Here is a 288,358-nt window from a genome sequence, read left to right as displayed (position 1 = left end):
TTCAGCCTGCCGCTATCAAATGCCAGGGTTGCCGAATACAAAGGTTGCCTGGTCTTAATGCCACCTCATGTCTCTTTCTTTTACTACGCTACACTTCCTGTATATATCTTTAATCTTACAATTCTTTTTAATGTCATTTCTCACTCTTTATTTTGCTATTTCTATTTTCCTCATTCTTGCTCCCTTTTCTGCTTTTCTCACTTGCCAAAGTGTGATGATGAATAATCCTGGTCGATAGAAAAAAGACTAAGTACCAAACTCTGGCATCTGCTAGCACAAGTTAAGCACTGCATGCCTCTCTATATGGCTGCCTCTCTAAATCCTTTCAGTATGTACTACCTCTTTCCTAAACCTGGCGCATATCTAAAGCCGTTTTCCCTCATGCATCTCACAACTAGCTTCCTTCTACTTTTCCATACTTTGGTTTGGCAGAAGAATCCTATCGTCCACAGAACAGTGGTGGACATGGTAGGACAGAACAGTGTTTTCACCCCTCCAGTCTCTCTTAATCAGACAACGAAGAGAAGACAAATCAAGGTGAACTGCAGAACTTCATTTTTATTTCCAGACACTGCTTAGTCTAGTATAGCTTAGTCCAATATAAGCAGCCACAATCAGTTGTGGCAAGGCTTTTCAATCAAGTTCTGCCAACAAGTTTATATCTTAAAACCTTTAAAAGCAATATCCGATAGCACAAGCCATCAGGCTTTGCACTTTCAATTTTTATTGTGAGACAACTGGGAAATGTTGATGGAAATTGTGGGAATGATTCTTTGTATTATTATGTATCTTGTCATCTGAACAGTGCCAAGTACCACTTTCCTTTCTGGTGTTAGCCATCTTTCAGGATATATGATACGTGTAGCATTAAGTAACAACGAACATCTGGTATATCAGTGCCAAGGGACACAAGGGTAAACGTGGGCTTCACAAATACACATTATGTTAGGTTATATACTTTAAAAAAAAAGTATTTCCCATTGTCAAATAACCACAAAGAGGCGTTATGGTAGCCATAGGTTTATTTCAATGCCAGTTTACTAAACCCAGCAACGGGTAGTGGTGCTGCTTTTGATTTGCCAGTCTTGGCTTGCTGCACTGAAGGAAAAAGCCTTTCTTCTGGCAACAACGCAAAGAATTTAAATCGTTCGCCCATTTTGTGAGGATTTACCAGCATATCGTACCCACTGAGCAATTGCTGCTTGGTGGTTGCATCTTTCGATTTCCACAGCAGTGCCTGCAGTCTAATGTCAATGCCCATATTGGTTAAGAATTCCTGTTGAGATATGGGCCCAAGAGAGACAACCTTTCCTTGCAACATCCTTCTTAAGTAACTGAAATCCACATCTGCTGTGAGGTCTGCAGACCCTGGGTCCATTAACACATCATGAAGCTTATGATCACGAAAACCTCTGAAAGTGTCTGTCTTGTCCCCATTGTGCCCATAATCAGCAATCAGAGCAGCTCCCCCATCTGCCTCAATGCGCGAGGCCAGCTTTTGGATGATGACAGCTGCATCTGGGCACACTTCCACATGATCTCGTGTTTCTTCAGCATGTATCAAGGTCCTCGCAGCCAGCGTGGCATTGGGAGACAGAACAAAACACAGCATATTGGGAACATTAGGGTCCTCTGTAATTAGAACTTCTGCCCATCCTCGTTCAGTTTTCTGAAATTTGTGTATGGACAAAGCATCAAAGAATTCATGTGCTAAATACAAGCTAAAACCGCGTGGTACGGCCCCTAGGGCTTGATACCAGAATATTGGAAGTCCAGTCTTGGTGGTGCCTTTCTTATAAGATATTTTGTTGTGATCAGATGCTATGTTTTCTCCAGTCAACTTCAGTGCCTGAATATCGCTCAGCTTGTGGCTGATCTCCACCATATGAAGGGAGATGTCACAATCCTTCAGCAATGGCTGAAACTGTTTGAAAACCCCAAGTATGTCTTCAGCGAGGGTGCCCCTGCCAGGACCCAACTCGACCAGTTGCAAAGTTTTGGGCTTCCCAGCAGCCATCCACTCACTGATGCACCAGACAGCAAGCAGCTCTCCAAATATTTGACTTATTTCAGGAGATGTCACGAAGTCTCCCTCTTCTCCAATCATATCTTGGTGGACATAGTAGCCCTTGAGGGGATTGCTCAACACCTCCCTCATATATTCAGCCACAGTAATGGGGCCTGTGGTCTTGATTTTGAACAGAAGGTGCTTGAGCATTGAAGAGTCTTTGGACACCGCTCTTTGAGTACTGCATCTTCCTGCAACGTGACATGTTACTGCAAGCACAGGTCTCCGTAAACTGCACATATTTACAGATGTCCTATGTAGGACACCCAGAAGCACATTCATGACTCTTGTCCACACTGGAAAAAAAGACAAAAAGTGAGGCTTGTAAATAGTCTATACTAGATTCAGTTTGATCATCAAAAATATGCTAGAAACATAAATGTTCCTTATTAAAGTCAAAGCATTGTACAATTTGAAGTTAATCAGTCAGCTATGGAAACACCATTGCTTCGATGCTTACCACATTGTTTTTCTATCATTCTTTTTTCCTCTAAGCCTGCCCTTTCAAAACTAACTCTACATAATCGCCTGACGTTCACTTCAGAAACACCAAATGTTGTAAAGCAGTATTTGTCAGCACAGCAACAAGGGGACAAGATGTAGCCTTAGGGCTGGAGCGGGTACTTCGATGCTGGGGAACAGGGTTCTAGTCTCGGCAACGACACTCAACATCCTGTGATTCTGGGCTTCCTCTGCAGTTCTTCCATCGTCCGGTTGTCTATGGAGCTTGGACCAACTATAGTGTCCTGCCACTTGTAGACAAATTGTTTTTAATTTTTAATCAGGCACTCCTTAAGAATGTATGTGTTTGCTGGCCCTCTCAACCCTTCCCCTTCCCCATCCCTCCCTTCCACCCCCTCTCCTGTTCCTATTGTTTGCCCTGGCCCTCCCAACTGCTCCTGCTTCGCTGTTTGTTGCAGTCCCTCCCACCTCCTCTTGTGTCCCTTTTTTGCCCCCTCTGAACAAAAAGCGCTATGATGGCCAGCACTGGCCATGCCATAACACTTTGTTTTTATTTACTTTAAGCCATCTTTTAAAACATTAACGTAGCCAAATAGCTCGCGCAAAGCTATTTGGCATTGTTGATGCTTTTTTAAAGATGTTGTACAGCAGTGTGGGCTGCTGTGCAACATGGCTTAAAATAAATAAAAGCAAAGCGCTATGGCATCATCAATGCTGGACGCCATAGCATTTTGATTTTATTTATTTTGAGCCATGTTGCAGCACGGGCTGCTGTGGAACATTTAAAAAAAAACATTGAGAAAGTCACTGAGTCTCACATAGGCGAAATCTATTGGCTTTGTCAATGCTTGTTTTTAGTTTTACTATTTTGTAAAGTCAGTTCAAACAAAAATCAATGAAGTTTCAAGAGCATTCAAAGGGGTCTTTGTCAGGACCCTTCTTGTAGCCGTCCCTGGCATAGATTTGAGAGGAAGCCCAATAATTAATCCGGATTGGCTCAATGATCTGCATTGCATGGATCAGACAGATGCACGTTGAATTAATCTGACATATGCTAAGGGACCAAAGAAGTTCATATGTGCATTTCGACCGTGAGGAGAGTGCAGTGTAACAGGCCACCATTCTTGATGGTAAATCCCATATTAATACCTTTTGAATGACCCCTCTTTTCAGTTACATGATGGGGCCAGTGTTGGACTGCCACAGAAAATAGGCACAGGCACCCTAATGACTCTGAAGCAACTCCCCTTTTCAATATAAATACAGATAAAGTCCCTAAGAATATCAGTAAAGCTCATGCAAACACGGGTCCTGAGGCAATAGCAAATAAGATGGGATTTGGTAAAACATTTTCAACTGAAGTAACCAAAGAGAAATATATTCATAAATTAATTAAAGACAAAACCATCAGTATGAGCAGACACTGAAAAAAACAGTTGAGCAGGAAAAAATAAAACAGAAACCGGTGGCAATATATTAATAGAGACAAGAAAAAGAGCATACCAGTTTTCTTCGGTTTCAGGTTGAAAAACAGAAGATGCCAAGCAGGACACAATCAAAGACAATCAAGCTGACATGTTATTATGGAAAGAAGCAGCTAATTAGGAAAAAAAAACATATTTGTGACTCGCCTTCATAAATATGAGCCTTGCTTCTAAATAAAGAAATAAGAATGAAAGCAGAAAATTTAGAGTGAAAACGTGAAATTCAGATGACAGCGCCAAAATAACGTAAGGCCATTTATAAGACAAGAGGGCACATAAAAAAGTAAATAAATGCAACATTGTTCTAGAGATAACGAAGGAAGAAATGGCAAGAACAATGGTCAACAATGTGAAAGGATTAAGGTAAATCAAGTAGAATCAAAATAGATGAGATTTTATGAGTAGCATCATGCAAAAATTACAGACAGACAGAATAGCATTTTTGGTGAAATCTCCAGATTGGAAAGCACATGAACTAGACACAGAGACTTTTGAGAATAAAAAAAAAATCCTGGGTGCTTGGACTGCATGATTAATTCCAAGGTTAAACATAAACAGGACATAATTTAGGTGATCAGAAGATCAAGTGAATGTTTTTTTAAGTATGGGAATAGGGCAGCTGCTTTAGATGAAACAGCTAAGTGCTAATTGAGATACAGAAACTTAAGAGCAAAGTAAAATAGGTAGGAAAATGTGGATGGATGGCTTTAATCATGAAAGCAGGAAGTGGGTCTATGCATGCCAGTGATATTTCTAGGTCAAACCTGGCCAAACGGCGATAGAGCACTGTACAGCGTCAAAGACAAGCATAAAGTCAATGCGTGATAGGACAGGTAGCTTGTTTGTGGACTATTAATGCATTTTGATATAGCATTCCTTAAAGAGGTGTGTCTGCTACTATTTCTTAAATTTGAGCAGCGTTGGGACGGTAATGATTGATACGGGGATGCTGTTTCAGATACTGGGTTCATAGATAGAACAAGCATTTGCAATGCAATAGGTCTCGCATTTACACAAGTTTAAGCTATTGGCATTGTAAATGAAAATGCCTTTTTTTTAAACATAAATAACAAACATTGTCATTTACAATGCCAGTAGCTTAAACTCGCGTAAATGCGAGATCGATTGCATTGCAAATGCTAATTTTCAAAGTGCTGCGAAACTACCAAATGGGCCAAATGCGCTGGTGGCTTTTACCCGCATGGAGCCCAGAGCGATGCGAGAGTTTATTGGTGTGGCTGTGTTTTCAAGAGAAGAGTGAGGGGGGCTCTCAGTGGACTGCAGGGGGATCCGCTCTCACATCAAAGGGAAGGCCCTTGCTAATCCCTTTTAATGAATCCTCATTTGCATGAGGTGACAACATGCGCAGGGATAAACACGGGTCATCTTAAGCAAACACTTTTGGTTGCCCACAACCCCCTCTGCGCCCCCCGTTTTCTAAAAAAAAAACTTCCATCTGATCTGCTTAGAAAACTATTGCGGACTGAGAGCCTTACCTTGCGAGCTTGTTTTTGTTTTAATTCTTTGAACTCACTCACCATTCCCTGTACTCCTTAATTCCATGCATGGGGGTCAACAGATAAATGTTAGTTCTGCACGCTGAAACCCACCCCTGCAAAATAAAAATAAACAAGCAGAACAGTAATTTTTAAAAAACTGAATTTCCATGAGGCATTACTCCACACAAACGAGATTTCATGGCAGGATGTTTTCAGTCAGATGGTCTGTGCCACTGAAACACAGTGCACAGGTCACGAGTGTGAATCCTTGTGAGGCCCTATCAGCCTTCCATCCTGCCCAGCTCGATAAAAGAGTGCCATTAAACTGGTTAACAGCTACATGGTAACATTTACACCATTATAAAAAGTGTAAGTGAAGCAAGAAGCACAAAATTTAAAAATCAAAGTACAACTGCTGTTTTAGTCAAAGGGGTGTTCGGCAATGACCGGCAGTGAGCGCACCCAGTCCATTATTCCTCCTGTATGGCCAGCGTAGAAACATGCGTATCCCCAAAACAAAGCTATTACGAAACTAATGGCAATCTACTACCCAGCGAGAATGTGGCGTAACATACAGTGCCACGGACTTCGGGCCTGGGATACCAGGTTCGAGTCTCGGTTCTGTCTGTGCTTATAAAAATATGTCGATCATACGAATGAAATGAAACAGTAACAGACTCGTTGAACTCCCTTTAATTGCTGAATATTATAACCGCAAAGCGAAGCCGCTCATAACACTGAAAGTAAACAATGGCATACCCAGAAGCCGGCAGTGGTTGAACTCAAGATTGATTTCTAGAGCATGGGCTCCGCATTTCAACCACAAGTAAATATTGATGTGAATGGAAAGACAATGGAGGGCCGAGAGCACTCTGTAGGCAACTATTAAAAAGTTCATAAGTTATAATCTCCCGAGCCCTTAAGGGCACATGTCTTGTGATTCCAGCTGCCGCCCTTCGCCCCAGATGGAGTCACTTGAGTCAGACATACTTTCGCAGGTTAGCAGACTTTCAAACATTGATTACTAGAGAGACAAACATGGCATCCAAGCAGAACGGTGAACTTTAAAACAAGCAGGAAGGGGGTGGCAAATGGTGTTCACGGGCGCTTTGATGTCCTCAGTGGCCGCGCGGCTCACTGAAAACATCAAAGCGCCTGCGAAATGTAAGTGATCGCAATCGCGATCACACTTCAAAGCGCGGCTGTGTGACAGGCGAAAGTGAAAGAAAACGAGTGCTTTCAGGCCTCCAAATGGTGCGCGCGCCCGGCACACATGCACTGTATTTGGAGGCCTGAAAGCACTCGTTTGCACTTCCAAAACTCGCTTACTATAAGTCTCGCCAGAGCAGCGCTAAAGCGCTGTCTCAGGCGAGACCTAAAAAGCAGACAGCCTTGTTTTTTTCTTTTTTTATATCTTCTTTAATGGTGTCCTGGTTGCGGGTGTGGGCAGAGCCACCAGAGATGATGATGTTGTCTGCAAGATAAGGGAGATGCAGTTCGCGATAGCTTTGTAAATGATATAGCTGGTTTTGAAGATGGTGTGGAAGACAAGGGAAGCCAATGGAGTTCCACCAGGATGCAGGTAATGTGAGCACTGTTCTTCAGGCGCAGAATGAGACATGCTGGGGTGTTTAGGATGCTGTTAAGGGGTGTAATTGTGGAGTCAGGGAAGCCATTGAACAGAATGTTATCAATATCCAGATGTAAGAGTACGAGGGCTTGAACAACAGTTCTGAAGTTCCTACCTATAAAAAATAGTTTCACTTTCTTTAGAAGTGAGAACTGGTATCAAGCTGTCTTTGTTTTTTTGGATGGTGAGGTTGGTGTCCAGAGTGAATCCAAGGGGTTTGGTATTCAGTGAATGTTGAGTTTCGAAGCGGTCATAGTTCATTACACTGAGCCAGGTTTGTACTGTTTCCCATTTGTTGTTCTTGGCAAGTAACAGAAATTCTATCTTGGATGAGCTTTCGGCAAACACTGGACATGCCGGTCTGGGTGAGGTGCAGGCAGTATTTGAGGCGTTTAATATCCGAAGTAGAGGAGACTTTCAATTAGAGTTGTGTATCAACGTCATACTGGGCAGTCTTGATGCTAATATCAGTGGGGGAAAGATCGAAGCAGCTCCATGTCAACATGGGAATGCAGAAGGATTACCAAGTGAAAAAGAAAAATATACCTGCTTCAGTAACAGGGTAAGCATAAAAGAAAAATATATCTGCTTCCGTAAGAAGCCAAGGAATCAAATTAAGCTTGGTCTGAATGGATCAAAGAAGGAAATTCTAGCCCTACAAAGGTGTGGAGTTTATAGTCCCATCCTTCCATCTGGCCTTAAATCTAGGGTCTGTTCCCAACATGTCAAAACCTTGGAAATTACTTTTGACTTGGATCGGAACTACACTCAACAAATCAACTCAGTGATCAAGAAACTAGTTTCCAACTCACTGTCATCTGGAAAATTATCTTGCTGCTTCAAGCTGACCGCTACAAAGAGCTAATGTGTTCTTTGGTCATAGCACAGTTGGACTACTGCATCTCTGTCTACAGTCATGCAGCAATGACTAAAACAGTCTGAAAACACAGAGTACAGTGTTCAGTGATTGTGCCTCTTCCAAATGGACCGGTTGGAAAATGCCTGCACTCACTGTTTCACCAGAAACCAAGCTGCATGCCAAATATACAACTTATTTCAGCAGAGGTCACAAAGTCTCCCACGTCTGCAATCATATCTTGGAACAGCCTTAGCCCTAATCCCACGCAGAAGCTTGGACCTCCAGTTCAGGGAAACTAAACTTTTCTAATCGGTTTTGAATGTAATCTGACATCACCTTGAGAGGGAGCAAAGAATGGCAGTTCTAGGTATATATCCTGTTACATATCAAGCTAGATATTAACTCTCAAGATGGAGAACTTTCTTTTTCCTCTATGCTGCAGGGCTCTGAAGTGACCAAAATGCCGTGATGTGCTTTATAAAAATCAGAGTGAAATACCAATGCTAGAGGTGTTGTTGAAAAATCAGATGAACAAGAGGTGTGAAAAGATGCACAAATTAAATCAGCTTCACAAGTGAACTAGGTGTCAGAATTGTTGTCCCTCTATGCCATAGAGGGTAAAGTATACAATATATAGAAGAAAACATACATGCAGGATAAGCAGATTGGACAGTGAGTGATAAAAACAACTCAAAGTGGCTTAAGCATTGAAAAATGTACTGTGAGAGATAAGAAAACGAGTGAAGAAAAAATACGCTTAATGCTTGTAGCACAGTGTTTCAAAGTAGCAAAGAAAAGTATGTAACTGGAATAACTCTGCAATGAGCCATGATAGGGAAGGTTTAACAATATGCTCGAAAGGCTTAATTTGAGACAGTCTAAAGTACAGCCCTTTGCAGTATACAGCACAACAGTAGGCTGCTCAATAAGAGAAAGCTGAAAATTCGTCTATTTGATCTAGGACTGCAGAAGCACATGCCCTAAGAACAATTTTTCATTAATCATGGAGCGAACATACAATAAGTAAAAAAACTAGGGTAAAATTAGAGGACACAGAAATGAAAAATGTAGGTGAAAATGGGAAATGATCAGAAGGAATCTAAGTTGAATAGGACAAAGCGATAAAATGAAAGAGGAAATCAACATTAAAGTGTGCCAGCTAGAATATGAGACAAGTGTATGAGAAAAACCATTAAAATCAGTGGGCCAGTCAATAATGTAGGCCATATAGCCAACATTTGTGACGAGTGGTGTGAGGATCACAATATCAAGGTATTGCAGAATGAAGAAAGAGGCCCAGACCAAATATCGATACTAAACTAAGAAAGGGGTTTGGGTTACATGAAGAAGACACAGTTAAATCTAAACGATGAAGTTTTAGGAAACAACAAAGCGAGATGAAAGAGGAATCCAGTGAGTATTATAAAAGAAGGCTATCTGCCTCTTGTGGTAAAGCCAATCAAGGGGTGTTACGTAAAAGTTGATGCAGGTCCATTATGCTTAGGATGCTTAGATACAGTTCTCTGTTTCTGTTGTTCACATTTCTTTGCTGGGAGTATTTACCCTATCCATATAAATTAAAAGAAGCCAGTTTACTACTTATCAAAGCCAGTTTATTACTTATCAAATGTGCAGATGGTAAATATATGCATGCTCTTTCTTTAACGGAGAGGCAGGGAGCTGAATGCTGTGCATAATCAACATGCTGAAAAATTAAAAAGTGATACGTGGAATGCTTGCATTATTCTTACCCACTTGTAATTACTTTAGTCTGCATTTAGTCCATCGTTTTTTTTGCTTGAGTCACAATTACTCCAGCTGTGGGTTCAGTGGGGCTTTGTTGAATGTTCAAGCCCTCTGAGTTGATTTGTGAGAGCTCTGTAGATGTGTTAGTATACTGTGATAAAGTTCTGCAAATATAGAGGTGCACCGTGAAAGGTCTGTGATGTCTCAGTATTGCATTGGAATAGTTGTGCATGGTCAGTGAAATGACTCAATATTGGATTACAAATAGATGGCACAGTACAAGAAAGAGGTGCACTGCAAGAGTGCTATGAAAATATCAGTACTGGGATATCAGTGCATGATGCTTACCAGAGACGATGTACGTGAGAGCTCTGTGGATGTCTCAGTACTGAGATAACTGTGCACTCTGCAAGCCAGCGTAGGTACGCATAATGAGAGAAATGTGAATATCAACTTGTATAGTGTAGGACAAAAGAGGAGATACATTGTTAATCTATGTAATAGATTTAAGTTATAAAGTGATAACATTTGCGATTTAAAAAACACTTAGGGCTCAATTACGAGTCTGGTGGTCCACGGACTGCCAGACTCCCAGGGGCATGGTAGTCTTCCGACCTCCCTATTACAATTAGGGCAGTCGGACTGCCATTGCCCCTGGCAGAGCTGTGGCAGTGTGAGGCTAAAATATGCTTGGCAGGACCGCCGCGGTACCGCCAAGTATATAACGAGTTTCCTCTCCGCCACGGTTTTTATGGCGGTTCCTCCTCCATGAAAACCATGGCGGACAGGAAACGAAGGGGGCACTACAGGGCCCTCTGGTGCCTCAGGGCCATGGGGTGCATGCAGGGGGACACAACATGTGCCCCCCTGTGTGCATGCACCCCGGCTCCTGCGCAGCATGGACTTCACAGTCCATGCCACGCATGAACTGTTTTTGGTGTTCCCATTTTCTGAGGCACCGCCGTGGGAATGCCAAAAAACCTGCCAGACACAAGACACACTCGTAATCTGGCAGGCGGCCCGATCACGGGTTTGGCGGCGGGCGCACCAGGCGCTACACTGCCAAACTCGTATTCAGGCACTTAGTGTTGCTGCAAACCCTCGGATGTAAATCATAACAATCACCAGCTATCAACCACAACACCAAACATTTTTAATTTGCATGGCAGAGCAATTGAACTTCCTTCCAACCAACCAACCACACCACCTACCTGCTATTATACTTCAGCACCTTATTAGGGTTAAACTGGAACCCGTCAATAATGTCACCTATCAACTCTAACCCTCTTATGTACTTTGACTACTGCGGGAATTGACAACTTGCGTAATGATACAATTTTTAAAACCCCACATCCCTACATTTTCATTTAGTCACCTATCCCATGGATATTCCCAGAGCAACAAAAGCAACAAATTGGTCCCGGTATTTTACAGGGTCTTAGTATTTTACAGAAAGAATACTTTGCAGCAATTATACACTGTCTTTTATATAGTGCCTCACTACCACTAGTGTTGCGTCAGGCCACTGTCCATGCATGCATGAATGAAAGGTTTGTTGGCAGGAGTGATCTAAGCAGGGCTCAAGTCGGGGGTACACGCAGGTACACGGCGTCCCCTCACTCTTTTCACAGGGTGGACACCTTCCCCCCTGCCAAGAACTTGGGCCCCACGGGGCAGGGATGAAAAAGTAAACCGTTTGTGTAAGCGGTATTGTCCTTATTGCAGTAATATGAAAGGGCGTTCATTTGCCGTCCTGTGACTTTAAAGCACAAATCGATTCTTTGCTATCTAGTGTGGGTATTCGATTTAGCCTCTAGTAATGCCGAGCCCCCAGCTTTCCCAGAGTCTTGCGTGAGTAGTTCCCTCAGTCCAGGTTTTTACTTTGTATACGATGTCTTTATTAGAGCATTTTCAAATGGGATAAGCAGGGCTACAAGTTCCAGAATACAGAGTAAAAACTTGGACTGGACGTAGGAAACGTGCGAGCTCTGCTTTTCATTACGTCATGAGGTCATTTGCATATTGTCAGTCCCCCCACTTCTTTTTATAGGACTTGTGCCATGAATCTAAGTATAAAGAAGACAGTGTGCTTTAGGTTTTTATGGTTTAACTTTTATACATGTAACTGTTTATAAACAAATAATATATCGCTTAATGTTGACCTGCATCTTTAGTTCAAATATAGGATATGATAATAAGCAACACAAAAATATCTATCCCAACACAGGACTTTTTTCAACAATTAAACAATTTGGGTCTTGGAAGACCCTTGATAAGTGAAAGAGGAAGGCACAGTGATAACACATCAAAGAATTTTTAAAAAGTCACACAGTCACATTTTAAAAGCCCAGATACACTATTGCGAAAAGCCTCTGCAGAGTCTACTTGAGTAAATATAAATCATGTTTCTTATTCAATAACACTTGCAAATTGGCCAGAAGAAACAGAAGCTTTGCTTCCTCACAAGACACATACAACAGGGCTGCAGAAAAGCAAACTTCACTCTCTTACAAAACTCACTAAGTGCATTCTTCCATTCCTAGCAGAATAAAACAAGCAGGGCAGACTAGTACATGTGTTGGGATGGAAAGAGTGGGAATACAGGAAAGGGCAGACTGGCAGAAAGACAGGTGAGAGACTTTCAGATCTAAAAGCTGATCTGGTAGCACCAGTAACACTATCATGGCACGTATTTGAACGCCACAGATACAACATTGTAATTTCCTTTGAACTAAGAGCTCAAATTAACAAAGCGAAACTGTGTTTTGATTTCGGTATGACTAGAAACCTTGCTAGGCTCTAGGCCATGTTGTAGAGCGGCACAGGGCCAATCAATCATAGCATTTGTAAAGCGCACTACCTACCCGTGAGGGTCTCAAGGGGGTGAGGGGGGGGGGGAAATGCTGCTACTGCTCAAAAAGCCAGGTCTTGAGGAGTCTTCTGAAGGTCAGCAGGTCTTGGGTCTGCCGTAGGTGGATGGGGAGGGTGTTCCAGGTCTTGGCGGTGAGGTGGGAGAACGATCTGCCGCCGGAGGTCGATCTTCGGATGCGGGGGACTGTGGCGAGGGCGAGAGCGGCGGAGCGAAGCTGGCGGGTGGGGGTGTAGGCCAGGCCCTCTTAAGCTAACCCCCTGCCGACCAAGGCCGGTTCACAAGCAGAAAAACATATGTTGGACTTTTTAATAATGAATCACATTTGTCTGAAGCCTCACTTTCGAATCCTGGTTGTGTAAATTTGATGAACACCACCAATATAGTGGACTACTTTAAGGGCTTGGGGACAGGAATGAATTAACTGAGGATGGTACTTAAGACACCACCACTATATCGAATGAGACTTTATGCCCCCATCATACAGTAATTAAAAGATGACCATAGTTTTATGGAAGTAACAGTGTGGTAGGATTTTGCTATCGCAAGAAAGGTTGGTGAAAACGCACATACAATCAGGAGATATATCTTAGAAGCTGTGCTTTTTATTGTATTCCTTCTCTGACGCTTTCATAGCTTCTGGAGCTATATTAAAAAAACAGAAATACTGACAATGACAAACATTTTGCCTTTTTGGAAGTGAAAACACTCTTGCAACGTTTTCCTAACAAAAAAACGGATCCAGCATTGGCAGAAGCAGTGTAAATTCACATTATACAAAGAACAGCACTGGCAGCTCTCCCACTGCTGAACTGTTAACACATGCTACCACTGTCGGTCCTAATCCCAAACTCCTGAGGAGCGCGTAGAAAGACGAGTCTGCTAATATAATCAGAAGGAACTTAAAGCACAGACACCCAACTTCAGGATACAGGCGACTGAGCATTTGTTCTCTCTTAAATTCTCTCTTTTTGCCACATGATCAGACAGAAAGTGAATAAAGTAAGCGCCACTGGAATTGTGCAATTCTGTAGCCATTGCATTTTTCGTATAATTATGAATTTGCTACATAATCCATTATCTGCTGCATAATTTTCAGATTGAAAAAAACTTGTAGTTTAAACTAATTAAAAGTTACTAAGAATTCAACGACACGTGTTGTCACACAGTGGAAGGCCCATTTCAAAGACTGACGGGTCACCTCTCAGTTGCTTAACACTTTAGTTGGGTGTCAAACTGGTACTGAGGTGAAACCTTTGCCCAGATAGTGTTAACAAGTGTAACAAATGTCAAAGTAATGAAGCAGTACAACCACAAAATGTACTACAATGCGCTGCACAGTATTCCTTTTCTTGGCCCATGCTTTTTGTTCACCCTGCAACATAATTTGGTCCTCCCCTGCCGCATAATTTCAGTGGTCCTGATTATAGTGCTCCTGTGACTCCTCCGGGTCCTAAACTGGTAAGATAATATAGTGGGTTAATGCACATTGCTGCAGATGTGATCCTACAATCTGTGGCTTCACATGTTCAAATCTTGCTAGTCAGCCTTCAATTTCTGAGGAAAGAGTGAGACTGCAAGTGCTGTATATTAAAACAAGCATTTTCAATGTAATAGGTCTCGCTTTCGCAGGCGTTTAAGCGATTGGCATTGTAAATGACAATGCCTTTTATTTATGTGTTTTAAACCCAACACATATATAAAAGGCATTGTTATTTTTAATGCCAATAGCTCAAACTCTCGCAAATGTGAGCAGTTTAATATGGCGTTTTAGTTAATGATGCGGTCTTTCTCGAGGAAGGGCGTGTTTGGGGATGGGTGAGGATGGTGCAGCAGCATGGTGGGGATTCTATTACAGGACCGGAGGCTTCGTATTATGCAATCTCCTTCTTTACTGCGTAAATCACAGCAGCCAGTAAAACATACAATTTAGTAAAACAAAGTACATTGTCCATGGTACTTTGCGTCAGCCACGCCTCCTTAGCCCTCCATAAGAGCCCTGGTTATTGTCCCAGCGTCCTCTTTCTTTGCTGCTCACAGCAAGAGATAAGTACCCCTCGGATTACTTGATTGTTGCCTTATGGGTTTGCCATTATTTGATGAAGCGCGCTGCGCTGAGTTTTATGATATTGACTATATGGGCATTTATATGTTTATTTAGAGGGGATTTACTTACAGTTGTTGGTTTTTAGCCAGGGTTGACAGAGCGCTTCGCGCCGCCTGAGGGAGCTCTGCTCCGCTTCCCAGCTTGCTGGCTTGCTTGTTTCCGGCACGCCTCTCGATGCGATGTACCACACCGCGGTGCGGTGAATAAAGACCGTTTTCGGTCGTAGAGCCTCTGGCGCCGGTGCCAGGGCTCCCCTCATCGCCCATACGCGCCGCAAGAGCCGGGTGGTTTCCGGCCGACGTGTGCAGCTCACGCGAGCCCATTGGGCTACATTTGGTCTTGTTTTGGGCTCGCGTTGGGCTGCACACGCCGGTATCGGTCCGATTTTCGTTTTTCCAGCGCGTTTCGCTGCATCACGGATAACAGAACAGACGCCTGATTGGCTGCAATAGTAGTCGCCCTGAAGGAGTGAGCACACACTCCTATACACATTTATTTCGGCTCCTACGCCTTATTAGACTGCAATAATACTGAATACAGCTTTGCTGAGGGGGCTTGGTACAGGAAACGACTTGTGTGCACGTGGGCTGCCCCCCCCTACTCCTCCAACCTATATACATTTATACCTCTGGCAGTTGGTGTGACTTTGCATAAATTGCCCCACTATTGTATTATCATGGATGAGTGGGTGCGTTATGAGGATGAGGAGGATGTCTATTATGACGGACACCAAGAGACTGTCCTTGAAGATAATATAGTAGAGGCTCTGGACGCCTCTGTCCAATCCTCTGTGAACAGGGCCCTGGAGACGACAGTACCCTCTACTGTACTGTACAACAAGCATTGACAGCTGCATTGAAACCAATCACCAAGCAGCTCGAGAGTTTTGCCAAGCGGCACGGTTTCACTAAAGACAAGCGTAAGGTGCGTCCGGATACTGAGGTAGTCAAAGTGAGCCGCTGGCCGCATGCTACGGCCCTGGATTCGCTTCCCCCTCCATCGGTTGGCGCCCACGAGTACTCCACTGGGGGCAAGGCAAAGAGTAAGCAAAAAGTCTATGTGGACACCGATACCACGAATACCGATACCGATAATACCACAACAGACGATGAGACCCCTCCCAGGAAGAAGGCCAAGAAAGTGGCTTCTTTCTCTTCGGAGACTCCAACTAATACCCCTTTCACATTCAATCCTAGTGAAATAGCACACCCTAGATCTACTGACTGGGCTCCGGCACCCTAAGTCATTGAATACTTGCATGAGAATATTCGTAAAGGGTTTGATAAGGAAGTCCGGAACCGGTTTAGGTCGGAATGCCCTCGGCCAGATCTACCCGATAAGGTCGCGGAGACTCCCGAGATAGACGTCAGTTTGCTTACGTTTTTAAAGAAATTCGCCAGAGATCCCAAAAAAGGGATAGATCGAGCCTGGAGGGGGTGACAAGACAAGCTCCTTGACGTTGTTGGACCCCTTGCAAAGATACTGGAAATTATGTCAAAATTCTTAGAACAGGGTATTCAAATATTAGGAAGTAGTGGCGCTCTGCAGATAAACGTTGGTACAGTAAGTTACAATATCTGTATGGTGCAAAACAGGGAGGGGAGACCCCTAAACCCCTCAAATTGTAAAGGCCAAATGAAATTGACCTAAAGATACTGGAAATGACCTTAGTGGCCAAGGAAACAGCGACTCCGGCGGATCCGGACATCTTCGCAGGGTGGACACAGAGGGCCATTTGCCTGCTGGGCAATGCCAACTGTGCCATAATGACGGAGCGGCGTAAGTCCTTACTTATGCGTATGGACACTAATCTGACCGATCTGGCGACTGCTGAACCCGGGCCTCTAGCGGAGGGCAATCTGTTTGGAGACCGTTTCGTGAAGGATGTATCGAAGTATGTGGGGACTTTTACATCCCTTGATAAAGCTCAATCAGGAATAAAGCGAGAATTCACGCAAGGCCTTTTCAACAGGGCCGGACGAGGCAGGGGACGCTCGTCAGGCCGTTTCTCCAATCAAGGTCCCCCCAGAGGTGACTATGGTCGCGGAAGAGGTGAATGGGATTCTACTAGAGGGGGAACCTTCTATCCCACTCGTCGCCGTTTCAACAAGCGCAGATTCCACGGAGGTGGCAACAGAGCAGGCTTCCAAGCACAGAGTTCAGCAGGTGAGAGTGCCAGATTTGTCTCTTTTACCGTTGGGGGGGTCGCACTCAATTTTTTCTACACCATTGGCGCAACCTTACCCAGGATGCGTGGGTGATTCAGACGGTTCAAGGATTCCAACTGGAATTTTACGGACCGCCCTGTCAGGAGACGTTTCCCAAACCTCTCCATTTTTCCCAACAATGCAATTTTATCGACAAAGAAATAGAAGAATTGCTGCAAAAACACGCAATAGCTTTATGCAACAACAAGCCTCATGGTTTTTGCAGCAATATTTTTCTGGTCCAGAAGAAGGGCGGTGGCCACAGACTGGTCCTGAATTTGAGGGAACTCAACCATTACCTCGTTTACAAACATTTCAAAATGGAAAGGATCCACCTTTTGGCGGATCTGTTGAAACCAGGGGATTGGCTGGTCAGATTGGATCTCAAGGATGCCTACCTGTCCATTCCCATTTTGCCTCCACACCGCCGCTTCCTGCATTTTAATTGGAAAGGTCGGTGGTTCGAGTATTTGGCCCTTCCTTTCGGGCTTTCCTCGGCTCCTTGGTGTTTCACCAAGGTGATGGTTGCGCATTTGCGGGAGCAAGGGGTGCGCATGATTATCTACCTGGACGATATCCTAATCATGGCCCACAGTCCAGCATTGGTTTCACAGCACCTTCAAATGACGATATCTCTCTTGCAGAGTCTGGGGTTTGTAATCAACCATGTCAAATCGGCTCTGATACCGTCACGGACGACCGAGTTTCTGGGTTTTGTGATAGACTCCCAGAAGGCCCAATTGCATCTTCCCAAAGCGAAGCTCAGGGACTTGAAGAGAGAAATAGTGGCTATGCTAGGCAAACAGGTGGTTTCTCTCAGGGTCATTGCCAGAGTAGTGGGGTTATTGGCATCGTCAATTCAAGCGATTTTCCCGGGACCACTACATTACAGAGCTTTACAGAGACTCAAAATCCAACACCTACAGAAGGGTCTGGCTTACACAGACCTGGTTCCGCTTTCACAGGAAGTGAGGGACGAGATACAATGGTGGCTGGGCCACGTGAAAGCGTGGAACAGAAGAGCCATTTTCGGCTCCCTTCCCGAGGTGCTTATCGAGTCCGACGCCAGTCGTTGGGGTTGGGGAGCGCGTTGCGGCGATGTTTCCACAGGCGGAAGGTGGTCTCCCCAGGAACTATCACTACACATAAATTACCTGGAGCTCCTAGCGGGTTCCTTTGCGATTCGAACTCTGTCCCCCAAGCAGACCTCCTGTTGCATCCTTCTACGGATGGACAACGTGTCGGCAGTGAGATACATAAACAAGTTGGGAGGAACAAGATCATCCCTGTTGGTGGAGATTGCCAAGGATTTCTGGCATTACTGCCTGAGTCGCCAGATAACGGTAATAGCGGAATATATTCTGGGGCAGTCGTCCAACCTCATAGCGGACTGGAATTCCAGACACCTCAGGGATTACAGCGATTGGAAGTTACTGCCGAGCATATTCCAATGGCTGCAGGAAATTTGGGGTCCGTGTCAGACGGACTTATTTGCCTCCAGGCTGAACCGACAAATTCCCAACTTCTTCAGTTGGAGGCCGGATCCGGTAGCGAAAGCAACAGATGCATTCCTTCAGGATTGGTCGGGTCAGTGAATTATGCATTCCCACCTTTCCTTCTCATACTGAGAGTGACTTCTCACATTCTCCGACAACAGGCGGAGGTGATTTTAGTGACGCCACAATGGAGATCGCAGCCATGGTTTCCGATATTATTGGAGATGAGCTGCGATCTCCCCAGGAGGCTCCCATGGTCGGAGGCTCTTCTCCTGGGAGCTCACGGGAAACGGCATTCTCTGATTCTATCGGAGCGGTTGTCGTTGATGGCATGGCGAATTTCCGGCAGCAATGGGAAATGCCGGGATTTTCGGAAACAGCTTCGGATTTCATCAGGCAGGCTTGGGCGCCTTCCACCAGGAAGCGATACTCTTCAGCCTGGACAGGCTGGATGGGTTGGTGCGTGGAACGGCACCTGGATCCCGTGGGGGCAGGATTAACCGATATTGTAAACTTTCTTTCAGAGAAGGCAGCAAGCGGCTTGGCTTATCAGTCTGTAAATAACTTTAGATCAGCCATTTCGGCGGGGCATAACCCGGTGGATGGGAAACCGGTTGGTATGCACCCTATGATTTGTAAGCTTCTTAAAGATATAAGAATAGCAAATCCCCCCAAACCCAAGTACTCAGATTTATGGGATGTTTCTTTAGTCATTTCCCTCTTCAAGAGTTGGCCGGTGAATACTTTGTTATCAAGAAAACAGTTGTTTGCAAAGTTGGCAATGCTTTTATGTTTGTCAGCTTGTAGACGTTCATCGGATGTGCGGGCACTGGAAATTACAGGTAGAGTATTTACTTCGGAAGGAGTTTCTTTTACTATTACAGGCCGTACTAAGACACTTTCCAGACATATAGAGTATAATGCTTTTCCTAGCAATGAGAAATTGTGTGTTGTCCAATGCTTGAAAACCTATGAGGATTGTGCTCCATCATTGAGGCCTGAGGGTTCTACTCAACTTTTGATTGCTTTGCAAAAACCTTTTAAACCAGTGTCTGTTGCAACCATAGCCATATGGCTTTGTTATATCATGAAGGAAGCTGGTGTTGATATCCAAATGTTTGGTGCACATTCTGTGCGTGGTGCCATGACATCTAAATCATTTATGTTGGGTTCTAGCATTCAGGACATTATGCGTTGTGCTGATTGGTCATCTGAATGAACTTTCAAGCAATTTTATTACAAGCCGGTGGGAGATATAACATCTGTTGTTTTTAATAAGTGTTAAACTAGCATAATCCGAAGCCTCCGGTCCTGTAATAGAATCAAAAATTAGCTAGCATTCGCGCCAAGAATTTTCAATTCTATTAAGGACACGAAGGCGAGGATTATCCCACTATGTTACAATATGATTGTTCATGCTTACCCACCCGTTGATATTGTACTGAATTATGGTACTATGCAGAAATTACGGGTTGTTCATGTTTGGTTTTTCCTAGGTGCAGACAAGAAGTCTGAATAAGAGATGTCTTCAAGTTGAAGCCTTTCGGTGGAATTTGGTTTCCTGTTAACTTCCATGTTGGAGGATGTTCGTGAAGTATTATTGATTTAGTGGACTTCTATACAGTTCGAGCAAAGAAAGAGGACGCTGGGACAATAACCAGGGCTCTTATGGAGGGCTAAGGAGGCGTAGCTGACGCAAAGTACCTTGGACAATGTAGTTAGTTTTACTAAATTGTATGTTTTACTGGCTGCTGTGATTTACGCAGTAAAGGAGATAGCATAATCCTCGCCTCCGTGTCCTTAATAGAATTGAAAATGTATGATTCCTCTAGGCAAGTATCAGAGGTCTGTCCCAGGAAGTTCAGTCTAACTGGAGTGGACAAGAGGCAGTAAAAGATATGGTTGCACTGGAGTGTGAAGTGGCGAAAGCTCCCTCGTATGTTGTGTATATTCCAGACTCTTCCAAAACCTTGCTGAAAGATGTTTATACGTCACATGCTACAACCGAAAAGCAGTGTAGAAAACCACCTTTCTGATTGAATGATAGGGCACTGGTGATTCTCAAAAAGGAAACAAGAGCCATAAATTTAGATTTTATTTGCAATCCATGTTTTTTTTTTTCTGGCCTCTTTTGTGTTTGTTATTAGCAAAGGGCTTTGTTTTCTTGGTATTAAAAGGGGAGGGTGTGCAGTGGGGGAATGTTGGGTTCGTCTTCCAGAATCTGCCCAGTTAGGGCGGGGGCTGGAGGATATAACCCAGGCACTGGCGTATCTAAACTTGAGGGGGCCCCCCTGCAAGGCAAATGGAGGGGCCCCTTCCGGACTCTTTCTGGAGCTCTCCAGCCAGAGTACTGTGCTGAGGGGCCACTTGGGGGCCTGTGTTACGCCACTGAACCCAGGGCAGGCGGTGATGTGTGAACTCTCCATGTCTGTAACAGAATAAAGCTAAGAAACATATTATCTCTACCACAGAATGCCTTCTTGGCCTGCGGCCCAGCCTCGTTGTCATATAAAGCAAACGCTTTAATTTCTGGATGAACAGGAGATAGGGTTAGCTGGATGGAATGTTAACTACATTTTACCCGTTAAGAAAATAGCCCACCTTTAAGGCCGTGTATATGTGTTACCAACACAACCACGGCAAAAGTAACAATTGACAGACGGAATGCTGGAAAATGCAAACATTCACCCCCAGTCACAAGGATCTGGGTTAAATCCATCATTCTTTTGCTCACCACACCACCCCAGTTTGGACCCAGCCATATGCAAATCAGTCTTGACCCTGTTCCTTGTGGGAACAATCCAGCCCGAACTGCCAAGACAGGTCTTCCCTGGACTGGAAACAAGCATCCTGGGACCGGTTTCAGGACATCACCCTTCTTCAGAGCAAAAAAACTATGGATTTAGGCCCAGATCTCTGTACTGGGGTGAATGTATGACATTGTTCTGCATTCTGTCCATCAATTGTTCTTTTTGCATTTGTCACCCTGAGTGGGACGGGTATGCCCAGACGTGGGTCCCGTGCTCTACATGCCACTGGAGTCAAGCTATCCTGGCTGATGAGGGCTGAAAGCCCGAAACCGGTCCTAGGATGCTTGTTTCCAGTCCAGGGAGGACCTGGCCTGGCAGTTCGGGCTGGACTGTTTCCATTGGGAGTAGGGTCAAGACTGATTTGCATATGGCTGGGTCCAAACTGTAATGGCATGGCGAGCAACAAAACTATGGATTTAGGCCCAAATCTCTGTACTGGGGTGAATGTATGACATTGTTCTGCATTCTGTCCATCAATTGTTCTAAAACAGTTGGATGAAACCAGAGTAAAGGAGTAAAAGAGAACAGAAAAAATAGTATGACAGAGGCAGTAATAGAGAATAGCAGGAAGTTGATGAATGTCAAAGAAGAGAGGTTATCAAGATGATGTGAGAGGTGGATGAAAGAGGAGTCCAAGGAAGGAAGATGATGAAGCAGGAGAATGATGAGCAAAGTGGGTGATGGGATAAGGGGAATGGGTAGACATGCACTGAGAGGGGGTGATGAGATTTTAATAGAGGCTGAGGAAAAGGGAAGGGTGATAGCAGAGAATGACGTTGAAGGATGAGAAATGATCGCAGTCAGATAGAAGCGTCAAGAGAAAATGATAAGTGGTGGGGTAGGGGGCAACAGAAGGAGTGTGAAGAGACTGGAAGATAGTGGCATAACATGAGAGAGAGGAGACAGATGGGCAGGGAGGGTGAATGATATAGAGGGGACGATGGGGAAGGGAGAGACCAGTGGAAAACAAGAAGAGAATGGAAAAGAACAGGCAATATGCCAGTCACTATTTAGGGGAGACAGTTCTATTCTGTGGCACTCTTGTGTGCTGTATATTTCTTCTTTGTTCCACTTAAAATACATTCAGGTTAAAGGACTGAGAGCAACATAGTGGTTGAGAAACTAGCCACCAAATTACATGGCATAGTCGTCAGTCTCTGAAGATGTACTCTTGGCACGGTAGGTAGAAAAAAGTAGAAACAGGCCTACATTTGAGGATGTTTGGTTTTGCTCAGGTAGCCAACATTTATTGTCTTTCAACTGTTATACTGCTTATGTACAGTAGTAGTTAATGTATAAAAATTGACACAGATCATTATCTTTTTTAAATATGCTTGGTCTCCAAGTCTTTGTAGATCTTGTACGTGCTTACGGGCAGGCTTCATCCATGTGTTGGTGTTGCCGCTGTTAAAACTTTTGAGAGCTGCCAGTAAAGAACAGGTACAGGGGAGTAGGAGTACCATGCCCAATTACGCACACCCACATAAGCACATGCACCCCCCTGAGATAAGAGACGGAGGTAAAATGAGGAGCGCATGAGGTGGGAGGTAACAAAGGGTGAGATGAGTAGGGTGAAACTGAGAAAAAACAGGATGAAGCCAGACATAGGTGACATAGACAAAAAGAAGGGTGAGGTGGTGTTAGAAATGGGGGTCTCTAGTTGGCAGAGGTAGTAGGGACCCCTGCTTCTAGTCAGGGTAGGGGGATACACACTTCAGATAACCCCTGCTCAACCCCTGGTAGCTTGGCACAAGCGGACAGACTTATCCCAAAGGAAATGTGTAAAGTATTTGTACTCAAAACATACAGTAATACAGTGATAACACCACAAATGAACACCACTCCAGTTTAGAAAAATAAAGTATCTTTATCTAAACTCAACAAGACCAAAACGACCAATATCCAACAAACATGTAATAAGAATATGGCTTTTCAAAGTTTCAAGCAACTGGGTCCATAGATAACTATGGATGTGTGATTTCTCACAAAGTACCTGTAGATGCGTCAAAATTCAGAAGGCCAAACAGCCGAAGAGAAAAAAAAAGCATTGAGAAACAAAGAGATGCGTCAGTTCATGAGACCTTGGGGAGGCGATGCAACAGTTCTGCTGCACGCAAGGGAGACTGGCCCTATTCAGGTGCAAGGAAATCTCCTCCCACTACTCTAAATGCAGACAAGCCCAATTCAGCTCAGCTCTGAGTCATCCAGGAAGGGCCAGGTACACCGCAAAGTGCCCAAAGCATCTAAGCCAGCAATAACGAAATCCAGCACAGCATCAAAAATACATGAGGTATCGGTGACCCGTGTTGCGAATACCGTTGAACTAAGAAATTATGGTGGTGACGACGGGATTCAAATATCTTGGAATCTTCATAACTGATCCGCTCCTCTTCTACTTCCAGGGCCCTCTGAAAATGCTAAATAATGATGTACAACACTGGCGAACACTTCCTCTCACCCTTCTGGGCAGAGAGGCACTGTTCAAAATGTTGGCAATGCCCCAGTTTCTCTATATGTTGCAGAACACCCCCTACGGGGTCCTGGACACATATTTTAAAAACATAGAGAGTGCAGTGCGAACCCTCCTATGGGACGGGAAGAACTCACAAATAGCCCTGCCAAAGTTGATTAGAGGGTGGTATGATGGGGAAATCGCCCTACATGACATTAAACAATATAATTGGGCTTCCCAATTAGCCGTAATTAACCAATGGATCTATGTTCCGCAACTAGATCCAGCCTATCAAATGGACAAATGGTTAATGAGTCCGAGAGGCCACCAAAGAGCCCTCTACAAAGAGCCTAAACGCCACCCACTCACAGGACCCACTGCCCACACCATAACAATATGGCACAAAGCTTCCAAGAAATTAGGCTGGCACAGAAAGATAACAAAAGCAACGCCGTTGTGGGAGGCAGAACAACTGGGCACACTGAGTAACTGTCCCGGGTTCGATAGATGAGATACGATTGGTATTTCGTCCGAAGGTGATCTCTGGAAAAGAGACGGTGTAGTTCCGTTTAGCGAGTTACAGACAGAGTACCAAATGGCAGGTACAGAGGCCTACAGATACTTGCAAAAAAATACGCCATACAGTCTGTGGTCCCAAAGGGGGTGGCTCTGCCCGAGGCATCCCCACTGGAAGACAGGCTCTTTGCAGACCCAATGACCAGTAAAGCAATATCCATCGAAAACTGATAAATAATAGACCGGACCCACTCATAAGCCTCAGGGACCAATGGGAGGCAGACTGAGGGAGCTTAGAAGACAATGAATGGCAGGATGGCCTCTCATTATATTGTACTGTATTGTAATTGCATTTATGTAGCGCTTACTATCCATGACGAGGCATCAAAGCGCTTTTTCGGCGAGTAGCACGCTACTCTGGAACCCTAGAAGGATTAATGTTGAATTAGTATAGTGAAATATGAAAGTAATTTGAGTGGTGGATAGGTTAGTCAGTTATTTGGATTCAGAAGTATAGCGGAGGGATAGAAGAGGGAAAAAGGTTTGCATTTATATTGCGCTTGTGAACAATGATGGGGTGTTGAAGCGCTTTTTTTGGCGAGTAGCACGCTACTACAGAACCCATAAGGATTAGTGGTGAATTAGTATAGTGAAATATGAAAGTAATTTGAGTGGTGGATATTAATCAGTTATTTGGATTGAGAAGGATAGTGGAGGGATAGAGGATGGAAAAAGGTGTGCATTTATATAGCTCTTGTTACCCGTTGGTGTGTTGAGGTGCTTTGTTGGTGAGTAGCACGCTACTCCGGAACCCATTAAAGGATTAATGTTGAATTAGTATAGTGAAATATGCAAGTAATTTGAGCGGTGGATGATATGTTAATCGGTTATTTGGATTGTGAAGGTGAGCAGAGGGATAGAAGAGGGACAGCGGTATGCATATATATAGCACTTGTTACTCCTGATGGGGTGTTGAAGCGCTTTTTCAGCGAGTAGCACGCTACTCCGGAACCCATAAAGGATTAGTGGTGAATTAGTATAGCGAAATATTAAAGTAATTTGAGTGGTGGATATTAGTCAGTTATTTGGACTGAGAAGGATAGCGGAGGGATAGAAGAGGGAAAAAGGGTTGCATTTATATAGCGCTTGCTACCCCTAATGAGGTGTTGAAGCGCTTTTTTCGGTGAGTAACACGCTACTCGGAACCGATAAAGGATTAGTGGTGAATTAGTATAGTGACATATGAAAATTGATAAGTGGACATGTTAGTCTGTTATTCTGATTGAAAAGCTTAGTGGAGGGATAGAAGAGTGAAGGATTCATATATTTTATAGAAGTAGTGGGAGGCTTGGGATGAGTGAAAAGGGTTGTGGAGGGGAAGAGTCAGAGGAAAGGGTTTAGAAAGGCTTGTTTTGGGAGATCAGTATAGCGAAAGAGGTGTTAGATGGTGCAAGGAGGGGCATAGTAGGGGTGAGTCTAGAAAGGTCTATTTTGGGGGTCATGGTAGTGGTATGGGGTTTGAGATGAATGAGAGAGTGGATGTAGAGGATATATTTATAGAGGTGTAGTGCATCAAAAAGAGTAGTAGAAAGAGGTTTGAGATGAGTCAGAGAGTGAGGTAGAAGATATATTCAGAGAGGTATAGGGTGAGAAATACAGTAGTGCATTGGATATGCTGAATTAGAAGAAAGTAATAAATATATAGATCCATAAGTACATGGAAAGTGTATAGATGCATAAAGGAAGTAAGTTGATGTAGATTAGATATTGACGGAGGTATAGGGTGAGAAATAGGGTAGTGCAAAGAATATGCTTTTTATTTTTTATTTTAGGGGACGTAAGTAATAAATACATAGATCCAAGTACATGGAAGGTATATAGATGCATAAAGGAAGGAAGTATAAGTAGATTAAAGATGCATTCGATAAACTCTGGTTTTCAAGTGTTGTACTTAAAAATTTATTAATTTATTCATTTATTTAACATTATTATTCGTCATGTTTATACAATGCAATACACATACATAGGTACCTATCTATAGTACAAATAAATGTGTATATACAGAGGGATATGCTGTATATTTTTGTTTGCGTATGGTGCTTATGTGGTGAAGAACCAATTCTTGAGCATTTTTCTGAAGATAAGGTGGTTGTCAGTGGATCTTATGTTGGGGGGTAAAGAGTTCCATATTTTGGCTGCTTGAACAGAGAAGGATGTGCCACCCATGTTTTTTTTCTTATATCTCGTGACTTTGAGGTGAGGTGCCACTCTAGAGCGGAGGTTCCTATGATTAATGTGTTTGGTGATTTTATTCCTGATGAAGAGCGGTCCCATTCCATGTATCGCTTTGTGGGTGATACAAAGCAGCTTGAACGGGGATCTTCTGGCAACCGGTAACCAATGCAGGGCTTTCAAGGCAGGGGAGATGTGGTCTCGCGGTTTGATATGCAAGAGTAGTCTGGCAGCCGTGTTCTGAATCCGTTGTAGTCTTTTCATGATTGTTAAAGGTGATCCGTGATAGAGGCCATTGGCGAAATCGAGTTTGGACAGAACAAGGGAGATGGTAGCTTGGACCTTGTGTGGAAATCCCAAATGGGGGAAGATTCGTCGCAGAGTTTTTATAGTAACAAACCTTGATCTTGCTAGTTTGTCCTCTTGGGCATTAATCGACAACTTGGAGTCACTGGTCATTCCGTGGTTTCTTACTTCCTTCGATACTTTAGGCGGTGATCCGAGTTCATCAGGCTAGGCAGCAAGCGGGTCAAAATGTTTCCAATTGCCATACGTGAGCATTTCCGTTTTGGAAGCATTCAATTTGAGATGGCTCCACGTCATCCAATGATCCACGGCTCTGAGACAACTGAAAATTGGCGCGTTTCCATTGTCGTTTCGGCATTCCAGTTGAAGGAATATTTGCGCGTCATCTGCATAATTATAGCACGTGAGGTGAAAATTATTGATCAGTACCGGTAATGACTTCATGTAGATGTTGAAAAGCATGGGCGAGGTGATAGAGCCTTGAGGGACCCTGGCTTTTGTGGAGTATGGTTTGGACGAGAAAGGTGGGGTATGGATGACATTAGTTCTGTTATGAAGGTAGGACATGATCCAGTCTAAAGCAGTCCCCTCTATGCCGGCTTTGTAGAGTCTTTGTACCAGAGTGTCATGGTCAACGGTGTCAAAAGCACTTGAGAGGTCCAAGAGGAGTAGCGTAGCAAACCCGTTGTGATCAACTGTATTCTTCAGGTCATCTCAGATGGCAAGGAGGGCAGATTCTGTGCCTCTTCCCGGAAGGAATCCCGTTTGGAAGTCTGAAAGTATGGCATTGTCTTCAATGAATTGTTACATCTGGGCGAACGCTCTTCTTTCTATCAGTTTGCCCAGGAAAGGTCCATTTGTAATGGGTCTGTAGTTGTCAGGATTCAACGGGTCCAAGTTTGCTTTCTTCAGTAAACGAAGTATGTATGACTTTTTGAGTTCTTCTCAAAATCTTCCGGTAGTTAAGGAATCATTGATGATTCTTCTTACTGGATTGGCAGCAGAGGTTGTTTGAAGAATTGTCTTGAAAGTTTGAGATGGACATGGGTCAGAAGGGCTGCCGGCAGGCCTGCTTGCGTTGACCAGGTCCATATATTAACTGTGTGAAATGTGTTGGAACGAATGGAGAGGCTGAGTTAAGAGTATTCTTGGATTGTTGTTCTGTAAAAGGGTTAGTGCTGGTGCTTTGTCTCTGTTTTAAGTACGAGTCCAACGTGTCTGCTTTGTCCGTGTAATGATTTGCCAGTTTGTCTGTGAAATCTTGAGTAACGGGATGAGTTCCTTCTAGGCAATTTGGTTCATTGAGTGTTTTATAGAATTCTTTATTTGTACATTTAGCATTTTGAATTCTGTCTGAATAGTACCTTTTCTTTGCTTTTTTGATAGCTGGCTTGTATAATCTGTTACTTTTCTGTAGGTGAAGTTTGTCTTGTTTGTTTTTAGCCAGGCATGTTGCAGCTTTCTAATTTGTAGTTTTATGTCTTTTATCTCTGTATTTCTCCAAGGTGCTTGTTTTCTTTTGTTATGTTGTGTGGTTTTTAGTGGTATCAGGATATCAAAAGCTTCCTGTAGCCACTCATATAGTTTTTTAACAGAATTTATTGTTTCCGGATCTGTACTGGATGTTAGTTGTGTTTTTAAGTGTTCCAAATTGAATTTGTTCCACGGTCACTAGGTGGATACACGTAAGGTGGTTTTAGGTGAGTCGCTTAGCGTTGTTTTATGTTGGAAAGCAAGCAAATGGTGTTCTGACCATGTGACCGGAGTTATAGTTTGAAAGGTAACTAGTTCATCCCTGAGGCTTGTTCAACTTAAAATCCTCCATAGGACGAATTTCTCAGGGGATCCTGTTAAGGATTGGAAAAAGGCCAGATGCTGAGTGTCTAAGACATTGTGCCCAGGAGGGAACTATTTTTTAACACACTTTGGGAGTGCCCCGCGATCCAACCTTACTGGGGGGGGGGGAATTATAGCTAAACTCAGGGAGACTAGTGGGAAAGGCATTCCCAGCTCCACAAAACTTTGCATGCTTAATATATGGGAGGCCACAGACTACCCACAAACTGAGCAATCCTGGGTCTCCCTGGGGCTGGCCCTTGCCAAAAGAAACATCGCCCAAAAATGGGGCGTGGTGGAAGATCCATCACTGAGGGGTTGGTAAAGAGACATGGATAAAACCATGATGGCAGAGAAAGAGGTGTCCAAGAACAGAGGCAGCCCAAAGAAATGGGATCTAAATTGGGAAAAGTGGAATGTTGCCAGGGGCGAACTGTGTATCTCCCCCACTGAGGAACTACGAGGAGGGAGGATGGGAATTAACTTAATCCAACTGTGATGCGTGTTAAAGGTATACTGTGCAAGACAGGCCAGAACTCTATACATCTTTGACTATAATGCAAGCTGCTTATAAACTTGAAAGCTATTGTTCAACCTACTGTATGACTGATGTTTGTTTCAATAAAAAGTGTTTAAAAAAAAATACAGGGGGTAGAGCCAAAAAGTCAGGGTAAACCACGCCAAAGATGCCAAGTCTAACAGGTGGAGAAAGCAGAAGCGATAAAATACATAGGTACAAATCGCAAGAAATACATAGTTAAAACTTGTAGACAAAGCCCGGCAAGTAGAGGTGGGCAAGCCACTAAAAGCTCATGTCTGATGGCTGGCTCCGGCTCACCTTGACGCACCCTTGGAACCTCGAGCCCAGAACAAGCTGTGTTTTCACAGTAGGACTTATAGGCTTCAGCTGCCTACCATGTAAGGTGAGAAACCAGGTTCGAATTACAGCCTCGGGTCAGCATCCTGTGAATCGCAGGCAAATCTCCCTGTACCCAAAAAAAAGCAGATGCAACATTGTCTGCTGAGATGTGCTCCTATGTGCCTGTGCAAGATTTGCGGTATGTAAAACTGCCAAAAACAAAATGTGGATTATGCCTGTCACGTCCTAGTCCCATCCTCCACGAATTAAAGACAAATAATTAACCTTTGATGTCAGTAAGAGATACCCATCTCTGGCTAAACTACCATATGTGAAACTGGAAAATCTAGGCTCAATCCCGGCTTCTCTGCTTTTTATTTTTATCAAACAGATGTTATTGGTTTTTACAGTGCCGCATGTATCAATTACAAAAAGTTATCTTTTATATTTCTCACAATTTGTTATCTTACAACAATCAAATGTACACGTTGCATTACCACTACGTGAGTTGACATTACTGTCGCTTTTTTATGCATATATGCAATACATCGCTTTAATTTTTATAGCCGTCTACATTGGAATGAGGTTACCAACTAAGAACTACCACCCTGGCTTCTCTGCTTGACCAAATTATTATGACAGATGAGAGCACTTTCAAATATGTGAGTACAGGATTGTTGCTCTACACAAAAAGTTGGTGTTTGATTTAATTGACTACAATGTTTCTCTACATATAATATGAACCTAGGCCACATATAAGATGCACATGACAACTGGCTGGCCTATATTTTCACTAATACCATTGTGATTGGGCAGAACTATTTCTCAGTTCATGTTTAAAAACTTTCACTTTCAATAAATAATTCTCAATACAGAGATATATTCCAATGTACTAAGGTAAAACGCTTCTGGGGGTTAAAGAAATACATTTTTAACGACTCTTTATATTCTAACATGATGCTTGTTGGATGATTTACATGCCAAATATTTTCAGGGCTTGGCTGGAGGCCTCTCGGTTAATTTATTGGCTTTCCACCCCCCAGAAGGTAGACCTATATGCCAAAAGACCTGATTCAGGCAGAAGACTACAGACTTTTAAGCACCAAACTGTTTTATTTTAGCTGCCTCCCACCTGAAATTGCCTTTGCTTCAATTGGGAAAATAAAGTACGCCGATTTGTTTTTTTCGAAATATCCCTTTTCTAATTTGAAAATGTTAGCATGTATGGGTAGAGAGACTAGAGTATGCAGTGTAATGTACTCCACAAGACCTTCAGCATACTTGATACAGTTCTCAGACACCTGGCTGACGCAGGACAACTTCTCTCAACTTTGTAACCACCAATTGCCTCTTCAGGGTCCTCTCATAGCCTGAATCCTGGAACCGCTTCTGCTTTTGCTCGTTTGGGGGGTCCCATTCGTTTAGGTTAGGTAGAGATCTCCCGAAGAGAATAGAAACACGTTGGCATCACCAACACTGAGAAGAAGCTGAATACACAGCATTAGTTGTATATAATATGTGTCGAAAATAGTTATGTTTATTAAGGGTTCATTGATTACAGTTGTTTAACATTTACAGAGTTTTTTGCTTTGCACAATAAATATAAGCTCACTATTACTTATACACTACTTAATTAGAAAATGTTGTTTAAACTATCCATTGATTCCGTACCAAAAGCGCAAAGAGTCTATGTCTACCTCGTAGTAACGCCAACTTTCCCGGAGCCACACCAAAGAGATGAAAGCGCCTGCCCAGCCTAGGGTATAATAATAGGCATAAAAGAAAGACAATGTCAGATAAAGCGGCATGTTAGTGGACACTCACAGCTCCATGTCATAAAGCTTCACCAGGTTTGTTTCTTGCCCTGAGTTGGTGGGTGTGGCGGGCTCTGGGAGGTCTAATGTAATCTTTGTACAAAGACCAGAAAATTTCAACATGCTCTAGAATCACAGTTCTGCAGCGGTGTTTTGTGTATCAGAACGTTATGCTACAGTTAAAAAAATGGAGATTCAGAATATAGTTTAGAAAGAGTATTTTTTGTTTATTATTTTCCGCTTCTAAAGCATGTTCAACATGGCCGCCGCGTATTGCAAATAAAGAGACCTCGCAATAAAATACTTCTTTTGTTTCTATAGTTCTTTCTTCGTGTATCTGCTGAAGTCCGTTTGGTGATAACATCCGGGTCGCTCAAGATGTCTGCTTACAAGCGAAAACGTGGCTCCACCGCTGAAGCTAAGAAAAACAAGAAAAAACCTCGGGTCAACGATGAGCAGCAGGCAGCAGGCGTTCCAGGGCATGGTGAAGAGCATTGCGTTCCTCCCCCGGTTTCCATGGTACGAGACTGTGTTTGGCTAATCACCTCAGTCTGCTAGATGCTGTTCTAGTTCCATAATGTTAACCCCACTCTACTCGTGCATCTATGCCAGGCACATATGTCCGGCTTATCAGTTCTGTAAAATGAGGGATACGTCCAGCGCAACGTTCTTTCCTTGATTTGCCCAATGTGTATAGCTGTCGGTGACTCATTTTAAGGCAGTTTGAGTTCGTGAGGGCCCCCACTAGATTCTGTAAACTAGTGGTGGCTTGATTTGATGAACTGGCAATGTAATTGGTCCGTTAACTCAACCCTAACATTTGGATTGGTGATATTCTTTTAGGTGGGCGAGGCATGTAAGTTGGAAGTCTTCAAGGTTCCCTGATATTATAAACTGGCTTTGATTAGTTCCCAAAAAGCTTCTTCTTAGGTTCCAAGTGTATGAGGAGGTCTCTGTTTGCACCCTGGTTATGAGAAGACTATGGACTTCTTGGTAATGTAGGTACAGCATTGTAGGACTTGAGTTTGTTCATTATGTGTTCCCCCTAGTTGCCCTTGTAGTCTGTTTTGTTATTTGTCAAGGGGATTTGGTGCTGCAGATTGTTACTGTGATTAGTGGAAGATGTATGTGTGAAGGCCAAACGTCTTAAAGTGGTATAAATATTTATTGGGTGGCTGTTCCAGAGTGTTATGGCTTGTAATGAGAACGCTCAAGTGTTAATGTTCAGATAGCATACAGAAACCGCCCTTTCCCCTATTCTCTTGCCCTTTTTGATGCAAGAGTGATATGACTGACTTGCGCACCCTATTCTGCCTTTCACAGGTGAGCCTGTAAAATTACATCAAGTTGTACACCAGCTTTTTCACAAATGTTTCATATTATGCCCTTAAATGATTTTATTCATTCATATGTTGTCCAACAACATATATAATTAAAATCTACTATTTACACAATATGTATACCAGAATTCCAAACTTAGACAAAACAAAAAGGTGTATAGTTGACATTGCGTAAATATGTATCCCACCACTAAGGAATATGCATGTCAGACTAAAGTATCTCCTGAGTGGCAGATCTCAAGCGACTAGAATGTTACCACTGGATAATTTGCTGCACCCAAGATAATATAAATATCAATTTGATATTCATAATTCTGATTTATCCCAACATATAAGTACATAAACTATATTTCCCCTCAAATTCTGTATCCTATCTAACCGTGATCTAGACAGCTAGCACAAACTTTTAGCAAGACAAAGTTTAATTTCTCTGTTCCTACCTTACTATAGTCCTCGTATAATTTGAATTACAATTGTCTAAGCTTGCATTTAGGTAGGTGCACAATCAGCAGAAGTGGATACTGTCAATATTTGTTCAGCTTTATGCTCTCAAAATAAATACAACATGAACAGTAAGGTAACATATTTAAATCTGCTGCCTGTCAAGTTAATGTTGTGATTAACCACGTTTTTTAAAATTGTAACACCACATGAAAGGTAGCTCACAGGTGCAGGCTGTAGCCTGACTCCGATTTAGTGCCGTGGTGAACCTTCACCATTTTGTTATTTATAGTGAATGTGTTTCTTATGAGAGCTATCTTTGAGTGACTGAGCTTTAATATTCCAAAGTCTTCCCTTCACGTTTGATTAACAACTATTAATTGATGTGAATACTTGCTATTCGTATTATAACCCGATCTTGAATCTCATGTATTCCAGCATAAATTGCATGACTGGGCACTATATTGGAATTTTGTGTCTCATGCCATATAAGCATATACGAGCAGCTCATGGTGCCATCCTAATCACTATCGTACAATAATATAACTCAACAGACACTTTAAGTTCACTGAATTTGAAGTAGGTATATCTGATACAGCACTGGATCTTACATTGTAGCGATCCAGTAAAAAGTTCATACAAATAAATGAGTGCTTCATCAAATCACCTCTTCCATTTTGGAAGCAAAATTCTTGTGTCATGCAAGCACATTCAAATAGATTGGATATGCAGAGGCACTTGCCACCGTGTACTTACCGTTAATTCGCACTTTCCATTGAGAAGCCTTTTTTTTATTTACCTATAACTATAACATTGGCAGAGCTGCACTGAATTTGGCACTCACTTAGCATAATCGGCTACATTCTGGCATGCCAATTTCATTCAGTTCCATGCAGGGGAAAAAAATGGAAGAGTGAGTGTCAATAAAGATGTTTTTCCATTTTAGCTCCCATAGAGATATTTGCTTGCACCTACATTAACAACCACTGACTAGATATACACCAAACGTGGCACGAAAGTAAAACTTTACCCACAATCTGCTTATCTTGTATTACTCCAAATCTGTTCATTAGTTTTTAGGTTGGGGCTGCTAGACGGCACACATGCTATCTGTTGTAATGCATAGTGTGTCTTACCATGAACTTTGACTTGAAGCCTGTTGTTTTCCATTGGTTGACTGTCCTTGTCACTCTCAAATACCTGTTTCTTATTCGTATCCCAGTTTCTGAACCTTGTTTTTGTCACTTCTATGGAGCATTGCTTCTTTGCATGTGCTTGTTTGCCCAGTGTCTATGCACAATATTAGGGAACTACTTTTTGGGTCTCGCCTGAGACATCACATGCGCTGTCACTTGCAAGGCATTTTGTTTACTTACGCAAGTCTTGGAGTCCGCTCATTGCTTACCTTTGATTGGCCTCATTGTTATTTTCTGGTCCTTATTGGTCAGCGCTTGCGGGCTTAACTTCCTCTTCGTGTGTTTGCCCTTCTGTGGAGCATGGCCCAAATAGCGCTTCAATGCCCTGTGTGTGTCCTTCTACTGCTCACGCTTTTGATTTTTTTTTTATTTAAAGTTGCATTTTACAACACTCCCATTAAGGTGCATGGTTTGCTTGCTCCCACGTCCTTGTCGATTTCATCCTTTTTCTAGGCTATTTGGTTTTCTATGTTTTGCCTTAATTCGAGCTACAAGAAACTTGTGGATGTCAGAGCTCTTTATAAAACCTTATCTAAATCTAAAGATGTTGACAATGCTGGCCCTGTCATAGTGCTTTTTTTTAGGTCTCTCCTAGGCAGCGCTTGCGCTGTCTCTTAGAAACAACATGGTGTATTCAGGCTATGGTCATGGAGCTCTAACTATACATTTTATTGGCTCCTTGCAATGTCTTTCGGAATTCTTTTTATTTCATTGGTTTATTTTGTTAGTAGTCCCTCCTTCCTCCTGTTTCGTACCTCCCTTTCTTCTATTGTTACCTCCCATGAGGACAGCCCCTCTTAAGTGTATCCTAATCGTCAGGGTTATTTAGAGACCTTTGACTGCACTCTTTTCTTTTTGTTGCAGTGCCTCTGCTTCTTAAATGTTCTGTTTACTTAAGTTTTGGCAGCTTCATTTGCCATCCCCACCCGCAATAGTGCTTGACCGCCTCTCATTCGCTATTCTGTTTGCTTCGCTTCTGGCAGTGGCAGCTGCGTTTCTTAATTTTACAATTGGAAGACAGTCTTTCATTTTTAAAGTACCCCCATACTGCGCTTCCATTTTGAGAATGGCGGCTGCGCAACTTTGTTTATGCGAGGCTCGCCATATAAATATTGTAAAACATACAAGTCAATTAATGGGTGCCATGCGCGTAACTTTATGTGCACGGCACCCGATTTCATATTTGCAACACGGGCGCCGCGCTTTGAGCACGGTGCCCACTTCTATATTTAAAAAAAAATACTTTTAAGTTGTAGCAGTTTCTGCTGCTGCTCTCACTTTTCTTTCGCGGGAGGTTTACCCTCCTCACTTTGCCCCCAACCATGTCGGTGCCATCCCAGTGCCTCTCCCTCCCTTGGGATTTTACTTGTTTGACACAGGAGCCTGGATTTTCCCCGGGAGTCTTAGACATGATCAGATGGGCGCTATTGGGTGAGGAAATGTAGATGGGCAATCCTAAATCTTTGGTGCCGGTACTCGAAGACTTGAGGGAGTGCAGAATAAATATCGATATGTCTGCTTTCCCGACAGGAAGCATGATGGCCTGCAAAACGGGTATAGTTCCCCTGTCAGGGCTAGTTGCTGGACCAATCCATTGTTATCAATGTTACTTTCTCTGGGATGTGTAGCTAGGATAAAAAGGCTATTAATTGTTTTTTAGTCCTGTCATCTAGCGCGCCCTGGCACTTTAAAGCAGTGTCCATCATTTTGAATGGGCCTAATTAATGGTTTCATAATAAAGATGGTGACTCAGCATGGGATGTTTGTAGCAGGAGCACTGTTCCCGATAATTGGTGCTCGACTAGTCGTGGCAAGACTTGTGCGTCCCCACCTGGTATTGAGCCTGTGCGTACCTCACTACCTCCTTAAGCCAGGTCGGTATAACATTGCCTGCTCGTGGTTGTCTGTCCCCCGAGCCTCTCATAGTGGGAAGAGACTGGGTGCTTCTTCTTTTTCTTGGGGCTCGTTTCTTGGTTTTGCAGTCTAAGCTCTTTGGATGTGGATGATTCATGTCTTGAGGGATGCTGGCTGATGTCTCGCGCGCCTCTCTACGACAGGAGCCCTGACAGGAGAATCTCCTGCAGACCGACTATGTTTATTTTGTGAAGTTGTCATTTATTTTTACTTTTCAGCCTGCTGCTTTGCAGATCCTTGTGGTGTAATGACTAAACTAGTAACTGGCAGAGAAACAGTCAGTCTGTGCTTCCAAATAATTGTGTTAAGTTATACATGCATAAAACTCAGAACCTTAATATTCTCAAAGCTAGTGCCACTAGTGTTGAGAAGGGAAAGTGTGCCCTTTTGCGGAAAAAACTGTCAGCAAGATGAGGGAACATTTGCGCCGTAGTATTTAGAATCACTTGGATCCAAGTGTGAAACAATGTCTCATATTTTTTTCATTTTGGAGCTTCTGTGACGTGGCGTGTGACTGGTTAAGCTTTGTGGGTCAATGTGAATTGTTCATTCCTTGCCGGGCATTGTGACATCTGCCACCCTCAGGGACTTCTGTGAATGGCGGTCTCTCTCTGTGCACAACATACAGTTAGTGTTCATGGGGGTAATGTCAAACAGTAAAGGTTAAATTGTAGTTTTAGTACCCTGGAAAAAATTAGAAATGTATCCCTGGTGAGCTGAATCGAATTTTAAACTGTGTAATTGACATGGACAGAATAAAATATGTACAGTGAAATCTGACCCGAGCACATGTGTACTGGCTTCTTAAGAAATCTGATTGGTATTCTAGATTTCCTTTATGCCGCAGGTAGTAATCAAGTGCTAGGTAAGTCTGAGCAAACTGTGAAACTTACTACTACCCAGTGTGATGGGTTTTCCCCTAATTTCCCACGTTCCTGGCGTTACTTGCTCCAGGTGACAACAGTAAATCTGAATTTACAATGCAATAGGTCTCGCATTACCGACATTTTGAGCTATTGCATTGCAAATGATTGTTTGGTAGGTTTTTTTGTTAAAAAAAAAAAATATCAAAGCAGTAACATAAGTAATAAAATAAACTCTACAAAAGCAAGAAAAGGGTGCGATAACAAAGGCTGTTACTAGGTGTCCCTGTGGAGTTGTAAAGGGACCTCTATTAGCCACAAGGTTCTGCACCCTTACTTATGCTATTGCTGGGATAGTAAAAAAAAAAAAGTCTAACAATCATTATTGTTTGCAGCGCCAAAACCTCAAACTTTCAATAATGCGAGACCTATTGCATTGCAAATGCTTGTTTCTAACTTTTAGCCATGCTGCACAGCAGTAGCGCTGGTAAGTCATATTGGATTTGCCAATGATTGTTTATTTTTGTGTCAGCACATGCAGAGAGTGCATGTCTTTTTGAGCCGTCTCCCTTGTGTACTACTCCCCCCTCGTGCTGCTGCCTGTCCCCATGTGCTTCTCCCCACCCGCTCCCTATTTCATGTGTGTGTGCTTCTCCATGTTGCATCACTCCGCCCTCTCCGGTCTTATTTCCACATCCCTTGGCCTCCCTATCCTACATCTGCATCTTCCTCCCTGTCTGTGTTGCTTGCACATTCCAAGACAATACAGCTATATGTAATATTTCTTGTCAGTCTACTAATTGATGAATACCACCGGTTGAGACGGAACATGGACAAGATTTAAATCGTGATTGTTGGAGAGAACCTATTGAGCAATACCAATTTTGGCCCCCTGATTTTGGGCCAGTTTGATATATCGACTAATATGGAAAAATGATTGAATACACCATCGAGTAGCCATTTGTTCTGTCTGACTCACAAATGTTTCAATATTTGTTCTAAGTTTAAGTAGATATGTGATCGTGATTAGAGTTGTCAATTAGCTTTTTTAGGAATTATTTTCTTATGATAGATGCATATTGAGAAAAAATCATAATTTGGTGTCCAGGTGAGGGCCTTCAAGAAAAGTGATATAGTCCTTTAAAACAAAGAAAACTTTGGATTTCTTTAAAACCAATATGGGTAGAGTGAGTCATTAACATTTTCATCTCAATTTCACTTGCTAGTGAGAATTTAAGAAGATTTTATTTTTGCCCCAGCTTTTTGGTGGTTCTTGGGTCCAAGCATACATGTTGGACATAATTACTTTAATTTGGATTAGGATTGGTTCTAATGCACATCAGCCAAAGGTTTTTTCATGCTTATTTAAGCTCTTAATGATTTTATTAAATATCATTCCAATCATTTTTATTTCACTGGTTCGGGGGCGAGAAAGGACTGAATATGCCACCTAGCTCTGTAGTTGCTAATGACTTTCTGTTCAGTAAAATGGGTTTCTTGGGAGACAGCAGTGTGTTTGTTTTGTGATGCTACTGTCATGACCGAGACTGTTACCCCCCCCTCCTTCACATGACACACCTTTTAGAACTAGTGATCTGCTCTGGTGTATAGTGATATGCAGTTCTCAGTCCAATAGTGAAACCACCTTCTTCTAATCGGGATAGAATGAATGGATATGGGAGTGGGGGAAAGAGGATCGACAAGGCAATATGAGGTTGTTCAGGCCTAGCCGTTTTCATGGTGGTGTTGAGATAACAATGTAAGTGTTTTTATGGACATGTTTTTTCGTTTCAGGGGAAATGGAAGAACAAGGAGCGTGTGCTCGTATTTTCTTCCAGAGGAATAGATTATCGGACAAGACATTTAATGCAGGACTTAAGAACATTAATGCCACATTCTAAAGCAGGTAGGCACCCTGCTGTAAAATAAACCATTGATGTCTTAATCCTGGTGTGCTTTCATGTTCATGAACTTCCATGGAGGCCTGTTGAGCGAACAAATCATTTTTGGAAATCCTCAACCCCTTCCACATTCCTCTCTAACTTGTAACCCAAGGCCCCAGCCCTCCCTCTGCGCAATCTCCCTTTACTAATATACTTCATATCTTCCACACTTGCAATGGAGCACCACCTTTATGTCCCTTTAGTCATGCTTCATTGCAAGTTCTATGTCCAGACCCATTTGCCTATGTTTAAATGCACATTTTGTTTCCTATGTATATAGCGAGGAGATGTAGTCTAGTGGTTGTGCTGCTGACTTTTAACCAAGGCATCTGGGCTCCCGTCTTGGATTCGGGGCTTGATTTATATAGTTGAATTCTGAGCAAATCACTTACTCTCTGTCCAAAAATATGAATGTGTGAAATATAATGAAATTGTTAATTCGCGAACTGTAATGTAATTGATGTACATGATTTTCTATTGTCTCCCACCCACACTTTAAATTTCATTGTGTGTATATATACGCACGGCAGAAAAGCGTGTACATCGTCAGATGCGTTTCGGCTCCCAAAGTGTCGGGAGCTGTACACGCTTTTCTGCCATGCTAATTAAACACTTCAACACTGCTTGGAGTGCCGTTCTGTAATTTACTTTTTACGAAACTTGTTTAAATATTTACACGCGTGGGCGTTTAACGAGCACCCCAGACGTCGAGGTTGCAAGTCATCTTTGCACACTGAATGGAGGATGTATGTGTCTATATATTTGTGTGTGTGTGTATATATATTACTATATCCACCACAGCACTCCCACAAGGGAAGAAGAGGTCGCACTCCAACCAGCTTTCAAACTTCGTTTATTCCTTCAAGGTCGCAGAACCAACAATTTACCAACGCGTTTCGTTATGCCAGATAACTTGTTCACGGTTGTTGTTTGCTCAATGCATTAAAAAAAAATGTTCATTTAAATAAAGTGAATTGAAGGAAGTTAGCTGACATCATTTCCCGCCATCTTTCACCATTCACCCTGTGACTTATGGGTGATGTAGTCATTGCTTCACCAGTCAATTATTTGTATATTGCGAATGTTCTCGGTAACATATTTTCACGTTTTTCAATATTATTTGCCAACACCATTGTATGAGTCTTACAGTCTTTTGCTTCGATGAGATATAACGTATTTTCACGTTTTTCAACACCATTGTGTGAGTCTTACAATCTTTTGCTCCGGTGAGATACATTTGAAGTCCTTCACAGCCCTCCAGTGGGCATGCTCCTTATGTTTGTGATGCAATTTGTTTTGACTCATTCAACTTTATGATTGCAATCTTGTAAGTTAATTTTCTTACCAGCCCTCTGGTGGGCAAACTCCATGAAATTTAAAGACAGTGCATTTTAATCCATATGATTTGTGATTGCAGTCTGAACATGATTCTGTATGTGCTCGAGAACATTCATTTGTTCAAAGATGTATATACAGTTCTTCTGACTGATTTAACCCGAATGGCGTCATGGATCTCAAGTTCAAAATATGTCTGGATTCTTTCTGGCGTAGAATTTTCTCCCTATTACCCCCACGCACATTTAAGGGGACTGATTCGATGCCAAAAAATTTCAGGAGTTTCCAATTGGCATTATGATGAATTTCCAACTGTATATACATCTTTAAACAAATGAATGTTCTCGAGCACATACAGAATCATGTTCAGACTGCAATCACAAATCATATGGATTAAAATGCACTGTCTTTAAATTTCATGGAGTTTGCCCACCAGAGGGCTGGTAAGAAAATTAACTTACAAGATTGCAATCATAAAGTTGAATGAGTCAAAACAAATTGCATCACAAACATAAGGAGCATGCCCACTGGAGGGCTGTGAAGGACTTCAAATGTATCTCACCGGAGCAAAAGATTGTAAGACTCACACAATGGTGTTGAAAAACGTGAAAATACGTTATATCTCATCGAAGCAAAAGACTGTAAGACTCATACAATGGTGTTGGCAAATAATATTGAAAAATGTGAAAATATGTTACCGAGAACATTCGCAATATACAAATAATTGACTGGTGAAGCAATGACTACATCACCCATAAGTCACAGGGTGAATGGTGAAAGATGGCGGGAAATGATGTCAGCTAACTTCCTTCAATTCACTTTATTTAAATGAACATTTTTTTTGAATGCATTGAGCAAACAACAACCGTGAACAAGTTATCTGGCATAACGAAACGCGTTGGTAAATTGTTGGTTCTGCGACCTTGAAGGAATAAACGAAGTTTGAAAGCTGGTTGGAGTGCGACCTCTTCTTCCCTTGTGGGAGTGCTGTGGTGGATATTGGCGGTTTGGCTCAACCGCGAGGTGACGCACCCGTCGAGTAGCGCCTGAAGTCGGGTACATCTGAGCCATTTTGGATTCATATATTACTATATGTATTACCTACTGGCGGTTGCCAGTAGATAGTTATAGTTAGAACCTAGTTTCCATAGGAAAAGCATTTTTTGATTTGCTAATTACTTTGTCGTCGTTTGACGAATCATTGTGTAATTCTCCCCAAAAAAGTCTATCCAGGTCAGCTCCTATCCTGTAAGTTTGGGGGGTGATTCGTGAAGCGGGGGCTGAGAAAAAAGGGGGGTACCAAAACGCGTTTTCTCCCATGTTAATTTCCATAGGAAATTTTGCGACAAGCTACAGCCAGAACTGCTGAACAGAAGTACACCAAATTTGGCAGAAAGGTAGAGCTTGGTTCAGAAAGCCACTTTTTTTTTTTTTTTTTTTTTTTTTAATGGTGTAAATCCGTTCAGTAGTTTTTGAGAAATTCAAAACATCAATTTCCCATAGGAAACTTTGTGCAAGACTACAGCTGAAACTACAGAATGGAATTACCCCAAATTTGGCACAAAGGTAGTGCGTGGGTTAGAAAGCGACCGTCTCCTTTTTTTTTTTTTTTATGGTGTAAATATATAATTAGCCTTTCCTGTCTAAATACTCCTCTCTAGTACAAATTTCATATTCATAGCCATCATATGCATTGTCACTTTGCAGCACGTTGGCAGAGTGAGGCATGCCCAGCTGTGGGGAAAACGGTCTTGTTCAGCTATGTATTGATAGAAAATACAGCTTGATATGACATAATAAGTACATTAAGACTTCATGACATTTTCAGGAATATCTTTCCTCTGTATTTTAACGTTTGTCTTCTTTTTATTGCAGACACTAAAATGGACCGCAAGGACAAGCTGTTCGTGATCAATGAGGTACATTTTCACCATCAGTATGAATAATTTCTCTTCCATGGCAATGGTGTCGTTTAAAGTTATGTGATCTGACTATTCTATAAAAACTTTAATTCTGGGTTTCTCTTATTCAAAGTACTATTGATACTTTGACGGCTAGTCACAATCTATTTTGAGCCCTGCCGGTTTGACACAGACTATCTGTGATATTTGTTGTGTGAGAGACTCAAGGATGCTGCCACATTTTGCAGAGACTGAAGGCTCTGTCACTGTGTGGTGAATGTTCATTCTCACTTGCGTACTTTGATCTTCTTCATTGTCTCATCTATTTTACTGTGCCTGCATTAAAATATGAGCGTATGCAGAATTTTTTTTTTAATGGTAATACATTGTAGGTAAATTTTTACATAAGTTCTTACATTACGCAACTGCAAGCAGGCTGTGCTGGCCATCCTGTCGCCTTCATTTTTAAACATTTTCTCATCATAGACTGATCTTGGTTTATCAAAATCATAATATATACACATATGAGCTGGATCACTTTAAAGTCGGAATTGTTTTTTTCTCCCTCTTCATTGAATTTAGAGCACATATAGACCCTAATGAGCAGTGAGGAAGTGAGCTATTCCCTTAACAATTTTGAAACTGTCACATTAAGGCAGAGCATCCATTTTGAGAAAAATGTAATTCTCTTAAAATGGAAAGCTCTAAGAAGTTGTTTACGAAAAGAGAAATCTCTGACCAATGTCTAGGGGGGATTTTACAATGGGCTATTTCTTACATTTTATCAAAACTAAGAATAAGTAACTTTAACATTTTTTGAATTTGATAGAAGAATCTAATCTTAGTAATTTTATTCTTGAAGAGAAATTTAAAAACGGCCCGGCGAAATTACCAATTGATGAAGAACAAGCCTTGAGAAATCTGCTTATGTGGACAAAACTAAACCAAAGTCCAAGTCTTCACACCGTACTAAATAAAATGACATTTACCCAGGTCTTGAAGAACCGGGCTATTTAAGCCTGGCGGCGCAGGGTACGCCTGAAATCTTCTGAGTTCGCCTTCCAAATTACAGAGACACGGAACACTCTGTCTGGCATAGGAACTTCAATTTATTAGCTGCAGCTAGGTACAGTTGTCCTAGAAGTACATCAGTGGTAGGTTCTCAGGAGACTGCCACTTCAATCCGTGGCTCACAGTCTTTTGTAGCGCTTGAATCCCCTAAAGCAACAACCCCCTCCATGTGCAATAAAAATACAAATCGTCCACAAGAAAACATTCTTTGTACAAGATACAGAATAATGGGTAATAGAAATTCCTTCCCTAAGGTCGTGTTCTCTACCCGACCCTATAGGTCAGGTGGTATAGCCATTCCTGGGTTAAATTAATTTACGACAGGACGTGTTTGCGTGTTGAAGATGGTGATTCGTAAAACAACTGGAGAGGCCGAGAACGGTCACCAAGGGTCAATAGATGGTTATCTCGGGGATTAGTTGCTTCGAGCGGGGACTCAGAATGGACTTAACTCGGGGAAATAGGAAAGGTTGTGTAATATGTGCAACAGTATAGGACGTGAAAGAAACGCTATGAAGGTTGAAGGGGCCTGAGTGAGGGCAACAGCATAATGGTGTTACAAGGAAAGACGGGGCCGTATTTGAATTTCCTCAGGCCCTCCTTTTGCCATTACTCAGGCAAAGAAACCAGAGGCTGTTGTTAATCTGAATCGACTTCAATAGCCATGAAATCTACAAGCTGTTGTTGCAGCATTATCTTTTTGTCCGCTGCTTTCTGTGCCACCGGATTTGGAACACACAGGGTGGCGCAGAGCCCGCATATAGCTGGACCACATTGTAGGCAAAGGCAACATGAGAAGAGAATAGCCAAAGTCGCTCCGACAAAGGTAAGAATCTTCCATCCCCATGTAGACAGTAGTCCCCCCAAACCATCCCATCAGAGACCAATTCCCTTCATCCTGGTGAACGGACTCAGCGATCTTATGTAGCTTAGAGATGGCTTGGTATACTGTAGGGGCGTTGTCTGGAATAAAAATGCAGCAGCTAGATCCGATCAATCTGCATACGCCCCCACGGTCAGCAAGGATGATGTCTAATACCATCCTGTTCTGAAGTGTGACAAGGCGGTCAGCAGCGAGTTCTGCAGTGATGTTACTCAAAGCTCCAGCTGTGTCATTGACGGTGGCTTCTACAACTCAAATTAGTTGTCTTATGTCTCTACTGTTGGCTATTGAGCCCCAGAATGGAAGGAGTCCTTTCAAGACATCCCCGATTTCTTGTCCTGACGTATCCTGGCCAGACGCCACCCCTCTTTTCTGTAAATGATGCTTGGCGTCTGCTATATATGTAGGGGGCAACAACCAAGCGATATAACAAGTGCCTCTCCAATTACCAGGTAGAGAAGTGTAAGCCTTATTTCCACACACGAAGTATGTATTGCGTGAGGGAACCATGCGAGGCCAATCTGTCCCATTCAATGTCACAATATGTTGGCAATTGCTTGTACCTTTATATTCTAACCCTCCTTTCCTAATACAGAATGGTGCTTGTCCAGGTACCACTAGAAAAGTTTGTCCTTTTCGAGAGGTTCTATTAGAGGGCAGAAAATACAAATCCGTAGATTTGGTTTGGCGATCAGCATATTCTGACTTCTCACTATCCGTCCCATATATCCTCTTTCTGTCTCGCCAACATAAATGGTATAGATGTACTCCCAAGCTTCTTACTTCTCGAGTATCCCCATCTCCAGAAAATACCCAACTGGCGCTCAACTCCCACCATGCACTACAAGAGCCATTAAATGAAAAAGGAAGGGTAATGTATGGCATTCCAGTATTCACCGAACTTGGCAGAAGACCACAAACCCAACAGTTTATCGCATTAGTGGCCAATTGATGTTGGTGTAGCATGGAAACAAATGTGTTGTTGCGGAATTCACTCCTTCTTGACTCAACATGAGGTGGTAGAGTGCCATGTGTATGCATTTCAACCGTAACTTTGGGAGTAGACTGTGTAAAAACTACGTGTAGTCCCCATCCTATACAAGACGATATAATGCATATCAAAATCAATATTATTAAAGTCACTATAAAACGATTATGCAATAATTTACGAGGCTTTGTGCTCATTGTTTGCATTTTGTCCATTCCATTGTTAACCGTTATTTCCAGCTCTAAAAATTGCCCGTGACGGGAGGTTGCTTCACTCAGCTGTGATTGTCTGTAGTTCTTTATACTTTCCTACAAGTCCCACAGGCCTAGAGCCACATCTTGGGTCACAAGTCTGATACTTACGATCACGGCCCTGCAATCCTGTGGAAATCGGGATAAAGACAAAGTCAATGAAGCACTATTGAGGTATTTTGTTCAGTCTGGGCCTCAAATCGTACCTCCGGGAACCAGGTACAGTTGGCTCTTTGAGAAGGAGATGTGGTTCAGTAGTGTCCAATTTCACCGCCGGTGGTATAGCTGTCTGGAGGACCTCGTTGTCGTCTTGTCCTGCTCCGGCAATGTCTAGGCGCGCATCACTGAATAGTCAAAATCTTGGTACTCTTCCGGTTTTAGAGTCACTAATTCATTTATGAACCCATTGATCATAAGGCAATGGTAGGGGCACTTTCTTGCAGTGTACCCCATGTACCCAGTTCTTTTTGCCAACCACCTTTACTGCAGTACGCGTCGTCAGTAGCACCTGACTGGGTTCTCGCCAGCGAGGTTCCAAGTTCTTTGACCTCTGGAAGTTTTTGACGCAGACCCAGTCTCCCGGCCGTATGGTGTGACCAGGATCCGTTGAAGCCGGGGCAAAGTATCTTGTACCTGTTGGTAAAGGACACGTAACTTAGTGGTTAGATCATGTAAATAGAGCATCCATTGTTGATTGACTATCTCTGAGTATTTCTTTGGCCTTGGGACTCCCCAAACATTTGCAGGGCGTCCAAAGACAACCTCCTAAGGACTAAGCACCATACGGGAATGGGTGGTTGTTCTGGTGGATAAGAGAGCCATGGGCAAGGCATCAGGCCAGGCAAGACCCGTGCTGGCTTGTATTTTCGCTAGTTTAAGCTTAAGGGTGCCATTATAGCATTCCACCAAACCTGCTGACTGGGGATGGTTTGCTGCGTGGAATTTTTGCTGAATGCCGAGGCCTGTACATACTTTCTGCATGATCTGACCCACAAATTCACTCTCGTTGTCACTCCAAATAATTCTGGGTAACCCAAATCTTTGCAGAAACTCCTTCAAAAGGACTTTTGCCGTGGATAGAGCAGTATTATCTTTCAGGGGGATAGGCCTCTACCCATCGGTAGAAGGCACATACCACAACAAGAACGTACTTCAGATTGTTACATCGTTCCATGTGGATGTAATCTATTTGTAAAACCTCAAAAGGGTAAGTTGGGGGAGCAAAGTGTCCTGCTGGTGTTGGTGTTCCCTTCCCCGGGTTATGCATCAAGCATACAATACAATGCTTAACCAGATTGTCTGCACATTTAGGGATCCCCACATTCTTCCATACCGGAGCCAGAAGCTTGCATATACCTTTAGCGCTAATATGGGCTGGACCATGTGCCATGGTAACTACTGGGAGTACATAAGCATCTGGTAACAACCAGCGTTGATGTTCTGACAAGTCTGTCCAGCACCCTGTCACATCCAATCTTCCTATACTTTCTTTCCACGTACTCCATTCTTTCTCTGTGGCTTCTGCCTGGATCGTTTTCACACTGTCCACAGTATTCTCACACATCCCTCCTTGTGCAACCCATCTAGCAGAGCCCGCAACATACATGCGGCTTGTAGTGTCTCTAGCTGTCTCTTTTGCTATGTGGTCTGCGAAAGCATTTCCTTGACCTACATCATCAGTGATCTTCTTATGGGCACTACACTTCACAATCGCTATCTGAGTGGGCAAGGTGAGTGATTCAAGAAGGTCATTTACCAATTGGCCATGCTGTATCTTAGTGCCATGGGATGTGAGAAACCCTCCTTCTTTCCACAGGCGGCCAAAACTATGGGCCACTCCAAACGCATACTGACTATCAGTATACACATTCACCCTTTTTCCTTCAGTCCACACACAAGCTCTAGTCAGTGCTATCAATTCAGCTGCCTGGGCTGAGTTATGTATAATACGCGCTGTTTCTACAACAGTGTATAAGGTAGTGACTGCATAGGCTGAGGTCGTTTCACCATTGGGAAGCTTAAAACCAGAACCGTCCACCCATAAGGTCCCATCCGGGTCCGGGAGTGGAGTATCCTTTAAATCAACTCTGCCTTTTGTCTCTTCCTCCGTGCGGAGGAAGCAGTCGTGTTGCTCCGGAGTGTCATTTTCTACTGGAATTGGCAGCAATGTTGCCGGGTTCAAGGTATTACATCGCTTAATGTGTATGTGGCTAGCCAAGAGCGTCAATTCGTACCCCGAAAGGCGTGCACTCGTGAGATGTTGGGTCTTGTTATATTTAGGAGGGTGTCTACAGCATGCGGTACCATGACCATAAGGGTATTATCTAATACCAATCCAGCAGACTGGCGAATGGAAACTGCCGCTGCTGCTGTAGCCCTCAAACCGCTAGGTAATGCCTTGGTCACTGGATCTAACGTGGCCGAGAAATAGGCACAGGGGCTTTGCTTGTCCCCAAATCGTTGCGTTAAAACTGATAACGCGCAACCTTCTTTCTCATGAACATAGTGTGAAAGGCTTACTGTAATCAGGAGTACCTAACACAGGGGCAGAGCACAAGGCAGTGCGTAAATCAGTGAAACTTTTCTGACATTCCGCAGTCCATGGAAGCGGGTGTGGTGTATCTTTAAGAGTGAGTGCCAACAAGGGTTTTGCCAGGAGGGAAAAATTGGGGATCCATTGTCTACAATAAGAGGTAATACCTAAAAAGGCACGCACCTCTTTTTGCGTACATGGAATAGGCATTTGAGCAATTGCTTGGATACGTTCTGGGGTCAATCGCCGTCCCTCCTTTGACAAGAGATGACCTAGGTAGGTTACCTCTTGGCAGCAATATTGCAATTTTGATAGTGAAACCTTGTGGTTGTGGTCAGATAAATGGCATAACAGTGAAATGGTAGCCTTTTTACAAGTGTCTGCTGCAACCAACAGGTCGTCCACATATTGAATGAGAGTGGCCCCTGGTGGTAAACACAAAGTATCGAGCTGTAATTTCAATGCTTGACTATAAATGGAGGGGCTCTCGCAATAGCCTTGAGGAGCTCGCTTGAACCGGAAGCTTCGGCCTGCTAAGGAGAAGCCAAAAATATCCCTACTTTCCTCAGCAATGGGAATGCTGAAGAAAGCATTTTTGAGGTCAATGACGGAAAACCAGGAAGCTGAGGCTGGTATCATTGTCAGCAGGGCATTAATATCCGGGACAACGGGGAATTGAGGTACCACAATCTTGTTGACCTCTCTGAGATCAATCACAAAACAATAGACAGGTGGCTGAGAAGGGTTTGTTTGTTTAAAAACAGGCAGAACAGGGCTATTGCATACATTTCCCCAGGGGTGGGAGAATCATATCGCCCGACGCCCGAACCATGTTGTTTATATTGACGGGCAAGAAGATTTATTGTCTATTTATGTCCGACAGACATGTAGACATTAATCACGTTAAAACAACCGGCTGTGGGCACTCTGGGGCTCACGGCCAATCCGAAGCTTGCAGAGAGCCTTTGGTGGCATCTGATTGGCTAGCAGCCCATGACTGGGCTCTAGCCAGTGATTGGCTGGGGGAGTGAAACGTCACTCAGCCTCTGCAAGCAGTAGTCCGTGGCCGCCACGAGGCTTGCAATAAGCATTCAGGTAAAATAAGCAGTTTTGCCCGCTTGAATTGTGTGATATTGTGACGGAGGTGCGGCCATTTTCTTTTATTTATATTTTTAGCAACCGTGCGTGGGTAGATTAATTAGTACAAAAGCCTAGGCCTGGCCCGCCTCGGCGCCTCAGATGAGGACGTCAAAAAAGCGTATCGCAAGCAGGCGCGCTGCGCTACCACCGCTTCATGGGGGAAACACCCATTACAACGAATTCAGATTCACGCGCTGCCATCGCAACGCGGGTTTAACATCGCGGGTCCGGAGCCTTCATACCGCAGATGGAAACAGATCTGCAGATTAATGCTTTCAAAAGAGACATCCGTTGGTGACTTGCAATTTATAACTTAAAGTCCTAATATAGAATAGTGAACTATTAACTTTCAGCCCAGAACTGCATAAACACACCGACAAATATACATTACAAAATTGATTAATGTTGCAAAGAGGGTACATTTGGCGAAAACGATTCTTATTATTAAAGGAAGCTCCCAACTTTGCTGTTTCTTTTTCGACTCTGCGTTTGTGCTTCTCCACACCAAGTACTCTTAAACTACTGCCTACCAGTATGGGTGACATGTGACTCCTACACTTTCACTCCTTTGGCTTAGGGGCAAAAAAACATTGTCGCACACGGCGCAGCCAGCACTAAAAGCTTTCGAAGCACCTGCTGCAGCGTTTCTTTCCGCCGGCAATTACCAGGCCTCACAGAAATGTGTAGTAAACTTGTGTGATGAATTACCATCCTGGAAAGAGATCCGTGTTTTGTATAGTTGAGGTTGTGACCTCGGTGAAGTTAGTGCAGAGGGTTAATATGCCTGCTGCAAAGAACATGTATGAAGTCGATTACAGAGTGCATAGGATGGGAACAGATCTGCAGATTAATGCTTTCAAAAGAGACATCCGTTGGTGACTTGCAATTTATAACTTAAAGTCCTAATATAGAATAGTGAGCTATTAACTTTCAGCCCATAACTGCGTAAACACACCGACAAATATACATTACACAATTGATTAATGTTGCAAAGAGGGTACATTTGGCGAAAAAACGATTCTTATTATTAAAGGAAGCTCCCAACTTTGCTGTTTCTTTTTCGATACAACTTACCGATTCGCAAGGAACGTAGGGCTCGCGTCTGGCCAGCTGCAAAAGTGAGGGGGAAATGGCAGGAGGCACGCTGGCTGACACCTTTCATATCCCACCCATACGTTTTTACAAGGGTGACGGTAAATTAGTACATTACGTATGGTTTGAAATGTACGTATTTTGTGGGAATAAATACACAGCCAAGGGTGACGGTAAATTAGTACATTACGTATGGTTTGAAATGTACGTATTTTGTGGGAATAAATACACAGCCAAAAAAATGGGAATAGAAATAAAAGAATTGCCGTCGGGGTTAAGGGAAGGGTGCGCAGGGGGGCAGGGACGCGATAATATCGCTTGACAAGTTTTCCTTTAGCATTATTATTGCACAGCATTCAATGGTTTACTGATTTTGATAAAGCAAAAATATATATTGTTTCTCTGTCAGCCGGAGCCCTTAGGTTTGATGTGGAACGGGGGTAGGTGGGACAAGTGGATTTTACAGGACATGTAGATCTCAGTGGCATTTTGTCCCTTGGACAACTAGATTTGGAAAATTCCACACCCCTGATTTCCCCTAGTCTCTTCGACCATATCGTTTTGTACCAAATCATGAACTATAGTCAAAAGAGCTTTTTCGCCGTCACTGGAAATTCTATACTGTGGAATGCGAGGAAATTTAACATTAGGCTTGAGTGTTACAATGTAAGGAGGAATCCGCAGGAGGCCCACATCATTGGGGCCGGTGGCCCAGAGGGTGGCTGGAAGAGATTGTAATTCAGGGGGAAGCTGATCTTTAGACAAGTACATCGGCGAGGTCAATTTCTTATCTAAGGTAAGACGTACACCAGAAGGGGAACAGTGTAATGTCGCATACAATCTCTTCAATAAATCCAAGCCCAACAAATTTTCACCACAACCAGTTGTTAAAAGGAGCGGGGCCTCCAATTTGCAAGGACCTATGAAAGGACCTATGGGCAAAGGGCATGAAACCGTGTTTTGAACTGGGGCGCCAGAAAAACCTACAGAAACATTTGTACAGCCAAACAAAGGTGCCCCAGGGAGTTTAGAGTGAATCATAGAGCTCTTTGTTGCACCAGTGTCTAATAAGAATGGCTCTGTAACACCTAGTGCTTCCACGTCCACATAAGGCCCACTTTGGTCCACTGGAACTGATACTACTCCCTTACTTTGTCCATGGCTATCCTAGCTAGGTTGGGAATTCTGACTCTCATCCTCAGTATAGTAATCACTGTTGTAATAGTTGGTAGACTGAACATTTTGCTGATCAAAATAATTTGTGGAGTTTCCAGGGGGCATGGAACGTTGGTTATTAGGCGGCGTACCTCGTCCTCTACCTCTTGGCGCTGACTGATAACCACCCTGGCCTCGTGACGCGGGAATACCGCTCATGCGCTGTAACAAAACCGGGCAATTATACTTTAAATGGCCGCCGCCTTTACAGTAGGCGCATTGATTTTGGCCCAGTGGGGGTCGGGGAAGGAAAGGCCCAGACCTCTGCAACTGTCTCTGGAATTGTGGAGACGGCTGATATTCACGTTGGGCAGGGCGAGGAGGATAAGCTTGTTGTAAAATAGCTTTTGTTTTCAACTCTTTGGTCTTTTTATCAAGTTTCTCTCTTTCCTCTTTATCCCTATTTTTATAATACTGGGCAGTAGCCAATATCTGGGCCGAAGAGGAGACCGCCCACGCACTTTCGGAATTCTTCAACTTATTAGATATTTCCGGAACCAAATTTGACGCAAATTTGTCTACAATCAATCGTTGGCCACCTTCCGTACTCATATCCTGACCACTATGATCGATGAACGTCTCCTCGAAACGAGTGAAGAAATCGGAGACGTTTTCATCCGCTTGCTGCTTACAAGCTGCTAACTTATCCCAATTAACTCGCAGAGGGGGCATCATAGTTTTCAGCAAGGCAATGATCCTAGCTGGAAGTTCTGTAATTAGAGGCTCAGGTTTGGCACCACCCACTTGGAGTCTGTCCGCGGCGAGTATGGCAGCCCAATCAACCCCCAGTTCCACTGCATGGTGGTCCTTCCGAATCCTAGCCCATAACGGTTGTGGGACCACATTACCCATTAGCATGTCTATATCTGCCAAATTCATAATGCATGCATCGACAGTTTGGGACAACTCTTTGTAATACCCAGCAGGATTTTTACGGGGGTCCGGTAACGACTGCTTAAGGGCCAATACCTCCGATCGTTTCCATGGAACGTGTACCCACACGCGTTGAAAGTGAGCAGGTATAATAGGATTAGCACCCTGAGCTGCAACCTCCTCTCTCCACACTGGGGGAACCTCTCTCATGGGATAGTGTTTTAATTTTCGCCTGACAGAGGACTCTCGTTTTGGCAAGGACCGGCAGGCAAGCATCATTCTAAAAGTGACAAGCGTTCCTACCGCGTCCTCAACCTCTGCGCCCGCAATCAGTCCTTTATCAAACTCGGCCTGTACATCGAGCAGGCCCTGAGGGGCTGGTCCCAATCCCATATCCTCCCACTCTTGACTTAAAATATTACACATAGTATCAAAAACATATCTCTGCGTTGGTGCCTCCCACTGCCGAAAGGTGACCATACTATCTTGCACACTATACTGGGGGCCATTCGCGATCCACCTTCGGGCTTGAAGATCTAGCACTTCCCGTTCCTCCGGACCTGGTAGCTGACTACGAGTTTGTCTACGAGGAGGAACAGGGGTCATTTGAAATGTCCCAAAGAGAGGGGGCAAAAGGCCAGAAACGGTATCGATCATTCGCCTCCGAGCGGAGGGAGAATTCGTCATTAGGACAGGAGACAGAATATTAGGAGGGGCAGAAGAGGAAGTAACATTTACGGAAGGAGCCAAAGGTAAGGGAGAGCTCGGCAATGTCGGAGAAAGCTGTGGTGGGGGTGCAGGAACTGGTTGGGGAGCGACAGGCGGGGCAGGTGCTAATAATAGAGGTGCGTTCGCACCGGGGGCAGGCAGTAATCCAAAAGGTACATTAGATCCCTGCGCATAGGGCGGCGGTAATCTCAACAGATGGGACATTAAAGGATCCTTCTCGGGGTCCACATTTTTCTCCGTAGGGGAAGTTGGCAACACTGGATAACATTTATCTACCGCCATACGATGTTGCCTATCTGAGACCTCAATCGCATGATCGGTTTCATTATTTTTAAACTGTTGCGCAGCTTGCAAAATAGACACATCCCTCCTATCTCGTTTACCTTGTTTTATTTCTTTCTGTTTGGCCTCCTTACGCCATAAGCGAAAAGAGTCGAACCTAGCCGGCCGGGCTTTTCGCTTAAACAAAGTGTTCTCCAAATTATCTAAAATATTGAGCTCAAAACTGCCGTTCTGTGGCCATCGTAAAACACCATCTTTCCTAGTATAGCGAACTCATGCCTCATTAAAAGCTATGGGGCCAATACCATGTTTAGAATATACTTCATAAGTGGGAGTTCCGGCCGGAGGAATTGGACAAGAGTCCTCCAGTCGGGAAGCCCTATCGCGATTACAACAAAACCATTTTCCAAACTTACTGAAACTAGGCATCGCTACCACAGTAGTTTCTTTACAAACTTCAAGGGGTTAATTAGTCACTTTATAGTACAAAACTGCACTCACCCCTCGGTTTCGGCTTTTGCAAAAGTCGAAAAAAGACAAAACAAAGACAAAGGAGTGGCCACTATACTTAACTTAACCAGATGTTTCCGTACGCCTACAGAGGTCCGTCTGATGTCTCGCGATACAAATTACCAAAGGGAGCCAAAGCGTGGCCGCAGTCAGGGGAGCAGGTTTTTTCAGCCGTTGGAAGGGAGAAGCCACACGGTAAAAAACCTTCGGTCCACTTATGACATGCAGGGGTCGATCACGTGGTGCGCGGCCTCCGGAATTTCCTTGCGGGGCTCCTCACGATCGTCGGGCTGGACCCACGACCTCTGAAGCGGCCTCACAGAGGGCACCAAATTGAAGAACCGGGATATTTAAGCCTGGCAGCACAGGGTACGCCTGAAATCTTCTGAGTTCGCCTTCAAAATTACAGAGACACGGAACACTCTGTCTGGCATAGGAACTTCAATTTATTAGCTGCAGCTAGGTACAGTTGTCCTAGAAGTACATCAGTGGTAGGTTCTCAGGAGACTGCCACTTCAATCCGTGGCTCACAGTCTTTTGTAGCGCTTGAATCCCCTAAAGCAACAACCCCCTCCATGTGCAATAAAAATACAAATCATCCACAAGAAAACATTCTTTGTACAAGATACAGGATAATGGGTAATAGAACTTCCTTCCCTAAGGTCGTGTTCTCTACCCGACCCTATAGGTCAGGTGGCATAGCCATTCCTGGGTTAAATTAATTTACGACAGGACGTGTTTGCGTGTTGAAGATGGTGATTCGTAAAACAACTGGAGAGGCCGAGAACGGTCACCAAGGGTCAATAGATGGTTATCTCATGAATTAGTTGCTTCGAGCGGGGTCTCGGAATGGACTTAACTCAGGGAAATAGGAAAGGTCGTGTAATATGTGCAACAGTATAGGACGTGAAAGAAACGCTATGAAGGTTGAAGGGGCCTGAGTGAGGGCAACAGCATAATGGTGTTACAAGGAAAGACGGGCCGTATTTGAATTTCCTCAGTCTCCAAGAATCATTGCTATCAAATTAAGCCTCATTGTATTCCAATTCTAAATTGTTTAATGAGTTAAATGTAAACCCACACCTGGCAAAATCAACCAATAGCATGAGTACCTCCTTGACGGTGAGGAACGATTTTTAGCTAAAGACACTGAAGCCAGACGTTACGAGAGGGCAATCTACCAAGTAGAAATCTAGTGTGGTTGGTGAAAAGAGCACACAATAATGAAACTATCCACTCTCTGACATTGGACACTGGGCAAACAATTGGGGGGGTTAGGTCAAAGTCCTCCACTAGTCGAGATCCTGCTATTCAAGCCTGTATGCCAGCAGGACCCTGACTACAGTCTCTGAAATACACCATTACATGAAAGATATTGCCCCCGCTTGGATAGAGGGTGGCTCCAGGGAGTTCATTCTTGAGCCCAGAACTGAACAAGAAACAAAGCCATTGATGATCTGGCTGGCTGTGGGGTGGTGGTGGTGGGGGTGGGGGTGGGGTGGGGGGGGAGGAGAGGAGGAGAGGAGGGTGTTCTGGCATTGATGACCTCTTAGCCGAATTTTAAAAAGCGTTCAAACTGATACTGTCACTACAATTGGCCACCCTCTATAAGGAGGCTCTGGAGATCAGTGAAGTCCCCTCTCCCTAGAGTGGCAATTATTACTGCTTTTTTTGAAGCCAGGCAAGGAAGGGTAGCATTTTCAGTCTTTATAAACTGCTGTCGCCTGTCTGGATTCATCCCGATTAGGGCTACATCTAACAACCTGCGCACCATCTTTGCGGTTATGCTGCATCATATTGCTGTAGAACTACCACTCGATTAGCATCCGCATCAACGGTTGTCTATCTGATCCATTCCTGATTTGTAGGGGAACTCAACGGGGATGCCCCTAGTCTCCCCTCCTGTTTGTTTTGGCCATGGAGCCTCTCGTGACCTGTCTCCTCAATATACACTCACACAGTGGACTTACATTTCCAAAAAAGACTGTGTTGCTGTCGCTCTATACTGATGATATTATGCTATATATCAAAAACCTAGAAGCATATCTTACTCCACTCATGGCTGAAATAAGAGTACGGAGATATGTCTGGAGAACTAGGCAACTGGTCCTAATCTGTAATGTTAAATATGACCTCTGCATTTCGTAAACCAACTATAGCGTTTTTGCTACCTTGGTGTGATGGCTCGGTCTGCCACCTGGGAATCATGCTGAACAGACAGATCCCAAATAACTCTAGGCAACTATGGCCTGGCCCTTGCAAGGTTACCAGTTGAGAGATGAATGAATGAATGAAATGAAATTATTTATAAAGTGCGATGGCTACCCTGAGGCCTCCCAGCGCTACTGACAGCACAGCCAGAACCGGTGAGATGCATGTTAGAGCCAGTTTTTGTAGCGCCAAGTTTTTAAGAGCCTCCGAAAGATAAGCAGGTTGGGTTCCTGTCAAAGGTAAAGAGGGATAGTGTTCTAGAGAGTTGAAGCGTTGTACGTGAAGGACCGTCCGCCACTTCTAGCTCATTGGATGGTGGATAAGGCTTCCTCTTTCAAAGGCAGGCAAAGTAGCCCTTTTTTAAAATGTTAGTCCTACCAAAATGGGGGTATCGATTTCATAGCTTCCCAATTCCATTAAACCAAACCTTTTTTCACCTGTTAAAATACTTGCTAACCAGACGCAGGGCAGGACGCAACCCAAGTCTAAAATGGGAGACATTGACATTACACTATGATTGGGAGAGGCTTTGCGGTCCTAGGTATGGAATGATACTTCCCTACTGCTCAATCATGTTGTATTGCATTTTAGTATGCCCCCACGGGTGGTGCTCCCATGTTCCTATAGAAAAAGACCAAGTGCTGACTAGGGACTCCGCACTGCTATAACCACTGCTGAAACCAATACATTTCGTACAAGTGGTCCGCATCTCACTCTGGTCTCTTTGGCACTTGGTTACTCAAGCTGGACTTGCACAACCATGCTCGCCAATCTCTCTCTCCTGAATAACCCATATTTTCCCCAAACTTTAAAAAAGAGTGTGAATCTCAGACTAGAGAATGCTGGACTGTTGCATGTAGGGCAGCTGTTTGTGGACGTTGCGTTCTTCACTCTTGATCACTTTAGGGGGAATCAGACTCGTGCACCTCTAGCTACATTTGATTACATGAGCCTACGCCACGCGATAATGTCGACTTGGCCTGACTTCCTAAACGAACCTCCAGAGTTCACCCTCTTACCAAATTGATACAAAAACTAGAACTGCGAGACTGTCTCTATCCTGAATAACCCATATTTTCCCCAAACTTTAAAAAAGAGTGTGAATCTCAGACTAGAGAATGCTGGACTGTTGCATGTAGGGCAGCTGTTTGTGGACGTTGCGTTCTTCACTCTTGATCACTTTAGGGGGAATCAGACTCGTGCACCTCTAGCTACATTTGATTACATGAGCCTACGCCACGCGATAATGTCGACTTGGCCTGACTTCCTAAACGAACCTCCAGAGTTCACCCTCTTACCAAATTGATACAAAAACTAGAACTGCGAGACTGTCTCTATACTATACAACCTGTATCCAGAGATGCATACATACACAGATCATAGAGCCTGGGAAAAATGGCGGCTAGATATTGGCTGCGCTAGTACCCTAGAAACCTGGAAATATTGCTGTGTCCAAACTAAACTGATATCCATCAATTATAGCACAAGCTCCTTCACCTCAAATTCCTTTATAGATTATACTGCTCCCTGTATACGTACAGAGACTAGACTCAAGAAAACCTGCAAAATGCACTAGATTTCCATGTGACCCCGCTAGTTTCTTCCAACTGGCCTGGGATTGCCATCCTGTTAGGACTTACTGGGGTGATGTTTTTCACACCATCGAAGAGATTGTTGAATCTCCTATTGAACACACCCCCCTTACTTGCACTTCTTACTGGGATATACAAAACACCTCCCACAGCCGACCAAAAGGTCGACTGGAGTTTTGTTCCTTCTGGCTAAAAAAATGGGTAGCCCTCTACTGGGTGCAAGGCCCACCACTCAAGGGCAAGGACTGGCTAACCGATGCAGCTGTTTCTCATAAATGGGCTGAAAATTATGCAGCGCTGCAACCATCTTGTAGAGTCCTCCCCAGCTTGGGTACCAGCCAATGCCCACGCCAAATACGGAGCTTAGTATTCCGCGTCTTTAGTCATCTGTATGTAACCGCAAGCTCAATATTCTAAACCTGCATTCACTTGGCTCTGCTCTAACACGTACGTTGCAGTTCTACAGAGTCCATCAGGATCCAAAAGAGCTCCGTCATTGCTAACTCACGCGTCTCAACATCTTCCCCTCTGTTAAATAAAAACAATTGTGTATGTGTGTGTATATATACACATATATATGTGTATATATGTGTGTGTGTGTATATGTATGTGTGTGTATATATATATATATATATATATATATATATATATATATATATATATATAATCTAATCTATCTACTGGCAGTTGCCAGTAGATAGTTATAGTTAGGACCGTGTTTCCATAGGAAATCTCAAAATTCTATTTTGAATAACTTTGGCGCCGGTTGACGAATCCTCGCGAAATTTTAAAAACTAATGGGGCGCTCCGTTCAGCTCCTACCCTGAAAGTCTCGGGGTGATTCGTCAAGCGGGGGCCGAGAAAAAAGGGGGGTCCCAAAACGCGTTTCCCCCATGCATTTTTCCATAGGACCTTTAGACGCAGCTACAGCCCGAACGGCTGAACAGAATTACTTGAAATTTGGCAGAGAGGTAGCCATAAGGTCAAGGAAGTGCCTTTTGCAGGTCTGGTGTAAATCTGTTCAGTATTTCCTGAGAAAATAGCATTTAAAAGCATATCAATATCTATACGCGCCCAGGGTGCGCGCACCGTGTGAGCACCCTAACGTGCGCGAGCATAATTCTGATTGGTGGTTACATGTTAGTCAACGTTCGAATCGGTCGAAATCAGGAAGTGTCGGCCGCCATTTTGTTTGTTTTCAGTGCGAGAGTGAAAAAGGAAGGTGGCGAACGTGAAAAGGGGGCAGGGTAGAGAGTTCCTGACCCCCTATCCTTTGTCAGGGGGTCCCTGAAGGACCCCGAAGGCAAAAAAAAGATTTTTTTTTTTTTTTTTTTTTAAATCGCAGGGTGCGCGCACGGTGAAAACCAAAAAAAAAAAAAAAATTTATACGTAGTTTATTGTAAAATAAATGTATAAAAAAAAATACATAAATAAATTAGCATTTAAAAAAACGTACAAATTCACTGAAAAAACCATAGGTTTCACACACGTTATAGTTGGGAATTAGCATTTAAAAAACCTTGCAAATTCACTTAAAAAACCATAGGTTTCACACATGTTATAGTTAGGTGGATATTTCACTCGTAAAAAAACAATGAAATTCCCCCGTTATAGTTAGTTCAGATAACTATAACTCGCGCGACCGCCACTCTATCACAAGGATGATGTCATCAGTGATGTCATGAGTGATGCCACTGACCATGTCATGAGTGATGTAATATGTGACGTCATGAGCAGTGGATTGCGGGCGCGCAAGTTATCGTTATCTGAACTAACTATAACGGGGGAATTTCATTGGTTTTTTACGAGTGAAATATCCACCTAACTATAACATGTGTGAAACCTATGGTTTTTTCAGTGAATATATATATATATATGTATATATGTGTATGTGTGTATGTATATATATATATATATATATATATATATATATATATATATATATTACACACCCGTTCATAGCTCTTCAATGAGTCTTTGTGGCGCTCTTATCACATGGTCCGATTGTGTCTTCGGAAACTGGGGACAGGCAGAAGTGTCCATGATTTGTGTTGGCAATATAGCAACAACTGCAGTCGGGAGGGGGGGAATAATTGTTTTTTTAGACCCAGTCGCTACATTGACATCAGTGTGTGATGAGCCACATGTCGGAAATTCGAAGAATCTCGCATAATGGACATCCCAGGATATTGGGCAGTCACTAGGTGTCCTTTGCTGGTCACAATATGAAAGGGTTCAGCATCGAAGGCATGATCATATTTTCATTTTCTAGATTGACGGACAAGCACTCCCATCTCCTCTAGTGAAAGTAATGTATTTTGCATGTCAGCGCTTGTCTGCATAGGCCTTCATTTGCCTTTTACAATCCAAGTCTTTTATACAGGTTTATTCTTCAGTACTTGATCTTTTGTTGGTCCTTTGAGGTAACTTGGTCGTCATGGGTCTCTTCAAGGTTGCAGGGCTTTCACCTGTCGCAGGAACACCCTATGTTGCAAAGATGCCATCTAATCTCTCGATGACTTTCTTGAGTGATAGATGAGAGTTTCTGTCAATGGAAAACGGGAGTATTCATCATCAACAATCGCCTGCAGGTTATGGCCATTGTCAAGAGGCCCGAAAAAGTCGATGGCAATTCTTTCCCATACATACTTTGGCAACTCAGGCATATTTAATGTGTGTTGAGTGGTTTTTGATGAAAGGTAGTTACAGAGATGACAGGCCTTCAATTCTCTTTCAACTCTCATCGAGATGAGAAGAACTGACTTGGTGTCGGAGAGCTCGTTTTGTGGCAACGATTCCACAATGTCCTTCATGAGCCTCTTCAATTATCTGTTGTCGCAGACTCTCCGGAATAAAAATTCTCAAACCTCTCAGAATGCCTGCTTGAGTAACAGGCAGTTCATCTTTGAGATTTCTAAACTTCTGGTACTCTCTTTCACTGGTAAGAGGTTGAGTGTGCTGGTTCCAAGACAAATGCGTAATAAGGTCTTTTAGTTTTAGCATGTCCCTATCAAGACTCGTGGCACGGCAATTTGTTCCAGCTAAATGGCAGCTGATGTACTTGATTTCAAAATGAAATTTATATAGGCTTCAAGCATCTTGGAATGGTTACCATGTCACTGTAGAGTCACTCATGAGTAGTCGTCGGCAGGGTTTTGCTCTTTGCCTGGATGGTGTACGATTGTGTAGTTGTATTCTTATAATCGTAGACCTCAGCTTTCAGTGCGAGGTGGCATCTTTGCCCTTGGATTTCCAAAGATGGTCAGCAATGCTTAATGATCTGTCACTGGCGTGATAGGCTTTCCATATAGGAATACATGGAAATGTTCACAAGCCCACACCACTGCTAAACTTTCTTTGTCTGGTTGTGAGTAAGCATCTTCTGTTTGGGACAAACTTTGCTTGCATATTCCGCAATGTGTCTTTGAGCATCTGGGTGTCTGCTTTGCGGTGCAAAGATTGCACCTAATGCGACGGGGCTCGCGCCAACAACAACCTTCGTATGAAGCTTTGGATCAAAGCATGCCATTTCAGTTGCATTCTCAATAGCTTATTTGATTTTTCTTGAAGCATTGCTCGCATTCATTTGACAAATGAAATTAAACATTCTTTTTCGACAGGTCTCTTAACGGAGCACTTATGGTGGCAAAGTATCCAGAACAGTAGCTGGCCATGCCAAGGAATGAACGTAACATGGAAACATCTTGCGGGGGACTGACAGTTAACAATGCATGCACTTTAGCTAGATCCGGTGTCATACCCGCATCAGAAAAGATATGCCCAAAGAAATTTCTCAGCATTCAAATTCAAACATGCATCAGTGAACCAACAACACACTTGCATGAGGGATTCATCGTGCTCAGTCTGTGTAGCTCCGAAAATCAGTGTCAGGACTATAATTGAATGCATTAATGACAGGCTGTATGATACGTCGTTTGACATCTTGAAAAAGCAGTGCAGCTGATGATACACTGAAACTTAGTCTTTTATAACGCAACAAACCAATATGTGTAGAAAAGTTTGTAATGTACCTGCAATTCTTCTCTAGGTCCAACTGATGATATCCTTTATTCAAATCAAGGCGAGAGAATACCTTCTCACCATTTAATTGTGTTGTGTTAGCAATGTGCGGACCTGGATGTCGTTCTCTTTCAATTGCCTTGTTCGCTTGTTACATTTTCAACAAAGATGCATACAGCTCCTTCACTGTCCTTAGTGGGTACCACCACTGTGGGAGAAACCCACGGCATTGGGCCAGTGGAAAGCTCAATTATATCATGTTTGAGTAAAGATTCAAGTTCTCTTCAAATAGCTTCCTGTAAAAGAAATGCAGTTTGTCTGTGTCTTTGAGCAATGGGGCGGATATCCTCATTAATGTGTAATTGTGCTTTGATAGTCTTGAGTTTCCCTAATCCATAAACTATCAAAGGAAACTGACTTAGTATTTCGTGGTGAGCATCTGTTATAGTTCACTGATATCAGTCCCATAGCAGCTGTGCTGAAGCGGAGTAAACAGACACTTGATGCCGTACCTTGAAGCGCATGAATGGGTGATCCTACTTTTGTTTTCACGTGTTTAATCGTGTCTACAAATTAACCATGGAAAATGTTTGTTTTTTTGTTCATCTTTTCTATGGTAGATTGTTCTCAAGTGGAGAGCTTGTTTTAAGTTCTACTAAGTAGGAAGTAGATTTTATAAATTTTCCCCACTTGAAAACGGTTATCTTCTGATCTGATTTCCTTCCAGGGTGCTGCGTTTGTTCTTCCTGAACCCCAGATAAATGTCTCTTCTTTATCACTCGGTGACATGTTTAAATAAAAAAAAATTTAGAGCATTAATTGAAGAGTATTGTGGTACTTAATTCAGACCTCAGAGTGGACAGTAGGGTAAGACGCACAAGCTCTGGCCCTTTCAAGTCAAGCGAGCGAGCACAATTTCGTATGTGTATTTAAGTGTGTTTTTCATCCTTTTGTTTTGGGTAATTGTTATTTTTACCGGATCAAAATTAAAATGCACTCCGACGCCCACCCCCTGTAAGAGTCCGAGCGATGCCTGCACTTTCATTTGCGGTGACTCCGTGACACATGGCGGCAGGGGTTGAGGGTCAGAGAGTTGATGGGATGCCCGGCAGCAAGAAAAGCAGAGGATCTCCTTATAGAGGGAGCTCAACTTCAGCTTATATACTGCTAGATCAGTGGTTCCGAATCTATGAACCGCGACACCCTTGTGTGCCATCAAAGAGCCACTCACCAAGTACACAGTTTGGGAACCACTGAATGGTATTAGTCTTGCTTCTCCTCAGAGTACCTTGTTTGTGCGATCCTCTTTAATGCCAATCACTATAAATTTAAATGTTTATTGAATTACATCCTGTAGCCACTAGGTGGCAACCTTTCACTCATTACTTAACATCATGACATGTTTAGCCTACAAGGCTTTATGACCAGCAAAGCAATCTCAAACGTGCTCAGTACAAGCCCATAGCCCAATTACTATATAGCTTCGACTGGAAGTGATGAAAAAAGGCAGCTTGTTCATGCTCTGTATTGGCTGGCTTAAAGTTATTTGTTCATAAACATTTTAAACCCAGCACCAAACAAAAACCTCTTCAGAAACTGCAAATAATCCTGTAAAGTCAGCCTTAGAGGTTTCTAATTCCTCTGGAGTAGAATCTGTGGGAGCGAAGTCTAACTCTCTGCGTTTTTTTTTTTCAGTAAAAACCCAACGTTATCCCGCTGATCAGATACTTTTGCCTAAATAGGGAGCTGGCATTATGGAGTCTACTAATGTGGTTCGGAGAACTAATGACCTTCAAGACAGTGCAATTAAATATTTAGCGGTGGGTGAGTGACCCTGAAATGTTGAAAGCTACAAATGGGGAAGATGCTTCCATAGGAACCATACTTAAAACGATTTTACTAATGCAAAGGACACTACACAGGATTTTAGAAGCTTCGATATCGATGAATAATAAAGTCAGTTCGGATTAAGACTTTAGCAGGGGCCAAACAGAAACTGTAGCTATAAGAACTGGCATAGTTAAGCCACATGCAAAGGAGTTGAGACAAGTTACAGAACCCTTGCAAAATTAACTGACAAATAAGGAACTGTCTAGGCCTAATTTGTTATCGCAGAGCACCCAATACTGAGTATTCGCACTGGGCATCTGTTTGGTGAAGCAGGAATGTTTTAACAAGGTTTGGAGAATTAACAGAAAAGGCAAAATCAGACAAATGAGACCTTGTCAACACCTGAAAGCTCCTCTATTGGAGAGAAAATCCTGGTGCAAATGAGGCCCTGTAGTAAAGATTATTAAACAGCCTCCTTGTAAAACATTAATAAATTAGGTTTGAAAGCAGACCGAGTGCTTCTACTTTTTCACTTTTTGGTTCTGAAAAAATAAGGAGTAGTGCTCTGGTCATATGATTAGAATACCTTCATCGGCTTCATTCCTAATATTTCCTGGGCGAGAAATGGAGTACTCCCAAGGCCGAGCTTACATTCCCCCCCCACACTCAAAAAAGGAACATAATAGCGGACAATGGGCAGTAGGTTAATGGAGCCGCTGGTCAAAAAAGTTTGGGAGCCGCTGTGCTACAACTTGCCATGTGGCTACTGTAGGACACAAGGGAAGGCAGGGTGAACAACAGGCCAAAACGACTTCAGACAAAAACGCACCTACTTAACATTCTCCCTGGGCCTCGTGACTGGATTGTAGTGGCATAAACTAACCCCCCCCCCAAACTCCAGCTCACCGATCATTGGAAAATAAACCAGAGTTGCCGGGTCTTGATGGAAGAGACCACTGACACACCCACCCCTACATTGTCCCAGACGGCCTGCCATGCCCTTAGCTATTGAGCTAAATGGAGGTGTTCCGACTTCTCTGTGGGCCATGTGAATAAAGCCCAAAGTAAAAATCTATTCTCTGCAGTAACACCCCCCAGTTTGGCGTGACTGCCCTGATTTATGCCTCCAGGTCCAAGAAATATTTGCTCATCTAACGCATGTGCAAGGCCAACGGCCATTATCCCCCACCCCCTCCAAAAAAGTCCTCCGATTCACACGGCGTGGTCACCGAGCAGCAAGCACAATTTATTGCTAGCTGCTCGGTGTTCCTTCTCACACTTTTTCTACTTCCCCAGGGTGGCAGGGTGACGCCCATCTCAGCCATTCACACCGGCTGTCTCTGCCCAAATAGCCAAAAAAAGGCTTAACACTCTGGGGGCAAAAGGCCTAGCAGCGAATGGGCTAAGTTTGGTAATGTTCAAGGAGGATAATAGATGATATAGAAAGGTTTACGCATTTAAGCGAGCAAAGCAGTTAAAAAATTAGAGGCAGAAGTTATTCTGGTACTCGAGTTGGCAGAACTATCCTTAGTAAAAATTTAATTGTTGGTTCCCCTTTCTTTTCACACTTCTCGTTACAAACTCTTTCCAAATCCTTAATGAACTGAGATACTAATAGCAACTGAAAATTGAAGTGAAACATTATTTGATTAGTATATTTCATGCTGTAAAATGCCATTTAATACTAGGTTCTTCTCGAGGCATTGGTCTATTCTGCAGCAATGGTATTGGCTGGCGCTGCATGATCACCCATCAGATTTCTGCTAATTTGTGATTCAGGCTTCTGTCTTTAAGTTGGAACTTTCTGTCTGTGATGCTTGTTTCTCTCCCTTTAGCTTTTAGCCACTCAGATTTACAAAAGTTAAACTATCTGAGCGCTCACTTTCTGGAGCTATATTCCTGTAGGGCCCCCCCAGTTCCGTAAATGCAATTGTTATAGTTTTTTATGAAATGATTAAATGCATGTCTTTAGAACATTTTTGAGATTTCTGTCTAATTTTCAATGTAATATTGTAATAGAGTTAAACTACCCTTTTGGCTAATCTGTTGCAAAGTATACACATCGTTCAAATCATTTTTATTAATAGTCTTTTTTTCTATATTACTTCGTAGGTCTGTGAAATGAAAAACTGTAACAAATGCATTTATTTTGAAGCCAAGAAAAAACAGGACCTCTATGCATGGTAGGTACAGTTTGTATGTACATTTAATAAATGGTGCATCTTATAAATCCAGTCCAGGTGTTGTCTCAGTATAGCTCCGAGCACAGTGCTCGTAAGCCCCTGATGAGGTTTGTGTTGAATTCTCATTGTAAATGTGTCCCCTTTGGTACACAGTCACCCTTACAGTGACTTTCCCAAGGTTTCTGATATGTTGTGAGGTTGAGTGCCTTCACTTGCATGCTGTGATCTCGTCGGATTAATACGTTTTATTTTTTAGCAGGAGTGTACGGTCTATGAAGAAATCTGTTAATGTTGATACTGGACTTCCATTTGATTTTAGAGTTTCTGTTAGCAAACATGAATTAGTGTTTCTCTCCTTGAAGTCTACCTTGCAGTTAAGTACATGGAATATTCGGCCTTCTCCAAACCAGTCTTCCTGCATCTCAGAAGTTTTCTGTTTAGAGGTGCTTGGGTTTTCTCGGTACATGCAATGCTAAATATGGCAAATGGGACATAAAGTGATGCCTGACAATCATTTGGACTGTGACTTAGTTGTCCTTCAGACCAGAGGAATAAGCACATTTATTTACACACCTACGAAAGGATGCTATAGATAGAGACATTACACTTTGCGTTTCTAACACTTTTAAATTGTCCTTTATTATATACATTATTTGGAAAAATAATTTCATTTTCATTGGTTAAAATTATGTGGAGCCTCTTCTGTGTCTACTTAAAGTTGTATAGTTAATTAAATGCCTTATTTTTCCTGTCCTTTAAATAAACCATGTTTAGAAATCTAAGATGTCAGTAAGTTGGTTCACTTTTTGAACACCTACGGGAGACCAATATCTATGACCAGGACACGAAGGACTGCATTTCATACCGCTTGTTTAAATGTTGACACAAAATTCATTTGAGTACACAAGCATTGTTGATGATTTTGACCCGGTTGTTTACAAAGTGGTGAATCCTGCCCCCCAAGAGGACCGAGGAATAGGGAATAAGTGTTACCTGTAAATTGGGTGTTGGCAGTGGATTGGCTTCCTCTGTGAGAACCTCTGTTGATGCAACCCCCCCCCTCCCCACCCCCTAAGCCCCTTGATCTGGAGGGGAAAAAAACACATCTGGAGCTTCTGTGTTGATAAAATCCGAAACCCCTTTGAGGGCCTTGTAAGAAGGGTCGGCTGGACAAGTATCCTCTGCCTCGACTGCCCGCTCTAAAAAGGTTAGGCTGGATCACCTTTTTGAGGCTTTGTCTAGTGCTGTGAACGTATTTACACATTTCTTAATGTCCTTCTCAAACCGGTCCTTGAACAGCTTTCGCTGAGCCATAGGGCTGCCTTCAGAAGTAGCCAGTTAGATGAGTTCGAGGTCAATTCTCATGCGAACCGACTTGCGACAGTCTTAGGCGAGCGCACAGTTGGCATTTCACAGGAGGCAAACTACCATTTGGGGCCATCTGGCAAAGGCTTCTGGGTCAAACCCCTTGCCTGTCTCTTGAGCTTCAAGGACCCGTTTTCAAAATGTTTGCAAGGGGACCGGCGTTGTCTCTTAGCAGGCTCGTAAGGCGTCCTCAATGGTTTTGTTGATTTTTTTTTTTTGGGTCCCGGGAATACTTTTTTAGAAAGGTGAACATACTAGGGTCTATATCGGGGGTTTTGCCTGAAAGATCAGGTCTGAGGCATTCGGATTCGAGGCAATGCTGCAACATTTTCTTACAACTTTTTTTGCAGGTGAGACTGCATGAATTTGTCCGCAGGGGGGGGGGGGGGGGAATTCATCCATGGATCTTGGCTGGATAATATAATCCGGATTAAAACACAATGGGTGTAGAAGAAAATGTGATGAGAGAAAGCCACTGTAGGGTGTTGTTGTCGGGTGGTTGCTGCTCTATTACATTTGTGGCCACAATGTCTACTTTAATCAGAGAGGGAGGAGGAAGGAAAGGAGGAGAGGCAGGGTCTGCATTGGGCGGGCTGGGGTGTTTTCAGTCTGACATGCTGGAAAAAAGGCTGTAACAGCACCCAAGGCTTATTGTGAGAAAATAATTGGGGACCCCGCAAGAGGGAGCAACACAGACACTTGAAATGCAGGTAGAAAAGCTACTTCGGCCAAGCTTAAAATTATTGCAGCCCTGGGAGACTGCTGTGCGGGGCGTTGGTTCGGAACAGTTCAGGGAGTAAAGTTAAATGAATCTCATCCTGGGCCCAACCGGGAATGAAGCTGGATGCATGGTAGAGCAAGGGAGGGAAAGCAGGAATGCTGTAAAACAACATTTAGGAGGTGCCAGGAGGGTGTAACTCTGCTACCCCCTGTTCTTGCAGCTCAGGGAGTGGTGACAGACCTCTACCACAGAGAGAACCTCGCGGAGCCACGAGCGCGCAGAGGAGTATCGACAGCATAGAGGCAGAAAGAGGACTACATGCATGTAGCCCAATTGGGCTACCCATGTGTCCCTTGCTTCCAAAGAGGGGTGCCACTGCGAGGAAATCAGCCGGGCCTCTCACTAAAGCCAAACACAACTGAAGATCGGGGAAGGGGCCGCGCTACGTGTGGGGTTGGGTGGTGGGGGGCGGTTGAATTGAGTATCGGAAGAAAATCTGTTACACAATGAAAATATCAGACACAAAGGCTGACATATGATTACAGCCATGTCTCATTACTTATAAGGTTGAATGCATTTATTTAATCTATATAGAACAAAAGGCATAATAACAGAGAAGTAGCACCAGAGAAATTGAGAGGCACTTATCTTGACTGCTGAGCAGCAAAGAAAGAGGTAGTCAAGATGGTGTCTCTCAGTTTTGGTGGTTTAGGTATGCCACGATTGGTGGACAGTGGTGTGGTTTTGGGAGGGTCTTGGGTTTTATAGTTTATTATAAGTTTTTCTATTGATTTGTGATTGGCTGCTGTGTTAAGCTAGTAAAGAAAGAGTAGCATAATCTTCGTCTCCGGTCCTGACATAGAATCCAAGTTTGCTCTTTACTTTTCCTGTTCTAACATATAAGACTTGTTTATAAAGCCCAGAATACAAAGAGTTATTGTAATTGTGCGTGTGTATGTGTAATATATATATCTATCTGTATCTCTTACTACCCCTGACGAGGCGCCGAATTGCTTTACAGCAAGCTACACTGGAACCCAGAAAGGATTAGTATAGTTAATGAGTGGTGGACATGTGAGTCTGTTAATGGGATTGAATAGGATAATGGAGGGATAGAAGAGGGAAGAGTCTAGAAAGTGTTATTTGGAAGTCAGAGTAAGATAAGGTTTGAGATGAGTAAAAGGAGAGATGGAAGAGGTATCACTCATTGTATTGGTCCGCTTGGCAGCTATGTAGTACACATGAGGGTTATGTAGTTCTATGATACTTATTCATTCCCACACAGACTTATCTGTCTTTCGTTGGCTAATTCTTCTGTGTTGCTACTTTGATTGGATGCCAATTGTTCATTTATCTGCTCGGGCAATTGATGCTTACCTGTGATGTCTGACTTCAGTGTAGCAGATTTTAGGTCGCCAGTTTGTTTCCGGGTTTCTATGATGTCTTTGGAGGGATTCAGGACTTCGCTGTGCCATTGTTGATGGATGTCACTGCTTCTCTGCTTTTGAATGTTTGTGTGTCTTGCTATGTCTTTTGGGTGCGAGGATCTCTCCATGTATCTGATGGATGCCAGAAGTACCTAGCCTTATGTGTAGCCACAATAATAAGGCAGCAGACCAGCCTAAGGATGCAGGTCTGGCAGACTTGCCTTGCCAAAGCTCTCTGGGGCGCCCACACTAAGCATTGGATTCTCTCTTTTTATGGTTTCACAACTTCACCTGCAAATGAACTAATATTTCCATTCTATTTCATCAGAAAATGTGGTGGATGGTAGCTTTTACCCATGCAAGAGTCTCGAGCACTGGAAATATAAGTGGCAAACACGGGGACAGGTGGATAGGTGCATATACATTTGAACGGATTGACGCTTAGTGGGTGCTCTGGATAGTCGGGCTTCTTGTTAACTTATAACAATATTTCACTCGTGTGCAGAGCTAACTCGCCTTGAAAGTAGTTTATTGTGCCCGACAAATCAATCCTTGGTTTCACCTTGAAGAAATCCTGTCCACCAGGCGATGGAAGTTTTTGGTCTGCATGCTCTCCAATCCCCTCTTTAAATATCCTGTAGGTAACCAAACTGGGTACTGTGCCTGACCCATTCCATCTTTGCCTCTGACTACAGTGCTCTCCACACATAGATTTAATTCTCGACATTTTTGATACATTTCTGAGTATGTAGTACTGTAATAAAGCACCTGTATCTCTCTTAGATAAACCTATTTAAATGTTATGGTTTTCAGATACTTCCATGCATACTCTGCAGTGTGGCCAGTCCTGAGCATTTCTTTACCAAAGCCTTTATATCAAATGTTGGCTCGAATTATGGAAAGATTTCTATAATATACTTTTTTCCGAATGGAAACCGAAGAATCCTGGTGTTGTGTATAGATACATCTGGGAGTCCGAGTTGCAGACTGCAGTTTGTGTGTATTAACTATACCAAATATTCAATTGTACCCAACACATATATGCCCTTTAATTTTATTTTGCTGCCATCAAAAGAACAAATGTGTATTGGGGTTCTCAGCAAACTAGATTAAACACTGTGGCAGTCAAGCATTTGTATTAACTGATGTTTATTTACATTCTCAGCAGACAGTAGGTTACATACCACAACATTCTCATAATGGGGCAAGATGGAGGGAAGAGTACTTTTAGATGACTGATTTGTTACCATGATCGGACAAGTACATCAATATGCTATCGAGACCAAACTTACTTTGTACAAGCGACAAACAGTTAAAAACAGAAGGAAAATGTTGCAGAGTCCAATCGCTTTATGGAGCATAACGCTTGCATGCCTTCCTTAACCAGCCAGGCACAAACCCAGCAATCACGCTTTGCCTGCTACAGTCCATATTGCATTTGTTGGACCTGGGCATAAGTCAAACCCCCCAAAAAACAGTATTATCTTGGTTGACGGATCTCATTGTAGTTTGTCTGTTTCCTGTTGCATTTGGTATTAGACCCTAATTGTATTTATTACAAAGTGTTGTTCTTGTTGCATGTTTTTATAGACTGACTAGCATTAAATGACACAGGCTTAAAGTACCGTCTGGGTAGGTCAGGAGTTTCAATCTGGGTTCTGCAGACACAGTGGTCTTTTTCGGTCTCACCTAAAGACTGCCTTTACGTGTCTGTTGTTGAAAAACTATTGTGTATAACTTCAATACTTGGAGTGTGCTTTAGGTCAGCCAGTTGCTTACAAATGGTTGACTTAATTGTCAGTCTCGTGCTTGTTTTTAATTCAATGGATTTCTTTACTCTTAATGAGTTTGTCCCTCTCCGGAGCACACTTCCTTTGCTCCACATCTGGGAACTGATTTTTCGTTTTCTTTCATCACTTCATAGGAATGCATGTGTTTTCTTGCTTTTGTGCTGCTTCTCCATTCACATTCCCACCACTCAGCTTTTTAGGTGATTTTTATGTTCCAACTTATTGGCGGGTATACCTGCTCCACCATTGCTCCCTCACCTTCCACTTTCTTTATAAATACGTTTTTCTGGGAGGTCCACAATCTGCAATTTGTGCTAGGCCACCCCTTTCTAAGGAAAGAGCTTTTGCACCCGTTCATTTATTTTTATTTGCCGCTCAAAGATGGACATGTGCCATCTTGGAACGGTAAATCAGATAGAAGAAAATGGCCACCTCAGCCTAATGAGCCGTATGTTCCCATGCGTGGTGACAAATGCGCATATGTCATCATGCTGGTGCCACCAAAGCATTAGGCTGCATACGCTCACGAGTGACGAGACCTGTGCATGTGTACTTCATCGCACAGTTTTCTATTTTACTAATTTTGTTTGGCATCGGCAGTTACCATTGTATTTTTCGTTTTGCCAATGCTGACGAACAGTGGGAAACTCTTTGGCAAAGCCAGAAGGTGAGGCCTATTGGATTTGCCAATGCTTATCTCATATACTTTTTGCTCTTTACAGCCCCAAGAACTGTAGCCATCATCTTGGAACAGTAAATTCAAAAGAAAAAAGGTGTGTGCTGTGACCTCCCATGCAGAGTGAATCATGCACAACCTCCCGCTGGGGCTGCAGTAGAATCGTAATCCAATTACAAACCTCTTGTGCACAATATCGCAAACAATTGTTTTGCAAACAGTATAGCTCGCTTCTGACAGGTCATTAATAATAACAGTTATGACAGTAATTGTAATGTAGACTCCTAGTACAACTAGTCTAAAACATTAGAATTGGCTTCAAGCCCATTCGCATAGCTCCCCCATCCGCATAGCTCCTACTTCATGTGCATCAGCATTACATCTGGCAGGTTATAACCCAATAGCATCCCTCTGGTGCTCAATCTCCCGAGTATCAGTTCAGTCAGTTCTCATAGCTGAATTGCAGACCAATTATCCCACTCCCACTGGCACAATGCCGTTATCTGCCTGTTAACTGGAAGCCTGTTTAGCCGCTTCTACATACTCCCTAAATGGTCCCCATATGTCCTTGGGGGTGGATGTTAATGGCATAAGGCTGGCGTACGTCTCTGTGTTGATATTGCAGTACACTAAACTTTTCAACCAGTCCTGTAGTTTGGGAGCAGTTTTCCTTTCCCAATGTATGGCTATTTCCCTTTTGGCCAAAAGTCATCCCAGTGAAGCAAATCTCCTGATTTTTTTGGGGAAATTGCACTGTGTAACCTAATAGTGCAATTTCCGGGATAGGTGTGATAGGAAGGCCGATCATTTTCCCTAATGTCGTGTGTACATCCAACCAGTAAGACTGTAATCTGGGGCAAGATCAAGTCAAGTGCATGAAATCGGCGTGAGGTGCGGTGCATTTTAAACATATGTGAGGCCTAGCGGCATCTATCCTGTGTGCCGCAACAGGGGTGAAATAGGCGCGGCGAAGGAATTTGAAATGAAGCAGTTTGTGCCTCATGTTGAGCGAAATTTCGCTAGTAGCCTAGCAGCATTTTGACCATTGTTTATCTGTAATTTGCCCGCTAACGTCTGCCTCCCAGGCTTGTCGAAGTCTGGTGTTACATACTGGTTTCTTATTAGCGCTAGTTTTGTACATTTTGGAAATGAGGCGAGCCCCGCTCTTATTCTCTAACACTAATGTGAGTGGGGGAAAATTAGTCCAGTTCAATCGGAAACGTAGGGATCACTGCTCGTAAAGCCGATCTAACACGGGTCCTAATAAAATGCGCCAGTAAGTCTTCTCAATTTCTCCCATGCCCAGGAGGTGGTAGATACCGTCTGAATGTCTCGTGGATCTCGAGGGAGCACCCCAGATTGTCAGGGAGGACTAGGTCCGCCTCCGGTCGCAGAAACAGAATTTGTGCAACCAAGCGTGCGCATAGCGGCATTGCGCTTCTAGATAATATAATTGGAAATCCGGGACATTGTACCCTCCTCTCTCGTATGGCAGTGTAAGGAAGACCAGCGAACACGTGGTTGTTTCCCTCCCCAGACTAAACAGATGATGTGTGATCGTAGAGTGCGAAAGAAGCCATCTGTGAGGGGTATTGGGATGTTGAATGAATACAGAAATTTAGGAAGGACCACCATCTTCAGAATTGCCACCCATCCCGCTAGTGATAGTGGTTACTTCAGGCATTTGTCAACCAGCTCTTCTAGAGCGTGAACAGCCTGCCCATAATTTAAGCCGATAATGTGAGTGCTCTCTAGATGAATGTGTATCCCAAGATATTTCACTGAATCGTGGCACCACTCAAGGGGGAATTCACATTCCCACTGCTCCGTACTCGTGGTCAGTGGAAAGTTGATGGACTTATGCCAATTTATACCCAGCCCTGAAAATCTACTGAAGCGAATAATTTCCCTTATGAGGGGTGTTAAATTAACACGTGATTCCCGGACGTATAGGTTGGTGTCATCTGCATAGAGTGAATCCAAGAGAGGACCAGTATTAAACTGTAGTCCGCGGTGCAAGTGGCGTTCTTGAAAATGCCTAACCAGTGGGTCCATAGCCAAAATAAACAGGAGTGGGGATAATGGGCAGCCCTGTCTCGTCCCACGAAAAAGCCAAAAGTGTCTGGAAAGGGTGCCATTCAAGCGAAGTCTGGCCGCAGGGCTGCTGTAGAGTAAGGCCACTGTGGCAATGAAGCCATATGGCAGTCCCATTCGTCGCATCACTTCAAGAAGGAATGGCCACTCCAAGGAGTTGAATGCTTTCTCTGCGTCCAGCAAGATGGCGGCCGCAGGGATGTCCGGTTGTATTCTGTGTAATACTGCGATTAGTTTGCGGAGGTTCAGGGAGGTAGACCGGTGCAGAACAAAACCCGATTGCACTGGGGAAATAATGTACTCCATTAGTTGAGTCAGTCTATTTGCAAGTACCTTGGCCAAAAGTTTGTAATCTAGATTGAGTAAGGATAGAGGCCGGTAGGAGCCGCATTGTCTAGGGTCTTTGCCAGGTTTTGGGAGAAGAATTATGACGGCCTCTCGGAGCGTGGGGGAGCGGAGGGGGAGTGTCTGCTTTTCTAATGCTTCCGCAGATACTTCAATTAGTTGTGGCGCCAGGAGATCTTTAAACTCCTTGTAAAATTCCCCTGTGAAGCCGTCCAGGCCAGGGGCCGTGGAGCCCCGGAGGGTGTCAATGGCTAGCGTGACGTCTGTCACTGATATTGGTTCCGCCATGAAGTCGTGCATGTGCTTCTCTAGATATACCAGTGCAATTTCTGCGAGATAATCCGTCTGGGCTGTGCTGTGGGTCCAGCCCTGGATGTGTAAAGTGTGGTGTAATATTCTAGGAACTCATCCCGGATTGTGGATGTGGTGGTGAGTGTGTCTCCATTGGCAGATTGTAGTTCAGTGATGTATGATTTACTGTAAGGTGGCTTTAGCATTTGTGCTAACACTTTCCCCGGCCTCTCACCCTCCCTGTATCGCCGGGAAGTGTGATATTTCCCAAGATACATCTCCCGGTCTGCAGTGTCCCTATACTCAGATAAAAGAGAGAGCCTTAATGCCTGGTTGTCTGGGCTGTGGGTCACCACGGATTTGGAATCTAAAGCAGCAATGTCACGCTCAATGCGGGCCATCGTGTTTTGCAGATCTCTGAGCACTCCTGCATGTTTAGAAATACAGACCCCTCTAACAACGGCCTTGAAACCCTCCCACAGTACCGCCCAGGAGTTAACCGAGCTGGTATTAATCTCCAAGTATTCGTCTATAGCTTCTCGCACTTCCGCCTTGATCAGTTCATCCTCTAGGGCTCTACCTGGGAAGTGTCACTGTCGTTCGTATCCCTCAGGTCGTGGGAGTTTCAGATGTAATACTATCGGGGAATGTTCGGAGTAGGTCCGAGGGCGCGTCGTGTGGGAATGGAACCAGTCTATGAATTCGGGAGAGAGCAGCCAGTAGTCTATTCGGGTCCATGTATTGTGTTGGCCTGAGTAGTGAGTGTACTCAGAGTAGGGTTGCGGCTTCGCCAGATATCAACGAGTGTATATTGGTCACAGATTCTGCAGGGCTTGCCGCTCCCATGGTTTAGTGTCAGGGGTTCGGGAGGTGCTATCTGCCCCAGGGTCTATTAATAGGTTAAGGTCCCCACCTAATAGTATCTTTTGTGATGCGTGCTTTACAAGCTGGGCGCTCAGTGTGTGGAAAAACTCTGGAGCGTCCACATTCTGGGCATAAACGTTTATGAGCGAGACCATGTGGCCGCAGAGGAAGCCAATAACAATGATACATCTACCCTCTTGGTCACGTATTACGTTACTTAAACTAAAAAGGATTCTTTTGTGTATCAATATAGCAGTGCCTCTGGTGTAGTTGCTGTAGTTTGCAAAAAACCTATGCGTACCCCAACTGGCCCCAAAATGCGCCTCATCCGTGGGGGGAGAGGGGCAGGTGCGTCTCCTCTAGGAATGCTAGATCTACCTTGTGTCGAAGTCGTTAGTGAAGCACCTGTCGCAGTTTGCGTTTCGTCGTTAAGACCTCTGACGTTCCATGACGGGGTTACTGCGGAATGGCCTTCAATATTACCTATGATCAATGCATGTTTAAACATGACCGACAAAAAGCATTGGGAAAGTCAAAAGACAAGCCCTAATATCTTTGGCAATGCTTGTTTACTGTTTTGGTAACTTTGGGGAATGAGCAGACTAATGTAGCTACAGAAATGTTTCGAAGTGTGAAATATTTCATATTCTGAAAGCATTGATTTGAATTCTGCTGAGAGAAGAGTTCATTGGAGAATACGTTGAATCTTAAGTTTTCAAAAAACGAGATCCTGCTGTAAAATGTTTTCCCTTTCACAAACTAAGAACTTTTTCAGGATTATCATTCTGCTTGACTTTTGTATTCTCTTTCTGAAACCTTCATTACTGGTTAAGTTACTCTGTACCCATAATTCTTTGTTTCTGTTCTTCTAGGTTTTCAAATTCTCCACAAGGGCCATCAGCTAAGTTTTTAGTTCAGAATAGTAAGTACAAACTTCTGTTTTGACAGCTTTGAACTGATTTTGTGCTACGTATGGGGGTGTGTATGTATATATATTTTTTTATTTTACAAACCTTCTTGCATATAGTAGTGACTTATGCTCAGTTTTTGGTTTACTCAAGTTCACACCCTGGCAGAGCTGAAGATGACTGGAAACTGCCTGAAAGGATCTCGGCCACTCTTGTCTTTTGACCCGGTATGTTCTATGGTCAGCCAAATTTACCCTTTAAGCACTTTCATAGTAAAATGATTTTGTTACGGTATGTTAAGGAGTTGTTCTATCAGCTCTGGCATTGAAGAGGAAGGTTTTGCGTTTCTATTATATTAAATATTTTTTCTCTTTTACAGATCTTTGATAAGGAGCCTCATTATGCTCTTTTGAAAGAGCTTTTTATTCAGGTTGGTTCGATTTACTCATATCTTTACTAATGGTTCAAGGCATTTTTGGAGTTAGTGATATGTTGGAAACATTTAGTTTAAAAAGCATTTAGAAAAAAATATTTTATTATAGTCTGTGGTCCAGTGAATGTGACAAGTAGGTATGACGTGTGGGTTCTGGATTCCTGGCCGAAGCTGGCTGGAATGCTGGGGAGATGACACTAAAGAGCCGTTGGATGTGGATGTCTTCGCCTGGGCTCTGTACTTGTATACCCCATGCTTCATATATACCTTAACAATAAAGAGGTATTTATATGAAAGTCTACAGTCACTGAGTTCAACGTCTTCACATTTAACGAGGAGAACCCCAGGATCATTCGTGAACACCTCATCAGGGAGTGTTACAGCATGCTAAACTGGTTTTATTGGATTGATGTGAGCCCAGGAGACCATTTCTTTGTGGCTTACTGAATTGGGTTGTAGCTGGCACAGTGGGTGTCAAAGAAATCTCCCAGCAGCTGGTTACTGTATATTTGCTGTGCGGTGCTCGTTGTGGCTGTTAGCACACTTCAGTGCATTTATTAAATTTAACTCTCCTGTCTCAGTGCGTGAAGCCGTTGCCTCAAGGAAGCTTTCTGCGGTTGATTTGCCTGTCTCCACGCGTGTAGCCATGCGCTCGAGGCATCTGAGGCTTTGTTTATGGCGTGAGGCAGTACTTGTGTGCGAGCCGGCTACATTGTTATCTCATCAAGTGTCTGCCACGCAGTTGTTCTTGTGCGACTGCTTTAAGAGACCACCTCTAGTAAAAAACAATAAAAAAAGGAACATCAAAGTACTCGCGTCTGGTTTGCACTCAAGCAGCTGGGGAGGCTAGTTTGTGGTTAAACGAGACGTTAACTCGCTGTGTTCATCTGGCAGCGCGCTATCCATGGGTGGCTTGTGCATGGTAGCTGTTCTCGTTGGTCTTTGTGTGGCTAGACTGTTTCTGGACTTTATAGTGTAATGCTGCCTCCTGGAGGTTTCAAGTGCTAACAGCGATTAGCACGCTTAATGCTTATTTTAAAGAGTATCACAGGTCAACAGTTTTTCAGCGTTTGGCATACTTACTCTTGTGCTAATTTCACTGCACTCTGTGATATTTCAGCGATTAACACGCAACAAGTTCTTTTTATCATTTGATTGTTATTATAGGTTGTGCTGTTAAACATGTATTGACAATTCTGTTTGTTGTTGGTCAACAGGATGAAAACTGTAACTCCAACTCTTCTCCAGGAACCTGGGGAGCCACAAGTAAAATGGAGACTGTGGGTCAGATCATTTAATGCCCATGTAGGGGTCATTGATGGTCAAAGATTTTGCCCTGATAGGAAAATAAATTTACTGTATTATTATTTGGGGGGTAGAAGGTCAAAATATTTTTGATCATTTACCTGATATAGATCTAGCAGAGCTGATGAGTATCAAACTGCTGTTAAACAATTGGAAGTTCAATTTGAGGGCAGAGTTAATCTTCTGAGTTGGCCATCAATTTTTCACCAGTGTACAAGCACCATCTAAGTCCATTGACACGTACACAGCGTATTTAAAAGTGTTGGCCTCATATTGTGATTTTGACATCTTTACCTCGTATCTTATTAGGGATCAGTTGGTGGCGAGGTGCAGCTCCAAATAAAATCCAAGAAAGACTGTTAGCATGTAAGAATCCCACCTTAGACGAAGCGGTGGATAGTGCGAAGAGCACCGAGTCTTCTAGAGAACATGCAAACATTTTTTAATCTAGTGCTTAACAGGTTGCTAGTATTAACCAGGCTGACAACAAAAGTTAGCCTAATAAAGGTCAGCAGTCGGGTAGGGGGCAATCTGGGACCACTTCTTCAATGAAAGGAGAAGGAAGTTCCAATACTCTGTTTTTAGATGTGGTTCATTGTGCCATGTTCCTTCCTTTAAGAATTAAAAATTTGCGAACATTCGTGACAAGAATTTTCAATTCTATTAAGGACAACGGAGGCGAGGATTATGCTTCTCAATCTTTACTAGGAAGCTCACAGCAGCCAATAAAAACAGAGATTAAAAACCACGTGACAACCATAGAGTCTCGTCCATATAAGGTCCCTGTCAGCACATAGAGTCCTCTTTCTTTGCTGCTCCGCAGCCAGTTAAGTACCTTGTGTTTATTATCTCTTACAGTGTGGTATTACTTGATTATTGACACGCTTGCATGCTGCGGCTATTGTTTATTTTATGTTGCGCTGCCTTTGATGCGCGATCGCGGTTAACGCGATTTGTGTGCACGAGGTTTTTCACCTCGCCGATGTTACTTTCGTTGCCGGTTGCCTTTCAACTAAAGGGATATTGACGCGCTGCGAGCGCTTCCCGTGTAGCCCGTCGGTGAGTTTGTTTTTCCTCACGTCGCTCGGGTTCGTGGAGCGGGAGGTTCAGGGGAGCGAGGACGTGCGTCTGTCTGACGCGCAGTCCTCTTTTACTGAGTGTGAGAGCCTGGGCCAGCGCGCATGCGCGGCGGCCATTTTTGCCCGCGAAAGTCATTCGGGCTTAAATTGAACACCGGAGCAGTGTGTTGACTGCTTATGACCCGCATTTGTCCCAGAATTGTCCTGCTGTTTCACAAGAGTGCTGGAAGTGCAATAGACTTGGGCGTTTTGGGAAGGTGTGTAGGGCTGGTAGGCGTGGCACTGGTAGAGGTAGCTTGAGAGGGATGCATATTAGAGCTGTGCAAAGTCAGGAGTAGGATGATGATTTTCAACATGTAGAGAATAATTGGAGGAATTGGTGTCAACAGTGAATGTGGTGGAAGCAAAAGGGGCATTAAACAATGTTACAGTGATCCGTTGGTGAAGTTCACCATTGATTGGGTCTTTTTCCCTTGCTAGTTGATTTAGGGGCCAGAATAACCATTATTGATATTACAAAATGTAATGAAAAATGGTCCGATCAAGTTTTGTTACCTCCGGATGTGGTCACGACAGCTTCTGAAGGAAACGGATTACATTTGCATGGCTATTTTTGGGCAACCATTGGATTTTCTAATAAGACCATCAAGGGAAAGGTTTCTGTAACTAAAAAAAAAAGGTTTAAATATACTTGGTTGGTGGCCCCAGGCTGGTTTTTGGCATTGTTATAAAACCTGATTGAGAGCCACCTGTTGCCCTCGAGGGACGTATTGACTTTGGGGGTGTGTTTTCCAGTGAGAATGCCCATTGAATTTCTGAGTATCGTAAAGTTTTCACTGATGAGGTGGGTGAGATGAAGAATTTTAAACATGTCATCATGGTTATGGATGGATACGTGCCCATTAAACAAACTACGCAATGTTCCTCAGTGTGAGAGGTGATTTGACAAACATTTAGTCAAAAATGCAGCAAAATGGCTTCATTGAACCAGTGGATGCCACTTTATGGTTATTTCCAGAGGTTTTAGTGAAGAAGAGTATCAATTTGAGGAGTGTAAACAATGCAATTTGGGTGGAACGTTTTCTTCTTCCAAGCATCGAAGATATGATCACTGTTGTAGGTCATGCCAGATGGTATACGAAACTGGATTTGAAAGCTACATATCACTAGGTGATGTTGGGAGCTGAGTCGCGTTATTTGACTGCTTTTTTTACACCTGATGGTACTTTCCAGTTTTGCAAGATTCCATTTGGCCTCATCTCTGCTGCATCAGTTTTTCAGAAGCTTATGACCAAAATTTTGCAGGGGTTGAAAACTGTTGTGGCATTCCAGGACTATGTTTTGTTATTTGCCGACACTTTGGAGGAGCACAATTATACTTTAAGACTAGTGTTAAATGCTTTATGTGAGAGTGGGGTTACTTTGAGAAAAGACAAATGTGTTTTTGCAGTCAAGGAGGTGCAGTACCTTGGTCACATTCTTTCATCTGAGGGTGTCAAACCCAAGCCAGGCTTGGTGGAGGCGATTGTAAAGGCTTTACATCCCTAAGATAAAGATCAACTTACATCTTTGTTGGGGATGTGGCAGTTTTACTCTACATTTCTACAAAATTGCTCTGATTTGACAGAATGCTCCAGAAATGTACAAAAATATGGTATCTTCCCCTGCTCTGTAACCATATGTGGCAGGCTGCAAAACATTTATTACGGTTGATGCGAGCACTTCTGGGATGGGAGCAGTGCTTTCAGAGAATTATGTTGTCGAGGAGACAACTATTGGATTTGCATGTCAAAGACTGAGGTAGAAGCACAGTATTCTGTGATCGAAAAAGAGATGCTGACATGCACCTGTGGGGTTGAAAAATTAAAGCCTTATTTGTAGGGAAGAAAATTTTGTCTCGAAACAGACCGTCTGCCTTATGTGAACATTCTCAAAGGATGCGAGATAAAGAAGTCTACGGCCAGACTTGCCACGTGTTCGTAAAGCTACTGGAATTCAGTTTTGAAGTAATGTACATTTCGTGGCCAAGAATTGTAAAGCGGACTGTTTGTCAAGGCTGCTTATTGTTAATCAAGGGAATTCCGGGGAGGAGGAAGAAATTGAAGAATGCATTGGTTGAGTGATAGTGTATGTGAATGGTGTGGTGCTATGAGCAGGATGTTGAACTTATAAAGTGCCCGAATCACCCCCATAGGAGTATCTCCGCGCTACGGAAGTTCAACAGTTAGGAACGAGAAGAGATTTCAGAAGAGCTCAGTTTTTAGGAGTTTTCAGGATAGTAAATAGACTGGGTGTTAGATCTGGGGGTCTCTAGTTGGCAGGGTAGGTACCTGTGTCCAAATAGGGACCCTTGCTTCTAGTCAGGGAAAGGGGGATACACTGTTAAGATAACCCCTGCTCACCCTCTAGGTAGCTTGGCCTGAGCAGTCTAGGCTATCAAAGGCAATGTGTAAAGTATTTGTACCAACCCTCACAGTAACACAGTGAAAACACCACAGATTTACTCCACACCAGTTTTAGAAAAATAAGGGATCTTTACTAAAAACTTCACAAGACCAAATACTACAGAAAAACCAACATACAATTAAAAAGGTTACTTTAAAGATAGTTCAAGAGTTTGCAGAAAGTACTCCAGGATGTAAACGTCGGTGTCCTGCACAATGCGACTCTCAATGCACAAAATGCGACACTCTCGTGCCCAACAGTACCTGTAGTTGCGATAAGGTTCCCAAAAGCTATAACAAAGAAGATGGCAAAGGCGATGCGATACTCCCGGAGATCTTGGGGAGGCTTTGCAGCAGCCCTGCTTCACGCAGCAGAGGTGGATGCGCCGGCTCCGATCTGTAGGGGGAGGATGCGATGACTTTGGCTTTCGTTGCGTAGGTTTCTTAGGGGGAAGCTTCACGCACAGGTGCAATGCGACGATCTTCGATGCGGCGCCAAGCGCGGCGCAGCGCTGACTTCTGGCGCCGCAACCCTCGATGCGTGACGGGACTCTGCGTCGACACACGCAGCGACTAGATACTTCCACGCACCGGCAGTGGTGCGGCCCGCAAACTGGTTCTGCGACGACCCTCGCAGCGTCAGGAATCTTCTCGCACCGGGACGATGCTCGACGCACTCGGCGATGCGGGGACTCCGGGTGCTGCGATGACGCCGCGATGAAATTCTCCTCGCACTCTCGTTCTTGCGACACGCAATCGGATGATGCGTTGGGTACCAGTTACTCTTTTTCACGCTTCTGCTTCCCAGCTCCCAAACACAGCAAAACGACCCCCTGAGGCCCCAAGACTGAGCAAGCACTCCAAGGCAGGTCAGAACTCCTTCAGCAGAGTTCCAGGGGAGCTGGTGGTAAAGTCCTTTTGTTCCTGGGACTTCTTAACAGGGAGCCAGGTCTTCTCAGGCCCTTGGAGATCAGAATCAAAAGAAGGGGACACAGCAAAGTCCTTCCCCCTCTCCTTGGCAGCAAAGCAAAACAGCAAGCAGGCAGTCTTCTCCTCTTCAGTTCTTTTCAGCTTTCTCCTTGGCAGAGGTTCCTCCTTAGTTCCAAAGTGATCTAAAGTTTAGGTGTCTGGGGTCCTCTTCTTATACCCCTCCAAGTCTTTGTCTCTGTGTTTCAGTCGGGGGATTCCCCTACTCAAACCGGTTCCTGAGTGTGCTCTGCCCTGGAGTACCTGGTTCCTTTCAGAGTGAGGGGCAGGGTCGTTAGACGCTCAGCAGGAGGTGGAGCCTTCTTTGTGCCAGCAGAGGCAGAGTCCTCAGCCTGGCCAGCAGGGGGTGGAGCCAGCATTGTGCTGGCAGAGGCAGCCCTACTCAAACCCAGGGGCTACTCCTCCCACCCATCTAAAGCAGATCTCCCTATTCACCCTGCTGCTGACTCATCCAGACTCCTGGAGCCACCTAGCCCATCACATGACACCAGTCAGCCAATCTGCACACAGGAAGGTTAAACAGGAGAAAAGCTACTTTCTAAAGTGCTATTCTCACACAGTGAATTTAAAAACCATCTTGCTAAAAAGATGTATAATTAAATTCTGAACACAAAGATACCAAACTCTGATTTTCTATATTGCCCTTATGGGAAGATAGGCATGTAAACAGCCTCCCCCATTCTGTCCTATGGGCAAGATAGCCTCTCAGCAGTGAAAAACGAAAATGGTTGTAATTCACTACCAGGGCATGTTACACACCTCAGTACATGCCCTACCTTTCAGATACACTGCACCCAGCCCAGGGGGGTACCTAGGGCCACCATAGGGATGCCTGGCATGTACAGAAAGGGAAGGATAAGGCCTGGTCAGTGGTTGCACTGGCCAGGTCGACATGGCAGTCCTGGACTGCACATAGGCATTGCAAGCAGGCCTAAGACATCATTTTAGCGCTACTCCTGTGGGTGGCACAATCAGTGCTGCAGCCGACTAGTAGCATTTGAATCACCAGCCCTGGCACGCCCAGTGCACTTTACTAGGGGCTAACAGGTGAAACAAATATACCAATCATGGATAACCAATCAATATAACAATTTACCTAGGGAGAACTTGCACTTTGACACTGATCAGCAGTGGCAAAGTGCCCAAAGCATCTAAACCAGCAAAAACGAAATCCAGCATAGCATCAAAAATACAGGAGGTAGAGGCAAAAAGTCTGGGGTAACCATGCCAAAGATGCCAGGTCTAACACTGGGCATTTCCGAATGTGGCTGGGAAGATGATTCCAGTAGGAGGGGGCTAGGTAATAAAAGGGTTTCCCACCTGTGCGGAATTTCTTAACGCGAGGTTCCCAAAGTAGCGACTTAGAGCCTGAACGGAGTGTTCTGGAGGGCTGGTAACGGGTAAGCCTATCTGCTAGGTAGCTAGGGCCAATGCAGTTTAGTGCTTTGTGCATAATACAGCAGATTTTAAATCTGATCCACTTGCGGATTGGCGACCAGTGTAATCCTTTAAGTAGGGGGAAAGAGGCAGTCCTAGCGGGAGAGTTGGAGACAAGGCAGGCTGCTGTGTTTTGAACCACCTGAAATCTATCAAGGGAGGACTCATTAGCTGCAACAGTCTAGGCGGCTAATGCTTGGAGGAGTGTTTTATGCACATTCAGGGGGAGAAGAGGGAAAACCCTCCGTAAAAGGCTTTTGGGCATGACTGCCACCAAGAGACTAATAAGATCGTGATATTGGTGGTGATCCATGGACACGGAAGTAGACTAAATAGTATTCAGGAGTGTGGTCATTAGTGATAAGCATCTTGTCACTTTGGTTCCAGAATCTAGGATTGCTTTGAGTTCAGGGAGTGTTTGGCAAAAAAGTATCTATTGATTTATTTTTCTTTTCTTTTTGGATCATTTAATGTTTAACCCATGCAGATGCAATATTTTTTTGTGATGATCGACCAGTTATCTAGATGGGTGGAGGTGAAAGGAGTAGCTGAGCCCAATGCTTCAAAGTGTTTTGAAATTTTTCAAAACTGTGTTTTACAAAGACGGTATTCCTGCTGAGGTTTTATCTGCCTATGGAGTGCAATTCATTTCCGCTCCAATGTAGGATTTTTTCCAAAACATTGAATTAAGTATGTACGTACTCCTCCGTATTGCCCAAAATTCAACGGTAAAGTTGAAAGATTTAATAAAGTGTTGGTGGACAGATACCCTTGAAGTTAATGAGAGGGGGGGGGGGGAGAGAGTGTGAGGTCTTGTCTGTGTCCAGATTGAATGTCCGGTGTGATTGATGTGGGTGTTGATGTGCAGGTACTGGCTTAGAAAGCCAGAGTGGCAGGTGATGAGGCCAGTAGGCTTCAGGTGGAGGATGTCCTGGAAGGTAAGAGGAAACTCAATCACCAACTGGTGCAAGTTGGTGATTGGGTTCATATCAAGGATACTTTGCTTTTGAGAAAAGGTATCTCTAAATTTAGACATCCTACTCAGACGGAAATAGTGTATGGAAATTCTGTGCAGATTGCTAAAAGTCAGTGGGGGAATTTATCCTGTATGGCTAAGGTGAGTGGGAGTGCTGAGAAGGATGGTTATTGAAACACAGGATTGGTGAAAAATGCGCAGTCCAAAAGTACTACAACTCAGTGGAAATCTGTTTGAGATTCGTAGGAGGAGTTCTCGTGTTAAGAGATTATTTAATTTATTGATTGACTGTTTTATTGGTTTAATGTATGTATGTGTGTGTGCGCTGCTTGTTGTTCTATGTATTGCAAGTTTTACTTTGTGTTGGGTAAACGTCTGTAAAGGGGAGATTTGTGGTATGGTCTGTGGTCTTGTGTATGTGACAGTAGGTATGACGTGTGGGCTCTAGACTCCTGGCTGGAATTGAATTGAGATTGTATTTATAAAGCGCAGCTATCCCTCCGCGAGGAGTATCTTGGCGCTAACGTCATACAGTAGTAGGAAAACAAGGTATTGACTTACTGAAAGTAATTAGATCAGGGCAAGACAAAAGTCATCCGAGATACCAAAGATCCAGGTTTTGAGATCTTTCCTGAATGAGGGTTCAGTATTGCAGAGTTTGATCTGGGCTGGCAGCTTATTCCATGCTCTGGCACCCAAGAAGGCTAGGGTTCTTGCGCCTTTTAGTTTATATCTAAAGTTGGGCAGTTTAAGAAGATTTGCCGAGGAAGATCTGAGCGGCCTAGTAAATTTGAGACCGACCTTCATCTTTGCCCTAAACGTAACAAGAAGTATCTTGAAAAGAATTCTTTTGGGTACCGGGAGCCAAAGGAGTTTACTCAAGGCGGCGGAAGCGGAGGACTTTCTGGGGAGTTTAAGTACCAGGCGGGCTGCAGCATGTTGTACCACCTGAAACTTCTTTAAGACTGACCTATTAACTCCAGCCAGTAGCCCATTACAATAGTCAATACGAGAGAGTATCAGGGCCACTGCTACAGACTTTCTAGCAGGCAAAGGCAGAAACCTAAAGAATTTTTTTAGGGTTTTAATTAAACCAAAACACATTCCTGCGACCGCTTTCGTATGGGGAAGAAAGGAGAGGGAGTTATCAAATTGGACTCCTAGATTCCTGGCTACCTTCACAACCTCAGGAGGTGGAGTTGCTCCATTGGGCCACCAATTAGACGGGTGGAAAGAAGTGTCCATCCCTATGGGAAGAATCTCTGTTTTGTCCGTATTAGACTTCAAATGATTAGTCGACATCCATTGAAGGACCGCAGTCAGACAGACTTCAAAATTCATTTCAGCTTGCGTAGAGTCGTTCTCCAAAGAGATAATCATTTGAGTGTCATCTGCGTATGACAGAGCCTCAATCCCGAAGGAGTTACTCAGGGTAATGAGGGGTGCCATATAGACATTAAAAAATAGTGGACTTAGGGAAGATCCCTGAGGGACTCCTGCTGTAATGGGTCGTTCCGAAGAGAGGAAGGGACCTAGGGTAACAGCCTGTCTCCGAGAGACCAGGAAGGATTTAATCCACCTCAACACCATACCTGAAATGCCGCTGCATTCGAGACGCCTCAAAAGAATGTCATGGGAGATCGTGTCGAATGCAGCCGACAAATCCAACAGAATCAAAACCCCCTTCCTGCCTCTATCTGCAATCATTTTCAGGGAATCGGAAACTTCAATAAGGGCTGACTCTGTAGAATGTTTGGGCCGGAATCCAGCTTGGCATGGGTGAAGAATTCAAGAAATTTTGTAAGCTCCTTTAAAACAAAAGTTTCTGTGATTTTGGCCAGAATAGGGAGAAGTGAGATAGGGCGGAGATTTGAGAGCACTGCCGAATCAGTATGTTTTTTTTTTTCAGTGGTTTAACCAGTGCCAACTTCCAATCAGCTGGGACAACGCCCGTACTGAGGGATGAATTGACAATCTGATTAATCATGGGATTTGCTACCTCTGACAATTTGTGAAGGACTGATGGAGGACAGGCATCCAATGGAGACCCTGATTTACATTTTTCCATGGCTATAAGAGTCATATCTAGCGATACAGGTGTAAATGTAGAAATGGAGGCTAGGCTAGTCACCAAAGGAGGATCGGGGGTGGAATTGCCGCCTAGAAAGTCTTTCTGAATTTTGAGGGTTTTTTCCTCGAAGAACAGGGAGATCTGATCACATAACGACTGAGAGGCAAGAAGCTCCCTTTGTTCCGCCATCGGTGTAGTAAAAGACTTCACAATTTGAAAAATCAACTTCTGATTGTCTTTAGCTGTGTTGATTTTTTTTTTTGTGAAAAACTCCTTTTTTGCCAGTTGAATCTAGGAAAAATAGGCTTTCCTACCTTCCCTAAATATTTTTTTTTGTTTCTCCATGTATCCCTTTCTCCACTGTCGCTCCAGTTGCCTGCAATGCAGTCGTGCTTGAGCCAATTGGGGCGTAAACCAGGGAGTATTTAGATTTTTAGGTTTTAACGGCTTGCTCTTTATGTCCGAGGGCATAATAGCCTTGCCGATATTGGTAAGCCAGGACTGAGAAAAGCAAGAGTCTATCTCTGTTTTGCCTGTCAAAACAGGGGCAAGATTTTTGGCCACCATCGATAAATTGGGATCTTAAACAATCTTTGCCCATGAAGGCCCCTGCTGAGGTTTATTAAAAAGTTTCACAATCTGTGTCTTCGGGGGCATTGTAATTCTAAGAGGAATAAAAAAGTGTGATCAGACCAGATTAATGGGAAGGGGGTGTCTGTGGCAAGCCAAGGTAAATTCGAGCAGACCCCATCAAGGGTGTGACCTGCCAGATGGGTAGGACCATTCACTATTTGCTGTAGTGAAAATAGGTCTAGAATTTGAGAAAAATTATCTGTGCCAGGTTCAGAGTTATCCTCTAAGTCAGTGGTTCCCAAACTTTTTTGACCTGTGGCTCCCTTGACCTAATTGGCAGTTGGCCGTGGCTCCCCACCATTTTTTAACTGGCGCACCGGGGTGCCGCGGCGCACACTTTATGAACCACTGGTCTACATGAAGAATCAAGCCTAGACATGATGAAGGATTCAGAAAGTAGCCATCACCATCATAAAACTTTATTTGCAAACACAAAGATCTTCAGGGGTGTGGAAATTTCAAAAAAATCTACTTGGCCAGGGGACAAAATGTTACACAAATCTACTTGTCCTGGGAAGGTAACTGCTTGCCCCACCTACTCCATAAATCACTATGGTAGGTCTGCACGGAGAGACCCTGCACTGCAATCAGTGCAACATACTGTGCAATATATATTTCAAGTGCAAGTCCAATTATGCAGTGCATGGTCATGCACTCTTAAATGCAACTCTTCTGGCTGGCTGTACAGCATGTGTGCAGATGTCAGTGTGCACTGCACTCAATTATCAACTATTTTGCATGTAACACATTTTCATATGTAGAGAAATAGTACCTAGAGGCAGAGGGCAGACTGCATTTCTTGAAGTGTTTTTGGCACAGTCCAGACTGTCGAAATATGAACCTCTAGGACAGAAGGGTGTTCTCCATCATAGGGCCAACTCATAGCTGTCCAGCTTCAAAAATCCTCAGATGTGATGCGCTGATAAACGTGTGGATGGGAATAACTGCACTTCTTGGAAGAGCTTATGAAGGTTCATGGGGCAGCAAAATCATGTAGCAGATACACAAGAGGCAGGTGTGATGTTATTATATTATGGTGCACTCACTGCTACATCTCCACATTCTTCTCCCACACAAAGAGCATATGCAGCACTGACAGTAGCTGTACAGGGTTCTCTCTTGCAATTAGTAATGGCTGCAGCAGAGTAAGCTTCCCTAACATGAAGAGGTGCTGCGCAGATCAGCAATGGGTGTTCAAGTTTGTCTCCTTCAGGTATGTAGGACATGTAGCAGTCACGCAGCTGAAAAGCAAGTGTTAGTCTCACAGCGAAGGTAAGGAGTGTTAAGTTGAAAAGACAATAAATCTAGAAGTGGAAAGCGGAGCATCATTGAGACGGGGACTAGTGAGTAACTGCAACCACTCAACATTTCATGTCACACCCATGGCAGCAAGTCCCGAATACTGTATTCAAAGAGCAGTGGGAGTGCAGCGGTGGTAGCAGGCCCAGTGTACAAGGCTGGAGAAGGTGCTGTCTGCTCAGTGGTTGAAGTGCATTAAAAAAAAAATATGGGAAGTGTGATGCTGAACGAAATGGGGGAGGCAAGGGGAGTGAATCTGGGGGCAGGGTAAAACAAAATACTTTCTAACTTTTTGTGGTCTTTCACCTTCAGGTAACTACATGTATAATAATGGACAGCTTTCATTGAAATTAAAGTTATGTTGATCAGTGGGAAATGCGGTATCAGACATTATGAAACCTCTATTAGTTCATGCACTGACCAAACCATGAACATTTAGCACAGCAGGCAGGAATCTCTGACAGACCATCCTAAACACAGGCACCCTCATGTGCAGACTGCATATGCATCCCTATGCACGGGTGGCTGTGCAAGTTTTGCTGCAGATTTCTCAAGCTAGCCACAGGCAGCCGTCTTGCAGGTCACTGAACTCCACCAGAGACAACATCAAACTGTCAAAGAGCTGGGTCAACCCTTGACTACCTGGGGTAGAGGTGGAGGCTGTGAGGTGCCTCGCCACCGGGTCTCTGCTGAAAAAGGTTGTGGTCACCGGAGGTGGAAGGGGTGGGTTCTGCTCACATGCAATGAAACAGCTCTGTATCCGCGGGCCTGTCTTGGAGGCTTTGATGCACCTAGTAGTGACACAGTGAACCAGTGACAATGTGGGGTTATGACCCTGAAAACCCCCAAAAATCATTTCTGTAGTCAGAATAAAAAATAATGTGGAGGGGCAAGTGCAGGCATCGAGAGGGATTTTGGGCTGGGCATGAGGTTCTGGGGCGACAATAGGGGGTAGAACAGGCTAAACATTCTTCATGTACCTCTAATGTAACCAAGCATTGAGGGCTCTTTGCCTAAATAGAGCTTGAGAAAATCTGATCACAGGCAAACTGTGCCACTTTCTGATTACAGCCTCCATTACTGATAGAAGGACAGTTAAGGATGTCGAAAGTCTGCTGCAGTGATATGTTTGTAACCTACGTGCCATAGATAGATAGGAGTATGGTAGTTTGGTGGGCTTTTGAACCTGCTACCACATACAAGGTAAAAAGAGACCTGCAGCACCCCTGCTCCGATTCCACTGGGTTAGATCAGCAGGCTGAGTTTTTCTTCAGTGATCTGTTTGCAATGTGCCCGTCTCAGGCTCCAAAGCCAGTATGCTAGTTTGAAGGTTTGATGTGAGAGAGAGACTCGACAGAGTGAGAGAGAGAGACCGAGTGACACTAGTGAGCATGTATTAGTGCAAGGAGGTGTGGAGTTGTTGGCATCTTTATTGCATGTTTAGTAGTTGATATATAACTTAACTCCCTGGAGCAACAGGAAGGATTAAAGAGAACATTTTTATAACCGCAGGAACACTCTAACTTGAGGTACTTTAGCAAAAAACAAATTGTGTGCGTGGAGTCTGTGAAGAGGTTGCGAGGACTAGTGGTTAGTCGGGCATTACTGGGTTTTGCACTCATGTGCAGTTCGTGTTGATATTTTTCAGTTAGTTTATGACACACATTCTGAGCAGCAGGGAGCAAGAGAGGGTCGTTTGAGAGCTGAATATAACTAAGGTGTGCAGATTACAAGACTGAAAGGAGTAAATTTCACTATGACAAAGTACTGGAATTCGGCTGCTGCAAGGCGATTAGTGACTCAGAGCTCATGGACACGCTACTACAGAGTGCTGGGGTGTCTCTTGCAAATGCTGCATGGCTCCTGTGCAAGCCAACATGCAGGACATTCTGTCCCAGGGGAGTGTTAGGGGTAATTGGCCAATTTTCTATTCTATAAATTCCACCAGTTCCGTTGTAGCTTGTAAATACACAATAGTTACAACTGACGTTAGAGCACTAGTGGGAAATGCTTTTCTTTGTTGTCTCCTGGAAGAAAGCAGACAATGTGTGCCCCCTGAACGCGCAACATGTAATGTGCCAGGCGTCCTCTGATTGAACTGATGTGGTTTGACCCCTACAGTTAAACTGCAAGTAATGAGCTGCGAGAAACATCTTAGGAGGGGGTTTGGGGAGAAAGAGACAGGGCCGAAAGGCGCTTGCAGCACATGGCTGCACGAAGCAGTCACGATCCAAGCAGTTATTTAATAATGTTGTTACACAGGCACATGTTCTGAAAAATAGCAGAAAAACAAGGCGAAGGAGAGAGAACGAGACTAATACTATTAACTCGTGTCACATTGTGTGCAATGTGAGGCGCATATTATATTAGCCCACCAATGAATGAGTGTCCGATTCGGGACACTGGAATTTCTCTTTGTCTTTACATATATTATGTAACAGCACACAGCAGCTCACTGTTCACCACCTCGATTCTCATCCGGGCAAAAAGTAGCCGACTTCGATCAGGCACTTTGCAGGTAACGGATAGCAGTTTCTGTTGCACTCTTATAAAGGAAATTAATACAATTCACATTTCCGCCCACCACTTTTAATATTCACCAGCTTTCACAGGCAATATGCGGTAAAACAAACAGATTGCTCGTTTGCTCTAATGCAACCGATTGCAGGAATTTTAAACGTTTACGCCCCAGTACAATTCTTTAACACCACATTTAGTATAATATGAGTCGCTGCATAGTTGAGCTCCACTTAAAAAGCAGTCCGCTCCAAACCCCAAGTTAGCGCGCTCTGTTTTCTCTTGTGGAATCTGAACAGGGCACTCGGTAATGCCGTTATTTTTACTTCAATCCGCTGAGCTCTCAGCAGGATGTGTGCATTGCCTCTTCCCTTCGCGATCAGCAAGATAAAGTTAACTGTATTTCTACCCCCCGTATGCCGCAAGCTCACTTGGCTTTAGCCTGTAAACATTAATGCCCCCCTGCCTCCTCACCCCAGTTTCAGGTCGCGCCACCATCAGCGAGATATTTGTGCTATCCTCCTGTGTTAAAACGTCCACCCCATTGATCGGCAAGACACCCGATTGCTGAGATTGCCGCTTGTTGAGACTGAAGTTTCAGTCTCGCAGCCAATCACTGGCTAGAGCCCAGCCATGGGCTGCTAGCCAATCAGAGGCCTCAAAATCGTTTGCAGCTCCCTGCCAGCCTTTCTGATTGGCTGTGAGACCCAGAGTGTCCACAGCCTGTATCATGTACGCGATTTAATGTCTAGTTGTCCGTAGGACAAAATAGACATTACATCTTCTTGCCCGAGGTAAAAATCAACATGGTTCGGGCGTCGGGCGATATGATTTCCCCACCCCTGCTTATAAAGTACATCTCAATTGCTAGAGAGGCTCAAGGAGCTCTGTGGCGTTACAAGAAGTTTACGTGGGGTGGGCTCTGATGAACCCAAAGTGGCTCACCAGAGCCCATCTACCCAGTGTTTTAAGTGGGCTGGGTCCTGCCGGTGCAGTTCTAAAAAGCAGGTGTCAAGATGGGTCCCTATCGGGCTCTCCATTTTTGCCTTCAGCCCCAGGATGAAAAAAAATCTTAACTCTGTAGCAGTCACTTCACTGCCTTTGAGGTAACTCCAAAGAGACTCATCATAAAGTTTCTTTTTTTTTTCTTTTCTCTTTTTTCAAATAATAATTGTAACATTAGGTACTGCGTTTCGAACCCACTACATCATCCTTTATGCTGGGGTTCTCCTCAGGACACAGAACTGCGATCCACTTGTATGTGGCTTGAAGCATTGGCACCAATACGCTGGTCAAATTATTCCACTGAAAAAGGGACTGACAGCCCCCGAGCAGCGAGTGAACACCAAGACCGCCGTGGGAAAACTATGACTAGCATTTAAAAATGTTTCTACTATTTTAAACGTGGAGTCTGAATGGAATTGTAGACCACGTTCTGAAGCAGGAGGGTCAGTCTCCCTTTCAGTAGAAGAACTTGGCCAGCGCATTGGTGTCTGTTAGAAATGCTTGTCCTGTCTTCTGAATGTGTTTACTTGTAGGAGCTGAGTGTTCAGTAAATTCCTTGTTAATCGCGCTAAAGCTAATTTGCTAATGACCCATCATGAGCATCATATATTATAAATCAATAACTTGTTGCTTTCCTCACTGCTCATATATACTGTAGGAAAATTATATTTCATTTTTAATTTGCGCAAAACAAAACCCTCGTCCACCTACGGCTCTCAGTGTCTGCAAAGAAGTAAAACTGCACAGCGCATCTTTCTCATTTTACAATCACCCTTGCGCTTGGCCTTAATATTCTTTCAGCTATCTTGATACCACATCTGTCCTCATAATTTAGATCTGCTTGATTCAGTTTCCCAGCTGAGTTATTCTCGGGTGGAAGACTGTTTGTTTTCTTGGTTGTTGTGTTTTTTATTATACCATGTTGCACTCATTCCAATTTTTGCAATGTCTTCCGTTTTTCTCTTTTCCAGTTTTTTACACATTGAATCCTCACCAATGACGCACGATATTTACCCCTGGAGTAGCTACAGCACCTGGCAGTGCATAGATTGTGCAGGTGGATTGACATGGCGCTTGCAGGAACTCGTTTTTGAAAACCTGGCTCTAATTTTCATCGCCAGATTTTTTCTATGAGTAACAGAGAGAGAGAAAGGAAAGGGAGAAACAAGCAGGAAAAAATCGGAAAACTGTGGCATAGGAAAGAAAGGATGAAAAAGTCCCTCCCTGAATAAAAGAGAGACCATGGGCCTTATTACAGAAAGGGTGCACTTTTACTGTTTGCACCATGGCGCACCTTTAAGCAGACGCTCCGGGGACATCATAAAGTTTCTAATGAAAAATAATAATCATAGTTTAAAAGATTTTAAGTAAATCGTCGTGGAAAAATAAACGATATGCCCATCTCTGAAAGAGTTATTTGTCTTCAAGGAAAAATGTCACTTGCTGATTCCCGTTTCACCACCAATGAAGGACGTGTCTCTCAGTAAATGTATTTCTGTCAGAGAATAAAAGGCTGGTTGCTCGGTGATTATTCTTATCAGAAAACAAAGTTCTTTCAATCACAGAATAACATACGGCTTTCTTGAAGTTATTGGCGTGAGAGAGGAGTTTACTGATTTTCTCGGTGCTGTTCCAGTCAGACAATAAAATGCTCACCTCTGCATTTCCGAAGGATGCCTCGTTTAACTCTACGCTGCTCTGAAGCCAGAGATGTTTCTATCTAGCCAAGCCCCCCCCCCCTGGGGGTCCGATTAAAGAGGCGCCCTTGATCTGGGGAGTGACCACTCATCTGGGCCCATTAGCTGTAATCACAGAGCCCCCCTGCACAGGAGGCCTCGCCCTGGCCGGCCTTATTTGCAAGGACAATGGGAGTCCAGTAATAAGCAGCTCGCCACTGGGGCAGCAGGAGCAGGTAAGGCGCTGGGGCTGATGAGCGAAACGTTAATGGAGCCATTGAGATGCAGAGGGCAAGGGCTGGGATCATGAACTGGCAGCAGCACAAAGGAGGGGGAGGCATTGCGGCTGCAATTTCCACGACCCACATCCTGAGCGGCGGCGCGGCGGCGCGGCGCCCCTGGCTTCTCATCACGGCGCACAGGGGTGCCGCGGCGCACACTTTGGGAACCACTGCTCTAAGTGAAGATTAAAATCACCTAAAAGTGTAAAATTGGCATATTTGAGCATAAGGTAACTTAACGAGTCATTAAGTGGATTAATAAAATTAGTACTTTGACCAGGAGGCCGGTAGATAAGTGCACCTGAGAAGCATGAGGCGGCGTTCAAAGAAAGACAGAAACCTAGACTTTCCACTTCTAACATCGCATCCAATTAAAAAAAGGTGCAAACAAACTAGTCACGTAAAATGATGGCCAGCCCTCCACCCCTACCCACCGGTCGGTCCTTCCTATGTATAAGATAACCTGGTGGGACCGTGTCTGCAATATCCGGGCTACTCCAGTCCTTAAGCCAGGTCTCTGTCACGAATAGAATATCAAGTTGAGAGTCTAATATGAGGTCTCTGATGTCCTGACTACGTTTGCCCATGGATCGTGCATTAATGAGGCCTCCAGTAAGTAGACCCCCGTTCTTAACATTGCCAGACCTGAGATATGCATACTGATTAGAAATTCCAGTTGAAGGTACAAACGGGAGGTCTAACCGGCATCTACGACAAGAGCAGGCTCCATAGATAGAGATGGGGGATATAAAATGTTGACAGGGAGAGTTTGAATTTAGACTCTTTAAGACCTCAACCTGGTTAGTTCTCCTACCAGGTAGACCAATACGTCCCATCTTTGTCACGTCCTTGGCGCAGACGGGCTTGCCTTTGGCGCGCCGCCTGCGCGTCCGGCCCAGCTTAGATTTAAATAGCTGGCCGGCACGTAAATCCACAGTTTCCGCCCTTCCTGGAGGGGCGAACAACAGAGACCGCGGTTGGCTAAGGCGTGAGAGGGAATATCCGCTTCCCTCCAATCAAACGGCCGCAAGGCCGGCGTTGGACTGGGGAAGCGGAGGCAAGGTAAACTCAGCGGTGAATGGTAGCAGATTCGTCAAATACATTAACATCAAAATGTTTAAAAGTGGTTAAAAAGATAAAAGTCCGATTTCAAAACAGCAGCTATACGAGGTATTTTATCAAAAAAAGTGCAAGTAAATAGCCCAATAAGTGCAAATTAGCAAAACGAACAGAATTTCCTCAAGAAATTTTTCCCCCCTGATCAGCAACAAGCAGCAAGTACAGTATTCAATTTAAAACAAGTTGAGGGATTTCCTCACCATATACAATGCTGGGAAGATGACACTAGAGAGCCGTTGGATCTAAATGTCTTCTCCTGGGCTCTGTACTTGTTATAATCTATGCTTCATAATATACCTTAACAATAAAGAGTTATGTATATGAAAGTCTAGTCTTCGTGTTCAACTACTTTACAAAATAGTTTGAAAAAAACATATCAGATACAGACTTTGACACTTTGCCATTACTAACTTAAAGCGAGCCCCAAAATGTTTAAGGCGTCCATTAGAATGGTAAATTTGCCCAGCTGAGGTAATGGCCAAGGCCAAACGTACAACAAGGATAAGATGTTTAAGTGTTTCTTTCTTCAAACTTTGTCACAGCTTAACAATAGATAATTGATTTGTTATGCATTTTCAGTGCACTTTTGTGAACCCTCTGCTCCACAGGGTTAGTATTTGGATATTATTTTACAACATTTAATGAGCAGTGTTGTGGACAGAATATGAGACCGTTATGTTTCAATACATTGCAGATCCTGATAATTTAAACGCATTACCTGTTTAATCTTTTCTTCCCTTTTTCTTTAGATATTTTCCACGCCCCGGTATCACCCAAAAAGTCAGCCGTTCGTAGATCACGTTTTCAGCTTCACTGTAGCAGATAACCGGATCTGGTTCCGAAATTTTCAGGTCAGTTGTGTTGATGTCCTAGGGATCTCACTTTCTTCCCTTTAACCATTCTCTAAAACGGAACGCTCCACCTTTCTGCAGGGCACTAAACCAGCTAATACCCTTAATGTTTCCCTGATGTACTTCATTAAGAGTCAAACTTGTCCTATTTACTTTACTGCAATTTTTAACCTCTCTCCTGTGGATTTTTACAATGCATTAAACCATGCCACCCTAGTTAAAAAAAAAAAAAAGCCCCGTTTCCTTAATCTCCCTCAATTTACGTGAACACAGGTGCTTTACAAGCCACTGGCTTGCTGCTAAGTGAATCTCTTCTGTGCCCTCTTAAATCTTTCTTCACTCATTATACAAAAACTGTTTCCCTCTAATTAAGCAATGCCCTTCCATTATGCTAACTTTTTTTTCTGTGTTTATTTGTTGTGGCTTGCACATCCACACTATCTGGCTATCCCAGTGTTCCCCGTTACATTTATGAACACATTTCTAATCGGTCATATTATTTTACTTGTGGAGCATTTTCTCGCCCTTCCCTATTTAGCTTGGAGTTTACCAGGGCCCCATTCTGTGACAGATAATGCCTATTCCTTAAATGTGTAGTGGCATTCTATGGATATGATGTTAAAATCTACAATTTCTCCTCATTTCTTATCTCCATTATATTACTTTCATCAGTTTTTCTTCAGTGAAATTCCTGGATATCTTCCCATTCTTTGCAGTTGAATCATACAAGAAAATAAGACCTTTATTCCCTGCCCCTACACACTATAGTTATTTCCTTCCTTGCATCTTCGTTCATTATTCTATGGTTGAAACCTTGTCATTTATGACCTTATTCTACTCACTTTTCACCACAGCTCCATAGTACTCTTGAATTTATACATTTCACCACTAACACTGAAAAGATGAGCCTGTGTATTCATATCTAGACAAACCCCTTGTTCTTATGGTATCTGCAGTGCTAGGAAGAAATAATTCTATAGTGACTTGGCATTTGTGTTGGCATGGCTTACTCTACTGTGTAATGTTGAGTGTGGATGATGCCACGAAAATGTGATGATGGTATGGTACCAGAGTATGATAACCAAAACATTATCCGACAAATATTATGTCCTAAATATTGTTTACCAAAGTAGCCCCCCTCATTCTATTTAATGATAGAAAATCTACATCAAAATATACAATATTTTTGTCATCCATATCAATAATAATTTTAGAAGATGTTTTTGTTAAAAACATTCTGACATGTGACCGGTGATGATTCATGGAATGTTTGTTTGTGCTGGACAAAGTCTGGCAGTGATTTACAGCCGGGGGTGGTATGCAAAAACAAAACCTAGACTTGTCTATTATAGGTCCTGTACACAATCTTTTTTTAAGCGTTGTTTGCCTGATTGTAATTTAAGAATTGGCATTTTTCTTCCAGATTATTGAAGAAGATGCGGCTCTTGTTGAAATTGGTCCTCGCTTCGTTTTGAATCTGATAAAGATTTTCCAAGGCAGCTTCGGGGGGCCAACTTTGTATGAAAACCCACATTATCAGTCTCCAAACATGGTAAACCCCTTTTAGCCATCTGAATCCAGACTTGAACCCTTGCATCTCAGCCTTAAGAGGCTGATGAAATGAGCACATTTAAGTAGAGAGCACCTATAGAAATGTAAGGTTGTAATGTATATGTAAATGGATTACCTTGTTAACACTTTGAGCCAAATTGAGTAAATTGATATTGTTCCATAATAGCTCAAATGTGAAGGATACTGTACGTGATGGCCAATTATAAAATGTAGCCACTTTCCCTTCTAAAGTAGTTTGTATGTTCCCATTGAACATCTCTTTATAACACATAGTTATAAATAATGTCCTATAAGGCAGAATTGATATGTGCATTACGTGGATAAAAGTTGTGATGTCACGCGCTGTGTGTGTATTTTCAAGTGTTACTGCTCGTTCAGTCGTGTAAGTGTGGGAAATGTAGACATTGGAATGCATGAGGACGGTTGAGAGAAGCTTGGAAATGGGCCAGGTGTGATGACGACCCGGGCAGGTTTCCGTACAGCGAGTTCAAAATAAATGGCATTCTTATTCACCATCATGATCAACTGCGTTTTTTTTTTTATTATAAACAATTTGATTCATTAAAAGATTGTTAGCCGGCAAGCGCAGTGCAAAGTTAGTTAACCAACTAGCTGTGAGAGCGTGAGCAGCATAAATAAAAACTACATAAAGTGCTCTTTGACAAAACCATCCCTCTATATTTTTTATTTATTTAATTTTATTTTCTATAGAACATGCAGGTTTTATTCAATTTTTTTATGTCGGTTTCTGTGTCAGGTAATGCTGGTTTCTTGTCCCACATGCTCCCTTTGAGCCTCATGGTAACAAAGAAGTGTTCATTTAATTTCCCATGTGGTGCTTTGACTAGATTTGTACTTAAGTTTTACTGATATCTCTTGCATTACAAAGTAACTGAGAAAATGAGCTGCAAGTTATCAGAGATGCTGATTGGTGGATTCCTCAATGGTTATTTATTGTTGCTGGTTACTGCACGATATAGGTGATTGAGAATTACTCCAACAAGATTTAGCTGCCTGGTTGCATATGACACTGGAATGGCTCAGCGTGCAAAAAACAATACGCTGAAAGTGACCCAGATCACTCCCCAATGACTGAGATCAATATAGGCATTCCATCTATCGCCTTTCTGGATATAATTTAGCAGCTGAAATGGTTCAATTGCCCTCACAGCAGTTGCTGATCAGTACAGAATCTCACCATGAAGAGTATAGAGGTTGACCATCAGTGGGCAGTCGTTGATTGTCACTGTAGAGAGATGCTTTCCCCAATTCTCTTTTCCTTCAACGTAAGATGTTATCAGCAGCTTATTGAAAAATGTACTGGTACTATCATTAAACACAATACGAACTAGTAAACTGAGCTAACCTCGATTAAAGTGGTATATATCAAATTAGGTTTCATGTTATGTGATAGTGTACCAGTGTAATGCCTGCTCCAGGTCTTAATTAGTCATCAGACCACAATACCTTTTTCGCTTTACAATCCAGTTTTAAACTCTCTCTCTCTCCGTCTCTCTCTCTGCACTAAAGGTGATAGTGCAATAATTCCATAATAATTGAGTTGGAAACCGCTTTTTATGATCAGTGCTGAACTTTCTCTTTCTGAAAATAATCTTAAATTACATTTATGTTGCAAATATAATTTGTAAGTATGCATTTTTAATTTTAAAGTGTTTTTCTTTTAAATACAGAAGTTAAAGTATGTCTCTAACATATTTTTTGTTTGCTTTCCCTAGCATCGCCGGTTGATACGCTTGGCCACAGCAGCTAAATTCAAAGAGAAACAGCAAATGAAGGACTTGCAAAAATTGAGACAGAATGAAGGCAAAGCAATTATTCCAGCAGATCCCACAGAGGACGTCTTCAAAACATATGCTGAGGAGAAGCCAGTGCAGATAGAGACCAGTCCACCAGAGAAGCCGCTCAAACCAAAGAAAAAAGGCAAAGAATTCAAGCGACAGAGGATGGTGATGAAGAAGAAGAACAATGCTTAATCCTAAAAGACTATTGGAATAACACTTGGGAAATTAGATGGATTCTTACATTTGGATCTTTAAATCAGAATGTCAGATGAAGCAGTTTTTTTACGAGTATGGATGTTTTTATCCACTGAGATGGTATAGAATGCAAAGTTGGGATCAAGCCTAGTTGGGGCTTGATTCCTTCATGGGCATGTATAGCCTGGTTTTTAACACTTAAATTGCAATCTATAACTAACTTCGAAGAAGGCAATCTGTGAATATTCTTTGCATATGCACATTGTGCATACAATGTCCCTAGGGCATCTTGAAGGTTTGCACTTCATGAGTCAGTTGATGTGGTTTTCTCTCATTCACTCACACTTCGCCCCAAGGCATCCAACCACGCTGTGTGGACTTGTGTGCAGCTGACTCCGAGTCCCGCCCACTTCCAGGGTCTACGTTCAATATTTGTTTCACAATGGAGTGTTGTGCCTGTCCATCTGTTTTGAATATGGTCAGCATTAAATCCTAAAAATAGTTTTCAAGTTTGTAACTAAGAAAAGCAGAGTACTACTACTGTTTTCCATATTGGAGCAACACCTATATTTCTAAGGCAAAAATAATAAATAAGTTTTTGCAAAACTCATGCTCATTGCTGACAACCCATCTCTTTTGTCCTCTTAATTATGTACTAGAAACATTCGTAAAAATGTTAAGATTTTTACTTCTGCAAATAATACACCAGCAGTATGTTACTCTTTGAAAGTGCCTGTTTACATTTATAATGTTAGACTGATGGTTTAGTATGATGCCACCGAGGTGATCTCGGGGTATCTAGCTTAATTGCATAGGAGTAACCACTTTTGGCCATTTAGTAAAGAAATAGTTTTTCGGAAAGGAAATGTATACAGGGAGAGAAAAGAACAAGGAGACAAAGTAATTTCACAACAATCGCTTGGTGAGGTATGAGAAAATTCTGTAAAGTAGGAATCTGGGATCTTCATAGAGTGTACAAACTACAGTTTTCTCATTATTTAATGGACTCCCATTAATGGACTCCCACGTTCCCCGATTTGATATAACGAATAATTGTTTTTTTCTGATTTACAAACACATCTAACATGCTTGGTTCAGCGTAAAGTCTATACCAAGGAGAGTTAAACTATTTATGCTATCATACTGCACAAAAAACCTAACCTGTAGAAGCAAAAGGACAGGCTTTTTGTCTTCATTTCCTTCTTGTAAATTTTAATATCCTGGCGCTCTCCCAATCCCACGTTACCCTGTGTTGCAGGAGTGGAAACTGCATCTCACATTAAAGGCTAAGTTAGTGCGAGTGGTTTGGTCCATGCAAACGCTGCATATATATCTCGTACCTTTCGTTGGCCAGGTTTGTCCCCTCATTAGGTCTTTTTTTACTGTTCGGCACAGTGAGGTTAAACACCAATCTGAAAGCAATGTCCGAGAAGGCCTGTTTTTTTATTTTCTCCTTGTGTGTAGTGTCTTGTTTCAAATCTGGCAATGTCCTGGCTCGTGGTGTGATGCTATCTGTTCTGAGGTGGTGCATGTCTCTGGGTTATGGTTAGTGCATTGCAAGTGATGGAAGTGATCTTGAATATGCTGGGGCCTTGGAGGTGGAGACCGTATAGTTTCATTAAGGTCAGAATGAAATGGTCATTGCTTCTTTAGGTCTTGTAGACGTACTGCAGCATGTACAGTGCTTTACAGGGCATGGTGCTCTGTTCATGTGTGAAAGGGAAAGTTGGTAACCTGGGTTTTTTGGGATGTGTTCATTGAAGGTAGAGGTTGGTGCTGGCGATGCATCCAACAGATTTGCATGTGCTGTCTGCTGGGGACCTACAACCTTCCAAGTTAATGTTTGGCAGGTTTGAATTTGTGGTTGTGCTATTAAACAAGAGAAATTCTGAATGAGTCTGATGATGGTACTGAGTTGATGAATGTCCTGAACAGGAGAACATTTTAGGTAAGTTGTGTGTATGGTGTATTGATGTATTATGATGTTTTTGTTGTTAAAGGTGTTTCTAGGGATTTCATGAAGAGGATGATGGTCTCAGTGGGTACCCTTTTTTGAAAAGAAAAGAAAAATATTGGCAGTCTTGCATAGCTGTAAGACAAATAAAGGAATACACATCAGGTTGAATCAAATGCAAATGCAACCCAGTTCGGCAATACCGTATATGAGGACGATACTAACCGGTCTTGTTAACAAATGTAAGTCCTGGTGTAACCGCCTCAAATTCAGGCTTTTTTCTAAGGTGGCTTTTTTCTGTGGGTAAATCAAAAGAAAAAAACAAAACCTATACAGAACTAAACTGTGACCTCGCCCCAGATACTCACCGCTACTAAGAGTCAGCACAATTCGTCATGCAATGTTGTCGTGGTTGTGTGTTGGTATTGGTGGGGCTGAATACCGTGGGGTTGATGGGGCGGGGTTGCAAAGTGTTTTGTTTGTCTGCCTAGGTCTGAAGAAAACAGGGGCATTAACCTGGGACATCTAGAGTTGTCTAATGTTCTCTTCAGGAGGCGGAGTAAAATCTTGGAGGATCGTATTCCAATATGAAGCCTGGGGATATTTTCATAAACCACGTCTCTCCTCATGGGCAAAAGCAGTACTCTCTGCTTGGGCCCACCTGGTTTCCTCCACACGCCAGTGCAGCAGAAAGGGAGGCTGTAGTGATTTCCATTTAATTGCCATGGCTCTTTTTGCTAAAAGACGACGAGATCCATGAAGCAAGTAGTTGCCTTTTTAGGGTTGGGACGTGGTAACAGACGCCCAGTGTGTACCCGCCTTAGAGCTATTCCACAGGAAACCAGTCGTTTCTGGGAGCTTGTGTTCCAATCAAGAGGAATTGGTTGATGTAATGGGAAATGAACCTCTGCATTACCTTTCTGAAAAGCCCATGTATATTGTGTATTAATGATTGCGATCGACCGTATCGAAGGCAGCAGAGTTGGAGTACAATACACTGTAGATAGCCATAAAGACATGCACCCATCATACATCATATAACCCATCTAAAATCACTCAGTACTCAAAACCACACCAGTCCTCAGTACTTTGTTTAAATTTACTAACCGTGGTATCCTTCATGCTTTTGTGCTAAGTCTAATAAGAACACTGACCTGGATTGTGATTACGGCTTTCCGTTTTTACTGATTTTTACAGGTAAATAGACAGAAGTAATTTATTTTCTTGTCTATTTATTTTTAAATGTGTATAAAAACGGAAATTGGGTGCTTTTTGAGTGATTCTACATACACTTTGCCATGACTACCAGGCCAATAACTGTGTGGATTGGTAGGTAAGGGGGTTAAAAAAAAAAAAAAGAATTTTAGCAAAGGGGCTTAAACAGCATTAGATGTGCACAAGGCGGATACAGAAATGTGCATATTTTCATATAAGTGCATTGATTTATCTTCTGTGGGTGTTCATATCACTGAAACCTGGCAGGCATTCAAGCATGACTGCATATTTAATGGTTGAATAAATGTGGAAATATACCAGTTTCAGCTTTATTTTTTTCACAAAACCCATAATAAATATGGATAAATAAAGATGGCAAAAAATAAATATGGATAACTACAGACGGCAATGTCAAAAGAATAAAAACAAATAAAACCGAGAGCCCTAATTGTTATGCATGTATAGAAAAATGCATGTTGGACTTGAACAATGCGCAATCAAACTCCCACCGAGATCAAACTAACTTTACTTCAACTGTAACTCACACAATCCATTTTAAAACTTAAAATTTATCAAACTGTACCTATCAGATTGATACAAACAAAATATACACTAACTGTAATACAGGATTCTTGAGTTTTCGGTCTTCCTTTATCTCCATGAAAGAGTGCCAAAATCAAGAATACGTTGCAGTGACTATAGCAATGGTGGTTTGTCTTAAGTACTGAAAATTTACATATTCCGAATCTGCCCTGTTATGAACAACTGTGGCATAATCTGAAACTGCTAAGACCCCTTGCACTTAATGGCAGAGCTTTGGCATTTCAATTTCTCTGAAGTAATATTGTCAAAGTTCTTGTTACTGGCAAAGCCATAGTTTTTTTTTATGTGACGTAGTGTTTAAGACCTATTGGTTTTGCTGTTTTTTTTGTTTTCCTGGTCGGCCTCCCTCCATGCAGATGCATTTGCAGCAGCCATATTGGATTGTTTTCCCTTAAAGCCAAATTAAAATCATTCCAAGTGTGCCACCGTGCTTACACACACACACACACACGTGTGGAAAACATCTTGGAATGGATTTTCTTTTAGGAACCTCATTCCAAGATGACCGGTATGCATACGCGCATGTGGTGCTCCTTTTGGAATAACTTTTTTCTTAAAGCATAGGCAAATACATTTCAGGATAGCTGCCATGCATACATGTCCTGTGTGCCCATCTTGGAAAGGGTTAACACCATTTGAAGATGGCTGCCTGTTGATAAAGTGGTGAAAGTCTGAGAATGAGTGGAATAGGGAGGCAACTGGATGTTTTGGGGAAGTGCCTAACTTTGTTGGAAAGGAGTTGTGCAAGCACTGCAGCATGAGGCCTAATATCACCCGTGGAAGAATACAATTCATACAAACTCGAAACATTCAGACTGAAATGCCCCTTCGGTGGGACAAATATAAGAAACGGGGGGGGGGATTATTAGATAATGAGCATGGAGCACATAGAACACATACGTGTTGCAACTGAAAGCGAAAGTTGTCTGTAGGGGAAACCTAGAAAAACAGAGGTTACGACCTATATTTAAAAATCATACGTAGTAACTAGCATTCACTTACCAAACCGATATTGTCTGGTAAATATACAGTGGCCACAACATCAAGCCTCCTTAATAATTTTGCTTTATGGGTGCATTCTGGTGTGATCTAATTAAGCAATTGAGATCAGAGCGAATAGGCCTCCACAGACTCACTGAAACCCATTTGTGTTTAGCTGGGTGTGGCTGAGTAAGACCTGGGCACACAAGGAATACATAAAAGCATACCACCAAGACAAAATACAACATACATACTACACAGTTTATTGAAAAATAGCAGTATCAAGCATTGAAAATACTATAATCTCTCTTAACAGTTTGGGATCAATGACCGTTTTCCACCAAGCTCTCTGTCTCTCATTAGCCACTTATCTTCTAAATTTGTCTGACTTAGCACGTGGTGTCCATCATGCAATGGGGTTATGTTCATTTATATTTGTAAAGAACTCTAACCCAAAAGCTTCATGGCATAGCATTTGCTAAAACCTCCTGCCTGTTCTCTATTTTCTTGCTTCTTCCCCCCTAACACTCTTGTTGCTTTCCTCCTTCTTTGTCAATCTTTACTCTTTCTCGTTCACATTGTACTCTGGGCCTCCCTCTTCTCCTCGATTCCCACTCCATCCTCCACGTTCTTTTGGACTCTTGTGTCTCCTCCTCCTTCCTGTCACTGATCGCTCCAGTTCATACTCTAATCTCAACTATGCTCTTTACTCCCGGGTATCTCTCATTGTTATTTTGTTCCATCGCTCTGTGATCGCGTTCATCTCCGTTCTTATTCCTTGTACTTTGTCTGCACCGTCGATGTTGGATGCCTGTAATTCCTCCTTTTCTCCTTATCTGGAGCTCTCCAAGCTGCTGCGAAATCTGTACACTGCATTGGGTGGGCACCACGGGAAAACCTATTATCATTGGAATTCAAAGGCAGAGAATTACAAAATGTTGGTTCCCAGCTCTGTCGTTCTGAAGATGTAATATTTGTTAGATCCTTCCCCTCTAGCCACAGAAATGTAATTATCTCACCCTAAGCTCCTGATAGTGGCAATGGATGCCAGCCATGGGGGATGAGGAGCCACAACAGGGGAGGTCAGTCCAGGGTCAGTGGCCCGCATGAAGCTGGAAACTTCTTCCATCTAAAATGTGACTGCTGCAGTGTTTTTATCTTCAGAACATTCAGTTAAGATTTGAAGAGTTAATCCAGCCCAAGGTTGGCGACTCCAGAGGTCCCAGTCTAACCCAGCTGCTGGAATTTTGTGATCTGGATAGCATAGAATCTTCTCTCTCTGTCAGCAATCCAGCTTCCCAGGGAGGAGAAAGCGCTAGCAGACCGATTGAGCTGTGTTTTCCCATCCTCTGTGGGCCATGTGTCTTTGTCCTCCTCTTTTTCTAAAATGTTCGGAAGACCATAGCTGGAGTTATTTGCCTCCCCACAGAATTCTTTTCTGTTCAGATTCTGCCCTCTACTATCATGCCCTCCAGCTTGGACAGTGGCTACAATGAGCCTTCTGAGATCCAAGCGCCGTTATGCATTTCCTTCCCTATGCTATGCTGACCAGAGTAGCTCTCCAAAATCAGGTACGAGCAGGTAAAGGTTCTGTTGTGTGGTCCAGCTTGTTAACTGCCGTGATTCCCTCTTCAGCCTCCCTGTATTTGTCCAATCTATCCATTTCCCATGAACTCTACTATTGTTGGTGAATGCTCTGACTTCTCTCACTGGATGTCTTGAAACTGAGAGGCATGGGCTAGAATCTTGGGTTGTTCTGCTGATGTAGCTCAGTCAGTTCGGAACCCCAGAAGTCAAAGCCCTTTTAAAGTGTATGAGGCAATTCCTGGTGTATGTCTAGGGTCATTCAAGCTTCTTCCTGTGAGGGGGTAACATACTGAAATTCCTGAGACGGGCAGCTTACACTGTTTTATGCAGCCAATGGGTGGCCTTAGAGTGATCAGAGGATCTAGTAAGACAAGCCCTACTGTATATTTCAGATTCAGAAAGGAATGTATCAAAGGTTTAGGACAGCAATTACTATTGTAAACCAGTGATGAGTTACGGCCCCGAGTTGCGGTGGTAATTTATTCACAAAGGTGAAGTCTTTTTGTTGCCTCTTCCCCTTTGGGAATTATGTTGGGAGCCTCTGAAGGAGAAGGCAGTGGCCCTTGGGACCACCGCCTGCACCACCTAAAGTTTTTTTTTTTTTCCTTTTTCTTTTTCAAAATCAGAATTGGTTACTTCAAGAAATCGGAGCTACTTTTTTATTCAAAATGTTTTCCTTTTGGATTGCGATCATCGTAGGAGCGGTGGTCTGTTCTCTTTGCAGGCCATCCTTGTGATTGAAACCAATCGAGGTTGCGAATAGTGACCTACCCAATGGCCTCATCAGGCAGGTTATCCTGTGAGTTCCTGCAATTCGGTATTTTGTGAATGAACCCAGTAGTACATGAGTGAGTTCATAAAATACTATTCCATTCAAAACAATTCAGAGCACAGTTTGCAACCACTTTTTCATCTGGAAAAATAGTACACCAGGCCATTTGTTTTCCCTTCTTGTAACTGATCAGGAAGTTCTGCGGCACGCAAACCTTTCTTTCGGCAGGTGGAGTCATTGTTGGTTACATTTGGGATAGCAAACAAAAGTCACCAACCTTGTGCTTCCACTTTAAGTAGATGGCCAAGGATGATTAGTTCTTCAGTTTATGAGAAGCTGCTCGGCCTTTACCATATACAGTTCAGTATCACTCGGCCAGAGGTATTTCCTCTTCATGGGCAGCTTTTAAGGGTGCTTCTCTGAAAGACATTTGTGCTGCGGCGACCTGGCCTCGCCTGATGCATGTATTTCTTATTATAAATTACATATGAGGGATGTAATTTCTTCATCTTTTCATACTACTGTTCTAGCTGCAGTACCATAGTGGTAGAGCGATACTGTAATTTTGTAAATAAACTGACACATTGTGTTGCAATCTATGTTGGTAGAATGTTTTTTTTAACCCCTTTACCGCGGCACGAATTCCGCCGCGGCGCTGGGGGGATTCTGGGTCAGCGCGGCGCCGCCATGCTCGTGACGGAACCACTCTGTCATGAGCCACAGGCGCGCTGTGCTCATGACGGAGTGGTTCAGTTACGACTCCGCCCACTTGCATTGTTCGCCCGCACAGGCGGGGAATCAGTGCCGCGTGGGCGGAGCGGCCGCAGCATGATGGAACCACTCCGTCATGAGCACACGGCGCCCGTGGCTCATGACGGAGTGGTTCCGTCATGAGCAGGTAAGGGGTTAATTGCTGTTTTTGCTTGTTTTGATAAACGCTCCTACCATTGGGACTAGGATGATAATGATCGTATAATTTACCAGTAATCTTCAATAATCTGAGTAAGTCTTCCTCCTTGCAGTCCTAATTTTCCTCCCTACCTTTAAGGTACTATATATACTTTGGATATTAATTATAAACTTCAATTTGTTTTAGTTTAGGTTTGGATAACTGGATGTGTGTGTCTGGTTAGCCCTGCCTTTATAGGTCACACTAAAGGATATACTGAGTACTGCCATATTGGTAGGGGCAAAAATAAAACTATTTGTATAGGTAGGTATAAGGGTCAATTCTGTGCATAGATGAGATTGAAGTTCAAGGATTAAATGAGGAAGGCTATGACTCGGAATAACGAAGATTACCGGTACATAATCCGAGATGCCATATTTTCTGATCAAATCTCCACTTTCAGGTTGAACTGTTGGGTGAGTTAAAGGGAAAGAAGCACTCGATTGGGAAAACCTTCAGGATCCAGATGTTCAATGCTCTGGAGCCTACATTCAGTATGAGGTATCACCAAGCACACCAAGAGGGGCTCTGAATCCCTTCCCAATGGATGCCCCAGTGAAACCTTGCCACTGGATTCAAGATAGCCTGGCTGATGAGGGTTATGAACCCGCAACCGGTCACAGGATGCTTGTTTCTGGTCCAGGGCAGACATGGCTTGGCAGTTCAGGCTGGACTGTTCTTGTGAGGCACAGGGTTAGACTGATTTGCATATGGCCATGTCTGAAATGGGGTGGTGGAGTGAGCTAAAGAATGATGATGGATTAAACCCAGATCAGTTGACTGGGGGTGAGTGTTTGATTTGCTCAAACGTTCCGTCCATCATCCCCTTTGGTATCGCCCAGTGAAACAGTGGGCTTGCTGGTTTGGTGGTCAATGTACCTGCCACAGTCCTGAGCCAGTGAAGGTGGACATGAAGTACGGCCACATTCGCAAGTCCTCTTTCACGCTCACTCCTGGCCTGGTGAAAAGAAAGCCAGTCACCATCAGAGCACCCTCCAAGAAGGCATGAAGCAGGTCGCAAAGGTAATTTCTTTAGTTTATGGTTGCCCGTAAGTGTAACTTTATATTTGGTCAAGAAGCAAATTAGGCCTCCAAGATAGCAGACATTAACTTTTGATAAGCAAAGAGCAGCCTTTGATGTGAACCATGTGGATGTATCTTTGATTGTGTCTGGACTCGAGGGGACTGCTGGGCTCTGTTGGTGAAGAGATGGCTGCAAGGAGCCTACCGTGGAATGACACTTTTGCCTATAAACAGGAAGTCATTCAGATTGTAGATCATTCCCACCGACTTGAGCCCCAATGAGCATGCACCTCTAACATGATGCCAAGTGTCTGTGCAGAAGTTAGAGAGGCCTTTTGGCTATAGGCAAACAAGCCAAGTCTAGTTGCTTCATGGACCAATGCAGCTTTTGTATGGTATTTTTTCCTCATAGTCACAGGTTTCAATCTCAGCAAGTCCAGTCAGGCTTTCATTCGTCTTTAAGCAATAAAATAAGAAACATTGACTTGGGTAGAAAATATACAGTTGCCATCTGTCATTAACACCACGAGACCCTTCAAGTCTGTATATAATGCCTTTTATGGTTATGCTTCATTACGGTTGGGTTTTGGGGTGAGGCCACATGCTAACTTTGGAAAGGGGCTTGTTCATGTTCTTGGCTGCAGGTATGAGCTTGACCAGTTCATTCCCAAGTCCCACGATGTTAGCCTTACTTCCTTCTGACTTCTATGATTTTTCACATCTGCCTGACAAGATAAAAAGCCTTACGTGCTTCCAGCTAGAATGTAATTCCTTCTGGTCCTACAACAGAAGGGTGAGGAATAGTTCCTCCTTACATTACTGGATGGTTCTCCCCACCCCCCCCCCCGGGGCACCCCCGGTAAGGCTTTAGCCTTGCTATGTCCCCCTGCTGTTTGGTTTTACCAGAGGCTTTGTGACTATACTGTACATTTTAACTGAAGTCTAGGTAAAAATTGTTAATGACGTTTCTCAGAAAATTAGAAGTCTCTCGGCCAGCAATGGCATTTGTGTTTTAGTAAATCTGTTTATCTGAGATTTTAACCCGTTACCCACATTCTAGGAAAACCAAGAATGGTACACTGAAAATATTCTCCTGCTTTATTTAAGAACAATGGTGTATACACCTAAAAGATTTGTTTACAGAGTTCCACAAATACCAGAATTGAATGCTGCCTATTCAGTTCCATTATAATAAATAATACAATGACTACTGACATCTTTCCATCGGTTTCCCATTCTGGCATATAGCACTCTTCCTACTCAAAATAAAAAAGATAAAACTGAAAGAAAATAATAATTTTACATATGCAAGTTCTGCGCTGTAAATGAGATCCCGTCATTTATATTCAAGAATCTATGGCTCGTTTTTTAAAGTTCAAAATCCATCATTAATATAAATACAGTCCCAAAACTAAAATAAAATTGGTGCTCTTCAAAAAGTGGGTTCTTATCTTTGTTGCAGGTGTCAGTTGAAGTTCTGGGCCCAAATGTATAAATTGTTCAGGGAGCGCAGCACCCAGATTTCCTGCGCTGCACTGCGCGAAGGGGAAGATGCGGAACATAGACCGATCTATAAAGAGTAGCCTCCTGCTGACGTCATCCAAACAGGCTAGCTTGCACAGTGCGCAGGCTTGTTCCAGGGCCCATCAGCGAAGGTGCGCCTTCCAGCGTAGGACTGGCACTGGAGACATGCTCCTCCAATATGGATTCCTATGCAGAGACATCCACAGAAGGGTCAGGCGCGTAGAATGTGTGCTGCGCACTGCTGCAGCCATGCAATGCGTCGGTTACTGTGGTAAATGATTGCATTTCCCCCTTGTTTCCAGTAGATAATCATTTTTGATGCAAAGGCTATTCAGGTTAGTAGGTACATTGGTGTTTATGTCAAAACGTATGGATGCTTGTGCTGATATGCTTTACACAAAGCAGTACAAAGTGGTTTTGGCTCCTTTCCAACGCAAAACATTTTGCACTGGAAAGTTCATTACTGCTGCCAATTTGCATTGCCCTGGCACCAGCACGAATCATTGGTTATTTTGGGCCTGGTCTCTTCATGGTCCCTTGCGATGATGCTTCTCTGGCCTCTTCTACCTGGTTTTGTTGCCTTCGCCGGTGCTTACAGACCTACAAGAAACAAATCACAACCGCTGGCTTGAATCTTTACAGTAAACACTTGGCTTTACTTCAGTTATGATCAACTTTCGACAAAGATATACGAAATGCAGGCAGAATGCTATCTCTCATGAGGTGCAGAGATCTCCAGTGCCTGAGATGAGATCCAATATGAAGGCTAAGTCAAGCCTGACAGTATGTGTTTGTGTTCAGTGGGAATCTCGTGTTACTAATACAACATCGACTGCAATGGGTTGCGTGACATGACCTATATACATTGGGAACGAAAGTCGGCTACAGATCAGTATTCCTTTGTTTATTCTTGTCCGAAAATTCCTTCTAAAGTGAATATAGATGTGTGAGGGGATGCAGGTCAGGCCACTCTCACCAAGGTCATCTCAGACATGGTCTGATTTCTAGGTTTACCACCGCTACGTGTAGGTAAACTATACCCAAGACAAGTCTGCCCAGTAGAAGAATATATGAGGACATCCAAAGGGTAATGTAAGAAATCCCAAGGCGTGGTCAGAATACTGAATCATGAAATGTGATGGATGGTAGTACCAAAGGCACAGTCATGGTGACTAAGTAGGCAACGATATACACCTACTTGAGGTGGCAACTTCTGTTTCAATCATTGTATCATTCTATACAGCAGAAGAACCCAATGATCAGTTTTCTGATCCCGAAACTTTGTAAAACTGATTTAAAGATGGAATTTAATCATTCACAATTTTTAAAGTCTGTTAGTAATGTGTGTGGGTTTGCAAAATGACTGATGAAACTAATTGGAAATCAAACAGACTAAAATACTGTATCATGCACATGTGAAATCAAGACATGGAAGAGCAAAAAATACATTGTCTCTCCACCCAAAGAACTAGTCTTTATTTATTTGCAGCTCTAGTAAAGTCGTGTGAACCACATTATTGTAGCCTCAGAACACTTGGGGTCAGATACAGGGTTGTGGGAAAATGTATGTCTGTATTAGTATTTCTATAGCACAAGCTCAGCTAGGAAGCAACGGAGGGCTGTACATTACATGTGAGGTTGGGAGATGATCTATAAGATCATGTGATCAAGCTGGGATTACACAAATATATTTTACATTTTTAGGCACAGGGAGATTAAATGATTTGCCCCGAATCACACGATGTAGAGCCAAGCGCCGAGGATGGGACTGGAACATTGGTCTGTAAGTTCCAAGGTAGAGAGCTCTAGCCAATAGGCCTCATCTTGGAGTTAGATTGATTACCAGCGGTCAGTCATCAGTGCTGGATAGTATGCTAATACTGGGTACATGGCCATGCATACTGATAAAAAGATGTTATGTTACAGAGTCTTGTAGAGTTCATAGCTACCCAGAGATGGGCTTCTTAGCGCTATCAGGAATCATGAGAAAGAAGTGCATTGCTTTATGGGAAGAGGTGTGTCTTCAGTTGCTTTCTGAATCTTAACATATTGCTGTTTGATCTGAGGTGACTAGGCAGAGAGTTTCAGAGCTAAGGCACTAGATAACCATATGACCAGCCTCCACCTCTTGCTCTTCCAATTCTAGGAATGGCCAGGAGAGAGTGATTGTTAATTCTTAGCTTTTGCATTATTGTATGGTGTAACAAGGTGATTGAGCCTTAGAGAACAATCAATCAATTAATAGCTCAATTTGTACAGCACGGCTAATCACCCGAGAGGGTATCCAGGATCTTGCAGGATGCAATGGGATCAGTCGAATAGCCAGGTCTTTAAGGATTTTCGAATTCGAGTAGAGATGGGGAGGTATGGTGTTGCAGGGGTTGGTCGTTACAGACTTTCACTGTGAGGTAGGTGAAGGAGCGTCCTCGGCTCGAGCGTCTGTTGATGTGGTGAGTATGGGCAAGAGCGTAGTTGTCTGGCAGGTCGGTGGAAGTTCATGCAGTGGTTGATGTAGGGTGGTCCTATGTTGTGAAGGACTTAGTAAGCGTGGGTCAGTAGCTTGTATTGGCAAATCTTCTGTACTGGGAGCCAATGGAGCTCCTTTCGAGAGGCGGTGTGGGTTCATCCAGGGAGGTAATGGATGAGTTTGGCTGCAGCGTTCTGGATGGCCTGTAGCCTCTGGAGGTGTTTAGAGATCCTGTAGTATGGCCGTAGTCCAGTCTGCTCATGATGAGGACTTGTGTGATGTGTTTGTGAGAAGCCCCTTGAAGATCTTTTGGAGCATGTGCAGAGTGAAGAAGCAGATGTAAGGCAGTTCTCTCTCATCCTGTTGACTACGCACGTCATGCACCTGTAGAATCTCGCTCTGGTGGTGGTGGTGGATCCTTAGCGAGAGACCAAGTTGAGTGTTGTCTGTGCATTAGATGATGTTAGGCCTATCGGATCTGACGATGTTGGCCAAGGGTGTCATGTAGGTGTTAAAGAGGATGAGGCTGAGGGATGAGCCCTAAGGGACACCACAGATGATTGCCATGGTTATGGAGGTAGGCAGACTTTCTGGGTTCTTCCAGCGAGAAATTACGAAATCCATCTGAGGGCATTCCTGATGTTTTGTAGCCTGGTGATCAAAGTGTGGTGGGATATTGTGTTGAACGCTGCTGAGAGGTCAAGGAGGGCTCTGACATCGCCCAGATTCTGAAAAGTTTAGCGTCGGGTTAGTGTTACTTTTTAACCCATTTTGGGATTCCCAAACCAATTCCAATAAATGTTTGCGATGGTTTGTCTGGAAAAGTAACCCAAAGTAGCACCAAATGCTGATTTGCATTACTTTACGTTAAGAGAGTGTTACATGGGTGCTCCCATGCAGCCACCCATGCTTTTTAAGGATAAACCCAATTCACTAACGTTAGCGTAAAGGGTTTAGTGCCAAAAATTAGCGCAGCAGAAAATTAGCGCAACATTTGCATGCGTGCTGCACTGTGTAGCACACTTACAAAGTAGGAAATGCTTCTGGACATGTCTAGGCATAGTATTTTGTACTGGAAGGGAAACCTATGCTAGACTCGGGCACGCACCCTGGCGCCCACCAGCTGCAATCAACACCGGCACTAGGGAGAGGGGAGGAGAGTGCCATTTCTTTGTGAATATGGTGCTCTCTTTGCTCTCTCCCTGTCGCACATGCAGTACAGCCTCTTAGAAGGCTGCTCTACATTGCATGACAGTGTTCAGAATCTGGGCTGTTATGAGAGCGGTCTTACTGCTGTGGTTGCCACGGAATTCAACTGGGAGGATCCAAGAAGATGGATTTGCTCGAGATATGTGCTGAGATGTTGGAGGAGAAAGGGCCTACTGTGGAGTGGGTGGATGCGGGGCAGTAAAGTTCGCTAGTGTGTCCTGTGTTCAATGCGTGAAATCAGTGGCAGAGTAGGTGTGAAATCGAGTAGAACTAGGGTTTCTGGCGCTGGACGTGGTCCAGACACAGACAGGCTCAGAGGGGCCTGCCAGTGGCACACCCGCTGCTCGGCTGTGCTGAGGCTGCCACTGAGTAGGTCCTGGGAGGGGCGTGGGGGTGAGGTGTATATGGTTAGAAGAGGCAGGCAGAAGATGCCAGGGAAGCACGCAGGAGAGCAGGTAAGGAGTGGGGAGGTGGAAGGGAGAAAAGCGCGAACGGTGCTGGGGCGGCCAGGTGAAAATAATGGCAATGGAGGCAGATGGAGTGAGAGAAGCAGAAGGCAGCAAAACTCAAACAAAAGGCAAAGGAAAAGATAAAGACATACAAGCGCAAAAGGCAAAGTGAGAGAAATACGAGGGCAAAAAGCAACATAAGGCAAAAAGTAGATTTGATTTGATTTGATTAAGGATTTCTAGAGCGCATAGCTACCCTCGGGCGTCCCAGCGCTAACGTAACAGCTTGACAGTACTCCTAGGGATGGATTATTGGGGGAACAACCAGGTTTTCAGCAGTCTGCGGAATGATAGTAAATTGTTTTCTTTGCGTATGTTAAGGGGGAGGCTGTTCCATAACTTAGGAGCGTTATAAGAAAAGCGGCGGCCGCCAGTGCGAGCTTTCCTTATTCTGGGGACGCTCGCCAGAAACAGGGTGCCTGACCTGAGCTGTCGGGTAGATTTGTGCGGCATGATGAGAGGTCTCAGTATTGGTGGGCCTTTGCCTTGTAAGATTTTATGGGAGATGCACAAGTCTTTGAAGGAGATGCGTTCTCGGATGGAAAGCCAGTGAAGCGCCTTAAGGGAGGGTTTGGCTGAGCATCTAGATTTCGTTCCCGTCAGTAATCTTGCTGCAGCGTTCTGGATGTGCTGAAGTTTTTTTATAACAGCTACAGGTGCGCCTAGATATAGGGCGTTTCCGTAGTCTAATCTTGATATGATAAGGCCCTGAATCAGAATTTTCCAAGACTGGGGGGGGGATAAGCGGAAGGATCTTACGAGCTGCTCGCATGAGTCCAAAGCAGGTGCCGGCTGTCTTTCTCGCTTGGGCTCTGAAACTGAGGTCCTGGTCTAGCCAGAAGCCTACGCTTTTAATTTCTTGTTTTGGTGTGGAGGGGGGGTGCCCATGCTAGCTGGGCAGGCAAGGATTTTGTGGAGTTTGTTTGGGTCACCTAGAAGCATGATTTCGGATTTCTCTCCGTTGAGTTTGAGCCTGGAGTCTCCCATCCATATAGATATATTGTGCAGGCAGGAGACTAAGTTCTCCGTTGATTGATCGGCCTGGTTGATGGAGACGACTAGTTGTGTGTCGTCGGCGTACATGACCACCTTTATGCCGAATGGAGAGGCGATGTCGTCCAAAGGGGCCATGTAAACATTAAAAAGTGTGGGGCTCAGGGAGGAGCCCTGAGGGACTCCACAGTTCAGGGGGAGAGATTTAGAGTGACCGTGGCTGTCAGCCACTTGGAAGGTCCTGTGTTCCAAGAATGATTTTAGCCATGCCAGGGCGGTCTCCGAAATGCCCGTTTTTCGGAGACGGTGGGGAAGGATGGTATGGTCCACCGTGTCGAAGGCGGCACTCAGGTCCAGGAGGATCACTGCCACTGATCCTCCTGCATCCAGAATGGACCTTGTCTCCTCTGTTACGGCCAGGAGGGCGGTGTCAGTTCCCTGTCCAGGTCTGAACCCTGTCTGCGAGTGGCGAAGGAGGTTGTTAGTCTCTAGGAATATTGAGAGCTGTTCATTCACAATTCTCTCTGCCACTTTGCTGATGCCTGGGAGGAGGGAGATGGGTCTAAAGTTAGAAGGGTCCAAGGGGTCTAGGTGAGGTTTCTTTATGAGTGCACGCACTATCGCGCTTTTCCAGCTGGCGGGAACTATCCCGCTGGAGAGAGAGGCATTTATCAGTCTCATGAGATGGGGGGGAAATAGTGGGGGCTACTAGTTTGAGTTTGCTCGTGGGGGCTGGGTCATCCGGGGAGCCACTCTTCACACGATTGAGAGTGTCCAACAGCCTTTCGATGGTGACGGGGGGGGAAAGCTTTCAGAGTTGGTGCGTCTGGGTCGATGGACCCAGCTGGGAGGTTAGTAGGGGGATAGGTATTGGGGAAGGTCCTGATGATTTTTAGAATTTTAGCTGAGAAAAACTCAGCAAGTTGGGTACACCTGGCACCGGTGGGATCGGCGGCCGGCTGCGGTTCAGGGACTTTCATGAGACTTTTTACTATGCGGTAAGTCTCCCTGGAGGAGTTGGAGGCAGCCATGATTTTTCCTTCGTAATACGAGGCTTGTGTGTTTTTGATGAGGGTTTTATATTGCTTCATGGCCGATTTATAGATTTCTTTGTTGTTAAGGTTCCAATCTTTTCTCCAGCGACGTTCCAGTTTTTTGCATTTTTTTCGGAGATCTCGTAGTTCCGGAGTGAACCAGGGGGATTTGTAGGAATTCCTCTTACTAGGGAGTTGTTTGACGGGGAGAACCGCGTCCAGAGACGATTTAATCCAGTCACGGAATTGGATGTCTGCTAGTGAGGGGTCCGGAGTCAAGGTAGGGGTAGAGGCTGTGAGCTGGTGAATCCAGGCATCCGTGTTTAGTTTGTTCCACGGGCGCAAAGGCGCTTGAAGTGGAAGGCTGGGACTGATTTGACTGGCGATTGGGATTTTGAGGAAGATAAGGTGGTGGTCTGTCCAGGGGATAGGTAGGGGAGAGGATGTGGAGAGTTCTTAAATATTTGAAAAGATAGGGTCCAAAAGGTGGCCCTTATTGTGAGTGGGCAGGAGATTTTTCAGGGAGAGGCTGAGAGATCTTCTTTGAGGTCTCCCGCTATTTTGTTCCCTGGGTCATCGAAGTGGATGTTAAGGTCTCCTAGCACTGTAAAGTTGGAAGATGAACAGGCCAGGGAGGTGGCAGTTTCTACTAGAGAGTTCGGGAACTGTCCAAGTGGCCCCGGGGGTCGGTATATGAGTAAACCCGACAAAGTTTTTTCCGGGGAGAGATGTAGGGAAAAAAGAGCGTTTTCACAGTTAAGGACTGGACTGCCCTTAAGCTGGCAGGTGAGATGGGCTTTTGTGATTATTGCTAATCCGCCTCCTGAACCTTGCGGTCTGTCCAGATGTTTAATGTTATAGCCCTGAGGAAGGGCTTGGACTATGTCTGGGTCGGATGCGGAATTTATCCATGTTTCCGTGAGGAACAGCACTTCAATGTCGTTGTTCAGAATTAGTAGGTTTATTTCGGTGCTGTGCTTGGGGAGTGATCTGCAGTTGAGCAGAGCCATTTTGATTGTCCTCTTTTTGGGGAGTGACTGCGGAGTGAGTTTGTATACTCAGTGATTGCATTTATTGTGATGCTCATCAGGAGAAATTGAGTGAAGACAGAGGGCCGGGGTGCTTGTTGCCAGTTTTCGAAGAGTGTCTGATGAGTAGGTAATGGGGGAAGAAACAAGAGGAACAGGGAGGCTGGGCCCTGGGCTCGTACTGGCGCGGACGGGCGCAGACGGGCTTACCATTGGCGCGCCTTCGGCGCGCTGGCGGCGTGCCCGCAGCACGCGTCCGCTGCGTGTCCGGCTGAGGCACATCCTTTTGAGGACAGTGGAAGGGGCGTGGCCTCCGGGCGGTGGGCGTGGCCTCACTTCCCTGAATGATGGCGGCAAGTTGTTGACAGGCCCGCGGCAGCGTTCAAATCGGCTGCGCAGTGAATGAGAGCAGCTCTAAGGAGGGGGGAGTGCTCGAGGAAATGTGCAACAACAGGTAATTTTAAAACAGATTTTCCATTACAGTGCTTTAAAAAACGGCGATGGTACCTCCCGGCTTCCGCCTCAGGAGTGTCTGTAACAGGCTAATGCGGGTTTGTGAAGTAGCTCGTCTTAAATAGTCTGCAGGGGGGGCGTGGCCTCCGGGCGATGGGCATGGCCTCACTTCCCTGAATGATGGCGGCAAGTTGTTGACAGGCCCGCGGCAGCGTTCAAATCGGCTGCGCGGTGAATGAGCAGCTCTAAGGAGGGGGGAGTGCTCGAGGAAATGTGCAACAACAGGTAATTTTAAAACAGATTTTCCATTACAGTGCTTTAAAAAACGGCGATGGTACCTCCCGGCTTCCGCCTCAGGAGTGTCTGTAACAGGCTAATGCGGGTTTGTGAAGTAGCGCGTCTTATATAGTCTGCAGGGGGGGCCTGGCCTCCGGGCGGTGGGCGTGGCCTCACTTCCCTGAATGATGGCGGCAAGTTGTTGACAGGCCAGCGAAAGCGTTCAAATCGGCTGCGCGGTGAATGAGAGCAGCTCTAAGGAGGGGGGAGTGCTCGAGGAAATGTGCAACAACAGGTAATTTAAAAACAGATTTTCCATTACAGTGCTTTAAAAAACGGCGATGGTACCTCCCGGCTTACGCCTCAGGAGTGTCTGTAACAGGCTAATGCGGGTTTGTGAAGTAGCGCGTCTTATATAGTCTACAGGGGGGGCGTGGCCTCCGGGTGGTGGGCGTGGCCTCACTTCCCTGAATGATGGTGGCAAGTTGTTGACAGGCCCGCGGCAGCGTTCAAATCGGCTGCGCGGTGAATGAGAGCAGCTCTAAGGAGGGGGGAGTGCTCGAGGAAATGTGGAACAACAGGTAATTTTAAAACAGATTTTCCATTACAGTGCTTTAAAAAACGGCGATGGTACCTCCCGGTTTCCGCTTCAGGAGTGTCTGTAACAGGCTAAAGAGTGAGAGAAACTAGTGCAAAAAGGCAAACAAAACTAGAACAAAAGGCAAAGTGCACACACAGATTGCAGCTGGGCCCAAAAGGGCCTCGACTGGTTGCAGGACCAGTCCAGGTGAGTGAGGAGCCTGGGCCCCTCAGTGTCAAAGTCTCAGAGACAAAGGTGACCCAAGAACATGAGCAGTAGCTAAGTTTAGAGGTCTGACTGGCAAGGTCTCTGTGAAAGAAGGGGACGGAGGCATGCACAATGGAGTGTGCTTACCATACATCGACTTAGAGAGATGGGTTTTCAGCACCTCCTGAATTTGAGAAAGTCAGTTTCAAGTGTTAGATGCTGTGGAATTTCAAAGAGATGACCCTTGCACATAGTGGGTCCTTCCTCAAATGTTCTTAAGAGTTCCTTAGCTGACTGGACAATAACTTCTGATTGAAAAACCTTAATCATCTTGGTGGAAGATATGGGATGCATAATTTGGTCAGGTAGTCCAGTGCACTTCTATATAAACGTTAGTAGATGAAAAATAGGGATTTTATTTTGTTTCTTTTAATAAGTGGTAGTCACTGGAGGCATTTCGGAGAAGGTTTTATGTGGTCTTATAGTTTCAGGCCTAAAAAGAAGCGAGCAGCATGTTTTTGGTCTCTTCGAAGTTTAGAAATTGAGTTGTTGGAGTCGCCCCTACAGTCTCTACTGCAGTAATCAAGACACAACATAACAGTGAAGATTAATACATTTTTGGAGAGATGTGGAGAATAACAAAGCTGCAGCCGAGTCCCCAAATAAATGTGAAAAAAACAAAAAGGGTCAAGGTAGGAATACCCTAACCACTTAGCCTTAGTCGTGGAGCCAGGGCAAAAAAGGCATTTAAAAAAAAAATTCTTGCCACAAACCTTTGTGGAATTTTTTTTTAAAAAGTGCCCTCCTGGGATGTCTAGTAGCCCCGTAGACCATCACCTCCTTGGGGCTTTACTTTTAATTATGGAGGGGGCTGCGTGCAAGCCTCTTCCTAGGCTTCATAGAAGCTCTGGTGACCATCACCTCCCTGGAGCAATAAATTAAGTTGTTGGGGACCGCACGGACCCCCCCAAGCCCACCTCCCCAGGGCCAAAATAGGGGGGCCACGCAGCTCCCCTTCCACGCCATATATGACCTCAGTGACTACCACCTCCCTGGGGCCAGCCCGTCAACAGAGAAAGAGGCGGGCCAAGCGACCCCCCCCCTCCTGGAACCATATATGCCCTAGGGACCACCACCTCCCCCAGGGCCAGTTCCTGCTATGTACCAAGGTGCCCACCCCTGGAACATAACTGGTTGCTTTGACTTGGCAAGAGCTTTGACAGCTCCCATCAAGTCAAACACGAACTCCGCTCCCAGCATTTGAGAGCTGTGAAACCACTCCCACTTGCTGAGAGCTGAGCTTTCATCTGTTTCCCTGCCCGCCGTCCAGCAGGCAGGAAAACAGATGAAATTATTTCTCTCACACACAGGGAGATGCATGTTTAGCAGATCCCTGAGTTTAAAAGCAATGCTGGCTCCCACAGGAGGCAGGGAGTCGGCAGAGACTGCAGAGGCATTCAGGCTCCCTCCACGGTCCCCAATGGTGCTTTCGGAGTGCCCTCAGTGAGCTCCAAGGCACCCAGCATTTGAAGGCCAGGCCCTGGAGGGGGAGGGGGGGGGGTCCCCGTGGCTGAACTCCTACCTTCCCTCCTTCCCCATTCAATTAAGGCTGGGCCCTGGGGGATAGGATCCAATATTGGCCAAGGGAGGGGGACTGTGCTGCCCTCCTGCCACATTAAGTGGTAGCTGGCACACAGGATGGGGTTCCCGGGGCCATTCTGGCTCTGATGCTCATTGCATAAAAATTAAACCTCAGCTGTAAGCACTTACACATATAAACATATGTTATGCAGCTTGTAAAGCGCATGGCTGTCCCAGCAAAGAGACGTCCCTGCGCTGGAGAGCGGGAAAGGAAAAAAGCAAGATAAAAAGTTATTGGAACAGCCATGTCTTTACTGCCTTTCTAAACATCAAATGATCAGAAATCCTCCTAATAGCAAGAGGCAATGAGTTCCATAAAGTAGTAGCCAATACCCTAAAAGAACGGCCTCCAGTTCTGGCTCTACGGAAGCGAGGCACATGCATCAAATTAAGATTGGCAGAGCACGAGATGGAACATAGTGGTGGCCCAAGTCATTGAGGATCGCAGGGCAGGAGCCCATCAGAACTTTATGCGTAACACAAAGCGCTTTGAACCTAATTCTCTGCTCCACAGGAAGCCAGTGGAGCTGATGCAGTATCCCTGAAACTGAACTGTACTTGGGCAGTGCAAATAGAGTGCGAGCTGCCACATTCATAGTACATTGAAGCCTATTTATCACAGACTTATTAGCCCCTAACAGGAGGCTATCGCAATAATCTAACCTGGACATGATGGTCGCTTGAACAACTAGCTGGCGCGTTTGAGGATCAAGCAAACCCAAAATGGGTTTGAGTCCGCGCATAATACCGAAGCAGGTCCCTGCCACAGCATTAGCATGTTCCTCAAACGAGAGTGCAGAATCTATCCTTACGCCAAGATTTTTTACCGTTGTTTTGGGAGTGGGGGGATTGCCCAATTTTGGTGGCCACCAGTTACTGCCCCACTGATGTGAATGTTTGCCAAGGAATAGAATCTCTGTTTTGGATGAGTTTAATTGGAGACAATTTGCCTCCATCCACCCACCTATGGATGCCAGATCCTCCTGAAATTTAATCATGTCTTGACTGGAGTCTTTGGTATAATCAAAAATCAGTTGCGTATCGTCCGTGTAAGATACCATCTGTATGTTACGGGTGTTGGCCAACAAGGCCAGCGGACAAACATAAATGTTAAATAATGTAGGGCTCAGAGCCGACCCCTGTGGGACACCATAGCGCACAGGGTTCGTCACAGAATGAAATGGAGGGGCAATGACCTGCCACTCAAAAAGGAGGATAGCCAGTCAAGGGCACTGCCTATGATACGAATCTCACGCAGCCGATGTAGCAAAATACTGTCTGAGACCGTATCGAAGGCTGCGCTGAAGTCAAGCAGAATGAGTGCTGTCAAGTTGCCCTCATCCATAGAGGCTCTAAGTTCTTCTGTGACAGCTAGCAGAGCTTACACCGTACTATGTTTAGGACGGAAGCCATTCTGGGAGGGATCCAAAATAGAACTAGATTGCAGATCTTGCATCAGAATGCTATTCACATATGATTCTGTAATTTTGGAGAAAAATGGCAGAAGCAAAATCGGGCGATAGTTCTCTGGTCAGGAAGCATCCAATGAGGGTTTCTTCAAGAGAGGGATAAGCTTTGCATGCTTCCAGGTTTTAGGGACCTTGGCAGTGGATAGACAGAGATTAATAATATCCAGGCAATCTGGGAACAGACAGTTGGAATGTTTTACTACAAGATCGGGCTTAATAGGGTCAGCAGGAGACCCGGATTTAATCTTAGTAGTCAAGGCCTTAAGCTCATTTAAGGTCATGGAGGGGAGGGTGTCCAGAGTTTTACCCTCCATATCTACAAACTCTGCTTCCGCTGTCGCAGGAGTTTCGCAGTTCCCACGGAAACTATCATAGATGTCTGCCACTTAATTAGTAAAATAAGTGTCCAGCACCTCACACTGGTCGTTAGAAGTGATGGAACTATCATTTGACACTGGGGTCTTCACCATGTCCTTTAGAAGGGAGAAGATAACTTTCGAGGGGTTATTGCTAGAGTTGATCTTGTCAGCAAAGAAGGCAGCGCGGGTTTTGCGGATCAGTTTATGATAGCTTTTCCTCGTGGCTTAGTATTCGGATTTAGCAATAGGGCAATAGGAGAGTCTCCAGTGACGTTCTTGCTTTTTGCAGTTCTTCCTGGCCTTAGCAAGAGATTCATCAATCCACACCTGAGAATGACCTTTCTTGGGATGAGTCCATTTGGCAGGGATGCACCTGTCTAATGCCCGAGTAATACATTTTTCAAAGTCAGCATAAGCCAGTTCGACATCCAAAGAACGAGTGGGCTGAGAAGTCTCCAGCATTTTATGGAAGAACTGGTGGTCGAATTTCTGCCAGGGACGTTTGTAAATGGCTCTAGACCGGTTCTGATTTTTAGAGCCATTATAACACAGTGAGAAGGCTATTAGATGGTGGTCAGTCCAAACCATCTTAACCACTGTGGGATAATCCGCTAGCTGAATGTTGGTACGCACAGGGTCAAGCAAGTGTCCTGCCTCATGCGTAGGTCCACAGAACAATTGATTGAATTGGCAAGCAGCCAAATCATTCAAGAAATTGTAAATATCAGGGTCCGAGTTAGATTCCAGGTGTAAATTCAGATCACCTACAATAGTAAAGTTGGCAGACTGTAGGGCCAAGCTACTCACTACGTTAATGATCCCCTCTCTAACGGTTTTATGAGACCCCGGTGGGCAATAGATCAATAAGCCCGAGACCGTAAAATTACTCGAAAGAGCAATTTTAAAAATGCCACTTTCACAATCTGGAATGGGTGCAGGAGTCAGATTGTAGGTATAGCAGTCTTTATAAATTATAGCAATACCCCCCGCTGCCCACCTCTCTGTCTACATTCTTCATCACAAAGCCTGGAGGCAGGGCCAAAGCAGCAGTGGCAACAGACTCTTTAAAGATCCATGTTTCTGTTAGAAATAGAATGTCCAGAGAGCTTTCAGATATTAAGTAAAAAATGTCTGCATGGTGTTTCACCAGCGACCGGCAGTTAATACTGCCGACGTTGGTTTTAGTGGAAGGTGTGTTTAACTGTGTGTCATGCCTACGCAGGGGTTGGAAATAGCATGGACAATCCACCCAAGAACCCTCAGAACGAGACCAACAGTGGGGTTCGCACATAGGATTTGCCTTGCGAAACATCAGTAACTCCTCGCATGAGTAAGTTGTCCTGTGGGTGGGCCAATGAGCAGCGTTCCTGGCACCTGGCAGCATCCCGGCACGGACGGGCGCAGACGGGCTTGCCTTCGGCATGCCTCTGCTGCACATTCGCGCTGCAGTGTGCATGAAATAGCTGGGGGCACAACAGACTCCTCCCAGATATGTTTCTGATTGGCTGAGCTAAGCCAATCAGAGTGCGGCTTCGCAGGACGAAAGTTCCCACTTCCCGCGTTTCAATTTAAGAAGTTAGCGCACACCGAACGCGCCTACAGTAAAAACAGAGCAGTTTTCCACATAAAAAGAAAGCGACAAAGAAATAGCAGTTTTAGCAGCAATTTTGTTTATAACAATTACGAAGCACTCTCTTCCCCCCAATAGCGAGGGCCCCCGTTGAAGCTCCACTTCTGGAAAGGACTTATGATCCTGGGCTTGGCGAAGGCAAAGCAAGTGTGTTTTCTCAGCAATTCCATATTGAGAAGTGATCTGAAATCCTTCGTGGAGGTGACTGTATCTTTGATCTATTGGTGTGCAATCTGCATGTGACTGTGATGAGTGAGTTCTTTCTTGTCTTCTCCTGGTGAGAGCAAAGTCCATGGTTCTCCCTTTAAATTGCTATGAGTATGCAAATGTGATATTCCCTTGGATGCTTCCCCGTTTGGCCTTGCCCACCTTAGTAGTATCCAAAGGTCTTCCTGCCTTTTGGGAGGATGATGGACACCTTAACAACCCCACCCAGCTTGTTTCCTGCTGATTTTGGTGAGGGGTTCTTGATGCCGAGGAATATGAGAAAATCTTCCCCAAGCAAAGAAGCACTGACTTCATAGAGTTAAGAGGAAGGACTCTTGTTTTGTGGAGATATAGCTCTTTGTACTCTTGTCATCTTCTCTATAGGAGGATTGATTCATATTATCACATATTTCTGGATAAAGACGCACGAGGAATAAACACATTGCCAAAATGCACAAAAGTTCACTGGTGACATTTACTCCTGCTCCATTATGAAGCTGTAGTGTAGAATACGTACTGGATATTTACCCAAGGAGGTAGCACTTAGTAATTAACCAGTAGAAAGGACTCCACTTGGGTAGATATTTTGGCAAAACTGTGGACTCTTGTTGGATAAAAGGTCAGGTGTGGTTCCTTTGAAGCCGAGTCACTCATACAGCTACTGACACACCCACACAGACACTGTCTCACACACTCAGACTCTCACACACCCACTCACTCAGACACTCATGCACCCACTCACAGACCCATACAGCCATTCACAAACCCATTCAGACACTCATGCACCCACTCACAGACGCATGCACCCACTCACAGATCCATAAATCCACTCAATGCCTGTCCATTAAAAGACTGGTTCTTCCTTCACTGGACGTTTGAGGGCAGCAAAAAAGGTATAGGGTGAATGGATGGCTGGGTCAGGAGTTCAAGTGTGCAGTGATTGAGGGGTGTGGTGAGATGAGTTAGTAGTGGAGGAAAATACAAGGGGCTGGATGTATCATCAATGCAATTGTATGGTGTAGAAGTGTATCCGTTGAGAGGTTTTTGTTTTAACTAGTGGAAGTTACATTTTATTTGCAGCAGAATATGATTTCCATAACTGAGGCTCTGAACGAGCAATATGACACCACCATAAAGACAAACTTCAAACATAACTTACTTCTGTAACATGTTCAACAGCTCTTGTGTTTGCTTGGGCTTCTTGTGTTGAGAACCATAGACTGCAGTCTGGATTTCCAAACACTAGAATGGTAGCAAAAAAAAGAGGAAAATTAATCAGGTTATGAAACTCAGTGCAGAATTTTTTTTAAATATGTAAGCCTGATATGGGCACCTAGTTGATCGGACCTACAATTAATGAACACAACAGCTTATTTACGAAGACCTCTTTTTTGCTTTTGTTTAACAAACACTCTTGCTTTTACTTGTACATTTGGCAGTAAACAAAGCTACGTTTAATACAGATAGATAATCCCACAAGAGGTAGCCTTACTGCGAAGATTAATCCTATGTGTTTAGTAGATTTCTGACTTTTATGAGACTCACAAGAACTCTATGTGAGTTGAAAAACAGACTCAAGAACGTGTGATAACTACCGCAAAAGTAGCTTAACGCAACTCTTCACATCGCAGTCTATCGTGGAAAAATAACACCGTGGTGACGGGGCATTCCCAAGCCGGCGGCACCATGCGATAGGCTCACGATAACGCGTCAAAAGTCCGCGACAAAGTCAACGCGCCGCCGCCAAAATGCGAAGCATGAATGCAAAAAATGCTGCGATGAGGCCAAGCGCGATACAAAAATCAGCGAAAACCAGCCACAGGCCTGCAATTCCACGCGTCATGCGGGAAAAACCTCCATAAAGCAAAAAAAAAAAAACACACCAAATCAAACTGCGTAGCACCATGGATGCACCCGGACCTAATACAGAGGACAACCCGAACCCCACAATCCCCACAGAGGACCAGCCAGGAACCCCGTGCTCGGGAACGGGCAAGGAGAACAGGAAGAGGAAGACAGGGTTCAGTCCACAGGAAGACCGTATCATCTTCACGGAGGTGATCGAACACTACCAACAACTGCTCGTCACCTCCACTGCCGCATTGGCAACACAAACGGAAATATGGCAGTCCATCGTCACCAATGTGAATGCAGTCGGAGTGTCTAGGAGGTCAATGGAGGAGGTCAAGAGGCGCTGGCATGAAGTGCACAGCCAAACCAAGGAGAAACTCCCTGCCAACAGGAAGGCAGGAAAGGCGACTGGAGGTGGGCCTGCTGCGCCACAGGAGGAGCTGGATGAGCTTGAGCAAATGGTGGCCACAGTCATCAGTGCGGAGACGGTGCACGGAGTTGGGGGTCTGGACACAGCTAGATAGGACCTGACCCAACAGCAACAGGGTGAGTAACAACCAGGGACTGGGGGGACGGAGGGAGATGGGCACAGTGGCACACATGCACAATCATGCGCAGCACACTGCACACCCACAATGAGTGTGGAACATGTCCCTGACACCCTTGGCACACTGCAGTACACATCGAAACACCAAGTAGGCCCCGTCCTCAATGTACACAAATGGGCCCCCTCCATCTCACCAATGCCACAACCTACCCATGCACATGTGCTGAATCCAGAAAAGCAGCGGCTCTATGAGCCACACGGGCTATGCAAGTAACACTGCATGACAGATAGCATGGCTGCACTCACAATACATGACATGTTGCACGAGGCGACTCTGAGGTGGCTGAGTGTGGTCCACATCCGTAAAGGAGCAGGTTACACTCTGACACATCCACGTGCACCTTCAACCCATGACGTCAAAAACACATCTGCAGACAAACAATGCTCAAGAGTACCAAATATGTCCAAGAGCACAAATGACCCAAGTCGCAAACATCACAGCACCTGAAAAGCCAACGTCAAAGGCACACCGACTCAAAGGGATAAGGGGACGCCAAATCAGAGTTGCAGGGCAACTTGCCAACAATGCAGCACACACACATAGCAATCACAGCACATCAACACTGACGACAATGTGGTACAAAGTGCAACACTTACACCACAGGACAGAGGACACAACTGGTGCCGCTCGTGCGTAGAAAGTGGCCAATCACATCTGGCATTGCATGACACCGTGACATGAGAATGTACGAATACAACCTCGCATCCGTCATGTAGTCGAAATGTCCACTGTCTCCCATCAAATAGCCAGCTCCTCCAATGTACATTGTCATGCAGTCTGTATGTAAACATGTACAATGCGTCAACATACATGGAACATACTGTTAACCTGCATCTCCCCGTTACATTGCAGAGGGACAATCAACACCTCCTGCAGAGCAGACCACACATCTCTACAGTGATGATGAAGAGGACACCCTCCAACGGCTCGTGGACAGCCTCCGCACCCCATCCCCAGGAGCAGGGCAGCCTAGCTGCATCGCGGTGACCCCACCCCCTACACAGACCACACAGCAGGAAGCACACACCACCACGGCTGGCCCACAGGACCCCCACGACCAACACATGGAATTCCAACACCGTGTGTTCGCGTGCCAGGTGGAGTTGGCAGATCAGCTGTGGGTGGGTTTCGAGCTCGTGGCAGCCAAACTTGATGCCATATGTAGGTGTCTGAGTCCCATCAGGGACCACATACAGTCCCAAACGGACACCCCCTGTCCGCACCATGCTCACCGACAATCCTTGGCTGACCTCGCTAGGGCCATTACTCGGATACAAGAACTGTCGAGTCAGACAGGCTCCAGCGATGACAGCACAGAGTTGGCACAGATGCGGAGGACAATGGAGACCATGGAGCGTATGCAGGCTGGAAGGATGGCTGCCATGGCTGAACACCAGCGAGATGTAGCTGGGATCTTCCAGGCCTTGCAGATCCCCATCTTGACATTGCTACCACACAGCCTGTCCCAGATAACTGCTGCTGGAACTTCGACACACACATCTCCGCCCCCTGATGTGTCATTGGCACACAGTGATGCAGCCCTATCACCTTCGCACCCTGATGTGTCAGTGGCCCACAGTGATGCTGCCATAAAATCACCACACACACCTGACACACCGGACATAGAAGTCTCAGAGGAGTAAAATGTGGAGGGTAATGACTGTGTGAGGAAGGCGGTAGTAGCATCCGTACCCGCCACATGGCCTGACCCTGCCTGGTTCAGACCTATGCATCATGTCCTGGAACAACACCTCTCACTGTCCCCCAGAACACTCTGCGACATTCACCTGGACCCCGACATGGACTGCCATATCTGCTCTTGTACCAATCACACAGAAATCCGGCTGTGGACTGAACTCCTTCTCTTCTGATTAACTTTGCATTCCCCCAAGGACTCTGGTTGGCCCACCACTGGGCAACCATGTCATGTGGGCTTGAACTGGCCATGTACCCCTCTGGCTCCAAGACTCCCCAGAACGTGAATAAAACATTCCAAATCACACGGATGTGTCATGTCTATGTTCACTCACGTGTACAAGTATGGATGAGCGTAGGGACGTTGATTGCACTAAAAGTTACACCCTGGTAAATGTTATGAATACCAGGAGGTTCCGCAGGATCGTCGGGAATCCGGAGAGAATACCACAGCCTTCCCCGGCGGCCTTCCGACTCTATCAGACTCTAGAGTAACGGATGGCACACCCGGGGAAAACAGGGAAACAAAACAAGGGAAGGCGGGAATACTTCAGGAAGGACAAGGGCTCCACGTCTGGTACAGGTAAGGCTGAATACTACTGTAGGGAAAGAAGGGTTAATTCAGCTTTGCAATAATGAGGCTTCTGCAATTGTTCAAGTGCAACCCCTTGTCACACATACCATTCTACTGCTAATTCCGTAAGAACACTACAGCATCCTACTGCTAGTTCCAGGCGAACAGTACATACATAGGACAGCGTCGAAGAGGATCCTGTACAACAGAGAGATATGAAATCAGACTGGCGTTAATTTCCCCACTATAACCCACACATGTGTGATGTTCACCACTTACCCCCACTATGTTACTGTAGAACTGGAGTCATATAGGTTTTATATCAGCTGCAGGTGTAGATATTGCACCTAATTGAGGGATAATTCACAGAGGTATATAGACCGCAAGTACTCCCCACAAACGTTCTATAACTATCACACATAGATATGGTTATAATAAGAGAAACAAAAAGGCAGCGCAAAGCGCTGTTACCGTGGTTCAGTTGCGGAAATTCTATATAGCCAAGTGGTTCACGCAAGTCTTCCCAAGTAATCTCCAACTTATAACAACTCAGTGGAGGAATCCCCACAAGACTCAGCGAGGACGGGGCAGAACAACAAGAGAGGGAAGGGTAAGATAAGGAACTAAAACAAAAAGGGGAATGGGAGCGAGGCTAAGATGCAAATGCCTCCTTTCTTTTTAGATGCAGAGCGTGGTGTCTGAGCTCTGTTCGGCGGGGTGATGGCGCCGAGATTCCGGGTGAAACACCCGGTGGGCGGAGTTGCGAAAGAACTCCGGAATCGATATCCCTGAGAACTTCCCGATGGAGAGGGAAGGATACTGGAGAGAATATCAGCGACGATGGGGACTTGAAAAGTCCAACAGAGGTAACTATACCTGAGTTACCGAACGCGAACGAAACAGATTTGTCCTCCAGCGAAGAGAACGCGCAGGGGAAACAGGAAGCAATGGAAAACGGAAGTCAGGCACAATGATGCGGACGGAAATGAGGCCAAGAACTAGAACGCTAAGCGCGTTCGGGAGCGTTTACACTCCTTTTATACTCTTGCAATCGTTAGGCAGGGCTCCGGGACATGACAGTAAATGTCATCAATGCGCATGTTTGAGCCTGACCCACATGGCCAATTAGAAGAATGTGTGAACTAGCTGTGGCCTCATTGCACATGAAAAACAATCTTGCATGCCCAACGTAGCCCCACGTCCATGTATCATATAGGGCTGTGTGTGTAAATGTCAGAATCGTTAGCCCGCCTGAAGTAGTGTCCCCCATCGCATGTGGCTACAGTACATCTCTTCGCATGACATACTCACACACATCAGTGTGGAAACAGCCTGTTTTAATGGATCATATTGATCCACATGGCAAGAAGTTGGACACCATGCTCACATTGCTGAAGACACATAAGAGCACAGGTCTACCAGCAACTATCCCAAACACAATGTGTGGCTCACAGTAAAGGAGCTGCCAATAGGGATTCACCACCTATGTACAAGAGGCAGTCTGTCCCTCCCTGTGTACGAACAATGCTCATTAAGGGCACACGATGTGTCAAACTAATCAACACTCATCACAGTTGTACACTGGTGAAGTTGCGTAGACTTTTTTAGCATGTGCGTGTCAGTACGGGCAAGTGATGGGACACAACAGGCAGACAGATAATTAAGACACTTACAGGCAGAATGAGAACATGTCAAGGTGCAAGGAATGGGGTGGCACAAATTAACACATATCCTTACGGTTGGCAACGGTCTCAGCCCACCTTGCCTTGCTGGCCGAGTCATGTGATGTTTGGTGTCTACTCATTGCCCCGTGTCAGGGGACACGACTCACAGCCAAGGAATCTGCATGGAGCTGTACCACCGGACTGCGCCGACTGTGTTCTATCTTGACAGTGTGCAGGTGAAAGGGACCAACAAGGTCACATGTCGTGCTACATTGCCATGTGTGTGGTCTCCCTCCAGCAGTATGTCAGATTTAGGAACGTTGCCAAGCAACGCTGTGCAGCTCCGCGCATGGGGCTGCAGCACCTTGCACAGGTGTGAGACTACACGCGTAGGTGCACGCACATGCATTCTGAGTCCGAGCGAATGCAGACATGTCCACTGTTGTTCTAGCTTATGTGACCATTCCTCCACGATGCTGAGACCTGTGCTCTGGGTGTCAGTCAGTTGTGGCTGCAGGAAGGTAGTTACTCGTCCATGAATGTGAGCGCTGCTTCCTAGGCAATCAGTTCCAGAAGTACGTCGTTCTCGAATTCAAGGAACACGAGGGAGAGCCAATCCATTAACTGGTCCGTGCAGGCGTGCTCTGATCACGCTGTTTCACCAATCCGCAACACAGCCCAATAGGGAAGCGCCTCGATGTGGTCGCTGCACACGATGACTTGTGCAATCTCCCATCCACTGCTGCCGGCACAGACACCACATATCAAGGCATCCCATGCCCGGGTATCCCCGTTGCACTCCTGTTCGTGGGCCAACAGGGGGCGCACACACAAGTCATAATCCAGCTCAGCTACTGTTGTGTTGGATAGCAGACCTCCTTGGGCCACGCGAATGTGAATGATTGACAGTGGAACCATGGCTGGACGCATGTGACGTACGCAAGCCGGAAACTCAGACAGTAACTGATTCGCAAAACTGCCATTGGCAGAGCTCCCAACAGATACTGCATTCGTGCACGTTACAGTTCCACGTGACTGGGGCTGTGGATGTGCCTGGGATTGCCTGCCATTGAGTTTGTTGTTTTCGTACCACTGGCACTCCTCAGACCGGCAGCAGTTCTGTGGACGATCTGCCACAGCTCCGAGCAATGAGTCGTATATGTGTTCGACGTTTGGATGTATGGGTTGTCTTTTTTACCGATGTGTAGGGGGCATGCCATGCAGGTGTAGCTTGAGCAGGGACAAGTGTGTGTGGGGTGTGGACACATTGCTCTTTCATTAGCGCAGTTCGTGGTGTGGGAGTCGCCAGAGTATGGTATGGTATCTCACTAAGGGGGTGCCAGGCGCATTGGAGACCGAGGTTGGAGGTTCGGATGTCCTTCTGCCTTGTGTATTGAGACAAAGGAGCTTTCATGCCTAATTTTAGTCTGACTACTGCTTGCATTTCTGAAATGTGATGTGGCCTTCGCACTGGAATTGTTGCCAGGCCTGAGATTTTGGGTGCACCAATTGCGAGACACACGCAACAGTTGGCATGTATGTGCCAAGGGCCCGATTGTCCTTGCGCTCCTTGTTCAGTCTCTCTCTCTCTCTCTTTCTTTCTCTCTCTCTCTGTCCTTTGATGAGTGCCTGACACATCTTATCTGGGATATTGTCTTACAGGCTGTCACTTACGGATTGTCCAGGGATGACCCGCCATGACTCTTCCAAATAGTTTGGTGAGAAATTTGATTGTGATATTTTGTTTGGACTCTCAATGGTGAATGGTTGATTCTGCTTTTTGTGTACTCACATGACTGTTAGTTGTTGTGATTCTGCGGCATCAGGCGAATGATTTTGTTCATGATTTTGTGACGTTGATGTGCAATCTCTTGGTCCGGGGGAGGTGGGGGGTGCCCGGGGTGGGGTGGGTGGCGGTGAGTGTTGTGGCCCTCTTGGGTGTCCGAACTGCATGATCGTTGGCTCCATGGCATCTGTTGTTCTTCAGGTGTGGCTCTGGGCTGGGCTCCCTTTTCTGGTACAGGTTGTCATCTGACTTTGCACCAAGTCAGAGCAGGTGTTAATTTCCTGCTGCTAATGCGCCTTATCGCATGTTTTGTGTTCTTATTGCAGATCTGGCTGGTCTTTGAGAATGTTGAGGTGTGGTGTTGTTGCGGCTTTTTGCTCGGGAACGCCTACTCTGCATCTCATTAGCGATAGTTGCCGGGGTCATCCGTGGCGATGTTTTTTGAGGATGCTATCGCCGGAAATGGGTGGTACCGGGTGTTAGCACCAGCTTGTGAATGGGGCGGTATTATTATCGCAACTTTGGCTGCGCTAAAGTGCCGATAACTCGGCGAAAGCTCCTTGAGAATATGCCCCTCAATGTGGAATTTCCACCAAGTTAAAGATTTTGTATAAATAAATAATAGAAACATTTTCCTCTATGGAGAAATCATTCCACCTACACCAGTATCAAATAAGGGGGATGATCTTGTTTCTGTATTTCTATGAAGAAGTACTAACTCCCATCTTCAAATCGTGTTTTTGCTTGCATTTCCAGGATAACGTGCTGCTTTCACATTGACCATGAATATCAACTAATGTACACGTAAGTGTTTGTTAAGTGCAATTTGAAATGTCACCTTGCCGCCCACAATGCCATCATTCATGCTATTGCATTTACGAATGCTGGAAAAAACAACAGTGCCAGGCTTTTCATATTCATAAACTCAATTCTGAAAGGACATTTTCATCAGTCTTGGCTGTGTGAATCATGATGTAGAATTGAATTCTAAGTGGATGTAGACATATGACCACTAATGAATGCACCCTGGGGCGAGTTTTGCTTCAGGGGGTAATTTCCTAGTTTCTTTGCTTGAAGACTGAATAGGCATTTTCCAACATTATTCACCTGGGGGCACAACCAGAGGCGACAATACGGACTCATCTCTGTTGTACTGGAAGGTAGGACTCAATTATGTGTATCTACTAGCCATATTTCTCCAGAGGATACCCACAATGCAGGGTGTCAGTTAACAAATCGGATGCTGGTGATGTCAATGTGGGGCATACAGGTGCTTCAATAGATTCATGGTTGTGGTCTGGTCTGCCTTTCTGAACATCAATGAGTTGTCATTTTACTCTCCAAAGTCAGGCTTAACACTGAGCAATACAGCAGGAAATGCATTTCTATCAAGAACTTTCCACTGGTAATCTGAGAGCCGTACTAACTCTATGTTCTTTGGGATTATATGGTAAATGCCTGCACTGTGATCCATTCCGTCCATAGGATTTGGGTAATGGTTCAGGTTCTTGGTGTGCCTTGGGCCATTTTAAGACATAGTCCACGATGATGTTTGAGTTGTTAAAGGGATTGTTTCTTTGAATAATGCTTAAAGTTGCCAACTTGTGACTGAACTTCTAGCTGATACAATAGCTTTGTTTACCATCTACTATGCAGCATCATGATCTCCTGGTGTTCGAGGATCTCTTGTGGAATGTTACCACTTCCCATAGAATCTGTACATTCCACAGCAGCCACTGCAGCAACTTAGTATAAATGACCTTAATCACATGTGCACTAGGCAACAGTACACATAAGAAGTTCTAGATCTTTAGAGGCTTCAAGAACAGAACTGAGGATTCAGGAACCTGTATTCACTTTTCCCTCATTGAAAGATGATAAGCCGCTACTTGGCGCCTGTAGAAGGCTTCCATTTTTAGGCCAAGAACGTTTAATTTTATTAAAATGACTTATTATATACTTGCATATAAAGGCTTTCAGCCAGTCCTCTTCATCCGCTGGTCTTCTGCTCACTACAGCATGGGGGCGGGCAGGAGGAGGGAGGCGGGAGGCAGTGGCAGTGGCTCAGCCCACTTCAGCCATTGGCTAATTTTACTGCGAGTGACGGCATTCTGCTCTTTCACCTCATTTACAAGGAGCACATTACAGTTTTTCGAAGGGGTGGGACAGCCACTTCAGCAGGATTTGCGGATAGACGGCACGACTGCAGGAACATAGGTTCAGGACTGACTACTCACCAAACATTACAAATTATATAGCGATGATTTCCCACTTTTTATCTATTAGGGCAGTGAACTGAGGAGCAGAAGAGAAATTGAAACAGATTTTTTCTATGAAAGGAGGTGTGACAGAAGAAGAGTGGGTGAGGTGCTTAATGTAGAGACTATACTGAAGGGAGTTATTAGATATCTTAGAGCGAGTTAGCTGAAGGAAATAGGGCTGGATCATACTTAGTGATGAAAGACAATTTACGATTCAAGAATTAGTTTCTGGCAAAGGGTGAGCAGTCCATCCCTCCCTAGATCTTTACAGTAGATCATGAATCTGCCCTTTCGGAGCAAAGGCTGACCAAGACTTAGGTCTACCTCAACTTATTATTGGTGGCCATATTTGGAGGTTATGGCGGAGCAAAGGGTGAAGGGCAGCCTCAAGTGACCCAACAGTGATATTATGCATGTTATCAGGAGACCTCCAATGATTTATGAAGGGCAACCAAGAATGTCTTAGATCAGGAGAAGTTTGGGTTCCATGCTCGTGTGTTAGAAGCTGTCCACAATATCTGAATGGAGTAGGAGTATGTTGGTGGCTGTGCATAGTTAATAGCTATTTTTTTTAATTTAGCATAAACTTTATTATAAGCTTCAAGCATGGAATATGTGTACTTATATCTTGGTGGGCGCATTTCATTAGGAATATTTGTTTATCTTTTATTTATTATACCATAATGAACCTGCATCTTTCAATCACTTTTATCATTAGAAGTGCCAAAGTACGGCTCTTCCTTTCCTTATTTATAACACTCAGTGGACAGTGGTAAGTGTAGCAATTTCCTTCAGCTATGATTATGAACATTCCCTACTGGAATTAGGTAGCCCTTTTGTATGTTATAAGGATATTGCAAGTCACCAAGGAGTTTCATGATCATATATATACTAAAGAGGCAGAAGGCCTTTTAAGGTCCTTTATCAGGTCATGTTGCCTCAAAATCCTCCTTCCTACTAATAGTCTTTAATGTTAGAAAAACATATCAGAAGGAACAGGCGGTTACTGTTTTTGTGTTAAAACGCAGCTGCAATCACCCTCCATGACCTTCGTGTAATTATCCTCCGTGACCTGCTGGCTGCCGCTTTGTGATATCAGACCTCAACTGTAATAACTTATTACATTTGATCAGCTAAGTACTTTTTTTTATCACAGGAGACCAGATGCATCACAAGATGCCTACAATAGGGACATCAGAGACGGTTTTATGCTGGAATTGTAGCTGTGTCTTAAGGCAATTCACCCTGTTCACAAAGAGGTACTTCACTTTATGCCTGAAATTAAGACCTAAAACGTTGCTGCTATAGTTCATAGGTTAGATCAGCTTTAGATGGGAGTTCATTTTAGGTCTAGTGCATTAGACACTAATGCTTGCCACTGGGCAGGTGCGCCTTATATCCTCAGACCGCTAAATAAAAGACAACGGACAGTCACACCTTCTCAGTACTGGCTCTATCCCTTCCTCTGTCCTTGCCATTGCACTTGGCCTTTAAAATGAGTGAAAAGGGTCTGCAAATACATAACCACTGTCCATAGTGACAGATCAATCACCTGCAGTCAATAACACATGAGGATTTCATTGATCATTGTGACTGTAAATCCAAAAATGTCCACTTCGACAATGTAGGCAGAAACCCAGAGAGTCTGATCCCCATTTAAAGAATGAAACTTTGAAATAAGAAACATAGTATCGATTACCCAGGGTACCTTTGTACCTAGAACAGGTGACGCTTGAGTGACAAAGAAGACAAAAAACTAGAACACGATTCTTTCCTATGATACAGCTGCACAGCATGATGCTTCACTATTCTGGAGAATCATATACAGGATTAACCATTGACCCAGATTTAGTGGATACTTAACCTAAGGAGAAGATGTTCTAGATTTCATTCAATATCAAAAGAGAAGACCAGAACACATCTTTCTGATACAAAATGTATTTTTGGGTCCCACATGTGTTAGATATGGAAGATGGCTATGCAACTAAAAATGTATCTCTGGGTCTCGTTTCCCTCATGAAATTAAGATCAGCGGCCAAAATTCTGTCAACTACACCTGAAACTGGAACTACTAGTGGTGGCTTTGTCAAGAAGTGATTGGCCACTCGTACTAAGTCAGACTCCCTACAACACAGTGGCTGCACCAGAGAACCTAGTGGCAAGTAATGCTCCTAAAAGACGCGCAATGGCAAAGTGGGTGGCAGAGTCACGTACTCTTGGGAACACAGTGGCTCAATAGTCAGGGTGACTCCCAAAAGCAGTGGTGTGGGACTTCCAGTGGACCTATCTCAGCAAGAGGCAATGCGTCCACTTCCTGTTGTGCCCTCCTGTGCCTTGAGTGGACTGTTGGTGCAACTAAGCACAGGGGCTTAGGCTTGGGCTTAGGCTCATCACAAGCTGACTGACTGGTGATGCTTCTCAACAATCACTTGACCAGCTCAGAAGCAGACTCAACCACTGGGGAATTTGGGGCAATCAGAAAAGGACTATCCACTGAGACTGCTACAGACTGCAAGCAGAAGAGATGGACTCGGCTCTCTGGTGCAAACCTCTGGAGTTACTGGAGCAGAAGGAGTCTTCGGCCCAGGACTCATGCCTAGGGCTGGAGATGGCCTAAACCTCTCAATGCAACTGGTTTGCCGCACTAAACCCAAAAACAGAGACTGTAGTCTCCGGAGCAGGGGACGTACAACAGGACTGTGACAACAGGGTCCGACAGAAACAAGTTGTCAAGTATCGGGGTATCAGATGACCTGGTATACTTTCACCATCTTATGAATCAGTCAATTACGGCCAGCAAAGTTGACCTCCAATTGGAGCGGGAGGGTCCCTGGGAGTGTGCTTTACCTTCTCAGTAAGAACAACATGAACAAGTGCCTCCACTGAGAACCAGTCTTTCTTTATATGTTTGAGACTCAGCTCCTATATGGAATACAGGTTTTTGCCTGTCCATTATGGCTTGTTCAGGGCTTCAACTGCAGAGATGGGGGGGCCTGGTGGGTGATATCCTGTATCTACCTCCTGACTCTGGTGATAATAACCAAAGTCTAGTTCGGTATCAGTGCATCACTGCCCTGCATTCATTCCAGGCAGATACAAAAAGACCTCATACCAATGCAGGCACACATAGAGCAAGTGATCACCAGGTGACTGCTTCCCAAGCACAAAACGCTGAGTTTATGTGAGTAAGTTAGTGCACAGAGCCAATGGCACAACGTGCATGGCATAAACCCAGAGCCTTTCTGCATCACAACCACATCATAAAGGACGAAGGAGAGGATGGGAAAAACAGAGAGAGAAAACTCCTTGATTGGGCTCCTAAAAGAGCACAATGGCTAGGCCCTGCTAGAAATGTACTGAGTGAAAAAGAAGCAGAAAGAAGGGATCTTGCGATTGTGATCAGACATGAATGGATAGAGCTATAATGTGTCCGACGTACACATGCATATGCCACATGGGCATACCAACACGCTGTATAAAAATATCTATTGAAGCAGTTTTCAAGCCTGCCAATAGGAGGTTTCCAGGCCCGCCACTAGGAGTCAGAGTTGCCCTAAACTTAAAATGGGAAAGCCAAGACCTAAGAGTAGTGCTGCACATTCTTTAATCTGTGTCCACAAAGCAGTGACCCATATATGACACTAACAGTAGCGATTGGTCTCGCAGCAGAGTGGTGGGCGGGTTGGGAGTATGGGCTGGCGGGGGGGAGACAGATGGCAAAATAAACAAAAAAAAGAAAATAACTTACCTGCTCCTCGCCGATCGCCGCTCTTCTGCGTTTTGCTGTGTATGTGCTGAGGCTCTCAGACTCACCACAGCCAATCCCAACACTTCTCTTATGCTGGCCAGCATGTAAGAAGTGCTGGGATTGGCCTGAGCTGGCTTGTTTTGTGCTCCAAAGGGGACTGGGAGTCTACGCCTGCGGTTCTCTCCGCCCAGCAGTGCAGCTTGGGTTGGGGAGATGTCAATGCGCATGACAGTTTGGCTATCATAAGACAGCCAGCCAAACCGTCATGCGCACTGACAGAAGTGCTGACCAGCACTACCCTTCCGTGCTTGTCACAGCATGGCCCCGCCGGCAAAGACTCAGCTCTGCTCAAAGGAAAAATGAAAGGATAATAATACTGTTTTATTATCATTTTATTTTTCCTTTCCCTCAGCTGGCCAGCAGGGTGGGAGATGTGCCGCTTGACACTAACAAGGGAATCTGAATTAAATCATTAAACGTTTTCTTTTGAAAGTATAAAATCATGCTGCACAAGGAAAGCACATAATGCATATTCAATGACTAAGACCAAAACCCGCCGCTTTGCAATTTTTAATGAAATGGGTTGAAAGCAGTATATTGTTCAAAGAGTGTTTCAACACACTTACCCTGCTCAGAGTCTTATGGGCCTTTTGCATTTTGCCCTCTGCCACACAGATTGCTCCCATAAGATTCAGCACTTCAGCCACTGTCTCACTATAATCTCCAGAGGTCTTCAACTGAGATCCGCATGTGCCGTTCAGCAGCTTGTAAGCTTCCTAGGGAAAAGGAAAAGCACAAATATAAATATTTGCCTGTTGAAAATTCTTTTAAATGGTACCTATAACGGTGCATTGGAGGAAATCAAACAAGACATATGTCTCCAACATGCTTCAGCAGCAAAACCAAAAACAAGAGATATATGGAAAACTAGTTTTAGCAGGTAGAGACATGCAAATAATATTATATGTATAGATAGTGATATTTAAATATGTTAACATGAGCTGATTACTGGTAATGGAATTCATTTTTTGGAGATAAATCCCACCAAAACAACTTATATTTTAAAAGTGTCGGATACATGTCACCTACAAAGAGGTGAACTCAATCAATCAAGAAAGCTTTATTCGAATGTTTGAGCAAAAACAATGCATAAAAGCACAATAAAAAGAAAAAAAAAGTCTTTACACTTGTTCATTAAAAACATTTTGTGAATAAAATAGTATTAAACTTAAGGAGCTTTTGATAAGAATTAATCAAATATTGAACAATTGTTTCCTATAAAATAGAGTTTTTCTCAAGAAGATAGTGACACTATAAATTCTGTACTCATTGTCAAGTAATTGCAAGGCCAATAAGGCAGGTCGGCATGGACGTAATCCAAACTGTTTAAAAATAGGTTTTAAAAATGTGGTCCGTAATACAGAATAATATTTACAGAAAAGAATAACATGAATCGTGGTCTGTAATGAAATGTTATCACAAGGGCAAGGTGAAAGATTTTGAGACCACTCGTTCATTGTGGGAAATGTAACAAGGCGGTGAAAAGTTCCCATCCTAAAGCGGGTCAGCAAAAACCTTTCATAGGCGCTTTGAACAATAATTAAATAAGGTTGAATATTAAAAGTACTTAAAACCATCTGGTTATGCAAGACTGTTGGTTTTAGAATCTCTGTGGTCATTCTGGCAGACTCGAACAGAAACAAACCCTATTTTTTTAGTTCTTTCCTTGATATAGTGCAGAGGGTACTAGAATTAGTAAAAAATTCTGGGTGGCCGAGGTCGTTTAAAAAGTTAAAAATATATTTAAGCCATGGTATACTCATTGCTCCCTCCAATTTCATAATGTCTGAGAGGAAGTCTCTATTCAATTTGGCCTCTTCTTTAAGCCACAATCTGTGCCACAAGAGCACGGGTTCAATCTTGATTAGGTCAGAAATAAATGTCAGGCCTAATTCAGCATGACAAACACTTGTGGCACAGCTATTTGGTACAGATAAAATATATTTTAAAAACGAGTTTTCTACTCTTTGAATTGGTAAAGGGTCAGCAAATCCCCAGACTCCGCTCCCATAAATTGCCACTGAGACACATTTAGCCTTGTAGATCTTTAAAAGTTCCACTGGTGGTCATTTGCCCAGTTTTCTTGAGAAGGCAATTAGAGCAGAAGTGGTGCGTACAAGTGCCAATTTTTTAGTGGAGTCTGCTTGTACCCATGTATCATTAGAAGCAAAAAGAATACCAAGGTACGGAAATTTTGTAGTGACCCCGATTTTTTGGCCTCCAATAAACATATCCTTTTGTTTCTCGATGCCTTTACCACAACGCATAGTAAAGGTTTTAGTTGTGTTCACCCTTGGGCCTAGGTGATTCATAAAATGCGAGAAACTGTTTAAGACTCGCTGAAGGCCAACTTAAGTACGGGACATCAGCACCGCGTCATACGCGTACAAAAGCGCTGGAATCGGACGGCCCGCTACTGTAGGGAAGTCCTGATTGTCGTTCAGGAGCGCCTCCCCCAACCCGTTTATATACAGATTAAAAAGGAACGGAGCCAAGACACATCCCTGTTTGACTCCGATCCTGATCGGGAAGGCTTCTGAGCATTCATCCCTTGTGCCATAACGCACAGAGGCCTTAGCTTCACAATAAAAATGTTTAAGAAAGTAAATAATGTTTAAATCGACTCCCATGACTTCTAAAATTGACCACAATTTCGCGTGGACCACACAGTCAAAAGCGGTTGTGAGATCCACGAATGCTAAAAACAGGTGCCCATTCCTTGCCCTGGTATATTTCCCCACCAACAGAGAGAGATTTAAACCCTGCTCTATGGTCCCCAGGCCGGGCCGGAATCCATATTGCAAGCCTGACAGGATGGAGTTCTCCTCGGCCCAGTCCTGAAGACGCAAGAGGTGAACTCAACTCTCCAAGAAACGTGCAAGCAAGATCAAGAACACTGGTTGGCTATGCAACTCTCACAGCAGCAACATCATCAGCCTTGAGACACAAAACATTAAAGGAGAAGACATGCCTTTCCTTTCCTTGCAACACTTTTAGGATCTATAATTCTGTGGCCATGCAGTTCCACCAACCTACCTCACTCCAGTTCTTCAAAAAGACCTAAACATCCTCTTCAAGCAACAACTCATCTCCCTTGTCATTCATGTATCCCTACCTCATCTTCGTCTTCTGTACACCTCTCCTCCACAGGTTTCGGCAACACGCAGTTGCTTGCATCTAGGCTTCCTCTATGGAAATCCTCATACTTTTAATAGGCCCGTAATCAGCTTGGTTAAATTGCTGAGGTTACCAATAGGATGATAAAGGTAGCAATAGCAACCTTGAGGTTCCCATAAATAAACTAGCAAAAAAGCTCTTGTGCATGAGATAGATGAAGGTTCATTAACAGGTGACTGTGAACACACCTCCACAGGCTCTTACTAGCTCAGCCTATTTCCTACTGAGTCATCCAAACTGTTGCTGCTAAAACGCTTTGAGAGATGTAACACAGCAGAAGATGAAGAATCCTCACACAGCTATGACATGTAGCACACTAAGGCATAACACATCACCTCTCTAATGATAATCTCTTCTGACTTGATCTGACCTTACCCATTTCCACTGTGTCTCAGGCAGACCAGTGCTCATTGCTTTGATAGTGGTAATTCCCTGCTCCGTGGCCTCCCAGACTGCACACTGCGCCCCCAAAGGACATCCTTTAGTTCCCTAGTATGTCTCATCCAGGACTTGAAAAAATATGATCACATCACCACCATCCTGACGGAACTCCATTGACTTCCCTTGCCCACTCCCAGCAACCTCAAAACCAGATCCATCATTTACAAAGCCGTCAAGTCAAACACCTCCAATTATCTTGGAGACAAGCTCGCTCTCTATGGCTGTTCTTGGCACACCAGCAGCCAGGCACCACCAGACTGGATAAAAAGTAAAAACAAGGCCGTAGGCCATCTATGAACCCAGGAACAACATCCCTGTATCCATTAGGACTGCCACTGCACTGCTCCATTCTAGGAAAGTTTAAAACTTGCCTAATAAACTAGTGCTACATCACGATGCATTAATCTTCCACAACCCAGCTAACTCTCCTGTCACTCATTGACTTTATGTTTGTCTTGACGCTGAACAGCACTCCAATGCTATTTCGCTATGTTTGCGCTATAAAAACATACATACATACATGGCACATAATATTAAGAAAGTAAAGCACCATAATCGTATTCAGTTTCCCTAGGAGTCTATCGTTACCGCGTTCACTCAAACTGTAAATTCCCCAATTTGGCTTCTGTCACAGATCTGTACAACAGTTGGTAAACAAAGATTGGAGGCAGTTGATACTATTTATAACTTCGAGCTTGACAACATAGTCCTGACTGTAAATTTCTTTAATGCAACACCCTAAGATATGCTGCTTCCCCATAATTACTTATTTGCTGTGACAAGGGTACTGGCCAAGTGAAAGGGCTGCAAGAGTCCATAAGAAGTCTGCTCACAGTAAACAGTTACATAGAGACACCTACTAATCCTTCCAATGTTCGCTCCTTGAGATCAAATCGTTAAGTTAACCTACTGTCAGAGTGAATGGTATGTATTTCCCTCTGGTGACAATGCAGATTTAATCAAGCAATCTAGGGTGCTTGTTGGAAATCAACTAATCCTTTCTGATTCAAATATTTTCATAAGGGATGTTAACCCTTACTGGAGTAACTCCAACGACAGTGCTGTGCAGTGATCTTACTGAAAAGTGTTGCAAACCTACTCACAGCCCAGGCACTAACGTTAATTTGGCTGTAAAAAATATTATCTTAGTAGTAAAGATCTAGAAGTATATTTACAAGGGCTTTTTGTGACGTTCCTGTAGTGATAAACCCTTCGCCTTATTTACAAGGCGGCGTTGAGCTTAACTTATTGTGGCTTTACGCCGTTAAAGTGTGAAATGGGTGGGCAATGGGTGTTGTGATGAGCGTTCCGCTGCAACACCCATTGATTTTGACGCGGTCCCCTATTTACAAGGGTGGCATAAATATAGGGCAGCACCAAAATTAAGACCAAAAAATAACCTGGTCTGAACATGGCGAAACGAGGAATAATTATTAATTTCTCCTCATTTTTGCTGTTTCTATGTGTGCTGCATTGTGCAGCACACATAAAAACAGCAAATTGCCATTAATGATTGTTTATGTGCAGGAAGTTGTCCTTCCTGCACATAAACAATCATTAAAAAAATTAAGATTTGCAACTTCTATTTGAGCTGCACAATGCAGCACACATAGGAGTTACAAATCACCATTAGGGATTGTTTATGTGCAGGAAGGGACACCTTCCTGCACATAAGCAATCATTCCCTCAACGCAGGCACCCTTGCACTTTGGTTCAAGGGTGCCTATGTTGGCACCAGGTAGTTGAATTTAGCGCCTGCCCTAGGGAAAATGTAGGGGTGCGCCGTATAATTGTATTGCATCCCTGCGTTTTCAGAATGGCGGAGTGCGGCGCTACTAATTTTAGCTTAGCGCTGTGCTCCGCCATTCTATTGTAAATGTGCCCCCATTAATCTCTGCACAGAATTCCACAAGACTTGCAATCAAGGTCATAATTGTTATCCCGGGAAAAGCAAATGTGACTCTTTGGGGACACTAAAGGTCACCCCAGTAGATTCTGAGATGACTTTAGCCTTTGATGAACAATACATGTCAATTCCTCAGGAACAATGCAAACCAAAGAGAAACCTTATATCTAAGTCCTGAAGTCCAGTGCATTTATCTAGGGTTTTGATCATTGTTCTAAGATCACTTGAACTACTATCATATCAACAAGAATGAGTGCAGCCATCTCCATTGTCCAGAATAAGATCCATGTAATTCATTACCTTGGCTATGGCTTTTTCAGTGCTGTAATGTGTTTGGAAACCTGAATGGTAGTTCGCACAGAGGTATTTCCTTGGATGTTTCTGGCCAATTTGGTAGCAAAACAGAATCATTAAACATGTATTCAGCCACTGAATTCTTTTATGGGTCAGAAATTGCTGATGACTTTTGGGAGTTATGTATTCGGGATGGCAGGAAATTCTGGACAGGATTTTGTGGACAGTGAGAGATCAGATTTTTGAGAAGCTGATTTTATATTGATTTTATACCAAATAAGGTAGATATTTCCCCCAAAACAAGTTCAGGAGCATCCTGAAGTGGCGTGTTGAATATAAGGTCAACCTAGAGCTTTAGTGTTATCTCTGATACTTTAGGGGAGTGTTCTAGCTATATTAGAGCAGTTATGGATCGCTGGATAGATGAAAGAAGCATTGTCATTATAGAGGCCTCATAATATATAGTATAGTTTTTTGTAGTTTACGGAGACAGGGGTATTTATGTAAGCCCAAAGGTTTTCTAACTTTACCAAATTGTTTTCTGTTTTAGTTCAAGTCTTGAGACAAACATGGCTTCCAAGGTCTAGTGAACTGTCTTTAACGTGAACAAAAACATTGTGCCCACTCTGTTTTTATTGTTACATGATACCCTCGGAGCAATGAGTTGGTTTCACCAGTGTTGCTTATTTCCTTGAATGGGGTGACAATAATCTTTATTATTTTCTAATGAGTCATCTTGCTAAAAGTTCTCTTTCAGGTATTTTAAGGTGTTGGAAAGGTTTCCTAAATATGTTGTTTAAGACATAATATGACCAGTCAGAGATAGTTGTAGCTAGATAAGTGCTTCAGAGATGTGGTTAAAAGATTCAGTGGTGAACAGATTGACCACTCTGTTCGCCAATAGGAATCGATAGTGCTAGAGGCTGTTCTGAAACAGTTGTTTTCTGAGGGAGCTAAATAAACTGTTTTATCATTGTTGAAACTGAAGTCTACCATGAATAATTTTTCAAGCATCTGGTTTACTCTCAAATATTCTCTTAGCTGTTCAATTATATTGTTTTTTATTTTGAGTGGTGGTGGATGAGGTAACTGGATTTTGGTCTTGAAAGTGATGTTCACATTGCAGTACAGAGACTTTCAAATGTGAAGAAGGGGCAGATGGTCATGTCATTACATGAATATCTGGAGTCTCTGTAGAAACACTTATTGGCAATTCTGTCCATCAGCAAGTTCATGCAAGTAATCTTGCGTGGTGACAGATTCAACAATTAGCTGAGAGGAGTCATCTGGGCCGGACTCAATTAGGCAGAGCAAATTAGAACTGAGATACTTGATCAGCTATGTGGATTATCTGATCTGCAATGATATCACAAATACTTTACAACATGACTGGGTGAAGCACAGGGCTCAGGATAGCATGCAGTGTGTATGGGTTTATTTGGATTTGCAGTTTTAACCAGGTTTCTTCTTTCTTTTGGAAACAGCATGTAAGGTTAACATTGAATGTTGTGTGATAAACAGACACATTGTTTAAGATTAAGAGAAATATAGGTGTCCTAGGATCTGGAAATTGCCAGCTACAGCATTCATAGAGTGAGTGGGCAGCAGAAGCTAAAGTAGCAGCATGGAGCAAGAGCCAGCAAAGAATAAGCCGGCAGGAGGCCGGAATGAAGTGTGGGCTTCAAAATATGCAAATAGAGCTGCTATAAAAAGTAAACTTTAAGAAGGAGGCTGTGTGATTCCTAGAGTTGGATATTAAGTTTAGATGTAGCAGTATGTTGATTAAGTATTACATTATTTGAATTTCAATACACATTGGAATCTATATACAAGTGGTTAATTTGTGTTGGTATCACTGACATCATCTCATTTGTATGCATTCCATCAAGGATCTTATTCATGGTGCTCTCAAACATTGCTGAATTGGATTCCTGCTCAAAATGTATGTGCCTGAATTAGTATTAAGATGGAAGATGGTGAGATTAAGAGTGAAAAGAAAGGAACATCTGTATTTGGTGTTATGCAAATGAAAGACCAAAAGTTGACAGGCATGCCACCTTATTGAAAATTGCCAGCATTTCACCAAAGTTGGGCATGGTCCACCAAGATTTTACATTCCAAATCTCGTGGTCAACACACAACAAATCAAGTCATCCAGGGTGTGCGCATCCATTATCATGCCAACTATTCTTTCATCTCAATGGGTTAAGTTGCTTATTTGCCTCCTTGAGCTATTCTCAAACGCCAATTGGAACATTCATGACTTTGGAACCACTGGAAATTCTCAATTTCTCATAACTCTTGACTTCACTAGGATGGCACAAAATGAAACTCCTCAATCTTATCTCTCCTGGTCTCCTTTCACATTAAAAAATGTGTTTAATCAGAAATAGGTCTCAATTCCATGTTTAGCCCTACCTGATATTTTCAGCTTAAATGAATATTCCCTTCCTAACAAATAAACATTTCTACAGCTTGACCACCTTACAAATTTTATTTATGACAAATAATAGACAAATAATACTCCACTACGGCTGTGGGCGTACTTCCAAATACACATGTAAGTGCATTGGATACAAACAACTTCTCTTGCTCATTCTTCAACTTATGCTTCTTTGGTAGGAGGTTTAGTGTAAGATGGCCCAGAATCCACTAATAATGTCTTCCAAATCCAGTCTATTAGCACCCCATACTCGGATCCAACACTTTATCATGATGTTCTGTGATCCTTTCCTCTCCATCTCAATAGGGACTTGCACTGCAGCACTAATGTCATAATTCTCTTATTCACTGTGCTCCACACAGTCATATTTAGGGCTTCATTTATGGGGAACTGGCGTAGGGCAGCACCACAAGTCTTCTTGTTGCGCTGCCCTACACCAATGTGAAATGGCAGTAATGCAACGTATTTATGAAATACGGTGCATTCCTGTACTTTCCCCTTGTGCACAATTTGCTACTCAGCCCCAACGCAGGCATCCTTGTGTCTGCTATATGCAGAATTGTTTTTGTGCAGGAAACAATCTCTTCCTGCACAGAAACAATCCTGAAAGGGGTTTTCTTCTTTTCATGTGTGCTGCAGAATGCAGCACACATGGAAAGAGGAAAAAACGAGTAGAAATAAAAATACTCCTCTTTGTTACGCCTGCTCTGGGGAGGTGAAAAGTTTTGCAGCTGCCCCAGCTTTACATGATATAGTAAATATAGGGCAGCGTCAAAATTCCATGGGTGGCAACAGCCAATGAACGCCTGACGCAGAGTGAGGCAACCCAGCTACTTGCGCTGCCTTGCCTTACTCCATATTTATGAGGCCATGCAAAGCAGCTTTGTGTGGCCTCATAGCTATGGTTGAGTGGTTTGCGCCACAGGAGCATCAGAAAAAGCGACGCTCAGGTGGTGCAAGCCTCTCATAAAAAGGCCCCTTGGTTTACTGGAATCTCTCCAAAGGCAGGCAAAATGTCCCTTTCTCAGTGTACAATGTCACAAAGTCATGGGTTTGTTTTAATTCTTGCCCTGCATGACTTTCTCTTGTAATCTACTACTTGTACATCTCCCACCTCTACAGCCACTTTACATCCACTCATAACCAAATTGTCCTTCTGGCTACATCCAGCACCTCACACAATTTAGGATTTCTCGCCCGTCATCAATCCTCCCGTATCTGGCAATTCAATCTATGCACTAATAACTGGCCTCACAAATGTTCATGAAGAACGTCTGCAAACATGCACAAGAAAACATTAGACCCCTCAAAAGGGTAACAGTGATCAGTAGGCTGCTATGCACCCTGAACTCTGAAAAATAATGTAGATTTCTTCAATGCAACGAACCCTTTAGCACCAAAAGGGTACTTGAACTGCTTCAGAGCTTTGCGATACAATCTTTGACCTTGCCAGCTCCACCATTGTCTGGTTCAGATAATGCTCTTAATATGTATAAGCATCCACCCCAAAAGAATGAAATAAAGTAGTTTCCTTCATCTCATCAGATTTTCCTAACGTTCCATTGGCACTGAAAAACAAGCCAGGTAAGAAGGGGTGACACATTTTGTGACATTCGATAGTTAGACTAAAATCACATTTAGGCACATGATTACATTCTGGCTTTAAGAGGCAGCCAGTGGAGGGAGCATTGGGCCGTAGATGCATGGTGTCTCTTCAGGAGTCCATGCACCAGGCGCGGCCTTCAGATGCATGGTCTCTCTGTTCATGGCTGCATTCATCAGGCATACACTAGCATTTTGCTTTTTTTGAAGGTTGTTTTTTAGGTCTCGCCTGAGACAGCGCTTTAGCGCTGCACTTGCGAGAGCTTTTGTAAAAGGGGGATCTGGGAGCTTTTGTAAAAGGGGGATCTGGAAGTGCAAACAGTGCTTTTCAGGCCTCCAAATACAGTGCATGTGCGCTGGGCGCGCGCACCATTTGGCAGCCTGAAAAGCACTGCCTGATCACTTCGCGGCCCCTTTGATGTCCTCAGTGAGCCGCGCGGCCACTGAGGACATCAAAGTGCTCACCATATGCTCTGGGGACGTGCATCTGTTAACAATAACCTCAATCATCCCGACATCTGAGGAACTACAGTGTGACTTTTACATTTATTACTTCTCTTCCCTTTGCCGTGTTTGGGATTTTTTTTGTGTGTACATTTCTTCCGTCGGTGTTTACTGTATATTTACAGTTCTTTCCTATACACTTACTGTCGCAGAACACCAAGCACATTTAACATTATTGCTGTGACATACGCACTAACTGCAGTTGGTTTTTACTCTGTATTTATGCATGTTCACTCTGTAAATTGTTTCTGCAATTACGTGTTAGCCACCCACAAAATGTTAAATTTTTAAGGTGTTGCGTCATCTTCGGCACAAACATGCTGTGTTTCTGATGCCAAACACATTTTGCAACCACAAATGCGGTTTCCTTCTGTTTGGCAGCATATCACTTTAGTGCCTAATAAAGATATTCTCTTTCATCTATATTCCGCATCATAAGTTAAAGCACATCACATAAAGAAAACAGGATTAGTGCTTTAAGTGGGCCGGGTCTGGACCGGGGCTTCGCACCAGCAGTCCTTAAATGCAGGTCCCGAGGCATGTCCCTTTTGCGCTCTCCATTTTGAGCCTCAAGGTGACAAATAATATATAAAACTTAACTCTGCAACACTGTTTTTGATCCAAGTTAAAAAAAGAATCATTATTCTCTTTTGCTATAGTCCAAACTTGAAGCGTTTTAGTGCAAACTTGAAGCGCTTGATTACATTACACAATAACATGATGTTGAGCCCAAATCAGGCGCGAACCTACTTTCTCTGCGCCGAAGGCGGCAGCTTTAGCCTTACGCCACACCCTAACGCGTAACAACACAAATATTTTCCATATTATATACAATGAATTCGTAGTTGTTGCTTATGTTATCTTATGCAATTTACAACTATTTACAAAGCCAGTAGTGCTGGTACAGTGGTGCGCAGTTTATAAAGCACTAGTCTCATAAATTTAAACGGAAAACCAGGGTGGGGTGTCGTTTATCATTGCTGTGACATAGGCACTAACTGCAGTTGGTTCTTACTCTGTATTTATGCTTGTTCCCTCGGTTAAATTGTTTTTGCAGTCATGTATTTGCCACACACAAAATGCTACATTGCTGTAATACTAAGTGTGCTCTGAAAGTCAGTACGATATTAACGAAAAAACATACCAGTGCTAATATAGATACGTTCTGAACAGTTACAGTTAGTTATCTTGAGGCTGTTTATGTAATGCTCGTAGGGGATTCTGTTTCATTTACACCGTTTTAATAATTATAACATCAAACTGTAGCAAAGACCGGCCTATTGTCGTCTGAAGTAGTGCGCTGTCGCACACTGGACATTTAAAGTACCTATAAAGTGGTTATTTTTAAGTGCCAACAAAAGTAAATATTTACACTAAACACTGATTTGCTGTCTTTGCAGCTACAGTAATACATCTATTTGAAACGTGCTCGCTGCTAGTGCTTTTGTATGCTGCTGCTATCAATAAACAAATTAGCGGAGTCAATCTTCTACATTTACACAGAAGAACAGGGTGGCGTTACTTTCATTGTTGAGGAGACATACGCTCTGCCGGCATAGTTTACTGTACATTTAAGCTTCCTTCGTATACACTTACTGTCGCAGAACACGTTGCACATTTTAATGCATAACTTCCCTAACTCATGGCATTTTAGCCTCCGCTGTAAAGAAAGTCTTTTTAGCAGGAGCAGTTTGTATTACATTTTTTTCAACATGGTTTTTACTAAAATAGAACCTCTGGGCATTATTTATTTCAACTTTCACGTACTATAGGCTTTCTTTCTAATAAGTATTCGGCAGTGCGGCAATTGGAGAGTTCTTACTATTTTTAGGAAAGAAACAAAAGCATGTTTTTTAGGTTTCGCCTTGCTATCGCGTAAGCGATCGCAAGGCGAGACTATTGTGGGGTTTGAAAAGTGCTCCCAAAAAGCGGATTGCATGGCGGCACGATGCGCGTGATTGTGCGCGTGCTAGCCATGCAATCCTTTTGGGAGCACTTCAAAGGGTCCGCTCCCCCGCCAAGCGCGCGCGCCACGCTCCGCTGGGCTTGTTAATCCTAGCAACCAAATGTGAGCGCCACTCTTTCAACCACCCCAGCCCCCACTAACAACAACAAGTTCCGCTTCCCCGCCCCCGCCAAGCATCCTACAAAACTGTCCCAGCCCTCGAGCTGTTGCTGCCTTCTGTCTGCCTCATTCATTGCTTCCTACACATCAGCTTTACTTGCGTTTTCCCTGTTCCCACAACCCCCCACCTCAAGCTCCCTGTCGCCCACTACCCCCCGTCCGCTTCCAGTTGCTGTACTCTACAAAATAATTATATATTTTCAACAATAAATGTCATTTATTCTATTTTTCTGTAGCACATACTTGGTCCAATAAGACGTCAGCACACTTTACATGCTATGGGAGACTGACATCATTGTATAAATGTAAATAGTTACTTATGGTATTATAGTAAATTACCGCTTGCCTCTTCAGAAAGGCAGAAAGCGATATAGACAATAGTTTCAATACTACAGGAGGGATTATAGTCTCGGAAGGGGCGCTGGTATTACTAACCATCTTTTAGTGGCGAGGATGCTGTAATTAACGGCACAGGAGCATTGCTGGCATTGTTCACATGCCTGCAGAGGGAAAGCATCCCCCGTACTAGGTGGTGACAAACCTCCCTTCACTTGTGATGGATGGTATGCCCCTGCTGCAGGGGCAGCTGCAGTCCTGGACGGCGGCTCCTGCTCCACTGACCGCTGTGTAACACTTGTGAGTACAGTAAAGGGTTGGTGTAGGATCAAACCAGGCCCAGGCCCTGCCTGTCTATGCTCAAGGCCACCTTTAGGGGGCTTCAACAGGGGAGCACAGCGTCAGACTCTGCCCCAGAATTCAGATTTTACCCAACAGTGACACAATCGCAGCCCTCCCCAGGCAACTGGAGAGCTCAAATCACCATCATCCCTAACCGGTCTGTGGAGGACGGACCATTAATGCCAGGTCAAGATAATATTGTCAGAAACCCTATTATGTCACTTGCCTGGACTATTACATCAATGGCTGTGACTATCTTATCACTTGCCAGGACCATTGCTTCCATAGACTGGACTATGAGGTCATTAGCCCAGACCATGTCATCTTTGCACAAACACTAATGGTGCAGGAAAATGCACCACCATTGGCGAACATCCCAACACAGCCAGGCTTCACCAGCTGCAGACCTACAGACCACAAAATAGTGACCCAAACAGGTTGACACAAACCATAGTAGAACAAGCATTTGCAATGCAATAGGTCTCGCATTTGCAAAAGTTTAAGCTATTGGCATTGTTCATGACAATGCCTTTTTTATCTATTTTATAAAACAAACACATAAATAAATGCCATTATCATTTACAATGCCAATAGCTAGTGTTGCATTATTATTAGCAATGCCAACTGCTCACACTTTTATAATGCGAGACCTATTGCATTGCAAATGCTTGTTTAACATGCCCTTCACAGAAGGCAAAAGGGACACCTAAATGAACCAGACAAGGAAAATGAATATTCTGGCGTGCAGAACTACCGCAATAAAGGGGGAAAACATGGCGGCTGCGAGCTGAGCGGCCGTGGCATCTCTCCTGTGTATGGAGCCCTTCGCTTTACCGCTTAACCATTATGGTTAAGTAAAGTTGATTTTTGTTGTCTTGTTCTGCCGATTGCTGATTTTACCGAAAAATTAATCAACTAGCACCTCGAGGGCCTTTGGTGTCCTGATGTGCTTGTTTTAGCGAAAGTCTGTATTTTTTCCTTTCTCCTGGCGGATCGTAGTGCCTCTCCTTTCCCGCTAATGTGCGGACCCGGCTCCAGGTTTTCCAGCTAATCTGTTGCTCCACTTGGCGCCCTTCGCTGGATCTCGGCGTCCTGGGAACTACGCCGTACACGAAGCGCCAGTCTCGGCTTTCTTCGAGGTAGGGGTCCGCTTAGTGGCATTGTGGAGTCTGTGGGAGTAAGGCGGACCGCCCTGGAGGTGCCATCAAAGGGGGGGGGTTGGGGGTTTCGAGGCTACGGGAGAGGGTTTCAGTCTTTCCAATGCGGTTATATCAGACCCCGAGCCTGAGCCTGCAATAGCCCCTCCCAAGCTAAGATCCAGACGCCAAGGAACACAAGCTGGGACTTTTGGTCATTTAGAAGCCAAAATTCTAAAAAGAAGGGGAAGAAGGCTAGCACCAGAGTGTCTACTACTTTACCTCAAACTAAATTTAGACCAGGAAGATCGGAGCCACCCGACGCAAAAAGACCTGGGGGGGTTTTCTGAGCACACAGGTGTCCCTATTAGTCGAGACGGTTCCACGGAAAATAAGGGGCACTAAAAAACGGAAACTCCTTCAAGGGGCGTCTAATAAAATAACGCCTCTTTAAGGTCCTATTTTAGGGTACTTCCACAGATTCTGGAGCTGACCAAAGGGGATTCAGCTCTAATTAAATCAATGGAGGGTATTTCTCCTAAATCTCTAGATATACAGGCTCTCATTCCCCCAGGGGGTCCTGACACTGGAAAGCCGATATCGCCGCAAACAGGATTTGGGGAGTTTGATCTCTCCTCATCGTCTCCGCCTTCAGCTAGCATTGTAGAAATTTCTCGGCGGGCAGACGAGTGTGGAGACCCAAAAGTTTGCGAACAGCAGCATATATCTGATGATCATTCTGAGTACACTGTGGGTGAAATGCTCAGAGCTTTATCCCAGGATATCAAAAAGGGCTTTCAAGCCTCTACATCAAATCAAGCTGAAATCAGAACTCTTTGTGAGACGCTTGGGTCAAAAGTGGATATCTTAGATACTAGAACACTTCAACTAGAGGAAAATGTTACTAACCTCACGGCAAATTTGGAATCTGCCAAGATTAAAAAAAAGTCTCTAAAAGTGAGTGAGGCAGTACTATCTGAGCGTCTTGAGACTTTAGAAAATAACGCAAGGAGAAATAATCTCCGAATACTAAATGTTCCGGAGGATAAAGAAGGAGGGAACCTTAAACGATTTGTTGTTGCTCTACTAAAAGAAGCTCTGGATCTGGAGGTCTCAGAAGAGGTGTTATCTAGCGACATCCAGCGAATACACAGTGACCCTTTCCGAAGGAACTTGCAAAGGCCGAAGCCTAGAAAGATTTTAATCAACTTTCAGACATACGCTCTCAAAGAACAAATTCTTACTCTAGCACTCAAGCAAAAATCTCTAACAGCATGTGGTTGTACCTTTCAAATAAGATCAGATTTGTCAAGAACCACTCTCGAAAGGCAATGGGAGCTAGGGAAGAGATTAGATGATTTCAGGAAACTGGGCGCTGTTGCCCAGCTGAAATTTCCTGCAACCTTAAAAATAATGCTTAACAATAAAATGCATAATGTGAGCTCAGTGATGGCAGCAGATGCGCTTTTGATAGAATTAAGTAAACAATGACGGCTTAGTTGTTATAACCATTTTCATACACTTAGGCGGCATTGGATTCAGTAACAATAAATATAAATATAATATATTAAGTAGTTAAGGGCCGTACACGGCTAGGTGCCGAATACTGGACATGGTCCAGATATTAGGGGGAAGGGTTTTCAGGGGCGGTTGGGGGTTCACTGGGGTTTTTGGGGGTTGGGATAGGGATAGGGTCACGAGGGGATGGCAGGGGGAAAAAATTAAAATGTCCTTATTTTCAATTATAAAACGTTTTTCTCTTTATCCAGCAGTCTTGAAAAAGTAAAAGGAAAATAGTGCTTGTGTGTATCATTGCTTGTTTTGTGGTTTTCCTAGGTTAGTTGGGCAGGTGAAATTGTTTACATTGCTAGTTGTCTTTTTATGAACTCGATCCATGTTCTCTCCTGGAACGTCAATGGTCTGCGCACTAATTCTAGAAGACAAAGGATTTTTCAATATTTACGTGATAGTAGTGCGCAGATCATTGTATTGCAGGAGACACACTTGATCGAACAGGAGCTACTAGCTTTACCAAGAAGTCAAGGTGGATTGACTTTGTAATTCGCACTACACAATTAGTTAATATAAGAGGGTTAGCAATCCTGGTTAAAAGAGCTGCGCGTGCGATTCTCAGATCATCAACAGTGGACCCAAGTGGCAGATGGGGTGTTGCAGAACTTCAGTTGATTGGTCTCAGAGTAACGATCGCCGGCTATTATGGTCCGAATCAGGACGACCCTTCTTCATTTAAAAACTTGGTATCAGCCTTGTTGGATTTTTCAGAACCAGTTATATTAGCAGGCGATTTTAATATAGTTCTAGATCCTTTAGTGGACAAATCTATGAATAGCCGCGCGTTAACTTCTCCTAAAACTAGAGCTTGTCTCATGGGTGTCATGAAACAATTTGGGTACCTAGCCATTTGGAGGGTCAGGTCAGGTCTTAGACGTGAATATTCGTTTTTTAACTACAAGTATAAACATCAATCTAGAATTGACTACATTCTTGTTAGCCACTCTTTGAATAAAATGGTAACAAATATTTCCTATCTTCCGGCACATCTTTCGGAACACTCGTCTGTGAGCTTGGTTATAGAGGGAACTGTGGTTCCTTCGCCAAGGACTTGGTCTATGGACCGTTCATTAATGACATCAGAAGACATCTTACTTACTCTTCAGAGAGAGACCGAGAGTTTTATGGCAAGGAATCAGGACACCGCTTCGGTGGCTAAAGTATGGGAGTCATTTAAGGCCTTTTTGAGAGGTAGTATTACTAGTATTACAATTTATAAAACGAGAAAATACAAGGAAGATATATCTGAGTTAGAGTGTAAAATTAAAACTATTCAAACATCGCTCGATTTACAAAACCCCGGTTTATTAGTGGGAATACAAGCCAAATTGCATGATCTTAAGGGGCAGCTTGAAATGGTGCTGAGTTCACGATTATTGCAAAGTTGGGAGGCTAGCAAAATAGCCTATTTTGAATATGGTGAGGGTGCAGGGAAATTACTTGCTTGGAAAGTTAAATCTGATCAAGCAAGAAATCATATCAATGCGGTCTTCAAGGATGGTATATTTTATACCTCTGACGATGACATCAAAGGGGTGTTTCAGTCCTTCTTTCAGGAAATTTATAAGGAGGGTGGCGATTCAAACCTTATGAAGATTCAATCTTGGCTAAGTAAGATAAAGGTCCCTGCACTAACCCCGGAACAACAAGTGGTCTTGGACCATCCGATAACTCAAGAGGAGGTCCACAAAGTAATAATGAGATCAAAGAAGGGCAAGGCAGCAGGTCCGGACGGTCTTCCTTCTGAGATATATAGATGTATTATTAAGGAGGTTGTTCCGATCTTGACAATTCTATTCAATCAAATCCTTCAAGATGGTATGGCGCCTCCGCTGTCTTGGAATAATGCATCTATAACCCTAATATTAAAGCCGGGAAAACCACCTACAAGCTGTGAATCATATAGGCCAATTTCTATATTAAATGCGGATTATAAAATCTACGCTTCAATCTTGGCTGCTAGGCTTGGTAGTGTGGTAGGGGATCTCTTACATCACGACCAGAGGGGCTTTGTTGCGGGGCGTCATCTCTCAGAACTGACCTATGACCTAATTGGTGCCATAGATCTGGCCTCAACGTGGTCTCTACCATTGGCGGTCCTGACCCTTGACGCTGCTAAGGCCTTCGACAGGGTCAACTGGTTGTTCTTGTCGGAGGCCCTGGCGAAGTTTAAGATCGGAAATAAGTTTAGGCGTTCTATTGCACTCTATGTATAGTAAACCATCGGCTAACCTACTTATAAATGGCTCTCTAGCAGAACCTTTTCTGATCTCGAGGGGTACGCGTCAGGGGTGTCCCCTTTCCCCTTTGTTGTTTGATTTATATATTGAGCCTTTTGCCCAATTATTGAGAGAAGAGTGCAGAGTATTGTCTTTTAAGCATGGAGAATGGGAAAAAAAAGTGGCCTTGTATGCCGATGATGTTTTAATATTTACATCAGATCTCAATAGCGCTTACCCCGTAGTTATGGAACTGGCACAAGAATTCGGTACAGTTTCAGGGTACAAGGTTAACACCACCAAAACTGAAATAATGGCATGGAACATGCAGATTAACCATCAGCTCCCTTCTCTGAAAACTAATATGAGATATCTGGGAGTACATATTCTCCATGACATTGACAAGATACCCCCCCACAATTTAATGTTGGTCGCAAGAGAAACCCGTAAGTTAATGAAATCTTGGGCTCTCTTGCCGCTTTCAATACTGGGGCGAGTTAATTTAATCAAGATGTCTATTTTACCCAGATATACTTTTCTCTTTGATGCCATTCCTTTATTTTTTGACACGGGTGTTTTGGCTAAACTCCAAAGTGAACTCAATACTTTTGTTTGGGCTTCTCGACATTCCAGGAAAGCCTGGAAAAAAATTAGAAGGCGGAGAGAGAAGGGAGGTCTAGTAGCCCCTGACTTACAGCTCTATGCTTGGGCGTTTCAACTCTCCCACTCGCGTATGTTATTAAAGACTCCTGCTAGTGGGGGAGTAGGCACTATGTTTCTGGCTATGTTGAGAGGGTCCGGTATCCCGGAGGAAGGCTATTTATACAAGTATGGCAACCCAAAATTCTTCAAAAAAGTTAGGCTGAAGGTATTACAGGGGGTGGCAAGAACATGGGTTAAGCTGAGGGCTTTGTTGAAGCTGGGCTATTTTTCGAGATATGCTCCGATTTGGAACTCTCCAGGGACTCCAGAATGTTTGTTGGATAGTCTATCAATTCCCCTTAGGAGGGCTGGCATTGAGAGGTGGGGAGATCTTTTTGTGGAAAACACATTAGTTCCCTGGGAGGCTCTTAGAGATAAAGTAGGTCCATCTCTCTCTAGATTCAAATATTTCCAACTAACTAGTTGGGCCACTGCTGCTGAAGCCTCCCGCAATAAACGTCTATTGGGTGGTACCAACCAATTCGAGCATCTGATCCTGCATAAACTTCCAGCAAAGAAAGAAGCTGCGTTTTGGTATCGATGCATTATGGAAGAGGGGGATGGCGAATTTCAACTGCCTATCTCACTTTGGGACAACAAGACCTTCAGTCATTATGGTTAAACTCATGTAAAATGATGTGGGACACGGTAAAACCAGCCCGGCTTCGCAGGAATCACCTTTTTACAATCCACAGGGCCTATTATTCACCCCAGAGGATAGCAACATTCTCAAATAGTCCATCAATATGCTGTGCAAAATGTGGGGAAATTGCAGCATCAGATATCCACATGTTTCTGAACTGCCCTGCCCTTCTTGATTTTTGGGAAGGGGTGAGTAACACACTTACTAGGTCATTGGGGATACATATTATTGTCAACCTACCTATACTTATCTTCGGCCTTGCAAATAATTTGGAAGGTCCATCGAAGAAACTTCTATTTTATGTCATCTTACTTGCCAGAAGAGAGATCTGCATTAAATGGAAAGACTTGTTACCACCTACGCATCAAAGCTGGCAGACCTCTTTGTTGAGGACATCCAGATTAGATCTCTCAACGGCAGGAAATAAGAAGAAACAAGATTTTTGGAACTTGTTGAAATGGAGCTAGGGTTTTTTTTTTTCCCCCCTAGTCCAAGGATTACACAGCCCGCCTTCTCTGGTATACCCTGTAGCCCTCTCATGGGTATGATTGAGACGCTCCAGCAGTTTTAAGCTGAGTAATGGGCCTCCCAAGTGGGCGCTGTCCTTTTACTGTTGACTGAGATAACACTGGCAGGCTCCGCCCTTATGGGGTATAAGCCAGCAAATCCAGTACACTGAGACGGTTGTATTTCTCACTAATCATCAGCTTGGACGAGCCCGAGTGGGTTGAAAATGAGGAGAAAAAAAAAAAAAAGAAAATGAATATTTACTCACAGCAACAAAACCTCAATAAAGACAGACCAGTAAGTGTTGGCTGCATCTTACCTGATTTCTTCCAATTTTCACAAGCCACTTGCTGTATTCTACCAATATCCTGAGAGTCTGAGAATCATCAGGACCCAGAGCTGTCTGGCATGCATTCAGACTTTCTGCAAAGTACTTCTCCGCAACATCTAAAATAAGAAACGGAAACAATGTCTTTCAGTAGTCTAATACTTTTTTTAACTTTAATATGTAAAATTATATCTGAATCTTTGTTCTCCCTTCCACTATCCACCAACACCTTAAAAGGTTTTTCAGTTGCACAGTACCTTCTTTTGGTCCAAATATTCCTCGTCCCTTCTGGCAATTTGATCCTGACAATGTATCCCACAACAGTATCTTTGACACCATGGAAAGTGCCATACCAATGGGTAGATTTTCAAACATTTTGCTCTGAGTACCAGCACAATATGTTTTTTGCGGAATTTACTTTCCAGCGCAAAACTTGTTTTGCATTGGAAAGTAACGTAAAAGTAGCACAAAGCACTGCTTTGCGTAACTAAGCGCCAAGGGAGCGTTACATAAGTGTTTCCATGCAACCACCCGTACCTTCTAATGCAAAACCCCAAAGAATTGTAGACAGGGTTTAGCGCTAAAAGTTAACACCACTTCAAAGGAGGCGCTAATAGGAAAATGTTTTTATTTCTCCTTTCTTTTACAACTTTGCATGCGTGCAGCACTGTGCAGCACACATACAAAGTGGGGAAAGCTTTTAAACTTGTCTAAGAATGGTATTTTGTACAGTTTCCTGTACAAAACCTATTCTAGACTCAAGCACACACCCTTGTGCTATGGCATTAAGGCGTGTTCGCTCTGTAGCTGAAATCAGTGCCTGTGCTAGGTAGAGGGGAGGAGAGAGCCATATCTCTGAAGATATGGCGCTCTCCTGCTCCCTCCCTGTCACGCACCCAGTGCAGCCTCTTTGGGTGCTGCGCTGCGTTGCGAGTATTTATAAAACATCTGCCCCAAGTCTTACAAGCCATCTGCTGGTCCTTAACTTCCCCATTAAGCACTTGGGACATTATTTGTGAAAAGTGTTGAGATAAAACAGCGATGCAACACTTTTCACTGTGCCCTCCTTGTGACACAATGGATGCGCCGTATTTACTAAAGATTTACAGATGCTTCAGGAATCCTGACGCATCTGTCGGCACAAAACTCACACATTGCTGGAGTTGTGTTGTAAGCATGACAACTCCAGCAATGCATGGGTGAGGCCTATAACTATTACACTGCTTCACCCTTACGCCTGCTATGAGCCAGGCATAAGGATTTGATGCAGTGGCGTCTTAGAAGTGGCGCAGCGAAATCTAATAGATTTCACTGCACCACTTCTACAAGGCTTTCTTGCGGAGGAACACCCACCCTGCATACATTCGGGGGGGGGGGTAAAAAAATATTTTGGGGGTGCTAATTGTTCCTGCAATAGATGCAGCGGCTCTATGAAGGGGTGAAAAACAACAAAGCCTCATTAACAAGTAAAATGTCTTTTAAAGACCTGTGAAGAACTCGGGTTTGGCTGTGTGGGTGCCCGGGAAGCTGTCTCAGCCGGGCTGACACACACAACGGGGGGGGCTGAAGCCCTTTCAGCCCAATGGGCGTTGCGCACCTGTACCCGACGCAGGTATAATGTGGCACCGGGGTTTACAAAGTGATGTATCTGCCTGGATGCGGCACTTTGTAAATGTGGCGCAAAGCGGCGCATTATTTACGCCACTGCTGCGTCACTAAAAGTGACACAACGGCGTCGCAAAAGTGTTGCAAAGGGCTGATAAATAAGCCCCCTGATCTTTGCACATTTCACACATATTCTTTTCTCCTCTCTTGAGAAACCAGCTAGATTCCAACAAGGAAACACTTGTGCGTCTTCTCAGTGCCTCGAATAGGGACAATCCAGTAGCCAATGATAGTGCAGCGATAAGCTCACAAATGATATTGGATAATATAAAGCATTCGGTTTACAAAAGTAATGTTCTACTAGACTAAATCATAACGGCATTGAAAGATAAAATGAGGCGTGTGAGGAGACATCGGTGTTCATATTATTAATTTTACTTTTTTAATCTGTAAGTTCTTGGATGAAAGATCGTCTAGGTGAGAGAAAGAGCCTTAAAAAACAAGCATTGGCCAAGTCAACGGTCTGGCTTGCATTATGAACTCTGTTTGTACCACTAAAAAAGTCTGTTGCATTGAAAAGAGGAAAAAATGATACTTTTTTTTAATGCAATGCATCTACGAGATAGAGAATTTAGGGCAGATGCCAAAACCATTTTACAATTGCAAACCCTGCAAAATTACAGGGATTGAGACAGCAAGCCAAATGGCTTTTAGCTACGAATTAAACTCATTTTAGAAGTCGGAAAAGCCTTTCTGACTTGCAAAACGGGTTTAGCGACCCATACCGATTTATAAATAGGAAGGTACATGAAAGGATAGACCCTCCTATTGTGATTCAGTATGTCATGTACCAATGATTTGCGACCGCAATTGCAGTTGAAAACCACTGATCAGTTACTGTCACCTCAAAAGAGGTGGTAACCGACTTGCAAACGGGAAGGTGTTCCCTTGGGTGACCTTTCCCTTTGTGAATGGTATCAGGTGACTCCCAAAGATTTCCCAATAGTGAACGCAAACAAAGGAATGGAGGACCACTGTTCCTTGCAGGCCCGTCATCCTCTGCTTGTAGCTAATCACAGGGGGTTGTAAATAGCAACCTGCTTCATAAATATTTATTAGGCAGGTCATTTTGCGACATCCCTGCAACTGAAGATTTTGTAATGTTATATATTAGTATAAAGGCTCATTAACAAAATTAGAGACAACAAAAAGTTGATGCACAATTTTCAACCACTTTTTGCAACATCCCTAAGTGCCCTTAATGTGAGATGATTCAGTGTACTTTTGAGATGCAATATAGTCCCTCATGCACAATAATGCATAAGATTGATTCGCCAAATAGCCAAAAGCATGGTTAGAGAAATACTCGTCTGTGCGGACCAAGCCCATTCTATGTATATGGTAAAGCAGGAGTAACAATAGATCTGGCAGACAGGTAGTCTGCCAAGTCATACCTAAAAATGGGTGCCATCTTTATTTCACCAAAAAGAACAATTGATGGACAGAATGCTGAACAATGTCAAACATTCACCCCAGTACAGAAATTCATAGTTTTTTTGCTCCTCATGCCAATGCGGTTTAAACACAGCCATATGCAAATCAGTCTTGACCCTGCTCCCCAAGGGAACAGTCCAGTCCGAACTGCCAGGCCAGGTCCTCCCTGGACCAGAAACAAGTATCCTGGGACCGGTTTTAGGATGCTTGTTTCCGGTCCAGGGAGGACATGGCCTGGCAGTTTGGGCTGGACTGTTCCCTTGGGGAGCAGGGTCAAGACTGATTTGCATATGGCTGGGTCCAAACTGGGGTGGCATAGAGAGCAAAAGAACGATGGATTAAACCCAAATCTCTTGACTAGGGGTGAGTGGTTGAAAGGTTTCAACACTCCGCCAATCATCTTGTTGTGTTTGCTATCTTTATTTCGCCATCACAGCCTTTACAATTACTTTCCAATTTATCCTGTACTCTTACCCTAAGATTCTTCAGGTGTGTCAGCTGTCCATGGAAGCAGCCTCGGACTGCGACTGTAACATTCACCCACATCTGTGTCATCTACGTATTTTACATGAGGAACTTTTCAATAGACTACTAGAGGCTTGACCAGTCTTCCTTGCAAGTTGGGATTCTGTAATGCATCTCCAGCCAACAGTGATTGCCTCCATGAGTACCGCATCTTTTTGTTGTTGCCACGGCTTGTTGGTTCTATTAACAGAAGATCTTCAAGCTCCAAGTAGCCACTGATTCCAGCACTACAAAGCTCCAGGCAAGTCATCCCGTCTGCATCCCTTGCCTCATGGGGCTTCTTCTTTTGTGTGCTGCTCTGGCTTCCTTGCAGCCTCCTGTGCCTGCTGCCAGAGTGTCCTCGAGGGGACTTCACTGATTCCTTCTGGCCCTCCATCGTGCTGAGAGCCGGTTCTGACTTAATCTTTCCGGGTTCGTCGCTAAGACCTTGCTGGTCTTCACCCGTGAACCGCTGTTTGCATTTGCCAAGGCTTCTTGGTGGTCCTGCCGGCCGCTGACCGTCCTGCACTCGTCACCCGGCGAGAGACAGCTCTTGAGAGGCTCCTGGTCTTCTACAACATTGCCTGGTCTCCACAGCTGTTGTTTTCTTCTCACCACATCTCAGTAAGAACTTTCAACCTGGGCTGGTATTGTGCTCCTGAAGCATCTGGTCACCTCCGGGCTGGCTTGGACTCTGTCCCCTCTGCATTCAAGTTCTTCTCATCTGGAACCTTCGTCCTGTTTCCATCAGCCTGGTCCATGAGATGCTTTAGCTGCAGAACGTCCATGACCCTAAATTGCCATCTATGTAGATTTTCGACATCACTTCACCTCTAAGCACCTGGGCTCCCTGCTGCAGGTATTCAGCACTTCTGGGTATCTATGAGTGGGGTGACTTTCCAACCTTCCTTCCTCTAAGTGGCTCCCTCTGAGACCTTTGGGAATGGTCCTAGAACTCTAAAATCCAAACTGTGACTTACCTGTGTTGTCCTATCGACGTCTGACCCGGTGTAACCACTGTGCACCCGAGCGCCTTAGGGTCCCTGCCTACTCACCTTGGGTGGTTCCTTGCTTCCTCTGGGGTCCTCCAACCTTCTGTCCTAGTCCCATTTTGGTACCTATTCCGCATTCCACTGTTTTAGTATATGGTTTTGCCCCCTCAGGTGGGGTCCTATGTGTTTTCCTATGCTATTTATATGTTTTCTATGTAACCCTTGTGTGTAATTGATAACTCGGTGTAGGATATATACCAAGCTACTGTCTAGTGTATAGTAATAAATGTAAAGTATTTTTCTTCACAGCTGGTGTGGTTCTTACTTGTGTGAAAAGCTTACTGAGTGACTAAAGTGGTACATGCAATTGCTTTACACCCTCCTGGATAAGCCTTAGCTGCTCTCCACAGCTACCTCTTGAGAACTTTGGTTTTCAGGGACCTAAACACTATCACTAAGGGTTGCCTGGACTCAGAGCACAGTGTCTCACGCCAGGTGGACACTATGTACTGAGTCAGCCTCCTACATTGATAAACACCAGGAAGTCTCTTGGTTGGGTTGAGCTTCAGTTAGGTACTAAGCATTCAGGTCTGAATGCGGGGCAAGCAATGTTGGAGGAGTTGGATGTCTGGAGCAGAGAAGACTTTCACGTAGAGTTGTATATAGTCAGCATTTTGTTAAATCTCAATGCTGTTATCTGTGAGTAGAGCCCCAGTGGCTTCACGTAGAGGTTGGAGTATGGAATCCTGGGATACTGAACAAGTGATATGGATCTTTCGGGACCTGGAGGTGGCCATGTAAACGAAATAGTGTGGATGGGAAAGGTAGGAGGAGAACTCATTAAGGACATTACCAGTGAATCCCTTTGGAGATTTCAGGGTGTGGATGAGATTTGATTGGTCGACCTAAGGCTTTCAAGCCACTTTTTAGGGAAATGAATCTGGAAAATGCTCCGTTCTTCCACCATCTGTAACTAGGTTTTCCTGGAGGAGCTGAAACCCACTGCTCCCTCACCCTAGCCATTACCCATATTTAGAGTAAGACTTGTCCAGAATACCATAAAAATATAGCAATGTTTCTTAAGGGACTGTTCACAACTGGCTGTAAATCCTATGTTGGATTTCTTTAACGTGCCTGAGAATGATCTGTCTCTGCAGGTAGTACTTGAATATTTTCATTTAAATCATGGGTACCTTTTAAGAAAACTGCAGTTAGAAAACTGTCAGCTTTTTGACGAAATAGAAATATTTTTTACTTTTTTTCACTAATAGACACAATTTGAGCTATTTAGTGACATGTTCTTTGGAAGAAAATCCTGCCATTGTTTTGGGTCTCTTGGTCATAATCATAATTATGATGCAGCTTAGGGGTTTTTAAAATGGTGGTTACTCCCTTGGTACAAAGGGTCTAAATGAGGGCATCTAAGGGCCTGTTCCATGCTTTAAATGACAAGCCAAGGGTATCCAGGAAAACCTGGGGTCTTAAAGAACATGCTGCAGGTGGCAGGTACAGAACAGCACTGGGGGTCTGTGAGTGCAAACTGCGGGCCAATGAGGCTTCTCTGAGCCTCTCTGAGGGCAGACACATGGTGATGAAGGTCTAGCTCGGTGTCTGAAGGCTGGATGAGAGCTTCTGAGGGCCAGATGATTTTGTAATATGGCAAGACACAATGGCCTGTAATTATCCTTTAAATTCTACCATGTTTCGACCAATTACATCTGTCTAAAAATACAGTTTGTCATCAGAATTGCCAGCAAATCCACACACATGATGAACTTCACCAGTACTTTATATAAAATATGCCCCTTCTGCTTCCTCCTATTCTAACAATGCTGGGTGCACAGCTGATTCCAAGAGAGATACGTTGGACTTGTGCTAAAGTCTTTACATTGGCTATATCCATATGTGGACATTGCCCATTCGAATATCCTAGCCTCGCTCTCAAACAAGCCTCTCAACTCCTCATCCAAATTCCCTAACTTTCAACCATCTTGAATCTGGGCCTGAACCCAAAATGCACTCTAAGAGTTCAGTTCTAGATATCTCTTCCTAATAACGTGGGAATAACCAAAATCCTGCAAGCACTTGAAGGTATCTGTATAGTAGCTTTTCTCTTCCATTGGCTATCCCCTTGCTTGCCCTAGCACAGACTAAAGGCCTATTTGCTCATATGTCCATAGGGCAAGAGAAAAAACAGTGCAGATAGAATGATAAAATGGAGTCATATGTATTGCTTCACACCTGCATATGAGCATCACCAAGATGCCGCAACCAAGGTGTTTGTGAATTTCACTAGCACAAAAGCATCTTTTGGTCCGATCACCCCCAACTCTCCCAAAGATTGCTTCAATGAAAAACTTTGTAAAATAGGTATAAGTGGCCTGGTGAAAGGCTAGGATGCCTATGGAGAACACCTTTGTGATTCAGAGAGATTGCAGTGCTTAAGGTGTGTGGATGTTCAACAGGTGCCTTCGAGGGAGACTGCGGCACTTCAAACATGACCTCACAAGCACAACATAAATTGTGTGTCTGAGACAAGGATTTAAAGCCACACAACATCTTGAATTCTCGTATAAAGTCCATTGCTAAAAATGCCAACACTATCTTGATGTTTCCAAATACCTTCGTCTGTGAGCAAGGTACCTACCTGCAGATTGGAAGTTTCCAGAACTGGCGTATGCTTTTGCTAGCAGTAACGCTGTCTCAGCTGCTTCAATGCTGCCTTTATTGTAAAGTGCTTTGGAAATAGAATGTGCCTGGAGTAAGAGAAAGTGTCAGAATTACAATCACAAAAAACAGTGTTTGGTTATAGACACACTCCTAAAAGGTCGTTCACAGACCGAAGACCTTAATTTCACTGTGAAATAATTACTGTAAAATATGTTTTGGAAAGATTTTTAGTACCATCAGTGAAAGACTATTCAAAAGTAATATAATCCAGACACATATGAAGTCAACATTGAATAGTTAATATAGTTAGCTCCAAAGCAAAATAAGAACTAGTCTACTTTAACTGACAGACTGCTTATCTCAAATAAGAAATTAGTGCACAATCTGGATTTTGCTCTATAAATAGGTGGCTGCTGGTAAAGGAGAAATGAGGATGAAAAGGTTGAAAGCTGTGGGAGTGGTACTAGCACAACAAGTTTGTACTAGTAGAAGAAATCAATCTGAGCCATTTTTGGGCATCATGTGCGTGTTTTCTCTCGACGTCGAGTGGGCCTTTTTCAGCAGGCTGGACTCGCAGCGGCTTTGCCGGCTTAATTCAGCGGGAATCCCTTGTCAACTCCTGGAAGTCTTGAGCTTCGCAGCTTCCAGCGGGACGAACCGGAAATCTAGGCCGGGTCGTGCTGTGAGGTAGTCAGCTTGACTCTCGATGTAGGTCTTTTAACCTTATGAAGCTTTTTTCAAAAGTTGCTCCAAACTTCTGGAAATTCTTCCAGAAGTTCCGCTTGAGGGTTCAAAGTATCCCAAATACAATTCCAAAGTTCCAGAGTCTCTGAGTTGCAACTCGGAAGTTGGAACTACAGTTCCCACAGTGCATCTGGCCAAATCCTTTAAAGTCCAGCTGAAGGTGGTCAGCAGGGTACTTCTTGCGAGAGATGATGCAGGTGGAGCTTTTTTAACCTGTTGTTGCTTTCAGGGAGTACACTCCTTCTCTTTTTTAAGCCAGCTGAAGTCCTTGGGGCTGTAGTTCCTTAGTGTGCAGCATGCACAGTCATTTAGAGCACAGCCCTCTTGGTGCAGGCCAGGATTCCACCAGGGCAGATCTTCTTCTTCTTGTAGTTTCAGGCAGCAGATCTGAGTTGCTATGCAGCTCGCACATATATAGCCAATGTTCTGAGGCGACATGCAGGGTGGCAACCCGGGCCAATGTGGTACAGAGTGCCACCCAATAGCATGACAGCTTCCTCCAAAGTGTGGCATACTCTTGTCTTACAAAGCACTGCACTTCAAAATTCAAGATGGAGATTTTCACTCCTTGGGAGTAAGAGCTGGCTTAACCAACCCACTGGTGTGGCTCATTTCCCTTAGCACTCCCTTTCCACACCTCCTGAAAATTCCATTCCTGGGGTGGCCATCTGGCTGGGGTGCAGGGGGAGGGTTACAGGAAGAGGGGGTAAGCTTGGCTGGCATTCCTTACTGTTCTGCTCTCTTTGAAGCCCAGTCCCAGTTTGATTTACCAGGCCCCCTTCCTGGCCTGCTCTCTGCAGTTGCAGAGCTCCCTCCATCAGATAACCTCTGCCTCTATGTAGGCCACTTATCACCTTATCGAAGCAGTTTGACTAAGTCTTTTAAACCTGGCCAATCAGGAGAGGCTGCCAGAAGGCTGGATTTTGGCACACAGAAATAAAAGTTCTATAGATTCTCTTCTGTATTATTTATGATAAATTCAACAGTAGCAAGTTGTTGGATTTCTAATTACCAAACTTTGAAGCTCTTGAAATATTATTTGATCTCACTCCTATCAACAGGTACAATATATTACAGTATCTCCATGTTAGCCTATGGAGCTAAAACGCTACAGTGGTCGTTTTCCCTTCACCAGGGCGTATAAAGCATCTTTTAAAATGTCCCTGCTTATTTTTACATGGCAACCCTACCCTGGGGGCACCTAGGGTAGATATTAGGGATGACTTATATGTAAAACTAAGATAGTTTAATACTTTGGAAGTACCTTTAAATGCAAAGTCGAATTTGCATGTCATTCTAATTGGAAAGCAGCTTGCAAAGCAGTGCTGACTTTTCAAATGCCAGCAGGCAACACGGCAGTGCACACTTAAGTGCCTCAAGGCTCCTGGGCCTCTACACCTAAAAACCCTACCATATTCTAGGGACTTACAGGTGGGCTGTGAGTGTCATTTGTAATTACACCTAATTACCATATACCTTTTAAATCGGAGCACTGGACCTGGGCCTAGTTAGCGGCTGGCCTTGGGCCTGGTTAGCAGGGCCCAGGGCACAGTCAGACACCACAAGTATAAGTAAAAAAAAAATGGGGGTGATCAGCACAGAAAGGATGATTTTCTCACACAATGTTAATACTGAGGCCATTTGTGATATTGTGCTAACTTAAGGACAGTGTATGGGGCACTGTTGGGGGGAATCTGATGGTTTTACATTTTAGCAGGTAGCCATAACGTCTCAACTGAAAGTTTTTCTGGAAATAGTTCACTCATTAGATTCGGTTTTTAGGTCCAGAGTTACCCAAGACAACCAAACCACAACACAGAATCCACTTGAATGTCATTACATAAAGGACCTTATCTTAGAGGACCTTAACAAAAGGCAGCACACCTATTCCCCCTTGAAAGGCGTACTTAGCCCGTGAGCTTGTGAAGTTGCAGTTGCACCATGACTTCAATGAGGAATTGTATTGTTTGTAAAATTCCATATTGGACAAAGGGCTAAGACTAAAGAAGTCACATAGATTCTCAAGGAGTACGCCTGGAACCCTGTGATTCGAGCAGCTTTACAGGCCTAATACTGAATTGTTTGTGAATTGGAAAAAATGTAAAAGTAATTCAAGTGGGAATATACATTTTCACTTCTACTTTTACATTTCTAGCCATGGGCTTATTCAGTTTACGAGTCTAAGAACAAAGCGCTTAAATACAAATGACATGAATGATATATTTTAAACTTTGCTTATCAGGATCCATGTTTTTTTGTTTTCACAAACATTTTATTGGTTTGATCACAATTTAGTAAGCACCTGTTAAGTGTCTACTACAGTTTAGGCGAATTCAAATGAATTATAAATTAAATGGAAATATGTATATATCTAATAATATTTACATAAAAATTATTTCAATTTAAATGAAGTGCTTTAATAACAGCCAGCTGCTTATAAACAGAAGAAATGTGTAATACTAATTCATTTGCAAAGTTTTCAGATACTATCACAAAAGCAAGAATCAATAGAGATATGCAGTCCCATTAAGCTTACCTGCAGTAGGTGCTCAATGGCACGGTCATGCTTGCCCCGCAGCTGTTCTGCTTTAGCCATCTCCTGATAAATGCTTATTAGCTGAGGCACTCGATCTCCTTCAGTCATGTTCACACAATCAACAGCATTCTCAAAATAGCCAGCAGCCAAGCTCAGTTTGTTCTGCAGCACACAGGCCCTAATAGAAAAAGACAAACCTGTTTGTAGCAAAGAAGTACACCGCTATGCGAAGGTCCTCATCTAACAGAGGACATCAAGGGGCGTATTTACAAGCCAATGTGCGCCGCTGGAACGTCACTTTTTTGGAATTTCCAGTGGTGACCAGGGCTTAGCCATTTTTACGAGTCTGCGGCAAGCCCCCCTACATGGCTTTTCATGGCCTCGTAGATATAGTGTAAGGCAGCACAGCTGTGTTGCCTCACGCTGCTTCGGGGAAGCGTGCAATGGGCGCTATGGTAGGTGTTCCCACGTAACACACATGGCGTTTGACACATTCCCAGATTTACAACATGCTATAAACCTGAGAATGTGTAAAAAGCCTATACTTCCGCAGGGGAGGTATAGGGGAGGTGCAACGAGGAGAAATAATGTTATTTCTCTCCGCTTTTTCCTCTTTCTGTATGTGCTGCATTCAGCAGCACACAAAGAAAGAGGAAATTGCCTCCATTTATTGTTTTTGTGCAGGAAGGTGTCCCTTTCTGCACAAAAACAATCATCCCTACAACAATTGAGTGCCAGCGCAGTAAAATAGGAGAGGAATGCGCCGTATCTCATAGATACAGCACATTCCTGCCCTTTTCTGTTGACGTAGGGCAGAGCAGCAGGTAGGCTTGCAGCGCTGCCCTACACCAAAAATTAGTAAATGAGGGCCTAAATCTTGACATACATGCTCTCAGAGCGTCAGTTTTTTTTTAAAAGGGAGTCATAAAAAGTAAAGCTTCAATATTTAATGCAATTTGCTGTTATTAGAAATTGGTGGATAATTAGGGACTTATTTATGACCATGTTTTATGACCACTTTTGCACCATGTAAAGTGGTACATGTGTGAGGCAGGGGTCTCATACAGATTTATGAAGCCACACAAAGCCACCTTGCATGGCTCTGAGTGGCCTCATTAATCATGGGTAAGGCGATGCAGCGCAAATCCCTGCTTTGCCTTACTCTGCACCCAGGAGGCACTCCATGGGCGTTGCAGTGTTTTTTCCCACTTAAGACTCATGGAAATTACAACTGCTCTAAATTTACAAAGTGATGTAAACCTGGAGAAGAGTAAAATCTGAACGCCACCCGAGGTGAGGCGTAACGAGGAGAAATAGGATTTCTTCTCCTATTTTTTCCACTTTCTATGTGTTCTGCACTCTGCAACAGACCTAGAAAGAGGAAAACGCCTTGTAGGATTGTTTTTGTGCAGGAAGGAGCCCCTTTTACTCTAAGTTAGAAAAAATACAGACTATAGACGAGCCAACCTGAGTCACTGGAAGGATTCAGGGGAGAAACTGACAACAGCCATTTTAAGAATACTTCTTAGGTTTTACATCTAGAAGTTAGGTTTATACAAGGCACTGTGAGTGTTCACATTAATGGCTCCATTACCTTGTGGATGTGTTTGTCTTTTTCTGGCCTGAAAAAATCCTGAATTTTCTAATTCAAATCCTTAACTGGAAAAATATTACACATTTTCTTCTAGTCACTATTCCAGAAGTCACTCACATTTTTCATGAAATATAAGAGATAATAGACTCCTCACATAAATGTCATTTTCACCATTTAGAAGTATCTAGTAGTCTAGCACCATACATTTAATTTTATAGGCATGAAGTTTTATGTTTAAGAGATATATGAGCTTGCGATAGGCGGAACCAACAATGGTTCCTATTACATTACAGCCAAACTTTCTTTTGATTTTCATCCCATGGACTGAATAAATGTTATTCCACATTATTCAATATATTCCTTATCTCTAAGCCTGTGCAAATTTTTAGAGGCTGCACAACCACTGATAAACACACCAAATAAGTAATGATTTACACACTGCTTTCTGAGGGGTTGTTTTTCTTCCCCTTGGAGGAAGTCCACTTAGGGTGGACCAAGAAACTTCATTGATTCATAAATGGACTGCTCTTTCTAACTAAATGTGAAGTGAGACCTGGGAAGGCAAATCTTTGTTCCCCCATCCAGCAGACTCTAATCCCAGTGGGGGGGATACTACCCCAGAACCAGTTCTGAGTGACCACAAAGGAGGAAGCTACTCACTTCCATAGGCAAACTTCCGAGTGGTACAAAGGAGAACGTTTATGGAGTAAAATGCATGGTTGAATTCTCTGCAGTAGAATAAACAAGAACTGCTGCATAAGTGGGGAGGGTTGCCCCTAGGAATTTTTAGCCCATTGCTTAGGGAGGAGTCAGGGTTCACTGCTCACCCCCTAGCTAGTGCAAACCATGAATGTGGCACTCAAGGCACCCTCTTGAGAAACCTTTTTGGACCTGCAGAAGATCAGAAGATGATTTACCCTGCTTTCTGTAACCTGAGAGGAGCTCTGAGGGATTGGATTTGCACCCTCCTATACTCAGGACAAAGAAGTGAACTCCATGGGTCAGTGTGCTGAAGAACCACTTTTTCCTGGATGACCAGATGCTCAGGCTCAAGTGAACCTGCACTGGACTCTGCACAAGGCATTTGCTGAACCAAGCACTCTCCCAGAATTAATAATTTCCACAAGCCTAACTGATTTCGTAATAACAGGAATATATTCAGCACTACAACTAAGGGAAATGTTACATGGTAATGTCATTATATAAGATTTGTTCATGAATGAGACATATATTGTGCTAGGTTGTGAGGTGGCATTCCCAAACTGCACAATTTCATTATTCATGCTTAATAGAAATGACCACTCTTCTTTGGCATGAAATGCATCCATGTTTATAGACTGTGAGGTAACAAAATAAATTCCTTTTATCCAGGAACAGAGCGATCACTGTATCCGTCTAGCTTTGTGAGTGAGGGAACTTTAGGTCAGAAATGGATAAGTAGAAACAAATCATAACATGGTTAGAAAGCTGTACTGATTTAAAAGCAGAAAGAGACCATATATGGAGACCTGAATGATGTCACAAAATCATTAATACAGGAAAAGCAAATAACTGGAAGCCAATTGTTGTTCAATTGGAGAATATGATTTATGAATCTGGTTAGTTCTTTGGGGCAAAAGATAACTTAAGTATTCAAGGGTCAATTATAGTTTCTAGATCACATAAGACCTCCTGACTCTTATGCTGGTCAAATGGAAACAAAGCAACACTGTTCAATACAAGATTCATAATTGCACTGAATCTACCAAGAAGTATAAGTGGACAATTATTCAACTCAGTAAGATCAGCTGGTAAGCTTTTGGCCTCTCGTTTAGGACCATACATGCCACATTTGGTGAATGAGGACCAATGTGGTTTGATACCAGGCCGAAACACAGCTATGAATCTGCGCCGGCTTAATCATATACTTCATGAAGTACGTGGTTGGGAGGAACAGATGGTATTGGTTTCCATCGACCTCGCCAAGGCATTTGATACGGTAGATTGGGGGTATCTTTTGGAGGTCCTACGGGTGGTGGGGCTGAGACCCAAATTCTGTCACTGGATTCGCATACTGTACACGGAACCTCACGCAAGGGTTAAGCTCGGGGGCGCGCGCTCAGAAGAATGGCAGCTGGGTAGGGGCACTCGCCAGTGGTGCCCCCTTTCGCCTCTACTGTTCGCCCAGCCATAGAACCATTTGCGGTCCGGGTCAGGGAGGAAATGGATCAGTGGGGAATTAGAGTGGGCAACACGAGCCACGTTATCTCCCTGTATGCCGATGATGCCCTGTTCTATTTAGCTTCTCACCGGGACGTACTACCTGAACTGCTGCGTCAATTGGACAGATTTGGAAAGGTATCTGGATTGTGGCTCAATCGGAACAAGTCACTGATCTTTCCATTGGCAGGATTAGCCTTGGTGCCCCCGGAAGATCTTCCGGACCTGGGGCTGCTCTTGGAGCGGGTGGGTTTCCGATACTTGGGGATACAGGTCGCGCCGACGGACACACATGCGCTGGCCAGGAACATAGACCGGGTAATCACGTCTTTACAGTGGTCGGTGACATTTTGAACACCCTCCCACTGTCATTGATGGGTAGGCTGGCCATCTCTAAGATGGTGATGCTTCCCAGGACCTTATATGTCCTCCAGAATTCGCTATGTCCATTACCGACACGCGTTTTCAAAACCCTGAATATGATTCTCACGTCCCTGCTCTGGGCAGGACGGCGCAGTAGGGTGACCCTAAACACTATCATACGCAGCTATGGGGAGGGAGGCTTGGAGGCTCCACGTTTTGATTTATATTATTATGCCGTTCAATTACAACCTGCGGCACATTGGCTGACTGACGCGGACAACTGGGAGAAACGTCTTCTGTCGGGTAGGGTGGATGCCCTGGCACTTCAGGAAGCACTGATGCAGGGCAGGGGAGCGGGAGCAGCTCTACCCTACATGGTGAGACATACGGCTGACATGTGGCAGCAGTTTGTCGAGAAGATCTTAAAGAAGGCACCATTCCACAGGGAGCTATAGATCTGGATACTGGCACACTTTGCAGACATGGGAAGGCATATGTCGTTTCAACCCTGGAGGGAGGGTGGCTGCGAGGTCCTTGCCGACCTTTTTCCCAATGAGACATTTATCATTTATGAACAGGCAGAGGAGAGCTTTAGCCTCGGGCAGGCCAATTACTACAATATACAGGTATTCAGGAGGTGGTAAAGGTCACCTGGCCACAATACCCGGACATTCCACAACCGACACAAAGTTTAGACATCCTGCTTACATGTGGTGGTGGTCGCAAACTGATCTCTCTCCTCTATAAAGCTATGAAACAGGACTCCACGCCCCCAGTGCCGCCGTCCAGGGCCGCCTGGGAGAGGGATTTAGGCGTCCAGTTGAAGGAGAAACAGGCACCCTCACACGCACTGTCTCCTGTGATGCCAGATTTAAACTGACACACTTCAATTTCCTGCATCGCACCTACCTAACCCCGGTATCATTAAAATGCATTTCAGGTGACAGGAACGATAGATGCCCGAGATGTGCCATAGAGAAAGCGGGCTTTTTGCACTTGGCCTGGGAGTGCTCAGTGGTCAGGCAATTTTGGGCGGAGGTGGTTGGCAGGATTAGTGCAGCCACGGGTCTTCAGTTGAGACCGGAAGGAACCCTTGAGTTGTCTGCTTGCGTCCGTCAAGTAGCCCAAGAAAAAGAAACTTCCCTATAAACTGCTACAATTAATGCTTGTGCTAGCTAGGCGTAGGGTGGCCATAACATGGATGGGACAGAGGGGCCTAGAAGTGCCCTTCTGGCTAAAGTATGTGTGCGAGTGGTCCCTAGCCAAAAAAGCACATATGAAACTTACTCGTAGGGACGAGAAGCTACAAGAGGACCTGATGATCTGGCGTGAAGTGTGTTCTTCTGGGTTGGCGGAGGGAGAGCCCTCCACTCATGATAGACTAGAAAATGGGGAAAGCGGGTCGGATGTGGAAGCCCACCCTGTTCATGATGGGGAGCGAGAGAATTCATTCCAGCAACCAGCGGCCTGGGTGTCATTGGTGTGTCACATGCTTATACCTCACTGTGTTATACTCACGGATGCATATGTACCCCTCTTGTGTCTTTTTACCTCTGCTGCTATTACCTGTACCAAGTATTGCCAATCACATCAAAGGTATGTCCCTATATGCTGTATCATTGACAATTTGGTTTTGTTATTGCAAAATGAAAAATAAAGTTTAAAAAATAAAAATAAAATAAGATCAGCTGCCACAGGCTCAGAAAACAGGATCATCCTTTGGACTATAACAATTCAACTACTCCATTTGGTATTCATTTTTATTTACTTCAAGCTCCCCTTTACAATGATTTTAGATGGTGAAAACAATACCTGCAACAGAGTGAAGTAGGGTATCACCTCTTACATGTCTTGGGGCCTGGGTGCAATCAGAACAGTAATTAAATATCACAAACCAGCTTTACCTCCCCAGTGAAACAGCAAGATCTATCTCTGAGACTTTCAATCCTTTGGCTTTTTGTCCCTCCAATGCCTTTAGCTCCTCCAGGATTTTCTCCACCTTCTGCAGGTTGTAAAGTGATTCCCTTCCAGTTTGGCAGTCAAAGAAAAGACAGCTTGTAGACAAAAAAACATAAAACAGGTAATGTCTCTTTTGAATCTTCAAATGTTGATTGGTATGTTATCACTATAAATAGGGATGATGGAATGGTAATTATGTTCTATTACAGTCTATTCTCATTTTCTGCAGACGTTTTGGCTTTACTATACCTCTGTGTGAAATCAAATGAATTTCATGGTCTCTTTCCGCCATTGCTAATACCAGTGTTAACAAATACCAGATTCCTTGACATCTTAACATACTGGTTTTAGCAATCGATTATGTTTTTCTGATATATCTAGCATTAGCACTTATCTGTCCAGTTGGATTCCATATACTAGTGTTGGCAATCAGTGTTTTCCTGGTCTCTATATCAATGCTGTAACAATATCAGCATACAACAGATTACGCAGCCTTGCCATATTGTTCTGAGAATTCAATGGGGTTTTCCTGGTCTCTTTTTTGGCACCCACATTAGTATCTGCACTTCAGTTTCACTGGCATTCCTAGACTGCTCTTGGCAATATTTGTGTTCCTGTGTCCATCAATGCTTTTTCCATATCAGCATGTCACATTGATTAGCATTGCTATACTTGTCTAAGTGGCTTGGACGTTGAATCACCAAAATGCTAGAGGCAGTGGAAGTGACAGCAAACACCCTTTGACAAACAGACTCCTATTTTTTGGATGTTGGTTTAGGGTATTCCACAAAGCAGAGACAAAAGAACGGAAATGGCTCTTACTGTACTTTTTACTTTTTTCTCTTTTTTTTTCCTCCGTGGCCTCTGAGAACAGGGGTAGCAAGTGCACTTTCAGGGCAAGCTAGGGTATCAGTTACTACACTTTGCTACCTCTGATTAATGTCCATGCTAGGTGGCAGGTATGATCTTACAAGCCTTTCTCTAACACTGCTGTTTCAGTTATTAGCACATTACCACTTTCTTGACCCTTTTCTTTATTAGTCACATGGATTCACACTGGACAAAAACTTCACCTTCAAGGAATACACTGGCAGGAAAAGAAAGACAGCCTGGAACCAACTCTCTCTTCCAAAGAAAGTGAAACCGTTACTCCCAGAAGTGCTATTCAAGATCTTATACTCTCGCGTACAGAAGGGGCACCTCCCTACTCCATGCTCTCCTAGACCCAATATAGCCACATCACCCCATCCTGTCAAACATCCCCTGGCTTACTTTGCTGACCTCCACCATCTTCCGCCAGCTGCATCATTTACAAAGCCATCGCAGTCAGCACACAGCTTTCTGGATGACAAGCTCTCCATTTCATGTGTATCTCAACATACCCGCAGGTAGGATACCATCAGACTGAAAGCAACAAAAATACAAGGTAAGATGCCATCTATTCACATAGGACCTGGAACAACATCCCTAAATATTCCAGGGCCATGCCAGCCCTGCTCCAATTTAGGAAAGAGCTGAAGATGCATTTCTTCAAAGAACACTACATTATGATACAGTGACAGGCTACTTCTGCCCCCTGACCCCAACTACATTTATATATATATATATATATATATATATATATATATATATATATATATATATATATATATATATATATATATATATATATATATATATATGTATATGTATATATATATATATATATGTCAAAATGGTATTGTTTTGACTTATATCACAGACCCGCTTCCCACCAACTACTTAAAAGACTTCATTCCACTGTTACTACCTCTCTGGAACAAGATTATAAATACCTCCCTCCTTCAAGGAACCACCCCAGAAATCCTGAAAACAGGGCAGGTATCCCCTATCCTAAAGAAACCAACAGCTGACCCATCAGACTTAAATAATTATCGCCCGATATCTAACATCCCCACTCTAGCCAAGCTCTTGGAAAAATGTGTTCACACCCAGCTTAGCAACCACGTTGAACAATTCAACCTGCTTAACCAATACCAATCAGGCTTCCGAGCAGGTCACAGTACTGAATCAGCCATGACACACATAATTGACGACGCTCTAAAAATCCTTGACCAAAACGAAGCCTGTTTACTAATCTTACTCGACTTGTCATCGGCATTTGACAACGTCAAACACGACAACTTGCTAGAACGCCTGAAACACAGAATGGGAATATCTGGATCTGTGCTTACCTGGTTTACCTCTTTCCTCCAAAATAGATCTCAAAGATTCAAGGTCAATCAATCCTTGTCCATCCCCGTGCCAGTCTAACTTTAGGAGTACCGCAAGGCTCTTCCCTTTCACCCACACTTTTCAACCTTTTCATGGAACCACTCACCGAACTTCTCAGTCTCTCCGAGATCTATTTCCATATGTATACAGAGGACACCCAACTCTACATCAGGATCCATTCACTTGAGGACATCAAATCTCTCAACACAACGCTACAAAAAACTCAAACATGGTTGGCCGAAAACCATTTGAAACTAAACTCCCTCAAAACGGAGTTCCTCCTAATCGCCTCCCCAACAAATCATCCACCATCCTGGAATGGATAAAGCACCTAACAGCACTCAAAGGACAACCTCTCATTGTCGAATCAGCAAAATCGCTATGTGTGATACTGGACAATAACCTAAAGATGCAGAAGCATATCAACGCTGCCACAAAAGGGGCACATTTCCACATGAACACCCTGCGAAAACTGAAACCCTTCCTGCTAGCAGACGACTTCAAACATGCAGTTCAAGCCCTAGTTATCCCAAGAGTGGAATATGGGGCTGTAACCCTAGGCGGCCTCCCCAGGTCGACGACAGCCCCGCTAAGAGCCGCTTTCAATTCAGCTGCGAGACTCATCACAGGTTCAAAGAGAACCTCTCACATCTCTCCAGACCTTAGAGCCCTCAACTGGCTCCTGTTTGAAGCTAGAATTCATCTGAAAATGGCAAGGCCTTACACTACAATTCCCTGAGTTATCTAGCTCAGAAACTGGTACTCTCTGCTGGTAATGGAGCCTCCAGAAGCTCAATGAATCTTCTACTGAAACCACAACGATTTGCCAAGAATAAAACTTACAACCGATCCTTCATCGAATGGCTCCCAGGATCTGGAATGTTTTGCCCACAGAAACAAGACTGAACCCCTCCATTGCCTCCTTCAAAAAAGAAGTGAAAGCGATTGTCATGGCTAAATTCATGTGAATTATTTACTTATTACTGTATTTTAATTACTAGTCTGTATTATTGAGTACCGTATTGTAATTACTAGTTTGTATTATTGAGCACCTAATATCTGAATCACCTATAATTGTATTTTTTTATGCTTATACTTGTTTCCAATATATGACATGTAAAGCGCTCTGATACGCGCTATATAAAACCTTCAAATGAATAAATAAATAAATAAATATACTGGGTGCTACCTTGGGACTGGACAAAGCTAAACCCCTTCGAAGAGCTAAAATGATAGCAAAACACATGTCAGGGGTTGCTTTTATTAATTTCAGGTTGGCTTGGATGGTATTTTACCAATCCAAAGCTGTAATACTGTGCCTGGAGTGATAAAAGGCTTTTGTCATTTTACACCTTGCATGGATGGCACTGTGCTAATTCTATGCTTAAAGACTTTGCTGTAGAAATGGCAAAATACTTTGTCCCTTTCCAGCTCGGTGTGAACGGCACTGTGCTAATCCTATGCTTAAAAACTTTGCTACAAAAACAAACATTTCAGGTGAGTAGATTCAGTGTCGCTGGTTTTGTAGGGTGCACTATATAGGAGCTGCTCTCCACCTAAACCTGGGAACTACCCAGAGTTCTCAGCTTCTTTTTTGCATAATTTATTCGTCACTCTAAACCTGAAAGGGTATTGTTTTGACTTATACTGGGTGCTTCCTTGTGTCTGGACAAAGCTGAACCTCTCTAAAGAGCTATAATGATAGTGAAACACGTGTCGGGGGTTGCCTTTATTAATTTCAGGATGGCTGGGATGGTATTTTACCAATCCAAAGCTATAATACTGTGCCTAGAGTGGTAAATCTTTTGTCATTTTACAGCTCGGGTGGATGGTACTGTGCTAATGCAATGCTTGAAGACTTTGCTGTAGAAATAGCAAAATAGTGTGTGCGTGTGCATGTGTGTTACTTAATATGTTCCTGGTCTGTCCATAAATGCCATACTTATATCAACACATGCTAGAAGATCATGTTTCACAAATACTCACTAATTTGGTACACGTAAAATCACCATACATAGCTCACGATAATTATGAGGGCCCTCACGTCTCACTGACCTGTCACTTGACAGATTTGGCTCATGCCTCTCACTTATATTCAGTATTAAAACGTTCAAATGAACCCTCTGCATGATCTTCTAGATCTAGACCATGCAATCTTCATTAAATAAATGTACGTTTTCTTTTCCTTTCTCCTTTTCATTTCAGGTGTTTAATGTATCACTGTAGTGTTTAGTTCTGTGATTAATTGTCCTAATGATGATCCCATATTGATACGGGATGGAAACGCCGTTGACACACACTCTGACCAATGATGATCCCATATTGACACGGGATCGAAACACCGTTGACACACACTCTGACCAATGATGATCCCATATTGACATGGGATCGAAACACCGTTGACACACACTCTGACCAATGATGATCCCATATTGAGACGGGATCGAAACGCCGTTGACACACACTCTGACCAATGATGATCGCATATTGAGACGGGATCGAAACGCCGTTGACTCACACTCTGACCAATGATGATCCCATACTGAGACGGGATCGAAACGCCGTTGACACACACTCTGACCAATGATGATCCCATATTGAGACGGGATCGAAACGCCGTTGACAAACACTCTGACCAATGATGATCCCATATTGAGACGGGATCGAAACGCCGTTGACAAACACTCTGACCAATGATGATCCCATATTGACACGGGATCGAAACACCGTTGACACACACTCTGACCAATGATGATCCCATATTGAGACGGGATCGAAACGCCGTTGACACACACTCTGACCTGCTAGATCATGTATAAACTTCCTTTTTGGGTGTAGAAGTGAACTGTTTTCTAAATAAGTGACCCTATTTTCGTATATGTTTTTTGGTCACACCTTGCCTTTTGCCTGTATGTTGTCTGATTTTCTCTGTTTTTAACACCTGCTTTGATTTACCCCGGTGGTGGTACATTCCCTAATTTTGCTTTGTTGGTTTTATCTTTGAAAATAAATTGGAATTGTATAGTCATTGAAATATTTCATGGGAATTATTATTTTTCCAGAAAATAGTCTAATCTAATGTTTAGGGACCACTGTTCCTTTACTTATGATAGTGGTGTAGCATGATTTACAAGCAACTTGTGCTTGCTTGTGCCAGCCCAGCGGTCGCCCAGAGAGACACGCACACAGACACATACTAACTTAAGACATTTGCACTTGCAAAGTGTATGTAAATATATGAAGTATGAAAGGATATTTGTTTTGCATCAGGTGGGCTGCTCCTAAAGTGTAGTAGATAGTCACAAGAGTTCCCAATATCTCTCTCTTTTCTTCCTCGGATTTCGACATGTCGAGCCCATTCAGCAGAATTTCTTTGGCAGACTCCGCGTGCTGCAAAGCCTGAACGGGAAGAGCTGCAAAGAAAGACAAGTAACATAAAAAAACGGGTTTAAAATTGATGAAGACTGGGGGCCTATGTGTACTGTCTGTTTGCACAAACATGAACATTTGTAAACAAGATGCTGTCAATGCACCTCCTCATGAAGTGGTTGGTAGATGGTGAGGTATTAACTACATCTAGGACACATTGATACCGCTGGTGTGGTAAATACCGTTTATTCCGAGTTTTCCTCTGGAGAATGAGGAACTAGAAGCAGAATTTGTGTTTTCTCCAAGGAATTTTGCAGGTATCGGAATCCAGTGTAGTTTTTTCTCCCAGTACATTTTGGAACGTTTGACTTGACAAAATCCATCAGGGGAAAATTGCAGAGGTGCGGCGTTTATTGCAAAATTTGGAATTTGGACAATAACCTCTATCTGTTATTAGAGCCAATGTATCCAAATGTATGCTTGGGTTAACAAAACAATTAGAAATATCCACTCCATAGCAGTATAAATCAACTTCCTAGTTTTGCGTCATATGTTAATTTGTCACCCTTCCTGACAAATCTATTTCAATTGCAACATCGAACATCAAACAAGCATTGGTACAGCTAGCGGGTCTCAGCAGTAACAACTAATGGCTTTGCTGGGCTCTTTTTTTTGTGTGCATCCACGTCAGCGACGTTTCAATGAATTTGTATTATTTAACATGGCCATCAAAGATGGTCGCAGTGGATGTGTGAGAATACACAACAGAGAACACGTTTGTTAAAAAAATAGAAAACCTATTTTTGGTGCTTGCCACGCAGGCGTGTGGAATATGCACCCGCGGGCAGCAATCTAGAAAAGGGCAAAATATAATTGAAAGATGGAAACCTGCAGATTGTGCAGCGGATACAAATTTTAAAAAAAGACAAGTGAAGTGGAAGAGAGACAGGAAGGTGGCTACAAGTTGGAAGGGGTGGGGTTGCCACTGAGGAACTGGGTTGATGGGGGATATTTAAAAAAAATTACCGGGGTGGGCAGGGGGAGCTGAGGAAGCATCGGAAGACCTGGAGAGGGACAGAGGCAACACAGAGTGCGAATGATCAGGGCAAAGTAATGGGGAAGCAAGTAAACGTGCACTCCTTCCATGCAGTGCTTAGAAGGAAATAAAAAAGTAGTTCCCTGAATGCAAGCAACATCAGCAGTGGAAGAATACAAGTCAGCTAAATCAGGAAACTGATACCAAAATGCTGCTGAGCAGAGCAAGTTCAAGAGTATAGAACATAGTAATTTAATCAAGTGGATATAGGATAGTATTTGAATCAAGAGGAGCAAACTGAGATAGACGACAAAGCCATCCAATCATGAACAATGGGTTGACCCAAAGCCCACTCCATGTATATTGGAGACAAAGGAGCCTTTTTATGTAGCTTTTTTTTTTTACTGAGTTTTATATAGCGCGAACTTGACCCGGTATCAGGTATCAGAGCGCTTTACATAGTACCAGTTGCGTTACATGAGGACACATTCATTTTTGTTAGGCACGGGGAGATTAAGTGATTTGCCCAGAATCACAGGATGTTCAGATTCATTGCCGAGACTCGAACTCGGTTCCCCAGATTCGAGGTTGACCGCCCTAGCCGTTAGGCCAACTCCACTCCCCAACTAGCTTTCATGCAATGCAGCACAGCATGCCACCTTGCAGCGCTGCGTAAAAGGGCATGAATGCGCCGTATTTTTAACATAATACAACACTCTCCTGTCCTTTCCTTGCGCTGCTATTCTTTTGACTGCCTAGCACCAACTCTGGGCACCCTTGCACCAAAATGCAAGGGTGCCTGTGTTGTAAGCAGGATGCGCAGAAACAATCCTCTGAGGCATTTTCCTCTTTCTGTGTGCGCTGCAAAGTGCAGCACACTTAGAAAGAGGAAATAACAGGAGAAGTAAATACAATACTCCTTGTTAAGCCTCACCTGGGAGGCATAGAATTTTGATGTATTCCACAATTTCCCAGTTATAGTTAATCTGGGAATGCTCCAAAACCCATGGGTGGATGTATGGAAACATCCACGCTCCACCCATGGAACGAATCCCTGGGGCAGAGAAACACAACATAGCGATCTGCGATGCATTGCATTACTCTGGATTTATCAAGCCATGCAGGGCCAGGCAAGCTAGCCTGGCCCTGACTTAGGTTTTGTGTTGCCATGGCGCCCCATGGCGCTGTGCAAGGAAGACGCAAAACCTTCACAAATATTCCTCAAAAGGTCTGGCTAACAGGCAACTAAACAAGTCTGTCAGCTCAGAACTCAAAAGTGGCCGGTAACGTTGAGTTTCTGACCTAGTAGGTGTCAGGAAGTTAGTTATTTATTATGTGTTTTTTAATTAAAGCACGTTCCTGGTTCACTCCAGTCACATCTCTTTCTTTCACAGCCTTTTGAAAGTGCTTTGGCTTCATAAAAATGATTTTAATCTCAGAAAAAGAAAATTATGCTGAACAACCTAATTGTGCCTCTATATATGTCCCAATAAGAGGGTGGCCCCTTTTATTTTGGCGTGAGATGTAAGGGTTAGAGCAGAATGGAATGAGGTCAGATTTAGAATGTGGAATTTGCAGTTAGTTGCAGAAGAATAAAGACGTGTTATACTAAACTACGTGTGTGGCTTAGTCATTGGCGAGTACTTGGGCAAGGAGGACGCTACTATTGGTGACGAGATTGAAGATGAGTAACCTGAAGATCGACAGTGCTCTGCCAGAGAGTTTGCCGTGGTCCAAACAAACTGCTCATGCGTGCCTCGTGTGCCATTGTCGAAGTATGGGATAGACACTTAATGTATGTGGAGTCAAAGCGCAGCTCCAGCTGCTGTGAAGCAGTTAAAGATAATTAAAGCATTGCTGAGATTCTACACGTCGTTGGCTGAGAACATGCTGGTCAAGCCATACATATAAAGGTACAGCGCTGTCACGCAAGATAAAGTTATATGTCATAAGCAGTGTTATCGCTGAAGGCAGGATACAAGCAGGTTTTCAAAGAGCAGTCACTGATAATCGAAAATAACAAAATAACACTGCAAACAGAAATGCTGCAAGGCAAAAATAAACCAGGTGTTAGCTAGTGCAACTTGACATTTAGAAAAGAAGAAATAATTAGCTTACTGAAACCATTAAAGAGAGTCACTGTACCGCTGCACTCTGTGAAGTGGCTCAAGGAGACGTGCCCAAGGTTGTGCTTCCCAAGCCGTCCATACCTGAAGTGGCCAGCCACAAAAATTGCTGGGTGGGGCTCACAACGATTACACAGGTCTTCAAGGAATAAAGAGCCTAAAATGACTCTCAGAATAGTGACATTTTTCAGATGGCAATAAAGAAAGTCACATTTCCACCTATAGATGTTCTAGAGGCCAGCACATTGCAAGGCCTCACAGATGAGTTGCATAAACCAAGTCACAGTGATCCACAAGCAGCGTCATTAACTTCCACACTGATCTACAATGCTGCTGCGTTCCTGAAACCACCATCACCTTTCGATACCGCAAAATATTGGTGATAGATGGATTGTTTGGATAGAGACATTTGGAGATTTCGTTGATGCACACTAACAATTTTAGTTTTTCATTTAACAGAGGGAGAGATGTAATGTTTTGTGAGTTAGCAATAACAGAACCCTTTTGTCTCCTGATGGATTCCGTAGAGCTGTGACGTAAGTGTTAGAGCAGAATGCAATCAGGGCTGATTTAGAATGTTGAGTTCGCCGTTTCACGCAGAAAAACAAAGACGTGTTATACTAAGCTACGTGTGTGGCATAGTCATTGGTGAGTACCCGGGCTGGGAGGACGCTATAGCTGCCACTGCAGCAAACAAGAACTACTTCATCTAGAAACAGTGATGCATGCATTACAACAAAATAGAACCAGATGCATTTCGATCTATGCATTCTTCCCTACTAATTTTGTAATGTTCTAACGTAGTTGCATCACGGGCGGGAGCTATGTTTTTCTTCTTGGTGCCCCGGAAGTAGTTCCTGGAAGAGGGGCGGTCGGTGATGTCATCGGGCGCGCGAGGCTTCCCAGATGAGGATAAAACCACAAGCAGAACCAGGACCTTCCTCTTTGTCCCCTCCAGAGGCTACAGAAGGCGGATCGGCAGCCAGTTACGGCATTTCAGGACTTTAGTGGTGCGGCGAGGGATCTGCAGCAGCGTCCTTTGGATTGCAACGGTTCGCAATGACAGGTTGGTAGGCTGGTCTTCAGTGTGGGGCTTCTGGAGGGGGCCGCATGGCGTGGTTTATAGTTTTTAAGGTAGGTAGCAGGTTGGTTGTGTGAGGTGAGTATACGCAACAGCCAGCAGGACTAACTTTGAGCTTGGTTCGCACGACCGTGGTTTGTGAGTATCCCGGGAAGCGCCATACATGCTTTTTATTAATTGAAGAGTGGTGCATGTGGTATGGGTCTGTTTTTTCATTGTAAATAATTTGCACCCCTGTTTTCATGCATGAGCTTGGTTTGCTTAGCTGCCGGTGGGGTGGTGAGTATCCCCGCCCAGCAGCATGACCCAGTTTGCATGTTTGCTTTGGTCTTGCTGTGCGGAAGTGCTGTGTAAGGCTGGGTTGGAGCGGGTGGTGAATCTCTGCCGTGTTTCTTTGGTGGGCCCGTGGTGTGTCTGGGGCCCGCATGGAGGTGTTATTGCCATCAGAGTGGGTCAAACATCGGGCACCGGCCGCGTGGAGGAATTAGCAGCGATTTTTCACCTTTCTGGGTTCAGAAAACTGTGCTTAGTAATTTGTCCATAAATTGTCCCAAAAAAAAGGTAACTTTTACTCCAATGGTTATGTGTTCAAATCCTGGTGTTCCAATGGTTGTGGTTTTTGAGCTAAAAATACAACGAGCAAAGACAGAGAGAGAAGGGAACAAAGGGGTGGGGGCTAAGGAGCGTGCGGCCGACCTTCGTGAAGGCATTGGAAGGATTGGTCGGCACTTGTGTTTTGGTTATTGGCGGGCTACCTGTCCCTGGCGAGCACACTGCGATATACGGTGTTGCAGGAGGAATGGGACACGATAGCCTAGTGGTTAAGGGCTCTGTCTCCAGTCCAAAGGTTAGGTGTTCCAATAATAGTGTCAATCACGCTCAAGGTGGGTGGGTTAACCCATTTCAACCACCTGTGCTTTTATTTAGCTAGATCCCTAAGCCATTTGAAATGCCTAGGTGTTTAATTATGTGTTTTAACAATGTGTTCATTCACCTAGCTGAATTAGTTTGGTACATCCATTTGGAATAACTATGTGTTTAATAATTCCTTTTGTAGCTTCAATATGAATCTCGGTTTTCCCTGGTCTTACAAAATTGTAAGGCTTAAAGGCTGGCAGGGTATACATTTGAAAGGTGAACATTTAGGGGTCGCGGGTTGCGTTAAGGGGTTACCACAGCAAGTTATTGACATGACAGTTTTGTCTAATGGTATGTTTCTTTCGTTCCATGTAGTGCTTTCATAAGCAGATGTTCACTTCCGTCCATGGCTCTAAAGCGCACCCGGGTTGCCAAGGACGCGCCAGCCATGCAAGAGGAATTTAGGTCGCTCAACGGATTGTGTAAGGTAGCAAAGACGCATGGCAGAGAATGGGCCCTCCAGACGTTGTCACAGGGGCCAGAAGAAACGTCTCAACAGGCAGCCCCTCCAACCAATCGGCAGAGAAAGGTCCCGGCTCGTTACTAGGAAGCCCTCCCAGAACCTACCAAGGGTGGGGCAGGCTCAGGTGGGGCCAGCAGGTCGGGCTCAGGGTAAGGACCCAGCAACCAGCGCGCCAGGACAGCGGTTGAGTGGGAGGCCTATCGACCAGATCAGAGGGGTTCCGTCCTCAGCAGCCCAGGATGGGATTTTACCTCAGCCTGAGGGAGCAACAGCGGTTACGCAGGTGAACGGGGGTGTCACTCAGCCTACTGCAACCCCTGTGACCGAGACTGCTCAGGTTGGTGTTTTTGTAGGGTCTCGGCCAAGTGGGCCGGTCGCTACACACTCGGTAACCAAATAAGGCATCGGGCGGCTAACGTGTGGGTCCAATCAGCGAGACGGACCATTCGCCCCTGGTCATCTCCTCCACATTGTAGGCTTCGACTGTCGGCGGTCCCGCTATTCCTGGTCCAGTGCCACACACAGTGGCCCCCTCTATGCCAATACCAACTTCACAGGTTCCCCACACCATGAGCCCAATGCTTTTTGAGTCTGCAACACCTGCGCTAGCCCCATCAGCAGCCAATACTTGTCACGTGCCAGCAGAAACAAAAGAAACAAGCATTGGCATAGCCAATAGGTCTCGCCTTTGGGACCTTATAAGTGTTTAGCTATGCAACAGTTGCATAACTAAATACTTATAAGGTCCCAAAAGCGAGACCTATTGGCAATGCCAAACGGCCGTGCGGCCGCGAAAGTGAAAGTGATCGCAATCGCGATCAAACATCAAAGCGGCCGTGCGGCCGCGAAAGTGAAAGTAATATCGGTAAAATGCGGCGCGCGCGCCCGCGCACATGCACTGTAGCTCTAGGCTGGCCTAGTAGCACTTTTTGGAGCCCTCTCAATAAGTCTCGCCAGACCAGCGCATGCGCTGGGTCAGGCGAGACCTAAAAATCTTCAAGGGAGAATACATCGATGTCTTTCACCTAATCAAAGCAGGAATGATTCAGGGAAACAGCAAGGTGGGTAAGGAAGGGGAGCCTAAACAAAAGAAGGTATGGGTGGAATGGTCCATCAGGAACTGGGTGACAGGGTTTTCTATCTACTCGGCTAAACTGGTAGAAAAGTTCCCCGCTATGGCCGTGCAGCTGTTCAGCTATATGTCTATGATCCATGCTGCAGCCTCCGACATCCCTGGTACATCCCTGGTACTGTTTGGCTGCAATATGACATGAAGTTCAGACAGATGAAGGCAGTTAGGCCTGAAATGGCATGGGACCAAAGAGAGATAAACATTTGGCACGACAAATTCTACATAGCGGTGGCTTGTCCCCCGCCCCTAATTAAGGGGCGGGGGACAAGAAGCAGGCTTGTTGGCAGCATAACAAGAAAGAATGCAATAGGGGTTCTGCATGCAAATGTAAGCACTTATGTTCCTTTTGTGGGACCCAGGGTCACCCAGAGGCCAAGTGTTTCAAGAAGCTGGGAAAAGCAGGAGAGCAGCACCTCCCCAAAAGCCGCTAGTTTCAACGTTTTATGAGTTATCTGTCTAACGTGCATGTGATGTATCTAATTTAAGCGCTGGTGCAGTCTGCCCCCCCCACTTCACTTTAACTACTGTGCTGGTATAAAAGGGTTTCAATTTTTATTTGAGACTGACACTTTTTTTGTGTTCCATGCAGCTAATGGTTGCTTGTTTTCAAATGAAATACGTGCATCGATTTTTTTCAGACAAAGACTTAGAAGTCTCATCGTCTCATTGTTTTAGTTAGGAAATTAAAGACTCCTCACCAAATAAATATGAAATATAGATTTGTATTTCTATAATGTAAAACATTAGTTTGATGAGAATGAACCTGTTTTGTTTTGGCCTGGTATTCATTTGTGCGGCTGCTTAACATCCCATTACTGTCCCTATGCAGGAATACAGACTCTAGGGGCCTCATTAAGAGATGCCTAAGGTTGAAAGGGGAGATAACAGGACTGGAACTACCAATTTCAGACCCTTTCTCCCATCAAAACTCTGGGCATTATACTTTGTTTAGACCTGAATGGGGAATGACATGCAGACCTGGTGTTACTGGGCCCTTTTATGTATGCCAATCCCAATTATGGGGCCCAATAATTGGCTCTTTCCATTCTTTTTACTGTTACAATGATGGCCACGTTGTATAGACAGGGAAAGGCATTAGGGGACAGAACAGGCTCGTGTGAGGCTGGGCGGAAGTATTGTCTTCTCCTTCAGTGGTGCTGCAGGTGGTCGGGTGAGGGGGCGGGCTGCCTCGGATGTAGAGCCACACTCGGTATAACCAGGTTCAGTGTTCTCACACCCAGTAATACTAGGGCAGAAACACTGAGCAAATTGTAGCATGGAGGGGCAGTAGCCCCTTCGGGTTTTGCACCACTACTGGGCTTTTGACTCACCAGAGGCTAATTTCATGTGTAGGCTTTTCAGAGCAGATCCATCTTCGCACGAGCACTAGTTACCCAACTTTACACAACACGAGCCAAACTTCCTTTCACTTGCAACGAAAGGCTGTTTACCACCATTGCATTTTATTGCAAGTTCTGAAAGTCTGGGCAGACTTTACTAGCTTTTGCAAAACCACACCACTGAACCCCTCGAAGTTCGAACATGCCATTTAAAACACACACAACGACATTGTTGATATGCTTGTAAATTTACAGTGCAAACAAAGCACTATCGAGGCACTATCGAGGCCTCCTTCGTCCTTGTCAATCTTTATACTTGAGCCTGATTCATACCTGTAAACAGACACTTTACTTAAAATTACAAATGCTTGCTCTATCTATGCCATGGGGGAGGAGGGAGGGAATAAAGACAGCACTGTCCAACAAACCAGTATGGTATGCCAAGCAGTTAGGAAAATGGGATGATCAGGTTGTCCATTCCAACAGGGTGGGCAGGAGGGATGCTGGGCTGTGAGGAATTACAGAAAGTAAGCAAGGCATTATCAAATTGTCTCTCCTGCTCGCCACAGTTCTTGTACTTGATGGTGAGCCACCTTTGGAGGCAAGCACTTCAGAGGGCGGATGAGCAAGTGGTATGTTCCAGGACTGAGGGATGCATAACTCTGATGAGAAAGAATAGGACCCAGAACCCAAGCCGAGCAACTATCAAAGCAGTACCCCCACCCTGATTACGTAAAACTAACAGTCAGTGCTGTCGCACATGGGAAGTATAATAAATAGAAAAGCAAAACAAAAGCACTGCAGCTGAGTAAAAGGAAACTGAGGAAGAACCAGCTTGTTGTGCCCAGGTCGTACCACAACATATGTCAAACCTCGCCATTCTTCTAGCACCTACCCAGGAAGCAGCCCACTCACTGAGTAGACCGCCCCTGGGCTAGACTGAACAGCTCCATACTGGAAACTTCATAGTACAGGAAAAAGCTAATTTGCTGAAAGTAGACATGACAAATGCAAAAAGGGCAGAAGGCATTCTGGTTTCACTTATTCTTTTAGAATCCATTTGTAGTGTTAGGGAATTCATGTGGTCCAGGAAGCGAAGATGGCTGTTTTGACTCAAGATATTCCTGAATTTAGTGGCACCACTAATAGAAAGAGGAAGTAAACCCTGAGCTTGCAATCATAAGGTTCCTGTTGGGTATTTAATTGCCTCTTCCTTGTGTGCCTCCTAAAGCAGGTTCCTGATGACTCCACTTCTTGAAGGTAACCCACACCATCCAATATCTATTCACATCCAGGGGGTGTTGTTCCATAATTATGCAGATGACCCCAAGGGTAGTTATCTGGTTATGTAAGGTAGTCAATAAAGAATTGAACAGTACTGAAGAAATATCTACACAGACTCAATTGGGAAAAGGCAGTGATTTGGCCTCAATGAGGCTCATATTTGGGATTGAGCACTTATAATAAGAGACAAAAATAAATTGTCCTCTCTTTACAGTGGGGTCTGTAAAGATCCAAACTAAAAATGTTAACATTTTTGAAGTTATATTTCACAAGAAAATATTGATGGATGCCCATGTGAAAATCAACATATCATCCTTCAAATATTACTTTAAAAATGACTGCGAATAGTTACTAAATTATTGCGAAAGTCTACGAAATCCAGTATTGATGGAGCAATATTTGGAGACAAAATGTATTACGTCAAGTTCTTACTCCTTGGCACTACCAACCAGAAAACGAGAAAACTGCAGGCCCTACGAAATAAAGCAGAACAAATCATATAAATCAAAATCATATAAACTCTCAGAATCTAAGCTCTAGAACCAAAAATAGGATACAATTGCCAACAACCCACACAGCTTCCCTAGTCCAGGATCTAAACTATGAAATTAAGGATGGGCAATGGAGACACACCTATTCAAACAATGGTAGTAGCACACTACAAACGATATTTGCAATTACAATTAGAACCTCCTGCCATCAGGCAATAGACCAGCATCTATTCTGGGATTCTTTGAAGAAGGGTATGTTGGATATTTTCTCTCCAAGACTTCTTTTATCTTAGCCTCGATAAGGATCTGGAGTTACCCCGCCACACTGGCAGGAGATGGAGGCAGTATAAGAGTTGGACATAATAGAGCAAGGGAGGTAGTTTTTGTCAGTTTCATGCAAAGAAGATAACTCTCTCCTATCGTTTTTGGATCAGTTCCTTTTGTGCCCACCCCTGTTCTCAGGTTAGTGGGCACCATCAGTCTCCCTTACTGGGGTATCTGGTCTTTTCAGTATAGTTGTGCTCCTCCTTGCCATCAGAGTATATTAGGATATATGGAACTGTAGGCAATGGTGATGAATAATGAGAGCACAATGCATTCTCTCCAACTTATTTAAAGAGGCCAAATCCTCTCCTTCACAGGCACAGCGAGGTGCAGAACACACCAGTGTGCGTTCCCACAAGATGGATACACTACTCTGGCTTCTACTCCGCTGAGACATCAGACAATTTTAGTCCCACCATAGTGATGAAGTATGTGCTTTCAGTAGGACTACTCCTTATTAGGATGATGAGGAGGCAGTTGAGATTTTACTAATGTACAGAACACCAGGTGTCAACCACTGTAGTTGTGTCCAACTCCCCTTCACAATATATGAGCCCTTCCTTGAACATCATAATATGTGGCCATAACAGGATCAGCGACAGGGGGTAGGAGCGAGAGAGGACGCAAGGCAAATGTTATGGATAAGACACTGATTTATGCAAGACAAGATTGTGAGCGTGAGGTTCCAGAATGGGTAAGGTGACATCAATCAAGGAACCTTGGGGTTGGGACAGTTGAGGGCTGTAGTAGGAGTTGAGGTTTGTGTAGTCCTGTATCTCTACAATTGTAGCAATAAAATTCTACAAAACATTTCCATGTGCGGTGCTTATCTTAAAGCAAACCGCCACATATTTATGGTAATGAGTGGGCCTTCTTATTTGGTAACAGGACCAACAAATGAGAATTTCATGCAGCAGTCGTGCTGTCATGACAAGGAGATGCCGAAGAGAGGATCAGGCCTTTGAGTGGCGAACAGCAAGAAATTCTGGGGACTTCTGATGCTGCTGCACTGTTTGGAAGAGAGAGAGTCTAAGGCCCAAGACTCTTTCTCCGCCCAGAACTGCGAGGTCCACCAGCTGTTTGAGGAACAGTAAGACTATGTAACGTTAAGCGCTGTGGGGTGGGTGTGTAAGCAGTGAAGTGCGTTTACGGTGTTTTGGGCAGATTAGCACTGTTAACTGTGGCTGTATACTTTTAAAGATAACTGGTGGAGAATAAGGGTTACCGTTTTTTGCAACCTTCAAACTGTGCATTCTGCGGTCTTGTGCGGAATTTGATGATGGGTGGCTCGAGCATGGTCAGTGACGTCTGCTGATTATGTGTACTGGCAATTGAAGACATACTCACGTACGTGGGTGTGCATGAGGGCGGCCATCTTTGATTGGGCTCTTGCTCGCTGTTCACGGTGATACGCACATTGATCAAGGTTACGTGTCAGGGGAGGGTTTTGCAATGCACGTTGTTGATCTCGGCTTGCGGTGGCAATCACACCTTGTTCCTTACATGTGTCTCACAACTTCTTCATACTTGAATGGTTTGGAAGATCGGTGACACGAACACCTTGTTTTTCAATGTGTGTCACAATTTCCTCAGAATTGAGTTATTGGAAGGATCAGTGACACGCGCACCTTGTTCTTTACGCGTGTCACAATTTTCTCATTTTTTTTTTTATTGTTGGAGGATTTGGAGATCCGCACGCCTAATAATTTATACTCATCGTTGCCTTGCAGGAAGTGGTGACTAGGCACCCAGTATATGAGTGTTGGGCTCGCAATGAAAGTAAATTTGTCTTGGGACTCTGACCAGGTTGGTTCTTCCATTTTGAGAAGTTGTTGTTATTATTGTATTTTTCTCTTCAGAGTTGCAAGGACGACCTCCAATATGTCCCAGCCACCAGCATTTCTATCAGAGAAGGCAGAGCCATTGCTAACTTGGAAGCAAAGGAGGACGTTATTTGACTGCTACCTGTTTGCTATAGGTGGAGAACGGTTCTCTATAGCTAGGAAGCAAGCTACATTGTTGTATAACCTTGGTCTAGAACAAAGTAACATTTATGAGAGCCTAGAAGAAATACCAGTGGGCAGTGGAGATGGAGACCTTGGGGATCAGTATGAATTGTCCATAATGATGCTGGAGAAGCACTTTGGTAGTAGTATTAATGTTGTTCTTGAAAGACATATGTTTTTTTCAAGCACTCAGGGGAAAACAGAGAGTGGGGAGCTATATAGCCTCTTTAAGAACACTATCTCATACATGTGACTTTGGGAAATTAACAGGCTCATTAATAAGAAACCAGTTGGTGGGATGAAACTAATTATCAGAGAGTGCAGGAGAAATTGTTAGTTAAGGATCCTGATCTCAAGGAGGCTTTAGCCATTGTGTAGGCTATGGAGAATGCTTTGACCAGGGGCGTAACAAACACCCCCGGAGCCCCCGCGGTGCGGGGGGGCCCCCAGTCTTCGGTTAGGTGAAGGGGGCCCCCTCAGCTCTTCAGTAAAGAGCTGGGAGAGAAATGCTTGCTGTAAAAAGCAGGTGCAGTCTGCAGCCTGCTCAGAGCTCCTCGCGCTGACCCAGGGCAGGACTGAAGAGAAACAAAGTAACATGTTACATTGTTTCTCCTCAGTCAGAGCCCGGCCGGAAAAGGGATGGGGGTGGGGGCCCCCGAGAGAGCATTCCCCACTGGCACAGCCTCTGAGAAGGGACGAGGCAACAGAGTGTTGGCGGAGAAGGTTTGCAGCTCCAGGGACAGGACTCTGCTGGGACACATTGGAAGGTAAGCAAGCATTGGAAATGCAATTGGCTTCGCAGTCTCCCTAGATGGCACAGAGTGTTTGTTTCCTCTGTGGCCTGCAGTGTCCCCGATGCTGATAGTGAACATGGAAACGTTCCCAGATCTCCACAGAAGAGAGAAAAAAAAATGGCTCAAGAATGTTTGAAAATGGATGTAGTGTAGAAAATGACAGAGAATACTTTTTTAAATAGTTCAATATAGCGTAAGCTCGCCCCCAAGGTATTGGAGCGCTTTACACGAGCACCAGTTACATTACATGGATATTTCTTTTTCTATGCAGCGCAGGAAAAAATAAGTTTGTTTATTCCTATCACCTTTCCTGACCCCTGCAGCTGCTTATCACATCAGGCCGTGACACAAAGTTTGACTAATGGTGTAGGTAAGAGAATGTGTTACCATTTGTTTTTCTTTTTAAAATATGCACAGGCCCAGCAGGACACATACTTTGTGTGTGCTTCATTTAAACAGTTTTTATCATTATCATGGCTGATGCAGGACAACAATAAGACAATGCAAAATGCCCAGATAACGCTGGTGCTAAATGATCCTGCTGGAGAGAAATCATTTGTCTGTTAGTAGTTTTTAAATGCAGATGAGCTGTATTTTATGTGGAAGCTCAGTGGGTTACTGCCTTTGTCACAGAGATCCTTGTGCTACTTGCAGTTCAGTAGTTACAATCCTAACATAGGACAGTGACCAATGACCTGTCATCAAACAGCTGCAGACAAACATGAATGGTATAGTTAGAACTTCGCTTTCTTTTTTTGTGATATAGTTAGAACTTATCCAGTCTTTCATTATTCTAATGTTGCTAAAATGAGTAAGTGTGGGCAGATATACATTTTTATCAGTAAAGCTGACCCCCATGGAATACTCTTTAAATCCTGAGCTTGTGTTTCCCCAGACCAAACCCTCTTAAAATATACTGCCCACCAGTATGGATGACATGTGATTCCTACACCTTGTAATCCTCATTGGCTTATGTGACATTCCCTGTAGACTGATTTACATACTTGTATGATTCACTGTCTCTGTATAATGTGTGCGTGGTGTAAAGTACTGACACACACTACACTGATATGAGTAGCGCTACACAACAAATGAAATGCATATGAGAGAGGCGCTACGTAAAGATGAGGAGCACTGTTGGAGGGTTACACAAGGCCACACTTATTTTTTAAGCACGGGGTTATTAAGTGATTTGCCCAGAATCACAGGATGTTGAACCAACGCTGAGACTCGAGCATGATCCCCCAGTTCCAAAGCCAGCATCTCTGGCTGTTATGCCACATTCCATTTGTATCAGTGGTCTTCCCAGCTGCAAAGGAAGGGAGAACATGTCTGTGGTTGTTGCACATTTTTGAGCCACATTTGAGACCAAGTGCAAAACTATCTGGAGCCTTCAGCAAAATTCTATTTTTATGTTTTTTGCTCCCTCCTTAGAATTAATTGGTAATATTTGATGCTTTTGGTGTCAATTTGGAGCTGTCTGGTGCTGGCACCCTAGGCACCTGCCTAGTATTATTAACTCGCTTTATCATCAGCCCTTTATTTACTTTTAGACTCTGGCCATGGGCGTACATACCAATGGTTCAGCATGTGCAGTGGCATCGGGTCCTAGGAATGGGAGGGGCACACTGACTATAGCTGTCTTTCATACCAAACCAGGAGCCAGGGGGCACTTTCACCTCCTTAATTGAGGGCGCGTGAGGCTCGTGCTACGCCACTGACTCCAGCTTAACTGAAAAACTCACATTTTAGGGGCCTCCAGAGTACTATAGAGTTGGGGAAAGTCATTCCCAGGTTCCACAGCACAGAACCTTCATTTTCTTTTTTTTAAATACATTTTAGGTATCCAGTTTCTGCCCATGCTGTGCACTTTTTATTTTATGTTTGTTTTGCTATGAATTCTATTTCTTGTTATTCACATTGGTAATATTTTTATTGAAGAATCCAATAAAGAGCAGGTTATGAATTGGTACTTAAAGTCTAATGATGCATAGAATGAGCCCAGAACAGCAACGAAATGCTAAAAATAATAGAGATATATTCAGGGTAATGAATGGGACTGGAGTGTAGCAAACTATCACCAGAGTCATATGGGAGAGAGTAGGATACACATAAGAATGGAAGGACATTGTGGGTCGGAAGGGGAGAATCCATGTAAGATGTCATATCTAATAAGCGTTGGCAAAGCCAATAGGTCTGACGTTGGTTGGAGGACTATTGGCTGTACCATTGTATGTTTCTTTTGCTGTAGTTTATTATGAATTTATTGTTCCAAGATGGCTAATGGATGCTGAGAGAAGAAAGACATGAAGGAATCATTGAAATACGAAAGGGTGTAAATACAGCGGGTGGACAGCGGTGTATGAGAGACAATGAAATACTTCAGGGTGTAAACACAGTGGGTGGACAGTGGTGTATGAGAGATAATGAAATACAGGGTGTAAATACTGCAGGTGGACAGTGGTGTATAAGAGACAATGAAATACTAAAGGGTGTAAATACAGTAGGTGGACAGTGGTGTATGAGAGACAATGAAATGCGAAAGGGTGTAAATACTGTAAGTGGACAGTGGTGTATGAGATACAATGAAATATTACAGGGTGTAAATACAGTGGGTGGACAGCGGTGTATGAGAGACAATGAAATACAGGGTGTAAATACAGTGGGTGCGACAGCAGTGTATGAGAGACAATGAATTACAGGGTGTAAATACAGTAGGTGGACAGTGGTGTATGAGAGACAATGAATTACAGGGTGTAAATACAGTAGGTGGACAGTGGTGAATGAGAGACAATGAACTACTACAGGGTGTAAATACAGTAGGTGGACAGTGGTGAATAAGAGACAATGAAATACTACAGGGTGTAAATACAGTAGGTGGACAGCGGTGTATGAGAGACAATGAAATACAGGGTGTAAATACAGTGGGTGCGACAGCGGTGTATGAGAGACAATGAATTACAGGGTGTAAATACAGTAGGTGGACAGCGGTGAATAAGAGACAATGAAATACTGGGTGTAAATACAGTAGGTGGACAGTGGTGCATAAGACAATGAAATACTGGGTGTAAATACTGAAGGTGGACAAGGGTGAATGAGAGACAATGAAATACTACAGGGTGTAAATACAGTAGGTGGACAGTGGTGAATAAGAGACAATTAAATATTAAGGGGTGTAAATACAGTAGGTGGACAGTGGTGAATAAGAGACAATGAAATACTGGGTGTAAATACAGTAGGTGGACAGTGGTGAATGAGAGACAATGAAATACTACAGGGTGTAAATACAGTGGGTGGACAGTGGTGTATGAGAGACAATGAAATGAAGGGTGTAAATACAGTAGGTGGACAGTGGTGCATAAGACAATGAAATACTGGGTGTAAATACAGTGGGTGGACAGCGGTGTATGAGAGACAATGAATTACAGGGTGTAAATACAGTTGGTGGACAGTGGTGCATAAGACAATGAAATACAGGGTGTAATACAGTAGGTGGACAGTGGTGAATAAGAGACAATGAAATACTAAAGGGTGTAAATACAGTAGGTGGACAGTGGTGAATAAGAGACAATGAAATACTACAGGGTGTAAATACAGTGGGTGGACAGTGGTGAATGAGAACCAATGAAATACTACAGGGTGTAAATACAGTGGGTGGATAGCAGTGTATGAGAGGCAATTAATTACAGGGTGTAAATACAGTAGGTGGACAGTGGTGTATGAGAGACAATGAAATACTAAAGGGTGTAAATACAGTAGGTGGACAGTGGTGAATAAGAGACAATTAAATACTACAGGGTGTAAATACAGTGGGTGGACAGTGGTGAATGAGAACCAATGAAATACTACAGGGTGTAAATACAGTGGGTGGACAGCGGTGTATGAGAGACAATGAATTACAGGGTGTAAATACAGTAGGTGGACAGTGGTGTATGAGAGACAATGAAATACTAAAGGGTGTAAATACAGTAGGTGGACAGTGGTGAATAAGAGACAATTAAATACTGGGTGTAAATACAGTAGGTGGACAGCGGTGAATAAGAGACAATGAGATACTAAAGGGTGTAAATACAGTGGGTGGACAGTGGTGTATGAGAGACAATGAAATACCGGGTGTAAATACAGTAGGTGGACAGCGGTGAATAAGAGACTATGAAATACTGGGTGTAAATGCAGTAGGTGGACTGTGGTGAATAAGACAATGAAATACTGGGTGTAAGTACAGTAGGTGGACAGTGGTGTATGAGAGACAAATAAATACTACTGGGTGTAAATACAGTAGGTGGGCAGTGGTGTATGAGAGACAATGAAATACTACAGGGTGTAAATACAGTAGGTGGACAGTGGTGAATGAGAGACAATGAAATACTACAGGGCGTAAATAAGGTTGCACAACATAGACTTGAATTAACACAGGGCAGGGAGTAAACACAGTGGGCTCTGAAGTCGTGACCCTCAGCTGTCCTGCAGAGAACTGTACTCAAGTGCCCCATAGTCAATTTCATACCCCGCATCACGCATAAAGGTCAAGCTATTTTTATTCTCTAAAATTTCTCCCCATACTTCCCTAAATAAGTAACCATTCCAGGATGGTTGATATGCATTTGACCTGTAGAAGGGTACAGGGGACATATGGGTGTCCTTGTGTACTGTGGGAAGAGCTGTGACGAGAGGGGTTGGACTGTTAGAGACAAACAAGGAAGCCGTTCATATCTTTCTCTCTCTTTTCCATTGTGCCTGCGACATGCCTTTGTGTAGAAAAAACTATCACTAGGTAAAGAGGGGAGCTTGTCACAGCCACTAGTGAGATTCTACAGAGCTACCCCATTTCAACACCAGCAATGTTCCATGATTGTGTACTTAATAAATTAAATAACATGATATAATGTTGGCCCTGCCATAATGGTGGCACATATCGGCCCAATGTGCTCACCCATGGTATAATGGAGCCCAAACCAGGTAAAATGCGGGCGCTGGCATAATAGTGGTAATTCCTGTCTGATTGCGTGGTGCACAGCCCTCATACTTGCTTCGGCATAATGGCGGTAATTCTTGGCATAAGATTGGCGCATATGACATGAAACTATGACACATAGATATTCAAGGTGGAATCCAAAACTGTCTGTACGCACCGCGGTGCCCGAGCAACTTTGGGTGATGCCCGGAGGAGCTGTCCTATGCAGCTATAGAGGAGTTTGGCTCTGGTTCACCCCTTGGCCGCCACCTACCCAGCCGGACATCGGACATTGTTTTCCTCGTCTCCACGTTGTGTTTCTTTTCCCTCCCCCACCTCCTCCCTCCGTGATTCTTTGTCTGCCTTCTCTTTTCCAGCCTGACTCTCCTGTGTCACCTGAAGTACTTTCCCCCTTACCGTTTTTTTTTCTAATGTTATGCTATGCTTTTGTAATTCATGTAACTTTTGTAACTCCAACAACTGATGTAAAATGTATGTGGAGAGGTGTGGCTCACTGGTTAGAGGCGGCAGATCCGCAAGCAGAGAATCGGCCAGGGACCAGGGTTCAATTCCCGACGCGGCAGGGTCGTGGACCAGGGTCAAAACGGACTCAATAATTCTCGCCTCGGTACCTACTCTAACCAGGAACACACTCGGCAACTCTGGGCATTAGCTTGCCTCATCTCCACAACGGCCCCCCACATTCGCCGGGGATGCCTGGTTTCACCTTGGAGATACCCTGGAGGGACCATCTCACAGGGATAGCCAGGACGGGTTCCCCAGCGGTCTACAGCGCCAGGACGCCTCAGGGCAGCAGTGCGCTTTACAAGACACATACATTTACAAGACACATACATACATAACAATGTTCTGAAACAATGTCCTACTTCATGTAAAGCGCTCTGATACCTCCGGGTCTAGCCAGCGCTATATAAAACTTTTCAAACAAACAAACAAACAAGGCGGAATCTATCATGTGTTTTAGTGGTTCATGACAATAATTGAACTTTTTCACAAAAAAGATAACTTCTTGATTTATGTAAATTGAAATTATTTTTCAAGAAGGCAAAGCTGGTATTTAATAGAAAAACGTGTCTGCTTTCATAAACTGACAAGCTGATATTTTGGAGACAAATGACTGAATTTATTTAAAGCTGAAATTTGAGTGGTTAAAGGGCCCACTTGGGAAAGCCAACCCCGAACACACCTCTTTCACTTTGGTGTGCTTGCTGTACTCACTTCCTTCTTCAACTTGGTTCTCAGCTTTTCGTTCCACCACTTTTAGAATTCACCAGCCGCCACTGGTGCATGCGCAGCAGGCCCCCGACCTGAGAACTCCTGACTGAATCCGGAGCGGGGGGGGCCCCCTCCATATTCTTTGCAGGGGGGCCCCCTCAAGTTTCGTTACGCCACTGGCTTTGACCTGGCATCGGGAATTGCGAGGGACACAATTGGATGAACACATTAGTGCAATTGATGGAGGGAGCTCGGTTGTACTGGCAAGGTGACTGTAAAGGGTCCAGGGCTAAGTCTAATTCAAAGCCTGCTCAAACTGGTACAGAGAATAAAGAATTCAAATGCTACAAGTGTGGCACTACCGCACATCTTTCTAATAGTCCCAAGTGTTTTACCAGAAATGCCTCCTGCAAGAATTATGGGGAAAAGACCATTATGCCAGGGTGTGTAGGGGAGCAAATGTGTGTGCTGTGGAGGAAAACACAGAACTGGATGGTAAAGTGGGGTTAACTGTGTTGGGGGACTGTGTGATTGATGAGAGTAGTTTGATAACACCCAAGATGTTGTGGTCATTGGTGGAGTGACACTGAGTGTTTTGATGGATTCAGATTCTCCCTATAACATAGTAAAGGAACAGCAATGGCATTATGGAGGGGAGGGCCTTCAGCTGATTGGTGACATCAATCATGGAAACATGGAGTTGGGACAGTTGATGGCTGGAGATGGTGTTGAAGGTTGTGTGGTCCTGTATCTCTGCACTTGTGCCAATAACATTCTACAAAACATTTCCATGTGCAGAGCTTATTTTTATGGCACACCTCAACAGTAAATCCTCCATGTAGTAACCACACAGTGCCTAGCACATTCCCCCAGTGGCCATACATCCTTCATTGGCAGATCATATAAGGGCTAAAACAGCATTCTGTATACTCTGACAAAAGTAATGCAACAAAATAGAGCTACACATCAACTAGTTGTCTAAGGCATGCCAAAGTGCCTGTACACACCTGTGGGAAAAATGTGTGCAAAATCATAATTTTTTCACAAAAGTTCAAGAAAATGACCCAAAATGTTGTTACATTTCTGAAAAAACACTTACTGCAAGTGAAACTTCAACACAATGGCATACCTTGTGTTCATAATTGCAAAATGCCATGAGGAGACTGGTTTGAGGAGATGTGTCCCACAAAATATTTCCTACATGAGCCAGTCTCCTGCCGGGAAGAATTCTTACAACGTTTGTGCCTGTAACTACAGGACACCGAGAAGTATTCCACTTCCGACTTGATTGCAGTCGAAAAATGAATCATTGTGTTTGCCCAACCGGATGCAAAATGCTAACCAATCAATTGTCAAATAACATACTTCTCCTGACCTCCCTTAACCACTAAACGCATTATGCAGATTTTGGTCTGTGTTGTTGCTGGGGCCCCTTTACTGCATATCTCTTTACATTGACACATGGGCTCTAACCTTTCTGTCACCATTCAAGATAGCTCTGAAAGAGTACGTGCTATAGAGTAGCCATTCTAATGACTTAGTAGTGGTGATATAAGTAGACCAACCTAGTAAGAATACGATGAGGAGTTAAAAACTAGAAATGTATGGATGCAAAACAAAAGAAAAAGAAGAGCAGAACTGGATATAAATGCTGTCATTTTAATGAAAAACAGAAAAAACGTTTAGGAAGGAAAGAAGAAAGACTGTGAACCTGACAATGAGACTAAACAGTGTGTTTACATGCATGAGGTAAGCATCAACCTGAATTTCAGTATATAAAATTAAAAATTGTTATTGGATGTACAAATATCATTATATCTGTGGCCAAGTGCTTACCGTGACATCATGACATCATTTTATTCTTGTCCAATCAAATACTGTTTCAACATAAAGCAGTGCACAGTCCCACCCCACGCCTTCACATTTTCCCTTCCAGCCCAGGTTATCACTGTCTCCCTTCAATGTCTTTGAATTTCAGTACATTAAATGTAATAGAGACAATATCAAAACAAAACTCTGAAACTCTCGTGGATCCATAGAGGAAAACTCCACAGCACATTAACAATTTTAGCAGAAAAAAAGGCTTGACATCACTGAAAGTGGTTTACATTGTTGTATTGGGAAGTACCTCTGAGAGTCAGGTAGCCATATGCCAGATTGGCAAAGGACTGGGCGAGCCTCCAGTGTCCATCTCCATAGATTATTCTAGTGAGAGCCACGCATCGGATCAATTCTTTGTTTGCTTCATGAATCTAAAAAAAAAGTCAGAAGAACGTTATGATGCATCTTCAGAAACAAATCTCACTAGGACTATAAAGACTTAATATTAAAAAATGTTTGGTCTTCAAGTAAATGTGAACTTAGATACTTTCAGGAGCTAGAAAGAGGCAATGGGGCCCCTCCCCTATCCCTAACCTCCTATGCACTAGAGCTCAGGTTGGGCATTTAACAAATTACATCGCCAAGCCAACTCATGAGCCCACACTTGCTCTGCGGTTGTTAGGTAAGCATGTGATAAGTGGATCTCCAGCAGTGCTGTGGTGGGTGATGGGGACTGTCAAGCCACAAATACCCCCATCTATTTCCAAATGTCCACAAACACCCATGTTCAACCGACACATTTGCTTGTGTGTCTGTCAAGGTCATGGTACAACTTTGATGAGGAAGCCAATGGTGCTGTGGAGACCGTGATGGAGCAGGTAGTACAAAACTTTGTATACCTGCTCTATTTTCGCATGAAAATACTAATTATATAATCTATTAAATATAATATTATTAAATGAGTATTGCATGTATACTAATCAACATTATTAAAACTTAAACTATACATGGGATTTTCTATTTTCATGGCTAAATAACTCTTATAACTAAAATCTGTATGCATATTAACAATAGTATATGTGCTAATAGAATGCTGCATGATATATGTTGCTTTGTGATGTTGCACCCTCGAGGAGGATCGAAAAAGGTGAATATAATTGATTTAAATGTCGCTATATGCTAGATAAATACAAGCACATAGAGGGATTAGCAAGGGGTTAACATTAGAATCTCCATTTCTATGAATTAATTATTCTTTTGTGTTTGTTTCGCTTAAGTTGGCATCTGGGCCTAAATCCAATATGGCCGCTGTCACCACACGCAGAAGTGGCCAATGTCCCATGAGGCGCGGAGTGAGCTGCGCATGTGCGAGAAATCTCCTAAACCTCTAGCGACCTTTGCACAACATGTCCCCGGTCAAGGATACGAAACGGGACGTTCGCCAAGACAGGGGAACAATCAACCTTACAGTAAACCGCAACAAGCCGACACTTCGCTGACCAATGACCTCACCCCTCGAACTGTACTGAAAATCTGGGAATATAAATCGTACGATCCCAACCAACCAATCATGACTGTTCTAAAGCTCAAAATTGTATCTTCTTTAACTTGATTTTATTATAAAAAGCGTAGTAGAATAAGGAGGGGGTACTCAACTACTTCATTTTTCCCTTGTTCGAAGCTATGTTCGTGACGCCTTTCCTGAAGATCCAGATGCTGCCCGACCGCTTGATGACTGCAAACTTTTTCTAAAATCCACGGGCTATGATAGATGCTAGCACGATTTCTGGTCCTTTGATAAATTGGGACTGTAACGTGCTGAGCAGAGGACTTTGAGCTTTGGCCTGCTTTTTTGGACAATTTACGACAACATTTGGTTATGCAGAGCCAATGAATTAGAGGACTTCAGATAGCCAGATTAGGTAAATATGATGTTCTGCGATTTATTTGAATTGATCTAAAAATTCTAAACTTTGACGAGACGAATGCAAATATTAATCATTATGAATATTTACATAAACAAATATTGATTAACAAGAAATATGAGTTTGTGGTTTCATTAAGGGAAATAAGGATTCTGAGTCTTAAAATGCGTTTTAGCTGGTTCTAAATCATCATCAACCAATCCAACTAAATTGGTCCGTTGACCAAGTGGGTGGAGTGCCTTGATGTTTGGGACTGGGGATCTATAGGTGAAAGATGTTAATGTATATTTAGTAAAATAACTTTTCTCTCCCTTTAGGTTATAAGGTATTTCCACCCACATGTCCAGCACTTGAATTACTCATCCCTCCTGTGTGCAGACTCGTGAGAGAGACGTATGAGTGTTGGTGTTATGGGCCTCACCAATGAATGTGTGTGTGAATGAGCTAGTGTGACGTCGGGTCTGCGACGCAGGGAGGATATCGGTAAATGTTATTCCCCATTTCCGGATTTGCGCTGGAGCAGTTCTTCCTGGTAGCAGTATGATGGTTTTTATTGTTTTGGTTTGGTGATTATTGCTTGTAAATTGCTTATTGATTATTGATTGTGGGAAAGTATTGGTTTATGTATTAACACTCTATGTTGAGTCGCATCGAGTTCTGTCTTGTTTGACGGCTTCTGGGATGTAGGAAGTCGGAAGTTTATAACGGTTCCGTAGTAGAGTAGAGGTAAGCGCTGCTCTCGGGAAAGACGGGATTGTTGTTGCCCTGTAGGTACACGGGGAAAACGTGTGACGATTGGAGTTGCACGACGCATTGTCTGGGTTCGATTTGGTAACATCGTCGTGTGTTGCCATTAGGGATATTTTCTGTATGGGAGAAACGTATGGTAGCGAAGGTCACCTGTGAAATTTTGGTCTTAGGTACCATGAGTCCAAAAGGCACTCTGATTACGCTTATCACTGAAAGGTAATAGGTGTTCCTTAAGCTTGTTAGAAGGATAAAGTAGAGGGAAGTGCTACTTTATTAACGAGTGTAATAATTCTGTAGTAGGGCAGACTGTTCGCTGTTCTCGGGAAAGACAGAATTCTGTGTGAATGAACTACATTTTCTGTATGAAAGTGCGTGAATGAAATAGCATTCAGGTTAATTGTGAAACTTTGGTTTTATTTCTCAGGAGCAGAGCGTCTCCAACTAGGTGTCTTAATTCTGGAGAAACGGTTAGCTAATGCTTGCTAGAAGGGTAAGGTAGAGGGATGTGCTACTTTATCAACGGAAGTAACGATTCCGTAGTAGGGCAGAGGTAAGCGCTGCTCTAGGGAAATACGGAATTCTTGTGAGAAAGGCCATTAACTATTCTTTTGTTAGCGATAATGGTGGCGTTTTTATGTCGTTACTAACAGATTTGGGAGTCAGAAAGAACGTAAAAAGTTTGCCAATAAATTTTGTAAAGGAGGGGTCAGCAGGAGTAGCGAGAAAAGCTGACGTCAGAAAGACCACGCTGGGATTGGCCAGTCAGTAAAAAACGTAGACATTCCTGATTGGTGCGTTAGTGTGAGTCGCGCTGGGATTGGAGAATTACTGAAGTGATATAGACGCTCCGGATTGGCGCGTTAGTGTGAGTCGCACTACGATTGGTTAAAAACAACAGAATAGTCGCAGGGAAAATCTAGCGATACACAGACGACAAAATTATGTATTACGATGCACCAGAAAAGGAGAAAAAGTCCTGGCTTGGAAAAATCAAGAGTTTATTTAAAAAGGACAAACCAATTGTGACAAGAGAGGGACAGTTGCTTCCCCCGCCAAAATCACCTGCATCCTTTATGGTTGTGAAATACGGATATCATACATGTATTTGGTTGGACAATTGGGCAAAGTATACAAAACATGATGGAGTTTTAGCATTTCCAGAACATGGTTTATTTAATTTAGCGGTTTTGAGACATTTGATAGAAAGAATGAGGAATCTAGAACCAAGACCTAGACCAACACAGTTTGAGGCATTGACGGAATGGGAAGATGAGATGCATGACAGAGAACGACAGAGGAGTGGCGGAAGGTACAAATATATGTTTGGTAGATCATATGGACAGGCGAATCATGATGGTAGAATGAGGAGATGGCGAACCGCAAATATGACTGAGGGTTTGTTTCCTGTAAGAAATGCTGAAGAAATTAGCAATAGAAAATGTATGGAAAAGAGAAATAATATCGAGTCAAGAGGGTATGGTGTGCATGAATCGGAGGATGATGTTCTTGATGACATGTTTTATAAAAATCCACTCACTTATCAATCAGATTCCACTTTATTGACACCAAGTGCCCCAATGAAACAGACTCCACGAAATATAAAATTTGAATCAGTATCACAAGAAACAGCAAGAAACGATCCCTTTAGAGAAATAGAGAAAACACAACATGGTAAAATAGGTAATGAAAATTCAGCTGAACTAGCGAAAACCACTTTAGAATTAACTGAGAAAATCAGGGAATTAACAAAAAATGTGGAAGCCGTAACCGTTCCAGTAACTATAGGACCTGTAATGCCTATTTTTGATAAACAGAAGGATAGTGAGCATTGTCTGACTATTCCTTATAACAGTAATAAACAAAATGAGAGACCAGAAAAAATTGCAGACGAGAACCCATGGAGACAAACAACCGGTATTCCAGAACAAAGTACGCCTACAAATTTGACAGTAAATCGAAGTTTAGTGGATAGAATAATGACGTCAGAATCATTCCGAGTATCACCAAAGAGATTAGTACAACAAACTACTGAGAAAGATAGTGTAGGGCCTACTTCAGATGAATTAAGTGAATGGCTAAGGAATTTGCAGCAGAAAGATAAAGAATCCCAATCTATAGATGTGGCCAAGCTGAAGATTGTTTTGGAAGAATTAATAGTAGGGACTATCCCCACGGGGAAGTTAAAAGCCTATCAGGATGAAGAATTACTATTTTTATATAAAAGTATAACCTGGAGAGCAAGAAATCTACATGAGAGACTAGAAGAAGTGGCAAATGAAATGGGTATAGACTTCGAAAAAGTAAAAGCTTTACAAAAACCATACAGTAGATTTTTCTGAAAAAGATATTGAAAATCTGAATACCGCAGGAAGAACAACTCAGATTAAAGACAATCATTCTGATAAGAAAATGGGGAGATGTAGATAAATGGAAGAGTAGGTCGTTCCGAAAACGAGATGATGCCTCGGACAAAACGTTTGCAGCTTTCCCCGTAAGAGAAAAAGAAAAGGTGGTGACAGAATGTCCCATGAGAGAAATTCAAGGAGGAGGATATGTACATGTCCCTTGGACTAGACAAGATATTTTGTCATTTACCAATGATTTCCCTCGACTACGCGAAAAGCCAGTCGAGTGGTATAGGCAAGTGGATAGGTTCGTAAAGTTATCAAAGGTTTTATGGATTGATTTAAATAGTCTTTTTGACATAATAGTACCAGCAGATTTATGGACAGAGTGCAAGATAATGATAAACTGACCTACACAAGAATACCCTAGAGACCCAAAAACAGGTGCCCCTGATCCAGAAGTGATGAAAAAATATGAACAAGTATTTACCTTTCTAAAAAACAAAGTACCTCCCAAGGAGACTGATTGGGTAAAAATTGACAGGACTCATCAGGAAGCTAAGGAATCAGTACACGCTTATTATGGGAGGTTGATCCTTGCCTTTAAGCAGTTCAGTGGTGATGAAAATTTGAGTGAAAAAGATTTATGTCACTTTGTATACCGATTTGTATATGGGCTGCGTCCAGAAATAAGTGAAATGATTAAACAGCATACAGTGGACTGGCAAAATAAGAAAATAGATGAAGTACTGAGACATGCAAAATATTTTAGTGATGAAATTGAAGCCAAACAGCATACGTTAAAAGAAAAGGCTATGTGGGCACAGGTAAAGGTGGCAGAAAGACAGGAAGCTCAATTGATTGAACAGGCAAATGGTGCAGGTATGAAACCTAAATTTAATGTTGGAAAAGGAAAGTGACAATTTAATATAGAAGAAGCCAAAAAGAAGTGGCCATGTCATAATTGCGGAAGAATAGGGCACTGGAAATCCAAGTGTAAATTTCCCCTGAGTACTAATGGTGATAATGCATCATTGAATTCGTAGGTGCAGAAAGAGGTGAGTTGTCAACCACAGCGACAGCAGCAGGTTGTTGCCCAACAGAATCAGGCACCAAAACCGCCTTTTCCACAGAGCGTAAATCCTCAGAAATACAGTAATGAGACAGGATTCTACAACGAAGAACAGGTAACTAAGTGCTGTTTCTCAGTATTGGCTACAACGTGATGAGAGTGAGCCAGAAGAAAGCTATTGGCGGTGCCGAGGGGAGGAAGAAGAGTGCGTACTTGGCGCAACTCTAGAAGTAGATCAGACAGGCCCTTTTGTCGATGGAAAGGTAAATGATGAAAATATTACTTTCCTAGTAGATACTGGTGCTACTCGTTCAACTGTCAGGTCAGCTGATGTTAAAAACCTTCCTCTCTCGGATGAAACAATCCAAGTAGTTGGGGTATCCAACAGACAGATTAAAATGTATCTCACTGAACCAGTAAAAGTTAACATAGGGACATTTTCTGAAATGCACCGCTTTGTCGTATGTGATTCAAGCCCTGTAAATTTGTTAGGAAGAGATTTATTGTGCAAAATGAATTGCACCATATTTTGCACTCCCGATGGTATAGCTTTTGAGACCCCCGATGAAGATGTACTATATAAAATGACTATGGCTAATATGGAACCTGAGATTACTGAGGCATTTGCTGTATTTAACCCTGAAGAACTACCAAAGGAACTGAAAAAGACAGTAACGGCAGAGGTCTGGGATTTCACTGGGGAAGATGTAGGATTAAGGAAAAATGTAGATCCTGTAAGAGTGACTGTAAAGGAAGGAATAAGTTACCCAAATATTCCTCAGTACAAATTGACACCCGAAATAATTGAAGGAGTTACTCCTATAATAGCGAAAATGATTAAACAAGGTATTTTGAGAGAAATAATGAGTAGTCCATGTAATTCACCAATTATGTGCCTGAAAAAGCCTAATGGAATGTTCAAAATAGTGAAAGATATGAGAAAAATAAACAAAATAGTTGTGTCATGTTGTCCTATTGTACCAAATCCATCTGTGATTTTGTATCAGATTCCACATGATGCAGAATGGTACACAGTAATTGACCTTTGTCATGCTTTCCTTTCCATCCGATTGCATCAAGACAGTAAGCAGATTTTTGCGTTCCCGTTTGGCGAACGCATTTTGGCATGGTGCCGAATCCCACAGGGGTATACAGAGAGCCCCTCAATGTTTAACAAGATATTGAAAAAGTCCTCAGAAGATCTAGAGATGTCCGAGAGCTCGGTACTAGTGCAATATATAGATGACCTGCTTGTGGCGTCAAAAACACGAGAAGCTTGTGTGGTGGATACCATAGCATTGCTAAGTCATTTAGCAGATGGAGGACTTAAAGTATCCCCATCGAAATTGCAATTCTGCCAGAAAGATATTTAGGCCATAAAATTGAACAAGGATTGAGGAAAATAACTGCAGAGAGAATCAAGATAATAAAAGGAATGAGAGCCCCAATGACGCAAAGAGAAGTAAGAATGTTTCTTGAAATGGTAGGATATTGTTGTCAGTGGATAAGTAACTTTTCCCAGATTGCAAAACCTTTTGGTACGCCTGACGAGATGTGATGTAAAAGATCCCATTGAATTGAATAAAGAAGAGTTAACAGCCTTTAGACAATTAAGAGACAGTTTGTGTGAGGCACAAGCACTTGGTATGCCTGATTATGAGAAAGAGTTTGAACTATACTGCAACGAAAGGAATGGATGTGCACTCTCTGTATTAATACAGAAACATGTAAAACTGAGAAGACCAATTGCATATTTTTGAGCTATACTCGACCCAGTAGCTGTAGCGTTACCTGGTTGTCTGAAAGCAGTGGCTGCCACTTGTAGGAGTCTGGAACAGAGTGAAGGAATTGTGATGGGATATCCTGTGCGAGTATTTGTACCTCATGATGTGGCAATCCTTCTAACAAGGAGCCGCACTCAGTTCATGACACATAGTCGGCTGACTAAATATGAAAAAGTCATATTAGGTGCAACGAATGTGATCCTTGTGAGATGTCTGAATGTGAATCCTTCAATGTTATTGCCAGATGCTGATAATGTGGAAGTCAGAGATGATGTGGATCATGACTGCCTGGATGTGCTTGATTTCTGTACAAAACCACGACCTGATATGAAAGATGTACCTTTGACAGAAAGTGACTATGTGATGTTTGTGGATGGATCATGCTTAAGAACAGACGAAGGAATTTTGAGCGCAGCATATGCAGTGTGCACAGTAGCAGCAATAATGGAAGCATCATACCTAAAGGGAGTAAAGTCAGCCCAAGATGCTGAACTTTTTGCTTTAACCAGAGCATGTAAGTTGGGGAAGAATGTGAGAGTGACTGTGATAACCGATAGTCAATATGGCTTCGGCGTTGTGCATGATTTTGGCCAAATTTGGTCACAGAGAGGATTTTTGACTTCAAGTAGAACCCCTATAAAGAATGCTGAAGTGGTTGGGAAATTGCTTGAGGCAATACAGCTGCCTAAGCAATTGGCTGTTGTGAAGTGTGCTGCACATTCAGGGACCGGAGATTACATTGCAGCTGGGAATCAGTATGCAAACGATATGGCTCAATATTGTGCGCGAAATCAGAATTCGGTAAACAGGGCAAAAGAGAAGGAAATGAATTCATGTCCCTTGTTGTTTACTAACATTGTGAATACATGGGAAGAAGTGAGGCAGTTACAGGAAGAAGCAGGAGATGAGGAAATGAGACAATGGGTCAAGGCAGGATGTGCACCAAGGGAAACAGATCATGTGTGGGTCTATTGGGATGGAAGACCAGTTATGCCTGATAGCATGGTGTCAGCCATGGCCCGGATGTATCATGGACAAGCACACGTAGGGAGAGATGCAATGCTTAGATTTTTTAAGCAGACATGGTACAATGCAAAATTCAGACTTGTAGCTGAGAGTCTTTGTCAACGATGCCTTATATGTCAGCAGTTCAATCCTGGAAGAAAAACATTGGGAAGTCTAGGAACGATAGGTCGAGAAGGAGGGCATTTCACCAGAATGCAAATCAACTTCATTGAGATGCCTCCCTGTAACAGGTTGAGGTATGTTTCAGTGATGGTCTGCCTATTTTCTAGATGGGTAGAAGCATATCCCACAAGAAGAAGTGATGGAATAACAGTGGCAAAAATGCTTTTGAGGGAGTTTATCCCAAGATTTGGGTTTCCAGTCACAATTGAGTCAGCTAGAGGAAAACATTTCCCTAATGAAATCATGAAGCTAATTTGTGAAGCATTGGATGTACAACAAAAACTGCATTGTGCCTATCGGCCAGAGGCTTCTGGTGTGGTAGAACAGATAAATGACACTGTTAAAAACAGATTAGGAAAGGTGTGTTTAGCCACAGGACTGAAATGGCCTTTTGTCTTGCCTCTGGTACTCATGACTATTAGATCAATTCCAGATAGGAACACAGGTTTGAGTCCCCACGAGATTGTGATGGGGAGAGCAATGAGGCATGTATTCATACCAGTCAACAAGTTATTGCCTATCTCTGATGACTTGGTGTTGGATTACTGTAAGGGGCTGGCTGATGCCGTACATTCTGTGTTTCATCAGGTTGGATCAGATGCCACCACCCTTGAAAAGAAGCCAGCTCATGATCTGAGCCCAGGTGACTGGGTGAGAATTAAAGTGCACAGAAGAAGGAACTGTTTGGTCCCACGTTGGAGAAAACCACGACAAGTGATTTTAACTACAACAACAGCTGTAAAGTGTGCAGGAATAAAGAACTGGATCCATGCTAGTCATACCTTGCAAATTCCAAACCCAGTGGATAACAAGGAAGGAGAGTATTTTGAAGAATCAGAAACTAGCTCTGAATCTGATACTGAAGACACTAGAACAGGACAAAATTCTGAATGTGGGGAGTCAGAACCAAATTTGACCGTTGCCCCAGAGAACATTCCCTTGAGGAGGAAGTTGCAGATTTCTGACACCAGCTCAGACTCAGAGACTGAACAAGCACAGGTACATACAGGAAAAGAGAAAAATAGTGAAGAGACAATTAAAGAAGTTCTCGATAAAGAAATTCCTGATGGAAAGTTGAGAGAAATTCCACCTGAAGTAACAAAAGCAGATGGTCAGGTGACAGATACAGAAAGTGAGGGAAAGAGTTTTGCGGAAGACCCCCGAGGAGTTGTAGGGAATTCGAACATCTAGTTAGAGGAAGGGACGGTTAGTCAGCAGGAAGACTGTGTGCAAGAAACACGAGGAGGGACAGAAGTAGGGAAAAGAAATGAAGTGGTGGAAAGAAAAAAAGCTGAAAGTAAAAGTCAAGTTGAAACAGAATCAGAAGACAGTGATGAAGAAGCACCAGAAGGTCGAGTCCTGAGAAAAAGAGCACGGAGAGCTGAGAAAAATGAAAAGGGAAATAAATTGAAAAGATCATCAAGAGATGAAATCTGGCCAAACTAAATAAAGATATTAAGATACCGACTGACACAAGTAAATTCATCCAGAGCTGACCAAGTGAATGAAGTATCTTGTCAAGGTAATTGAAAGACGAGGGAAAAACGACAACAGAAGAAAATAAGAGAACAAGAAAACCTAACCAGAAGCATAAGTCGCCGGAATGGTCATATGTGGCGCTGCCTGAAATAAAAGAAGAGGCGGATAGCCAAGAAAATCCAGAGGTGACTGTACCAGAAGTGGTTGAGGAAGACGAAGAATCGGAAATCCTGAGAGTTATCTTGGCCGACATTGGAGAAGAAACGGATGTTCAGGAAGTTCTGTATCAAGATTGTGAAAGAAAAGTGAAAGACGATCAAATGCCAAACTGTAGCTTAGACCAAAAGTGATACCAATGGGAAGACAGTAAATTACTGGAAAAGACATAACTGATAGAACCAAGTAGGTGCTTAGAGCCTTGGGTTAGACAAAACTAGTTGTGAAGTAGAAGAGACTAAGTCAAAAGACACTGATCATTTTTCGAAATGGCAAACACAGAGAATAGAAAAACTAAATGTGTATTTCTTAGACGGTGGTTAAAAATATGTTGTTGTTATACAGGATTACTAATGCTTCTGTGGAGTGTTTTGGCTTTGATGATCTCATTTAAAGTTACACTAGAAACAATAGAAGGACATAGTGGGAATAAAACTAATGTAGAAAAGTTTCAGAAAGTATATCCGACTAATATAGATAGAAATTATTTACATAAAGACAGGTCTATAAATGATTTCTCTAACAATGTATGTTTGAAGTAACTATATGAATATGTAAAGACAATGGACGTGAGGGACTGCTACGTCTGCATGCAGTTACCTGCATCTGTATCTGAGGGAGTGACCTATCATCACCTCCCAGTAACGTATGGAATAACATGTAGTGTAATAGCAAGTTTGTTTTACAAAATAGAGAAATTAGAATATTACTTTTCAGATGTAGATAACATATTTTCACAAGTACCTGTAATTAACAAATTGAATAAAGTAAAACCTGCAAAGGTATTAGGTGAATTTTTCTTAGAAACTAAAGAATTAACATTAGAGTCCATATTTAGAAATAATCTAACTTGTAGTTTAGAGAAGGAGGAGAAAGTATTCTTGGATATGGTTGAAGAAAGGAGATTGAAAATGCAAAAGAAAGCATCTGAGGGAAAAGAAGAAAGGACAGTCTGGGATGTTGAAAAGGAAAACCATTTGAAAAGAGAAGCTAGTCCAACAATGGCTTTAGATTGGCCTCAGAAACTAAAGTTGTGTATTAGAAGGAATCAAACTGCATATGATAATTATTTTGTAGGTACAAGTGATTGCCATGATACATATCGAATCATGGGTGGATGGGGATTTAAAGGAGGAAATTATCCAGTTTTTCCTGGATTATATTTTATCTGCGGGAATAAAGCATATTATCGATTACCAGATCACTGGTTTAGCACATGTTATGTGGGCCTAGTTTTCCCAAAGATATTCCATGTGGGAAGAGGAAGAGATGGTGTACATGAGTTAGGTAGACAACTAACACGTAGAAAGAGAGAATCTTGGTCAGAAATTGTGGGAGAAATTTTTGGAGCATTGATACCAGCAGTGGGAATATCTCTGAATGCACATAAAATTAGAAAATTATCAACAGTAGTGGATCGCTTGTCAACAAGCACCGCTGGAGGATTTTTATTGGTGAATACAGAAATGGTTGCCATGTGTGCCATGATAATGCAAAATCGACTTGCCCTTGATATAATTTTGGCAAAAGAGGGTGGAGTCTGTGGAATGCTGAAAGTTCAACATTGTTGTACTTATATTCCGGACGAAAGTCAAGATCTAAAGTAATACATTAAAAATATAACTTGATTTGCATGAGGAAATTGCACCACTGGAGGTTGAAGGTATTTGGGAAAAGATTGGAAAGAAATTGTCTTCTATTAAAGAGTTCTTATTAAAATTAGGTAGTACGGGGCAGATTTATGAGGCCCGTTTCGCCATCGGAACGTCACTTTTTGTGACGTTCCGTGGCGCAGAAGCCTGCGTGATATTTATCAGGCAGCACTGAACAACTTTTTTTGGCTTAATGCTGCCTCATAAATATCAGTCCCTTTAACGCAGTGTTCTGCGTTAAAGGGGCGTGCAATGGGTGTTGCTGGGGGCGTTCCCAGCAACATCCATGGCCTTTTGACACTGCCCCAGATTTACGAGAAATCGTAAATCTGAGGCAGCGCCAAAAGCTTCCGCCTCCCCAGGGGAGGCATAAGGGAGGCGCAACGGGGAGAAATATCTTTATTTCTCCTCGTTTTTCCTTTTTCTATGTGTGCTGCATTCTGCAGCACCCATACAAAGAGGAAAAACCTCTTGTGATTATTTTTGTACAGAAAGGTTTCCCTTCCTGTACAAAAATATTCATCTCCGCAACGCAGGCACCCTTGCACCATGGTGCAGAGGTGCCTGCGTTGGCGCAGGCAGCACATTGTGCGCCGGCGCAGGGGAAAAGGACAGAAATGCGCCGCATTTTATAGATACGGCGCATCCCTGCCCTTTTCTTTTGCCGTAGGGAAGCGCAGCAGGAAGGCCTGCTGCGCTTCCCTACGGCAAAACCTCATAAATCTGCCCCTACATTTATAGGTAAAATCTTATTTCCACTAACCTGTGTAATTTTCTAGTATTAGTTATAAGACTAGGATGTTTATGTTGCAAAAGAAAGAAAATACAGAAAAATTTAAAGAGAGAAACTTTGAGAAAGAAAGAAAATAAAAGACGAGAAAGAGAATTTGAAGAAGTAGAATTAGAAGAAATGAAAGATAGTATGTACAGAAAAGCAAGAGGAGAAGAAATTGGGGATACAGAAATGTGAACTAAAATTCTATGAATTCATTTTCTTTTCATAATAAATTTACAAACTTTTAGGTATTGTGTTGATAAAATCACCAAAGGGGGGATTGATGGAACAGGTAGTACAAAACTTTGTATACCTCCTCTATTTTCGCATGAAAATACTAATTATATAATCTATTAAATATAATATTATTAAATGAGTATTGCATGTATACTAATCAACATTATTAAAACTTAAACTATACATGGGATTTTCTATTTGCATGGCTAAATAACTCTTATAACTAAAATCTGTACGCATATTAACAATAGTATATGTGCTAATAGAATGCTGCATGATATATGTTGCTTTGTGATGTTGCACCCTCGAGGAGGATCGAAAAAGGTGAATATAATTGATTTAAATGTCGCTATATGCTAGATAAATACAAGCACATAGAGGGATTAGCAAGGGGTTAACATTAGAATCTCCATTTCTATAAATTAATTATTCTTTTGTGTGTGTTTCGCTTAAGTTGGCATCTTGGCCTAAATCCCATATGGCTGCTGTCACCACACGCAGAAGTGGCTATTGTCTCATGAGGCGAGGAGTGAGCTGCGCATGTGCAAGAAATCTCCTAAACCTCGTAGCGACCTTTGCACAATGTGTCCCCGGTCAAAGATACGAAACGGGATGTTCACCAACCTTACAGTAAACCCGAACAAGCCGACACTTCGCTGACCAATGACCTCACCCCTCGAACTGTACTGAAAATCTGGGAATATAAATCGTACGATCTCAACCAACCAATCACAACTGTTCTAAAGCTCAAAATTGTATCTTCTTTAACTTGATTTTATTATAAAAAGCGTAGTAGAATAAGGAGGGGTACTCAACTGCTTCATTTTTCCCTTGTTCGAAGCTATGTTCGTGACGCCTTTCCTGAAGATCCAGATGCTGCCCGGCCGCTTGATGACTGCAAATTTTTTATAAAATCCAAGGGCTATGATAGATGCTTGCACGATTTCTGGTCCGTTGATAAATTCGGACTGTAACGTGCTGAGCAAAGGACTTTGAGCTTTGGCCTGCTTTTTCAGACAATTTACAACAAAATTTGGTTATGCAGAGCCAATGAATTAGAGGACTTCAGATTAGGTAAATATGATGTTCTGCGATTTATTTGAATTGATCTAAAAATTCTAAACTTTGAGGAGACAAATGCAAATATTAATCATTATGAAAATTTAGATAAACAAATATTGATTAACAAGAAATATGAGTTTGTGGTTTCATTAAGGGAAATACGGATTCTGAGTCTTAAAATGTGTTTTAGCTGGTTCTAAATCACCATCAACCAATCCAACTAAATTGGTCCGTTGACCAAGTGGGTGGAGTGCCTTGATGTTTGGGACTAGGGATCTATAGGCGAAAGATGTTAATGTATATTTTGTAAAATAACTTTTCTCTCCCTATAGGTTATAAGGTATTTCCCCCCACATGTCCAGCACTTGAATTACTCATCCCTCCTGTGTGCAGATTCGTGAGAGAGACGTATGAGTGTTGGTATTATGGGCCCCACCAATGAATATGTGTGTGAATGAGCTATTGTGACGTCGGGTCTGCGACGCAGGGAGGAGATCGGTAAATGTTATTCCCCATTTCCGGATTTGCGCTGTAGCAACCGCATAGGGTGGTGTATGGCTCCTCTAGGGATATTCTACATAGCTCTGTACTTTAAAATCTAGCTTCCTGAGCTGCAGTTATACTCTTCTGCTTGGGGTTTAAAACAGCTTACCTAGCTACTTCTTCAAACTGCCTTGTTTAGACAGAAGGGATTTTTAGCCTCTACTTAAGTTCTCTGCCTTTCTACAGCCAATGATAAGGGGCTCACCTCCATTTACATTGAAGGTGATCATGTGCCATGCTCACACCAATATGCACTGTGTATTGGCGCACTCATGAATAAAGGCAGAACGCTTTACCCCTCTCCGGCTAAACCCAATGTAATATATGCCACATAGTGGTGCTAAATAGCCACTGTGCACAATTAAGATGGGAGCTTGAGGACTGAACAGTAGCTGAAGTGTCACCATGAGCTTATCCAACCCCTGGTTCAGAATCACAATCTTCAAATGATATATGACTAACATGTCTCAGTTATCCCTCATGTACACAATGTTCACACAACAACCAGCACATTCAAGCTCTACTAACTGAAAAAATCTAACAACTGCTATATTTGTCAGTAACCAACTTCTGCATGGTATCCCCAATGCACTACTGATCTGTCACACACTATTTAACAAGTTACAACTGTATCTCATTTCTGCAACAATGCTTTTTTTGCTGCTGATCTGACTACAACTTTCCTGCCCCCAACGTTCCTCAGAAGATCACTACAAAGGAACAAATCTGATTAAATATCCTACCCTTGAACTGCAAATCTGTATAACGAATATCCACCTAGCTTCAGAAAATATTCCACAAACAGGTCTCAGAAAGAAACTTATGGTGTAAGTAGGGTTTCCAGGTTTATTATTTCCTATGTTCGCAGAAACTAGGGAGGTGAGGGAAATTCATTTCAAGCCAACATACCATCTAAAGGACATCCTGCTACCACATAACCATCAAAGCCATTTTCCATGCCTCTGTGCTAGAAACTGAATAAGTACCTTTTTGCCAATTCTTCTTCAATACTCCCTTATCTAGTCCCCTTTGCCCACATCTCCCAGGGCACCACACTGCTTGTGATGATCAGAAGCTCCCTTTTTCCTTCCTGAAAACCATGACCTAATGGCATCTTTATGCCACCCATGTATCATCTAAATCCAATTTTTTTTTAAACATAGTAAGCTGTCTCGAAGTGCCGTTCATAGTAACTTTGTGTTGATGTTCTTCTATCGCCCAGTGGATTAGAGGCACACATTTTCACAGTTATTTTCATGCAATATATCAGTCCATATTTGATTTTTTATTTTTTAAAGAAACCTTTATTACACAATAAAAATACATACAAGGGCCTACAACCACCAAGGCCGGAGGCTACAGAGCCCAAGGGCCCGCAATGCAACGCCACACATTCAAATGAACCAGAGGCGAAGCTCCCGGCAGTTCGTGAGCACATGCAACAGGCCGTGGCCATAGGCCAAGAGCAATCGGAAAAAACAGTTTCATTTTCTATTAAATACAACCCACACTCAAGGCAATGAGAGTCCGAAATAGCAGCGTGCGCTTCCCAGGACGGGGGACAACGTACAGTGTCCGAAGCAGTTCTTGACAGGAAGTGGTAGTGGGGGGCGATGGGAAGACAAAGCATGGAACACACCTTACACAATCCCGCAGAATGTGTGGCTAGGGGGAGAAAGCAATATCAACCTCTAAGGGCAGAGGCGGGGCGCAGATATGTCCACGATATGAATTCCATGGACCCCATACCTGAGTCCATTTCCCAGGCTTGCCTCTCGCCACATACACCGTCTTTTCCCTAAACATACACCAGTCCATATTCTCCTTCCATACCGCAATCGTGGGCGGCCTCGGGGAGCCCCACAGCTGTGCAATGTTACGCTTAGCCACCATGTACCCCAAAGTCACCCACTGCGTCTGTGCCACATTATAGTCGTTCGGTTCCCAGACATTCAACAAACACCTCCTAGCCTCTGGCAACAGAGCAACGTGCGTGACCTCCTCCATTACGGTGTGGATACCGTTCCAAAATCGCACAACCTCCGAACATTCCCATAGGATATGAAGAAAGGTACCCGACAGGCCACAACCACGCTTACACATTCCATCCCTCGAGTAACCCATACGTAGCAAACCGGGCCCCGTGACATACACTCTATGGAGGATCTTCAGCTGTACGAATCGTAAGCGGGCCGGGATCGCCACCTCTTTTGGGGAGGCCACCGCCGATACCCAGTCCTCATCGTCCAGTTCCAAGCCGTCGCCCGTCCACGCCTCCCGCAGACGGATCAGCAAGTCCGCGCGATCATTAATAAGTTTTTGTTAGATCAGAGAAATAGTGCTGTCGGGCACATAGCCATCCAACACTCTATCCTTCAGCGGGGAATACTCGGGGATAGCAGCAACGTCCGGAAAGACCGAACACAGCGCATGGTAGACCTGTGCATACCAGAAGTACTCTCTATCATTTAATTTGTATTCAGTTTTAAGCATTTCAAACGTTTTGAAAGACCCCTTCGCCCAAAGATCACCCACCTTACATATACCAATTATATCCCATTTCTCAAAGCCTTTCGTTTTCCACAAACAACCCAGCCGCCGGGAGGCATACAACGGCGTCGCCCGAGTCAAGCGATCCCTCCACCCCTTCGCAGCATTCGCCGCATGCCACACACGTACCGCAACTTGCGTGGGTCCTGTCAGCCGTGCATCCGGGTTCGCCGAATACAGCGCCCTATTATAATCCCCACCCGGGAGCAGTAATTTATCCATCTCGAAGGCCGGATTCAAGGCAGGACCGTATATACCGTGGTTCACCGCCGCCAATTGAGACGCCCAATAGTATCTTTTAATATCGGGGAGGGCGACCCCCCCATCGTACCAAGGGAGCGTCAACTTGGCGAGAGCGATCCGCGGCCGCCCGTCCCAAAACAGTTGGCGCTGAAGACCCTCCACCTCACGGAAATAACGGGCTGGCACGACATCTAGAGTATTTTGCAAAGCGTACAAGAAGCGAGGCAGCGACATCATTTTAAACAATGCCGCCCGTCCGAGCGGCGAGAGCGGGAGTCGTCGCCACCTCGCGACGTCGGCCTTCAGTCGCTGGAGGGGAGGGAGAAGGTTTCGCTCATAGCGGACCGCGGGATCCAGAGATATAAAGATTCCCAAATATTTGAACCCCAGTGTGGCAATCTGGATAGGGCAATCCCGCGGCAGGAGGGGGGCCTCGCCCGAGAGGACGTAAACACATGACTTGGCCCAGTTGATAACCAGGCCAGAGTTACGACCAAAGGAATTCAATACGGCTACCAATACAATTAGCGACTGTCGAGGAGAGGTAAGATACAGAAGGATGTCATCCGCGTAAAGGGAGACACGGTCCTCAAACTCCGGCGTCCATCTAATGCCCCGCAGCGACGGCTCCCAACGCAACCGGCGGCAAGAGTCTCTAAAGAAAGTGCAAAGAGAAGGGGTAATAACGGACAGCCCTGCCGCGTACCTCTCCCCAGTGCGAGGGGAGCCGACACCCTACCATTCACCACAACCTGTGCCAATGGGTCAGCGTATAATAATTTTACCCAACCAATAAACTCAGGGCCAAACCCGAATTTCGCCAACACGGCCCAAATATACGGCCACTCCAAAGTGTCGAACGCCATGGTAGCATCTAAAGATGCCAAGATGGCCGGCTCACGCATAAACTCCGCTCTGGCAAGCACGCCGTGCAACCGCCTCAAATTCAGGGCGGTATTCCGATGGGGTATAAAACCGGACTGATCCTGATGAATCAAGTCGCTCACGACCCGAACCAGCCGATTAGCCAATACCTTAGCCAGAATTTTGGGTTCTGCGTTCAACAGCGAAATGGGCCTATAGGAGGCGCAGCGATCTCGCGGCTTCCCCTCTTTGTGTATCACAACTATGGTGGCGAGACGTTGGTCAGGGGGGAGGAAGCCCGCCGCACAGGCCGCGAAAAACATGTCCCGAAGATACGGCGCTATCTTGTCGGGACGCAACTTATATAGTTCAATGGGAAGACCATTAGGACCCACAGCCTTACCAGAAGCGATCGAGCGAATGGCCAAAGCGATCTCATCCGACGACAACTTCGCCTCCATCAATATTGCATCAGCCTCCGATAGGGTTGGCAATGCAATGTCTCTAAGCAACAGATGAGAATCCTCCTCCGAACGCACAGAAACCGGAGAGTATACCCCGCGGAAATAATCCGCGAAGCAGTCAACAATCTCCACAGGGTCAGTCACACACACTCCATCCATTCTCTCCACAACGGGCACCACCCTGCTCGCTCTCTCCTTCTTATCCAACCAAGCAATCAACTTTCCGGCCTTATCCCCCACATCATACAGTCGTCCTTGCTGCTCTCTACTCATCCCTTTAGCGGCATCCGTGACAAGCGCTCTATAATCTGATTGTTTGAGGCTGAGAACGTGCAATTTCTCATCAGTAACACCCCGCTCCAAGTCCTCCTCCATTTCAGCTATTTCAGTTTCCAGGCGAACCACCTCTGCTCTCCCGCACCTCTTAGCATGGGAGATGAGTGACAAGGCCTGCCCCCTGATCACCACTTTATAACCCTCCCATAGGGAGACAGCCGACGACACCGACCCCACATTATCATTGAAGTAGTGATCGATGGACTTGACCAGTTCCGCGCGGATCTTAGGATTACGTAAATACCAGGGGTTAATGGGCGCTACTCTCCCCTCTGCCCCAGGGACAACCTTCAGTTGCAACCATATAGGGGAATGGTCAGAAATACCTCGGGCCAAATGACGCACCTCCCCAATCATCCCAGCTTGGATCGCCGGCATAAGCATGTAATCAAGTCTCGAGAGACTCCCATGGGCCCCCGAGTGAAAAGTGTATTGCGCCTGTCCCGGGTGCATCAATCTCCAGCAATCTACAAGTCCCAAAGTGTCCAGAAAGCCACCCAACCAGGCCTGAGCCCTAGGGAGATCCCTGGGGGGGCGACCGTCCTCCAACCCGGATACAACAGCATTAAAGTCACCCCCCAACACCAGAACCCCCCCAGGGAGTCCCAGGACCAGACGCCCCAAATCAGCAAATGTAGCCGTCTGCAATCCCGGAGGCACATAAACAGCAACGAGCGAAACAGTCCTACCCTCCCATCTCCCCACCAGTGCCACATAGCGCCCCCTATCATCGTGAAGCACCTCGTCCACCTCCAATGGGAGAGAGGCCCTAACCAAAATGCCCACTCCCCTTGAGCCAGAAGTGAAACCAGAGTGAGCGGCAAGGCGATAGCCCCGCCTATTCAGGGCATGGAAGGAATTCCCAATCAAATGTGTCTCCTGCAGGAAAACAATATTGGGCGAAATCCGTTTCAAAAACTGCAACACCACCCCGCGCTTGATCCTGTCCCCCAATCCATTCACATTCCACGAAAGGATTCTCAATCCCCTACCCCCCACCCCACTCCCGTGCATGATACCCACATCCCGGAGAGCACAACCCGGACAAGTCAGCAGAGAACTTCACATTGCCTTGCGAAACAAACAAACAGTCCCCAACACCCCCCCTCCCCCACAATCCCCCAACCACAACTCCCCCCTCCCTGCACCCCTGCTTGAGCCCAAACAGCCCCCCAACTCGCAGTGTGCCTGTCACCCTAACATATACCACAAAAAGAACCCCAGAAGGAGGAAAGGGCCCCAATAAGCTCCCCACAACCTCCAAGCATTTGAAGGGCATATTGTGCCAAACTAGAGTCCAGTTGAGCCAAGGTACAAAACATCACCAGTCTAGTCCATCACCAGGAACCAAGTTCTAGTCCTGCTCCGCCAAACCCTCTCCACTCTCCGCCGTCCGACCATCCCGATCCTGTCCCCGAGGCAGGGCATCCAACCAGTCTCCAACCGCCACCGGCCGGTCGAAGAAGTGTGAGCGACCCCCGAACTCAACACGCAGCCTAGCCGGGAATAGCATCGCATATTTCAGCTCCATGTCCCTCAAGCGCCGTTTGACGCCCAAAAATCCCAGCCGTTGTTTTTGGACCGCTTGCGTGAAGTCCGGGTAAAAGCTAACATTAGAGTTCTCAAACGTCAGCGGCCCGGCCACCCTCGACGCCTGAAGGATAGCATCCCTATCCCGAAAGTTAAAGAGTTGGGCGATTATAGGCCGCGGGGGAGCACCCACTTTGGGCGCACCACCCGGAATCTTGTGGGCCCGCTCCACCGCGAAGAACTTGCTCAGTCCCTTGGGCGCGAGACGATTGATCACCAGATCCTCCACAAAAAGATCAGCAGCAGAGTCCTCCGATCTTTCCGGCACTCCAATGATACGAACATTGTTCCGTCTAGCCCTGCTTTCGGAGTCCTCAAGTCGACGGTCCGTCAGGTCACTGGCTAGCCGCAACCTACGGACCTCCGTCTGCAGGGCGGCCACGTCCACAGTTAGGCTCGACGCAGCCTGAGCCAAGGAGTCGACCCGCTCGTTAGTTTTGGACAGGTCTGCCCTGACCAAATTCACATCGATCAGGACCGCGTCCAATTTATGAGCCAGGGTATCAAACTGCTGACCCACAGCAGCCTTCATCTCCTCAATGGCGCCCATGACGTCCAGCAAAGTCAATTCTGAAGATGGGCCCGAGACCTCTTTGGACCTCTCAGGCGATTTATGCGAGCCACTAGGGGATCCCTTTGTCTGCGCATAACGATCCATGTTATTGGCCTGAGTATAGGCTCCTCTCCGGGTTGACCTGGGTTTCAACTTGTCTCCGTCTAGTCTCGCCGCCATCGTCCGGAGGCCACCAAGGCTGGCACCCGCCAGCACCAGGAATAAGGACCAGACAGCTAATTCAATTGAATACAGCCGTCGTAGACAGTAAGCCCGTGTATAGTCCGAGAGTCAGGCCAGACACTCCGCCATCCGCGCTCCTCTGAAACACCAGAGTCCCTCAGCCGATATCAGCAAACAAGCTTGAAAACGAAAGTGAAAGTGCGGGGTACGTGGCAGGTCAAGCCCGGCATGCTGCTGTTGTTCACTTCGTACCCGGGCACCTCACCAACTCGAGGTCGGGACCAAGGCAAGAGCAGGCCGCAAACTTCGGAGCGCAACCATTCCGGTTCCCGGCGTCCGATTTGAATTTGGAAAACGGGTGGCACCTCAGCGCAAGTTCATCAGCAAAAGCCCGTCAATAAAACCAGGATTAAGTCAGGATAGACGTGGGAGGTTGCGGAGGCCCTCGAGAGCCGTAAGCCTACACGGCCATCTTGGTTGCGCGCTAGGCTCCTCCCCCCATATTTGATTTTTAATAAAATTTATACAGCGCAAAACTTATGCCAGAGGGCATCTTGGCGCTATAGAAAACAGGTGGAGATGCATATCTGTTGACAAGAAAGCTCTCTTGCAGGGAATCGACTTCCTCTTAATCTTGAGAAAAAAGCCAGGTCTTCAAAGATTTTCTAAAGACAAGTTAGGAGGTGGCGGTTTTTAGTATCAGTGGAAGACTGGTCCTAAAAAAGTTCTATCCACCCCAGGTGGTCTTCCTAAAACGGGATACAGTTAGTTCTTACCAGACCCTGAATGGAGAGTCCTCCCTGGGACATACCATGTGAGCTTGTGTTTGAAATTACTTGGCCTGCATCCATATAGTAATTTATAGGCCCAATAGAGGGCCTTGAACGTACACTGTTTTCTGCCTGGTAGCCAGTGAAATTTCATGTCTTCTTTAGCAGATTCATGTTCAGGTATTTTGAAAAGGAAGCGTGCAGAGTCTGGACCCTCTTCATGGTACCTATTGCAAGATTGGAATAGAGACTGTGCAGTAGTCAATCCGCAAGAGTACTAGAGCGTTGAATCACGGTTTTTAGGAGATCATGTGGTAGGAATTTATCAATCTTTCTTATCATTCGGAGGGAGCAGAATGGCGCAGAAGTAACACTGTTTGCCTGCTCTTTAAGCTTCATCTCGTTATCTATGAGACAAACTGAGATTATTCACTTTATTTTTATTTTTTATTTTTTTTTTTTAAAGCCTTTATTGACAGTACAATAAGAACAAGTATGGGCCTACAACCCCCCAGGGCCGGCCGCTAAGCAATCAGAGCAATAACAACAAGTATAAACACAGGCAGCACCTAGGGGAGCAAAATCGTACTGCTAATACTGTGAACAGCGTAAGTAGGGCACCAGGAGAAAGAGGTTTTCATTTTATGATGAAACAAGGCAGAAGGATCAGGTGACAAGCAATTTTAAAAACAACGATCACGGATATGCGGGGTAATGAACGTTAGCGATTTACAGCAATCTATTCGGTCAATGGCGCAAACACAAGAACATCAGGATGGGGAGATTATTCACTTTATTGATGGGTTTGGGGAGTGGGCCCAGCTCGGGTGGCATCCAAGCAGTCATCCAAAAATCCAAAATGAGGGATTGTTGCTGAAAATGATGACCTCAGTCTTTGTGGCATTCAGTGTTTTTGTTCATCCAGTTGCTCACATTATTCATACAGGTCCTAAAGGTCAAGCTTGTCTTCACTTCGGCTTTTGTTAATGATACCACAATTTGAGTAGCGTCAGCGTAAGACATCAGTGAGAACTCAACATTTTTAATAAGGTGTAACATAAAGATTAAATAATGTTGGACTCAGACCTGAAGTCTGTGGATCTCCGCAAGGCATAGAAAATGGCCTTGATGTGAATCTGCCCAGCGACACATTTTGTTGTCTATTTCCCAGAACGATTGAAGAATCTTCAATGCTGTAGCCTCTATCCGTAAGCTCCGCATTCGGTCAAGCAAGATCTCATGGTTGACAGTATCAAATGCCATGGAGAGATCCAGCAGGATCAGACCTGCTGTTCCTCCATTATCCAGCATTTCTCCTTGGATATCTTCTGTGGCTACTATCAGAGTAGATTCTGTACACTGATTTTTTCTAAACCAATGCTGTGTGTCGTCCAAAAAGGGATTTTCCTCAATATATTCTGAGAGTTGTTTGTTCATTAATTTTTCGCCCAATTTGGCAGCAAAAGGGAGCCTTGATATGGGACGATAGTTGTTCAAATCCAATGCATTTAGGTTAGCCTTCTTTAGCAAGGGCAATATAAAGGCATGTTTCCATTGTGTCACTGAACATTTTGTTAAAAATTTGTCCCAGGTTGTGTGCCATTTGTGCAGAGATCTGGTGCTTCACTTTGGGCGAACAAGGGTCTTGTGGGGCACCAGATTTGATTGATGGGATTAAGTTTATAAATTGTTCTTCCGATGTGGCCCTGAAGAAGGAGAATCTGGCTTGCAAGGACATACAATTAAAGGTTTGACCATCCCATTGGGCGGCGGGCTTGCCTAAATTAAAGTTATTATATATATTATAAATGTTGGTGACCTTTTCTAGAAAAAAGTTGGCCAAAGCGTCACAGAAAGTTTGATTATTTATTGCCATATTAGGACTCACTGGTGTCACCAGTTTTTTTTATTACTTGAAAGAGAGTTTTATTAGCATCATGAGCTGTTTTTATCTGCTCAGTGTAGTAGGGGGATTTTGCAGCTATGATACGTTTTTTATGTTCTGCTAGTTTATTCTTATAGATGATTTTCTCCTCACCATCATATTTTTTTCACATTTCTGTTCTTGCCTGCGGCAGTCTTGCCTAGATATCCTAAGATTTTCATTATACCAAGGCTGGGAAACTTTCCTTTTAGTTATGGTTCTTTGTTTAACCGGGGCTACAATATATAGCACCAAATTTAACCATAGTGAGAGGTTTTTGACACTCTGTTCCAGATTGTCACCTAGTTGCCATGGTACCGAAGTAAGAATATCTTTCAGTTCGGCCGGCTGAATCTTGTGCCAGGTTCTACTGGAGGTTTGTTGGATTGTCTCTCTGTGGCTGGCAACTTTCTCCGTCTTTACCTGCCAGTTAAATGCCCAATGATCTGGTCAGGTGAGAGGGAGAGATGGTAATAAATTGATGTTAGGGTGGCTTGAAAAATCCCATCAAGCATATGTTTGAACTTGTGCGTTGGACCTTTTGAACTTAAGGCTAGCCCTAGTGCGTTCATATCATCAATCAGTTTTGAGGAATCTGTGTTAATTTCATTCTCCAGATGGAAATTAAAGTCACCTATCACGGAGAAGTTAGCATTAAGGATATGTGATTCAAGAGTCAAGCTAAGTTCATCTGTGAAACCACTCCTTGGTCCCGGAGGACGGTAAATTAGCATTCCTTTAAACGGCTGTGAATCCATCAGTTGTATTGAGAATGCTATGGCCCCGAAACCGGAGGTAGCTAAAGGCTCAAAGATAGCTTTAAAATAAGAACGAAAGAAGACAGCAAGTCCCCCACCCCATTTTTTGCCTGTCTAACCATTAGATGGTGTAACCTGGTGGATTGGCTGCAACTATTACTGAGCCCGAGCCCCAATCTGCAAGTTTGAGTAACAAAAGCTATATCTACTTGGCTCATTTGAACCAGGTCTGAGAACTCCAAATGGTGCTTTACTATTGACCTAGTTTTTAGTAACATACACCAGTTAGTTACAGGTGTAGGATTTTCTGTGTTGCTGATCAGGTGACACAGATTTGACCGAGCCATTGGCTGAAATCGGAGCGGAACGTCTGGTTTGCTTGTCACAGGGAGGATAGGGAAAGGTTGGGGAACAGATGATATGGTTGATATTAAAGTGGCCTTCACCCTTGGTCTTAACACCAGTAGGGCTGCCTGGGAGTACTTAATGATCCCAGCAGAGTCTGGGGACAACTGGCCAGGGGGACGGGCGCTAGGTGCGGTCCAGGCGCGGACATATTTCAAATAGTCACAAACCTTCTGTTGAAGAATAGAAAGAATTTTATGACAAGACATAATATGAGGTCAGATACAATGACCCTGAAAGATGAGAAACAAATTTGATAAATCGGCTGATACTTGAATCAACGGATTGGAAACTTGACTGACCTCTTCTAGCAAAGATAAGTGAAGGTACAATTAACATTATGGAAAATCTGCATAAATATGCTGATCCTCTCCAAGACCACCCTGCCATATCCATATATCACACTTATACAATATGCACTATAAATTCTGATGATTGAAGAAGCATATTTTATGTCCACACCTGGTAGACATATCCTAACTCTATCTGCTGCTGGGCGGGTGTATTTTGAGGAGGGTGACTTTCATTGAACGTCAGAAATAGTTATAATTGATGAACTCAAATCAAGATAAGCAATAGGTCTCGCAGTTACGAGAGTTTAAGCTATTGGTATTGTACAATTCCTTTTATTTATGTTTTTAAAAAGAAATCAAAAATAAAAGGCATTGTTATGTGCAATGCCAATAGCTCAAACTCGTGTCAATGCGAGACCTATTGCATTGCAAATGCTTGTTATTTGATGCTGATGGGTACGAGAGGAGGATGTGAAATCAAGAGCATTGAAATGTCCTGGCTATTAGGGATCATTCCTGACGAAAGTCCCCCACTTGGTTATAGAGCAGCCACAAATTGCTCAAGGGACTTACAAGACCCTTTCAGCCATCATTGCGATAGATTGTTTTTTGCATTTGTTATCCCGAGTGGGACGGGGATGCCCAGACGTGGGGCCTGTGCTCTCCATGCCACTGGAATCAAGCTATCCTGGCTGAAGAGGGGTGAAACCTATAACATTGTTCTGCATTCTGTCCATCAACTGTTGTTTTTTGCATCATTGCCATAGTGGTCATGTGTGGATTGAAAAATTACTTTTAAATAGCTTATTTATTTATTTGGAAGTCTACCGTTTTATTGGTATGCTTAGGCCACTCACTGTTTTTTTTTTTTTTTGTTGGGTCATGGTATCCTTTTAGAATACATTGTGGGGTATTCCACGTTACCGAAGATGAAGGTGTCCAAAGAAGGTTGCATCACATGATTGATTGTGTTGTAAGGTTGCAGACCCCTTTGCTCTTTCCCTTAATCAAAGTAATTGCATTACAAATCCAACGGGGTATAGCTATTTAAGTTTTTCTTTGTCTGCCAATGAGTTTGAACTGTCAGAGAGACGGTTTGCCTGTAAATAATTTAAAGGGAAAGCCACCTTTTAATAAATGCCACCCAGGGGTGGATGGAACATCACATACCAAAAGCATATGGGTCAAAACCATGCCAACCAGTAAATGATTTGCTGATTGGCATTTTAGGCGATCCTTATTTGTAGAAATTTCGAACTTCGTGCTGTTACTAGAGGGGGACAAGCCAGCAAATGAACAAGAAGAGCCGAGCCAGAGCATTGCCAGGCGTCGGTCTGGGTTTAATGAGCCCAAGCACGAGCCGAGCCAGTAAAATATTTGGCAAGTAACTAGTGCAACAACTACAGAACAAAAAATGTTCACGTTTCAAAAATGTTTTCCCTCTAACCTGGGAGCGTTTCAATTTAGTATCTTAGTTTAAATAGCCAAACTTAGTCATTTGCTAGAAGTGATACTTTTCTGATGAACTTGGCCCCGCCCTAACAACGATGCCAGTAGCGAACCAAGTTGCAAGTCGGGTGCCTTCTGCCTCCTGTATGTAGCTCACATAGAAAAGAGTATTTTCTAGAGTGGATATTCTGGACTAATGTCGTTCATGGTATTGTCAAATGCGCCGATAAACGAAAAACAAGCATTGGCCGCGCGGCCGTAACAGGAACACCGCGCGGCCACGATATGCATTGCCAGGCGTCAGTCTGGGTTTAATGAGCCCAAGCACGAGCCGAGCCAGCAAAATATTTGGCAAATAACTAGTGCAACAACTACAGAACAAAAAAGTTTCACGTTTCAAAAATGTTTTCCCTCTAACCTGGGAGCGTTTCAATTTAGAATCTTAGTTTAAATAGCCGAACTTAGTCATTTGCTAGAAGTGATACTTTTCTGATGAACTTGGACACGCCCTAACAACGATGCCAGTAGCGAACCAAGTTGCAAGTCGGGTGCCTTCTGCCTCCTATATGTAGCTCATATAGAAAAGAGTATTTTCTAGAGTGGATATTGGCCGTGCGGCCGTAACAGGAACACCGCGCGGCCGCGAAATAAAACAAATAAAAAACAAGCATTGACCGCGCGAGAGGCCGCGAGACGCGATGGGAGGGGGGGGGGCGGGGGTAGGGAGAAGCGGGAGTTCTGTGCAACTGGTGTGAAATAGCAGCAGGGAAGGGGGCGGAGAGGAGGCTATAGTGCAACAACTACAGAACAAAAAAGTTTCACGTTTCAAAAGTGTTTTCCCTCTAACCTGGGAGCGTTTCAATTTAGACTCTTAGTTTACATAGCCGAACTTAGTCATTTGCTAGAAGTGATACTTTTCTGATGAACTTGGACCCGCCCTAACAACGATGCCAGTAGCGAACCAAGTTGCAAGTCGGGTGCCTTCTGCCTCCTATATGTAGCTCACATAGAAAAGAGTATTTTCTAGAGTGGATATTGGCCGCGCGGCCGTAACAGGAACACCGCGCGGCCGCGAAATAATACAAATAAAAAACAAGCATTGACCGCGCGAGCGGCCGCGAGACGCGATGGGAGGGGGGGGCGGGGGTAGGGAGAAGCGGGGGTTCTGTGCAACTGGTGTGAAATAGCAGCAGGGAAGGTGGTGGAGAGGAGGCTATGAGGGAGAGCTACGTAAAGCCATATGGCTGCTTTGCGCGCGTGCACGCCTCGTGCACGCCTCGTGCACTGTAGCTCTATGCCAGCGATAGCACTTTGAAAAATCCCCCTCACAAAATATCTCTCCGAGCCAGCGCAAGCGCTGGGCTCAGCGAGACCTACAAAGGATCCATCTCAGATGTGTTTTTCTTGTAATATAGGCAGGGGGAAAGTATGAATGCGGCAGTTGTTAGAAGCACAACAGTGGAAAGCTGTAAAATAAAATAGGTTCAACATCAGAAGCAGCACCTACTTGAGAAGTGGATTCCATGGTCCTCAAGAAGAAAGCAAGATATAGTTGAGCAGTTTAGGTAGGTATATTATATTGTTTCTAATAGGCTGTTATGCAGAAATCTTCCAGCAGCCAGTATGGAAGGAGGTCATGTGCCTCCCCCCGTGCCATCACTTGGCTGCCACTATTGAAAACTTCATCAAGATACAACCAGGACCTTGGCCATAAAGCCATGAGAAGCCTAACAAGCATCACCAGTCACTATGGTAGGACCCAATGTGTCCTAATATGTCCTCCCCCTAGTCCTGCTGGCAGTCATTGAGAAGCTGCACCAGGCTTAAACCATAATTCTGTTATTACAGATCTCACACGGCATCTTCGACCAGATGTCATACCAGGGCAAACTATAACTCGTTTTTAAGCATATGATAAGTACAGCATCCTCCACTACTTAAACATCTTGCCTGTTGACTTCACATTCTCAGGAGACACCACCACCCGTTTCATGAAGGAAAAAACCTAGACCTGGTAGAAAACACTAACATCTCACAACATGGTATTATCCCAGCATGCTCAAAGGCAACACTCAGGCCCTCATCACTCAACTATGCCACCCCTGCCACCTGCCTTTAGACTGAGAGTTGAATGGCCATTTCACTATCTCCATTAACCATGGAAGCCAGTCATACAACAAATATGCATCTTTAAAGCCATGCCCACTGAAAACTAAAAAGAATCTGAGCACCATAACAACTACCGCTAACCATCCACAGAAACGACACAGCTTTAACAGCATGCTGGAAGTGCATGTGATCCACCCTTTCCATGTTCTAAGTCCCGATACACTCAAGAGCTCTCAGACAACAAGTAGGCCAGCCAGAGCAGAAGTGATGACAGCACTAGAAAATTACTTTTAGGACACAAAAGAACTCTACACAACATGTATGAAACTCATCACTGAAGCTCCTATTTCACCTACATCATTAATGTGGCATTCAAGAGAAGAACAATCAAAACAATGAAACACAGCTTTTTCCTTCATTGTCTCCCAATGTCCATCTGACCATCCTTACATCTATCTTATTGCCAAATGTTCTCAATTGTAGTCACTCACAGTGAAGAGAGCCAATGGAAGTCAGCTGATACACAACCCCAGCTTGCATGCTCTGGTTGGCTGAAGGAAATAACAAGCCAATTGATGAAGAGAGCTGACCAAGAGGCCCTATAATATCTATCTATCTATCTATCTATCTATCTATCTATCTATCTATCTATCTATCTATCTATCTATCTATCTATCTGTCTGTCTGTCTGTCTGTCTGTCTGTCTGTCTGTCTGTTTGTCTGTCTGTCTATTCTATAGAGCAAACCTATCCACAAGGCAGCAGAGCTCTGTACATGGTCAAAAGCAAGTACTAGGGGAGGAAGCTGAGTTGTTGATGGTTAATGCATTGTGATGTAGTGTTCTTTAAAGAGTCAAGTCTTAAACTCTTTCCTAAATTGGGCAAGTCTTGATGGATAAAGGGATATTGTTCCAGATCCTACATGCACATTTGAAAAAGGCTTGTTGCCTTGTGTTTTTTTTTGCACTTCCTAATCTGCAGCCTGGTGGTGTCCTGGCTGTGGGTGCAAAGAGATGGTAAGTTTGTCTGGAATAAAATGGGGCGGGTGTGTGCTGGTCATGGTGGCTTTCTAGGAAATACAGCTAGTATTGAAGATTGCCCGGACTGGTAAAGGAGCTAATGGAGTCCCATCTGGATGGGATTATTTGAGTAATGTAAAAACCTATATATGTGGTCATAAGATTTATGTATTTTTGTTACGATTTTTGGGGAAAAAATTAAGCTGTTGAGACGGTCAATGAAAAATAGTCTAGGGGTGCAGTCAGAGGACCTTCCACCATCCTTTGCACCCCAGGACAGCATGGCCGTTGCTTGATGTGCTTGCTCACTGCAGTCTGAAGCCGGGTATGAAACGTTTTTTCCAGAGCAGCTTCTGGTACCCACTCAGCCCTGAATCCAAGGGCTGCAGCCTTGAATGAGTGCTGCAGCCTGGAGAGTAGGTGTTAGCATGATCTCAGGAGCGCATGGCCAGAGCAGGTCTGAGAGAGCTAAGAAGAGCCCAGGGTAGCAGTGGACGTTATAAGGGCTTGACAAACAGACCATAGCTTTCATATAAACAGGACAACAAAGCACTGGAGATAGCGTTGTAACACTTTGCATCATCCATGGTCCTTTAAATCATTAAACACTAACGAGCTGCCAAGAAAAACATAACATGAGAATTTCAATAAAACAAATATCTCCAGTCTGGGTTTACAGTCAGGTGGGAATAGGGACACTGCCCTGCAAAGTGAGTTAAACAACCACTTCTAGGGGATAGGAAGGTTATAATGGAGGGGTGAGCTATACATTTTGGTATCAATGGTCCCATTTGGTGTTCAGCTTGCTCCTATCACTGTGAAAAATATCCTTCATGAACTTTACTTCTATTTCAAATCCAGCAGGCAGGAAGGAGAGATAATAAATGTAACAGATGTAGGGAATATAATTCAAACACTGTATATACCTCTTTTTCTTTAACAAACTCTTCCACCATTGAAAGCGCATGAGCTAATTTTTCTTCTGGTCCAGAATCACTGTCGATATACTGTTTTTTTCTGCTTGATTTTTTGGTCTCGCGCCAACTTTCTCTTGATGTACTACCATCCACAGATTCATTCAGATTTTCAGTGGAAACTGTATTTATATTATGCAACCTAAAAAAAAACCAGACATATAGTTGGTTGGCTGTCTCTTACCTACACACGTCTGATTTCAATAGAGAGATTAGGGCATTTGATGTTCATTAATAAATACAGACACATGAGGGGCACATGGCTTTCAGACTCCGAAACTTGGCATGGGAATTACTGTTGAAAATTTTAAGATGATCACTATACATTCTAAAGGTACCATATAATGAAAATAAGAAAGTGGCCCCATTGCGCGAAGGGCAGCCCTGTAGTGGTCATGCAATGTAACAGTTTGTGGAATATTTGTATACTTCATTCAGAGCCTAGATGCAGGAGGGTCATTCACAAATGACTTTAAATGATTTTACAGCACTCTCCTGAAGCATGCCAGTCTTTCTCTTGCTAACATGACACAGAATTTCAGAAAACCATCTGAGCACTCCCTAAGGATAGACAGGAACTGTAAAGTTTCATAGGTCCCCAGGAAATTCATTAGAGCTCTGGCCAACCTTCTATGGCTAATTCAAGCACTTCAAACATACTAGGTAAAGGTTTTGGCGGTAGCGTACTCCTGTGTCTACTCTCAAACAGCTAGCACATACAAGTTGGATACATTCGCATAGCGACTTCTGAGCTGCTTTTCTTTAAGGAACCTATACTCCTTAATTAGAGGATTCATTAGAGGACATTATGTTATTTAATAATGGAGAACCAATGAGGTGTGACTTTTCCAAAGTGAATTTGAGATTTGATATCCTTTCTTGTTGTGCAGTTCTTTTTAGGTCAAGGTTGTCATTCTGCTGTTTGCCAGAGCTGATTTCAGTACAACACTCAACATAACACACTGAGAGGGGCTTTGAGTGATTCCCTGCTAGCTATCAGGTGGTTTGGGTGCACCACCTTCATGTGCTTGGCTTGCCGAGTTGTCCGTCACGTTTTGAGATCACCCCACTGCATTTTGCATTTGAGATACCTTGCATAGGTCTGACTGGAAAGAGGATTACATGATTCTGCGGGTTTCAAAAGTAACCCACTGAAACATCTGATAGGCATGGACAGAGGGCGTGCCTTTAGGCAGCCAATCCTTGCCTGTTGATGGTTTTACTAGGACAGAACAAGCAGCAGCGCGCGTGAGGGGATCTTGTAGCGTGAAGTGAGCGGCAGTAGAAGGGTGACTGTGCTGAATGAAGACATGAAGAATGTATGCACCAGTGCTCTCAATTGCTTGACTTTTCCTACTCACAGGGTGTTCATATCACCTAATGACACTTTCCACTTTTTTAAGCACGTTTCCTTGATTGGTTTTACTCGAGTGCTTTCTATAAAGCATAACAGACGTCCTGTGTCTCTTTGTGGCTCTGGCATGCATCTGTCTGTGCAGAGTTGACAGTGCACAGCAGGCTGCTGGACTGAGAAAGGCAATACTTAATTCCATGGTGTCCAGGTGTGATGCATCGCAGCCTATTACAGCTCTCCTTCAGCACCGTTTTTTATAGCACACTGCCAGACAGTTGGTGTAGCTGTAGGAAGATATATATATAATTCTGTATAGATCATACTTCCACAGCCAATGTGCAATCCCGAGGGATAAAAGACTGTGAAGCATTGTGATAGGCCACCAAGCAATAGGAGACATTGAAGAAAACAATGACTTAAGCCAAGGCTACCCAGTGATTAAAGCCCAGTGAAGAGGGAAATAAAGTGATGGGTGGAATGCTTGAATTAATCTTGGCCACATCCCAGAGCATCGTTATTTTGTCCACCATGCCACCTGAGAAGCAAAGCATCACGTGCAAATAAGCCTTGGCTCTGCTCCATGGCAGCAGTCCAGCTTGAGCAGCCAGGCTAGGTGCCCTCTAAACAGGACGCAAGCACCCCCAGACAGCCTGTGGCCTAGTTACACCTGTCACTGAGGTCTAGCTTGAGTCATGTGGCACAGTGAGGAAAGCCAAAACGTATGGGTATGCCCAGATGTGGGTTCTTTAAAAAAAAAAAGAAAAATGTAACTAACCTTATTTCGCATTTCAATGGCGCCATGTGCCTAGTACATTTCACACTGAACAATAAAAATAGAGCACCCATTTCAGAAGACGTATGTTGCAGAGCATCAGGCACTCGATTCGAAGAGCCAAAAGCAAATCCAATAATGCAATGACACAATGTAGGGCATCCCAACTGAGCGAGGGCCAGTCAAGGCTGTCGCCTATTGTACGGGATATCAGCTGTGAGGTGTGTTGTAGTATGCGTTCATCCCATTAAGTGGCGCCATTCTCTGTCATGGCTTGAGAGGATGACTGCGGGCCCCTTCTTTGTAAATCCCAGTTCACCTGAGCCACACCTGTGTGTGTTTGTGTGTGTGTGTGTGTGTGTGTGTGTGTGTGTGTGTGTGTGTGTGTGTGTGTGTATATATATATATATATATATATATATATATATATAGAGGATCTACTTATTGTTAAATGCTAGTGCATATGTTCATGTATATAACATGTGTCACCCTGTTATGTGTGTGGGTGGAGGTGAATGTTATTATCCTATAATTTGGTTCTGAGACTTTTGCACATTCTTTCTATATCTCATTTTGCTGTTAATTATCCGTGATAGGGTGGCTCTAGGGCGGACAGGGCTCGTGTGGTGGCTAAAAGAGACATTGCTGCACACTGGACAGCTCCCAGAGCACCATCGCTGGCACTTTGGAGGCATGAGGTGGACTGGTGCACGCAACAAGAAAAACCTGTGTATGAAGCCAGGGGATGACCAGCTAAACATGATAAAATATGGGGTAAAGGCCCTGGGGCAACAGGTGTGGACGCTAATCCAGACTAAGAACACAACAATTATTATGCCTTTTATTCTTGTATACGCTAGATTGAATGCTATTATGGGCTTACTGCTACTTATGCTTGTCACGAAATGGAGTGTTTTGTGGCCTGATGATGTGACTTGTTGTTGCCTTTAGAAAACGATAAAAACTTGTTTATCAAAAAAATATATGCGTCTGTGATATTACTTTACTACATGGACCTTTTAGATAGTCATAAGAACTAACAATCATGCATGTAATGTGGATGTTTATTAGAGACAATTGACTATATTATAAAATAAATAAAAATCCATTAAAAATATCCTTGAAACTGGGTATTAACAGCTGATTCAATTATCTTATATAGAAAGATATCTGACATAACCATATTGGAAGAGTCAGATAAAATAGGTTTGTGGTAATCACTCAGCTTCTGTTCAGACTGAGGACTTCACCTGTTTACATAGATTACCAACAAAGAGACATTTTGACAGCGATAGACTTACAGAGAGAAACCTAGTTTACATCATGAACAGTCACATCTAGTATTATTAATTTATTGGCCATTTCTTCGTAACATTATAGTCATTGAGAGTTGATGCATTATTTAGGGACAACCCCAACCCATGACTGCATCCTCAAATATAATCAAACGATTTGCAACGCCAAACTCCTGACACTAAAAGAAGAGAGAGAATGTAAACAGGAAGAAACATTCAACTGCATACTGAAAAAAAGATGAAAAACAAATTTAGGTGATTAACATCTGGGGAGTAAGATCTTTAGCAATCAGTAACTGATACAAAGGGTAACTAGAAATTATTTTAGAAAAAGCGAACTCATCTTGAACTGATACTGTTCAACTCATCTATCAAAAATGTCAAGGTACACTTTCTTAATCCAAACTGCAATTTCCTTTCAAACACTGAATGCCACATGAAAGAGAGCATGCATATAAATGTGCAAGGACATAGATAAAAAAACGCAGACATTCAGTTGATATTTATCCAACCCCACAATGTATAGCTGGCTGAAAACTTACAGGGTCTGCGAGTCTGCTTCTAAGTTCATTGTCTCCGTGGGGATATAAATTGGATGAGCCTGCATCTTTCCCCTAATAAGAAGAGAAAAAAATACATCTTAGAAATATAAATACTTTTTATAATCTAGTTGAAGAGATTGAAGAAGTCTGAAAGATTACAAAAGTACCAATGAGAAGTTAAGTTACACTAGGTGAAGTTGTAGATTATAGTCAATAGTTAGTAGGTAAGTTGTGGCAGTAGTGGGACCAGGAAGAGGTAGTGTAATAGGGGATGGGGAGAATGCTGGGATGATGTAGGTTGGTAGTTGCCCCCTTTTTTATTAGCAATTGACTGGTGGAGCCTCCTGGAGGAAGAAGCTTCCAACCTCTGGGTGACCTATGGACTATGTGGCCCATCTAGAGCTGGGGAAGAGCATCCCCAGGAACATGGAGCTTCCACAAATTAATGAGTTAAACTACAGTCTATGAGGTTCGCAGGTAACTGAACAGACAATGCGGTCTACTCTACTTAGAAGCAGCAAAGGTGCAATCAACAGGAAGAAGCAGCTTCCAGACCCAGAAGTATTGACTGTGATTCCATAGACCATATGGAAATTATTTAAGAATTTTCAGGTTCACCGGGGGGAGGGGATAGTGAAACCAATGTAGATGACACTGCAGACCTGATAAATAAATGGAGTAAATCACAACAAAGTTGAGTCAATCTAAGTATGTGCAAGCTGCTAAGAAGGGGATGGACTTCCTCGCCTTATTTTGAAATACCTTTCTGCAAGAATTACCATGGTCCGGTGGGTCAGATCACGTGATCTGTCTGTGCGATTCTCAGGCACTGGGATACCAGAGCAAGGGTCATGAAGTCAGATGGATGATTCCTCAAGGTATTTTTAGAGCAATAATCTGTGACCACCGCCTGGTACAAGAGTACAGGTGGTGAGATGAGTTATTGGAGTATGAGTGAAAATGTGAGGCTGTCATCAAGTGACGAGTTATCGAGTTTGTTAAAAATGAGTGTTCAGTTCCTATTAAAAGTTAATAAAGGAGTATCAACTCTTACCTGGTTCCGGAGATGTACCAGATTAGGGATCCAAGTAACTGGAAAGATCTGAAAATGTTATGATGTAGAGGAGTGGGGTTTGGTACAGCTAATATGTATTTAAAGCTACTCACATGAACCCGTCTGCTATCAGTGTGGGCTACAATCCTGTGGGTTGATAGGATAAAGGCTGAGGGGGAAACTAATCTCCTGGACCAGAAAATGTATGGTTCTCCCCAGTGGGTAGGTTTATAAATCAGGTGAACAGCTTGAACCATGTGGAAGGTTAGCATGTTTCTGCCCTTCTAAATGCACTCAAACGAGATGTCATGGGCATTCTTTAGGACCCTGCCCTCTCTACTGGAAAACCACAACATTTGTGAAGTAAAGATGAACATAATGTGGTAATATTGAACCAGCGGATTCTAAGACAAAACAGTATCCACAGTCTGGAAAACCCAAAATGGGGTTGAGCATGCCTCAACACTTCTCTCTGAGGAGGTGTGAGGGGCCTGGCAATTTTGGGTTGCCCATATCATTTGAGAACAAGGGGAGACATGCATGCACATCAATATGAAGCACATACTTGCCCTTTCACAACGATCATTGAATGCAGTAAGCAAACCAGATGTATCATGTGTAATACTGTACCAGATAAAAATCTCATGTCTATTCCAGACACGGAGGCCCAATAGCATATGACACCTCATGACCAACCTCATTAACCTGTCAGCCTGTTGTATGCCACTTGAAGGACTGGCTGGATAAGAAATTCCCTCACTGTGCTTAGACACCTGAAGTGACACACACAAAAAAGGTTTCTCCAGTATGGGCAGTGGTGAGATTTTCATCAACTGCATCCCCTCATACTTTCAAAAACATCTCAGCATTCCCTTAACTACCCATATCTAGAAGGACGGGTTTCTCCTTCACCACAGGTACAATGGGGTTGTTGTGAGGCCTGCTGCTCTCTTCCCTTGCAGGCTGCATGGGGTTACTTTAGCCAGTCTCCGCTTGTGGCCTTAAGTTGCCATGGAGATCACAGGACTGAACTACTACGCCCCCTTTTCCCCTTTTCCCCTTGGTTCTTTTCTTCAAATGGACCTCTGCTGCCAGGCCATCTAGCCAATGCATCCAGGGTAAGGGAGAAGACATTAAGGGCAACTCGGTATGGTGACTTCATTGCTTTGGCCTGGAAGGGCATTGGAATAAAACTCTGGCCAAATGTACTTCCTCAGGATCCATCCTTGAACCTCTTGCCTTCTGCTTATCTCGTGTTCTATAAACAGAATGGAATCCTGACACAGAATCATTGATTTATGTCCCCTTTATTATGCTCCTGAATGCCAATTACACCAATGGTTTGTGTGAGACTATGTTGGGGGTCTACGGGCAAACAGGGGATACTAGGCCGCAACTCATTGCTGAGGACCGTATCTCGTGCTATTCATTAACAACACAGCTGTGAAGTGTGACGGACTGCCAGCGTGGGTCCATTCCCTCCATTGCAGGCATGCTGCAAACCCTTGAGATTCCAGACCACCTGTGCCCATCTCTGGACCTGCTTTGGGTGATAGTCTGGGGTTACCCGCTAGAGATGCTCCTGCATCTGCCTCTTCTTCTGCAGCTGGACTAAAAGCCTGAGACCAGCCAGCTCTGATTCCTGAAACGAGACAGCCCACCCATCCTGCCTCCCATTGCCTCCCATTATTACCACTTCTGTCTGAGATGAGCTATTGTCTTCTGGATACTGAATTGATCTGTGGGTCTGGCCTGCTCTCTTTTCAGGAGCCCTCAGTCTCTGATTCTTGGTAGAATACCTCTTGGTTGTGGAATGGGGAGTTTCTGGAAATTCACACTGTACAGCACCAGTCCTTGAATGGAGACATCATTCTGTGCATGATAAATACTCCAACTTGAAGTTGCTACAGAAGTACCAGTAAATGATAAATCCCTCCATCTGCTGGATGTGCACTCTCTTGCCCACCGAGGTCTGGGGTGATTTGCCTTCGATCAGAGTGACCATCAGCAAAAAACAAATTACCCTTGATTTGTTCTAATATGGGCACCCTCAGCCTGAATGCACAGGCACCTAACCTGAGTCCCCCAAGACATAATCCGAAAAGCTATTATTTAGTTGACACTATACATCTTGCCTTTTCTAACAGTGGACCATTTGGTGCACATCAAAAATCAAGTGACTGGAGCATCTTTGTGAGACAAAGCGAAGTGTGAGACTGTGGTTGAGGCTAGCTACATCTCACCACGCCACCCCCCTTTAAACGCAATTTCCCCACTGACATGCTGTTTCATAAGGAGTACCTGATGGCAAGAAGTCTTATTCCTCACCACGACGAGATTGGGCTTTGTTATGCAGGTTATGTAGTCCATGGCATCAGATACTTCGCAAACATTCTTTTCAACAATTGTGGTGACTTAGTCCGGTATCTGAAGCAAACTTATTGTTCTCTATTTTATTTCCCAACTATGGTGTAGTGCATACTATGATACAAACTAGACACAATGCCCAAATAATAGAAAAAACAGCAAATGGTACTGTCATTCCTTAAACCTGATAGATGGCAGACACCGAGAAAACAATGCTTTTGCAGAACAGGAAAGCCCTGCGTTATGTCCTCCTGGCCAAAGAGAGGGTTTGTGCTATATTAGTGTTAGAATGTTGCACCTCATCTCCAAACACCTTTCTCAGTATTCATGAACAGATGGATGACAATAAAATTGGCGTAAAGAAATTGCACAAAATTAAAAGTGGCTTAGACATAAACAGAAGTGACAATTGGTCTTGGATATCTGGAATATTTTGGATATGGGGAATGACAATTTTTGAAATAGTAAAAGCAGTTACTGTTGTCATATTAACCTTTATGTTCCAATTAAACTGAGCCTATGCATCATCCAATCTGCTTGAAAAAGTAAAGGTTTTTCCCATGCTTATCTGCTTTATAAAACATTATTGGTGATGATGAAGAATTTAGCAATAAAGATTTCAAAACTGAAGTAATCAGGCTACATGCTATAGAGTGGTTGTTAGAAATGGGCGTTTCTAGTTGGCAATGGTTTGCCTTTGTCCAAGTAGGGATCTTTCTTTCTAGTCCGGGTAAGGGGGATACACTTCTAAAATAACCCCTGCTCACCCCTTTGGTAGCTTGGCATGAGCAGACAGGCTTATCTCATAGGCAGTGTGTAAAGCATGTGTGCACACATACAGTAATACAGTGAAAACACTGCAAATGCACACCACACCAGTTTAGAAAAATAAGTAATCTTTATCGAAAACAAACAAGACCAAAACGACAAAAATCCACAATACAGTAATCAAAATATGACTTTTAAAAGGTAGAACCAGTTCTGTCCATAGCAAATTATAGAACCGACACTTTCAACACAAAGTACCTTGGATGTGTCAAAATCATAAACAAAAACAGCCGTAGGGAAGGTGATGTGTCGGTTCCTTATGCGCAAGGAAGGTGATGCGTCGGTTCCTTACTCCAGAAAGTGATGCGTCGATTCCTTATTGAAGGGGAGGTGATGTGTCGGTTTCTTACTGTGCGGGGAGGAGATGCGTTGGTTTCTTACTGCAGCCACAGCGTTGATGTAGACTTGGCGCCCCGGTGCGATGCGTGAGAATCGGGAATGCATCGGTTCTTGATGCGGCGGCGGCGGCAACGGCGCTGTGTTGGTTTTTCCAAAGCAAAACCAACGAAGTGTTGAACATTGCAAGCACCCACCCCAGTCAACTGATCTGGGTTTAATCCATCATCATTCTTTAGCTTACTCCGCCACCCCAGTTCAGACATGGCCATATGCAAATCAGTCTGACCCTGTGCCTCATGGGAACAGTCCAGCCTGAACTGCCAAGCCATGTCTTCCCTGGACCGGTAACAAGCATCCTGGGACCGGTTTCTTGCTAATCAGCCGTCATCAGCCAGGCTAGCCTGAATCCAGTGGCAGAGTGAGCAAGGGACCCACGTCTGGGCATACCCTGCCAACTTAGGGCGAACAAAGCAAAACCATAGGGGATGATGGACGGAGTGCTGAACATTGCAAGCACTCACCCCCAGTCAACTGATCTGGGTTTAATCCATCATCATTATTTAGCTCACTCCGCCACCCCAGTTCAGACATGGCCATATGCAAATCAGTCTGACCCTGTACCTCATGGGAACAGTCCAGCCCGAACTGCCAAGCCATGTCTTCCCTGGACCGGAAACAAGCATCCTGGGGCCGGTTTCTGGCTAATCAGTCGTCATCAGCCAGGCTAGCTTGAATGCAGTGGCAAAGTGAGCAAGGGGCCCACGTCTGGGCATACCCTGCCAACTTAGGGCGAACAAAGCAAAACCAAAGGGGATGATGGACGGAGTGTTGAACATTGCAAGCACTCACCCCAAGACAACTGATCTGAGTTTAATCCATCATCATTCTTTAGCTCATTCTGCCACCCCAGTTCAGAAATGCAAATCAGTCTGACCCTGTGCCTCATGGGAACAGTCCAGCTCAAACTGCCAAGCCATGTCTTCCCTGGACCGGAAACAAGCATCCTGGGACCGGTTTCTGGCTAATCAGCCGTCATCAGCCAGGCAGGTTTTTCCAGCCTCTGCCCCACGATGCATTGGTTCTTGCAGCCGCACAGGAGGGCCTGCGTTGGAATCGGTGCAGTGATCTCAGACTTCGGGGATTGGCGATTTCTCCCACCCCGGGCAGGCGCTGTGTCGGTTTCTTATGCGATGCATCGGAGACAGGTGCGGATGCGTTGAGCTTCTCTTCATTGCGTTACTTTTCCAAGTCCCCAACAGCAGGAACAACCTCCAGAGGCCCAGAACAGCAACAGCCACCTCTTGGCAGGTCAGAATTCCCAGGAAGGAAGTTCAGGGGAGCTGGGGGTGAAGTCTTTGTATCCCTGAGACTTCAAAACAGGAGGCAAGCTCTACTGTAAACCCTTGGAGATCTTCCTCACGCAGGGAACACAGCACACAGCAAAGTCCTTGTCCTTTCCTTGGCAGAAACAGCTACTGCAGGCCCACAGCAAAGGGGCAGTATTTCTCCTTCAGTTTCTTCAGGTATTCTCCTTGGCAAAGGTTCCTCTTGAATTCCAGAAGTAATCTATGGGGTCTTTTCTATCCCTGAGACTTCCAACAGGAGGCAAGCTCTACTTCAAGCCCGTGGAGAAATCTCTAACAGCTGGATGATGAAAGTACAGTCTAGTCCTTTCCCTCCCCAAGACAGAAGCAACCACTGCAGGCCAACCCTAACAGCACATAGCACAGGGGCAGTAGTTCTCCTTCAGCTTTACCGGCTCTCCTTCTTGGCAGGTTCCTTAGTTCAGCAGTAGTCAAAGTCTGGAGTCTGAGCCCCACTTTTTATAGCACAAAATCATTTGTTCTCTGGTGGTAGAGAAGCTCTTTGCCCAGCCAATACCAATACCAATTCTGTCCTCTCTGGTGCAGCTTCCTGGCAGGAGGTGGAGACCGCATTGTCCAAGGCAGACCGGGCCCATTCAGGTGTGAAAAACATCTCCCCCCACTTTACTCTAAATGCAGCCCAAGTCTATTCAGCCTAGCCCTGACTCATTAAGGAAAGGCAGGACACATGTCAAACCGCCCTCTCCCCCGCCAGTGGCTGTCTGAGAGAATGCACATCCCCAGCCCTTGTCACTCCAAAGCCAGACAGTCAAACCACAAACCAGCAGAGACACACTGGATGGCTAAGCAAGAAAATACCCACTTTCTAAAAGTGGTATTTTCAAACAAACAATATAAAAATCATCTTTACTAAAAGATGCATTTTTATATTCTGAGTTCAGCCATACTAAACTCTAAATTTCTATCTTGTCCCAATGGAAAGTTATATTTATAAGATTTTATAAATAAACTTCCATTCTATCCTATGGGATACATAGTCTTCCAATAGTGAAAATCTAATTTGTTATGTTATGTTAATGGGTTTTTGTAGCGCGCACAGCTACTCCTGGGAGTGTCCGGGCGCGAGCCTGTGAGGATCCAAAAGAGGAGAAGAGTTAAAATAGGAAGGTTTTAAGCTGCTTTTTAAACTGATTAGTCTCTTTGATGGCCCGTAGAGAGACGGGGAGTGAGTTCCATGCCAACGCTGCCTTAACCGTAAAGGATCTGCCCCCCATTCTCTGAAGGCGCACCCGAGGAATCCTTGCAAGCAGCAGAGAAGATGATCTTAGAAGCCGGGTTGGTACATAAAAAGCAAAACGTTTCCTGAGATATAACGGACCACCAGCATATAAGGCGCGATGGGTTATCACCAAAGCCTTAAACTCCACGCGCTTCCTAACCGGGAGCCAATGAAGCGTGCGTAAATGATGAGCCATGCTTGACCTCAACGGGATGTTCAAAACCAAACGAGCTGCCGCATTCTGGACTACCTGCAGTTTTTAAAAAATATATTCAGGGAGGCCCAGATACAGCCCATTGGCATAATCCACCCGGGAGAGGATCAGCGCCCGCACTACTGATTCCTTAGCTGGTCTTGGCAGCAGAGGAAGAAACTTCTTAAGGGACTTTAGAATCCCAAAGCAGCTCCCCGTCAGTCTTTTAATCTGGGATGAAAAAGACAGCTGCTCATCGAACCAGACCCCTAAATCTTTTGCTGGGAGTCCTGAACACAGGGGTAGGGGAAAATCAGAAGGCCAGAGGGATTCCCGAAAGCAGGGGGGAAAGTTACCGTAAAGAAGGATCTCGGTCTTTTCCTCATTGCATTTAAGTTGAGCCGCCATAAGCCATTGAAAGACAGCTCTCAGGCAGTCCTGCACCTTTGTGGTGGAGAAGTCCGATTTACTTCAGGTAAACAAGAACTGGGTGTCGTCGGCATATGCCACAACCTTTGCGCCCCACGCCTCTGCTAGAAGAACCAGAGGGGTGACATAAATATTAAACAACAGGGGACTCAAAGAGGACCCCTGAGGAACACCCGTGGTAACTGTCTGCGGAAGAGATGAAAACGGCGGCAGCCAGACCTGTTGAGACCGTCCCTCTAAAAAAGACTCCAGCCACTTCAGGGCTCTGCCAGTGACACCTATATTGGCAAGTCGAGCCAAGAGCAGAGCATGAGGGACGGTGTCAAATGCTGCCGACAGGTCCAACATTATGAGGGCTGCCCTCCCGCCCGAGTCTAAGCACTCGCGAATAGCTTCCGAGACCTCTAACAAGGCAGATTCAGTACTGTAGGCAGCTCTGAAGCCCGACTGGGCAGGATGCAAGAGGCTGAAGCCATCGACAAAATCAGTAAGCTGTTTATTAACCGCTTTTTCACAGATTTTTGCGAGGCAGGGAAGTAGGGAGATAGGACGGTAATTCCCTGGAATTCCCGGGTCCAATGAGGGTTTTTTCAGCAATGGGAGGATTTTGGCTTCTTTCCACTCTAAGGGAACAACTGCCTCTTGAAGGGAGAGGTTAATAAGCACGTTAACCTCATTATTCACTACCTCAGCGGTAGAGGCCAGAAGTCTAGCTGAACAAGGATCCGCCGGTGACCCCGATTTCATAGATTTCAAAATTCTCAGGGTTTCCGATGGGTCGACAGAGGCAAAGGCAGAAAGCGTAGGGCCAGCACTAGGGGCCACATCCACATCCTGGTTCCGGCCAACAAATGACCTTTGTATGGTCCGTATTTTATCAATAAAAAAATGAGACAGTGTTTCACACCAGGTGGCAGAGGTCGGAAGTTTAGACGCCATAGCCTTAGGGGCCATGAATCTCTGAACGATAGAGAAGATTTTGCTTAAGTTATTATGGGCCGACTTAATCCGGTCAGCGTAATAAAGACTTTTAGCCTTTCTAATGGCCTGGTAGTACACCTTCTGAGCTTCTCTGAGGGATTTTTTTGCCGAGGCACAGAAATCAGCACGTCAACTGCGTTCCAGCTTTTTACATTGTTGTTTGAGCAGTCTGAGTTCAGTCGAGAACCAAGGTTTGGAGGGCATAGCCCTTACGCGATGGCGACAGGAGGGGGGGGAAAGAGTATCCACTGCCCGCTCTATCCAGACAGTAAAACAGGCCAATGCCCCGCTCAAATCAGCCGGGAGATCTGATTTTGAAGTCTCAAGGAGAGTGGAGAAAGCAACTGGATTAATTTTAGCAGTGGCAGGCCGCGCATTGACCTGACCCTCAACTACCTCACCTCCCAAAAGCCATGTGAAGCAGGAGAAAAAGTGATCTGACCAAGAAACAGGAAGAGGGCTCTCCATGTGGATGGGAAAGTTGGAGCAGATGGGATCTAAAATATGGCCACCACTATGGGTTGGGTGCTTAACCCATTGAGAGAGCTGGGCCAGATCTAAAGAATCCAGCAAAGACTGGGTATGAGCCAGATCAGTCTGATCGAGGTGAATATTGAAGTCGCCCAAGAGAAGATAGTGGGAAAAACGCAAGGCACGGGGAACAATGATTTCCTCCAAGCCATTGAGAAAAGGACCCGCAGGGCCGGGTGGTCTGTACACCAATGTCCCACCCATCGTGAAGTGGGCCGAAAAGACAATAGTGAAATCCCAAAATTCACCTAGTCCCAGTGTAATACTAGGCTCTTGGGAAACCTCCCACACATCTCTATACACAATGGCAACGCCACTCCCCCTACCAGTAGAACGATCCCCCCGAGAGATTAGATAGCCTGCTGGGACAGCCATTTGGACAATAGGATTAGAGAAAGTATTCAGCCAGGTCTCACTGATGAAAAGGAGATCCAACTGATGGTCCAAAACAAGATCAAAGATGTCCTGATAGTGTCGTACCAGCGACCTGCAATTAATCAGGCCGGCTTTAATAAGAGTACTCTCTTGAGTTTTCTGTGAGGGGGCGGACCCGACCTTTGATCTATCCAAACCAACGTCAAGATGAAAACTACATTCAAAACAACTAAGGCGCCGACCGCAGCCGACATCCCAGCAGGACGGAGCAGAGCAGCTAGTGGGTCTCAAGGAAAGCAATTCCCCCCGAGTATAACCAATGATGCCGCCCGCCACCCCTGGAGTCCGAACAGCATACCTGGCGCAAGGCGCTTTCGGGACGCTGACGGGCGCAGACGGGCTTGCCTTGTGCGCGCCTTCGGCGCGCAGGCGGCGCGCCCGCTGCGTGCGTCCGCTGCGCGTCCGAGCCTTGCCCATTAAGTAGGGAAGCGTGGACATGTGGAACGTGCGAGCGCTAGAGCGCTACACGCCGAAATACATGGCACAGGTAAAATGGCCGCAAACGCGGTAAAAACACCACACCAAAGATCGGGAAATAATGTGCCTGGCGATTTGAGTAAGAAAACCAAAGTAAAGGAGGCACAAATTAGATAAAATTGATTAGCAGCGTTTGTGACTAAATAAAATGATGTCTTCCACTCTAAAAAGCACAGATCCCCAACATCAGTGTAAACACATACACATAGTGCAAATTTCCCCCAGCAAGTGCAGAGCCCCAGATACAAAATATAAAACTTTAAAAATCAATTTAAGAGCTACGTAGCAAGTAAAATGAACCTTGCCAGTATTTCACTATCAGGACATGCCACACACATCAGGGCATGTCCTACCTTTCACATACACTGCACTCTGCCTACAGGGGTAACTTGGGCCTACCTGAGGGGTGACTCACATGTAAGAAAAGGGAAGGTTAGGACCGGACAAGTGGGTGCACTTGCCAGGTCAACATGGCAGTACCAAACTGCGCACAGACACTGCAGTGGAAGGTCTGAGTTACATTTATAGGCTGCTCAAGTGGGTGGCACAATCACTGCTGCAGGCCCACTAGCACTATTTGATTTACAGGCCTGAGCACATACAGTGCACTGTACGAGAGACTTACCAGTAAATCATATATGCCAATCATAGAATCACCAATCCATAAATACAATTTACAGGGAGAGCATATGCACTTTGGCACTAATCAGCAGTGGTAAAGTGCCCAGGGTCATAAATCAACAAAAACAGGGTCCAAAACAGGAGGCCAAAAAACAAAAGGTTTGGGGATAAACCCGCTGGAAAATAGTTGGTGTGCGTTTTCACCTTATGGTGAAATAGGCGGGACTGAGAGCATATCTTTTTACATATATGTGTACCCAGCTGTCTTTAATAACATTTGTGAATTTGTTTTGACATATGTTTATTGTACCACCAGAGTCTTATGCCCGGTTGCACATTAACACACATTTTAAATGTTCTGCCATTTTGTTATCCTGTGTTGTACGTTACACATGTTTCCTGACTTTCCAAATAAGCGTACCTTCGCCCCGAAGTTGGCATAACCAAGCAAGAAACTGCAGAGTTAGCAAAGTCAGCTTTTTAATTAGCTTAATGTATCTTTGTTCAAGGTCTTAGCACATTCTTCCTACAAGAAGAACTAGGCACCTGCTCATTAGTGTCTATCTGAGACTTCTATTTGAATACAAGTTCTGCCTGCAGCTAGTTGTATTGACAAAATGTGCATACATGTAGAGTGGAAGTGTATAGATTTAAGCATTATGAGCTCCAACTGGTCAATTTGAATTGCAATCTGCACTTAGAGTATTTTTGTTGAGTGCTGGCTATTTTTGCATTAAATATGCATTAGACTTCTATGAACTTTCCCAAGCGTATGCTTCCTTTCACAAAAATCAGTGCTGTGCCAGAGAAAATTGAGAAAGACAGTGAGCCTCTTTCTGACTTCTTGTATAGTGACATCAGGGATGGGTATGTGGAAGGGCTACAGCTGGCCCCTGAGTTGGCACATGAACAACAGAGAGAATGTAGAGCAGTTTTGGGTCGGTTTTTCCACCATTTCTCACTAACTCTTGGCTTGACACCCACCTGTGTCCATGAGCTTGACACAGGAGATAGTATTTTTAAAATTAAGACTTATTGCATGTCTCACAGAGTCCAGTGATACTTTAAGGCCGAAGTGGCCAGATGTTGGACTTGGGGGTGATTGCGCATTCGGGGAGCCCTTGGGCCTTCCCAGTTGTGTTGGTGCCCAAGCACGGTTCTAATGACTTGCACTTTTATGTAGACTGCTATGGCCTCAACAAAGTCACTAAAACATTTGCTTATCTGGACCCCAGAGCTGACAAGCTTGTGAACAGGCTGGCTGCTGCAAGGTACTTGAGTACCCTTGATCTAACCAGAGGATACTAGCAGGTAGTGTTAGCACCTAATGGCAATGAGAAGTCTGCATTTTCTACACTAGAGAGGTAACTCCAGTGTAATGCCCTTTGGGTTGAAAAATGCTCATGCCACTTTCCAGCACCTGGTGAACCATGTTCTTGCATAGCTGGATGCATTCTGTTTTTCCTACCTGAATTATATTGTGGTGTTTAACAATTCATGTGAGGACCACCTGAAACATATAGAATATGTGTTGGTCAAGATACAGGGGACAAAACTGACTAACTATCAAGGCAACAACGTACAGTGTGGGGCAGTCCACTGTAGTCTACCTTGTGCATCAGGTAAGGAGTATGAAGATTTGCTTGTTGTATGCAATGTTGTATGCAAAGATACAGTCTGCTCGAGTGGGATGTGCCCACTCCTCCGATGGAAGTGAAAGTCTTTTGAGGATGCACTCATTACTGGTACTACAGGAACTTTGTAGGTAATTATGTAACTGCAGTGGCCCCTTTGATAGCATTGAGATCCAAAAACAGCCAAAGAAGTTGATCTGAACTGATGGATGTCGAAGGGTATTTGAGGAACTGAAGAGAGCACTAAGCAATACCCCTGGGTGCAGTCAGCCGTTCATTGTACAGACAGATGTCTCCGACAAAGAAGTTGAAGCGGTACTGCTTAAACATGCTGAAAAAGGGTGAGGACATCCTGTGACCCTTACTACCCAGGGATCATAACTGATCAGAGATTGAGAATGAGTGCTTTTCCGTAGTGTGGACTTTGAGAATGTTCCACTTGAATCTATTTTTTACTAGGTTTGTGGTCCAAAGAGATAACAAACCACTCAAGTGGTTGATGGCACTGAAGGGTGAGAATCCCAAACTTGTGAAATTGTCAATTTAGTTGTAAGGCCTAAATTTCGCAGTGAAGCACAAGGCCAGAATGAAGCACTGGAATGAAGATGGATTTTTCCTTCAGTTTTACTGATATGATGACTCAATCTCTCCAACGATAGAGTAAGGTTCTTGGTAGTTTGATCAACGCGGGGGATCTATTGGGACGGGAATGTTCCCTGCATGGAGTACAGTCGTGACCCACTGCCCTGCATACCCGACTGCAAGTACCTGACATCATGGCTTTCAGGTGTTTGGCTCTAGCTTGACGCTAATCAACATCTAGACGAAGGGTGAGTGCATCCCTTGAGTCATGAGTGGTCCTGGACCTAAAGGGAGACACCAAGCAAACCCTCTGTAGTGCCAGAAGGGCTACTGTCCAAGTCATGAGTTCGGACATTTAGTGCAGAGGTGGCAGCAGACCATGTTGCAAGACAAGGCCTTTTTACCTATGCCATGTACATTGAAGTCTAGTAACCCATTTAGGTACAGTTTCACTGCTAATGGTGAACTTGAACTACTTGCGCCAAGATCTCATACACCTGGACGTATGCAACTGTAGTTTGGTATGCATTGCATGAATGCCTGAGTGAACCAGAATGACACAGGCCTTTTGGTTCAATTTTGGAAGCCCCGGGTCTATACATCTACATAAGATGGAAGTGAGTTTGCTTTGCCATAAAGTGTGACCCTATTTCTGACATTCCTTAGCTTAAAAGAAGGGAACTCAGCCAGTCATGTCGGGAAAGAGGAGGCAGACTTCCCCTTAAAATTCCATTAGCTCCTTTCTGATACAGAGGACTGCTGCTGTGTCTTCCTGAACCTGCCATTTGGTGGATGACAGAAGAGAGGGATGAGGCTGTAGTTTCTGTTTCAGGAGAGAACCCCTTTGTCTCTCTTTCTGATCACTATCAGACGTTGCTGTTGATAGTCAGGTGGAGAGTACTTACACCTCTGTGTGCCTCTCATGTGGGTGCTCTAACCTGGAGACGACCCTGCTGTGAACAGAATCACTCAAGACACAGGCGGAGGCTTGAGGACAGCCTAAGAAGAACATATGAAAAGGGAACGGACTCAAACCGGTTCTGCAAAGGCAGATAGAGAACCGAACCCACATTGTTGTCTGCTAACTCCATATAAAAGTAGGAGATACTGACCCACTTGTTGTTCGAGTTCCAAGTTCTCTCTGACCAAGAGAGTGCTCCATAAATTATCCAGATGACAACCAGGGCTGGGGTCTGCCTGACAGCCACTTCTCAGAGATGAGGGGACTTCACCTGGAGTCTGAATTGGAGGTAGAACTGCCTGATTTGTCCTCGGAACTGAAGTAACCTTGCCTGGGGGAGGAGAAAGGAGTGAGCAGACTGTGCAGCTGGAAGGGACTAGAAGCAGCTGTCCCTGGTGCAAGGGCCCATCAATTCAGACTCATTGGCTGAGGTCCAGTCCCCGAGATCCTTAGATTATCACAGTGCTTCTGAAGCGTTCCCAGCCGCCTTCACGTTTCATCCCTCCCATTGCTGCTGTGGCACTTGAGGACGTGTGCCTGACTGGTTAGCCCAACTGAAGCTGGGATCAGAATGTTCCCATCTTGATGACACCCTCTGTGTGACTGCAACCCCGAACAGCATGAATGAATGAATGAATGAATAGGACACTTATAGAGGGCATGGCTACCAGAGGCCTCCCAGCGCTAAGCAAGACACACCTAAACTGCGAATTTAACTGCTCATGAGAACAGAAAAGTCTTGAGAAACTTGCGAAAGATAAGATGATTGGACTCAAGACGAATCACATCAGGCAACTGATTCCAGCTTTTAGCAGCCATGACAGAAAAAAGATGGCCCCCACAACGAGCACGCTTGAATCTAGGGACAATAGCAAGATGTTTCGATTCGGATCTAAGAGGTCTTCTGGGGACGTACAGTGGGACAATTGATCGAAGGATCGGCGGAGAGCTAGCAACCAAAGATTTATGAGCAATACACAAAGCCTTGAATTGAATTCTTTTATCAACTGACAGCCAGTGAAGTCCCCTGATGAACGGTTTTGCGGATTCTCTGTTATTAGCCTGCATAAGAAGTCGTGCAGCACAATTTTGGACTGTTTGAAGCTTTTTTATAGTCGAACAGGAAGAGCCCAGATAAAGCACATTGGCATAATCAAGCCAAGATAAAATTAGTGCTTGAACCAGCAGCTTCCTGGCTGTAAAAGGCAAAAGGGGCAGGATAGTTCGAATCATTTTAAGAATGGCATAGCAAGAGCCAGCAACCCTAGACGCCTGAGTATTAAAACTCAGGTTGTGATCCAACCAGACTCCCAAGCTCTTCACTTGGTCCATAGGCACCGGCATGTCTCCCAAACATTTAGGCCAGAGAGTACCACTCTCCAGGCTGATCGATTTTCCCAGAAACATAAGTTCTGTTTTTGACGCATTCAGCTTAAGGAAAGAAGAATCCATCCATGCTGAAACCTTTTCCAGGCAGTCCGCAAAGATAAACTTATTATTATTTAACAGGTTAAGGGACACAATAAGCTGAGTATCGTCGGCGTATGTAATGATCTTAATCTCAAACGGCTCGACAATATCAGCCAGAGGACGCATGTACACGTTAAAAAGTGTGGGGCTAAGAGAAGAACCCTGCGGAACCCCAGGACACTGCCAACTCTGTGTGGCTCCTGCTGCATCAAAAGTGAAAACTGCAAACTTACTGTGCCTACCCAGGATTCTCCCCAGTAAGTGCCTAGCTTGGCACTGAGACGACTACACTGCTCTAGAGATCAAGGCCACAGCCTCAAGGCACTATTTGCTGAACTAGTGCTATGGAACCAGGGCGCTGAAGATGCCAGAGCCCGATTGAACTGCTGCAATTATTCTCTCAACTGCACCTAGAAGAAGAAAGTTGTCGCTAGAGTGCGCATCTGGAGAAGAGGACTTCTAAACCACCTCTGCCCCAGGACTCCCCAGAGCAACTGAAAATGCACTCACCAGAGAATTCAGCCTGACCGGCCCACGAAGCCCTTCAGCACAGAGACCGATGGAGCCCAGAAAAGAGACGACACCAGAAATCACCACTCCTCCCACCACCCACTGAAGTCTCACCATGAGCCTAGCCAACTCATCAGAACAGAACTGACACAAGCTGGTACTGAGCAGCATGGGCACTCCGCGCGCCTACGGGAGGCCTATCGCGACTCAAAGCCTAAAGGGAAAAGAACGGTGAGAGACTATGTGGGATTCTTAGCCTGCAACAGGACTATATGCTAAGAGAGGGGAGGGAGCACCTGCAAAACCCCAGCCCATGGAGTGGCGAGAGGAAAGGGGTAGTCCGAGTTGACTGCCTAGAATTCGCTCACTCTGAAGCACAAGCGACTCGTACGTACCAGAATAGCGGGTATGCACGTTGTTGTGTTGAGTGCTGAAGCTGTGTACTCCACATCCCTCCCTGAGAGCCCCGTGAGTGCTCGCCATCACCACCACTGAGAGTCAGGGGCTGAGATTGTTGTACTTTGCCCTGTTGGCTGTGCCATGGTAAGAAGGACCCTGGGACACTAGAGGCGAAGTACCCCATCTCCCATGGACAGAGGCGCAACTAGAGCCGAATTTCGGGGGGGGGGGGCTGAGCAAAAATTTCGGGGGGGGGGGGCTGAACTTTAACCCCTTCGACGCTTGTGACGGAACGGTTCCGTCATGCACGTCGGTTGGGCTGTGCTTATGACGGAACCGTTCCGTCATGGCCCCGCCCGCGCTCAGATCCTTCAGCACTGCGCGGGAATCCGCGCAGCGCTGAAGGGGTTAAGCAATAGGCAGAGTGGAGCTGCAGGGGCTCTTAGAAGGGGTGAAACAGCAAGGCCTCATTAACATGCAAATGGTATTTTAAAGACCTGTGAAGTGCTCGGGTGCGGCTGCTTTTTTGCCCGGGAAGGTGCCTCATCCCGGGCTGCCACACACCAGGGTGGGGGCTGAAGGCCTTTGAGTCCAATGGGTGTTGCGCGCCTGCCCATGGATGTGGCCCAGTAGCCCCTGCCTGCCCCGTGGCCCCCAAACCATGGCTGACTGGAGCTCAGTGGGTTGAGAGGCATGCATGTGAATGAGCGCAGGGGGGGCAGAACACTAGGAAAGAGAATCCCCTGCTCCTGGCATCGTTGGAGAGCAGCAGCAACACACTGTCTGTCGGCTCAGGTTGAATGACGTTTATTTACAAGCCCTTTGCGTCGCCAGTGCGTCACTTTTTCCTATATTAAAAGTGACGCACTGGCGGCGCAAGGGGCTAAGCCCCGATGTATCTATTAAGTTAACCTACGCAATGCAAACGTTCAGCCGTGGGCCCTTCGGTCTCCTCCTGACCTAACCTCACTTTTAAACTGCTGTCACGAAGATATCGGAGACGAAAAATACTTCTAAGCATGCGCGCGGGGCCGCGGGCAAATTTATTGCAAATAAGTAGACTCCGGTTCAACATTTCTCTCGTCACAGTAATGTCCTCGCGCCGCTTACCTTTAGGTAGATGGTGATATATGTCCGTGGGCATTTAGCGAACTCCGCCACCGCCTATTTCATTCCCACGATGCTTAGAAATATATGCATATCACATACGGGGCTCACGTAAGGCTCTTTCTTTCAAGCGTCCTCGTAGCCATGACGACCGTAGACCACGCCCTCCAGTGAGAGCCAAGTTTTTTTTTTTTTATACCCTCGTGGTTCCCTGGGGAGAAGCGCAGGCTTTCGTTATCTCCAAGCACATTTTACACGTTAAAATGCCCATCACTTCCTAACTGTCTGTGCTACTGGATTTCATGGAACAGTTACGCTTTAAGTGCCCCTCAGCTGAGACTGTATACATCAGCTGAAACATGCCTTTCCCTACCGCGTTTCACAGCTAAGCAACACAGTACAGACTGGGAAGTAAGAAGAAAATAGAATGAAATGTAAAACGAAAAGGAAACCGAGACCTCGAGACAAAGAGAATGTCAACGGAAGGGCGTTGAAGGGAGTAAATAATGACACCGGAAGGGCAACAGTTGAGCATTTTAATTAAGGGTGTGCAAAATTCGTGGAAGGCGCTTTTTGCATGATTGCATGTAATTACGCGAAATGCAGCACATTTACGATGTGCTATATTGTTGAGGAAAATGCGTCCTTCCGTCAATTTTTGGTTCAAGGAAACATTTAAACAACGCACTGCAAACAGGCGCTCGCATTCAATTGTTCGTGTGCATTTGTATTGATTATAATTTTACAGCAAATTGTGTATTTTGCGTACAGTTGGCGCCTAATTGCACGAGTTGGAGACATTTCAGGAATTTCGTCTAGCAATCATATTGTGAAATTTCTGTGATCATGCAAATTCTCCCGGCGTAACTTAGATTCCACCATGCCTAAAAAAGCTCACAAAGTCACCAAGTAACTGTATGTCGATTGAGAACTCTTAATCCCTTATTGACTAACACCAAGTTGCATTCTGGAACTTAAAATTTCTCTTTTAACTTTAAAAGTATGGGTAGAAAATATATAGCAAGCTAAGTGCTGTTGGTTAAAAAGCCAGCCACCTCTTTAATATAAAGGCAGGTTGTCCTCAACCCTCAAGTCGCTTGTTCCTTTCAGCATTTTCTATGAATGGCGGCTTGTGATCGCTGAAAGTGGTGTGGCATAGTCCTTACACCTAACTCCAACAAGTCTGTAAGGAGGACTCCTTGAGTTCTGTTCTTCCCCACAAACATTTGAAAAGTGTGCTACTAATAGTAGATTTTAAAGAACAATAGGGTCTGAAAGGGGCCTCAATAAATAGTCGGATACTTATCTAGTGTGTCAAGCCAATGAAGCCAGACGCTTGCTTCAAGCTGTCCTTATTTTTCAAAAGGTGCAGTGAGTGCTCCTCAAGCATATGCCAATAATGACCTCACTGGTGCTAGGGAGGGCATTCTGTTAAAGGCGGCTCCATATGCTATGGGGGTCTTCTTATGCCAACAATTACATACAATACACAAGAGCCAGAATTTTGCAATTGACGCAGCCTATATACCTTGGGAGATCCCTATACCTAAAATTACCTCTAGGATGTCCAGGTGGCATTTTTTCATGGTTTACTTCCACCCCACCCTCTACCCTCATAGTTATCCTCCCATATGCCGAAGGGTATCTCTTGTGTGCCATTGTCTGCATTTTGCCTAGGGTACCTTGGCATGCCAAAAATGACCTCCAGTATACCAGGGCGAGCAGCAAACTAGCAGGCATTACACACACACACTCTTCCTTTCTCTCACTCACTTACATTAAATCATGCATTGCTCACTGTAGGAAATTGGAGTACTGGTTGGGGGAGGGGGGTGAAACCCTACTCATTCAGCAACCACAATCCTTGTTAGGGTGAAACACAAGCAAACCCCAAAGTAACATATGCTCAACTCTCTGGTAGCTTGGCCCAACAGCAATCAGGCTTAACTTAGAGGCAATGTGTAAAGTATTTATGCAGCACACAAACTGTAATAAAGTGAAAACACAATACAAGAAAAATTCCACACCAATTTAGAAAAATAGAGTGACATTTAATAAATTATTGATATCAAAATAACAAAAATCCAATTAGTACTACCGTAGATATGCAAATTTAAAGCTTTAAGTAGAAATAGTGCTTAAAAGCACAAAGCGCCAACTGTGGTTATCTGGTTGCGCTGGACTGGGACAAATTCACAAGTTCAGACCGACTGCAATGAAGGGTGAGCTGGATACAGAGACCAAGTTAGGTCACCTGACAAATTACTTAGGTCCATGGTGGACGGTCTACGTGCTGGTGCTTTGCGAGGCTTTGCGTCATCAAGCATCAGTTCCGATGAAGCTCTGGGGAGAGGCTTTGCAGGACTTTGTGTCGCTCTGCGTCAGTTACAGTGTGCTGTGCAGCTTGGCGGAACTTTGTGTCACTCTGCGTCCGTTCTGATGAAGCTAGCAACTTTGCAGGGCTTTGCAGCTGTGTGGTGAGGCTTTGCGGGGCTTCACATCGCTTCAATTTGGTTCCAATGGGGACAACAGCTGGGCTGGCAGAGCACCTTTATCCCCACTTCCAAGAGTCAGGGTTCACTACTGGAGAGGCACCAGTTGGGGGGTAAAAAGTCATAGCAGGCAGAGTGCAGGTGCAGGGTTGAACATGGTTGGGACTTTTACTGTCCCTGAGGCTCTGATCAGGAGGCCAGGTAACTAACCCTTGGAGTCAGGAGTCACTCTGGTGGTATTGGACTCAAGATGCAGGTCCAGTCCTTCTCACTGAAGCAGCGGGCACCAGAGTACAGAAGTAAAGGGCCCGCTACTTAAATCTGGTGCCCACTTTGAAGTCGGAGAAGCTTCTAGAGCCCTCTTCCTACAGAGGCATCTGAAATTTCATGCCTCCTGCCCTGGACCCATCTTTTCTGGGACCAAAAAAGTCTAGTGTGAAACCCTTTGTGAGTGTGCTGCGGTAGAGTCTTAGTGATGTGCAAGTGTGGTAGGTGACAGCTCCACCCCACTGTCAAATTAGAGATGGCCTATCCTGCCAACACATATTTCCCATTTGCCTCACTGTCTGGGAGCAATAACCAAAGACCAACTGCCAGCGACATCTAGTCATGTGACCCAAGATACACGCACCAATTGGTTGGGACAAGAAAACCCAACTTTTTAAAAGTGGCATTTTCAGAACTGTGACTTAAAATTCAACTTTACAATTAAAGAGGGTTTTAGATTACAATTCTTTAGAGACCAAACTCATCCTTTCTACCTGCTCCCAATTGAAGTTCTTACTTATTAAATGCAAGGTAACCCAAAGTTATACTATGAGAGAGGTAGGCCTTGCAGTATTGAAACACGGATTTAAGTGTTTTTCAAGACCAGGACATGTACAAGTTAAAGCTACATGTCCAGCATTTCAAATATACTGCTCCCTGCCCTTTGGGTTGTTTAGGGCCACCGCAGGGGTGACTGATATGTATTAAAAAGGAAGGTATAATCATGGCAAAAGGTTTATTTTCAAGGTTGGCATAGCAGTTTAAAACTGCACACACAGGCTGCAATGGCAGACCTGACATGTTTAACAAGACTACATAAGCGGGTGGCAAAATAAGTGCTGCGGGCCCACTAGCGATACCAAAGGGGATGATGGACGGAGCGTTTGAGCTAATCAAACACTCACCCCCAGTCAACTGATCTGGGTTTAATCCATCATCATTCTTTAGCTCACTCCACCACCCCAGTTCAGACATGGCCATATGCAAATCAGTCTGACCCTGTGCCTCATGGGAACAGTCCAGCCCGAACTGCCAAGCCATGTCTTCCCTGGACCGGAAACAAGCATCCTGGGACCGGTTTCGGGTTCATAACCCTCGTCAGCCAGGCTATCTTGATTCCAGTGGCAAAGTGAGCAAGTGACCCACGTCTGGGCATACCCTGCCAACTTAGGGCGAACAAAGCGATACCAAAGGGGATGATGGACGGAGCGTTTGAGCTAATCAAGCTCTCACTTGTCGGCTCACATTCTCACTCAAACTCATTCACACTCCTTCACACTCACCTGCGACATGCATTGAAAAGATTCACTGCCTGAGGCTGTGGCTAGTTGCTGCTAGACCTTCACACACAAAAAAGGTTAAGCATCATACTATCAGTATTTTTACTACAATGTTGTTACAAAGGGGGGGGAGTAAGGGCGATGAGAACCCAACAGTAGAGCAACTCTTTAATTCAGCCAGCTCAGTTCCATCTTCTTCAGGCAGTGTCCCATAACAAACGGCCACAACTCACCACTATAGAACTCCACAACGCAGCACGAGCGTAGAGTGGAACCTTGAGGACATACTACAGAGGGGTAGAAAACAAGGAGGGCAGAACCCAAACACCCATAAATGCAAGCCACCAGTGTTTTCTGTTGATGTAATGGATTCATCTCCCATCTCTTATGAACTGATATTCAATGGAGATTTATCCTTATGAGCATCAAAGCTCGGCCTACCTGTTCTTCGACCTCTGTAGTTTTTACTACACTAATGGGGAATCATGAATTATTATTCACAATTTGTACAGTAAAAAATGCCAATCCTCTATCCTGACCACAACACAGACACCTTTGAGGCATGAGGCAAGGGGGCTGCATTGGCGCTAGACTGGGACAACTAAGCCAACCAAAGGAAAGAGGAGACGTAGGCCACAGCTTACCAAACATGGCACATTTCTGCTCTCTTTCACGCAGCACAGAGCAGCAGGATTCATTGCATCCGTGAAAGTGTGGTTGATTTGGGCCTGGATGTCAGCTCAAAGTGAGAATGGCATCTTTTTGTGACTATGTAGTATGTGACCTTTTCTTTTTGCAGGTAAAAGATCAAAAAGACATTTTGTACAGATGCTTTCAAGGCTGTTACTCGCAGCTTAGAAAAAATGCAATGTTTGTAAGTAGGAGTTGGCGACGTTTTACTATATCTGGAAAAAAGTGAATTCCAGACAAAACTAAAAATATATAAATTGGCTTCCCTACTCCTCCCCCAACCAGAATTTATTGCTTTAAAATTCATCCCATGAATCTAGAGAAATGAGGGTTAGACATGCAAGTTTCCTACAAATTACTCAGTGCATATTAAAGAAGACCTGACAAGGAGTGATTTTATGGCAAGCTACAGAGGCTAAGCTTATGCATGGCATCCTTAACTGCTCCCATTCACAGCAGCAGCAACACAAGTTGGAATTTTGAAAATTCTACGCACTTATAAAAATCTAGAACAAGCAGCTTCTTTACTTCCTACTGCTCACAAGAAAAATCAATTTTTTTCTAGTGCTTTGGGGTATAGATTTCTTTTAGATTTTTTCAGATTGGCAGATACATTCTGCATCTGATTGATTGTGATTATTTTTATCGTTATGGAATGAAGTTTTGGTTGACAATTGGTCATCTTTTGGGGAGTCTTTTTTTTAGAAACACCATTGTTGCAACAGGATTTGTCTGGACTTTTAATTACCTTGAACTTATAGTTAGCCATAGTTTTTAGGATAGGTTAGGTAGAGTATTTCTAATTGGATTGTAGACAATTGGTTCACAAGGGCATACAAACAAAGAACAGGACTTGGCAATGCCAACAGGTCAATCAATCAATTAATCAATCAATCAATCAGGGAATTGTAAGTGCGCTCCTCACCCGTGAGGGTCTCAAGGAGCTGAGGGGGGGGGGGGGAGGATCCGCAGATCTGTTTAGCCGAAGAGCCAGGTCTTGAGGGTCTTCCTGAAGATGTTCAGGGACGGGGGCATCTTATGTCTTCCGGTAGCTCGTTCCAGGTCTTGGCTGCAATGTGAGAGAAGGATCTTCCATCGGCTCTGGCTCTGTGGATGCGCAGGGTTTCAGCCAGTGCGAGGTTGGAAGATCGGCGGTTTCTTTTGGGTACGTGGAAGTTGATTCTGTCACTGAGGTATTTGGGTCCATTGTTGTGTAGGCATTTGTAGGCATGAGTGAGGATTTTGAAAGTGACTCTTTCCTCCATGGGGAGCCAGTGGAGACTTCGTAGGTGTTGGCTGATGTGTTCGTGTCGGGGGATGCCGAGGATGAGTCTGGGGGCGGTGTTCTGTATTGCCTGGAGTTTGCGGAGTAAGGACTTGTTGATGCCGGCGTAGAGTGAGTTTCCATAGTCCAGTCTGCTGGTGATGAGTGCTTGGGCGACTGTCTTCCATGACTCAGGGGGGATCCACTTGAAGGTCTTGCGGAGGATGCAGAGGGTGTTGAAGCAGCTGGAGGGGACGGCGTTGACCTGTCGGTTCATGGTGAGTGATGAGTCGAATATGATGCCGAGGTTCTTCATGTGGTCTGAGGGGGTAATTGGGCTTCCAAGGGCAGTCGGCCACCAGGTTCTGTCCCATGCAGAAGGGATGTTACAGAGGACGAGGACTTCTGTCTTCTCGACGATGAGCTTCAGGCAGCTGTTGGTCATCCAGACTGCGACGTCTTGCATTCCTTTCTGGAAGTTGAGTTTGGCAGTGGTGGGGTCTTTGGTGAGGGAGAGGATGAGCTGGGTGTCGTCGGCGTAGGATACGATGCTGAGGCCGTGTTGTCGGACGATGGCTACGAGGGGGGCCATGTAGATGTTGAACAGGGTGGGGCTCAGTGATGAACCCTGTGGGACTCCGCAGGTGATTTTTGTGGGGTTGGAGAGGAAGGTTGGGAGTCTGATCCTTTGGTTTCTTCCAATGAGGAATGATCGGATCCAGTCCAGGGCTGTTTCTTGTATGCCTGCGTCGTGTAGTCTGGCGACTAGTGTGCGGTGGGAGATGGTGTCGAAGGCTGCTGATAGGTCGAGTAAAATGAGGGCTGTGGAGTGGCGTTGGTCCAGGAGGGTGCGGATGTCATCTGTGGCGGGGAGTAGGGCAGTCTCTGTGTTGTGGTTGATTTGGATTCTGGATTGGGACGGGTCGAGGATGGGGTTCTCTTCAATGAATCATGTCATTTTCCTGTTGACTGATTTCTCTGCAACTTCGGTGGGGTGAGCTGTGGGCTTCTTGAGCAGGGGTCTGACTTCTGCGCACTTCCAGTCGCCTGGGAAGGTGTCTGTTTTGAAGGCGGTGTCGATGGTGCATTGTAGTTCGGGTGCGATGGTGGCTGCGGCTCTGTGGTAGATGTGAGGGGGCAGGGGTCGGTAGGGTCCCCCGAGTGGATGCTTTTCATGGTCGAGGCGGTGTCTTCAGCCGTGATCCTGTGTCCAGTTGGAGATGGTGGGCTGGCTGGTGTTTGTGGGTGGCGGGGGCCATCTGTGGCACCTGGTGGTTGGTCGATGGAGTTGTCATAGAGGTTTTTGATCTTGAGGTGGAAATAGGTTCCAAGCTTGTCGCAGAGGTCTTGGGATGGGGTGATGTTTGTGGCTTCGCTGCGTGGGTTGGTGAATTGTTGAATGACACTGAAAAGTTCCTTGGAGTCGGTGGAGTTGGCCAGGATTTTGTTGTGGATGAAGTTCCTCTTGGTGGTTCTGATCTGGTTGTGGTAGTCCATCATGGCATCTTTGTAGGTGGTGTGGTTTTCGGCTCTCTTGGTGTTTCTCGAGTCCTTCTCCAGGTGTCTGCAGGTGCGTCTGGCTTCTTGGAGAGTGGTGGTGAACCAGGTGGCTTTCCTGGGGTGTTGTCTGTTGGGGTTGCGTAGCGGGACGAGCTCGTCTGCGCAGTTGGAGATCCAGCTGTGGAGTTCTCTGGCTGCGTCGTTTGCGTTGGGTGCCTAGGAACGGTTGTCCCGGGTGAGGGTGGAGTTAAGTTGCTCATCGGTAACCTTGCTCCAGTTCCTTCGTGGTGGGCATCGGGCTGGTTTGGGCTCCTTGGGTTTGTTGATATCGAAATGTATGCAGTGGTGGTCGGTCCATGGCGGCTGCGTTGTGTGGCTGAATTGGATTCTGTTTCCTGCCGCGAAGATAGGGTCGAGGGTGTGTCCTGCTCTGTGGGTCGGTGTGTTGACGCATTGTTTAAGTCTGATGCTGGCGAGGTTGCAACGAAGGATAGTGGGGTTGGGGTCTCTGGGGTTGTCGACGTGGAAGTTCAGATCTCCAATGAGTATGTAGTTTGTTGAGGCGATGGCGTGGGGTGCGATGAAGTCTGTGATGGTGGTGGCAAAGGGTGTTCGGGGGCTGGGAGGTCTGTAGACGATGGTTCCTCGGAGTGTGGCTTTGGGTTGGTCTGGATCTGGAAGTGCAGGTGTTCGGCGGAGGGGAAGGTTTCGCTGGAGGTGGTGAGGCAGAGGGTGCTTGTGTGGGCGATGGCGAGGCCCCCTGCTGGGTGGTTGGTGCGGTCTTTCCTCTGGATCTTGTATCCGTCTGGGATGGCAGTGCTGAAGTTGCGAAGGTCTGGCTTGAAAGGAATGTTATATGGCAACCATTACAAGTAAATAGCACAGGAATAGATATGTGCTTGTGAGGATGCAAAGAGTTGTAGAAAAATACTGGAATAGGTTAAAAGGTCAGGTGATAGTTGCACTGTCAAGGCAGACCTAATAATCCAGCTAGGTTAGTGGCAGTCCTCCTCCCATCTGTGCTGCTGGTAGAGAAAAAACAATATTAATGATCCAGATATCCAAGACACTTTAATAGCATTCCAGTGTCCCGTGTGACCCTGAAAAATCAACCTTAGGCACACAAAATAAGTCCTGGGGCTGTCGCCTGGATATTTCAGCTTTTATCCTTCCAAAGGTAATCCTCCCTACTGTTTGGTTTCTTCTCTTGGGTGCATGCCTCTGTGGTCGGCCGGCCCGGTGATTCCAGAAAACAAATGTGGAAAAGAAGGTAAGTATGGGTCTGGAGTACGTCCTTAAAGAGGGACAGAAACCATCACCACTCCCGTGTGCGTTGGGAGTTGGTTTATTCTCACATGTGTTTAGGGTGTTAGGAACTCTCACCCTCCCTTTCATCTATGTAGGCCCAAAGCAGAGGTTCTTGTTTTTCTAGACCTGTGAGGATAGGGGAAGTGCACACAGAACAGGTTTTGTTGGTAATTATGGGGCATATTTACAAGGGCCATATCTCTGCTTTTTTTGGCTTTTAAAGCCAAAAAAGCGGAGATAAATATATCGTCCTATTTACAAGAGGGTGATAACATGCATTAGCGCATGTTAGCACCCTTTTACCTGACGCCTCCCTTTGCATCTCTAATGAGATGCAAAGTGGGCGTCACTGGGCAGTAAAACCTTGTAAATATCGCTGATGTACACATTGCGATATTTACAGGGCTGCCCACAGCTGTTTTCTCCAAAAACTAACGTCTGCTAAAATGCAGACTTAGCTATACTTACCATTGGAGCTGGATTATGCTGATACGACCACAGAGTCGTATCAGCAAGGTTATCGCTGTTTTCCATGGAACATCGCTGGAAAACCAGCGATGTTCCATGGAAAACATCGCTATCGCTGGGAAATTTTCGCCATTGCGCTATGCGTTGTTAATACAACGCTAGCATGGCGATAAATTCCTGCGATAGCCAGCGATAAAAATTTTCTCGCTAAGAGCGGCTAGCGATAATTATCGCTGCCGCTTCTTAATATGCCCCCAAATCTTTTCAGGGTTAAAATATCCCTTGTGGGAGCCTTTCTCCCATTTTCCTTTCTTGGTTCCCACTAGCTGCTATTTCCTTTGCCTACTATTCTATACAAAACGAACTCATTTCAGAGTCATAAAATAAAAAATAAAAAAAAAATGACACAGCAAGCAAAAAAAAACAAATGAGGTCCCAAAAACAGAAAGTCACGGGACCTGTACGTTGGTGGTTCAATGACACCTCCCTCCTCCCCTTCTCGCCAGCCTTTCACTCCCTGTGTCAACTTCCCCGTATTAACACGTACCAGAGAGGCCGCAACTCTCCTGAGTTGCGGCGGGGATTCAGGCTTCCCGGTGCGACCACCACTTGCACTTCAGGCGTCCGGTGGGTCGTCGTCCTCCAGGTTGGTTTTCCTCTCCCGTCTCTTCCTTCGCTACTCCTGAAGTCCTTGGCCACTCTGGACCCGTTCCTCTCAGTCTTCACGCTGTTCGACTTAGCGCCAGTCTCTTCCGAGTCTTCCGGGTGCCGCCCCCAACCTACGTCGATCAGTCTTTTTGTCTCCAGCCGGCCTCCATCCTCCTGTAGTGATTGGTCCTCGGTGTCGGAAGCTACGCCCCCTCCTAGCGTCAGCGGCTCCGTGCGATCGTTTTCATCTCTTTCTGTGTTTGTTTGGTTATAGGGGAGGAGTTGCTGGTGTTGACCTTCCGGATCGTCGGGCTGGAGTGGAACAGGTAGGTGAAAGGCAGTTATAGGGTTCTGTTTCTTTAGGGGTGACAGGGTGGTTAAAGGAAGGGGGAGCGGGGTATCGCCTGTCTCACACTGGTGTTTACACATTTCTCTAGTTTGTTAAAAACATGTAAATGCTCTGGCCCCGTTACACGCACAAAAAAGTTTCATGCTATCTTTGCAACTATAATAATGTCTTGCAATCTGTGCATCAATTAGAGTTTTTATTTTTTGCAATCTCTTTAGCAATATACGTGGGCTTCCTCTATTACGTCACAGAGAACAGAGGCTCGTTCAAGTCTGAAAGTTCAGCAATAACTATTCTTCATTTGTTGCAGGGATTCAGTTTGGAAACTGAACTGTGCCTTGGGAGAATAGGATGTCAAAATGGAGGGACTGAGTCTCTTTACTACATCAGTACCTGTACCCCCAAATCACACTAGCTCACAGTGCCTCACCTGAACTCCCAACCTTCTAAAGTAGCAGATGATTTTGGCAAACTCAGAACATGAACTTCTAGACCCCGAGGGAACCGAGAAAACAGATCTTCACCTTTAATTCTCACTCATGAATGTCCATAGTAAACAGAAGAAAGACACAAAGGAAGTTTAAAGGAAAATGCTACTTACCAGTATGCATCTGTTCTTGGCATGTAGAGCTGCAGAATGACATACTTGTGCATAGATCGCCATCTGGTGTTGGTCTTGGATGATTGCAGTTTGTTATTGTCTTGGAAGAAGTCTTTGTAGTCACGAGATAGGTGACTCTCCCCTTGGACGATAGTGCGCATGGGCATCGACTCCATCTTTAGATGTTTTTCACCCTGATGGTAAATGATGGAGTTTGTAAGAAACAAAGAAGATGTCCATAATGTATCTAAGTAAGATAACACTGGAACAGATAGAGGTTCTGGGGAGACGGGTTGGCATATGTCATTCTGCAGCTCTACATGCCAAGAACAAATGCATACTGGTAAGTAGCATCTTCCGTTTGAGGCATATGAGCTGCAGAATACATACTTGTGCATAGACTGTATAGTAGTGCTCTCCCCTAGCGGTGGTCACCTGTATCTGTTGCAGTGGTCTGAAAAAGTGTTTTAAGAACAGCCTGGCCTACAGAAGCTTGTTGTTTTGCTTCACGTCTACACAATAGTGTTTGGTGAAGGTGTGTGGCGTAGACCATGTTGCTGCCTTACAAATGTCATCTAAGGGAATGTTCCCTAAGAATTCCATGGAAGCCCCTAGTTTGAATGTTGAATGCGCTCTAGGGGGACTTTTTAATGTGCGTTTTGCTTTGTGGTAGCATATTTGAATACATTTGACTATCTACCTGGCAATCCCAGCTTTGGAGATGGGGTTTACTTTATGAGGTGGCGAGAAAGCTGCAAACAGTTGGTTTGTTTTTCGAAAAGGTTTAGTTCTGTCAATGTAATAAAGTATAGCTCTTTTGACATCCGGTGTGTGAAGAGCTCTTTCTGCTACAGAATATGGTTTTGGGAAAAAACAGGTAATTCCACGGATTGATTAAAATGGAAAGCAGAGATTACTTTGGGAAGACATTTTGGATTTGTTCTAAGAACCACCTTGTTATGATGTATTTGTAAGAATGATTCTTGTATGGTTAAAACCTGGATCTCACTTACTCTTCTGAGAGAGGTGATTGCGACTAGGAAAGCTACTTTCCATGTAAGGAACTGCAGTTCACATTTGTGTAGAGGTTCAAATGGAGGACACATGAGCCTAGTAAGGACAATGTTTAAATTCCACACTGAAGAGGGTGGGATTGTGGGAGGAATGATCCTTTTAAGGCCTTCCATGAATGCTTTAATAGCCGGTACCCTAAACAATGACAAATGTTGTCTGTTTTGTAGGTAAGCGGCAAGGGCAGCAAGATGTAATCTTGTCGATGTGTATGCTAGATCACATCTTTGTATATGTAGTAAGTAGCAATTAATGTTTTGAATCGAAGCATCTAGTGGGTCAATTTTGTTTTTATTTTAGTAAATGACAAATCTTTTCCATTTGGCTGCATAGCAAGCTCTAGTAGTAGGGCATCTAGCTTGTTTAATAATGTTCATAAAATCCGGTGGGAGGTTGAGGTTGAGGTAACCGAACTCTAGGACATCAGGAGCCAGATTGCCAGGTTCAGTTGAGCTTGATCTGGATGCCTTATCTCTCCATGGTTCTGTGTAAGAAGGTTTGGGGAGAAATGTCATTTTTGGTGTGGAACTACTGGGAGTTCCAGAAGTGTTGTGAACCATGGTTGCCAGGCCCATGTTGTAGCAACTAGGATCATTTTGAGAGACTGTTGTTTGAGCTTGCGTACTACTAATGGGATGAGTGGGAGTGGCAGAAAAGGATACGCAAATCTGCCTGACCAATTCATCCATATTGCATGGCCCTTGGACAATGGGTGTGGATACCTGGTGGTGAAGGTTGAGCATTTTGCATTTGCGTGTGTGGTGAACAGATCTATGTCTGGATGGCCCCACATGTGAAAAAATGGATGAAGAAATTGAGGATGAAGTTCCCATTTGTTTATCTGCTGTGTCTGATGCCTGAGCAGATCCCCAATTTGATTGTGTACCCCTGGAAGATGTTCTACTAGAAGGTATAGGTGTGGGATGGCCCATCTCCATATGTTTTGCGCTAGTTAAGAAAGCTGCAAAGAATGTGTTCCTCCTTGTTTTTTTATATAATACATTGCTGTCATATTGTCTGTGCAGACAAGGACAGTTTTGTTGGTCAGATGTGGTTGGAATGATTTTAATGCGAGAAAGATGGCTAGTAACTCCGGGTAGTTGATGTGGAGCACTTTTTGTTGAGGGGTCAACCTGCTCTGAATCGTGTGGTTTAGGAGATGGGCTCCCCAGCCGGTGAGTGATGTGTCCGCTGTTAGCACTATCTGTGGAACTGGGTCTAGGAACGGCCACCCTTTGGAAAGGTTTTGTGTGTTCCATCACTGCAGAGAGCGATGTGTGCGGCTGCCCACCAATACCAGATCTGAAAGTTGACCTTGAGCCTGGTTTCCCTGACGTGCTAAGCATTCCTGTAAAGGGCGCATCTGAAGTCTTGCTACTAAGTACTATGAAAATGCAAGAGGCCATTATTCCTATGAGCTGCATAAACACTCGAGCTGGTAGTGAGTGTTGGGGTTGAAATTTTGTTATGAGGGTTTGCAAACTGGCTATCCTGACTGAATTGGGGTATGCAAGAGCTTTGGAAGTGTCTATTGTGGCCCCTAGATACTGGTGTATGTGGGAGGGCTGGAGATGTGATTTGGTGAGGTTTATCGCGAACCCCAAGTTGTGGAGCAGATAAATTGTCTGTGGAGTGTGATGAACACACTGGTTGTATGACTTGGCTTTTATCAGCCAGTCATCCAGGTATGGAAAAATATGAATTTGTTGTCTTCGCAAGTGGGTGGCTACTACGGCCAGACATTTTGTGAAGTCTCTGGGTGCTGTGGTTACTCCGAATGAGAGGACCTTGAATTGATAGTGTTGACTGTCCACTGTAAACCTTAGATATTTCCTGTGAGCATGGTGTATGGGAATATGGAAGTAGGCTTCCTTGAGATCTAGAGTGGCAAGGAAGTCGCTTGTTGGAGCAGTGGAATGACCTGTTGAAGAGTGATCGTGTGAAAATGATCTGACTGTATGTAGATATTGAGAGGTCTGAGGTCCTGTATTGGTCTGAGAACACCGTCTTTTTTTGGGATGAGAAAGTAATGGGAGTAAACCACTGTACCTTGATGCTAGAGGAGAACTGGTTCTATTGCATGCTTTTGAAGCAGTGAGAGAACTTCCTGTTTGAGGAGCATTAGATGTTCCGTGGACATTGGGCGTTGTTTGGGCAGTATGTTTGGGGAAGTGCCGGTAAGTTCCAGGCAGTAACCATACTGGATAATTTGTCTTACCCACTTGCCTGTAGTGATGGAATTACAGACAGGTAGGAACTGTAAGAGTCGTCCTCTGACCGAAGTGGAATGGTCTGGAGGGAGCAGAGGGAAGTCATTGTGGGGGAGGTTCGATTGTTGTTACCTTGGCCTCTCCCTTTGTTATTATTTCCCCTGTACCCACCTCTAAAATATCCCTTGTTGGGGGATGTTTGTGTGGGGCTTTTGTAGGAGGAGGAAGTATTGTCTGTACTAATGTTTTTGGATGTGCCCCTATAAAAGGAGCGATGAAAGGAACCTCATGTTGTTTGAGACTGTAATACTCCCATAGATTTTGGAGTGTCAGTGTCTTTTTTCATTTTTTCTAAAGCTTTATCTACAGCTGGGCCATATAGGTGTTCTTGATCGAACGGCTGATTTAAGATAGTTGTTTGCACTTCTTGTTTAAAACCAGAAATGCGCAACCATGCATGTCTGCATAGTAAGACACTTGTGCTGACATATCTAGATGTGTTCTCTGCTGCATCGAGGGCAAATTTGATGGATGCATTTGTAATTAACGTGCCCTCCTGGACCAGATCATTGGCTTTTGCCTTGTATTGGTCAGGCAAATGTTGAATTAGGTCTTCAAGCTCATCGTAGTGAGCCCTGTCACATCTGGTAAGTAGTGCCTGTGCATTAGCTATCCTCCAGTGATTGGCTGCTTGGGAGGCAACTTGTTTGCCTGATGTGTCTAGCAGTTTAGACTCTTTGTCTGGAGGTGGAGCATCACCAAAGGTTTGTGAATTAGCACGTTTTCTTGCATTGTACACTACCATAGAATCTAACAGGAGTTGTCCTTTAATGTATGTGGGATCGTTGGGGGCAGGTTTATACTTTTTATCAATCCGAGGATTGAGAATCCTGGTCCTGACAGGATCTTTGAATATGTCCGATGCATGTTTAATGATGCCTTTGAGCATGGGCAATGTATGTATTGTCTTTCGTGATTGGGCAAAAGTATCTAGTAGGAAGTCTTCGCCCATGGGGTCTGAATGTAGTTGAACGCCATGATATTGCGCAGCCCTGTTTATAAGCTGACCAAACCCTATAGTGTCATCTGGGGGAGATGGTCTTGTTAGGTATGCATCTGGATCAGAAAGGTCTGGAGGATCTGAAGGATCGTTGTAATCTGCCCATGTATCTTGTGGTATAGTAGTGTCACCATTAGGGTCATCTAAAGGATCATTATGGTGTGCACCCCCGCCCCCTAAGTCATCCTCATCCTGTGGTGGTAAGGGTGAGCATGGAAAGAGACTAGGAGAGTGTATGGGAGAGTTTGTAGGAGACAAAGGTTTAGTAGAAAGAACAGGAGAAGAAGGTCTTAGGGGTGAAGTTGCAAAGTCTCTTTTCTTCACAGGTACCTCAGGAGAGTGTGAGGTATCTAATTTCCTCTTCTTCATTGGGAGGCTGAAAATATGGCCTGTTTTAGGGTCCACATGTAATGTCTTTTGTTTTGGATCGATAGGATCTGGTTGAAACAGTTGTTCCTCCGTGTTGTCTCCTTTCGGTGCCAATTTTTTCGGTTCCGACCGTAGTTTCGATTTGTGCTCTGGAGCAGTAGGAGGGGTCTTGTGCTCCTTGGCTTCGATGTCGCGTCAGAAATCTTTTTCGGATCCAAATTTTTTCGGTGTTTGTTCAGATCCGAGGCCATATGGTCTTTCGGTGCTGAAGAGCTTGATCCCGAGGCCTTTTTGGACGTAATGGGAGTAGGATGTATTCCTGTTTTCGGTACGGACGGTGTTTTTTGGGTACTGATATGCGGCTTGCTTGGTCCCGAGCTGCCGGAAGGCTTTTCCTTTGTCTTCGGAGCCGGGCCTGCAGGCTGGGCTTCTGAAGTTTTCCCTCGGTCTTGACTAAGGCCTTTAGGTGAAGTTTTGACCGTATTCTTCTTTTTTCCTAAGGGGGCCGGGGTAGGGGCGTTTGTACTAACTCGTTGACCTGGAGTGATGCGGTCATCGGAGCCGTAATCATCAGCTTCGGAGACTATGTCGAGTTCCTCTGAATCCTCTGCTTCTGGAACATCGGGGCCCTCGTCGAAGATGTCGTGTGGCACCTGTGAAGCCTGTTGAGCCATAATGTGTCGTTGAACAAGGATAGTCTTTTTAGATCGAAAAGAGGCGCAGGCTTGGCAATCCTTTTCTTCGTGCTCTGGCGAGAGGCAAAGGTTGCAGACCTTGTGGTGGTCACTGTGTGGAAATTTTACTCCACGCTGGGGGCATTTTTTAAATGGAGTCCTTTCCATTAGCCGTAGGCCCGAATGGCGCTGATAGGCCCAGCTGCCCGCGTTGACGACCAGAATCGAGGAGTTTGGAGTTAGCGCGTCGAAGGTCACGCGAACGAAACAATACCGTCGACTAGTGATGGTTTGCGCGTCGAAAAGGTTTGGAAACACGGTACCGAACCGGAGCACCGAAAGTCACATCCGAACCCGATGGTGGAAAAAACATTCTAAAGATGGAGTTGATGCCCATGCTCACTATCGTCCAAGGGAGGAGTCACCTATCTCGTGACTACAAAGACTTCTTCCAAGACAACAACAAACTGCAATCATCCGAGCCCCACACCAGATGGCGATCTATGCACAAGTATTTATTTTGCAGCTCATATGCCTCGAACATATATTTATTGAAACTATCGTAATCTATTTTGAAGCAGGTTTGCTGCGATTAGTAAACAGATACAACTAAGCAAAGAAATTAACATTACTAGCAGGCTGTAAACAATGAACAACCCAACCATAGCAACTAATATATCTATCTAGATTTACCCTCACTATGTGAGCATAGGACTATATAAGTGATCTCTGGGACTGTCGTCGAACCCCATAGCTGGAATGTGTAGTTAGGTTGTCCAGATCAAAGATGTAAAATCAGTTTACACAAGGCTACTGCATCGATTCTAAGACTGATATCTCTGGAATTCTCCCCTCTACCCTCCAAGAGGGCAGAGGCACAGTTTACGTTATAAGAACTGTTGTGTTAGAAAACCGCAGCTGGGCTACTGTGTTGTGTCTAAAAACGTTAGATGTTGCTGACCGGGCACATGAGCAGTACATCATGGTGTTCAACCATATACGAAATGTTCAGACTGAATCCCAAGAAGAGTCACTGGATAACAAAATTTATGTGCAGGGTATTTCTAAAATGATTGCATGTCAACAAAACAAATGTATTTTGTATGGCTGTGCAAAGCAAAGGCAGCCTAAAGCTACTAATACAAGCAACCAAGGGAAAACCAAAGTGGGCCCAGAAGGGGAATTACTACACGTTAATGTTGTCCAAGAGTGGTGAAATCCCAGTTCACGAAATCCCAGTTCACAAAATCCAAGATATTGTGTTGCTACTTGCTTTCAACAATGTACATATCCACAAGAGCTTTGTTAGTTCTGGTTCCTTGCACTAACCTTATTCTCAGGTTCACCTCTTTGTTGAATCTTGTCTTTTCTTCTCTTGCAGGAGTTAGTGCGGTGGGGTTTTATTCAGAGAGGCAACTGACAGGCTTTATCCAAAGCTGTGTCGCAAGGAGATCCTGAAGACGACTAGGAGCTTCTACAACAATCTCTGCCTTGGAGCAGTTCTTAAAGTCAAGCAGCTTTGGCAGCTGGGGCGTGGTATTTAAGGCCTCATCTAAGACCACACCCAACCCAGGCCGTGGACCACACCCAAAAATGTTCTGCTCATGAGTTCTTGTGTGAGATTGGGTGTGTCAGGTCGTTCTACACATTCTGAATATGGAGGTGGAGGATCTATCGGAGAATGGCGCAATTGTGGATGTTTTAAACTGCACCAAACTGTTTGTGAGCAATACATTTTTGGTGGAGAAGAGAACAAAGGAATGTGTCTTGTAAAACCAGAAAAATGTAAATGGTTGGATTGTTTATGAGCACTTCAAAATGTAAGGATACATCTATTGAGAGATGTGTTGCCTAAAGGGGACTAAATGACATAGGTTAGACTTAAAAGATTTGTATTTTATTGTGCCAATATGACAACCACTTTAGGATTTTCCTCAACTTCGATGGGATCGAAAATTATGTTGCTACACTTTTCTTTTTGTCCTTTCTATGGCTCCTTGGTGTTTCACAAAATTTTAATGGTGGCCGCTTATGTGCAAGAGGAGTACGGTTAATTACCTGGGCGAGATTCTGGTTATGGTTTTAGAACTTCTGGAAAGTTTTGGTTTTGTGGTAAACAGAAAGAAATCTTGTTTGATTCCGAGGCAGGTGACCCAGTATTAGGGGTTAATCGCCCATACAGAACAGGAGGAGTGAAGATTAGAGAGGAACTGAATAGAGTAAGCAGAAAGATACCGTGGAATTTAGGAATGAACAGAGCCTTCGAGGAGGTTAGCAATAATAATTTGTTTACTGTCTTCAACAGCACATGTGATTTTCCAGGTCCACTTCACTATCATGTCTTTCAGAGGATGAAAATATAATATCTAAGAAAAGGGCTGAAGTATTCAGAACAAATTCTATTGGCTTAGCATGCCAAAGAGGAACTAGCTTGGTGCTTGAGGAACATAGAGGCCTGGAATGGCAGGCAGGGCAATATTTTGGGTGAAACCGGAGAAAGTGGTAGAATTAGACTCAAATTTAGCAGGATGGGGAATGAGATGTAGTCAATTATAGACAGGCAGGTGGTGGTCCACTCTAGAGAAGAAATTGCATATACATTTTTTTGAGTTATTGGCAGGCAGATTTGTGATTCTTTGTTTTACAGAGAAAGAGGTATGTTAGAAATGGGATTTCTGGTTGGCTAGGGCTTGCGCCTAAGGCAGGCAGAAACCACCACTCTAGTCATGGCAAGGGAGTTACACGCTGAAGAAAACCCCTGCTCACCCCCTTGGTAGATTGGCATGAGCAGTCAGGCTTATCCCAGAGGCAGTGTGTAAAGCGTTTGCGCAACACACTCACAGCAGCAACACACTAGGCACACCACAAAAGGAACTCCACACAAGATTATATATAAAAATAGCCTTTGTATTTTCCAGAACACATTAGAATAGTAATCACACAATATACACTGTGCCAACTGGCACTAGGCAATATTTACAGGGGATTATATACACATGACAGGGCCAATTGGGCCACTGTCAGAACCATCACAAAGGGAAAATAGTAAAGGTAGAACCAATAATGAACGTAGAACACAACCAGTAATTACTGGCAAACACTGTACTCAGCATTATCCTGCAACATAAATCCTAGTATGCAAAACCTCATAATCATAAACCACATTAGAGGTATAAATCAGGGTGCATAAATCACATTTCCTGCGCACCACATAAATCACATTTAGGGCGTGGTGCCCTATCCACCTAACACAGCCCCCACTCGCCAACTGGCCTTCTCTAGGGCTCAAATGCCCTATGTCCCAAGTGTCAGGGCGTAGCTGCCAATGCAGCGGAGCAAAATTGTGCAGGGCTAAACATAGCAGCTGTCACTAAGTGCTGTACAGCTGTGAAGGGACTGTAGGCATGGGCACTCACTGTGCCTGCTGGTGGGTCCCCACTGGGACACTCTAAAATAGATGTACAAGACTCTGCAGCTGCCCGCACTGGGGCGGCGCATCTGTGATTCAGCCAAGAGGCAGGGGCACCACTGTGCCCTTTGGGCCCTCACTGGGGCTCTCTCCCCAAATCTGCCATTGTCGCAGCTGTCCACTATCAGGTGGGGAAGCTGGGGAAAATGTTACTGGCCCTACACGGGCCGTCGGAGCCCCTCTCTGGGACTCTCAGCCAAAAAGTACCCCCTTGATGCAGATGCAGCTGCCCGCAATTGCGGCGCAGCTGTGAAAAACAGCAAAAGATAAGAGGGAGCACTACGACTGCTCCCAACTCATTTCCCACTCACCGGGACTACTTTGGAGCAGGACTCATCCGGTCTCCAGGCTGGTGCAGCACATGCGGGGCTCCTCCTGGGCAGCAGGGCGGGGCTCTCTCAGCTCACGAGAGCCCAGTGCAGACTTGCCGGCTTCTTCCATCGGCCTGGGACGCCCTGGGAGGCGGGGTACGCTCCCGTCCTCCCTCCTAGCTGCAGCTACTCGTCACACGCAGGGCTCCCACCGGTACACGGGAGCCCTGCTCGGCAGGCGCTGACTTCTTGTCGGTTCTTCCGCGTCTGCCCGCAAGGCCCCGCCCACAACCACGCAAGGCCGCCTGGCTTCCTGGTCGTGCCGGGCTGCGGCGGTGATTTCCTTAATGCGGGGGCAATACGGTGTATGCTCCCATTTTAAATAAATACAAAAGCGGGGTGGGCACCCGCTCTCTCTGGCAAACCACGGGATGGGCCCTCTCTCAATTTGAAGACACTTGCAGAGTGGGCACCCGCTCGGTGCACAGAAATACGGGGTGGGCACCCGCTCTGCTGGGCAGGAATGTGGGGGAATCCCCACATTGGGATTTCCCCCACAAAAGCAAGGAAGCTCCGCGCTGCAAAGCCCCAGCCCTCTCCTCTTGGGCAAATTACAATAAAAGCGCTCACAGGGCGCTAGAAAGAAGGCAGGCTAAGGAGTCATGGGTGCTAGGGAGACCACAGCACAGCCATGCAGGCCAGCACGCAGGGACCCCCAGGAGACAGCAGCTGGGTCCCGCGGCGGTTCCGCCTGGCAGAGGGTCCCCTCCAAGTAAGCACAAGCACAGAGCAGCTTCATTGGGTCACGGCCCCTATATTTATACTTCATTTTCCTTTGTCTGTAGTACAGGGCATGGGGGAACCAGATGCAACTGGTTCAGGGGGGAATTGGAGCACTTTGTTTTCCAGGCTCCTCTTCCCCTTTGTTAGGTGGGGGCTCAGTGATCAGGCACACCACAGGGGGCGGAGCTTGCATTGTACAGGCTAGGCTAGGCTATTCAGGGTCAGGGGATTACTCCTCCCACTACTCCCAATGCAGTTGTCCTATTCAGCCTAGCGCTGACCCTGACTCACCCTGCCCCTCCTGGAGCCACACACACCTCCCATCCCCTGTCACTCAAAAGCCAGACATGCAATTCACATCAGGCAGGCAGACACATAGCACACAGAAATGCCAACTTCTAAATGTGGCATTTCTAAAATAGTCATAATATATCTGCCCACACCATTGTGTGGCATATATTATTACTATTCCAACCATACTAAACTGGACCACCCTGCTCCTCTCATAACAGGAATTAACACGGACACACTCATCAGGGAACCCCCTAATGCATTCCTATGGGAGGGCAGGCCAATCTCACCAAATGTAACACAGAGCGCGCACACACTTTACACTGGACAGCAGTGCTAAAGTGCCAAGAGTCCTAAAACCACTACCGCCATGTTGGAAAAAAGGCTAGGAAAAAGGTATATGTTAAGGTATGACCCTGCAAAAAGGGCCAAGTCTAACAAGGTACAATTTTGTGTCAGGTTAAGGATGGACAACATTTTCCATGGTCTGATATGTGACCAAACTGAACAAACTGATTGGCCCACGATCAAAAGGTTTAGTGGAGGTGGCCAATGTTTTATGTGAATATTGTTTGAAGAAAGGTATTTCTATAGTGGCAGAGCAGATTCCAGGGTTGAAGAATAAAGTAGCAGGTTGGTTTTCCTGGAGTTGTTTTGATTCCCAGTGATTGGGAACTTCAGAGTGTTTTAATTTATTGTAAATATTCTCATAAGCCAGTGTCCTCACCCACTTTAGCCCATTGAGTAAAGAGGTGATGATAGATGCAAACAAAGATGGATGTTAATATTTTTGAAACACGACTGAGAGATCAATCACTTCTCCAATTCATGCTGGATCCTGGGAAACCCTTGCCTGTCCTTTCCACTTACTGCACATTGCTAAATAAGAATGTTTGTATTTAACTGTATTGAACTGCACTGTTTTTTGTATTTCCTTTGACAAAAAACTGAATAAACAAATAATTTTTTTTTTTTTAGAGCACTTTCAGAAAGAGGTGTGTTGGCTTTAAAAGAATCAGTTTTCAGAAGGTGCTATTTTAAACCTGTGGAGAGTGTATATGAGAGAGTTTTGCAAAAAGAACAATTGATGGACAGAATGCCGAACAATGTCATACATTCTCCCCAGTACAGAGTTCTGGGCCTAAATCCATTGTTTTTTTTGCTCACAATGCCATTCCAGTTTGGACCCAGCCAGGTCCTCCCTGGACTGGAAACAAGCATCCTAGGACCGGTTTCGGGCTTTCAGCCCTCATCAGCCAGGATAGCTTGACTCCAGTGCCATGGAGAGCATGGGACTCACGTCTGAGCATACCCGTCCCACTCGGGGTGACAAATGCAAAAAGAACAATTGATGGAACGAATGCAGAACAATGTCATACATTCTCCCCAGTACAGAGATCTGGGCCTAAATTCATTGTTTGTTTGCTCACCATGCCATTCCAGCTTGGACCCAGCCATATGCAAATCAGTCTTGACCCTGTGCCCAATGGGAATAGTCCGTCCCGAACTGCCAAGCCAGGTCCTCCCTGGACTGTAAACAAGCATCCTAGGACCGGTTTTGGGCTTTCAGCCCTCATTGGCAGGGTATGCTCAGACGTGGGTCCCTTGCTCACTTTGCCACTGGATTCAAGCTAGCCTGGCTGATTAGCCAGAAACCGGTCCCAGGATGCTTGTTTCTGGTCCAGGGAAGACATGGATTGGCAGTTCCGGCTGGACTGTTCCCATGAGGCACAGGGTCAGGCTGATTTGCATATGGCCATGTCTGAACTGGGGTGGCGGAGTGAGCTAAAGAATGATGATGGATTAAACCCAGATCAGTTGACTGGGGGCGAGTTATTGCATTGTTCAACACTCCGTCCATCATCCCCTTTGGTTTTGCTTTTTCTTTGCCCTAATTTGGCAGGGTATGCCCAGACGTGGGTCCCTTGCTCACTTTGCCACTGGATTCAAGCTAGCCTGGCTGATGACGGCTGATTAGCAGAAACCAGTCCCAGGATGCTTGTTTCTGGTCCAGGGAAGACATGGCTTGGCAGTTCGGGCTGGACTGTTCCCATGAGGCACAGGGTCAGGCTGATTTGCATATGGCCTTGTCTGAACTGGGGTGGTGGAGTGAGCTAAAGAATGATGATGGATTAAACCCAGATCAGTTGACTGGGGGTGAGTGCTTGCATTGTTCATCCCTCCGTCCATCATCCCCTTTGGGTTTGCTCTGAGAGAGTTGTGGCAAGGCTTTGAACTTGCATAAGCTTAGACTGCGTGGCTTGCCATAAAATATAGGTTTTACTAGGCTTGATGTCTAGAAAATCTAAAATTTTATTAAAGACATGGAGGCTTAGATTATCCCATCCAATTGTTTAATAAGCTTTATTGATGTAATGTTCATCATACAACATAGGGAAAAAGCGTAACAATATTTGAGAATAACCAACATATGAGATAAACAATATGCCATAAAACATAGCAGAAAGTCGTTTACAATTTTAGGGTTTACATAGGAAAAGAGGAGGAAGGAAATTATCACATGGACATGGAGCAATAGTCAGAAAAGGAGGCAAGATGGCGGCCGCGTAGATGCGGTCGTTAGCAGCAGGTCGCGAGGAGGATGAAGACTGAAGTGTGAGATTATTGTGGAGAAACTGGTTCTCATTACCTGCGGACGGAAGGAGAATTGTGCTTTGTGATGATCCTCTTGCTTCGTTGTTGCTGTGGCTTAAGCGGCGGTATACTCCCTGCATTGGTTGCTTCAGCTGGCTGCTTCTTCCATCGCGGGAGAGTTTCAGCAGGCTGTGGGCAGAGGCAGTGGTGGCTCTGGAGGCAGCGGAGGCAGCGGAGTGGAGCTGGCTGTCGTCGCGAGGTGGTGTGGGACTTTGGTGCAAGGGATCGCGTTCGGGAGGAAAGCTCTGGCACTCTGAGCTCCGTTATGACGAGACGAGGAGCCCGATTGTTGAATACAGCTGCCATGCCTCCAAAAGTAAGCAACGCTAAAGCGGCTGTGTTTAAAAACAAAGGAGAAGCGGAAGGCGGAATGGTGCTGCAGGAGCAGGCAAACACACCGGCCGAGTATCGATCTTGTTCCGCTAGGAAACAGCAGTTAGCCGGTAAGACTCGCCAGAATGCCACTGCCCCTGCCCCTACCATAGTTCCCTCTATTGTCAGCATGTTTTTGAACTCTGGTAAGGAGAAAGGAGCTAAAAGAAATCTCCTTTTGGAATCTGGTGAGGGAGTACGAGAACAGGAACACGTTTCTACTAAAGATTGTAGCGAAGGCATGGATGTGTCGGGGGAGGCTTCAGTCACCTCTCTTCCTGATGGAGGGAATGTACTGGCTGCTATCTCAACGGTGACTATTGTTGCCCCGACAGGGAGGCTTTTTGAAGACGAAGTAGAGGCCAGCATGACTGCAGTTAGCCCTAAGACGGGCCAACAGCTTAGTAGAGGAGGCAAGGGGGGGATACAGCTTGGGAGGCAACTCCCCCTCAGTTACGGCTGGATCTGCTGGAACTGCCTCAGGGGATTCAGTGCCGAGCGCGATGGAAAAAGTCCCTAGCGAGTGTTTTTTCTCGGTTTCTGAGTGGTCAGATGATGATGATGAACATCGCTCTTCCTCTGATGGCAGTACTCATGGTACGGATAGCGATACAGAGCAGGAGCCTCCTATCACTGCGGTAAGGCCAGCGGTAACTTCAAAGGGTCAGGCTAATTTTGAAAGTAGTTGGGCTCACCCACAGGCCACGCCATCGCAAGGGAGCCTTTCTGGGGTGTCTTCTCAGCTGGCTCTACTTGAATCTATACACCAGGAAATTATTTCGCATCGAGAGGAGACACGCCAAGACAGCAAGAAGACACAAGCTGCAATGAGGAAAATGCAGGGGGCTGTGAGGAGGCTGTCAAAGGCTAGTGCTTCATTGGGTGACAGAGCATCAAATTTGGAGGAAAGGATTGTGTCATCAGAGTCTCAGGCTGCTGATGCAGTAAATAAAGTTGATGCTCAGTGTTCGCAGATGACTGATATCCAGTGGAAACTGGAGGATTTGGAAAATAGGCAAAGACGGAACAATCTTAGGGTCCTTGGGGTCCCGGAGGGGGCTGAAGGATCAGATATCAAAGCCTTTATCCTTAATCTGTTCGTTCAAGCATTTCCGGAGCTTGCCACCTGGAACTGGCAGTCTGAGATTCAGAGGGTTCATCGCACTCCCTTTAGAGTTCGCACAAACACGAGAGAAGGGGACAAGCCGAGGGCAATTCTGATTTGTTTTGGCAATTTTACATTAAGACAGCTAGTTGCGGAGAAAGCGAGACCTGATGCAAAGAGGACTGTTGAAGGAATGTCTTTTTTTGTTCGCCCGGACTTTTGTCATACCACGGTAGAAAGGAGATGGAGACTACGTCAGCTTATTAAACCTTTCCAGGAGAAGAAACTACAAGTGCATTTGATAAACCCTGCTCAACTAAAAGTTATTAAGGAAGGGAAATCTTTCTATTTCGCTTCTGAGATAAAGGCGAAGGAGTTTCTAGATTCTTTGGGAAATTAGGCATTCCAGTATAATTATTTGTTGGCTTGGTTTTTGGTGCTTTTTCTCTAGGATCAATCCACATGGTTTTTCAGGATCTCTTTGATTTCTAGGTGGTATTCTATGTCTTTATTCCTCGATTGCGACCACTGCGCTCATCATATGCACAGACTAGGTCTGAGCGCCTCATTTAAGGGGGGAGGGGAGGGTGATGGGTGGGCTGGTGGAATGGGTTGGGGGGGTTCAGGGGGGTTGGCACAGGATAGGGGGTGTAAAAATAAAAATGAGTTGATCAGGTGTTGTAGAAGGATTTATAGTTTTGAATTTTGCTCTATTATTGATACGCAAAGTGCCTGTTTCGGCAATTTTGTTTTCTGCAGGGATTTGGTTTGGCAGGGTTGTTCAGAAAAACCATATCAGTATGAGTATTAAAATATGTACTATTAATGTGTGTGGACTAAATGACTGGAAGAAGCGCCAAAGGTTGGAGTTTCTAGTTAGACATAATAGGCTAGATCTAGTTTGTCTACAAGAGACCCATCTCCCCTGGGCCAAACGTAATCTGCTGAATATAAGAGGTTATGAGATGATTGTATGTTCTTCACAGACATCTATGATTAGGGGAGTGGCATTGTTGGCCAGATCATCTTTAGGGAGAGCGAAAAGGGTTAAAAGTGATAGGCTAGGTCGCTGGGTCATTGCAGAATTAAGTTTAGGAGTTACAATCTGCTCTATTTATGGGTCAAATTGCGATGATTCAGATATCTTTGACTATCCGGAAGAAGAGTTGGCAGGTTGGCCAACCCCTCTGATAGTCTGTGGGGACTTAAATATATCTGCAGTTTGGCATAATACGTCTAAATATTTAGGAAGGAAGCCTAGGGTGTATTGCGCATTGTTCTCCCTTATAAGCTCGCATGGGCTTAAGGATGTCTGGGGCGAAAAGGAACCACAGGACCCTGGGTTTACATACTTCTCGAATCCATATCGAAAATTCTCCAAATTAGATTACTTTTTTATCTCACAATCCAAACTTAATAAGGCTACTATTAAGAAACTCCTCAGATTAATCTCTGACCATAATCCTCTTGTTCTATCGTATAGGGTTGATTGCTCAGAGGAAAAGCACACTAATTGGACTTTTGAAAGAAAATTATTATCAGATTGGAGGTTTCTCGATCATATTAAAATTTGGTCTGGGGAGTTTTTTGATGCAAATAGATACAGTGCCTCTAGGAATGGGGTTTGGGAAGCCTTTAAGGCGGCCTTTAGGGGGGAAACTATTAGTTGTTCGGCTAGGTTAAGGAAGGAGGATTTGGCAAAGGTGGATAAGCTTATGGATGATCTAGCAAAAGCGGAGAAGCTGCATAGTAAAGAAATAGGGAGGGGTTTGGATGGGCTGGAGAGTTTTAGAAGTATGGCGGTTATTAAAGCTGATTTGCAAAAACTGGTTACACAGAAGGTGGTGGGGGAGTACCAGGCATCAAAGGCGAAGCGGTATGAGACCGGGGAACAGGCGAGTAGGATTTTGGCATTACGCATTAGACAGGGTAGAACAAAGAGTGTTATCACGAGTATACAGGATGAGGGGAAGACTTACTCGGAGACTAAGGGCATACTAAAAGTGTTTAAAAAGTTTTATCAAAAATTGTATGATGATGAGAGCCATCAAAGTCAACAGCAAGAGTTATACAGTTTAGAGAATAGTAACATAGGCCCTTTACTTGATGTAGCCCTAAGAGAGGAGTTGGAAAGGGATCTAACGATAACCGAGATTAAAGATGCCTTGCAAGAATTGGCAGCTGGGAAAGCTGTGGGCCCCGACGGAATTCCGTTGGAGGTGTATAAAAGTCTGGAGAATGAGTTAATGCCTATTCTGCTAGATCTTTTTAATGGCATTTTGTGCTCAGGCATTATCCCAGATTCCTGGAAGGAGACCAATATTATTATATTTCATAAAAAGGGCAAGCCCAAAGAGAAGCCAGGATCTTATCGGCCTATCTCACTTATTAATGCAGACACAAAATTATACTCCAAAATTTGGGCTAAAAGGCTGGGGAGGGTCATTGGTGGTCTTGTCTCCCCTTGGCAGCATGGGTTTGTGCCCGGGCGGGGCACCACGGACCATATTCGCCGGGCTATAGCTCTTTTTGATGCCCATGCTGCTGGGGGGAGGGAGATGGCCATGATCCTCCTCGACGCGGAGAAAGCATATGATCGCGTAGTTTGGAACTTTTTATGGCGTATTCTTGTTGTAAGGGGCTTTGGCCCCAAGATCATCAAAGCTCTGCGAGCTATGTATTCAGACCCTGTGGCCAGGGTGTCGGTAATGGGTGAGAAGTCGGAGAAGATATTGATTAAAAGAGGAACGCGGCAGGGCTGCCCCTGCTCCACAATACTATTCTCACTTTATATTGACCCCCATGATCCTAAGAATAATGGGCTGCCACCGGATTAGTCCCGTCATTTGTAATGGTTATACAACTAAACTGCTAGCTCATGCAGATGATTTGGCAATTTTCACCAGTGATCCACATTTGGCGATGCCCGTATTAGTGGATCTGGCTAAGGAATTTGGTAGTAGGTCTGGGTATCTGCTTAATGAAGAGAAGACCCAGATCATCTGCACTAAGAATATTATTAAGTCAGATAATAGATATTTAGATTCAGCAGTCTATCTAGGGATTAGAGTTAACGCGGATGTCGATAAGATCATTATGGAAAATTATAGCCCTCTTATGGTTGCGATGGAAGCAGAGTTAAAAAGGCTGGATGTTTTACACCTTTCCCTGGTGGTAAGGCTAAACGTACTTAAGATGACATTTTTTCATAAGATTCTCTATTTGTTTCGAGCTATCCCTTTATTATTGGAGGAAAAAATTCTAAAAAAACTGGAAGGCCTTTTTAATAGGTTCATTTGGCAATACGGGAAAACCAGACGCTCGTTGAATCTTATGTCACTCCCGTTTTATAGGGGTGGTATGGCTCTCCCAAACCTTCGGTTATATCATTTTTCTTGTTTACTGGCACATATGTCAATCCTCTTTCATCGTGATTCTAGCCTAGTAGCAGCCCAGGGAAGCAGTCAGGCCCCCCTTCCATTTTTGAGCTCCTTTTTGGGAAAAATGCTATAGGGCTGCTCCTGAGGGAGGTTGATCGGAGATTTTATAAGAAGCCTAGATTGAAGATAGCGATTGGGTTATGGGGGACTTGGAAAGCAGTCCAAAAGTTGTTGGAAATCCCCAAGTATAACTCTTATCTCCTTCTTTGGAACTCTAATCTATTTCCGTTTCTGGGCATGAATATGAGTAATCCTCTCTGGAGCGAAAATGGTATTAGATCTGTGGGCGATTTTCTGGAGGGCGAGGAATTCTTAAGTTTTGGAGCATTCCAGTCTAAATTCGGGATATCTACTAACCATTGGTTTTTGTACGGACAGGTAATAAAAACATTGAAGGCTTGTAGACCAAGAATCCTGACATCCACAAGTTTTCCTTTGCTGGACTATGTAGGGAACGGGGGTAATAAAATAAAAATTATATATAGTCATTTGTTGGAGGGAATACAGGATGATTTAGAGAAAGTAGAGTCCTCATTAGCACTCAAGACAGGCGATCCTGATGTGGACTTAGATCTTGCTCTAATATTAAATAAGAAATTACTTCGCTCATCTAACCTGAGGGCTCAGCATTATAAAACACTATTTAATTTGTACTTTACGCCGGCAAAGCTTGCGGCTTGGGGTTTGGTGCAGAAGGACAACTGCCCTAGATGTGATAAAAGCCCAGCGGATTTAATACACATGTTTTATCAGTGTGAAAAGTTGTCTATTATTTTGAAAGAAATATCAATCTTCTTGGAGGGGCTTTTAAAATGCAGAATTAATATCTCTTCCACATTGATGTTAATGGGAGTAGATAGGAGCATGAAATTATGTAACACTGCGGAAGCTTTGGTTTTTATTTGTACAGCTGTGCTTCGTATTATTATTTCTGCGGGTTGGAAGGATTCTTCTCCTCCCACATTTCAAATGTGGCTGGCAAGGCTGCTCGGGATACACAATATAGAATCATGTTTATTTGAATTTAAAAGCATCACAGTAAGGGATAAGGGGAGAGCCATCTGGGCTCCATTAACCAGCTGGAGAAATCTTTAGCAGCCATATATTGAATTGTTTCTGCATCTCTATTGTATAAGGCTCATTAAGGCATTTGCAGGATAAATAAATTTCACTGTTTTTTGCGGATTTCCTTTGTATAACATCTGTAAACTCAATAAAAATAAAAAAATAAAATAAAAAGGAAAAGAGGAGGAAGGTAAATAAAGGGGAGAGATAAGATATACTCTGCAACTGAGGATCAAATAGCAATAAATACACATTAGAACAAAAAGAATAGAATTAATATATTTTTCATATACATTTTACAATATTGAATATTATTAAAGAAGAACAAGGCAAGTATGTAGAAACTCATGGAGGCTGGAAGTTTTCAAAACGATTAAGGGAGACCTGAGAAATAGAGATCAGTGGTAATCAAAATAGATCTCTATTTAGCTGTGGATTACAACAGGAGGCAAAAGCAGTATCCAACCTATGATAGTGGCATACGGTGTTCCACCAAGACTTGACTAAGAGCTTGTTTGAGCATTTCCAATTGAGTGTAATCTGTTGAAAATCTAAAGCTAAAATGATGTCAAACAACTTTCGCTCATAAGACATTTGATAAAGGAATATGTAGATTAAAAATAGTCGAGACCCTAGACCAAATTTGGAACCAAAAAGAAGCTGCGGGGGATGGGGCATTAAAATAGGAGGTGGTACAGCTCAGCCAAAGGGTGGTCGCAAGACCAGCAGGTCTTATTATTAGAGTGTGTAAAATTGTCAATGGAAATGGGGGTACAAAATAGTCTGTGATATAGAAATAACATAGATTGTTAGATGCAGAACTAGAGATTTTTAACGATCTGGTCCACATCTTGCTCCAAAAATCAGTGCTCCATTCACAACCGAAATCTGTCTCCCATGCGAGCTTCATCTTAGTCTTAGCCCGCTCCGGATCAGCGGAGTTGAAAAATTTATAAATGAGGGAGGCCCTTGGGGATAACGACAAAATACTGAGAAGCGTATCTTGTGTAGACAAGGAATCTTCGGTGGGAAGGGAATAAAAAACTTCCAGAATTGCTTCCATCGGTAGCGAGAATTTGTGTCAAAACTAGCAGGGACACTCAAAAGTGGCTTGGAACTGGGGAAAAGGGGGAAAAGAACAAGGAGAAATACCATCAAACATGTCCTGAACCCAGATGATACCTTTAGTTCTCCAAGAGCTCCAAAACAAAGATCTGTTGTTGATGATGAGAAGATGATTATGCCAAAGAGGAGAACGCAAGAATGTGTTCCTAGAAATTATCTTTGGTTGACAGTGAGGTTTTAACAATGAGAAAGTGTGTTTAAATAGTGGAAGAGATGTGATACTGGTTTTGGCCATAAAAGAGAGAATCTCTGGAATAGAAAAAGGGTAAAATAAGCAGCGTTCAATACTAGCCCATAAAGGGGTGAAAGAGAAAAGCCAGTATAGAGCCAGTAAGACGCCTGTTGAAGACAAAAGGTATTATGATACAATCTAAAATTTGGATAATTCACACCGCCAGTAGATTTTAGTTTTCTAAGATGAGATAAAGAGATTCTGGATTTTTTACTGTTACATAGAAATTTGGAAAGAAGGGAGTCAAGTTTTTTTAAAAATAAATAGAAGGAATGTGGACTGGGATAATTGAAAGGATATATACCATAATAGGAGTGACCATCATCTTGATAGAATCAAGGCGTCCCCACCAAGAAAGAAAAAGAGGAATCCAGGAGGAGAGTAGTTTGGAAACTTTTTTAATTCTGTTTATTATTTTTCAACCAAACAATGACATCCAGTGCATCATTGCAATCGGTAATTAGTACATTGACAGCACATATAGATCTCCAGCATTGATAACATTAGGCCATATCACATAACATATCTGGACATTTCACTATGCTTACAGAACATAAAGAGGCAGAGGAAATTGCATCAGGCATTATACCACAGTCTCTTAAATAAACTATGCTCCCATTTCATCATTACCGTATAAGTGTTCATGTACATGATGATGTTAACTTTATTAAAATGCATCATCCTTATTACGGACATGGCATCCCTGTGGTTTACTTCAGGGAACCTTTCAATCATGTATGTATACACCAGATCTTCGCATCTTCAAAAGGATATGGACACTTGTTTAGTGCGATGCCTATACCGCTATTGATCCGCGCTGCTATGAAGTACTTGCTCCTGGCTGTACCATTTCTCTACTAGCTAATCTAGCTGAAGGTCATGTAATCCCCTCATAAGAGAAGTTCCATGTTGACCCCAACACTGTAGGGATATTATTGGGAAAGTGTTTCTGGGACAGTGGAGGGAGTCTCACGCGGAAGCGCCAGCAGGTAACACTTCAAGGGGGCCCAGATATCCCTCGGTCTAGAGGCACTAGGTAACAGTTCTCAGCATATGTGGTGAGTCGTTCTTGGCAAACCACCAAATCATTTATCCAGTCCTGAAATTTGGGCGTCAGTCCCCTACCCCATAGACAGGCCACCTGCCTCTTGGCCATGAGTAGAGCAAGAGCAATGTATTTGCGATGTGCCTCCTGTATTGGTTTGACATAGCCGAGAAGAGTCATCAACGGTGTGGGATCGATGTGTGTATTCGTCATTAGAGCTAGAGCGTCAAAGACGTGCCTCCAAAATGCATTAACACCCGGGCACTCCCAGGCCAAATGAAGAAAGTTTGCTCCAGGAGCTCGACATCTATCACATCTATCCGAATCCCGCAAATGATACCTGTGCATCTTGGCTGGGGTATAATACAATCTATGTAGAAACTTATAATGTATTATGCAAAGCCTGCTGCTGGCCGAGATCCTCTCGGTCTGCAAGCAGCAGTACTCCCATTGGTCATCGGTCAGGACGAGCCCCAGCTCCCCACTCCACCGTGTGCGGGATAGCATGGCCGGCAATTCCCTGTGTGTGTGCACTGTCCGATATATCAGACAAGGCGTTTATTCATCGTACTTTTAAGTATTAACTGCAGCGGAGCTAGCGCCTGAGGCTCCACCGGGAAGTTTGGGGTCAACGAACGGATTCCTTGTCGAAGGCGAATATATAGGAAAACATCCAGCGGGGTCTGCTGTAGGCCTTGAAATACATGGTCAGCAGTGCGGAAACTGCCATTATGATATAAATCCCCCCAAGTGCTAATGCGAGTATGCTCTTTAAAGTTGTGAAATATTGTTTCTTGGAGAATGGGCATACTCGGATGATAAGTTAGAGGCATTAACAGGGAGTATAGTAGGGTGGCATTTCCCATACGCCCTATACGTTGCCTTGCTACAGTTGTACAAGTGAGAGTGGTCGGCGCCCTATCTTGAGGTTGAATTTAGTCATATAACACTCCCTCTATTGGAATGGGGTGTGCAAGCCAGTGCT

General features: G+C 44.2%; 3 protein-coding genes across 6 annotated transcripts; 1 reads left to right on the top strand and 2 right to left on the bottom strand.

Annotated features, from left to right (window-relative positions):
• Positions 1 to 905: 905 nt before the first annotated feature.
• Positions 906 to 31,283, bottom strand: NDUFAF7 (NADH:ubiquinone oxidoreductase complex assembly factor 7). 4 transcript variants are annotated; one of them, XM_085630958.1, is made up of 2 exons: positions 31,263 to 31,283; positions 906 to 2,364 (listed from the first exon to the last, which is right to left on the bottom strand). In XM_085630958.1, the coding sequence occupies exons 1-2, from the start codon at positions 31,273 to 31,275 to the stop codon at positions 1,022 to 1,024; spliced, it is 1,356 nt and encodes a 451-aa protein (XP_085487084.1). In that variant the 5' UTR covers positions 31,276 to 31,283; the 3' UTR covers positions 906 to 1,021. The 4 variants fall into 4 exon arrangements, with proteins under 4 accessions (XP_085487084.1, XP_085487082.1, XP_085487093.1 ...); XM_085630956.1 differs by lacking the exon at positions 31,263 to 31,283 and adding an exon at positions 5,553 to 5,575; XM_085630967.1 differs by lacking the exon at positions 31,263 to 31,283 and adding an exon at positions 31,110 to 31,195 and having other exon boundaries at positions 907 to 2,364.
• BRIX1 (biogenesis of ribosomes BRX1) lies at positions 31,238 to 100,361 on the top strand. Its single transcript, XM_085630969.1, has 11 exons — positions 31,238 to 31,288; positions 31,574 to 31,771; positions 38,801 to 38,912; positions 42,160 to 42,203; positions 65,518 to 65,588; positions 76,034 to 76,083; positions 76,223 to 76,296; positions 76,449 to 76,499; positions 96,081 to 96,182; positions 97,606 to 97,734; positions 99,491 to 100,361. The coding sequence occupies exons 2-11, from the start codon at positions 31,631 to 31,633 to the stop codon at positions 99,746 to 99,748; spliced, it is 1,032 nt and encodes a 343-aa protein (XP_085487095.1). The 5' UTR covers positions 31,238 to 31,288; positions 31,574 to 31,630; the 3' UTR covers positions 99,749 to 100,361.
• Positions 100,362 to 109,910: 9,549 nt separating this feature from the next.
• TTC23L (tetratricopeptide repeat domain 23 like) lies at positions 109,911 to 255,628 on the bottom strand. The gene is made up of 12 exons (XM_085640707.1): positions 255,233 to 255,628; positions 237,708 to 237,779; positions 233,697 to 233,886; positions 202,541 to 202,664; positions 181,115 to 181,271; positions 175,551 to 175,676; positions 169,491 to 169,668; positions 166,188 to 166,296; positions 158,937 to 159,064; positions 139,235 to 139,384; positions 125,581 to 125,663; positions 109,911 to 110,959 (listed from the first exon to the last, which is right to left on the bottom strand). Exons 2-12 carry the CDS (start codon positions 237,770 to 237,772, stop codon positions 110,923 to 110,925), a joined length of 1,347 nt encoding a protein of 448 aa, XP_085496833.1. The 5' UTR covers positions 237,773 to 237,779; positions 255,233 to 255,628; the 3' UTR covers positions 109,911 to 110,922.
• Positions 255,629 to 288,358: the final 32,730 nt, after the last annotated feature.

This window comes from Triturus cristatus, chromosome 2_1 (genome assembly GCF_964204655.1).
Source record: "Triturus cristatus chromosome 2_1, aTriCri1.1, whole genome shotgun sequence".
NCBI classification, from domain to species: Eukaryota; Metazoa; Chordata; class Amphibia; order Caudata; family Salamandridae; genus Triturus; species Triturus cristatus.
This window is presented reverse-complemented; position numbering and strand designations above follow the sequence as displayed.

Excerpts from the sequence above, each read along its gene's own strand:
- BRIX1 (XM_085630969.1), top strand. The coding sequence starts at position 31,631 with ATGTCTGCTTACAAGCGAAAACGTGGCTCCACCGCTGAAGCTAAGAAA. Across the intron at positions 42,204-65,517 it reads AGCTGTTCGTGATCAATGAG|GTCTGTGAAATGAAAAACTG; the intron begins GTACATTTTCAC and ends ATTACTTCGTAG. Across the intron at positions 65,589-76,033 it reads AAACAGGACCTCTATGCATG|GTTTTCAAATTCTCCACAAG; the intron begins GTAGGTACAGTT and ends CTGTTCTTCTAG.
- TTC23L (XM_085640707.1), bottom strand. The coding sequence starts at position 237,772 with ATGCAGGCTCATCCAATTTATATCCCCACGGAGACAATGAACTTAGAA. Across the intron at positions 169,669-175,550 it reads CTTGCTGTTTCACTGGGGAG|GGCCTGTGTGCTGCAGAACA; the intron begins GTAAAGCTGGTT and ends TTTTTCTATTAG. Across the intron at positions 125,664-139,234 it reads CCCATAAGACTCTGAGCAGG|TGTTTGGAAATCCAGACTGC; the intron begins GTAAGTGTGTTG and ends CTACCATTCTAG.